This window comes from Aythya fuligula, chromosome Z (assembly GCF_009819795.1).
Source record: "Aythya fuligula isolate bAytFul2 chromosome Z, bAytFul2.pri, whole genome shotgun sequence".
In the NCBI taxonomy this organism is placed as follows: domain Eukaryota; kingdom Metazoa; phylum Chordata; class Aves; order Anseriformes; family Anatidae; genus Aythya; species Aythya fuligula.
The window spans coordinates 22,928,167-23,132,141 of NC_045593.1; the positions used below are offsets into that span (position 1 = coordinate 22,928,167).

General features: G+C 37.8%; 7 protein-coding genes across 11 annotated transcripts; 4 read left to right on the top strand and 3 right to left on the bottom strand.

Annotated features, from left to right (window-relative positions):
• Nucleotides 1-25,048: 25,048 nt before the first annotated feature.
• On the bottom strand, nt 25,049-49,170 carry CENPK (centromere protein K). The gene is made up of 11 exons (XM_032205852.1): nt 49,154-49,170; nt 48,344-48,486; nt 46,360-46,446; nt 43,589-43,645; nt 40,775-40,847; nt 35,474-35,520; nt 34,001-34,083; nt 33,784-33,882; nt 33,427-33,562; nt 27,601-27,654; nt 25,049-25,673 (listed from the first exon to the last, which is right to left on the bottom strand). Exons 2-11 carry the CDS (start codon nt 48,410-48,412, stop codon nt 25,515-25,517), a joined length of 864 nt encoding a protein of 287 aa, XP_032061743.1. The 5' UTR covers nt 48,413-48,486; nt 49,154-49,170; the 3' UTR covers nt 25,049-25,514.
• Nucleotides 49,171-49,391: 221 nt separating this feature from the next.
• PPWD1 (peptidylprolyl isomerase domain and WD repeat containing 1) lies at nt 49,392-62,420 on the top strand. Its single transcript, XM_032206459.1, has 11 exons — nt 49,392-49,548; nt 50,317-50,419; nt 51,096-51,196; nt 52,262-52,382; nt 55,056-55,503; nt 56,075-56,265; nt 56,732-56,921; nt 58,330-58,511; nt 60,936-61,017; nt 61,460-61,642; nt 62,059-62,420. The coding sequence occupies exons 1-11, from the start codon at nt 49,392-49,394 to the stop codon at nt 62,200-62,202; spliced, it is 1,902 nt and encodes a 633-aa protein (XP_032062350.1). The 3' UTR covers nt 62,203-62,420.
• A 3,262-nt stretch (nt 62,421-65,682) lies between these two features.
• Nucleotides 65,683-85,184, bottom strand: TRIM23 (tripartite motif containing 23). The gene is made up of 11 exons (XM_032205698.1): nt 85,071-85,184; nt 84,154-84,316; nt 76,125-76,246; nt 75,036-75,314; nt 74,221-74,403; nt 73,321-73,536; nt 72,124-72,258; nt 70,898-71,027; nt 70,675-70,785; nt 69,118-69,242; nt 65,683-68,782 (listed from the first exon to the last, which is right to left on the bottom strand). Exons 1-11 carry the CDS (start codon nt 85,173-85,175, stop codon nt 68,603-68,605), a joined length of 1,749 nt encoding a protein of 582 aa, XP_032061589.1. The 5' UTR covers nt 85,176-85,184; the 3' UTR covers nt 65,683-68,602.
• Nucleotides 85,185-85,385: 201 nt separating this feature from the next.
• Nucleotides 85,386-110,001, top strand: TRAPPC13 (trafficking protein particle complex 13). Of its 4 annotated transcripts, none has more exons than XM_032206157.1 (13): nt 85,386-85,490; nt 92,281-92,349; nt 93,276-93,375; nt 94,181-94,265; nt 95,212-95,339; nt 95,508-95,580; nt 98,203-98,247; nt 101,339-101,356; nt 103,551-103,684; nt 106,110-106,308; nt 108,210-108,310; nt 109,482-109,632; nt 109,723-110,001. In XM_032206157.1, the coding sequence occupies exons 1-13, from the start codon at nt 85,445-85,447 to the stop codon at nt 109,828-109,830; spliced, it is 1,257 nt and encodes a 418-aa protein (XP_032062048.1). In that variant the 5' UTR covers nt 85,386-85,444; the 3' UTR covers nt 109,831-110,001. The 4 variants fall into 4 exon arrangements, with proteins under 4 accessions (XP_032062048.1, XP_032062049.1, XP_032062050.1 ...); XM_032206158.1 differs by having other exon boundaries at nt 109,485-109,632; XM_032206159.1 differs by lacking the exon at nt 101,339-101,356.
• Nucleotides 85,431-88,518, top strand: SHLD3 (shieldin complex subunit 3). Its single transcript, XM_032206161.1, has 2 exons — nt 85,431-85,490; nt 87,644-88,518. The coding sequence occupies exon 2, from the start codon at nt 87,769-87,771 to the stop codon at nt 88,516-88,518; it is 750 nt and encodes a 249-aa protein (XP_032062052.1). The 5' UTR covers nt 85,431-85,490; nt 87,644-87,768.
• A 2,792-nt stretch (nt 110,002-112,793) lies between the features above and the next one.
• Nucleotides 112,794-134,061, bottom strand: SGTB (small glutamine rich tetratricopeptide repeat containing beta). Of its 2 annotated transcripts, none has more exons than XM_032206379.1 (11): nt 133,815-134,061; nt 132,645-132,797; nt 127,046-127,149; nt 126,288-126,357; nt 122,952-123,051; nt 120,451-120,555; nt 117,451-117,589; nt 117,301-117,363; nt 115,273-115,310; nt 114,954-115,037; nt 112,794-113,985 (listed from the first exon to the last, which is right to left on the bottom strand). In XM_032206379.1, the coding sequence occupies exons 2-11, from the start codon at nt 132,742-132,744 to the stop codon at nt 113,874-113,876; spliced, it is 915 nt and encodes a 304-aa protein (XP_032062270.1). In that variant the 5' UTR covers nt 132,745-132,797; nt 133,815-134,061; the 3' UTR covers nt 112,794-113,873. The 2 variants fall into 2 exon arrangements, with proteins under 2 accessions (XP_032062270.1, XP_032062269.1); XM_032206378.1 differs by lacking the exon at nt 133,815-134,061 and adding an exon at nt 132,921-133,037.
• A 73-nt stretch (nt 134,062-134,134) lies between these two features.
• NLN (neurolysin) lies at nt 134,135-170,736 on the top strand. The gene is made up of 13 exons (XM_032206376.1): nt 134,135-134,172; nt 145,453-145,709; nt 147,927-148,075; nt 152,613-152,720; nt 154,162-154,264; nt 155,190-155,350; nt 156,829-156,964; nt 159,246-159,612; nt 160,942-161,143; nt 164,140-164,326; nt 165,668-165,796; nt 166,325-166,461; nt 169,307-170,736. Exons 1-13 carry the CDS (start codon nt 134,147-134,149, stop codon nt 169,439-169,441), a joined length of 2,097 nt encoding a protein of 698 aa, XP_032062267.1. The 5' UTR covers nt 134,135-134,146; the 3' UTR covers nt 169,442-170,736.
• The last annotated feature ends 33,239 nt before the right edge of the window (nt 170,737-203,975 follow it).

The window sequence follows — 203,975 nt, forward strand, 5'->3', positions numbered from 1 at the left end:
CGGGCTGCGAGCAGCCCCGAGCTGTCCTGGGCTGCGGAGGGAGGGAGGGAGGGAGGGAGGGAAGGAAGGAGGGACGGGACGGGACGGAGAAAGGGAGGGAGGGGGGGGGTTGCTGCTGCTTTGGTCTGCATCTGGTTTTTGGTTTGGGGATTTGTTTTGTTGTCGTTTTTCCTCTTCTTCCCCCGTCGGCCGCCGGTTTAGTATGGAAGTCGGAGAAGATGGAAAAAAGGGAGCAGGAGTGGAAAAAAAGTTGCACGGCTCGAGACCGTAGTGCACAAATCGCTGCTCGTCTCGGTCGAAAAATCCTCGCACCCCCTTCCCCCATCCTCAAAGGTTTCTCTCTGAAATTACTCCAAATCCACCTCGCCTAATGCAAGATAAAGCTCCCCCCGCTCCCCGAAGCCCTGCACGCACCATTACTCGGGACACGAGAAAAGCAAAAGTTTCATTGAATAGCGCGAAATCTTCCTTACCGTTCTCATCTTCAATTTCTGATATAAAGTAAGTTTCAAACAATAGAGATTGCACAGGACGGTTCCCGTATTCCTCTCTGCTTTTCCCCTCTGAGCAAGCAACCACCGGGGTTATATTCTCCAACAGAATCAAATTCTCTAGCCTTCCTAAAAGGGTTTTTTTTTTTTTTTAGAAAACGGACCGACTTGGCAGGAGGAAGGATGCCATCAATTCACCCAACCTATCACCCTGCACATTTTGTCTTTCCAACGAGGAGCGGGGGGGTGGGGGGGTGGGTGGGTGGGAGGTGGAGGGGGGGTGGGGGGGAGGAAGGAAGGAAAAACAGGCTTATATTGGGGTGGGGGTGGGTGCCCTCCTCTCGAGCAGCCTCCTCTGTGCAAAATACCATGTGAATACCGTGAGTGGGGGGGCGGGGGGAGACAGGGGGGAGGGAGGGAGGAGGAGGGAAGAGGAGGAGGAGGAGGAGGAGGAGAAGGGGGAGCGGGGGGGAGGCAGGCAGAGCAGGAAGGGCTCGGGAAAGCTCGGCTGAAGTAGCCCCAGACCTCCTCTCGCTGCCGGCCCCCGGCCAAGCCGAGCGCGGCGGCGGCGGCGGGGGAGCCTTTGGCAGCCTCGCCCGGGGGACGGCGCGGAGCACGCTGACGTCAGCCTGCAGATGTGCCCCGGCTCCGGCTCCGGCTCCGGCGCCGCGCCCGCGCATGCGCGCCGCGTCACGTGGCAGCGGGGACTCGGGGAGGGAGGTTGGGGGGGAGGCGGCGGGGGTACAGTCGGGGTAACGGGAAACGGCGGGGCGCTGGGGGGGGGGCGATAACGGGGCCGCCGCCACCCGCGTGTGTGGGGAGGTGAGGGGGCAGCTCGCAGCCGTGGGTAGCGGGCAGGGCGGGCCGCCTGCACGTCCATCCCCTTCCCGGAGAGGCGCGGGGGATGCCGGCGGAGGTCTGCAGCCGCTGTGTTTTATTTAATTAATTAATTTATTTGTTTATTTAATTTATTCCCGTGGGTTTCATTCGAAGTAACGGCGATAAGCAACCCGCCGCTTGTAGAGGGGGGCGGCCGGTGTGCAGCGCTTTCGCTTTCGCTTGCCGCGAGGAGCCCGGTGGTGGCACCGGGGGAGGCGCTGAGGGGGGGACAGAGAGCCGGGCAGCCCCCCGGTAACCCTAAATAAATAAATAATAAATAATAAATAAAGCACTTTCTGCATCTCAGCTTTCAGGCTTTTTGCTAACACGTTTCCCAAACTGGGCGCGCGCTGCGGTCCCGTGCCGGAGGCAGGCGGCGGGTGATCCCTCCGGTGACCCTACGGCCGAGCCGTGCGGCCACCCACCGCCGGGGCAGCGCCAGGCGGCGTGGCGGAATTGGCGTTTCTGCCTGTAAATGGGGGGATTTCCTCCCAGCGCAGGCACTCCGCTCGCGCCTGTCACCAGCCCCGCTGGCATCCCCCGCCGGGTTCACTCAGCCGTTACCCGCCGGCCGTTAGGCACGTTACCGTTAGGGCTTCAGCGAAGTGAAAGGGACGTTAAATAACAGCCGGCAGGACGCCGAGCCCAGCCGCGCTGCGTGGCGGCCGCGGGACTCGAACCCGGGTCCCCGCAGCCGGCCCCGTGCGCTGGGGCTGCGCCCCGTCAGGCGTTGCTCGGGCCGACGGCGCCATCTCGCGCCGGCCGCTGAGGCGGCGGCGGCTGCTGCTTGGGCCGGCGCCCCCCCGGTCGTGTCCCCCCCTTAAACCCTCGCCTGTGGTGGTTTTTGTCATTTGTAAGGCGATCGCACTCCGCGCGGGGAGTTTTTCCCCCAAAGATAACGTTTTGAGCAGAGCCGCGCGTGGGCCGGCTGCCTCCTGCGCGGCGGGAGCCCTGCCCGCGGACCAGGACCTGCCTCAGGCGGGGTGGGGAATGCTGCCTGGCAGGGGGCTCCCCCTGCCTGGAGCCCATCCACGACCTATGGCTGATTAAATACTCATCAAGCTAAAAAGAAAGGCAGCTCGGCACTGTCTGGCTAGGGCACTCGGGCGGGTTCAACTCCCTGCTCTAAATCAAAGATTTGGGCTCTGCAAAACCCAGCTGCTTGCTCAGACCAACAAGTTATTTATTCCCTGTCCCAGACAACTAAATTTTCTTGCCTACACCCACTGCTGGAGCTGAGGAAATGTTTCCAATAGCAATTTTGTCAAAACTGGTATATTACCAGGAAAAGCTTTGGCTGCAGTTAAAAATTTCCTGACCATCTATAATTAGAATTTCTGACAGAATTCCCAATACATTTTGACTTACCTTTTTTGCTTTTTGCATATTTTTTTTTTTTCAGAGTGAGCCTGGTTCAGATAAAAATAGCGAGGTTGTTTGATGACTTTTATTTTTGTCTCATCAGCCAGAATAATATCCATATGTTTTTGATTTTCGGCATTTTTTTGAAAAAGTAACTCACACAGAAAGTCATATGCAGATTCTTAGTATTTTTTCTTCGCTGGAAGTAGAAGTCAAACTGTCAAATAGCAGAGATAGGAACTCTAATAAGAATTCTGATAATATGTGCAAGCCATTCTGTGTCTCAAAGGCTCTAGAAAGGATTACAGATTTATTGAGCACAGAGGATATTACTCCATGTCTTAACGTGTTTGTTAGTCTTTGCTGACCAGGGAAGTAGCTAGCTAAAGCACTGAGCACTCTCAACTTTAGGCCTTCAAATCCTTTAGCATGTCAGTCAACAGCTGATAAGATTGGCAAGCACACTTCTTTGTTTAAATAAGTATTTACATTAAACTTCAATTTAACATTGCTAGATATACTCAGAGGTATTTGGGGTGGATTCCAGGAATCTTGCTATTAACTCTATTAAATATGGAAGAGAAAGCTACAAGTTTTTGCTGCGCAGTGTAGTTCTGTAAGATGAGTTTCTCATTCCCTATATGCTTGGATAGACACGCTTGAAAATATGTGTTTTCTCCAACATGTATCTTCATCTGGTCACTGAAGACTCAAGTGTCATAACCTATCATGTTCGGAAATATCCCAGCAGTGATCTGATCTGGTAAATTCCATGTAAGGAATCAGAAAATAATTATCTTACTATTCCTTTGTCAGGGCTGGGAAAAACTGGAGTGTGGCTTTTAGAACACATAGCAAATCTGTCAGATTTCTCATTTCTTTGCTTTTCTTCTCAGTATGGCTACCTCCTACCTCAAATTAGATTACAAGTCTCCTCCAGAGCTGGACAGCAAGCTACTGCTGCCTTTGGAGGAGCTAATAGGACAATATTGACAACCTACATATCTTCCCATTGTATTGTACATAACTTCTACCATCATGTAAATATGCTTACACAAGTAGATGAGCTCATACTTCATCCAGGCTCCCTAATTTAGACATATCCATAACCTAGCATACTTCTTAATTGAATAACTTCAGATGGCTTTTTGAACTCAACTTTGGTTGAAAAAGTCTTGATGTGTGAGGTAGAGTAGGTGACGTGCTTGCTAAATTATAGTTGATCACACAGTCAAAAAAAAAAAAAAAAAAAAAGTGCACGATAACCTTGCATTTACCTGTGCTATAGGTCCTGTGGTTTATCTGTGTTTATAGGGAGAAAAGCAGTACATAAGGGCTTCATGTACATAAGGGCTTCATTTTCAGTCCCCTGAACTAAAAGATCACAGTGTTGCTTGAATATAATAATGCTGCTGAGACCCAGTATCAAAAAGCCTGAATTCAGTTTGCTTACAAATCTCATCTGCCTTTGCAGGAAGAGGTGTTCCGCCCAATAACAATCACTCTCCATGCAAGAGAGGCAAAGGCTATTGTGCCTGGCTGTATTTCAGTGTGCCAAGGAAAGAGAGAATGAATATCAAAGTGTCCTTTCAATTGGACAAATGCACCCCTTTTGAGCTGAGCTGTCCTTGATGGCCCTCTAAAACAAAATTCACAGCAATTGATTTTGTTTCAAGTATGGCCTTGAGGATCCTTCTGCCCAACAATGCGGATGTTGCCAAGAATATCTTCATTTAAATATGAAGAACCTCACTAAAGGCAAGATGGTAGACCATCCTTTTCTAGGATGCTCCCTGGGAGCAGCTGTTTGTGTTATGCTGATATGGGGCTTACTGTCACCAGAGCCTTCTTAATTCTACAAGAACCTGTGAACCTGAACAACCTGATTATTTTAGTGTAAGATTTGGAAATAAAACTGGAAAACCGAGTTCATGTAAGCTTGGCATCCCCCAGCAGGTCCTGGGCAGCCTCCTCCGTGACGGAACACAAGTGAGGCAGAGCAGAGAGAAGATCAGATGTGAATGTGGTGAGGGTACGCTCAGGGCTCGCTCAAAACATGGAGGGGGTGGGCAGCAGGAGTGGTATGATTAACTCTCTCTGTAATAAACCTGAAATGAAGCTTAAGCTGATTAGGGAATCTGTTTAGCAGAATGGATATTTGCTTCAAATTTTCCAGGCAAATAGATGGGCCTGATCCTATTCCTGATACAATTAAACTAGAAAGAACAGAAAATAATAATAATAATAAAGTTCCACAAAAGAACAGGAATTGCAGTTAGCAGAAAAGAACACAGAACTCAGATAAGACAGTTGTTTTCTTTCAAAGAGAGAGTATATTTTTCCATTTTGTCTCTTTCCAGATTTCCTCATCAAGAGAGAGATACCAAAAAGATTAGCCTGGTAGGCATAAACGGTTTGTTAAATGGAGCATTTTCCAGCTATACACATAATAATTTTTCTATGTATATATTTTATTGTTCTGTTATTTTCCTATTTCCAGATAAAATTGTTCATAAAATCTTAACAATCTGTGAGAATTACAAAGGACAAAGTTGAGACAAATTGTACAATGTGTGGACAATGTCTATGGAAAATCTCTATGGAAAAATCAGGTAAATGGTATTCCTCAAAGATTAATGTATACAGAAACATATATAAGCTATGCATAAATTCTTAGCAAAAATGTAAGGATTTAGTTTGATTTTAGAATGAAAAACCTGGAACTAACTCACAAGACTTGGCTATCAGCATGCAGAGCACTGCAGTGTTTTGCAGTCTGGCACTCAGCTCTAGGAATGACAGCCCATGCAGAATTAGGCACCTTGGTCTAAGAAGCTGGGTGATTTGTTTAGTTTCTGAACTGGAGGAAGGTTACAGAACTCATAATTACAAGCATCGCAGACTGCTCATTTAGCATCTGCTGAAATATGTGGTGATTCTCCATTTCTTGGTACACTTTGTATAAATGCATGGACACATACACTAATGTCCAAGATTGTAAAACTGGATTGTGAAATGAGCACGGATTTATTTTGAATGGAAAAAAATTGGACTTTCCATATTCCTGGACGGTATAGCTGGAAAAGATTTATTAAAGACTCTAGAGCATACAGTGCATACTGCTTTGGACACAGATTACAGTTTTTGTCTAATTTAGATAGCTTTTTGACATTCATTCTACCATAGTGTCTTGTAACAGTTTATAAATGGAACAACCTTTAATAAAAGCTGTTAAGCCAACGGTTCAAGGAAGAATTGAAAACAAGGGTTAATACACACCTCTATTCTGGTAACTCTTCGGTATCCCCCAAAAAAATGCAAAGACAATTTGTGAACACAGTAAAGTGTTAGGTGAATATAGTAAGAATCTTTTCCATTCCTTTCTTTCTACCTCACAAGTAACTTCTATGTTCATTTTCATATACGATTATCACAACACTGACATTACCTTGATTAGCGAGGACATTCCTTCTCAAAGGGTGTTATTACAGCCCCCTTAAAATGTCCACCATTTTGCTTTTACATCTTATTTAGGTTTGGCTGGCTTTGTGTGAGGGTGGTTTTCACAGCAGCAAGGGTTCTGACCTCCAAAAGCAAATGAATTTTGGGTATGACTCCCTAAGCAGATGAATTTTAGATATGGCCCAGTAGCCATTTTATGTTAAGAACATCCTTCAGCTTCTTAAGTACAAATTTTAAGTAGCTGAACTTAAAAGACCTTTCCATCAGTTTTCAAAGGAATCCACTGGTGTTATCAGGCATCCATTGCACTGTTGGACTTCACGCTGAGGCAGCAAAGGAACATCCATATATTGTGTTTTGCTGCTCTGCCGTGACAGCAGTGATTTCACATGAAGGAGCACTAATAAAAAGATCCCCCCAAAAGAACAAAATAAGTCCCCCAAAAGAACAGTTACTCTCTCCCCAATAGTGACCACAACCATTTGTTAAATGAAACTGTCAAAATCCTTGGCTACCTATAAAAAATTTGGGAGCAAAAACAAATACCATGATGCTTAAAAATGTATATTAAACTTTGATAGCACTTAGTGCTACGAATCTTCTGATATTCCTCTAAATATTCTTGAAATGCTTTCAGTCTTACATGTATCTTGAATTTTCATTTTGTAAAAGCTTATTGTTGTGTTTTAAAGCTAAAACTAAAATAAAGAACTTTCAGTAGAAGCTCAGAGGTCACAACATAAGTTTTCCAGCATCTGAAAAATGTCTTTTTCACATTTTGGTGGCAAATCAGCCATCACTTAAAAAACACAAAAATAAAATTTGGTTCTAAGAAGTCAAGAGCTTATATTTCTTAGTTGCAAGTCTATCTGAAATATACAAACTGTGAATTGAAATATGGCCTGGGTTTAGCATACTTTCATTCTTGTTATAGCCATTAAGTGATGATTTGCAATGAAAGGCAAGTTATACCAAAAAAGGATGAGTTTCAGTTGTTCTAAAAAAACTTTCAGAAAGCTACTCCGATGCAAATATTATGGTTCAACAGGCTTGCACAGTATATACTGTAGTTCTGCATTCTAACATGAAATAACCATAAGACTATCCAGAGATAAGATGTTGGTTTGTGGTTGTTCACAGATGTCTGAGGGCAAAGGAGGAGGGAAAAGCAACTTGTTCCTGTGTTTGTACTTACATGGTGAGCCAAGATCAAAAGCAGCCTCATCCTCCATCTGGTCATCTCTGGAAACTCTGAGTTGGATTCAAGCTGATTATAGCAGCAACCTTCTGCATTCCTGAAAGAGTAATTTCTCCATCGCTTATTTTCCCCCCTCTTTTTAAAAAAACAAAACAAAACAAAACAAAAAACGAGCAAAAACCAAACAAGCAAAATACATACATAAATAAAAATGCTGTGTTGCTACAGTGCCTGAAACTCCATCAGTGGTACTAAGGTCTATGTATTATTTTCATAAACTTTGTATTTAAGAATATATCAAGATACTTGTTAGACAAAATGAAAGTATTCAAAGTAAATGGAGTAATAGCTAAGAAAATCTATATGCTTGAAGAAAATGCTAAACCTTTATTTTCAGATCATTGCATGCACAACCGCATCTATAATCCAGCATAGATCTGCACAATTTCATACATGGATCAGGTTATCTAGCAATAAATTGAGTAAGTTCTCATATAAATTATTGCATGATTTTCTGGGTAGATTTGATTTTATACTTAACACAACTCTTCCAGCGCAGCCACTTTGTATAAAGTTCAGCCAGCTGTAAGCACCTACAGCTATCCTGACTTAACAGCACATTTAGGAGGGCAATCAAGCTTACACACTGAGAGCAAACACAGATGCAGTTATCCCACCTGAAAACACTTATCTACGGTGATACAGCCAGCTATGGTTGGCATTTGCTAAGAGATCAGATGAGGCTACAAGGGACTTCATTGCAATGAAGCATTTGTCACTCTGTAATGTAAAGATCTACGTAAATCATTTAACTAAATTTGTGCATCATCATCATGCCCTCAGTTCAGCCGGTACAATTTTTATATCGGGCCCATGTACCTTTTAGTAATTGAATGCAAATGAGGTAATTTACAGTTTCTTCCACCCCTGTAAGACTGCCTGTTTTCCTAGCCTAGGCTCATAACTCTGTGAAAACCCAGTGCTCCTTGCGGGACCCTCCCAACTCAGGATATTCGGTGATTCTCTGACACCGTTAATCACCTGGGGTTAGAGCCTGGCCGTTGAAAGTCTACACAGAGAGAGTTTTATTATCATTTTCAAATAGCTGGCCCGGGTATCATTCTCGCTCTCTGTCCCCCATTACAATGTCTGACTTTCAGAGGTGAGGAACAGAACTGGGATTCTCTCTGAATAAGGCTGGGGGAGGGAGCGGGCTAACCTTTGCTCTCTGTTTTACCCCAGATTTTCAGCTTTGCACATGAATGGATACCCTTCTATTGAGGCCTTTCTGTTGGGGGATGAAACAAATCAACTGCAAAAGAATACCACGGAATTCACTTTGTGCACTATCTCTGCAAAGGTTTTTTGTTTTGTTTTGTTTTTCTGAGACTCCATGGGAAAAAAAAAATCAGAAGCTTGAAACGTCTTGTGCAAAACTTTCAGAATAGACAGGACAACCCAGCATTCCTCACAGTCGGCTCTACAATAAAACTGCACGCAAATCTCTTACCAACTACACACTTTCTTACCAAAGATGGAGTGTAAAATAAGTTGCTATAATTCTTCTGAAGCCCATCTGTGGTTATGAAGATAAAATGTTTTGCACTTGTTTGTTTAATCGCTGCTGCCCTCTAAGGACAGAGACTGGGTGCCTTTTTTCTTTCTTACTTCCTTTCTTTAGTTCAGTAATTTGGGGATTTTAACAAAATATGCATAATGTGCAAAAAAATTTTTTTTCATCTTGAGGACAGAACTCTGGATAACAAAGTGCCCGTAGTCTCTATAAGTACAATTATGTGAAATGATTGTTTTTCTCTAAGAGCCTTATTATGGTCATGTTGTTAAACATTACATAAATTCTAGTAAATGTGCCTGGGTGGACTTGTTGCTACCAAACTGTCTTCTGCCAACCTTGCTAACATATAGGTCTTTAAACATCTCAGAACTTTTTCCACATGTTTCATCTATGTGTTTTATCTTGTATGATTCAATATGAAAAGATTTGTAACTTAACCATAAAATAATGTTTTGCTATTGCAAAAACCTTTTTATCTTGTCTTCTGGTTAGTTTAAGCTCAGATCCCTAGCATTTCTCATCTTTGTTTTCGAATAAGCAGTTTCTGAAATATTCATACAGTTTGATAACTGTACAATACAAGCACTGCAGTTTTACAATTAGGAAGATCTTAATACTAATGTCTGTATTTTGCTTTACAGGCTGAGTATAAAGTGTAGTGGCAGGTGAAGACCCAGGGCTTTGGGCTGTGAGAATTAGCTGAGACTGGGAAAGGGTTCACCTATTGTTGCTTATCTGGCTTAGACTCAGCTTTTCAGACAGGCCCTCACAGCAAGCTGTTCTGCTTTTGAGGTTAAATTAATGTAGTCTAGATTCCACAAGTGATAAAAAAAAAAAAAAAAAAAAAAAAAAAAGTCAAATTTAATTTAGGCTAATTAACTATAGTTAGAAGGTAATTTGCATGATTAACAAATGGATTTTTAAGCTTTGGAGAAAAATAATGTCTAAAAGGAAATCCCCATTTAAAATAGTTTATTTGGGATTTGCTTCTTATCTTCTTATTCATCTTTCTTGTTATTTTACCAAAATAAACATACTTAATTGTTTTCTCCATTATACTGGTAACAAGATCAGAGTTCTCCCTACAAATACGACAGCTTTGTCAGAGTAGGTAATTTGTATTTCCTAACTTTGCACTTGGTCATCAGGCAATCATCCCATGGCAGGCAGCATAATACTGTAAGCCCTTGAGCTATAGAGTCCTAGCCTGGCCAGCTGGAAGCAGAATAGGTTTCCCCTTCCCCATTGCCAATGTGCTGGACTCAACCAATTCCCTGAAGAAAAATGACTATATACCTGGCACTAAATTTAGCTACTAAATTTAAACTCCTCCTGCCCCTATACACTAAGCTTTCTATCTGGTTCAACACTGAACTCCTATGATCTGGCCAGCGTGGATTCAGAAAGGGATCTTAGCCATCAATAAATGCAGTGAAAATGAGTCTTTGCTTTGCTTTCCTTTCCCTCATAGTCCTAAAAGGAAGTTTCAGGAAGACAGAAAATGTGGCAGATGCAGCCAATCTGACATGCCATCTACAATCATTTTGGCTCCATTTCCTGCGCCAGTCCACATCCGATTGCACTGCTCCAATTCTCTCACAAATTACTGTCGTCTGTAGCTATGTGCGTGCCTAACTAGCAAATCTGAACCGAATGCAGATTTTCTAGAAAGGAATGGAAGAGGAAAATAATCTGAATAGTCACTCTTACTAAATGAAAAATATTTTTAGTTAGGGTTCTCAACTGTTCCTGGGACTTTTACAGATTTATCCAACACCGTATGGAAGAATCATTGTATCCCCATCTTGTGATTGTTTAAAGTAAGTCCCACCAAACTGAACACATGCTGGCTCCGTGACTTGCAGACATTAATTTAACCCTCACAGCTCATGACTCCTCTGATGTCCCTTCATTCTAGAGAAAATTTAGTTACAGAACTAATATCTTTATGTCAAAAGAGATTACATTATAAGCTAGCCATATATGTTGTAAGCCTGATGGATGCTATATGAGAGATGAACAAATACGAAGAACTCTGGCTTAAGAGATCAGTAATAAAATTTGACTATGATAGAAGCAGAAGCATGGTTCTCTGACACTGAAAAATGAAATCAAGCTAATTTTGTGTTTAATTTCAGTGAAATTAGGATTGGCTTCTTTATTTGTTATTGATCTATTTTGACACTTAGGACTCCATAACTATCTGCAGTTTCCATGATTCCTAAAACCTTTTTTTATGTCAAAATGGAATGACCCATTAAAACCTCTTACAGCCACCCTTAGTATGCATAACAACAAAAAGATGAACGTACGCTAACTTGACAGAAAAAGAAAACGATACATCAGATCTTCAGAATCCATAACCACATCCCTTAAATTAAATAGAAACTAAAGAGGGATTTTTCCATTGCATTTTTAGACCAAGAACAGGGTGACTTTTTTCTGTGTGACATTCATATTCCAATGTCTACCCCGTATTAAGTCTAAACATAGTGAAGCAATAGAGCCAGCACTACTTACAATATTTTTTGAATAAAATAATGGTTTAGCAGAAAGCAATCTTTATATGAGCCAAGAACTTTACAAGTTGCACTACTGCTGTTGCTTTATTCCCCTCCAGTACACCAATAAATTTGGGGCCAATAAAGAAACCTCAAACCTGTAGAAATTGTCTGTAGAGAAAAAAAAAAGTAATGAAAAAAAAAAAAATCAAACAAAAAATACAAAAACCTAGAGGGCAAATTTTTGGGCTTATATCTGCCAGTGATTGGTCTCCTACAGTGATGCAGTTTTCACCTCATTTTTTGAGTCTGAGAGTTTAGGAATAATGACAGCAAAATTGAAAAGTGTTTATTTATTTTTAAAAATTATGTGCTTTTCCATTTAATACTGAGAGAAAATTTCTGTTAAACTGTACAACCAAGGCACTTGTCTGAGATGGGAGAGATACAGCTTCATAACTCTGTCTTAAAGTTGATATTATTTAAAGTAACTGGAAGTGATTTAACATAAAAACAAAGCAAGAGCTACGCTGGACTGGTAAATGGGTTTGCTGTCCTGGCATTCCATTGCACAAATCAAGGGAAAGATAACGACAAGCTGTAGCCTGGATTTTAACTTCCATAAAACTGAAAAAAAGAAGTCCTGATTGGTTCCATCTACAATGGACTATAACTATTACAAGGAAAAAAAAGTATATGAAATGGCACACCTTACACTGAAAGATTTCCAACTATTCCATCACTACATTTACAGAAACTTGTTTTATATTCAACTTTTCGAAAAGTTGCTATTTTCCACAGTTTTCTTACTCTTCGTAAAGCTCAAGAGAGGGAGTACAATTTGGACAATGATCCTATAAATTGATCTGCCAGGACTGAAGAATGTCAGCAATCAGCATGCACGGTATAAAAACCTTTGTAAAGAAAAGATGTTCCCTTTCAAACTCTTAACCAGGAACTATTTTTTATTTTTTATTTTTATTTTTTAAAATAAGGATAGATAACAGTTTTAAATAAACAACAAATAGAAATTTAGTGCCTAGCATATGCTTGATCTTTGATGCATTGTTTTTCAGGTACAAAAAGTGTAAGGGAAGCACTACATATTCAACATGCATAAAAATCTGGTCACTCAGGCCAGAGGCTAAATACAGAAGTAAGTGTGCATCATCAGTTTATAATTTGCCTCTAAAATGCTGTTCATCAATCTCTTCCAACAATCTGTATTTTGTTTTTGTGACTATAATGTTTTTTTCCACCTTCCCAGTTTTGTGTGTGGCAGAGATTGCCTTGCACCGAAATCTATTGTTGAGAAAATTATGCCCCTTTCTGATTCAGACTAATTTTGTTCTAGGAACAAAGAAATGGATGGCCCAACAGAAGGTATGACTACATGACTGGATAGTTATGGCCTGTTTGCACAATTATTTTTACTACTGTTAATAATATTTTCACTGTCACGGGCTTGGGAGCAAATGGTAGGTTATTAGGAAGAAAAGCACAATAGTGCTCACTTCGAAGGGAGACCCTTAGCTTTATTATTGTTATTGGTATTTTCTTTAGGAATAGTTTTTGTAGTATTTTAGTATTTTCCAACTGGGCCTGGAATGCAGGTTCACCCACAACACTTCATTCAGACTTCCCCTGCATGGTCCAGTCTGCAGTCCCTGTGCCATGATTACCAGGGTCAGTTTTCCTTTGTTTTTCCTTGTTGATACTGGAACCAAACACATTTTTGTGTAGCACTAGGTATCTCCTGTTTGGACAGTTTCGTACAGTAATCTTCCGACAAGTGTACAGCTGAAGGTTGAAGAAGAACAGCTGAATGATCCAGAGAGCTAACCAAGCTACCTGCATCTCACCTCCATCCACAGCTCCTCTCTCACCTTGGCAGCTCAGGTGTGCACCCCTCACAGCCAGTTTGGAGTTTATGCTGATGACTTGCTTCTCTGGAGTCAGCAACAAGTGGCAGTAGTCTTAGGAATTATCTCCCTACTAGGTGTTGGTGTGGTGTATGGATGAAATACTTTACAGACCTCATAGAATGCATGAGAACTGTCATGGAATGCAGCTGCTCATTTCTGCCTAAGGAGATTTTCAGTGGGTTTCCTGGAAGCTGGGCATGGGAAGGAGATGCATCTGAAATGTATTCATCTCCCTGCTCTTTGCAGTAGCAGCCTACTCAGAAGAAGGCTGACTGTCCTAAACAGGAAGGTAAGTGAAGACCCAAGAAAACTCCCAGTGGAATAGATGGTCTAAAAAGGCTGACTCTTTTTTGGGATGATTAAGGTATGGCATAATGAGGTGCTGGAAGATCATGCTAGTCCTGTATACTTTCTAATGTGTTGGGAGGCATCCAGACTTACTTTTTTTTTTTTTTTTTTTTTTTAATTATTTTTCATACTGGGTCTTTTCCTTATAACAAGATTCAGTGGGATTCTGTAAATTTTCTTTCACTATTTTACAATGGGTTACTTATACTTGAATTATTGTGAAATATAACTAATAGTCCCATGTTTACAGGGAAGATTTTGGGAAGCTCTAAAAAGGAAGAATATGTCCTGAACTGAATTATTTTTTCATTAATTTGAATGAAGAAACACTGCAGGCAGTGGCCTGTTCACAAAGCAGCTAAAGCTCTGCATCTGGTAAACTTCTTGATGGGAAAGGGACCATTTTTTGCCCCTTAGCTTCCTCTGGATGCTTCTGTAAGAAAAAAGCAATGCATCCCTCAGAATTGCCTCAGAAACCAAATGAAAATATTTTCTGAGTATATTAGCTTTGAAGAGAAAATCTTCAGAGCTAGCTGTGCCACGAAGAGAGTGTCTGGATAGAGGCTCAGAGCCAAAGATAGGTCTGTTTTCAGTTACAATAGGACTAGGGAACACCCCGTTGAGAATACTGCTTGACCTAGAAGGTACTGAGTAAAGTACTGACTTTGGAAGAAGAAAAGGGAGAAGAAAAGAAATGGAAAACAAAAAAGAGAAAGTCCAGAAAAAAATATAGGGAAATAAATGTTTGGAGGAAGGTAGAAAGAAGAAATAGTCACAAAAACTCTCAAGCAAATCCACTGTATGATCTTTTTAATGTGATCTTTTTAATGGTATGAGCTAATGGCATGACCATGGTAGAACCAAAAAAAGTTACTTCCCCCCCCCCCCCCAGAATAAAATGCTAATTCTTACCCTTGATTCTATATGCAATATGTTAACTGAGATTTTAACATCAGAACATATAACATAACAACTGTGTTATAATTTAGGCTACTAAAAGGCCATACAAGTGCTTGATATCTTGAGTAGTATATAAAAACAGGAGCATACTGTTTGTTGTTGATTATGTTTGAATACACCTAAATGGGAAAAACCTTGCTAAAACTCACATCATCTCTTCTCCTTTAATTATTAAACATTTCAGAAAGGAACAGGAACTATAAAAAAAATCATTCGTATTTTAATATCAAGCCGACATATAAAGTACTAGTAAAGCATTAAGGTGATTACATACTGTTAAAATTTAGTTGAAATGTCCTGTTAATGAACAATGCAATTTTGATCACTGTGGTATTATCAGGAAATGTATGCAAAGGATTTTCTTAACAATCCAAAAAAAAAAAAGGCATAAATCTTTGAAAAAAATATTTTCATAGCATGACAAAACATAACATAAAATAAGTATACTGAAACTAGTCCATTTGGCCTGATTCAAACTGATTTGTTGCATACAGACGTTGTGTAGTTTGCTAATAATTTGCAACCATAATCCTGTATCTGACTATGTGATTTTATTTTTTTTTAACAAAAGCTGATCCCTGCCATAAATATGCATACTGATATTACTTCAGTGTCATTTCACAGAATCACAGAATTTCTAGGTTGGAAGAGACCTCAAGATCTTCGAGTCCAACCTCCAACCTAACGCTAGCAGTCCCCACTAACCCAAATCCCTAAGCTCTACATCTAAACGTCTTTTGAAGACTTCCAGGGATGGTGACTCCACCACTTCCCTGGGCAGCCTGTTCCAATGCCTCACAACCCTTTCAGTAAAGAAGTTCTTCCTAACATCTAACCTAAAACTCCCCTGGCTCAACTTAAGCCCATTCCCCCTCGTCCTGTCACCAGGCACGTGGGAGAACAGACCAACCCCCACCTCGCTACAGCCTCCCTTGAGGTACCTATAGAGAGCGATAAGGTCGCCCCTGAGCCTCCTCTTCTCCAGGCTGAACAAGCCCAGCTCCCTCATCCGCTCCTCGTAGGACTTGTTCTCCAGGCCCTTCACCAGCTTCGTCGCCCTTCTCTGGACCCACTCAAGCACCTCGATGTCCTTCTTGTAGCGAGGGGCCCAAAACTGAACACAGTACTCAAGGTGCGGCCTCACCAGAGCTGAGTACAGGGGGACGATCACCTCCCTAGCCCTGCTGGTCACACTGTTTCTGATACAAGCCAGGATGCCGTTGGCCTTCTTGGCCACCTGAGCACACTGCTGGCTCATATTCAGCCGACTATCCACCATCACTCCCAGGTCCTTCTCTGCCTGGCAGCTCTCCAACCATTCCTCTCCCAGCCTGTAGCTCTGCTTGGGGTTATTGCGCCCCAGGTGCAGGACCCGGCACTTGGCCTTGTTGAACTTCATGCAGTTGACCTCAGCCCATCGGTGCAGCCTATCCAGATCCTCCTGCAGAGCTTTCCTACCCTCAAGCAGATCGACACACGCACCTAACTTGGTGTCATCTGCAAACTTACTGAGGGTGCACTCGATGCCCTCGTCCAGATCATCGATGAAGATATTAAAGAGGACCGGCCCCAGCACCGAGCCCTGGGGGATGCCACTAGTGACTGGCCTCCAACTGAACTTGACTCCATTCACCACGACTCTTTGGGCCCGTTTACCTGACTTCCTAGCTGTTAAAAATATATGTTTAAAAGTGAAACACATGAAGGCCTTCAGTTTGATCATTTCAATCTCTAATATTTTCTCAGTGCTTCTGCTTTTTACAGTCAGCATTTTGTTTGTGACCCTGCAGAATTAAGCACATTCTCATTACCTTACAATACCAACTAGACAAATAGCAGCTTGAAAACAGCCTTACAAAAATTTAATCTTCATGATTGGTCAAACAATCATGACAATGCTGCTTTTGCACAAGATTTGTGATCATTGCTGCTGCAGTGGTCAAAATTGGGACACTTTCAGCCTATCTGTAGTCCTTTCTATATTGGAAAAGAATTACATCAGGAGTGAATTTGGCTGAGTAAAATAACTCTCTCTAGATTTAAGGTGAAGATTTACATTGAAGTCCTGATAAATCTATGTAGGGTTAGCTGTTTTTAGGATATTTCTGGCATGGTATAGGGAATATCTTATGGTAAGTACTATTCCCATCACTCATCCTGCTGGGGCTCCATCTGTCCTCTCCCAGTTTCATTCAGTTTGTGTGACTCTTTGCTCTCTAAAAAGTGCTGTTTCTATTGTGGTAATGCAGAGTCAATACAGAGATGTAATATTTCATAAAATTAGTATCTGTGCCACATTATAAAGTTTGAATGCTGCTGCAGCTACACTTTTCTTGACGTAGAACAGTTGCTGTTTGACTAATTCAGTCAAGACACAGTTGTTATTCTCAAGGTCAGTTTCAGTGTTCCTGAACTGTAACCCATATGTGAGAGCTGGCTTTCTGAGTTAATCATCTCCAAGTCAGCAGTCAAGAGACTTGCAAATGTTTTTAAGTTCATGTGTTATTGCCATGCCAGCTCAAGCTGTAGGAGGAAAGTTGCATAAGAACTCATATGTTGTTCTTAGCAGAATTCTGCTGAGACCCTCACATATGCAGTTATGATACTATTTTTATAACTTTGCCAGCTCTTCAATATTTTATCTTCACAAATCACAGACTCCGTGCAAGGTTGCCAGAATCCTGTCATATATAAGGGACTTTGATCAGGTTACACTATTTTTGTCAAGCTTGTGCTTGGTCAAAGAATGTATCGACTGCACAGCCTTAGTCTTCCTGCACAAAGAGCATCAAAACCAAGCACTTGTTAACAGTCAAGGGTTGCCCTGCAAAGCTCAAGTGGCTTGGGAAGTACCTGATAACATAATTCTGATAAGCATTAATTGGGTGATACTATTAAGTGTACCTGTTTCATGATTTTTACAGTAATTGCAATCAGCAAGACAAGTCAGCACGTGTCCAAGTACTTCTGAGTTATACCTCTAGTGCATGCAGTTTAAAGGCATAGCAAGACTTCTTTGTGTTCAGTGAAAGAAGACAAGCATCACAGAGTAATAAAAATATTTATTTAAGTTAGGTTAAACTCTGTATCTCTCCTGCAATTGATTATATTGTATGATTATAGCTTCATTTTTTTTAAATTATATACAACAGCAAATTATAAAGCATGTCTAATTTTAACAAGAAAAATAATCTAGGACTCTATATCTATGTGAAATCCAACAAGCATGCCATAACAAAGGGTTCCACCCTAAAAAGCTTTCAACAATGATAGCAAAATTTAGGTGAATTTTGAATTTGCAGAATGGGTAGCAGAACTATTCCAAACACACTATCTAACTTGAAATTCAGCTCAGTTGACTTGTTTCAGCTTTCAACAATGAAACACAGATCCATTCACTGTCTATTAAGCAATTTTAGTCATGTCTACCTCAGCGTTTGGATTCTTTTCTTAAATACAAAAGGGTAATTAACCATTTTTCCAATGTTGCAGGACTGTAACCAACATGTTCCTGGACCTATCAAAATACAACTTTTGATGCAATGATTTTCACAAAACAAAATTCTCTCATAGTGAAATAGCTGCAACTCAGAAATCAAATGATACTAAAATAACAGCAGGTTGCACATTCTTAAAAACAACAGCAACAACAAAACACTAGGTGTAACTGTGTAATGTGCCACTTGCTCTTTGGCATCATTTATTAATATAAATTAATAATTTAGCAACATTATTTTCACAGTCAGTAGTTCCCATCCAGAGAAAAAAAAAAAAAAAAAAAACAAACAGTTCCCTTAAATAAAAGCTAAAGAAGTACCCAAATAAAAACATGACACGTTAAAAGAGATATCAATTTTAAGCACTATATCAATATACATACTATACATATTTTTTGGATAAACCAGTTTTATGCAAAAATATATTCAGAAGATCATGACGCCAAGAATAGTGTCTTGTCTTGTCACCAGTCAGAACTCCACGGTGTTCTATTAAACAAAATTAAAACACTTTATTTTCTTAAGGAAACTTGAGCAACTGATTGTCAGAGAAATAATTTATTATAAATAGTAAAGGATTGTGTTTTTTATTTGTTAGTTGTTGTTGTTGGTTGTTTTTTTTTTTTTTTTTTTAGTCAAGTAAACAGCAACATCAATGTAGTTTAATTTGTATTTTAAATCTTTCTGTCTGAAAAAGTCCCCAGCAACTCATCTGAATGCAACCTAAATTACAATTACAATAGAAATACCACCAAAAACATTTGTCTTGGCTAACTGTAATCCAAAAGCTCATTTGGAAGCACCTGCAAGCAGTATTTGTTGCCAAATAGAGAAGGCATGATTATGTTTCATTTGACACAATAAATTTTGTAAAGTATGGAATTTAAAACTTTTGCAGAACAAAGAACTTTTTGTAACCATGGCTGATTATAATTATGAGTAGTTCGGTGCTGCTGAGGTACCTTGGAATGATCATTGTTTAACCTGGAAACAATCTGAATTAAAACATAGTGTTAGCATTGCTCGAGAATATGCACAAAAAAAGAGTCTCACTTGCTTAATCACTAAAATTTTACCTTTGGGAATAAGTAAAAGTATTGTGATCAGAAAGTTGTTATGCTAAAAGTTTGAAGCAAAACAAATAAATAAGCAAATAAAAAATCCAGCAAGAAAAAAAAAAAATGCACCAAACACAGTAAAACAAACCAAAACGCTGAAAAAAAAAAACAAAAACAAACAAACAAAAAACAACAACAACAACAACAACAACAAAACAAAACAAAACAAAACAAAAAAAAAACAACTTTATCTCAGAGGATTTATCTCATGGATTGGCCATCTTTTGTGAATAAATAACTGATAAAAGATGTATTGGAGACTTAAGGTTACGAGCCACAAAGTAGCAATACCTTTCCTGACTAAGTTTTGTATGACGCTAATTTGACTTTTCCTTATGTCGTTTAAAAACAAAACAAAACTTCAAATACAAGATACAGAAAATGTGGTGTTGTCATACTAAAATACTGCAGAATGTTGTTTCAAGATACCCTTATTTTTCAAAATGATATACTACATCAAAATTAACTCTATCCCAGCCAAAACCAGAACAACCATAAAAGTCTTCATTAGTACCACTTTTTCAATCTCTAAAATACAAACAAAAAGCTCAGCTATATTTCTGGCTAAACTTCATATCTAGAAACTTTTAAGCCAGTTTTTCAAAATCATGATTCTCTTATCTGCAGCAAAACACAAACAAATACAACGGTTAACTCTAATGTCGTCATCAAAAGTTGAAGAGCTATCCAGAACAATTTAGTTAATCGTGTAGTAAATTATGGCAGAAAATTTGTACCAATCAGGCTTTTGAGTTTGTGAGAGCAAATGTGATCTCTGCTTCCTTGTAATCTTATAGTACCTACAAGAAGGAGTTGAAGTTGCTAGATCAATTTCTTTGTGATACGGAGTTTGCTAGAAGAACATATTCTGACAAGTGAGAAGCCCAGTCCAGAAGGATTATTACTGTAGGGTGAGTCACTTTTTCCTCTTCATATGTGTGCCAAACTGGCACATGTGTGTGCCAAACTGGATCCCATCAAATCTGAATGGTAAGAAGTGCATCCTCAAGTTGAGAGCTTCTACCGAAACAATTAAAACCTAAAGCATCATTGTTAGAGTTTTGGCCTCTGATTCAGCAGATGATCATTTATTTCTTCATGAATTATGTCCTGGATGGTGACAGGGTTGTGACTGACATCCTCTTCTTGACCATGTTAGAGTACAGCCCTCAGAACTATTCTGGCATAATATATATTGAGTAGATGGAGAAGCCTCTTTCTTACTTGACGATTGAAAATATTTGATGATTAGCAGAGTCAGAGGTGTGAGAGTTTTTAATCAGTGTCAGTACTATAGACATATGGGCCTTATCAAATAAACGCAGCCAAATACCACACTAAATAATCAGAAACAATCAAAATCAAAGGAATATGTCCTTCCTGCTTATTTTTATCATGGCATATATCCTGATCACTATTGCTTACTATAGAAAAGACAAAGATTCATTTTGTTTTGCTAAGAAGCACGGTCATTGCATCTCAAGATTGTGCTGTTATGGTCAGCCAATTGTCTAGATATGAATCGATAGAAAAGGTTTTAATTAAGATCTCAGAATCCAAGTTAAGATCTAATTAAGATTTAAGATCTTAGTTAAGATCTTAAGTTAAGATCTAATTTAAGATCCAAGTTAAGATTTAATTAAGATCTCAGAATCCAGAATCAAAGGGCAGTTCCGTATGTCAGTAAAACTGGCTCAACAGTGAATCACAGGTGCACTTCTCAAAGCTTATATGGACAACAACCTCCAAGCCAAAACGGTGAGTCTGAAATGATGGAAAGAAGTACTGCCATTCAGAAGCCATGGTAACACACATCATGTTCAGTATCCAGTGATCTAGAATATTATGAATTCCCTCTTCTTCAGGATAAAGATACAGGCATTTCTGCATGCACTTCTGCATGCTGTCTCCTACAACTCCAAATTAAAACACTTTTTCAGAGCAACCACTTCTTTTATAATAATTTATTTGAAAAGAGTTATTGAAGACTGAGGTGCAAAAACTGCCGCAGGAGCACAGAACGTGTTTACCTTTGCTGAAAATGCCTACCGCTCACAACCTCTGACCATGTCGAGTGGAAAACAGCTTTCCAACAGCCAGCTCTGGGATGGTTTCAATATGAATCATGCTCGTGTCATGAGACTGTAGACAAGACGATCAATTAAGGACAGACAGATGAGACACTGTCCTCAGCTGCAATCCCAGACACTTTTAAATAGGTGTCTGAATTGTGACTCCTGTGGCCAAGGATCAGGCACACTAAGGACTCAGTGATTCATACAAACACTGAAGAGATGACGATAAAGACACAAATAACCTGACTACATACTCTTGGATCACCACTGCTTTACTTTTAAGCTTTTAATTATTATCAGGGTCCACTTGTTGGTTATTGACAGGCTGACAGAGAAAATGCATGCATCTGAGAAATGGGAGGTTTCCTGAAGCGATGGGGAGGAACAACTTTCCTCCTGAGCCACATTTGTCTCCAACAAGATTCCTCTAAAAACAGTAGAAACTGAATAAATATCACCTGTGGGAGTGGGAAGCTTTTTTTTTTTTTTTTCTTTTCCCAATATTTGTGTCGAACCTTTAGTCCAGGACATAAAGAAAGGAAGATCTCAAGGACACCAACAGTTATGGCCATCCACAGGTGGTCTTTGCCATCACTCATGTTTTGGACCTCACCATGGGATTTTTTTTTATTATTATTATTATTTTTTTTGTGTGTGTGTGATTACTACTGCCATATCTGGTGTGTGAAGAGGGATAAAGTGTTTTCAAAGATACTTTGGTACCAGGAACAACTTATCTAGACCAGTAGGCTTGGTCTCAACATTGAAACCTTCTTTCTAAATTATCATCCCTCTTTTGTTATTGTTTCACAAACATTTTAATGAATTGGTGTGGTTTGTCTTTTCTCTATAGGTTGGGTGCATTTGTACTCATTTATAAATATGTCACTAGGTATGTGAAACTGAAAACGTGATCTCTTGTCACAGAGATGATGCTGTTTAAATTCAAACAAAAAGTCATAGACTTTTTTTGTTTGTTTTGTTCAAAGTCATAGACTACATAATGCAGCTAATTAAAAGTTGATACATGTTGGTATCGATGGTCTCAATGCTTTTCATATTTCCTCCTATTGGAATTACAGATATCTTTGAAGTAATGGTAATTGTTGGTTTCCTAAATGTTGGCTGAAGGAAAGTAACAGATCAAAACCTGAGTATTCATGTGGGATGACAGAGAGCAAGAGCAATGGCTGTAATGTTTGTTGTGGATGTAAATCTCCTTTTGGGAGATTTACCTGCTATGTTTGTTGACTGATCATGTAAAGCAGTTATGACAGACCAATTCTAGTCATTATCAGTAACCGATGGAGGAGAGAGTATCTGTGTCTATGCCTAAGTGTTCTCTAACTTATGGGGTGGAGAAAGGATCCAAAAAAAAAGTACTTTTTTCTTCAAAGAAAGTATTTGAACTTACACTGATCCAGACCACATCCCCTTGCCATGAATAAGAGTTTCAATGTTATCCTGACATTTCCCTTGTACTAACATATAAGGTATATATATAGCCTTCAGAAAAAGCTATTAATGAGTTTATGAACTCTTGGTAAAAAAAGTATGTACAATGGAATCTACACTGAACCATACACAAAATAGATTTTTTTCCCCCACAAAGCCAGACAGCATACCCAAAAGACACATTTAATACTCAGTGGTAGATTTAAATCCGCTGTATAGGTCTGCCTTATCTGTTGAGGTCTCACACCACTGAGACAACTTATCTTAGGAAGCAAGAGCTGATGAGAAAGTGGCCTGGGGAACACTGAGCAGGAAGGAAGAGGGTACACAGCCTTCTTTACCAGCAGGCCAGAGAAAAGGGGTACCAAAATGCACCTTAAAACAAACCTACTGTGTAGGCCTCTCTGCTCAAGTTGCCTAAGGAATTCACTTGGGTAAAAATAAGCCCTAATATAAAATGCCTGTTGTTATTATCTAGGGTAGGTCAGTATTGTGCCTGGTAAACAAACGGATATTCTACTTCACACAGTAGGTAGTTAAATTATGAAGCTATTTGCCACAGGGCATTCTGGATGTTAAAGAAGCGATTCAAGTGATTCACAAACATACATGAACCTCAGGTAAGAACTTTGTATTGATAGTTTAAAAAGGTTTGTCTCTCTTCTTGGCCCCTACAGTGGAAATGGAACATAGGTTGGTTTATTTTTGGAAACCCAACGATGGATTGCAAGCTAAGCCCTGGCTAAGCTGCTCCAGTCCCTCAGTTGTGCCATGGGTGGAAAGCTCACCTCCTCCCTCTGATCCTTTGTGACTTTTTCACAGTGCAGCTTCTTAAATGCAGCAGTGTGTATTAAGCACGAAGTGTGTATTAATTTCTACACAGCAGCAGCTGTACTTGATATATTTATGTGAAGAAAGAAAATGCATATTGCTTGTTGTCAACCCTTGGCTGGGCACAAAATAATTATTGTGGAGTGTCAGAGGGGCCCAGCTAATTGAACCCACCACGATCTCTCCTCTAAGAATACTATCCTCTAAAATGTCCTGTCTAAGACAGAGCTAGTGTGGGCTAGATCAATTTTAGTCTTACTCAGGTTAGTAGCTCTAAATATTCGTTGAACATTTACATCTTTTCTAATGCTGTTTATTTGGAGCTAAAATTTGAGATGATGATAAACAAATCATTATTTCATAGAATGTGCATAGGGAGAGTCCCAATATTCACATTTATAAATATTAAGTCCAGTTAAACAAATGTGAATTAGACAAGCAAGGGAAAAAAAAAAAAAAAAAAGACATATTACTCTACTCTGTCTGTAGAACTCCCTGACTTTCCTGAGTGTTGATACGACTGATGGACAATCCTTTTCCAGGCTTTTCTCATGAGGAAGATCTGTTTTTCATTACTGCCTTGAACTTCTTCCGTTTACTTGCCAGGTTTTGAGAGCTACAGCTTGTTTCAGTCCAAACCTGTTTCCCTCAAAAGCTGGTAATACATTTTAGGCCATGAGAAGAACTGGATTACGGATTTCTGCAGTTTTTCTCTTGCTGTAGTAAATGACTTAAATGAGCCTAAGGAAACAGCTCTACATTGAAGGATGGAGTCCTGAGCACATCTGAAGCTGAAGCAGAAGGACTTTCTGGAGTGGCAGTGAGTTCCATAATTTAACTTAAAGTTAACACAGGGCTCCGGGTGGGGTCTCACAAGAGCAGAGCAGAGGGGCAGAATCACCTCCCTCACCCTGATGGCCATGAGAATGATGCAGCCCAGGACACGTTTGGCTTTCTGGGCTGCAGGCACACATGGCCGACTCATGCCAAGCTTGCTGTCAACCAACACCCCCAGGCCCTTCTCCTTAGGGTCACTCTCAATCCATTTTCCACCCAGCCTGTATTGGTGCTTGGGATAGCGCCAGCCCAGCTGCAGCACCTTGCACGTGGCCTCGTTGAACCTCATGCAGTCTGCACAAGCCCACCTCTCAAGCACTCTGGATGGCATCCCTTCTCTTCAGCATGTTGACTGCACTGCTCAGCTTGGTGTCATCAGCAAACTTGCTGAAGGTGCACCCAATAAAAGTGCACTTTGTAAAAACAAACGGTACGTGCAATGCAATCTACAGTGAACTGTATGCAGATTAGACCTTTCTTTCACAAAGCCAGACAGCATATTCAAATGACATGTTTGATACTCCGTGGTTGATTTGAATCCACTGTACAGGTCTGCCCTTTTTATTTAGGTTTCACATCTTTGAGACACAGCATAACCCAAAAGGAGGCAGTTAAGGAAATATGCAGTTGTAGAGTTAAATGCTCAACATCATCAGCCCTTTGCACAGAAAGATGTGTCAACTTTCCATAGTGTATATCTTAAAAGCAATATATTTATTTGCAAAGCCTCTAGGAAACAACATGTTGTTCACAAAGAAGTCAAGTTACTTCAGACCTTGACTCAACAGAGTGCAAAGAAATACTAAATGAAATTGAGAAGAGTTAAAAAGCACAGAATAGTCACATAGAAGATATGACTTTTAAGGTAAACAGATTACTAAGCCCCTTTACTGATCAAGTTGCTGATATAAACACATACGTTAATCATAAAACATAAGTATGTCTTCCTGAGAAGAGGGCTGGTGCTTTGCTTTGTTTTAAAGAAAATAAATCTTCACACTATTGGTGAAAGGCTTCTAGGCGTATCCTGTTTGGATCTTCTGGATGTCTCAGGGCAACTCCACATCGCAGAAGCAGCTCAACATAAGGTGGCCACAATGAGTCGTCGACTGTTATATAGGGTTCATGTGGTGTGGCAAATAATGTGTTTATAAGGTTCTGGAAGACCAAAAGTACAAGATTTAGAACATGATGTAAAAACTAGAATTGGAATTCTTTTATTCAGACTAAGTTTTTCACCATCTATCTAAAATTTTTATTGGATATTAAATGGTGTAATTGTAAATGTCTAAAAAACATGAACATTAAGACAGTAGAACCTTAGATAATTAATCTTTAGCCAGTATCTGTTAATACGAGGTTAAAAGCATCAAGTAAGAGAGAAAGCCAGTTGTTTGGAAATAACGTATATCAAAACCCTAACTGACTACCAACAAATAATCTTTCTCCACCAATTTTTCAGACTCTAGAAGAAAAGAATGTCCATCTTACAATTTTCCTAAATGTCTTTATTGAAATAAAAATTCTGAAGCTTAATGATAAATGAGATTACAGCTTGCTGGGGTGTCTTATGCTACTTTAATGAAGCAGGTATTAATGTATCTAAATAATTTATGTGTATGTACCTAGCCTTTATTAAAAAATGTACACTTATTATTCAAAAAGCATATATAGGGATTAAGGAGACATGGGCAGGAACACATGCATTGGTTGTAATTCTGGGAATCTATTACATCTGCACAACAGCAAATCCTAAGTCTGTAATTACAATACAAATACGACTTTTAATTTGTCTCTTCAAGAAACTACTATCTATATCTAAGCAAACAGTTTTGAAATTTAACAGGCACTTGAAACTAGCACCAAGTTGCTCAAGAGAAAAAAAATAAAAAAATATAAAGGAAAGATAAGGGACATTCACAGTTTGGGCCAAAACAGTTAAAATTAAGAATAAGTCTGAACTGCTGGAACTATTATGTTCTTCCAAATGGAAATCTGATATTACTTGGATGAGTTCATATTTTAAAGAGATTAATATTATCAGAAAAATAAGGACAATTTTAAAGCATTAAAAGAGCTTTAAAATTTGATTTCTGTAAGGAACGTGCCTATTTCAAATTCTGATTTGTTTTCAAAGTCTGCCTAATTTGGCATTAATAGGCACACTGAGATACTTGAGGCATGTAAAATGATTTTGATGATGTAAGTACCAATTCGCTGTCTGGGCTTTAAAGTACAGCAATGTCATAGTGACCAGATCATATCATCTTAACACCAGGGTGTTGTTATTCATCAAGTTTTCCCTCAAAAAATCAAAACAAAACAAACAAAAAAAGAAAACACCCTTCCAAAATTGTTTTATTTTCTTATTCTAGGGAAGGGTGGATGCTTACAAGCATTTGCAGAGTAAGGATGGAGGAGGACTAGGAAATTACATTTAAGACAAGAAGGAATAATGCTAGTGAAAAGGTATTTAATGCTCCTTTAGAATTATGCTTTGCAATTCAAGATCGTAAGTTACATCAAAATGAAAAATACACACTAATCAGTGTTAGCATACTTAGTCTACTAGATTATACATGAATAATATATATACATCAATACATGAATCACTCACCAATTTCCTCATATGAAATCCTATAGCCCAGTTAATACAAGAGACTATATATATTCCTTAGTTCTCTAACTGTTACTGTACTACATTTCAGAAATACTTGTATTAACATAGTATAAAACAGAGCATGAAATGGAACTATTTGATTTTTTTTTCTTAACCAAAGTATTTGGTTCCCTCACATGAGCCACTAAGGCTCATAAAAGTTCTTTAAGAAAAACACTATAAAATAAAGAAGTAAGGGATAATCAATCATTCTCCAGATCAAACAGAAAATACTACTGCCAAGATTTTGGTAAAAATTTGAGGGTTTAATTTTACAGGAATTAAAATAGAAACGTAACATTCTTAAACATTCTACTTTTTAAATATCCTAATTGTATGTCGTATGCTGTTATCTTATTAATATATTGTGATCAGATCTGAGTAGTAGAAAATCCACTGAATCTCAATATAACAAAACCATCTCACCTCTAAAATTTCATGCAGTGTTATCAGTTGTGTAGCTGGCTCTTCAGAATTTTTCTGCAAAGATAACCACACCAGCCAAATTAACAAAGCCCCCAAACTAAATATTCAGGAAATATCATAACTGAAAGATTTAATTAATTTAAATTAATTTAAGACAAATAAATAATACAACTGTCTTATTGCATAGAACAGAACACTTGAAGATATGTACTTATTTGTTTAGTTATAATACAAATACAAGGTAGGATTTAAACCAATAATCTATCAGTGTAATATCACAAACTTTAATATTGTTAATCATAGCATCATTGAATCACAGATTCACTGTTGGAAGGAACCCACAAGGATCATCAAGTCCAACTCCTGGCTCCACACAAGACCACCTAAAAACCAAACCAGATGTCTGAGAGTGTTCTTTGAGCTCCATCAGGCTCGGTGCTGTGCCCACTGCCCTGCGGAGCCTGTCCCAGTGCCCGGCCACCCTCCGGGTGCAGACCCTTTCCCTAACCCCCAGCCTGACCCTCCCCTGTCCCAGCTCCATGCTGTTCCCTCGGGTCCTGTCGCTGTCCCCAGAGAGCAGAGCTCAGCGCCTGCCCCTCCGCTCCCCTTGTGAGGGAGCTGCAGGCCGCCATGAGGCCTCCCCTCAGCCTGCTCTGCTCGGGGCTGAGCAAACCAAGGGGCCTCAGTCACTCATACATCTTGCCCTCTAGACCCTTCACATCTTTGTAGCCCTCCTTTAGACACTCCTTTAGACATTCACAAACAGTTTTATGTCTTTCTTATATACCCAAAACTGCACACAGTACTCAAGGTGAGGCCACACCAGCACAGAGCAGAGCAGGACAATCCTTTCCCCTGCCCCGACCAGCTAGCAGTGCTGTGCCTGGTGCACCCCAGGGTACAGAGTTGATCCTTTTGCTGCCAGGGCACACTGCTGGATCATGTTCAACTTGCCATCAACCAGGACTCCCAGATCCCATGGGACTGCTCTCCAGCTTCTTGTCCCACAACCTGTACATACAGCCAGGGTAGCCCCATCCCAGGTGCAGAATCTGGCACTTACTCTTGTTAAACTTCATATGGTTGGGGATTGCCCAGCCCCCCTAGTGTGTCAAGCTCTCTCTGTAAGGACATTCTACCCTCAGCAGAGTCAACAGCTCCTCCCAATTTAGTCCCTGCAATGGTGAACAGCAGCCCTGTAGTCCTCCCGTGTCACCTGGCCTTGGTGACACGGGAGGACTACAGGGCTGTAGTCCTGTAGTCCTTTCTTTTTCTGCCTCATCTCTAGAAGATCCCTGCTCAGCCAACCTGGCCTTCTGCCCCACCTGACTGACTTCTATCATTTTGGAACTTTCTAAATATACAGAACATTGCTTTTACATACACCTACACATATGTGCAGTCAGAAAAGGTAACAAACAATACTTTGAGTCTATTACTATTAATGTCCACGACTGGAGGAGCATAGTTGGAGTTGGTAATCCTGGTTGAAGTGCTCCCATATCTTCCATGACTTCATTAATTTCTCTCAGATCATGTAACAGTCTCCATTTTCCATTCCTTTTCATGATTACAAACACCAGAGAACCCCAGGGCTAGTCATGGGATCAATATGTCCCACTTTAAGTTGTCAAGCAACTCAGCCTTCGGGCCTTATGTATCCCGTTCTTCCCGGATCGAAGGGAAACATATCCATCTCCTTTTCAAGGCCAACAGGGCCTGGGTCAAAAGGCACGTCCAGGTCACCAGGGGGAGTAACAGCAAAAGCCTTCGATGGCAGTAGCAGCAGAGGGGCCCATGGCGTAGCAGTTGGAAACAAGCCCGCAGCTCCTTCACTATCTGGCACACCACACGTTTCTGACTGTGGTCCCACAAGGCTCTTCAAGGCCTCAGAGACTGCTCGCCAGGTGCCGAGCAATCCCACTGCAACCTTGCCGTTTTTAGTTGCAGAGTCCCACACCTTAACATCAATTTGTTGCCACATTTCAGGATCATAAACCATCTGATTGTTAATAAGGAGAATAAGCTGTAAGGTTACCAGGACAGTCTTTGTTCCTAAGGACGTATGATTCCCCATAATGCGCAGCTGCTTACCAGCAAGGGGCAGTTGTGTGCGCGGCTGCGCTTCTCTCAGCTTGAGCTTCTTCCCAGCTCCGGTGCGCCCATTTCCAGCGACTTTCTGTACGAGCTTCTCTGAGCGGTTTGCTGAGTTTGGCCGAACCTATCTTCATGAGGCGATCAATGTGCCTGTTCCTGTCCTGGTCTCCATTCTGCTAGCCTGCTCCTTTTCATTCCTTTTTTCTACTTCTTTATTGATGACATAACTTCATTATATCGCGTTGCCTTTTCATCTCGAGGACAGGCTCCCCTCTTATACCCTTCTCCCCTCAGCAGTCCTTTTCCAACAACTTTTCGTTGGTCAAACAACTTCGCCCACTAACAGCAAACCCCCAGCAACTTCCATGCCTTAACGGCTGGAGAACAAGCAACCAGAGATGGCAAGGGGTCTCCTGAATCACCCTTCTTTATTCCCTCTAAACTCTTTTACATTTCTGATGGCTTCATTGTTAAGAGCCTGATGTTATCACCAACCACGGGGCTTGTTGAACCCCATGGCCACACTCCCACATCTCCCCCTTCTTTATTAATATCAACCATCTTCTTGATACGAATTATTACTCCATATATCACAGTACTTAAAAATTTACTAGCAGTGATGGATCCCCATTGTCTTCAAAGGCAGTCTCCTGTTGGACATTACTAATTCCCTGAGCAGCCTGAAGTCTGCTCTTCCCACATCCAGGGTTAAAGGTTTGGTGGCAGTTTTCCCTTGATCACCAAAGATTTTAAACTTGACTACTCCATGATCACTATGTCCAAGACAGCCACCAATTGCCACTTCATCCATGAGACCCTCTCTGTTTAGAAGCAACAAATTTAGAGGGCACATTTCCTAGTCCACTTCCTTAGTACCTGTACCAAGAAGTTATCATCAAGGTGTTTTAATTAATGAATACTTTAATAAATTATTAAAGTAATTAAGAATTGCTTTCTAATTGTTACATTTAATCTTAAATAATTTAGTATACCTCCCTATGTCTAAGATTTAAAATGCAAGATAATTCTTACTTCAATCCGTATCTATACCAAAGGTGTCAGCCTGTGGCAACAAAAGCTAACTGATTCCGTCTTCCTGCCTGCTCCCAGTCCCAGGTGCTGATGTCTGGTAAACGGAGGGTGGAACCAGAAGAGGTTCACAGCAGCTCACGTTGCTGTCTGCCCCATAAGCACGTTCAGTCACAGAGAACTACTGAGAGCACAGGAAGCATCCGTGATGCGAAAGAAAACCACTGATACGCAGAGTTGAGAGTTAGGTGCTTCAAGAGCGCTGCACCAAGCTGGTGAGAGATGCTATCAGTGAGTTCTTCTGAACCCACGTAGCACCACTCTATTGCTAATGCAGACAATTTGTATTTCTGACACATTCAGGCAAATAACACAGGGGAAAATGGCTCTCTCCAGCCTTCACAGTTAATCACTTAGATGCAGATCAGGGGGGACCAGCAGCTGAGCCAGGGAGATCCAACTGAGTTTAAAGATAAAGCAGCTATGAATTCACAAGGACCAGAAATAAAATAAATAAATAAATAAATCAAAGGATGGATCAGAAAATAAACTGTATTTATGAACTCAACAAATGTATAAATAAAATTAAGCCAAGATAAGACTTATTATATTTTATATATCAACATAAATTTTTACTTCGAAGTAAAATCATAAAAGGTAGAAGGTGAGCTTCTGTGAGGCGGGAAAGGGCAGATTAATCCCAAAGACCTTGGGTGATCCTTTTTACTTTACATTTTAATAAGGAAAATTGCATGGAAAAGAGACAAAGGTGGTATAACTAATAAGTTCTGACAATCTGTATAACAAAGGCTGAGAAAATTCAAGGAGTTGAGTTTTGAGAAATTATAAAATAAAATCTTCCTCACAATTTTGAAACACACACACAAATTCACTGTTTCACATATTTAAAAATTCACTGGATATAACTATGAGCAACTTAATCCAACCTTGAAACTGGCCATAGCTTGATGATGGGGTTGGATTGAAAGAAATCCAGAGGTCACTTCCAGCCTGAATTTTTCTCTGACATCACATATATGGTAGCAAAGGAACTAATGTATCTCATACAAAATATATTTAAAAATAAATTATAATGACATCCATGTGAAGAAAAAAAAAAGGACAACTGCTTAAAATGCATCTGGGAAAGTCATTGGCACTTGAAGAAATGTCCTGGAAAAACTATAATAAGAACCAGCAAACAGGGAGATGACGGATCAGGCTGAAATGAGGAGATAACTGATTCAAAGAGGACTGTTAATTAAGTCCCTGAAATTCATTTTCTTAATGGTTTCACAAAATGCAGGCATGATCAATATTTAGTTATAGCAGGATACTGGAAGGCACTGAGGAACTGAAATATACTACTGGAACATGTGTATGACTTCAAAGACAATCATTGTGCCTCAAAGGGTGGATTTGGTATTTCTATGTGCTAAGTATGTAGTTCAGAGTGAAACCAATACTTTTTAATAGAAGCTTAGGGCTCATCAGTTAGAAATAACAGCAAGAAAAAAGACAAGGGTTTAATTTGTTGTTTTTGTGGTGATTATGAGCTAGTAATATTTTGTTTATAATACTGGTTTCTACCAGATTCCAACAAAAGATGAATCCTAGAGGAAGCAAATATAGAAAATGGGTATTAGGATAAGCCAAGGAAATGAAAAACTTAGAAGAGAACAGGAAAACTATGTTAGTTCTATTTGCAAAGCAAAGAAAGAGAGGGGATAAGATTGCCGTCTATAAATACATCAGGAGGAGTAAACACAAAAAAGAAAAAGAACAATTCTAAGGACAATACTGGCATAAGAATACATGGATCTGTGTTAGACATGAATAAATTTAGACTGTAAATTAGGAGACAGTTTCTAACCAGAGTACTGAGGCACTAGACCAAACTCCAATAGGAACAGGATTAACAACAACAACAAAATTTTAAATTAAGCTCAATCATAATCTAGAAATTGTATTATGTGGTTGTCTGCAATAACATGGAACTAGATTCAGAAATCTATTTCTGTGTTCTGAAGTGTGTCTGAAATGCAATTCAACCCCCACCTTTTCTGTAGCATTTTGTAACTAGTCTTTCAAATAGTAGTGGTCAAAGGTTTATTTTTACTGCAGACTTTGAATTTGTTATGCAAAATACTCCCTGACTGCCTATTTTCCCTAAAGTTTAAGATAATTTTTGGCCAAGTTTGTCTGAACAGAAAGTGATGGTTAACATTCTAAACTATGCTGTAATTATAAACACTTGTCCTTATTATTGTTCCAAAAACATTGTTAGGCAATTAAAATTTGCTTTGCCAAGGAAAATATGAATCCACTTGCCTAGTCCAGTAAGAAAAGAAAAAAAAAAAAAAGTAAAGATTTGGAGTGAACCCCTTACCATTTCCAAATCTGGCACAGACTGCAGTCCGGCAAGAAACACAATACATCACTATGAATCTTATTGGGTAAAGGCTATATGCATTAAAAAAGAAAATATCCAGCTGGGAACAGCCTTAGATAATATAAACCAAGCTGAAAAATGTTGATTAAACATAAAGGATCAGCCGTAAGAGTATAATTATTTACTTTTTAAAATATAGCAGAAGACTCTCTGCCAGTAACTTTAAAAAGATCTAATTAAATAAAAATTGAACGTTACAAATTCAGTACTTAAGAAAACAAAACAAAAATACACTCAAAAATACTCACCATTTTTTTCTTTTTAGCTCTTACATCTTTCTCCGGAAGGGGAAAGTGTTCTTCTAGGAACGCACCCAAAGCATTCAAGAGTTCTTCCTTATATGCCTTTACTTTGAAGAATTCATCTTTCAGTTTATGGAATGCTCTAGTATCCAATATAATAATAAAAACATACCAATAGAACGTCAAATTCAACAGACTAATTAAAATTTTTCTCAATTAAAAATTGCTTATTTTCTATTGTTACAAAATCATAATCCTATTATTTGATCTATTTTACAAAACAAGTAGTACTTTCTGTTTGCTCACTTGCTTCTCTTGAAATTTAAGTTCTTCAAGACAAAAAACTCAATATTATAGCAATACCTTCGTTGGCAATGTGATTCAATATCCTCTTCCATCTTTTTTTCAGTTTCTTTAAGAGCATTTAGTATCTTCTTCTGTTCGTCATGCCACTGCTCCTCTCTTTGAAACATGAAAAATAGGAAGTGGCACAACTGATACATACAGTTTTCCTTAAACAATCAGAAGAATAATTTGTGATTTAAAAAAAGGCATTCTTAAGTCCAAACTACTGTATTACCTGCGAAAATCTTCTTTCGAGTTTTTATTCCTTAACTGAACTGTTAACAGCACCTTTTCAAGATCTTCCTTTACTTTCCACAACTGTAAAAAAGTAAAAATAAACCTACAGTTTGCAGGCAGTCACGTCCCTAGTATTTGTTCTATGTAAGGTTATATCTGTAAAACTGGTTTCATATATTAGGTGAAGAGGGCATATTATCTGTAATTTCTTAAGAAATCGGACTATAGAGCAATATATTATTTTTAAATCTGTTGAGAGCCATTTAAAATGTCTCCATTCCAGATGTTCATTGATGTCTTTTTGAAGCTCTGTAAAACAACAGAGTTCTTCACAGAACTCATGAAGCAGATTATGAAGCATACACATGAACTGCCTACCTGAAGAAACACTGAAGAGAAAACACCTACAGCAGCAGGGCTGCATTTTTTAACTCACTGAAGCTGTTTGCAAGAATGAATCCATGTTAAATGCACTAATATAAAATGTATAGCATTGAAAAATGAAGATGCTGCAAGAAAGACTAAGTGCATACATGAATTACATGGTCCTCAATGATAAGGACCTATATGGGAGAGGAAAGAGGAAGAAACAAAGATACTGCAGCCAGAAGCTATATGTGCTCCCAATTACAGGGAACACGCATCTCGGAAGACTGGGTCTTTCAATAATGCATTATGTTCTAAAATGCAATATTTCTAACAGTTTATGCCTTTTAATAAAAACCTATCATTTGGGTGTATCTTGCCTCCTCTTTCACAGTCAGTGAAAACTATTTTATAAACTGCTCAAACAAAAATTCTTCTACAGACGCAAGTGTGCCCTATGTATGCGATACCTGAAAAATGACTGCAGCCCTCAACAAAACAAGCCACAAAACAGACCATCAGATCAAACGTGCTAGAGCAATACAGTCAAATCAGTTTGTAACCAAACAACACATTAACTCTGTCTCTTAACAGCAGTTGGGTTTTCTGTTGTCAGTGATTCCAGAGGGAAGAAAGCTGCTAGGAGGAAGGAAACCAAAAGGTACTTCGAAAAAAACAAACACCAACAACATAGTAACATGCACATTATCAGCTACTGTTGCATTCCAGTGTCCAACTAACACAGTGTAATGCTACCACTAACATATTCCTGATTTGCCCTTTCTTTCAAGTTTGGTAGAACTCAAAGACATATTTGCACTGAATGCCAGATCTAAGAATACCAACAATTGTTTGTAACATATAATGTTACGCTAGTTTATACCAAGTATGAAATGCAATAGATTGAAAACTTTGGCTTAAAAAAGTCATTCACTGCAACTAGGAAATTTTAGTAATTATAATTCAGAAGAAGACAAACATCAGAACAACCACAACGCCTAAAAAACCACACACAATAGCTTATCAATAGACCACCACGGAAACAATTGTAGTTTTTAATTTTTTTTCAACAAAATGATATCAATTAACAAACAAACAGACTTACCTCTTCTTTTCCTAATGTTAGCAGTACCTCTGGATTAGTTGAAATTACTGAAAAATAAAATGAATTGAGTTTTATGCACTGTGTGATATAGGTTTGTTTTTACTGAAAAGCAGTCTGTCTAGAGAGAAACTACTGTAGCCTTTAAAATGCTGGGCTAATATTCTGTCACTTTGGAAGGAAAAAAAAAGTGCCATGTTAACACTTTTGCATTACTTTTTTATACATGAATGAGCACAGGTACACAACAGTGAGATGTGAAGTACATACTTCAAGATAAACAAGCCTAATTTTTCGATGGAAAAGATTCCATCAACATTATCAATCTGTGGAATCAAATTCCTTCTTTCTTCAAATTCATTGTAATACATGTTCATCAAATAATTAAGGAACTGTGAGAATGATCAGTATTATCTTTATTTTACTTTGAGAGCTGACATACACTAGTTTTTACATTGCATACCCAACTCATTTTATGACATTATAAAAACTTACTTCATCTGAACGTTTGGCCACATTTTCTGCAGTCTGTATCCCTACAATTTGCAAATATCAAATCTAAGTTATGCAGAGAACGACAGTTTCACAGGGTCACAGACTAGCTAAAGTTGGAAGGGACCTCCGGCGATTTTGTAGCCCAACCCTGTAACTCAAAGCAGTGTCAGCTGCAGCAGGATGTCCAACTGTGTTTTCTTAGGATCACTAAGTGAACTGGATTCACTGTATTGTAATGAAAAACTAAAATGTTTTTTACCTCTTTTCTCTATCTAGCTAAAAGGGGTCAAGGAATTCAGGTATTTTAAAACTGCTCTCATGAGACACACCTGCAGTCCTGCATTCAGCTCTGAGGCCCCCAGCACAAGAAGGCCATGGACATATTCAAACAAGTCCTGAGGGGGGTCCCAAAGGATGAACAAGGGGCTGGGGCACCTCTCCTATGAAAACAGGTTGAGGGAGTTGGGGTTGTTGAGCCTGGAAAAGTGAAGGTTCTGGCAAGGCCTTTCAGTTTCAATGGGGCCTACTGGAAAGCTGGTACTGGACTCTGCCAAGGAGAGGAGTGACAGGACAAGGGGTAATGGCTTTAAACTAAGAGAGGGTAGGTTTAAATTAGATGTAAGGAATAAGCTCTTCACTCAGAGGGTGGTGAGGCACTGGCACAGGTTGCCCAGAGAAGCTGTGGACGTCCCATCCCTTGAAGGGTTCAAAGCCAGGTTGGATGGGGCTTTGGGCAGCCTGGGCTGGTGGGAGGTGTCCCTGCCCATAGCAGGGGGTTGGAACTGGGTGGTTCTTAAGGGTCCTTCTAATCCAAGTCATTCTATGATTCTACTTCAATAAAAAAAATATCCTGTAACAAAAATGAAAAAGATTTAACCTCTCATAAAAGCATTTTTCCTAAATACAATACAGTGGATTCCATTAATTTCTAAAAGTACGTTTTTGATAATTTTATAGTAGTTTTACATTCTCCACAAATTTTGAGAATCCTTGTATTAGTAATCTTAAGCAGCATTTGTTCAGTGATGAAAAAGAAATCATCCAAACCAGTGAGCTCAAAATACAGACAAATTACATCTCAGAATAAAATTTTTCCTTTGAAAATTATTGTCTCTAAATCTCAAAATATGAGTATAGCACTCCCATATTGAGCTCATGTTTAAGAACTGTAGGAGGCAGTCATCTGTGCTGTTTATTAGACCAATATTTTTTTTAATGACATGAATATCCTATGTGCAGATGGTAACATTCCATGTTGAGTTATACCCACATTAGAGTTCCTTTCATTGTCGTATTTGAAGAAACCTATTCAACACTTCCCCTTCACCCCCCTGTATAGTGAGCATGTATTTGCCAATACTGTGCCCAAAGAAATGTAAAATTGCCAAGTTATAACCTCTGAAAATAAGGCTTAAATTGAAATACTGTGACAGGCCCTCATTTACAAGAAATAAGCTAACCATTACCGAAAAAAAATCCAAAGTAACAAGTCAGCCTGACATTCATGCCACATCAGCAATTAGCAATTTCTGTTACTCCTATTTAGATTAATTCAGTGTTTTCAATCAAGTAATTCCTCCTTCAAAACAAACAATAGCTATGTCATGGTGTCGGCTGGGATAGAGTTAATTTTCTCTGTAGCAGCTCATATAATGCTATGTTTTGGATTTGTCCTGAAAAGTGCTGATAACACACTGATGTTTTCTGTTGCTGCAGAGCCACGCTTGCACAAAGCCCAGGACGTTTCAGCTCCTCATGCTGCCCTGCCAGCGAGGAGGTTGGGGGTGCCCCAAGAGCTGGGAGGGGACATAGCCAGGACAGCTGGCCCAGGATGGCCAAAGAGATGCTCTACATCACACAACATGCTCCAGAATAAAAACTGGGAAAAAGAAAGAAGGAGGGATGCTCAGAATAATGGAGTTTGTCTTCCCAAGAAACCTTTGTCTAATGAGCCCTACTTCTCTTGAAGTGACTGAACACCTGCCTGCTGATAGGCAGTAGTGAATGAATTCCCTGTTCTGCTTTGCTTCTGCATAAGGCTTTTGCTTTACCTAGCATGCCATCTGTCTCAACCCATGAGTTCCCACACTTTTACCTTTCTAGTTCTCTCTCCTATCCCACCCAGGGACGTGAGCAAGCAGATGTGTGGTGCTGAGCTGCCTGTAGTAGATAAATCAGAACAAGGTAGAAAGAAGCCATGAAGAACATGAAAAATTTAAGCACAGTAGACCCTCCATTTTCATACACCCACTGTAACCCTATTTAAATTCTTAGCAGCAGCTTCTTTTTTCCTCCTCTTAAAAAAGTAGCCAAAAAGGCGAAGCTTGGTCTGCAGAATGATATTATTTGTACTATAATATGCATAGATAATCTCTCCAGTATAAAACTAAGATTTCTAATAATAAATCTTATCACCTGGGAACAAGTATGAATGGTTGAGTGAAGCAACTCAGCCAGCCAATAAAAACAGGTCAAGCCCCAAGAATATTTTTAAACAAATAGCCTGAAGTTTAAAATAATTGCATGTTTTAGTAAAGAAACCTAACATCTCCAGGTATTTTATCCAGATAAAAATGAAAGTGTTTTCAGTTCATTTCCTTTCAGCCAGCAGCTTATTCATGAACAGCAGCCAAGAACCAGTATTTCCTAAATTTATTCAATGTCATACTTTTGGTCTACATACCTCTACTCTAAGAAACATTTGAGGCTGACTACTCTTACAGGCTTGCAAAGCACATGAACTATAAATTTATTCCAACAGAAAAACAGCATCTATTTATAAGAAAAGAAAACCATTTGTATTTTTTCTAGCTCCTATTACTTGTTCATATGCTATGCAGCAGTTACCTGAACTTTGAAAAGAAGCTAGAGAAGTGACTTTAATGTTCACCTAAAAACACATTCCAGTGTGACCAGAGTATTGAAAATCACCATTTGCTGTCTACATTGTGTTTCCAAAACGCTAGGAATGTTAGGAAGACCAAGACTCGTCTGGCATTTTAATATTCAAAAGAGTTGAGCCAACGTATGCTTTTAAAGTTAAATGAACAGGTGTTACTATGCTGAAAGGAGCTAACAGGTCCTTGACATGTGGATGCTAACAAATACTAGTGATAGTGCAGCGTAAACTGTCTTATGAGTCTCTAAATGGGACATCTGAAAGAGCAGATTACTTCAATCAGTTAGATACTGAATGGTTACTTTCACAGTCTCTGGTCACATCAGCCTTAAAACAGAGCCGAGTCACTTAGCACTGATGCTTACATACAGAAGGCATTTGGAAGAACTGAGAAATCTGTTTGTTCTGACAGATATGCTGAACAACTGTGAGACCTACCACTTGTCTCAGTGGTTTGTGCTTCTTAGGATCACTAAGTCAGCTTGATTCCTGTGTTGTAGCAATAAATTAAAAGGGTTTCTACTTCTTTATCTAGCTTGGATCTAAAGGGGTCAGGTATAAATACCTGAAAATACATTTCAGGTATTTTAAAACAGAGTAGTGTGTTTACCATTAGAAGTTCACTTCAAGGTTTCAGCTAGTAAATTATAATAAAGCACACTTCTGTACAAAATTAATTGAAAAAACAAAACAAAACAAAAAAACAAGGAAGTACAGATAAAAATATGTCTGGATAAATTACAGTTAGGTATTTAGCCACACTTGCAAAGATTAAAAATATACCAGCCTCTTTTATGACAGCAAGAAGACAGAACTAGTCATTTACTAAAGTAGTTCTGTCCTAAAAAGGAAGTACAGATTAAAGAAATGAGGGAGAAATATGAAAGGTGACAGGTGTCATCTACCTGAACTTGTGCAAAGCATTTGACACTGCCCTGGACAATATCCTTGCCTCTAAATTGGAGAGAGATGAGTTAGATTGTATGACCACTCTGTGGGTAAGGAATTTGCTTGGTGGTCACATTCAAAGAGTTGCAGTCAATGGCTCAATGTCCAGGTGTAGACCCGTGATGAGTAGAGTCCCTCAGGACTCTCCCCAACGGGGGGGGAATGAGCATTATTAAGGGGCTGGAGCACCTCTCCATGAAAACAGGCTGAGGGAGTTGGGGTTGTTCAGACTGGAGGAGAAAAGCCTTGGGGGAGACCTTATAGCAACCTTCCAGTACCTAAAGGGGGCCTACAGGAAGGCAGAAGAGGGACTCTTTGTCAGGGAATGTAGTGACAGGACAAGGGGGAATGGCTTTAAAAGAAAACAGATTTCAATTAGATACATGGAAGAAGTTCTTTACTCAGAGGGTGGTGAGGCACTGGCACAGGTTGCCCAGAGAAGCTGTGGATGTGCCATCTCTGGAAGGCCAGGTTTCACAGGGTTTTGGGCAACCTGGCCTGGAGGGAGGTGTCCCTGCAGGGTGTTGGAACTTGGTGATCCCTCCCAACCCAAACCATGATTGGTTTCTGTGAAACAATCACAGAAAGAAAAAAAAAAACAAAGGATGACAGGATAATGAACTTTTGTGATCTGGTGCAAGACATTTTAGGAAATATGCTAACAATTATTTCCCATTTAACCGACAGTGGCAGGAACTATGCATTCTTGTCCAGAATCATAAGTTGCAGTAGACCTTGCTTTGAGAGGAACCAAAACGATAAAACAATATGGCATAATAATATACATTAAACATACATGCTATGGTGGGAAATGTTGTATTTTAACTAGTTTAGCATGGTAATACAACAAGACATACATGACTTAAAATACAATGAGAAAAACATACATGGCCTAAGATGCTTAGATAAAAGACCTTGCAAAAGTTAATGTGAGTCAGCCTTACATGTAAGCAGTTACTTACATTCAGGACTTCTTATTTGCCATTGACTAAACTCCACTGTTAAAGCTTTCATTCGCATCGTTAACAAGGAAATCTGTATAACAAGAAATTAAGGATCTCTTTAAGTGTGTTGAATTGTTCCAGAGTAAAATAAGATAGACTGGGATAAAAATTAATTTATTAGGTTTATACAGAAAAAAAAAAACCACACACAACAAAAGAGCACCTATTGGAATATACCATTTATACCTTCAAGAGGATTAAAAAAGCCAGTTCCAGTGATCAAGAAATGTTTTCATTCTTATTTCAAAAGATGGAAATCAGAAGTACCCTGAATTGGTATTTTTCCCCTTAACTTTCTCTTTGATATCTGACAGTTACCACGACTGAAGATGAGCCACTGGAAGCCACAGTATTTCACACCCTCATTACATCTTAGATGCATGGTTGATACACATGTAAGGTTAAGTAGACTGACACTGATAGGTGTGATGACTAAATAAAAGAATGTCTTAAAACAAAACAAAACAAAACAAAACAAACAAACAAAAAAAACCCACAGACAAACAGTAGTCAAATACATCTCCTATCAAAACTCCATTTGCGGACTCAAGAAAAAATGTTTTGGACTACTGCTCTAGCTCACTGTAACCATTGAAAATATAGCAGCAATAAGACTACACATTGGTTCAAGGAAGTTTTTGAAAAACAAAACAACCACAAAAAATAAACAGCCACAGATTCCATAAAAAATGTACTTAGTTTAAATTAAATGCATTTAGTTTACTATGCTTTAGAGAAAGAATATATGTGTTACTATTCCATTTCCTGAAGTTGGGGACTGCACCTATTATTTTTCTTCAAATACACCTATATGTAATATGTGTTATCATATGTATGTATCATACAATGTCTGATAGGAAATTAACCTTTCATTGAAATGCAACAAGTAGTCGAGCATTCAATGCATTCAGTAAAAGGCACTGCAGGTTGCATTTAGCTTTTTCTTGACCGAAGGAGAAAAAAAAAGTGCTAAGAATCATCAGGCAAGATCTCATAATAAATATATCAAGAATCAAGAACGTAAGTGTTGCTTTTCACTACTCAAAATAACTTTGAAAATAACTTTGAGAAGTACATCTTTAAAAGACAACCTTTTAAAATATTAGGAAGAATGGGGAAAAGCAAAACAACAACAACAAAAAAACAAACCTCAAACTGAAAGAAATAAACTACCATACAGATGTTTTTTATTTTGTACATCAGGTGGTGTCAATCCCTTTTGTAATTCTGGAGCACAACTCTTGACAACATCATCACTCTGCTCTTTCATCTTTTAAACTTCATAAAAAGGATGTACAAAGTGTTCTGGTTGCTCCAGTAACTGGACATCAGATATACAAATAACTTAACACTACCTTTCAGCAGCTGTAAATCAAGCACTCTTCAACAGACAAAGAGATAAAGCCAGTATTCATATCAGGTGCCTCTCTCACATGCTATGTACATGTATATTCCCAGCAAAATACACTGCTCAGTAAGGAAACCATGACATTGTAGAATAGACTCATCCTCAAGCTTATAGAATAAAACCACATGGAGTACATTGCAAGATTATGATCTTGAGGTGATTAAGAAGTGAACATCAGTGACAAGGTCAAGAGCAAGAAAAAACCCACAGCTTCTTTGCCAGCCGCAATGAAAATAGAAGTGCCTATATTAGGGATTTAATAAGATCATAACAAAATTGCTGACAGAGGGTCCAACATAACCTTTTCCTCTCCTCCCCATTTTCTGTCATGAAGTACAATACATCCTAGCAACTCCATTTAATCATTGTCTTACTATAAGGGTTTTTAAGAAAAGCACATCTTCAAAGTTTGAGTATTAATTACAAGGCTTTTACAAGGCACAATTACAAGTATACAAGGTGCACTACAGTAAAGCTGGAAAGAAGCATAACTCTGTGCCTACATCCAATGAAAATTATACAAGAATTATTTCTGCTGTTAGGATTTTATCTAGTCCTGTAAGAAGAAAGATTGTATTGTATGGATGTAAATATTCATCTTTACTTATTATTTATGCTGATTAAATAACAGTTTAGAACAGTTTATTAGTAGCAAGAGATATACATTAGTAATTCAATATCTAAATGTGTTCTACAAATACATCTCTGAAAAAAATAACCCGTTTCTGTTAATCATTCAAATATATTGAATGAACTATCTGAATATACTTACCAAAGTCCTGTAAGATAAAGATTTATAAAATGTATTATATAAATATTTCACTCACCATCCAGTATATTTCCAAATTTAGGGTCCACAAAAAAATTCCATTTTAAAAGTTTGTATTAAGAATTTACAAGCAACTAAACAGTGAGCCAACACTGCCTTTTTCCATGTTCCTCAAAATTTCAGGATATAGGAGCTCATGTTCATGCACTCAACATCACTCTAATAATTTCTAATTCAAGCATATCAGTTTTCTAATGATATCCACAAAGTTTCCAAAAACAAATTTCCAGAGTAAAACTAAAGAGATATAGTTTTAAAAATACATGTACAATGATTTGCTCCTTATGTTAGTCATACATCAGGTTGTACATACAGGACTGCTTGTAACGTTTTTGCTATACATAAATACAACTTTTCAGTGTTTGCTGGACACTAATGTACTTTAAAATAAAGTCTCAAAGTTAAAAAGAGTAAAGCTGCCAACTTCAGGGCATAAGTGAAGATAATTTCATTTCCTTCATTTTCTTTTTGGAAGCACACCATTTCATTGGAGAAAAAACAAATATTTTGTGAAGAATAAAAAAAAAAGTCTTACTTCGGCATCTGATTCTGTCAGTGGTTCTGCTCTTTTAAGTGTTATCTTGCTCTGACACTGGGTAAAAAACAAACAAAAGACAGAAAATGTTTACTCACTCATGCCTTTTGCAGCAAAGAAATAAGATGTTTAGAAATTCCAACAAAAACTGTTTACTATAAGAAAAAAAGCTTTTACTTGGCCACATCCTTAGAATTTGACCCAGAACAGCAAATATTTTGAAACCATACTGCAGTAGAAAAGTAGAACTTGAATTGAAAAGTAGAAAACCATCAGCTAACAATAAGAGGATGTATGATTTCAGGAAAATGGCAAGTTAAAAGCGAAAAGTTGGCATGGAGAAAGATACTGAACAGATAGAGAGCATGAGAAACTGGGAAAAAATGATAGTCACGGACAAGGCTGGATTGGGAATTAGCACAAGTGCTACTATTCTAGCTTTCCAAATAGAGATATCACATTATAATACCCATTTGTTTCAACTCATTTAGTACGGCAATATACTGTACACTTTAGGTGTTCTTGTTTGTTTGTTTGTTTTGTTTTTGTTTCTTTTTGGAGTGCAGTGTATCAGCTCACATTGACTGCAGTGGGATGTATACCAAGACTGAAGTTCCGGTCACCACAGCTATCCAAGGCTATAGCATAAGTCACCTGCTAAATAAACTCTTTCTTGTTTTGTAACTGTCAGCAATTCATTCTGCTCCAGGACAGCGCAGGATGCACTCTACTAAGCAGAATTACTAAGTGGTTCTTTGAAATCTGTGTGAAGTGCACAGTCCAATCGCTTCTTAAATTCAGACAGGCTTGGCGCAGTGACTACGTCCCTGGGGACCCTGCTCCAGCGTGCAACCACCCTCTTGGTGAAGAACCTCTTCCTGATGACCAGCCTGAACTTCCCCTGCCTCAGCTTAACACCATTCCCATGGGTCCTATCACTGGTGATTACAGAGAATAGGTCACCTGCCCCTCGTGAGGAAGTTGTAGACCACGATGAGGTCCCCCCTCAGCCTCCTCTTCTCCAGGCTGAACAGTCCTACATCCAAATCACTTATAAAGACATTGAAGAGGACTGGCCCTAAAATGGAGCCTTGAGGGACCCCACTAGTGACCATCTGCCAGCCAGATGCAGCCCCATTAACCACAACCCTTTGAGCCCTGCCTGTCAGCCAATTGCTCACCCATCGTGTGATGTTTTTGTTAAGCTGTATGCTGGACACTTTGACCAGTAGGGTCCTATGGGAAACTGTGTCAAAAGCCTTGCTGAAGTCCAAAAAGATCACATCAGCTGGTTTCCCTTGGTCAGCTAGATGGGTGATCTTATCATAAAAGGAAATCAAATTTGTTAGGTGGGACCTACCCCTCATGAACCTATGTTGCCTGGGACCAATGACTGCATTGTCCCCCAGGTGCGCCTCAATAACTTCAAGAATCAACTTCTCCATAATTTTACCAGGCACTGACATGAGACTGACAGGCCTGTAATTGCTAGGGTCTTCTTTCTTACCCTTCTTGAAAATTGGGACATTTGCCAGCTTCTAGTCTACTGGGACCTCTCCAGATTCCCAAGATCATTGAAAAATAATTGAGAGAGGTCCCGCGATGATGTCAGCCAGCTCTTTAAGCACCTTGGGTGCTTAACACTTCCATCCAACACATGCAACATCCCTTGCATATAACACACATTATCAAATGAAATTAAAAATAAACATTTCGTTTTCTCCTCTAATTTGAAACTCTCAAAGAAAGTTCACAACCTCTGAAACGGTACCAAGCAAAACTTCTGTTGATAACTTACGACAGTATTTCAGAAACCATCCTAGTACAGGATTCCCTGCCACTTGTTCAGTATTAACATATGCATTGTTCTAAATTCTTAATAACATGAAAAATGTTAGGTTTATACATAGAAGCAAATAAAATCACATTATCCTTTTAAAATCTAATTCTGTGCAATTTATGCATCATGGTTTGTATGTACTTAGTTATACTTTAAGATGAGAAGTATTCTTACATCAGTTTCTGATACTTTAATGCCTTGAAATTATAACGTAAAAACACAAGCAAATAAGTGGTACATAAAAACTATCTAAAACTCAAATGAAGCAATTAAGACACTCAAAATATAACTTTGAACATGAGTTTTCAGTAAACTCAGCAGAATCTTATAGAACACATAACGTTTGCTCACAACTGTTACAAGTTTATCTTTGCTGGGATTGGCCTAAGTAAAAAAAAATGCAAATAAAAACAACTTGCTTTAAAGTGGTATCATTAGCATATTGGATTGTCTGTCAAGAGAGATAAATTTTATGATTAAGGATGTAACAGTCAGTTTGCATGAGTGTATGCTAACAGAAGCCTCATGCAAGGTGGGAGTCAGTTACGGTTCACAAGTACTGAGGGTCTTAAACGAAAGACACATTGGGAGGAGAAAGAGGCTCAGAAGTGTCTCAGTGTAACGATACTACCAGAATAGAACTATTTTTTCTGTTTTCCCTAGTTTTAATACGTACTCCCATTCTATTAAGTATTTAACTCCCGCTAAACATTTAACTAAATCAGCACACTGTAAACAAATATTGACACCACAAAGCAGTCTTCGTTCCTGCCAGCACATCTACCTTTGGCCTTTTTGAAGGTCTTCTTCCTTTTGTTGTTGTTGTTTCTTTGGAAGGGGTGCAGTAAGCATACAATGAAGGAAGAGGAAATAACAAAAATGCTCAGTACAGTTAACAACAAATATGATCCAATATTCATGATTTACATACCTCTTCCATCTGACTCCAGATACTCTCACATTCATTCAAGAGTTCCTCCCTGGCATCTACAGCACTTGATGCAGTTGATTCTTCAGTCTATTAACAAGCAAATCTAGTGGTTACTATGCAGATCAACAATCGTTACTAACACATGACTGAATCATACCTATGTTAGGTCAAACACGAACCAGAGCAATCCCTTTGAGTACAGAAGTTTTTAGTTAACTCCCCAGTATTTCTAGACAGGACCTAATCATTTAGTAACATCAATTAGCTTTAATATTGCAGCAAAGTTTTGAAATAGGACACTAAAAACATTTTAATTGAATCACAAAGACCTGAATTTTGAAAACTGCTTTGGATCATCTGCATGTTCTTGCTCTTTTTGTTTTTCCTGACAACTTAAATAAAGATACAATGGGAGAATAAGTGCGTATCTTCAAAGCCATAATTTTCTTCATACGTCCACAAAGCTCTTAAGGATAGTTACTTCTGCTCTGTCTTACAGTAAGTGTCCTAATCCATTTCTCCTTAGGACACTTTTCAGATGTTAAACAAAAAGATTTGGAATTCAAGTGTCCTGGGGGTTGCTAGAAAAAAACAAACAACAAAAGAACCTGAAAGATATGCAGGCAACTAAATAAAGAGAGCATGGATGGCCAGCAGACAAGCATCAAGGGTTAAGTTATAAAGTTTGAGAGATGGTTGGGTTAAATAGAAACACATACATATTTAAAAATGTGATCCCAATTAAGTCTAGAGAGAGAGACATTAAGTGACAATAGCAAGTAAGAGAAAAAAACAGAAAGGCCAAATTGGCACTCAAAGGGATTTTTTTTTAAGAGGCAGGACATTTTTAAAAGTATTTAAGTGGATCACTAAGGCCACCAAATAGGTGAAGATTAAAAAGAAGCATTAATAAACACACAAAGAAGAAATAAGTGTCTCCATCATCTTAATGATGCAAAAATTCAACCTTTTGTTCTTCTTCAGAATAAAAGTGAGGGATCACAGAAAAATATGCTGAAAAAAATAATTTTGAAAGAGTGAAATACTCAAATAGCATTTCCAAAGTTCAAGAATGCCATAGCAGAGTGAATAAGAAAAAAATTAAATAATCATAATCTCTCCCTGAACACTGACAGTATTCTACAGAACTGAAAAGTAGCAATACCTCTACTAAGCCTTCCTGGCAAATTTGTTGCATCAATAATTAAAAACAGAACACTAAGAAATCTGGATCACTGTGATCTGATAAGGTCTAACGAGTACAGTTGTTGCAAAGGAAAATCATTATCTTCTTAACAGTCTTGGAATGTCTCCATAACATGAAAGAGAACTAGCTCACATAATTTATTAAGACTTCTGAAATGCCTCCAGCAAAGTCCCCCCACAGAAAGCTAATAAAGAAGTTAAGCAGTCTTGAGATGTGACTTTTTTTTTTCTCTTAGACCAGAAATTGGCAAGGAGACAAACAGAAATAAAGCTTTAATAGATCTTATTTACGGCAAAAAGCCAAAGCAGCAGAGATGAGAGGGCTTGAAGTTGAAGAAAAACAAAACAAACAAAAAATAACCTTGGGAAACTTTAAAGGGTGTTGACGTTTCATCCCCCAAAAGTCCGATCCCCATTTCACCCTGGACCTCTACTCAGTAATACAATTCATCAATGTGAAAATATGATATGAAATAACTATCTCTACATACGTAGCAAAAAAAGTTTAAATGATTACAAAGATTTTAACATTGTTGACCTTCAAAACTTTCCCACCTGCTTTTACAGTTACAAAATGTGTATGTTTTGAGGAGATACTATAGGTCTCTCTCTGTACCAGCAACTAAATTCATCTGTGGTCCTTAATACCCTGCTATTAATTTTAACTCTAAATTACATTCATCAGAGTGTCATTCTTTTTTGCATACATCTTTCCTTGTATCATCCAGTTTCCCCTTTTTCTGTATGGTAAGATAAGGTTTCTGTTTGTACTTCATACCTCAGAAATGGGGGGTTCTCCTGCTGTTTCATCAGCTGTGCTGTGTCTTTGCATTGTTATTCCTGCCATGTTATATTCTTTCTTGTTATTCAAGCATTGGCATGTTGTTATTCCTTCTTGCCTCGTATGCAGGCAACACACAACTAGGTAAAACAGGCAGTACACAACTAGGTAAACTTTTTTTTTTTTTTTTTAACTTGGTAAATACACCAATTTCTTCCTTAAAGATTTAAGACCTTCTTAACAAATGTTTAGTTGGTGAAGGAAAATAAACAATTTTTAATTATTTAATATTTTTTTTATTTTATTAAATATAAATCTCCCCTCTCTCCCCCCCCCTCAAAGGGAAAAATGCTTTTACTTCAAGATTTCACAATTTCTGCTATTGTCTTTCACATACAGGTAAGGAATATGAACACAAAAAAGATGCAAATGACACATTTAATTTGTCACGACCCATAAAGACCACACAGCTAAGGAGATCTCCGTTGAAGGCAAGTGAGTTATAGAAATCACAGACTGGTTTGTGTTGGAAGGGACCTCAAAGATCTCCCAGCTCCAACCCCCTGCCATGGGCAGGGACACCTCCCACCAGACCAGGTTGCCCAAAGCCCCATCCAGCCTGGCCTTGAGCACCTCCAGGGATGGGGCACCCACAGCTTCTCCGTGCAGCCTGTGTCTGCGCCTCCCCACCCCCTGAGGGAAGAGCTTCCAACTTCTTCCTTACCCCCAATCCAAACCGCCCCCCTGCGCCATAAACACCCCCCCCCTCCAACCCTAACGCAACGAACCCCACCGAGAAGCCTCTACCTTTCCTGTGAGCCCCATTTAGGCTCTGGAAGCCCCCCACACCCCCCTCACCCCCACGGCCGAGGGGCGAAGCCCCCCTTCTTCTACCCCCACCCCCCGGCCACTACCATGGCGCCGCGGCTCCCTCCGCTGCCCCGGCCCGGCTCCCGCCTGTGCCCGCGCTCGGCGCTGATTGGGCGGGAGCTGAGGGGAAGGGAGGCGGCCGGGCGGGCGGCGCGGGGCGGTGACGCAGCCCGGCATGGCGGCCGCCGAGACGGAGCGCAAGAGGAAGCCCAGCGAGGCGGCGGCGGAGGGCGGGGAGCAGGAGCAGGAGGAAGAGGAGGAGGGGGAGGAAGATGGGGAGCGCTGGGTCGGGCCGCTGCCGGGGGAGGCGGCGCAGGCGAAGAAGAGGAGAGGTGACGGGCAGCTGCAGGGATGGGGCTGGGAGGAGGGTGTGGGGAGCTGGGGTCGGCCTCTGCTCGCAGGTGGCCAGCGGTGGGAGCAGAGGGAATGGCAGGGGAGGTTCAGGGTGGAAATGAGGAGACATTTCTGCTCAGAAAGAGCAGCCAGGCACTGGGACGGGTTGCCCAGGGAGGTTGTGGAGTCACCGTCCCTTGGGGTGCGCAAGGAGAGGTTGGATGTGGTGCTTGGGGACAAGTCACTGAGTGCCTCATCCTTCTCCGTGTCCCAGCTAAACAGGTCTCCCACTGCCTTCATGAGGGCCCACATGTTCGCTAGCCTTCCATTTATCACTGATGTACTTACAGAACCCTGCTTGTAGGACAAGGCCATTGTCCTTTGGGGAAAAAAAAATGAGCTGTGGTTGATCTTCTGTGTCCTGGCAGGCCTTTAAAAATTGTGTTGAAATTCTTTCTACGTATTCAGAAAGCCACGGTAACTGGCTTTAAGGTAACCTTAAAGGTGCTCCCCTTTAAAGTAACCTTAAAGGGGAGCACCTGTAAAGGTAAAAGAAGGCTTTGAGTGGCTTTAATCCATCAAGAATTCTGAGCACAAAGCCAGAGTAGAAATCCCTTTTATGTTTGCACAAAGTCCTAATGTTCTCTTTATTAAAATTGGGAGTGAGAGGTATTCAAAGGTAATGATGGTGAACAGAAGCTTAATGAAAGTTTTTCATAAAAACATTCATAAAATACACTTCCTGATTTTCCTTTTATTTTGTTTAGTCCTTGAATTTGAACATGTCTATCTTGAAAATCTACCATGTGCTTCGATGTATGAACGCAGTTACATGCACAGAGATGTCATTACACATGTGGCATGTACCAAGTAAGTCTGTGGTGTTGTTTTTTTTCCCATTATATGTTGTCATCAGAGATACGTTCTTGTATATACTAAGAAGTTTTCAATGCAGAAATTTAATAAAGGAAAGTTATGTGCAGATGTGGCATTTCTAGTTTTTTTGAAAACTGAGTATAAAGGAGAGGACTTATAAGCAAGATAAAAATTGTTTAAATAGATGAAAAAGGGTTCTTAAAATCTGTATTGCAAAGGGCAGTATATACAATAGTAGGAAATACTGAATGCATCTGAAATATGATTCAGCAGAATTGCTTGGGTTGAGATCGTTTTCTTGTGTATCTATTTACAAATATGTGTATATATATGTGTTTTTTTTTTTTTAATAATAGCAAATAGTATCTGCTGTAAAACCAGACCTAAATGAGAAGTAAAACTTACATAGTAAAAAATGATAGTATTACATATTTCTTAAATTCAGGCTGTTGACCTTTCATAGATGAATGTAGAGCACATTAAAATAATTATTTCTCTTTCAGGATTGATAGTACCCGTTCAGACAGAGTGTTACATTGATTTGTTTGAAGTTCATTTTCTGTACTACCTTACTTCTAGTGTCATAATGCAAATTATTGTCCAAAAGTGGAGTGAAGTATGTGTATTTCTCTAATTCTGTATTTCTGCTTTTCTTCTTTTGTAATTGTAGGACAGATTTTATCATAACAGCCAGTCATGATGGACATGTAAAATTCTGGAAAAAAATAGAAGAAGGGATTGAGTTTGTTAAACACTTCCGTAGCCATTTAGGTAAGAATTTGCTTTTTTGTTTATAGAACTCACCCCTGCTGCCCGAGTTTGAGGAGGAAGTGTAAACAAAAAGGAGAGGGGTTCTGGGACCCGTTTACTGCAGTCAGGGATTAAATGATATCTACGTCTTGTCCTTCATTCCCCTGTCCTGTACATTCAGCCCCCAAACTGCAGGATGAATAGGGTGTGAATAAAACAGGTGAGATGACTCCTGCAGAGATCTCCTACATCCTTTGCAATGCCTTGTGCTCTGCCTGTAGGCAGAATGTCTAGGACAGAGAGAAAGTATCTATTTAAAAAAGACAAGCAGGGTGCATAAAATCCAGAGATGTTTAAAAAAAATGTTACTTTAAGCTGTGGTACCTTCATTATCTGCCATCTGTACTATGCTAAGCATTAAGGTACTCATTGCTATTACAAATGATAATCTGCCTGATGGAAAAAACAGTCTGATATACAGACTGTCACAATAAGAAAAATAATAGGAAATAGTAAAAGTACTGTTTCTGTTTAGAATTTAAAAAAATGTTACGGTAAGTTCTTGATCTTAGCTATTAGCTTCTCATTATGTACAGAAACAAAACACGAGAATGAAGCCTACCAAGTGTAAATAAGTACTGTGAAAAACTTGTTGAAGTCTCAATTGCAGAGTAATTTTGATTATTATGCATGTTAATAGCAGGACTGTAAGAGTTAGCATTCTGCTGCTTTTTGTGTCTTGAGAGATGCAAGTCTAAGAGCTCATTTTTTGTCGTGTAATAATCTTCTTTTTTTAAAAAAAGAATATTTTATATTAAAATAATTGTAATCATAATCTTCTGCTTAGGTAGATGGTAACTAGTTTGTCATCACTTACCTGACTGCAAACAGTGATAGGACACAAAACGTGTGGTAGTAAAGAAAAAGAAAAACAAAAACTCTTAACACAACTTTTTAGTTCAAAAAAGATGGAGAAACAGCTGAAACAGTTTTAGATGTCTGTATGGTTTTTGTTTTTCTGTGGAGAACTGAAACGAAGAATGTCCCTTTCCTGTGTCTTAAGAGTATGTTACCTTGTTTTAACAGGTGTTATTGAGAGTATTGCTGTTAGTTCAGAGGGGGCGTTATTTTGTTCAGTTGGAGATGACAAAGCCATGAAGGTGTTCGATGTAGTCAACTTTGATATGATCAACATGCTGAAACTTGGGTAAGTTGCTTGGTTCTTGAAAATGTGTAGCATTACAAATGGGAGTCATTTTACATAAGAGCTAAGTAAATAATTCATTCTACCTGATTTTTTTTTTGCCAGTCAAATGAATTTGAAGAAGTTGAGTTATCCAAAATGATGTATCCAGTGGAGACTGCTTGCCTGAGTGTAGAAAAATGTATGACTATATGTACCCTTCAGATGAGTGAAGTAGGGCTGCACCTGTCCTCAGCATCTAATGTTAAGCAGAAGGACGTGGTGTCTTCTGAAGTGTTTAGCTAGACATCTTTATTTTCTTCCTGTTGTTTGGCACTGAATTTAAAAATGACAGCTAACTAACAGTTCACGTAGAGAAGAAATTGGGCCTGTGTTATTTGTCATCACTTGCTGTCTTAGGGTTAGCAATTTCTTCTTCTGTTAAAAAGAATAGTTTTCCTTAGTCTTGCTATTGTAGAATTGCTGTAGTTACATAGTATGTAGATAAAGAATTTGGGGGTATGTTATTGGAATTATCAGTAGCAGAGGAAAGCGAGGCACACAGCATTGCAGGAATGCATTTGGAAGGTGGGAGGATCAGTGGATGCTATAATAAGAATGGTAGAAATACTGATGTTTCCAAAAGTCTCTTGAATTTTGAAAACATCTATTTCATGAAGTCTATTGTTTGCTGGTTAATTGTGACATTGAGTCAAGGTATAAACTCAAAAATATTTGGTATTGACATAGTTCTTTTAATTGAAATAAGTGCTAAGATTTCCATTGCTTTGAAGGTTATTATAACTACACGATATTTTGGTATTTTTCAGAATGCCCATGTAAATGCTTACGTTAGTACTTTTCTGGTTATGTTATGAATAACATTGTCCGAATAACCTACGTAGCGTATCGGAATTGATTCAGTCTTGTCTGTCTGCTGTGGAAAAATTCAAGTTAGCTGTAGTCATTTGTTTCTACTGGTGTTTTGTACTTAGCAGCCCTGTATGTCACTAAAAAACTGGTAAAACTATACCATGAAATAAAATTAATTTCATATTAAAAATACTTTTATATTTGTTATGATAGTGGCTTTTTTCTTGTTGCTTGAGAATTCAAGGAAATTAAGGTAGATTTTAAACCTATTTTGTATCAAGGATATCCTGATTTATACTTCAAATGTTTTTCTATAGTATATCTCTGACATATCTCTAATAGTTTTTCCTCAGCAGCAGTAATCAAACTCCCCCTGCCTGTATATCTTTTCAGAAATAATTGGGTTTGACCTGAAGTGAACTTTTTAATGAAGAAAAGTATACAACTGTAATACAAGCGTTACTGAGAATAGCTTTTTAGATTTAAGATTCATTGTTTTATCTCCTGCATTAATGCTTATTGAGCATCTGGTTTCTGTTTACCTAAATGAAAATTTTTTAGTGGCTGTTTGCTCAGTCTTACAGTGGTTAATGTAGAATTCATAAATGCTGTGTGGTCTTTTCACCTTGTATTATCTTGTGCTGTCTGCTCTGATAGATACATGCCAGTATGTTTCACAGTTGATTAGCTTTGTCTGAAATTCTTGAGATCCTTTCAGATTTAACTAATCTGTACGGTGTAGCTGTCTGCAGATTCCCATGCTTTATGCTTCCATAAATGATCTGGAGAAAAACAGGTATTTCTGCAGGAAGCGTGTATAACATTGCACAGAACAATGAGACATTGTATTTATTACCCCCCACCACTGCTTTTTTTTCCCCAATTGTATCCTTCACAGTGAAAATCCAAATTATAAAGTGTCTGTTCTTCATCACGCCTTCAATATCTGTTAGTCTGATAGGATTCTAAATAAGAGTTTCCTGTGGAGACTGTATCATAGAATCATAGAATATCCTGAGTTGGAAGGGACCCATAAGGATCATCAAGTCCAACTCCTTGTTTTGATGTCAGAGGAGATGTCAGTATCATTCCTTCGTTGCCTGTCATTTAGTTCTAGAGTTACAGTTCTTGGAATCTTTGCTTACAGACATTAAAAATATATATATATGTTTTTATAATGAAACGAAAAACCCTTAGATTATTGGTTTATTGACCATATCTCTGGTTTCTTTTATTTCTAGATTACATTCGTTAGTAGCCAGTGTGTTTCTTCTTAAATATATTCAGAACAGCTACTGAATATACCGTGATTATCTTAATTTTGTTTACATCTGGATAATTAAATTACATTTTTTTTCAGTTATACTTTTCAGTAGGTATATGGCACAGGTGCAGTTGTCTTCATTTGCACTGAAGCATTAATCACTTAGAGCTGGGAGAGAAATACTAGACTCATAGAAACTGAGTAGCAATCTTCAATACTACTCTGCTATTTATTTGGATTTCTATCCTTTTTCTTCTTTTATACCCACCTACCCAACCTGTGCTGGTTTCTGTCACAGCCTCTTTATGAAACAATATGGAAGCAACAGAAATGGGCTGAACCATCCACTGATTCATGTTGCTTGGGAAAGCTTGGTGATAACACTGCTAGATTTTAGCAAGATAGATATTAGCAAGATGAGTAAATAAAGCTCAAAACTTGCTCCAGATATTTGATTTCAAATTTATAGCTTATCTTGATTCTTACATGAGTAAAACCATCCATTCTTATTTCTTTTTTGTTGTTGTTGTTTTTTGTTTTCCTTCCATTCTTTGTTGCAGCTACTCCCCTGGCCAATGTGAATGGGTATATTGCCCTGGAGATGCCATATCTTCTGTTGCAACATCTGAGAAGAGCACAGGAAAAATATTCATATATGATGGACGAGGAAATAACCAGCCACTTCATGTTTTTGATAAACTCCATACATCCTCTCTTACTCAGATACGGTTGAACCCTGTCTTCAAAGTAGTAGTGTCTGCTGACAAATCTGGAATGATTGAGTACTGGACTGGTACTCCTCATGAATACAAATTTCCCAAGAATGTGAACTGGGAGTACAAAACAGATACTGATCTATATGAATTTGCTAAATGCAAGGCATACCCATCCAGTATAAGTTTTTCACCTGATGGCAAGAAAATGGCCACTCTTGGGTCTGACAGAAAAGTTAGAATTTTCCGATTTTTGACGGGGAAGCTCATGAGAGTCTTTGATGAATCTCTGAGTGTGAGTTGTATCTTGCTTCTCTTCTTTGAGACTTTTTCTCTGTTTGACTTCACTAATCGGCACTTTTACCTACATTATCACCTGCTTTTAAAGCTGAACTCCGTTGTTACGTTTTTCTTGCAGAAATGGTTTTCCCTGTTCTCTTCCTTGCCTCTTTCATTGCTTTGCCCTGAAATTAATTCTCACTGATTTATGTTAGCTATCAAGTGATACTGAGCTGTTAATTTTCATTTATGTTTTCATACTGCTAGATTTCCTTTTATTAGAAAGTAATTAGAAATAGTAATTAGTAATTACCATTTCAAGTAATAATTGTAATAATGAAACGAATTTATAGTCTTTCCAAAGCTCTGCTAGACAGCTACATACTTCTTCTTCTTTGCTTGAGCCTAATACAACAGCATGGCTATAAGGTCGTTAAAATAGTATTATTTGTTTTTATTTTAACTCTTCGAGTAGTTTGAGCTGTTAAGTCTTGCTTGGATTCTGTACTTTCTATGCATGTGAATTAGTGTTGAACTAGGTCAGAATTTTGAAGTGTATTAATGTGATTATTATTTTTTTTCTTTAGATGTTTACTGAACTTCAGCAGATGAGGCAGCAACTACCAGACATGGAGTTTGGCCGACGCATGGCAGTTGAGCGTGAGCTGGAGAAAGTGGATGCAGTAAGATTAATTAATATAATATTTGATGAAACTGGACACTTCGTTCTCTATGGAACAATGTTGGGCATTAAGGTCATAAATGTGGAGACTAACAGGTAAGTTTCAGTGGAGATAGATAAGTTTATTTCAGAGTCCATACTTAGTCGCTTATATTTAAAACTCGATGTAACTGGATGTTACTAAGGTTTTTGTTGTTTTTTGAGAACTTTAATTTAGAATGTTGCTTAAAAATATTCCCATGGTTATTACTGGGTCATTTCAGTTCAAAGCTTAGTAAAATGAGAAAATATGGCAAGCATATTCATATTAAAGTTGAGAGATCTGTGGCTGACTGGATATAGCAAAGTAAATGTGGATCATGCAGTTTGTTTTTTTATGGGGTAGGGAGTCTGACTAGAAAATTACGTAGCAAGTTTGAGTAGAGAAGCATTATAATTACAATTAGTAAAAGATTGTTTCGAGGGGCTTTTGGTTGCTTTACATTTGTTGCAGTCAGAAAAGAGATACTGTCTGACTGTGAACAGCTAACAGTTGTTACACTTTCTTCTTCTTGTACTTCAGGTGTATTCGTATCTTGGGAAAACAAGAGAACATCAGGGTGATGCAACTAGCTTTGTTCCAAGGAGTAGCAAAGAAACATCGTGCTGCAATCACTATAGAGATGAAGGCATCTGAAAATCCTGTTCTGCAGAATATCCAGGCAGATCCAACAGTAATCTGCACAGCATTTAAGAAAAACAGGTTTTACATGGTGTGTGTGGTGTTTATTTAAGTAACTGTATTCTTCTATTGATGTTTTCTCTATATTATTTTTTAATTTTCTATGTGTGCATTTCCCATGCTGGTTGTCTTTAATACTTGCAAACGCAACTTTTATAGAGGTGTCCTTTTAAAATTACAAGTACATTCTAGAATTTTTAGTTTAAGCTAGCTAAAAATTGTCTAAAAATAGCTTTGTAGCCTCTAATTTTGTTTTCACTATTGCTCAAGTAGTTAAAGAAACTTGGATCCTTTTAGCTGTCTCAGTTACAGTTCTCTGAGAAGGGGTGCAGACTTATGGTCTAGTTTAAGAAACTTAAACAAGAACATTTATAAAAAACTAATGAGGCATTATAGTGATAAAGGAACAATGATTAGCTAGGTATAAATTATTTAACAAAAATTATTAAATTCTGAGTAGTGTCAGGACTCAGTAGCACTTAGTCCTTTACGGGTAAGTAAAAAAGATTAAGAATTTAGATTTTAGTTCAGATGCAATGAAAAAGTCAAGCAGATCTGGAGTAAGTATATAGTACTTGGTCCGGGATGTGATCAGAGCAAAGGTTAGAGGTCAGCTCTGTTAGAGGTCCCTGTCTGTTGTTAGTTGTGCTTGAATTTGACCGTGTTTTCAGTTGGAGTAAAATAGAATATTTTCTAAACCTTTGTGTGGTTAGTATAAAGTATATGATGGAATATACTACTCTAAACAGTTTAACAAGAAAGGAAAAATACTTATAATCCATATGGAAACATCACTCTTTCTACAGAAAGCATGAGTGCATGGCAAGTGAATGCATGCAGAAAATTATTGATTGTCATCTGATACATAATTATACATAGTTCTGTGGATACTTGTGTATTCTGATATTTATTGTAAGTCTTGCTTCTTTAAGAAGTGCTATAAAATTTTCAGTTCTGAGGTTTCTCCTATTTTAAGTTGAATTTGCGGTTTTTCTTATAGCGTTGCATTAACGTTGCATTGGGATATAACGTTGCATTGGGATAAGAGAATTTAGTTTGACTTTGTAATGAAACCAGCAATTTTATGATGAAACAACAAGTTTTGTCTGAATATAGCAGAACACACCAATTCTCCATTCCTTTCTAAAGAAATGGTGCTGAACTACTACTGTGAGCTTTCTTTGGGAGAGGGCAAGTTTAGAAGATAAATTATAAAATGTTATTTGGTCTTACATGTATCTGTACTGGAATTTGTGACTGGAAATGCTGATAATGAACAACGGCGAAATGCAGTCTCTAAATTCTGAAATGAAAACATTTCAAATCTAGTTGGCTGTCTAGAAAGTTAAATCTTCACATTGATGTCTCGGGTGCAGGGTAAGATAAGGAAAAACAAAAGAGAAATGCAAACTCTAACCTTCAGTTCTTTTGTTTTTCAGTTTACTAAACGTGAACCAGAAGATACAAAGAGCGCAGATTCGGACAGAGATGTCTTTAATGAGAAACCTTCTAAAGAAGAGGTCATGGCTGCTACCCAAGCAGAAGGTCCCAAAAGAGTTTCTGATAGTGCCATTATCCACACAAGCATGGGAGATATTCATATCAAGCTTTTTCCTGTTGAGTATGTATTTGGCAGTTTTTCTGTTACTGTATTTTGCCTTCCTTCTGTGTTTTTTTGGTGGCAGTACCCAAGACTTAACTTCCAAGCTAGGAATGGTTCTTTTCCTCCTCATTTTTTATTTTTCTCATTTCCTGACAGTTTTGTAATACCTCAAGCTACCACAGTGTGGCTCTTGACAAACACTAACCGGGTATGGCAAAAGTAGATCAAAGCATCAATGGGATTTTTTTTTTTCTTTTTTATTTATTGGTTACGGAGCTCTATTCCTAAACTTTTGTTTGTTCTCTAGACCTCAGATGTGGCTAGATCATGATGGTTTGATGTGGCTATGCAAGCTACGTATTTTTGTAAGGCACTGCTGTTTGATTTCTGGTAACAACAGGCAGGGAGAAGGCTGAGGGTACCAGTTCTTTGCCTCAGCCTTCACTATTCAGGCTTCCCACATCTCATTTCCCTGGCCCTCAGGGCAGGGGCTGGGGTAGCAAAATGCCTCCCACTGTAAGCAAAGAGCAGGTTCAAGACCACATGGTGAAACTGAATGGGTACAAGTCTATAGGGCCCAATGCCATGCATACCAGGGTCCTGAGGGAACTGGCTGGTGGAGTTGCCATGCCTCTGTCCAGCATATTTGAAAAGTCCTGGCAGTCAGGTGAAGTCCCCAGTGACTGGAAAAGGGGAAACATCACTCCAGTTTTTAAAAAGGATAAATAGTACTGTTTGCAACTTCCAAATGTGGCAATTGTATTACATTTTACAGTGTTGCAGATCCTTCAAGAGCAACTTAAAATTCATACTAGCATATAACATTAGTGCAGTGTATATCCCAAACCAGGCATATCATTTATTAAGTGTTTTGTGCATGATTATTGAAGGTCTTGTGTCAGCATCACTCTGTGATATTAGTACATGCAAAGATTTTGTTATGGAACAGTAGATTTATATATGATGCCAAGTTTGCTATAAATTGAAACATAGACTATCTAGGTGTAGTCCATGTTTCTCCAGAAACAGCTTCATGTTTTGTCATGAAGTCAGTTAAGGCAACACAACCTTAATTCTACCCTGTAGGGCTGTTAGTCTTCCATTGCTGTATTAACTGATTTCTCCTTCCATCAAGACTTAGTTCCTGTAATTCTTATTTGTAGCATATATGTTGCAGTAATGGTACAGCATATACTAGTGAGTGACAGGCCAAGCTACGTTACTTACGACTTTTTTCTAATTCTTATGACAGTATCTCAGTGTATTCGCATGCACAATATTGTTAAATTCATTGCAATGTTTTGTAGACATTATTTTTTTAGATTGAACACAAGAGTATTATCAGTCTTGGTTATGGTTATGTTTGTCCTTTTCTAGTATTTCCTTCTGTCTGAGCTTTGAAATGAAAATCTCTTTAAGATAAAAGTGATTCAAAAATTAAAGTACAGAACTGAGGATGTGTCTTTGTACGCCCTTTAAATCTCTGACCATGTGCTTGTAGACTAATATGAATGGCTACTTTTGTACTGCTTAGCAGGAGCTGGGAAAGTACCCTGTCTATTCCATTAGTTATGTTATTGGTGCTGTTTAACAAGATGCTTTAGAGTATGACTTAAGCCCAACTGATGTTTCTTGTCACAGCTAAAGTAACTCTGCAGCCATGGACTTAACCTGGCTGTTGTCTGGTTTACTGGGAAGATGTGTGTTACTGTAAATCTGCATATGCAGATCTACTGTGGCTACTAGTCCATTTCCTAAAACCAGTGGAAGAACTAGCAAAAAGAACTGCAGCTCTGGTAGCATCTACTCTTGGGGAGATGAGGGGAACACACAACAACAAAAAAATCACAAGGTGAAAGGCTTTGTTTTGGTTTTATTACATCAATATTGAATACCTTTTCACCCTAGTTTGGAACAGTGTTTGTCAGTAGTTCCAAAGGAGGAAAACTGGCTTGGTGTTGACTGCAAAGTTGCTCTGTAATACTAAAACAGTGTGGTTTCAGATCTCACTTTTTGTACACAGCACTGGACACCTTACATACATAGCTTAAGAGAATTATAGGGATAACAGTAGTAACACCTTTCTGCATATGGAGCTTATATTCCTTAATTGGTTTTATGTATTGAGAATATGTAAACAAAAAGCTGGAGAAGGAACATTTGGTCAGTAGTGTCTTGACCTAGGCTTTGAGAAATATTTGGATCCTGACCATGCTGCTGACTTCTCGTGTAATCATGCAACCCTATACTCCTCTCAAGTTTTGTTTCCATCTCTGGGTTTGAGAAAGTGGAAGGCTGGTTCATCCTTATTTGATCACTTTCTAGTATGCTGAAACAGTGCTCAGCACAACAGCATCTCAGTCTCACCTGAAATCTTTATGGCCTTGCCACAATACGGTTAAATATGTATTGTAGCCTGTATTTTCTGTTACCTGATTTTAGGTGCCCTAAAACCGTGGAAAACTTCTGTGTGCACAGCAGAAATGGCTATTACAATGGACACATATTTCACCGTATTATCAAGGTAACTTGTAAAAGTTTTTTTGTTTTTTGTTGTAGGTTTACAGAATGTAACTTTGTGGTCAGCCCTCTCTGTTAAGATTTTTATTTACCTTTTGCACAAGGCTTTCTGGAATGGTTTCGTAGTTTTCTGAAAGGTGTCAACAACACTTGAGGTTCTGACGACCTTTATCACTGCATGAAGCTTTTCAGTAGGTGTCCTGTAACTGACAGGATGGAAGAAATCTCAAAATTGAAAGATTCAGCAAATTGAAAGTTCAGCAAATTGAAAGTTCAGCAATTGTGTTTGAATTGTGATTTAGTTTCATCCCAGAGTGGCATATCTTGTAAAGTGTCTTACTTCTATTGCACTAGAATTAATGAAGCCTAAGTCATTGCAGTTAGCATAAGCCATTTTTGCTTTTTTGTTCTATGGGACGATGTAGTAACATTTAACTTCTGTGCAGGGTTTCATGATTCAGACTGGTGACCCAACAGGTACAGGCATGGGAGGTGAAAGTATTTGGGGAGGAGAATTTGAAGATGAATTTCATTCAACTTTACGACATGACAGACCATACACACTCAGCATGGCTAATGCAGGACCAAATACTAATGGATCCCAGTTTTTCATTACAGTAGTGCCAACTGTAAGTAATATTAAAAGTTTGCCTGGTATAACTGCATAGTAAAAACACAGTAACTTCTCTGGTAGAAAAAGGAACACAATAAACTTTGTTGAAATAACTTTTTCTTGTTATTTTGCAAGTGAATGCTACACACAAAGATGTACAATGTGTAGGCTTCACTGAAACAATTATCTAAAAATAAGAAGGTGCTATGATCACATGACCTTTTGACTTGGGGAGTAAGGGCCTTACCCAATTCTTAGTAAAAGACTTTTTTGCAATTGTTTATTACTAGAATATTTTAGATTAATGTATGTGTTCAGTTTAATAGTCTTAAGATATAAAGTATATCCATGTTCACTTATTCTAGGTCACTTTCTTCTTTGATTGGTACCTAACCTACATGTACGTCTTTTCTTTCTCCTCCTGTACCTCAGCCTTGGCTTGACAACAAGCACAGCGTGTTTGGACGGGTGACTAAAGGAATGGAAGTTGTTCAAAGAATCTCAAATGTAAAAGTCAATCCCAAAACCGACAAACCCTATGAGGATATCAGCATCATTAATATCACAGTGAAGTAAGCTAAGACTTGAGGGTTCCAACTTGAAAAGGAAAACCTCAGCACTGTGGGACACAGAAAGGACCTAGAATGAATAAAAACCTTTTTGATAATTCCTGGATGTAAGAAGTGGCAGGACAAAGCAAACACCAGTTCTACCATTGTTCATGTACCTGAAGTGCCCAAAGCGTGTATTTCTGGTAACTGTCTTTTAAAGTAAAAACATTTGCTTGTTTCTTACAAAGTCTCCTGTTTTTCTTGTCTCTTCTATGCAAGATTGAAGATGCAAGTCTTTACCATGGCTTATGATAGTGTTTTTAGAATATAATCAAGGTATAGTTTGTACCTTTCTGGTATTTATTTGCATCTTCCATGTCTAAACCTTTTTACGCTAGTGCCATCTTTGACAGAGGAAGAGGTCAGAACCCTTAGGCTATGTATGTATTGCCAGCACTTGTCCTCGTGGGGGACTTCAACTTCCTGGACATATGCTGGAAATACAATACAGCTCTGAGGAAGCAGTCTAGAAGGTTCCTAGAGTGCGTGGAAGACAGCTTCCTGAAGCAGCTGGTGGGTGAGCCTACCAGAGGGGGTGCCTCACTCTGTTTGCTGTTCACAAACAGAGAAGGACTGGTGGCAGATGTGGTGGCTGGGAGCTGTTTTGGGTGGAGTGACTATGAAATGGTGGAGTTCTTGGTGAAGTCAGGAGGGGGGTCGGTGTAACTGCTGTCTTGGACTTCCAGAGGGCTGACTGTGAGCTGTTCAGGGCATTGGTAGGGAGGGTCCCTTGGCAGTCAGTCCTGAAGAGCAGAGGGGTCCAGAAAGGCAGTCTTAAGGCACAGAACAGGCTGTCCTTGTGTGCTGTAAGGTGGGCTGGTGGGGAAGAAGACCCCATGTGTCTGAATGGAGAACTTCTGCTGAGTGTCTGGGAGAAAAAGAGTTCATATCCGGTGGAAGAAGAGACAGGCAACTAGGGGAGAGTACAAGGAAGGTGCCCGCATATGCAGAGAGAAAGTCAGAAGGCTAAAGCCCAGCATGAGCTCAACCTGGCCACTATGGTTGAGGACAACAAAAAATGTTTTTATAAATATATTAACGACAAGAGGAGGGCCAAGGGGAATTTTCATCCTTTATTGGACACAGGCGGGAACACAACTACTGAGGTAAGGAAAAGGCTGAGGTTCTTCAATACCTTCTTTACATCTGCCTGTACTAGCCAGACCACTTATCCTCAGGGTACTCAGCCTCCCAAACTGGAAGTCTGGGATGAAGAGCAGAAGAAACCACCCACAGTTCAGGTGGAAACAGTTACAGACCTGCTGCTCCATCTGGACTGTCACAAGTCCATGGGGCCAGATGAGATCCACCCAAGGGTGCTGAGGGAGTTGAGGTGATTGCTGAACTGCTTTCCATCATCTATCAGTGGTCATGATCATCTGGAGAGGTCCTGGATGACTGGAGACTTGCTAATGTGGCGCCCATCTACAAGAATGGTCATAAGGAGGGCCTGGGGAGCTACAGGCCTGTCGGCCTGGCCTCGGTGCCAGGGAAGGTGATGGAACAGGTCGTCTTGCATGCAATCACACAGCATCTGGAGGACCACTGGGGGGATCAGGTCCAGGCATCATGGGTTCATGAAAGACAAGTCCTGCCCAGCCAACCTCATCTCCTTCTATGACCAGGTGACCTGACTGGTGGATGAGGGAAAGGCTGTTATGGAGTCTGCCTAGACTTCAGCAAGGCCTTCGACACGTCTCCCACAGTCTTCTCCTGGAGAAGCTGGCAGCCCATGGCTTGGACAGGTACACTCTGCTGGGTTAAAAGCTGGCTGGATGGCCCAGAGAGTGGTGGTGAATAGCGTTAAATCCCACTGGTGACCAGTCACCAGTGGCGTTCCCCAGCGGTTGGTGTTGCAGCCCATCCTCTTTAATAACTTTACTGATTATTTGGATGAGGGAATTGAGTGCACACTCACTAAGTCTGCAGACAACACCAAGCTGGGGGGAAGTGTCAATCTGTAGGAGAGTAGGAAGGCCCTGCAGAAGCACCTGAACAGGATGGGTCAATGGGCAGAGGCTGTGGGATGAGGTTCAACATGGCTCAGGGCCGGGTCCTGCCCTTTGGCCACAACAACCTCATGCAGCGCTACCGGGCTGGGGGCAGAGTGACTGGAAAGCTGTGCAGAGGAAAAGGACCTGGGGGTGCTGGTCGATGCTCACCTGAACACAAGCCAGCAGTGTGCTCAGGTGCCCAAGAAGGCCAGCGGCATCCTGGCTTGTGTCAGGAATAGTGCAGCCAGCAGGAGCAGGGAGGTGATCGTCCCCCTGTACTCTGCTCTGGTGAGGCCGCACCTCCAGTGCTGTGTTCAGCTTTGGGCCCCTCACTACAAGAAGGACATCGAGGCCCTGGAGTGTGTCCAGAGCAGGGCTACGGAGCTGGTGAAGGGCCTGGAACACAAGTCCTAGGGCACTGGGGGTGTTCAGCCTGGAGAAGAGGCAGCTCAGGGGGGACCTTATTGCTCTCTGCAGCTCCCTGAGAGGAAGGTGTGGGGAGCTGGGGGTGGTCTCTTCTCACAGATAACTAGTGATAGGAGCAGAGGGAATGGCCTCAATGGTGCCAGGGGAGGTTCAGGTTGGAAATTTGGAGACATTTCTGCTCAGAAAGAGCAGTCAGGCACTGGGACGGGTTGCCCAGGGAGGTGGTGGAGTCACCGTCCCTTGGGGTGCTCAAGGAGAGGTTGGATGTGGTGCTTGGGCACACGGTTTAGTGGGTGACATTGGTGGTAGGGGGCTGGTTGGACCAGATGATCCTGGAGGGTTTTTCCAACCTTAACAATTCTATTATCAACAATTAGATTGTTGTGTATGTTTTATTATGACAATATATAATCTTCAGAGATGGTCCACATTTATTTGGACTGAATGAGCAAGTAATCAATTTATGCAACGGCAGCTTATAAAGTGCTGTGCAAAATGTGCCTTTTTTTTTTTCTTTGAATGCTTCCTTTCTCATTGTTTTAGCCTTGTGAATCTCTTTTTGGCCTGATTTTTACTTAAAAGCCTACAACCACCACCAGTTCTGCTGAAAAGCTCATTTGAGATAATTGCTATGATTTTTTTCAAACTAAGCTCATGTCCAGTGTTTTGATGTAGTCCTTAGATACCTTTTAAAACTGTTGTGAACCTGTGGCTAAATAGGACCCTATATTATAGTGGATAGTTAAGTCTACTGTAAATACTGTAGTGTTAACTTTGAGTGTTTATGTTCACTTAACACCATAGCACCCCGGAGTTTCGAACTGTGGTAAGTTCATGAAAACAGATAAGTGATAAGCAAACTCAGTCCCTTGAAAGCTGTTACCCCGAGGAGGCTTACTTTATTGAGATAAAAGGCTATCTTCAGGCATCAAACAAGAACATTATAGTATGTTAGATGTAGCACACCTCTGGTCTTAGATAACTATCAAAAAGGGGCAAGTTTATTAAAAGAAAGCTAGATCTCCAAAAGTTTTAGATAATTTTATTGAAAAAAAACCAAACTCATTTTTCTGGACAACTCTACAGCTCATGAATTGTTTCCATTAAAAGAGCCCTTTCTTTCCAAAAATCATTAGGTAACATCCATCAGTTCAGAAATTGGAACCATCTCAGAAGAAAGCCCTCAAGTACCACCCCTTCCACAATGAATTTGAAGGTAACATACAGAAAGACCACATCGTGTGATAAAACATGATTTTTGCAGTTAGCCTAGACACACTATTTTTGAGCCAAGATTGTTTAAAGAATGCCACAACACTGTCACTAGATGTTGCATTTACTCAATTTCACAATTAAGTCAAAATCTCATGAAAAGTTAATCAGCCTTTTCAAATAATCCTCATAGTTAGTAACACTTGAATAAGTTCTAGTTGAGGAACTACTTCTTTGCATAAGTCAGTACACTAAAACTGAAGTTCAACAGAACTGGTGAAACAAGCTTAAATTTATAACTGAAGCAGTTTATATATAGTATTAACTTATAATACAAATAAACCTCTCGGTGTACCTGTTTACACTGAAGAGTTCACAGACAAACGCAATACCTTCACAGTTACTTTAAGTCATCTTAAATAAATTCCACTAAAAACACTGTATGGTAGTATTCCACATATGTCACAAGCAAGCAATCCTTTGTACTCAGAAATATGCACGAGTATTTTTCCTCTGCCCTCAAATACTGCCACAAAAAAAAAAAAATCCAACAACTCACAAACTGGTCACCTCGAACATTTTTTTAGTAGTAATTAGAAATGTAATTACAGAGTATGAGGGCACTGTATAACTGACACAGAAACCAGCTATAATAAAGTTACAGGTTCAGGTTTTTCTTGAGAACAGATGTCTTCCTGGAAAAAGTATCTACCACACCAGCAGACCTTATTAATGTTTTAAAAAGAGCGCTATGAACAGACAGTCAGCACTAACTATATCTGGAACTGCTCTGCAGTACAGGCTGAGCAGATGCTCAAGTCAAGAGCAGCCAACTGTGTATTGTGCAAGAAGTTGCAGGCTGGGGAGGATGATTTTTTTTTGTTAGTTCGGTGGTGCAGAAAAAATGCCCTTCAGCCCAATGTAAACTATTTCTAGATTAATCAGGTAATCTGCAGAAAGAGTAACTACCCCTTCTCAGTACCTATGTAGGCACTGAAGCCTGTTTCACAAACATTACTATTTTAAAGCTTAGTGTTCTTTCAGCTACTATTCAAGTAATGAGACCTGCTTAATCTGAAGCTGCATTTAACATCATTTACATGAAACACAAGTAACAAGAGAAAACTATGAACAAGTGTCATTATGAGGAAGTAGTTCTTTAACTGCTTCCTCTTGAAGAAAAGTGCAAATGTACTAAATTACTGGTTTATACATTCTTGGCCTTACCTAAAGTATGTAGTGGGAAAGCATCATAAAGCTGACAATACAAAAAAGCCACAGCCACAGACCATGAGACAAATTTCCCTCACTGGGTGAGATTCACAGCCTTCACTGGTTAATATGTTTTTCAGTGTGTCAAAAAGATCTACCTACTTATCTGTGCAACAATGCTGCTTGGTTCCACTGCATGGTTCTTCCTGTTTACCTCTACTGCAGTAAGACAAGATGGTCTGCATTGGCTATGCTCTTCCTTGCTCTTTTACTGATGTGAAGAGGGTCATGGCATGGCTTCTTCAATTGGCAGTGGCTGTGCACTTAGGAGAAGACCAGAAGTTTCTTGTATGCATACCAGTCAGATAAAACTTAACAAAACTGCGTGTGCAGCAGAAAAGGAGATATCAGTAAGTGACCACAACCTTTTCTAAATTTAGACACTGCTACACACATATTACATGGGTTTGTGAATGAGTGACCTTTGAAAACAGAGGCACCGGTGACAGTTGCATGTAGAAGATGCAGTAAGAATTAAGAATCTTAATACAGAAGGTTTACATCACATTTTGCCATCAGCTTTTGTAAGTAAGAGTTATAATTAGTGAACACTGTTTTTACATCATTTTATTTTAAGGCCACTACCTTAATCTGAAAGCTTGATTTCTACATACAAGTACATAGGTGGATTGATATTACACCACACTGCTTCTTTAAGGTGGTCTTTTTTTTTTTAAGCTTCATTTGACTTCTTGAGGAGCAAACTTAATCTGCCTTTAGAGATTATGTCCTCAAGAATTCACAAAACATTTTCACCTTAATGTCACTATAGTCTGTCCATAAATAATTTAGCATATGTAGACTTAGAAAAAAAATAAAAAATAGAAGACACCCAGCTAAACAATGCCACAGCCAGTTAGCACTACATTGTTCCCCATTCTCAGTTTTCTTTGCTATTATGCTCCCATCCAGTAACAGAGAAGTTAATAAATAACAGGGGAAGCATTTTCCTTTTGCAGTGTATTTGCATGTAATTTCCAATGCCAGCTTTAGCTGAATGCATTTAAGATATTAAAAAGTAGCATAATTTATTTCTGACTAATGACCAGAGCTGGCTATTCTAACAACATAGGATGGATTTTGGAATAATTTCTTGGGAAAGCATTTCTAAACCACTCAAAGTTTTCCTGACATTAACTTCTGCAACCTTATTAGGATTATTAGATGAACTCTCATGCGTATTTTATCAGAAAAGAACTTTAAGCATTAACAACTTTATTTCAACAAAAAGAATTTTCAAGGCCCCTTTGTAACTAGCCCATTTCATCACTTGTACATGTATCAGATGTCAAAAACATTAACTGCACGAGTTTACTGAACCAATTATCCAATCTTGAATAAAGGCTTGTACTTTTCTGTAACCATCAACTTTAAATAAATTCCCCTCTTCAGAGGGCAGAACTGGTTACAACATCCTAAGTCATGCAAACACAACAGTGAACAAACATGACTCTTCTGAAATTAAGCCACATCCAGGACACCAGCAGCCACTAACTGCCTTGAAAGCCAGTCTAATCCTTCAAAAAGTCCTGTACCACTTCGGGCATCACACCCCTGGATATACCAGCTACGGCCACAGCAGAGCTTATGGAGACTCAGCAGTTCTGTAATTTCTTCTACTGAAAGGGCGCCTGCTACATCCTGCAACAGAATCAGATACACAGACTCAGTTATTCTGTACTCAAACATTTTTAACTGACAGTTTAGATTAAGGCTATGGATTACATAAAAGCTTTCCAAACCTCAAAATCAAATAAAACAGTGACAAGTTCACTCCTTGCTATCACAAAAATAAAAACAGACTGCTAAATGTACTAGGCACTTTAGGAATATAAGGAAATACACGGAAAACATCTACATTTTATCCTTTCCGTATTACCATTCCCATTCCTGTAAGGGAGGATTGAGGAAGTTTGAATTTGATACACAAACTGAGGTAAAGGGTAGTAGAAAGAAAAAAAAAAAATCACAAGTACCTGTTTATTAGCAAAGATCAAGAGCAAGGCATCCCGCAACTCCTTTTCTGTTAATAATTTTGCAAGTTCACTGTGTGCTTCACTGACTCTGTCTCTGTGACTGCTATCAATAACAAACACAACCGCTATGAAAGAAAAAAAGAAACATTTTACACACATTCAAATACAAACTGTCAAGTTAGCTTTCAGCTAACATTTTTTTTTCCTAGCAGTCTTTTACATAAAGTTTCTCAGCAGCACGTAACTCCAGTTTCAGGAAGACTTTGAAATGCTTTACATACCTCTATACTTTTGACAAAAATCTAGAATTCACCTTGAAACAAGGAAGAAGTCTGCAGTTTTAGGCCTAGTTTTTCTTTTCTGAGGCTGTGCAAGTTTTAACTGCTTTGGTCTAAAACCAGATTTACCTTGTGTGGACTGAGTATCCTCGTTCAAATCATTTTTGATCCATTTATGTTCAACAGACTCACACACAATGGTTTCAATTTCCTTTAGCTGGCTGCAAAATGTACAGTTACACCAAATCAGCACAGCCGTCCTGAGCTATGGACTATATATTGCAAAGACTATGATGGACTCGACACAGAGACAGTAAGTTTTACTATGCACCACAGAAAGTAACCAAGGTGTCAGAAAGACCAGAGAGTTAGGTGGACAGAATTCAAACTCACTGTGTTTTAAATACACAGAGAGATAAATAAATAATACTACCAAAACCAAACAAAACTTACTGCAAGGATGCACCAGGTTAAATGATTAGATTTTGGTCTCCAGCTTACAATTCTTAAAGGCTGACATAACTCTATGCTACTGGTATTTATTGTGTAAGATTTAATACATCAACAAAAACCCAAGACCAAATTTTAAAAGTTTGTGAAGATGAGGGTGATTGAAAATGTTAGTTTGCAACGAAGGCTAAACAATGCACAAAACAGAGGATGTAAAACTAGTGTTTTCTCATTCCTAAGTATTTCAGGCAATTCGCAGTGAATTCATGAAGAGAAGCCCCTTTATAAGTTGGAAAACACTACAAAGCACTTATAGAAGGACAGCGTTAATTTGAAATCAGCATCATTTATAACAAATTTTTTTTTTTTTTTTAGTAAAGTGCTTGATTCTGAAATCTAGTCCACAAGTAGGATCTCAGACTGCAATGCAAAGAAGTTGCAGAACTTTGTAGAATTTAGAGGCTCCTAAGACTGAGTATTTTAATTTCAAGTGCTGTTTAAACTTTGTACCTGACAAGTACTACTTTTCACTACACAAACTTTGGAACCCTGCACCTTGACTGTTGTCAGAGAAAACCAGATTAACAGAAACTCTAATTTTGTTTGGCTTCATGAATTGTCTGATGGATTTGTGGAGAAGACACCCTTATCATACAGCAGACACAATGAACAACTAGATTAAAATATTATAACTCATGAATCTAGCAGCTGAAATTTGTATTAGATGAAAAATATTCTACGATTATAAATGATTTCTATTAATTGCTTTTTTGGCTCTGAAATACAAGTCAGAAGACAAAATATGGTTTAAAAGTTGCATTAGTCTCACCTTGTGTATTGAGATAATAATGCTTCCACAAGGGCCTCAACTTGTGCTTCCCTCCTACATCCCAAATAGTAAACTTCAGATTCTTGTATTCTACTGTTTCAACATTAAAACCTAAATAAAAACATTTGAATTTTATAATCTTGTCTATGAACATAGGCTAGTCAAATTCTACAGGTAAGTCAAACATTCAGAAAATCCTTACATTTAAGTTGTTGCGACTAACCTATTGTTGGAATTGGCTGCATGAATTCATCTTGCTTTAACTTAAACAAAATAGTTGTTTTGCCAGCTCCATCTAATCCTAGAGTAACAACCCGAATTTCCATTTTTGGTCCAATATGTACCCTGTTGTCCTGGAAGAAACAGCATACACAAACAAGTTTTGGAGATTAATGTTATAAGACCTGTATTTGTAAGATACTTATGTTCTCACTATTTGTGAAGCCATTAAATGGATGGACCGTAAAAGTGCAAGGCACTTCTGTCAATAATATGGATCACCACTACAGAAGTTACTGGATGTTAACTTGTAACTTCTACCTGTGTTATCATATCTCCTAAAAAGCCATCCACAGACATCTTACGCTTGTGTATCTGTACTTAACATTTCAGATTCTTTTATCATTTGTGGCTCAAACACCACAACAAGTTGCTTATAGCAATTAAAATTATCTGACCAGCAAACTGTTGGTTTTGTAGCTTTTCCACTATGTTTTGTCACATTATCAATGCTCCCAGCTACAGTCATTTCATTTGCTGAAGGCTCCACTGCTATACTTCTTCACCTCAATCCATTCCCAGACCTTTGCAACTTGAAAACAGCAACATTAATTGCTTTAAGCAGTAATCCGAAATGGCGATTTTAAAAACCAGACATATCACAAAATAAGTCTTGGTTGCAGGCAAGGAAAAGAATCCCTATTTGTAGTTCAGACAAAGCTACCATAAAAACTGAATGAACTGAAGCTTGTGTTATGAACTGAAATATATAGTAGATTTTTTTGGTTTTTAAATAAAGGTTTGCAATATTCAGGAAGCATAAGCATTGTGCAGGAGTTATGCTGCTGTTGTGAAAAAGCCAAAAGACATAAGGTGTAATTTCATAGTCTGAACTAAATATACAGCAAATCAGGGACATTTCCAAAGAAAGGTGCTTCTAGAATTCACAAATACTAACTGAATATTTAAAGGAAAGCAGCTGATGTTCAAAGAAAGCTACTGATGTAGCCAGTCATTAAACGTTAAATTATTATTTCTCACACTAATTATAGCACAGTGGTTTTGTTGCTCAAATACCAGACAGTACTCATCATCTGAAAAGATACTATGGCTTGATGCTGAACTGCCTGAATTTGCTGCAACAAATGCAGTATCATAGTGAAGATATGTTATTCCTGATTTCTTTAAAATACAATTTGGCCTTCATAAAGTGAATGGGATTAAATATACCTTTGTAAAAGTGACAGGAATGCTAGCATCCAGCTGTACATGATCTGCAAGTTCTGTAAATTGCTGCTGCTGTTTCTGTAATGTCTCGAGCAATCTTGTAATTTCCTGTTTAGCCAATACTACTCTACAGTCATCCTAAACAGAAAAAGAAAAAAACACAGAAAATGTATTTCTTTCAGTAACATGCTTAGTACAAACAAATCAAGACATAAGTAAATATGACAGTTGGAGATGAAGTATTTTAAATAGAAATACTCCAGTTAAAGAAATACCTACAAAAAACATTTAAAATTATGATACAAATATGTAGGCCGTGCCATTCTTGCTTAATACTAGGAGACACTAAATGGTTCTGTGGCTGTAAAAAAAAAATAAAGTCTTTAAGCCCTCTTAGTCCTCTTAAGAATAAAGATTAGAAAAAAGAATAATATAATACATAAAAAATATTTATATCATTCCAGCAGCTGTAATACAGCTGCTGCTTTGCAGCCAACGTACTTAACAAGATCAAAATCCACAGTTAATAAGAAAATTTGCATAGTTAGAACATACATTTCACTAAACAACCAGACACTAGTTCTAAACAAATTTTAAGTCTGCATAAATATCACATTAATGAAGTTACTTCTCACACTCAGTTTACTATTCACTACATATGCAATTTATTTTGTTATCATTAAATAAAGAGAATAAAACACCAACCAGATATCCGTATGTTGCCACTTTCTTCACACATTAGTGTGATATTGAATTGCCCACACTGCAAATGCTAGAGAAAGTTATTTAGTCCAAACACAGTTTTTCCTACCAGCCTTGCATGACAACTATCTTCAAACACTCATATTAGTAATTACAACTGTAAAATCCTTCCCATATATATATTTTTTTTTAAGCTTTCTTATTTCACTTTTCTCTCACCTCCTTCCCACAAACCTCAAAAACATATTACTCTAGACTAAAGAGTCATGTTACAAAATTTATAGCTACTGGACAATTTGATGCTGTTGTACTGACTATCCTTGTTTAACACCCCCTTATAAAGAACATTGGCAATCTCTTGTTATATAATTATTGTCTTAAGACAAACATTCTAAAGGAAAATAAACGCAGAGTACCACACAAACTTTGTTTGTAGCCTAAACTTAAACCATGGTGCTAGTTCTGTTACAGGATGTTACGGCTCACTTGCCAACTCACCTGTTGTAAAGTCTTTTCACAATGAAGGCAAGCTGTTGAAACCTGTGACAATAGGATGGTCATGTCTTCTTGCTGTTGCCTAAGCCAAATCAACTTCTCTCTTACATGAGCATCAACAACACTAAGAGCCATTTCCTCCTGACGACAAAGGGTTTCATGAAGATCAGAAAAATAGGCTCGGACACATGAGCGAGCGTTCTCTGCAGTCCCTGGCACCTACAGTGTTACAAAAGAACAAGACCAATAAAGACACCAGTTGATTGCAGAAGCATATTTTTTTTGTTTCATTCTGATTTCTAAATTATTTTCAGATCTGGTGAGCTACATCAAAGTTCAATACGCAGTTATACAGTCTGATCAGCAGTAAGACCAAGATCCTTCAAGAACTCACTCCTATAATTGAGCAGCTTATTATATATATATATATGTATATATATAAACATATATATACACACACACCCTACCAGAAAGTTCCTACTGACCAACCAGGTCTAAAAACCCCAGTAATATTGTAACACCTGAGGACAGACATGCAATCTGTCACTATACTTCAATACTATACTTGCAATTATACAGCTTTTCCTGCTGCTTCTCTATTTTCGTGCAAATTAAAAGCTACTGTGATGGACTACAACTTTCCTGCTGTCTCAATAGTGACAGAGAACTTGGTAGAGACAGTAGTCTCATCTCTTGGTAGAGAGAACTTAAGGTCTTGTCTTACTAAGCCTATGTATAATTTTCAGAGCAATTCCTTGAAATGAAAGCATTGTAATAAGTTATAATTCACTGCTCTGAAAAAAAAAAATTCTTCATTTGTTAGAAGCTTAAGAACAACCTTATAACCAATATCTGAGTTATTATAAACAGTAAAAATGAAAAAAAACAAACAACATAGCATACATGTTCTGTATGGGCCATTCCAACTCCATCTTCAACTATTTGTTCTCCTCCTTCTATATGCTGAACTATTCCAACTAATTTTCTTGAATAATCTGAGATTTCTTCTGTGAAAGTTCGTATGCAGTGGGCCATGTCTAAAATGGATGCACGAATCTGGTTTGCTTCTGGTTCCAAGACAGAATGCTATTAATTAAAAAGCAATGTATCAAAGATCAAGCATAAATATCTTTCTTATTCATCTTCTATATCTTGCTAAATATTAAAATCTACATGTATTATATGAATTCAATAAATTAGATAAACGCATTCATCAGGAGTTACAGATCATGCTGACACTAAGATACATACCTAGCAATTACACATGTACACATATAAATTTGCCTGTTTACAGTAACTACTTCAAAAAAACAAACAAAAAAAACACACACACAAAAAAAAAACAACAAAAACCAAAAAACTGTGCTTGGACCACACCAGGTTGGGTGAACCTAGTTTTTACACAAGGAATAACAACTTTTGGGACAGCTGATTCAATACCATAACAAGCTCAGAAAAGCATCAAATAAAGGGACAGTCAACCGTAACATTTAAATAACTTAAAGTCATAAAAATGTTTTTTTCCTTGTCATTTTTACTATGGAAGTTATCTGAAATGAAGGAAAAGGGAAAGAACAGGAAAGAACAGTATGGTGTTATTTCTATAAAGACATATCAAGAATCTATCCTTCTCTACTGATGATCTTGCATACTGTAATTGGATAAAAAATTATGCAAGCCATCCCATGGCATGACTTGAAACAAATTCTTAGTAGTACCTTATGACCTTGATGTTTCCCGTATTCTTTGCAGACACAACACATAAGAGGACTGGCCTGACAGCCCTCTTCCAAACAGACAAACTCAATAGCATGCACTTGGTGTTGGGAGCACATGGTCTTCTCATGAGGCTTATCAGCAAGAGGTACACGCTTGTGTTTCGCTAGTGTCTTTGTAGAATGAGTAAGCTGGGAACAGTCTGCACACAGGTGAGTGGCACAAACAGTGCAATAAACAGATGCAACATGGGCTTCATCTTCATCACAACGAATGATACTCTTAAAAAAAGAAAAGAAAAGAAAAGTTGTTAATATTTCATGCCAATTACTGGGAAAAAAAAAAAACAAACAACCGAATGGAAGACGTGTTATCAATATGCACTGCTTTGAAAACTTGATTTTAAGTTCCTAATAGATCTTTACAAAATAAAAATAGTTTTCTTTCCCATAAACTCCAATATACTATTCTAGGAGTGTTCAGTGATTCTATAATCCAAGCTTCAGTAGAAGTTATAAAAATTTGTAGGCTAAAATAAATCAGGCTCCAGACATTTCCTTCAACAGAGAGAAATTTACAGAGACAAAACACCAACAGAAAATTATGTACTTAGAACAATCACCTACTCCTAGAACACTAGCTGCATACCAGTTGTTAATAAGATGCTAAATCAGTCAATTTTGAAAATGAAATGCTATCACATGATGTAGTCACATCAAATGACTGTAGAAGGCAACTATTTGGAACAAGGAGTTGCTGTGAAGTCCTTAGGAAGAGTTTCTAGTAAGTTCTAGAAAACTCTTCTAAAATTATTGTTAATAAAATATCTGAGTAACCTTTTTAAAAAAGGATAGAAGTCTAAAAAAGGGAGAAATACACATGCTTCATGTAACTACTACTTCTTTGATTTAGTCAGTGCATATTAGAATTTAATTTTGAAGCAATTACTTAAAACCTCAATACTAGATACTAAAAGAAAACAACTTTAATAGTGAAATTACATTTGCCAATGAAGTTACTTATTTTTTTCCCCATCTAAAGACTATTTTAAGCAAACGTAACAGTTTTTTGCTTTTTTTCAAACTCAGTACCTCTCCAGAGAGACCAATAGCTTCCTCTGCTGTCCCACACTGCCCAGCAGATCCATTCTGCAAACGTTCCAAGAGTTCCAACAGAGCAAAATTCTTTTTCAAGCCCCAGACACCAGAATCTCCTATTTTTGAGGAAGACGGAGGCAGAATAGAAGCATTAGAATCTCCACAAACCACAGGCAAGATTCTGACAAATACTAGGACATATAATTATGGTGAGATACCACTATCACACTTTCTATCTAAGCTCACACTACCTTTCTATCCTCTTCTTTCCTTCCATCATTGAACTATTTATTGTTTATGCAGATTTTCCCAACTTAAGAAATGCCAAGATTATTAAATGCTTATAAAAACTCAGTAAGAACACTTGTAAAATAATCTGTGAAAGCTAACAACTAAGGACTATAAGGAACACAAACTATAATGCATATTAAAAAATTTAATACATTTTGCATAATTGTGTACCATTAACATTTCTGCTGTACTAACAGAAGCTATGAAGAACTCACACCGACCGACCTCATATTCCCTGAATCACAAGATGCAACACCTACTGCAGATATCATCCCAGTAAAAAGAAAAAAAAAAAAGTAAGAATTAAAACAATGTTCAGAACTATTTGATAGAGAAAAAGATCTACTTTCCTGCAGGGAGTATGAGAGAAAGAAGTCTATGTCTACTGCTGCATCACTCTTATTTTGTAGAGGTTAATAGGAAGCAACACAAAGAACATCAAAAACATAATAGCATCCTGGAGACTGCTGCTAAATGCTACCTCAGTAGGCTACGTAGCATATGAACACCTTAGTGATTACTTCTCCAAGAAAGTATAACCCACTGACTTTTTTCAGCAACAGCATCATAAAGGTATTTTCTCTGTTGAAGCATCACCTGCGAGCACTACTAGATGTTTACTTTTTAGTCCTTACAAAATCACTGAATGGTTAAGGTTAGAAGGGTCCTCTGGAAGTTACCAAGCAAGGCTACCTACAGCAGGTTGCCCAGGACCACGTCTTTTGAGGATCTCAGAGGAAGGAGACTCCACAACCACTCTGGGTAGTCTGTTCACTTGTTCCATCACCTGCACCATTACAAAACACTTCCTGACGTTCAGTGGGAACCTCCTGTGTTCCATTTTGAGCCCACTGCCTCTTGTCTTGATGTTGGGCACCACTGGTTGGTCCATTCTCTTCTGTCATTCTCGAACTGAGAGAGACAGAATTACCTTCTTAGGTGGAAAGCCTTCAGCACCTTCCCCAGAGCAGAGAGGTTATATATAATGGACACGTAATAGCACACATTCTAGTAGGATGCTATCAGGTATTCCTCAAACAGGATACATGCTATTTTCAAGGACTGAGTTGTCATTGATTAAGCTGCGATAGAGTTAATTTTCTTCCTAGTGCTGTGTTTTGGATTTAGGATGAGAATCATATTGGTAACACACCGACACTTCAATACAAGCACTGCTCAGTCATGACTAAGTCGAGGACTTTTCAGCTTCTCACACAGCGCTGCCAATGAGGAGCCTGGGGGTGCAAGAGCTGCAAGGGGACAGAACCGGGACAGCTGGGCCAGACACAGCACCGCTTGGGCATCAGTCAGCAACCAAGTGCATCATGTATCACCTATTTTGTATATTCCTTTACCATTAGTATTCCTCCACCTTTCTTTTCTGTTCTATTAAACTGTCTTTATTTCAATCCACATGTTTTTGCCCCCTTTACCCCTCTGTTTCTCCCCCCCAACACAGTGGGGAGGTGGAGTGAACAGATGGCTGCATGGTACATAGGTGCCTGCTGGGTCAAACCACAGCACAAGTATACAGAACCCCACGTTTTTGTGGTTACACAACATCTAGAGAGTTATATTTGATTAGCTGCAGTAGGCTGACTACCACAGCTGAATCACAACTATGTACTTCCACAAACCTGGATAATGTGAGAAGAGTTATTTTTAAAGAAGCTGTGTTGAACTCACTCAGGCTCTCCTCACAGAAGAGATAGTGTACCATTCCTGTATTCCCCTGTTTCTGGAGTACCAGAATTGGAGAACCATTTCTGTATTGTTGTTTTTACTTTCAGGGGCAGATCAGTTTCTGAGGATATCTACAGCCTGAACTGTGCATTATTACTGCGGAGTTTGGGATCAGTTTAAGTCCTAATTAACACTAACAAGGCTGTTCATATATAGCCACTTATAGTCAATCCAGGTACAGGTTGTAATTATTTGTTAATGGTTCCTAATTTGGAAGGGACAAATCAAGAAGCCTGTGTTCTTCCCCCAGCCTCAACACTACAGTAATACTCAAAGAAGATGTCGCTTGCTGTTGGTATATGGACTTTATTATGATCTGTTCATAATAAAATTGGTAGAACATACATAAATATTGGCCTACAATTACCTTAAAGGAGGGTATAGTGAGGTGGGGATCAGTCTCCTCCCCCAAGCACCAACTGATATGACGAGAGGAAAAGACCTCAAGTTGTGCCAAGGGAGGTTTAGGTTGGATATTGAGAAAAATTACTTCACTGAAAGGGTTGGGCAGCATTGGAACAGGCTGCCCAGGGAAGTGGTTGAGTCACCATCCCTGGAGGTCTTTGACAAATGTGTAGGTCGAGAGCTCAGGGACATGGTTTAATGGTGGACTTGGCAGTGCTAGGTTAAAGGCTGGATTAGATGATCCCAGAGGTCTTTTCCAGATGAAATGATTCTGTGATTCTCAAGCTAATAAGGGAAAACAAATCCCCATTAAGCCTCCAAACATCCTGTTTTCCTAACAGGAATCACAGAATCCATGAATGCTTATGATTTCATAATAAGTTATTTTACTCAGCACTTGAAACCACCTATTTATGATTAAAGACAAGCTTAAAAAGTTACTGAATTATATCCAACATGACTGCTGAATACAAAGAGCACTTCTTTGGGCACTGAAAGAAAGGCAGTTTTCTCACATAACGCTGATGTTATTCAGATGTTTACTGAAGAACACACAGACTGTTTACTGTAGGAAAAGAAATATGGGGATTTTGCTACCTTGGAGTACAATGATACAAAGTACAACACTTGCAATGTTACAGGCAGAGCATGGGTACTGATATGCATCCTTTTATATAACTAAGGAAACATCCAGAAGTGCCTTGTTGTATTTGCAAATAACCTGTACTAGCTTGATATTGACTTATCTATTTTATTATCTTTTGAACTGTGTTCAAAAGAAAAGATAGAAATACTTGTGACTGCTTTATTTAACTTAAATTTTGCTTCAAGTGTGATCTGGAAAATACAATTTTAGAAAGCAATGCCAAATCAAGGAAGCTGGGCTGCCTCTCATAATTCAGATGCAAAGATTAGCAGAACAGCAACTGTAACCAGGGGTTGGTTCAGAGATCAGATGATCTCTAAAAGCTCTTGACATTTTCAGTCCACATATTTGGTGTCTGACAGGAGTCTGCCTCTGACACGAACTCACAGAAATTATATCCCAAGTGTCTACTCAAAGAGAAAGTCCAGGCCAGTTGAACTGTCTGGTTCTCCTGAGTCTTTCATCTCTTCCGAATTATGCTGCCCTGTGGTGGCCTGGTAGCTGTACACCCTCTGCATCCTTCAGGAATTCAGATGTTGTCTCAGCAATCCTATACAGGCATTCAGCCTTTCTTGCTCAGCACTGAGATCCGGCAAACACTCCATAAATTCTGGTGTATAGTACTAGTGAGAGTTCTGTTCCAAACAGACATGGATTACCATGAGCTGCATGCAGTTATAGTAACCAGAAGAACAGCCTACCCATCCCAAACACTCCTGTTTCACTGCTCCTCAGCTTGGTACCCACAGATGGACAGTAACCAGTATTTTCATCATTGGGATCTCCAGCTCCCAAGCAGTTTGGATTTGCAGCACACAGAAATACAAGCCAAAAAGGACCTTCGTAGCATTACACACACACTTCAAATATATTCATTACATAAAGGGCAATGCTTTTAAGGGTCAGATGTGTCACAATATTGCTTGCAAGAAAGGGTTTCGCAAAGGCAACAACAGATCTGCAAGTTCTGTTCAAACCCAAACAGCTACATGATTCTGCGATCAGCAAAAGGACATACATTTTAGCAAATATTCTTTTTCTGGAAAAGGGACTATAAAAATCCTGCATATTCAGCTTACATTTTCAACACAGTTGATCAATATTTATTTTATATTAAAAAACAATGCTAAAACATGAGTTGTGTAAATACATCTGCTTAGTCTCTTAGACTTTAGCTCAAATTCTGCTTTGGTAGCAAGTGTAAAAGAGTCTAGTGATCTCATCCTCATGCCTACAAGGGATGTTTGTGCCCATTACAAAGCCATCTCACAATCTGACTGTCTCTTTTCTAAGGAAGAAGAAGACATGAATAGCAGGAAGTTTGTCAGCCTGGAACGAGATAGTGACAGAGCGGCATGGAGACACTACGATGGAGTCCAGCCAACAACACAAATGCCATTTTCAAATGCATGAAGCTTGTCTGGGGAAGGATTATAAATAATCCTAGTAATAAAAGAGTGACTTATGTCTAAATACCTGAACAAAGAAGAGAGAATGTTATATTATAGCCACAGTTTCTTGCACAATGTTTTGAAATTTTATCCTAGCACTCGAACACTAGCGAAAGAATATATAAACGTAAACAACACCAGTGGGCATTCCCTGGAGTATGCCAAAGTCTGCACACATCAGCTGAACAATTTTTAATGAGAGAAAGTAGTTCAGGTTCTGTAGCATGATGATCACAAGAGTTCACCTGAGCCACACTACTAAAGGTCTCCTCAGCAGAGCTGCTTGGCTATAATGAAAAGCCAGTCTCTGACATAAGCACACCCTTCCCAATAGTTCCCTGGTCTACATACTTTGCAAAACAAACAAACTGAAGAACCTCCCCCCCGCACCCCAAAAAAAAAAAAAAAAGCACAAAATCCCTCCAGTCCCACATAGGATAGGGAAGAGAAAAAGCAGGTTGCTAGAAATGAATCACCTCTTCTCCTACATAAGAATATTTTGAGGGAAAGAAACTTTCTAAGAGGAGTCTTCTTCTAAAGAGACTGTTACATAGATTATACTGTGTAAATAAAGAATCTCCAGGATATATGGCTTCAGAAGTCTGAAAATTGAAAAATATTTCCTATTATATCTTTTTTCTGTTAAAGAATGTTAATTCAGCTGGCAGCTTGCACACCTTCAACAAGTATACGCTCATTTAACATTGTCCATTGGAAGATCGGTCACATTAAAAAAGTCTCAAGCAATAAATAAATCTATTTAGACTACTCTGCAAGTAACATGGTTTAGACAGGCTTCAGAATTACCAGTTCTTTACTAGGCATTTACCAGGCATTTTCTGTGATGGCAAGATTTTTTTAAGAATTATCAGAATATTTTGCTAAACAAGTAAGCACATTGACAGTTCTTACTTGTGGACTATCTATCCTGACAAAATACTTCTCATCCTGCCTTCTCAAATGGTAACGTACTCATAGAAGAAAGAGGCCAGCAAATTTAAACCAAGCATCCACTTCAGAAGGAAGGGAAAACAAACACGAAAAGACAGCCGTCATATAGCTCCCTAAGTACTTCTTAAAGAGATCTTAAGAATCCTTCTGAAAAGCTAGACAAATGTAGAATTAAATGATTTAGTAATAAAATTTAATACTAGTAAGAGCAAGGGAAAACAAGCAATTCTATCTGCTTAATTATAGGTTAATTATAGCACAGGTTAAATGACTATAGGTTAAAAGCATCCATAAAATCCATAGCTACTAAGGACTTTTGTTCAATGCACGTAGCCTTATGCCTCGATTACAAGCTTTTCTTTTGACAGAACTTCTTCTTGACAGCAGTACTATAAAGTAGGTTTAGATACTACATGCCTGCCTGAGGCTAATTCACTAAAGGGTAGAACATTTAATTGCAGAAATGTGCGAAAACAGAGCTTGTTCTCTCACCAGCCATCATATGGACAGGAAGAAAGAACGAGAAGTTGCTTTTATCATGTACAGGTTTGACGTACCTCCCTCTGACCTCCACTCCTGAGCTCTCTATTGGAAAAAGAACCACTACCTCTGCAGGTGTAAGTAACAGCAGCAACTATGAGGTGATTAGGACAAGATAAAGGCACAGACTCCTCAAGAAGGGATCACAACAAGATGCCCTCTGGAAAGCACACTTTTACATGCTGTAAACAATATTTCTTGAGACAATTCTCACAGACCTGGTGAGCTGCAATGTGGACAACCCAGTTCTGCCCCAGATCATCAAGCAGAACATGTTTATTCACAGAAGTATTTTTACTCTCAAGCTGTTTTGCTAAAGTTTTTCTGAGCAACTGCTGGTCATAGCATGTCATTTGTCTTTTCAGAACTAGCCATTTCTTCCCTCTTCCTCTGTACAGAAAGATTACTAAACTTCTAAGGTTTCCATTTCATCAGAAGCCTCTAATTATTATATAAGACAAAGTTTTTATAAAAAAACAGTTGATGTTTGTTTCCAACTGTGTTAAACCTAAAACTCAAAAAAAAATACTACAGGATGCTTTCAGTTGTCTGATAAAAATCAGAGTAAAAATTACTCAGTGACAAGTTCCCTATTACAGTAAAAAAAGTGTCTGCTTTTAGTTTACAAGATACAAGTAGAGGTCCTAAACAGAAGTTTCACAAAAGCAAGTTTGATTCCTGTGCACTAATTTATTCCTCATAAAAGCACACTTTCAGCTGTACAGTCATAGATAAGATATAAAGTAAGTTTAACTCTTTTAACCACATACCTTCCAGCTGTCTTCCCTCACAGTCCAAACTCCCCTTTCATATGATATATGACCCTGATAATTCTTTTCCTGACTTCTGTTTCCATGAAAGTATCCCAGAATGTGCCTTAATATTTTGTCTCACTCTAGCAAGTTCTCTCACTTCCAAGTAAATTCTTATTCAAGCTAATTTGATAATTATACATTCCTTTCATGGACTACTGTTCTAGAGATCCCCCACTCTGAGGATTCTCCTCCATCCAACACTTCTTTTCCACTGTGGTATTCAGAGCTACTGTAGCCAGTTCTATTAACATGTTCATCTTGGTACAAATTCTTATGATAACTTGTTTTCTTTGTAACCCTATGCTCACTAAGCAATTCCTATTCTAAAGGAATTACAAACATGTGTCATTGCCTAAAATAAACTCCCACTGTGGGATAAAAGCTGTTTCTTATGCTTTCAAATACTCTCTGCATACGCTTCTGCAATAATGAAATTCCTGTTTAAACTATGAGTTACTTCGAACTTGACAACTCCAGTATGAGTTACTTCACATTTAGAACTACTCTATATTTTAAGAAGAGGTTTGTTATTGCTGGTACTTTCCCGTATATCACTTCATCATGAATCTAGACAAAACTGCTTGTCAGAGAAAAATCTATTTAATTGCATAGCTTATTTAGTATTTATGATAACGGGAAACTAACGCCCACACAGGAACCTGAAAACGCTAGCTTAAAATAGACTGGCCACTTTGTAAATAGAAGTTCACAAAAATGCTTTAAGGTATGAAGCTTGCAAGCCCAAGTTCAAGAAGAAGATAATGTTAAAAGCTTAGGACTTCATTTTTCTGAGATACCTATCTAATCTAATGCTTAACAGTGCTACAAGCTTCTCTGAAGCAAAAAGAACATACCACGTTTATTAAATGGAAATATTAAAGTACATTAAAGGTCCTCCACTGAAAAAAAAAAAAAAAAAAAAAAAAGAAGTCAACACATTTAGCTCACCCATATTATTGGGTCCTACGTACTATCTACATATGTCATCCAGCTATTCACGTACATCATCAATTTTCAGCAGAATCAAAGCAAGAGATTGTAGATTTTGACCAAGTATACTACTGTCTGCAGGCAGGCCTGTAACAGAAATTATTTTTTGTTCCGCTTTTGGTAGAACCTCACAGCACTCTAAATATCCTGGTCTGAATATTTTTAAGAACTTTAGACTTAGATTTCCTTACCCAATTCAGTAACTTGTCGATCAAAAGGACAACGAACCGCTCTGCCGTGAAGGGGAAGCCGGGTGAGGCAGTCATGGCAGACGGTATGGCCACACAGAAGCAGCCGGGGGACCTTGTCACCTTGCAGAGAAAACACATCTTCGCAGACTCCACACTCCAGAACCTACAATTTAAGAAGAGGCCACATTTGTTTGCGAGCTTGTAAGGAGGGGAAGACTCCACGTGATAAACCATTTGACATGTTTTGTAACAGTTTCTGCAATCGCAGCAGAAAGGTTGATTCATCAATTTTGACACAGAAAGGATGATTATATGAGTAACAAAAGAAGAAAAGAGACCAAACAGGATATTTTAATTCTCCAGCATCCTTCCAGAGCACCCCTAGTTCACTTCATTTAATGCACCGCCACAAGAAAAGCCCACTTGTCAATCAGCACACCTAAGAAAGTGGATGCTTCCTTGCAGAGAAAATAAATAAATAAGTAAAAGGACACGAGGGGCAAGACCCTGCCAAAGCAGATGAAGTTTGTGTTGAGAGCCGATCCGTGTGAGGAGGTCTCAGTCATACCAAACCAGCCGCTTATGAAGCTACAAACGCAGCATTGAGGGAGCAGGAACAAGCAGCAGGGAGGGGGGGGCAGAACACCTCAAACGGCTAACAAAAAGAGCAAAATCGATCACAGTGTGGAAAAAAAAATAAAAATAAAAATAAAATAAATAAAAGACACCTCGTGAGAGAGCAGCGCCAGCTAACCCCCCCCCCCCCCCCCCCCGCCGGGCTGCCCTCCCCAGGGATGCCAGACGCGACGCCCGCTCGCTCCGGGACAGCTCCCCGCTTATGGGGCCGCCTCCCCCGGCCTCGCAGCCCCCCTCACGGCGCCCCTCGGCCGGCTGCAGGAGGGCACAGCCCGCCTCACCTTCACGGCGGCGCCCGCCGAGCCCCGGCTGCCGCTGCCGGCGGTGCTGGAGGCGCGGCCGCCATCCTGCGCGGCCCCGGCCCTGTTTACAGCCAGCGCCGCCATCTTGTGGGGGCGGGCAGCGCGAAGGGGCCGGCCACCGCCCTCAGGGCACGGCCCCGCTGTGCGCACGCGCATCTCCCCCCACTGACTCTCACCAGACAACTACACCTCCCGTCATGCCCCGCGGGGCGAGACCCCTCCCCAGCCCCCTCCGTGAGCGGCAATGCCTTCTGGGAGTTGTAGTCCCTCCCCTCCCCTGCCGTGCCGGTGACGGGCGTTTCCGGTTGGAGCGGCGGAGGAGCAGGCGCTGCCCGCGGGGGGACGGCGGCGCCATGGACGTGGCGCAGCCCAAGCAGGAGCACCTGCTGGCCCTGAAAGGTACCGGGGAGCGGGCACCGACACGGGCCCTCGGGGGCCGCCCTCCGCCGCAGGGCCTGGCTCCGAGGGGCGGGAGGGAGGGTTTCAGACGGTGTTTTTCTTTCTTTGTGTGCTTTAAATGTCTCCTTTCCCTGGGTTAGTTATATATATATATATATATATATAAATATTTTTTTTTCCTTAAAATTTGAGGAGTTTGGCCTCGACGAGGGGATGCGGGGTTTGTGTCCTTGGTTCCAGACTCGTTAGGAAGGGAAATGGAGAAGTGGGTGGGCCCCCTTGTGCCTGGCAGAGTTATTAGCGATAAAAATGTCAAAATAACGCTGTAAAAAGGATCAGCAGGGAACCTGGGCATGCCAGCTGGCAGGAGGGTGCAGTACGTTACTAACTCAGATGCCAAAAAGCCTGAGTCTCATTGCCCCTTCTTTCAGTAAAACCTGCCGCCTATCTCTTGGACAATGCTTGGCTTGGAAATAAATGTTCCTCGTTGGGTAGTAGCAATCAATAGCCTAAATCTCTATTCCGTGCGTGTCCTACACGAGTGGGGCTGCATAACGCAGCGCTGGTGCAAAGCGCCTGTCAGCGTCCATTTTCTGCCCCAGCACCAGCTTCCAGCACTCCTGGGGACAGATCTTACAGTGTCGGCGTCTCACGGTGACATCTGTGAACTAACCATCATCTGGCGATCAACAGCCGCTTTCGCACGTGTACATGCACGCAAAAAAATCAACAGCAAACCCCCTAGAACGTGAGACAATGTCAGGTGCCACTGCAAGTGCGTTTCGGTAGTGACTAATCCAAAGGAACATGTTCTGTGGTGTCTTTGTGAGGTGTCAGTTCAATACTTGGCTTTGTATTGAATGTGGTACAGTGCCCAGGACGTAGGTTTTGCAAATAGAAGGGAGAAAGGTATCTGAATTTCTTTGCATTTTGCCTATTTATATATAGAGACAGTGCAATGACTAAGCAATCCTAGATTTTATTGATTTGATGTTAGTGTGTGTTGCTGATGTTTGGTAGGGAACCTTAAATGATTGCAAAATCATTTTGCAATGGGGGAGAGGGAGAAGCTGGAGAGAAAGAGAAGGCATGTTTTAGTGCATACTATATCATGTTTCATAGTAGTGTGTGTGTTTTTTTTTTTTCTTTTTTTTTTTTTCCTGTTTTTAATATAGTCATTGTATGAAAGAAAGAAATTACAGACACTTTCAGAGTATAAAGTCTTCAGGAACTTACTGTATCTGTAAGTTATTCCAGAAGACTAGCTGAATGTATCGCTTGGAAGCTTTGAGATCAGAATCGAACGTGCAGTTTTGATATGAGCTGGAAGAAGAGCAGACCACTTTAGCGTGTCCACAACACTTTCCTGTTAGTCTGAGACTTCAAAAACTGTTGCATCTGTCTGTGCTGTTTGAAGAAGGGTTTTTGTAATGCATAGTAAATTTGCTAGTTCATCTATATGCCCTGATTTAGCATGTTGAAATTTTTGAAGGAAAATACTTGATTAAATAAATAATAGTTTTGATTGGTGAGTTTGGTAAAATAGGTAGTGGTGTATCTTGTTAAAGATGACAAGCTTTTAAATACGTTTTTGGTTATTTTTTTTTGGTTATTTTACTTCATACCTTGATATATGCTTGTTAGTATGTGGTATGCTTGTTAGTAAGTGGTAGTAACTGGTTAGTAGTGGTGGTTAGTATCAGAGAATAGAATCTCTGGGACAAGAGAATTATTGCTTTAATATGTAAAAGTGGACATCTGAGAGAACTTCTGAGGTATCCTCAACAAGGGAGAGCCTCTTTTTGATGAATATTAAAAGATGTAGCAAGAATAGTTACATGTGGATGACAAGTATGAGAAGGTAACAGTAAAAGGATTTCTCTTGTGAGGGATGCTGTTGAGTAAGCTGTGCTCATACGGGTAATTTTCAGTGTAATGAAGTTATGCTGGCAGTAATGAAATACAGTTGCTGTGAAATACAGTTGCTATAGACAGCCTGGGTAAAGTAGAAACATTCTGATATATATGTCTGTATCTGGATATCTAGATCTATCTTTTTTTTTTTTTTTTTTTTTTAACAAAATATCCTAGCACTGTTGTTTGTCATATGGTAGTATCTTATTTTTTTTTTTTTTATAATACTTCTGCTTTAGGTCCTGTTTTCCACTGATCTTTGCAGCACGGGGGAAGGAAATTCTTATAAATAAGATGTTTCAGTCTAGATTTATGAATCCTAATCAAGAGACTTTTCCTTTTATTAAGAGTAAGTGGTACAAGCATGGAAGTGGTCTTGCATTATCGACCACATCAGAAAGATCTAATAGAACTGCAGAAAATTGCACAAGCGGCAGTGAAGGACTTTCCTATTCGTCAGTTACCAAGATTTACACCCTGGTTTCCAAGTGATTTGTGCAGACTTCCCCTCAAACCAAAAAAGCAACCACCTGTTATTTCTTCTGAGGAAGCAGAAGAATTAAAACAACTTTCTTCACCTTCAGAATACATTGTAGGATCTCCTAGTTATGACTGCACAAAAAATCTTCCTGAGTTTCAGTCTAACACGAATCATGGGCAGACTTTAGTCCAAACACAAAATGTTCACAGACCAGTTAACTTGGAAAATCAAGGAGAACCACCATCTAACGGAGAACAAAAATTGAAAAGGTCTTGGAGTGTCTCTGTCCATAGCCCTAAGCTTAAAGAAAAGATTCTTCCTTTATCTCGAGAACTGCAGAACAGTTTGGAAAGACTAAAACTGCATGCATTCTATAGAGCAAAGTGGACAATCGGACAGTCTACTTGTAGTAATCAGAACTTGGAGGACGTCTGGATAAAATTGAACAGACTCATCAAACATAATGAATTGCCGTCTTGCAATGCTACTATCCAAAGATCTGTGGGAGAGATATGGATTTTCTGTGATATATTATACTGTGAATATGTAAGAAATATTCTTAGGGAGAAGCTGAGTCTTACTAATAAAATGAATTTATTTGTACATAAATTTGGAATTATATTTAGTTTATAAATGTACAATAGTTTCATAATAATATTGCTGTGTGAAGCACTAGAGTTTTTAAGCTTATAATATATAAACTTTAAAACAACTGATGAATTAACAAGCTATTATTAACTATTAAATATTTAATATTAATTTGCTACAATTTTTAAGCTGTAATAATATATTTGTTTTGCCAGGAAACTTATGAAAGGTTCTAATAAGATTAGTACATTTATTTGGTTTAGTACTCTGTTTTGTAGCTTTTGTCTACTTCAGTTGTCTAAAGGAAAAAATTAAGTTTCCTTTAAGTTTCCACACTTAATTTTTCCAGAAAAGTAAATAATTCCCTTGGAATGTTACTTGTGCTTTTCTTGGCATGACAATCATATGTTAGAATAATAATTTATTGTAGGCATTTTTGTATTTTAAATCTAAGGATATCTCTCAGTTTGGGTCATTGACGTGTATTATTAAACTTTGACTGAATGCTAAACATCCTGTATTGACATTTGGTGTGTTTGTGTGAGATTTAATGTTATTGCTTAGCAAAACTGATACAAAGTTATGGCTGGAGTAACTAATGGTCATTATTAGATTTAAAGTTTATATAGCCAAGTTATTTCACTGAAATTATTTTTCTGATCTTAAAGACAGTACTGATGAAGTTACTTTGTGCTGTCAGAATTTTAAAAAATATAGTGGAGTAGAATGCGGAGTAATTAGGAATTTATTTCATGTTATATTTGTATCTAGGATGTGAGAAGAAAAGCAAGAGATGATAGGTAGTCCTCCAAGGGTAAAATACTTTTTAATAGTTTCCAGTATTGTTTTAGTAGTGCCATTAAATACAAGAATGTACATATCCTCATTTATGTGTTTTGACTTCATTCGTTGCTGATCTGTTTTTCCCTGCTGGCCAAGTACAGGACCCGAGGGAACGGCATGGAGCTGGGACAGGGGAGGGTCAGGCTGGGGTTTAGGGAAAGGGTCTGCACCCAGAGGTGGTTGGGCGCTGGGACAGGCTGCCCCTGGCAGTGGGCATGTCTTGTGGTTTAACCTGGCTGGCAGCTAAACACCACACAGCCATTTGCTCACCTTCCCCCTCCCTCTCTGGGATGGGGGAGAGAAATGGGAAAGTGAAGCCTGTGAGTTGAGATAAAGACAGTTTAAGACAGAAAAGTAATAATAACAATGGTAATAATAACAATAATGATGATAATAGTACTACTACTAATAATGTGTACAAAGCAAGTGATGCACAATGCAATTGCTCACCACCCACTGACCGATGCCCAGCCTAACCCCGAGCAGCTGGCCCTCCCACCCCTATCTATTGCTCAGCATGACCCCATACGGTACGGAATACCCCTTTGGGCAGTTGGGGTCAGCTGTCCTGGGTCTGTCCCCTCCTACCTCCTGCTGCACCCCCAGCCTGCCCGCTGGCAGGACAGAGTGAGAAGCTTGGTGTAAACAGCGCTCTGCAACAATTAAAACATCAGCATGTTATCAGCACTCTTCTCATCCTAAGCCAAGACGTAGCACCCTACCAGCTACTAGGAAGAAAATGAACGCTGCCCTAACTGAAACCAGGACATCGTGGCACCAAGCCTGACAGAGTTCAAGGAGTGTTTGGACAATGCTCTCAGACATCTGGTCTGGTTTTTGGGTGGTCCTGTGTGGAGCCAGGAGTTGGACTCCATGATTCTTGTGGGTCCCTTCCAACTCAGGATATTCTGTAATTCTGTGATCTTTCTAAACTGGAGCAGAGATCAGTGTCACTGTTCAGTAGTAGCTGTCAGCTTTCTGCTGCTTTGGCTTGGCTGGTGTAAACTAATGATAATGCTAATGATACACACAGTGCTTGCTGGGCACACCTCAGCTGGAAACTGGTGTACTAAGAGTTGAGTGCCACATTTAGTTTCTCTATAGAATTACTGGTTTTGGGGTAGCGCCAATGTACAAGCAGTTGTACAATATAAAACTTTTTTTTTTAACTACTCTAGAAATGCTTAGTTAATATGCACATATAATTCAGTATCTCCGTCATTGTCACTGTTGACAGAGGTTCTCCATTTGCTTGTTTTGTGGGTTTTTATTTACCTCATGGCCTTCAGACTTCACACTTTTCAACTTTTCACCATATCAATGAGAATGTATTATCGTTATTATTGTTATTTTTTATGTGAAAACTGAGATTTCTTCACGTCAATACTAACTTGCGTGGGTTTGCTGGGTGATAGTATAGTTACTGTGAGCCGATACAACCCACTACACCCTAACGTATATCAGAACAATAGAGTATTTCACACAGTTGCAAGTAACAAAAGCTGACTGGACATATAAGACCCATTTAAGGTGTATGATAAAGGTAAAAGCACAGTCCATATTTTGGTGCAAGGTTGTTGATTAACTTTTTGCATTCATGAGAAATCCCTTTTTTTTGTTTTACTTTACAGAAAATAATGTGGTTTTATGTTTCAGTAGCTTAGAAGAAAAATGAAATAGTGCTTTTTTCATATTCATATCACATGCAACATCTCAGGTTGCAAATGCAAATAAGTTTCATATGAATGCTTTCATGTGAAGCAATATGCAAGTTTGGGAGCATTGATTTGTATGAATAGGGAGGAATTATTTTAAGAATTCTTTAAGAATACGTAATGGAATGTAAATCATGCAACTTTAAGTGTTATGAGTTAAAATAGAACCACAGAATGGTTTGTGTTGGAAGGAACCCTAAAGCCCACTAATTCCATGGACAGGGACACCTCCCACCAGACCAGGTTGCCCAAAGCCCCATCCAGCCTGGCCTTGAGCACCTCCAGGGATGGGGGACCCACAGCTTCTCTGGGCAGCCTGTGCCAGGGCCTCACCAACCTCACAGTAAAGAATTTCTTCCTTATATCCAATCTAAATCTCCCCTGTTTTAGTTTAAAGTTATTTGCCCTTGCCCTATCACTCCACTCCCTGACAAAGAGTCCCTACCCAGCTTTCCTGTAGGCCACCTTTAGGAACTGGAAGGCTGCTCTAAGGTCTGCCCAGAGCCTTCTCTTCTCCAGGCTGAACAGCCCCAGCTCCCTTAGCCCATCTTCATAGGAGAAATAGCCTTTGAAAATACCACTTTCTGGAAGTAGAGGGTTGTTTTTGTTGTTGTTGTTGTTGTTTGTTTGTTTTGTTTTTTGTTTTTTTAATAGCAGGGAGTTAGAGACTTTTTAATAGCAAGATCTCAGTGATTTGATTTTGTCAGTATTGATAAAAAGTGTTTTGTAAGCAGGTTCCTCTTAAAGTTTGTCACCACAAGAAAAAAAAAAAAAAAACAGTTGTGTAAATAATTGTGGGTCTTGGACTTGTGTATCTTGTGGAGATTAGTATGTAAATGCTATTCTTTATGTCCTGGAGCATATGGCTGAAAGGGTCCAGATCAGTCATTTTGTGCAGTTATATAGCAACCAGGATAATAGGACAGACTTTTAGCCTACATAGTTCTGTAAACTTATGGACTGCTTCTGAAGTCCACAAAGCACTTTAACAGATAAGACCTTAAGCACATCAGATTGCCAAGGGAATAAGGCAGGCAGGTGTAATATCGCCAATGCTCTTGGATCTCAGGGTACAAGGGAATTTGTTGTATTAAAAATAACCAGATGATCTTAAAAGGTCTTACCATCATTTAAGCTGAGGCTTTTTTTGTTTTGTTTTGTTTATGTGGGAGGAAAGCAAGACAAAATTATACTTCAAACAAACAGACAAACGTTTTATTGACCTATGGTTTATTTTCTGATTTTGCAGTGATGAGGCTAACCAAACCTACCTTATTCACTAATATTCCGGTGACCTGTGAAGAGAGAGATTTGCCAGGTATGTCTTCTGTATTGACATAGTATTGTGTACACATTGCCAGGTTTAACCCCTGTAAGTGTCTGAGACTTAGATATCAAAGGAGTCTTATGATATCCCGGAGAAAGTAGCCTGAAACAGCAATATATTTTGTTTGGCGTTAGCTACAGGAAAATGCCCAGGTGCACTGTACAACACTTGACCTAGAGCTTTGGAAATTTGGTAATTTCATTGCACGTGTGAACTCAAAGTCTGAGATATTAAGATTCCCCTATAGATGCTATTGTGACTTAGGGAGCATGCTGTTATTTTAAAATGGAAAACAGCTATAACAGAAAAGTGTAATTGTAGAAAACATAAGTTTGGTGTTAGTATCTGCTTCATCTGAAGAAAGAAAATGCCCTGCTAATTGTAACCAGTGCATTAACGTTTTATGGCAAATGATTTTGCAAGAATCACAGCTTTCGAATGGCAAAATGCTTGGGGTATAGTCATGAATTAGAAGTTCCTGGGTTGTTCCTCAGCAGTAGTTGCAAGAAGTAGCTGGAAGCCACGTGTAAGAAAGAAGAAAAAGAAAGATCCAGGAAGAGAGGGCTGTGTGGAAATGCAAAGCAAACGGGAAAAAAAGTAAGCGGGACTGATTATTTCTGTCTTGTAATGTGCTCTGTTCAGGCAGAATTTCCCTTAAAGTTTAATTGTAACTTGAGAATGCCTTTGGGATTAGACCTTTCTGCATATGTACAGAATGATTTATTGGACACAAATGCCAGGAAGTAGGTTATAATTTATAAGCAGGTCATGCAGATTTTACCCCTAAATAAGTTGCTTGTAGAGTAAGTATGCCAAATACAAGGTACATCTAAATAAGTGTTTGTGTCATATCTTAAATGTAAGCAAAGCTTTAGACTTGGCAGATATTTGATACTAGTAACTTGATATTTCTACAGGTAATCTATTTAACCAGCTCATGAAAGATGATCCTTCTACTGTAAAAGGAGCAGAAGCTTTGATGCTAGGAGAAATGCTGACTTTGCCTCAAAATTTTGGGTAAGAATGAATGTGTTGTACTATTTAACACGCAAGTTGTAGCAATGTAATTATTAATTGTCTTTCTTTTTTTGAATATCATTGTTATGCAATAAAATGTTCAGTCATTTTAAAAATAGAAACTTGATTTATAACAGGACATAACATATAAATGTATATTGCCTAATGTTTGTTATCTGTAGCCTGACTGAATATAACAAGTATGTAAATTTGAAAGAAATTTACAGCTCTGGATGAATTTCTGACATAAAACACTACTATAAACAACAGCTTATACTGACGGATATTTGGGTGTGCTGATATGTTTGTTTTCTTTTGAAATTTTCTCTCAGAAGGATGACATTTCAAAGAATGGGAGTGAAATTGCCAACATACTTAAAGGATTTGATCTGACAGCCTCCTAAGTTCTTATGTTTGAATTTTAGAAAGAGTTCTCTTGCCTGCTGGATACTGGAAATATATAAAAGAAAATAGAATGTTTTTAATTACTATGTCTGATGCAGCTTTGTAACTACAGGAAATAGGATTCCCATAATAGAGCTTGTTGCAATATAGTTTAAGCACAGCATTTGACTAGGAGTTCTCTAAGCAGGATTTACTGCAACTTCTATGTAAGTCTCTTCTAGGACTTTCACAGACTACCTCTTTGTAGCATTTTAAGAATCGGGTCTAGTAATTGGCATTGGCAAGGTTACTGAACAGCTTAGAATAGACAAATAAAAAAGAATTTAAAGGGGCTTTAGTGAAATATTATTTTGCTGTTGTTGTTGTTGCTAAACATATTCTTTTTTTTTTTTTATCACAGAAATATATTTCTGGGAGAAACATTTTCCAGTTACATTAGTGTACATAATGACAGTAACCAAGTTGTCAAGGACATACTGGTGAAGGTATGTAAAGATAAATCTATATACTAGGTTTATTGAAAAAAATACACAAAAGTTAAACAAATTTCCTGATGATACCTGATGCATTTAACATGTTTTATATACAGACTTTAAGAAATATCTGTCCATTTTTTTCTGACCCAGAAAATATCCCTGGAAACAAAAATTCATAAAAATAGAAGTGATGTAGAAATCTCTAAAGATTAAAATAAAAAGATAGGATTGTTTCAAAAAATGGAGAAGTTGTAAAGCTTCTCTGGAGAATTAGTGTAGCAAAACTTCTGCAGCCAAAACAAACTGAGTTTGTATTTTTACTTGCACTTTCAATAAGGTCATCCAATCCTTGTCATAAAGTCTCTTTAAGGCATGTATTGACTTGAATTTTGTTTATATTTCAAATTATTTCTTTCCTACTGCATCATTTTTTTGCATTTGCTGCTGAACAAATAATCTGTTGAGAGCAGAAATTCTAGAATTTGTGGAACTCAAAAGTAAAGGGAAATTGATTGTATAAGCTGCGTTTTAAAGGAGATGGTTTTAAACTAAAAGAGGGTAGGTTTAGATTAGATATTAGGAATAAGTTGTTCACTCAGAGGGTGGTGAGGTGCTGGAACACATTGCCCAGGGAAGCTGTGGATGCCCCATCCACAAGGCCAGGCTGGATGGCCTTTGGGCAACCTGGTCTGGTGGGAGGTGTCCCTGCCCATGGCAGGGGGGTTGGAACTGGGTGATATTTATGGTTCCTTCCAATCCAAACCATTCTGTAATTCTATGATATGTTTTAGAAATTGTCTTTTACTTTGACAAGTAACGTGGCTTTGTTGTATTTTGTGTATAAAAGCATACAAAACCCTAAGTGAAACCTAATACTTCTCAGCATACGCTGTTTCTTCTTAGATTGCCCATAGCAGCTGTAGTTCTAACCAGTGCTTCGTTTTTCTATTCCTAGGCTGACCTTCAGACAAGTTCTCAGCGTCTGAACCTTTCAGCTTCTAGTGCTGCAGTGGCAGAACTTAAACCTGACTGTTGTATTGATGATGTGATTCATCATGAAGTAAAGGAAATAGGAACACACATGTAAGGTTTTAAATCTTCTGATTTGCATTTTTATCTGATTATTTGTTTATAGCACTACAGAGTTTTATAAAGTTTAAAATAAACTGCAGAAAATGCATGATATTTTATTTCTGCTTTGATATAGTTCAAAATTTAAAGTAACTCAATTTATTTTTAAAAACGTTTCAGCTTAGTTTGTGCAGTAAGTTACACTACGCAGACAGGGGAGAAGATGTACTTCAGAAAGTTCTTCAAATTTCAGGTATTGTACAAAGTATTCTAGTCTACTTGTAATAAATGGGTAGATATGGAAAATAATTTTAAAATATTTGATCCTTTAAAACAGTTACATACTAATATTTGACATTTGAACTAAAACAGGTGGAACTTTGCATGAATTGAGGATTTCTAATTACCATGCAGATAAACATTTCAGAAAGAATTTAAAAAGATGTTTTCATAGCAGCCAGCTTTATGGTTACTTTTAAACAAAACAAGTCAGTCTGACTTTTAATACATCTAACCTTTGAATTTAGATTATAAAATTTAGATTTTTCTTTTAGTGTATGTAACCTTTTAAAAATTGAATGTAATGGTTTGTTTTTCAAAGGAAACTAAGAGAAGAATTCTAATATATTGTATCTTATGCATATATATATATCAGTAGAAGTAATTGATGGAGTTGAAACCCTTTGTTCCACCACTAAGGTTTCAAGACTTGATTATAATAACTGATGAAAGCAGGAAAGTACTATCATCTGTGGACTCGTTCTGGCAGGAAAGTGTATTTTAGCTGTATATGTAATGGATGTTTATTTTTAGAGAACTATACTGGGACTTGGATAACTGTAGGATAATAACAGAGGACTAGGTGATGTGCTTTACTGAATACATTTTTGGATTCTCTCATAGAGGTCTCCTCTTCCCTACTTAAACTTCCTGGTAGAACCTAGTTCAATTTTAATTCAAAATCCTTTACACTCAATACAGATGCTTGTTTGGAAACATTTTTAGGGGTCTACATGCATGTTTTTTAATTTCTATATAATTTATAACTTAATCAAACACAGTGAACTTTAATCTCAGAGTAGCTCAAGCAAGTTATCTGTCAAATTTGAAACTCTTCCTTTAAAGAGAGCAGTATAAGAGATTATCAGAAAGTGTGTGTGTGTATATATGTACATACGTATAAGTGTGTGATATGTATAAATATCACTATATATATCACTTTATCACTGCTCTATAAATACTCTCAGATTCATTATAAGAAAAATACGTAATACTTTGGTTGTTGTTTTTGCATTTGGCATGGCGATGCTAGCTACAAAATGTGAGAAGAAACAAACAAAAATATTAAAGGCAACTGAATAGTGACATTACAATGGCAAGTGATGGCTCCTTGGTAAGAGAGGTGCCACCAGCTACTTTATAACATAAAAAAAATGTTTACTGTTTGACAGATACTAACTTTTTTCCATTATATTTTCTAGGCTCTTTTAGGTTGAACCAGTGTTGCAGTTTGTTTTCAAACAGCTTCTTTTTTACCAATTATGGGCTTTAATATTGATGAATAGCGCCTATTTTTTTCTAGAGCTATCACCGATTAATTAAGACCATTATGTTCCTGTGCATTCCTATGATTCTGTCTAGAGTTTTGTTGTTGTTGGGTTTTGTTTTGTTTTTATTGGGAACAGTAAAATAATTACTTGATTTTTACTAAAATGCCACTTGAAATTTACTGGAATGAACAGAAGGACTTTGTCAGAAAGAGGTAGAAAACATCAAAATTTAGAGAAATTAATAATAAGAAGAATACTTAAAACAAACAAAAAACAACCTCCAAACTTGACAAACATATAAATTAAAATTGTATTTTTTTTTCCTGGCTACAGAGAGAGGTGGTAATTGTTACTGGAAAGATTTGAACATTTTACCTTTTATGCAAAACTCTCTGTGAGGACTCTTTTTAACCTTGAATTCTTCAGGGCTAAAAACTTAGAAACTTTGTTCAGAACTTGGAACTTTAGGCATCTCTCGGGATATAGTACACTCACATGTAAATAAAATAAATTTTTCCATATGTGAAGCAGAATAAATGTCTTCAGCAACTTGTTTACTTCAGTAAACTTGTTTACTTTCAAGTATAATAGTTTATTTCTTTGAGTTCTATCAACGTATATCCATTTCATATATTAACTATTTTGAGTTAAGTGTAGTGGCTTTATGCACAAAGTCCAAGCACTTAAAACATGCATTTAATTATCCCTTTTGGTAGTCTTTTTTTTTTTTCCTGTAGACCCAATTTTACGTGATTAAAAAGTGTGTTTGTTTTTTTTTTCACTTCTTCATAATTTTAGCTATTGTACTTTCAAGAAGGAAGTCAAGGCTAGTAATGGTTCATTGCTTAAACTAATCATATGAATAGTTCTCTTTCATTTATTTTTTGAGAAGTCCTCAGCAACATTTGTTTGCTGCGAAATGGTGTGAAGGAGTTGTAAATATTACACTGCTCTTTTTCCCACTTGAAAGCAAGCAGAGAGCACTTCAGGATATGAGGTGGATGTAATGTTATTCTAAAGACATATTCTGCTCGCTGCATTGTATTTGTCTCATTTCTTAAGAGGACAGTGGAGCACTATTTTTTATCAATAGGAGAATGCTACTCAAAGTTACAAAGCAGCCAAGTATGTTAATAAGAAGCAGAATATAGTTAATTGTGAGATTTTACCAGAGGTGATTCTGTTGTGTCTTCCTTTATCCGTCTGTTCTGCTTAAGATCAAAGTAACAGAATCAACACACCAGAGATTCTGACACTTACAAAAAGTTTATGCTGGAGTTGTCTGAGAAACCAGCTGTTGATCTGTCCTTTTTCATTTCATTCAGGTTCTCAAACCACTAGATGTCAAAACCAAATTCTACAATGCGGAGGTAAGTGTGAGCTATTTGCATTTGGGTTTGGGTTTGGTATGCTTGTTTTTTTATTACTTCATGTTAGGTGGTTAGGTGAAATTCAAATAACTTCTTAGGTACCAGATTCCTTAGCAAGATGATCTGTTCTGAAGTGAAACTTTACGTGGTGGGTTTATGTCATTAGTTTAAAAACAGGTATATTTATGATGAAGGGAGAATGAGATGGTATCTAGGCCAGGACCTTAATGCAATTGACTGATTTCTTTTTCATATTTTCTGCTTTCCCATAATCTTAAATACTTCCATTTATGTCTTGTATTTTTAGGTTGATAGACTACCTACTGTAGGGGATATTAATTGTTTGCAAAACAATCAATAGTTTACCAGACTGGGGAAATTTAAATTTATTTTTCTCCAATGTAAATATGAGTTCTCTGTAACGTAAATTATTTTTTTAGGTTTGTGACAGTACTGCAAAACTAAATGACAGTAAATATTTATTTGGACATACTTAGGTATAGCTGTCTTCAGCTATTTCCGGGAAGAATTTTAAATGAAAGTAATGCTGATAGTGGAAACTATTACAAATTACATACATCGTTACTTTCAATTTTAGACATTCCCTGCATATATATGTATTGAATTGCCCAGGGAGGTGGTGGAGTCACCATCCCTGGGGATGCTTAAAGAAAGGTTGGACATGGTTGGACGTGGTTTAGTGGGTGATATTGGTGGTAGGAGGATGTTTGGACCAGATGGTTTTGGAGGTTTTTTCCAACCTTAATGATTCTATGATTCTGTAAATAGTTTTGTTGTAGAGTGTACAAAAGATATATTTCTTTCCCTTCCTAACAATATCAACAGAGAAAATGGAAGGGAGAAATAGCAGACAATTTCTGATCTACAAATGAGGATTCCATGTGCAAAGTTCTGTCATGTTCAGTGTCGCACAGGAAATTCCCAACCAAGATTTTCTCTGTTGAGAATGAATAGCACGTAGATCATGAGCCATTTAATATAGAGAGTTTTATTTAAAGGGAGGTGTAGATCATAAATAATTTAAATATTGAAGTACAGAGGAAAAGGAAGGAAATGTTTTCCTAAAAATCCCTGGCTACATTAGGCTACAGTCTTCGGTTCTTAGGTTTACTAAGAGTGAGGTACCTGAGTAGAGTTAGAATATACAATGTACCACTAGTTGAGTGCTTCATAGATCTGGTGTTATCCATAAATGCGAATATCTGGAAACATCTATATAAAACCAAGTGATATAAAACCAAGGTAATTCCTTTGGGAACGAGATAAAACTCCATTTCCTCCATGGATTTTATTGCAGATGGAAAACAGATGGTGGGTGAAAGAGGGACAGGCATCTTAAAGTAAATGTTGCTGTCTCTGTGCACTTCACATGTAAATTTTGTTCTGTGCTGGAACACTTCCTAAAAAATAGAAATAAAAGCCACTTAAAGTAAATTTTGGGCAGACTTGATGTAACTCAAAATTATTTTATTGAAAAGATGTTTTACTGTCTGGCCTTGATAAGGGACTGAATAAAGTATCTTCTTTCTTCAATTAACAACCAATTTCTCACGATACAGATTCATGAGAAGCTGTGGTATTTGAGCTGGTGGTGGTGTGTTTTTTTCATTTGTTTTTTTAATTCATAAAGGTTTAAAAAGGCCAGGTTTTTGCCTTTTGTTTTTTTTTTTTTTTCTGTCTGGTTGTTTATGTTACTGCCATTACCATAGTATTCACGTGATTGATTAAAACTTTTTTTTTTTTTTTTAAAGAAAAACAAAAACACACAAACACAACATTGTGGGTGATATTGAGAGATTTTCATTTGCCTAACAAGCTGATTGTGATTTCACATCTGAAAGTATATAAAGTGCTGCTGTGTGTTGTGATGGCAGAAGGTGAATAAAATAATAATAATAATAATGAGGTAATTGTGTAAGTATTGTATGTGCTATTACACTGCTGTCAGAAGCACCAACACCATCACCCTGAATTTTAAGAATTTAAGAATTTCCTTCCTACTTGGGAAATGGGAAGGGAAGCAATTGTACCTGTCAGTTACTGATTTACTAAAGGTCTTTAAAGGTTTTAAGCTATTACTATTAACGTTACAAATGTGATGCTATCAATTCATAAAATTTGTCACAAAAATTATGAATCGCAATTTCTAGTAATTTTTTTCATCTTCCTAAGACAAAATATAACACTGAACTTTAATCTTCTTGCTTGTTGCTCATGTTGCAGTAACATCCAAATCATGGTGGTCACTGAAATCCGTGTATAGAATGCATGCCCTGTCACCCTAGCTTGCAGCAATCCTGTGATTGAATTACCTGCCACAGTCTGCAGAAGGTGCTTCACTGACTGGTGTGCCTTCGAAAAGGCTCTATAAAAGGTTCTGTTCCTGCAAACATGACAAGGGAGACAAACGCACAGCCACTTAAGAAAATAAATTTTGCAATTAATGTTGGTTTCTTTTTGAATGATGGCTATTCCCCCCAAAAAAAGTTTTTTTTTTTTTTTTTTTTTTTCCCAATTAAATTACCCCAAACCCAAATCTTGTTTTAATCTGTAGTATTGTGGCTTTGTTAGAACCCATTATCACTTGATTTTTATTTTTGAGACCTTAAAAATACAAATACTTAACATTATCTGTAAAATGACAAGGACTGTTTTTCCATTTCATATACAACCGATTGCATGGATTTAAACTGAGGGCAAACTTTAAACTTGCTCCAAAACTAACTGCTTTTTTTTTTTTTTTTTTTTTTTTTTTTTATCCATCAGTATATTCTACCATGCCTTATGTGTGATTTATGTGCCCTAGGCTCTATTTTGGATTGGTTTTACATTTAGTAAAATCTGAAGCAAAGCTAGTAAACCATGTAACAATACTAGCTACGACTTTTTAGAAATGTAGTTGTCATCTTTGTTTGCATCCATTTTAATTTACATTTCTGTCTTACTAATGCTCTCTTGTTTAGATGGTGCAAAAAAATGCAGAAATGCATTTTGTTTGAAAGTTAGCCTCCTTTTTCTTTAACATTTAACCCTAATTTCTCTAATGTGTTCTTTTTTATTTTCCCATTAGAGTGACCTCAGTTCTGTGGTAATTTTTATTTATTTTTTTATAAATATATATGCTTTTTTAATTGTCTCTCTGTCTCTGTGCTTGTTGTTGACATTATTTTAAAAAACATAATGGAAAAGCAATGTTTGTTCTGCATATCATGAACTGATGTTTTGTCATCTGTCCTGCATATGTGCAGCTAATCATTTAAATGGTTAGCTCTTTCTTTAATACCCATTGTTGAAACTAAAAGTTGATTACTTTAAACACTTGTTTGTGTGGGCCATTCTATACAACATCTCACCAAAATTTGATGGCATAGAAGTTTCCTTTTTAACTGGACAAGGGGATCGATTCATTATGTGAAAGTGGGAGTTAATCCCTTTTAAAACCTGATTGGTACTGAACCCTGGAAGTGTAGGTTTAACTACAGCACTGCTTGTGTGAGCTGTGACAGAACTTTTCCCGTCCAGTTGGTGGAGACAGTGGGTTTGAGGAGAGAGCAGCAGCTGGATGTTCTTCCTTTCCCAGGCTGGAGCTGTGCTTTCCGACTTTTAACTGCATGTAACAGCTGATGAGTTAGTATGGTACTTCAGCAGTCTGATCTCACTTTAAGGTGTGCGTTGTGTTAAAGCAAGCTGCATTCTTGTGAAGTACTTAAGTGCTTTTTTTTGTTTTATTTAAAAAAAACCATGATATTTAAACAAGTTAGGAGTAACATGAAGCTAACTTGCTTTTTCATTATGCTGCTTGTTTTTTCTTTTCCCTTTCAAACTAGCTTTTTCTAAAACTTTGCCTATGGTTGCTGCATTAAAACAACTAAAACTTGGGTTAATGGAGATTTTGAGCAATGGATTTATGGGATATAAACAATGCCAATTTAAGTGACAGCTAGGTGGTGTTAGTAGTAATGACTGCTAGGAGCCATGTTTCAGTTGGGGGTTGTTCCAACGCCTTCTGCAAGTGCGAGGTCTGTCCATAACCTGTTAGGCTTGCACAATTTTCATTCCTTTATGTATATACACATGATTTGTGCATAACATGTTAGTAAAGCACAATGTATAGTTCCAGTACCATTCTGTATTTCTCCTTGTGATACAGTGCCTTTTGAGAGTAATAAAATTCGGACTTCTATTTTGTAATTTACAAGCAGGAATTTATTAGTACAATGAGGTCGCTTTTTTACAATGATTAAAAAGAAACTATAAGCTTCCTTCCACCTTCTTCATAAAATACATCTTTTGAAATTATCATAATAAAACACCTTAACTGGTTCTAATTGTATTTATCAATAGCTTTTTTGGAAATACAGATTTGGTATTTCCACAAACTTTTTTTTTTTTTTTTCTTTTTCTTTTTTAATTTTAAATAATTGGCACTTCTCCAGGGGCTTGTATTTCTAGTAGACTGAGCCTTCAATAATTATTCTATCCTGAGGTTTTAAAGCTTCAAAGTGACTTTAATGGTCTGCAATTCCACAGAAGCAATGAAGGCAAAAACACCTCAAGTTTCATGATTTTTCAGTTTATTGAGTTAAAAAGTCCGTACCTCTCATTCCTGTGCTAGAATTGGTACTTGTATACCATCTTCAGGCACTGGTTTCATTTGCACAGATGTGTCCTATAGGGCATTCTGAAGGTAGAGCACCAATTAAACTGATGGATGCGTATAATGCTGGTGACCATAGGCATGACAAAGCTGATGAGAGAGGAGGCTGTTTTGCTTTTTAGCTGGTACATTAATGTTTTAAAATAATGAGAAAATCTCAGAGCATGTACCTGAACTATTATACTTCAGTTCAAGCAAAACACACATACTTTACATTTTTTTTACACAGCTTGAGGCACTAGTAATCTGGCATGGCATGGCATTAATGTGCACTGCGATTCCTTTTTTTTTCTTTTTTTTTCTTTTAATATTTTGTATTAGAACTTGAGTTTTTATTGAGTTGATGAAAGTTTTGGGAAGTGGCAATCTGAGCATTACAAATAAGCAATAGCTAGAACATAGAAAAATTATCCCACATCCATTGTTTGGCAAGATATCTGTTGACTAACACTTTTGCTCCTATTAATTGTAACTGGGATTAAGGTTTTTCTTGCATTAATTACTTTAATTTGATTTGCAGGCATGAACTAAACACACATGACTTATTTTTTTTAACAATAGGACTGTCTTCTCTTTTTAATAACATCAATCACATTTTCATGATTTTGCTGTTCTGTTTTTTCAGACAGATGAAGTGTTTCTGGAAGCTCAGATACAGAATATCACTACCTCTCCAATGTTTATGGAGAAGGTTTCTTTAGAGCCATCCATTATGTACAATGTTGCGGAACTGAACACAGTTGAAACAGCAGGGGAAAGGTATGTTGAGATTCAGAAATTAGTTGGTATTTGGCTTTGAAACTTCACATTATGGTTTCATGAGTTATAAGCATTACAATTAGTGAGTTGTCTGTAACTGTAGGATTGTACTTCTTTGCCTGATTTAAAAGGTCAAATTTCTGTTAGGAATTCAGCTGTAAGAGTTTTAATTTTTTTTAGAAACTATTATTTAAACTTTGTAATTCTACCTAGTATCTACCTAGTATGTTTTTCAGTATCGCCTTTATAAAATTCAGCCCCTGTGTGGTTCTGACTTGATCTGTTTATGTATATGTTTAGCAGTGAAACTGTTGAGGATGCAAAAGCCTGTAATGTCTGGGTGGAGGTCAACTTTGGCTGTTTGTGCTTTGCAGTTGCTTGTTTTTGTTTTTGTTTTGAGGAGGTGTAGTGTGGGTGCTTTGTAGTGGGGGCTGAAGTGAAAATTCTGTCTTCTCCCTGACTGTCAAAGCACTCAGCTGCAGCATAGTGGAGTGCTGTTCATATGAAGTGTTCGTGTCCACTGTAGTGTTTCTTGCCCTGAATTCGAATCGTCAGCTTGTGAGACTGCTAGAGTCTGAGATTCACTGGAAAAGGAACCAAATAGCAGTTTATGTAGCAGAAGTGTTTAGAAAGACATAGAATTAATTGATTTTTTCATACTGAGTTGCAATGAATGTGGTGAATGAGGTACACTTCTGCATTTGTGGATCGAATTTCACATGGTGGTCACTGCCATTTGGTATCTAAGCAGCTAAGAAAACCTTATCAAGGCTGGCAGGAGTAGTAAAGAGATTAAAGAATGCTTAATCTTAATGTTTAGCCAGGGAGGCCAAACAAAATACTTGTGTAAGATACTGAGGGGACTGTGGGTCTTGATGGAAAAAACTTAAAGGTCTGTGCTTAAAAATGGAAGAGTCTATAGCAATTACATAAAATTGTAGTGTGTCAAGTTCTTGTCACAAGTAGTTTCAGATGAATTGAAATTCAACACCAAAATAAGTTCTGTACTTCCTGGCAGTCATAATTATCTATTTCTTTAAAGATTTAATGCTGAGAACACTGAAATATGAATAAGCTGCTTTTGGGATCTGTGGAAGGGATTGTTGTTGTTAAGAATATCATATTTACATGCCAGCTTTCCGCATGCTCTGAAGCTAAACACTGTGGTTCTCAGCATCTGGAGTACCTTCCTCCCTTTTCCTAATGTTTGAGAAGATGGTTAAACTGCTGTTTGGGCATGCCGTTGAAAGAACTCTGGAAAAAATGGGAAGCTGAAATGGAATTTAATTAATCTTTGCAGTTGCCCTTGCCTTCAGGTTATATGATACTATCCTAATCTGTTCATTAAGTAACATTTCAGCACGTTTCAAGCAGTAAACTTAGTTTTTTGTAAGTAGCTCCATTATACTACTGGCCTTTTTATGCAAATTTTTCAGCATCTTAATAGCACTCAATGAATGTATTCAGCTTTATAAAGCAGACTATATGACCCTTTGCTATAAAATCCATTCTGCAAGGAATATACAGTCCTCGGTATATACCTCTTAAGTGCTTATTTTCTGCATTATTTCAATCCATGAGTAAGTTCTAAATTCCTTGTCATTGTTAAAATGAAGAACTGTTTACTTCAAAATGCTAACATGCACAGGGAGCCTGAACTACAGCAACTGCTTTTTCTACTCTCATCTGTCTGGGTAAGCTCCAAATTAATGTGAAAATCAGAGTAGGCATCCAGATTCTTTTTTTGTCTCTGTACTAGTGCTTGCCCCTCCCTAGGTCAGATACTCAGTTTCTGTATAACTGTTTTTGATTTTTTTGTTATTTTCTTGATCTGGTTAATGAGGGTTAAAAAATACATGAAATAATGAAGCTGTTTTTGCACTTTGTTTTACCTGTGTGTCTCAATCTGTCAGTATCTCAGGCAGAAATAGAAGTTTAGCTTAGTGTATGTGTTTGAGGTAGATGAAGCATTGCTACGGTTGATTATTTGACATAATTAAATCAATATTCTAACATACTATTCTAAATTACAATTACTGTGGTTTACATTTTTTTTCAGAGATGTATACTAGCCTTGACTAATGAGATTAAATTACTTTTTAAAAATTGCCAGCACTGTTGTTCAAATGCTAAGATGCCAGATGATAATAAACTATCATTTAACAAAGTGAATTTGCACCTCAGTTTCCTCTGGCTCAGCTGAGTTGACTTTCCTCTCATCTACAAATGGTCCTTTCAATGTACATAGATTGTAGAATTGTTTTCTGTTGTGAAGATACATAAAATAGAATGTAGACTAGAATGATGTAGAATAAAATGCCAGACACACAGTAAAACTGGGGAGAATGGAGAAGAAACGTAGGGTTCTTTTTAAGTCCTCTTAAAAATAAGTGTTTAAATTATGGCATGTTGTTTTTTGTTTTAGTGAGTCCACTTTTGGCTCAAGGACTTATTTACAACCTATGGATACACGTCAATACTTATACTGCCTAAAACCAAAGCAGGAATTTGCAGAGAAAGCTGGAGTAATAAAAGGTGTAACAGTGATTGGAAAACTAGACATCGTATGGAAAACGAATCTAGGTGAACGAGGAAGGCTGCAAACAAGCCAACTCCAAAGAATGGTAAGTCTTTAACTTAAGCATTGGTTTAATTTAGCATCCATTTTTAAGGCAACCTGTTGAACAGTTCAATAATGTCTCAAAGGAAAAGTTCAAGCTGCTTACTTTGTGGACCTCATTCTGAATTCATGTCTGTGTACATTTGGGAAAGTTATTTGATATAAATACTGAGCACACATTTGATCTATGAAGTGTGGAAGAAGTACTACTTGGAGGAACTGTAGCTGAAGAAAAGTATTCCTTTTGTTCTTATGAATGGCAACTTTTTGTTGTTCTTAAGGATTTATTCTGTGATACATAACATGTCTTTTCCTTTTCTTCACAGCACTGAACAACGTAACTTAGTGTCTTGTAAACTTGAAGTGCCAGAATCAATAACAAGTGTAGTAAAATATTTCCATTAGAATAAAAATAACTTCTTGGATGCCATTCAGCAGCAAACTGAAAAGCAGTGATAAAAGAACTCCTTTATGTATGCCAACATTTGACGTAGAAGTCTGCTCCCTAATTCATTCAGACATCTGAGCTTCTTTGAGTAGTAATTTTTTACATATAGCATATATAATATATTCAACTTTCATATCTATAGTTTTGATTCGGTCTATTATATCTGGTTGATTTATAAAAAGTTTATGAATTCGAGGTTGCAATTCCTCCCTCATGTTGTTTTATCTTCTGAGTGCTATCAGATTATTTCATGTCTAGATTCCACAGCCTTACGACCACTATTTCCTTCACAGGCATGGAATTTTACTGTACTGTTACTTTCTTTCATTACTTTCATTACTTCTTTCATTACCTGGTCAGGAATGTACTTTTGAAACAAGTATCTTGAATCTTCTACTTAATGTAATTTGATTGGTTTTGTGGAGTGCTCTTGGAATTCACAAACTACATTTCTTTTTTTCAAGTTGCCAAACTTACATTGCTTTACTGATAGGAAATTCTTTGTCAGTTTTGATATCCCTCTGCTGTCTCTAATGTCTAATTTAATATGCTTTTTAAAATGCCATCTGTCTTTAGCATGTAAGGAGCCAAATATAACTGAAAACTGTTCACAAGCTGTCAAATCACTGTTTTTTGGGGCCTCTTTGGCCTTTTAATCAAGTTGTAAATGTAACTTTTACCACAGCATTATTTATCGCTGAATTTGAGCATGCGTCACAACTACAGCTTGTCAGGCAGGACAAAATTTTCCCTTGTTTTTGCCTTAGGATTTTTTTTTGCCTGTGGAGATTGTCAACTATCAAATTTTGTCAAGAGCCAAATACATTTCCTGTTATTTACTAACAAACCCTAGCTACTCTGAACTTGGGCTGATTCAAGTCAGTAACTTAATTTAGATTTTCGAAGTGTAATATGCACCATTCTTACTGGTAGCAGCTGATTATTTTGGCAGAGGCTTGGGGGACTGAAATGGCAAGGAGAATGAACAAGCTAATTTCTTAGGGACGATGCTTTTTCTAAAGGTCAAGAACAGTGAAAGACAAATGCAGGGAAACTATACTAATGTTGTCCATCGTTTCTTTGTTATCCATCTAATAGAAAGGTCTTAAAATGAACACTGATGTTTTCAGAAGCAGTATATGAGTATTTGGACACGGAGGATGTGAATTATATGATAAACTTAATACTTAAGTGTGTATCATTCCCTATAAATAATGCCATCATTCTTGATATGCAGATCATGGTTGTCGAATGAATTGTTAAATCTCTCAAGCTGATGGTCAGTAGTGGGTGGAGCACTGCTGTGATATGGCTATAAGTCAAAAGCATGAAGAGTTATCTCCTGTCTTCACATTCCTGCTATTCTAAGCCTGTTGCAGTAAATGAAAACTTGAGTAGTAACAACTCCAGCTTTGCTAGCCAGAATTTAAGAAATTTGCATTCTTGTACCTCCCCAGGCACCTGGTTATGGTGATGTAAGGCTTTCTCTGGAGACAATACCAGACACTGTAAATTTGGAAGAACCTTTTGATATTACATGTAAAATAACAAATTGCAGGTAATGATGTCACGTGATGCTTATGCTTTTTTCCTGAGTGGGTAAGTTGTAGCCATTACATTTTTGTTGTGGTTTAACCCAGCTGGCAGCTAAGCACCACGCAGCTGGTCACTCACCCTCCCCGCTCCCTCTCTGGGATGAGGGAGAGGAACGGGAAAATGAAGCCTGTGGGTTGAGATACAGAGTTTATTAAGACAGGAAAATAACAATATAACAAGAGTACTACTGTGCACAAAGCAGGTGATGCACAATGCAATTGCTCACCACCAGCTGACCGATGCCCAGCGTATCCCTGAGCAGCTGTCCCCCCCACGCCGGCTAGCCACCCCTATATATTGTTTAGCATGACCCCATACAGTACGGAATACCCCTTTGGGCAGTTGGGGTCAGCTGTCCTGGGTCTGTCCTCTCCCAGCTCCTGCTGCACCCCCAGCCTGCCCACTGGCAGGACAGAGCATTAACAAATTATATGTTAATGCCGTTTGAATTTGGAGACTGTCAAAAATCAGTAGCAGAATTCCGTGGAATTGGCTGCAATATCATGCAAGATTTCACAATTAAATTGCATACTTAAATCAAAAGTCCTCTTAGTTCTTAAGTAGTTGTTGGGGCTTTTTGTTTGTTTTTAAACAGTTTTTTTTTTTTTTTTAGAATAAATGCCATTTGTATCCAGCCTGATTTTACTGCTAGTTCTGTACCACTCCTATGTCTGCTGAACATAGTCAAAGTAGTCTTTTGTGTTTCTATCCATGTTTTGACTTTCTTTGTATTTACACTATGATCTACAGTAGGCTGTTATAAAAGCGTTGCAAGAGTGATATTTAAGTAAAGTAATTCTAAATAAAATTAGAAGCCAGGGACTAAAGCAGACACCTGGTCTGCAGTTATTTCTCATGGTAAATCTTGAAGGACATCCAAAATGTGACTAGTATTACGGCCTCCGGTATAACTGAATCCATGACAGAAAACTCGTATATCAGTCAAAGCTATATGCAAATAAATCAGTGCACATCACAGTATACCCTACTTGCCTTCTTATAATTACATAAATTATTAAGTCCTTGATTAACAACAACCTGAATAATAAAGTAATCTAGCTGTTACATGGCTGCAGTTCTTGAATGCTTAAAAATAGCCCACGGATTTATTCTTCTTTTTCCTTTTCCTCTAGCAGTGAAAGGACTATGGATCTGGTTTTAGAAATGTGCAATACGAATTCCATCCACTGGTGTGGAGTTTCAGGAAGACAACTTGGAAAGCTGCACCCAAGTTCATCGCTCCATCTTGCACTTACGTTATTGTCTTCAGTGCAGGGATTACAAGTAAGTCTTTACGGCATGACTTTATTATTAAATAGCTGTCTTAAAAGCCTAGTCATTCTAATAACTCTTATAAATCTTTTCCCTTTCTAGAGTGTTTCTGGCTTGAGACTTACAGACACATTTTTGAAGAGAACATATGAGTATGATGATATTGCTCAAGTCTGTGTGGTTTCTTCAAAAGTCAAACAAGAAAGCTGAAGAAAAATCTTATTCCAGCTGGTTTGTTTTTTTTTTTTTTTGGACCAACTTCTGATGTTTTTGCAGATGAATCATATTAAAAGGTGTAAAGACAAACAAACTCCCTATATATTCATCATCATAAGTATGCTTATATAACTTCTCTGAGCATTTTTTGAAATCATTTTAACAGATGCGTATTCATTTTATTTACTGAAAATAAAACCTTTTAAAAAAAGTGTGTCTTTTGCAATTTATTTTGCATTAACGTCATGTTGGGTGAGGGGAAAGATTCAGGGGCAGTTTCTTTCAAATAGCCATACTCCACTGTTGTTATTTTAAAAATATGTGAAGTTATTAAATTGTGGTTCTGACAAAACTATTTCAGGCTGAAAGAACTATCGTTTTATGGATAAGTAAATTATTTTAGACTTGTCTATATCCAAAATCTTTCAATTTTAAGATATTAGATAAATTTAAGACCAGCTAACTAAATTGAGGAGATGAGCTCATACAAAAAAAATTGAAACCATACCTTACACATTTAATAAAATGCATACCAAACAGCATAAAAGGTATTAAAAAAACAAACACAGTATAATCTGTTATTCTAGTTGTACCAAAAAACTAAAACATTAAAGCCACAACTATCAACGCAAAAAATGTAAATAACTTTATTTATAATCTGTTTTCAAGTTAAGTTGACACAAACTGAAGGAGATGTGACCATGTGGTAGTAAGAGGTAGGAGAGATACAGAAATGGTAGCCAAGTTGCATTTTGCCAGTATGACTATCTGTAGCCTCAAATGATGTTATGATGATTTCTTCAGAAGTTGCAGATTTAATTCTGTCTCAGGACAAATGAGTCTACTTTATACTCGTTACAAAACCAAAACTGCAACTGAAACAATTTCTACGCTGAGTATTACATTAGATGTTTCTCTGATCAGACATACTTAGAATATATTTCCATGCAAGCAGGTTACAGGAGTTTACAATTTGAATGCAAAACACTTTCTTTTCTAACCATTATCACACTTAAATGTTGATGGAACGGTAATGATACAAAACCAGTTAGGTGATAAATACATATTTGTTCAGTTAAATGATGAACTGTAACTGACCTTAAATTAAAGTAGTATTTACTGGGATTGGGGTTTACCACTTGATCAAGCAGAATGAAAAATTTTAGTGCAAAACAAAAGTGCAGTTATCACACAGGAAAAGATTCCTTCCTCACCCTGTGATTGAGTTGTATTGCATGACTTTGTGAAACAATTTAACCTATTAAAGGCAAAATAGATTTTAGCATAAATGATCCCCTCTGTTCCTGGCTTCAATGGAAAAGTACGCCATGACAGCTCCTGTTATTGGTTACGCTGTCTTTCTTTTTACTGGGGCTACAAAGCCCTTTTTGTTAATATACAAGAAACAAAGAATGTTTACAAGTTAAGTATTATGCTAATTGCAGCACATTCCAAAAGGGTCAGCTAATGCCATCATTGCAATGAATGTTCTGGTTACATATGATCTGTACTGACATAACACCTAAACATGGCAATATTTTAGTATGCAAAATTACATCGAAATCATCTTTAAGAGAAAATTTCAAACAACTAACCAATGCTTCAATTCCATTTTACCTTGGGGATTGTTACCCCATAAATACAGTAAGCTATAGGGCTGCACATGTGAACAACGACAAAGAAAAATGTATGTTTATGGAAGAGAATACAAGCTCTACAGCAGATTTTGTGTATCATCATACAATTATCATTGTAGTTCTTATGGAGTTCTCAAGAGGTTCTTGACACTCGTGCTGTTTTGAATTAGAAAGAAAACTGACTACATGAAGCTTGCTGTCAAAGCAAGCATAAACTGAGTATGAGATACCTTGAAGTGCTGTCCAGTCCATTCTGAATTTACTAGTTACCCCTCATCAAAGCTAGTAGGGCCCACTTTGGTTGAGAGTATTAAAGAAAAATAAGAGGAACGATGAAGATTTATGCAAAGAGATAGGGTGCTAGGAGCAACGCTTCTCTCTTCATACAACACACTACTTCAAGCAATATCTGTAGAGTAGCTTTAACCTACTTTGCACCTCCACTGACCCTTCTTGTAAATGGGAACCTGGCCTCTTAACTGTGACTGAATTGAAGTCACAAGTTAGATTCCAAATCTGAACTACCTCTGATAAAAGATCATGTTAAGAATAAATTTCTTTGTCATCAGATAAGTTTTTATTTGGAAGTGTATTTAATGTGAAGCTTAAAGATCTCTACAGCCTCAAAAAAGCAGCTACAGCAACACATACAGAAATTAAAAAAAGAAAGCATCTCAATGCTATATGTAGGCAAGCCCTGCTGAAACTATGAATGTCTTGAAGTTGCTGTTTTAAGCTTTACATCTTTATTCAAAAGATGATACGAGTTTCCTGGGTTTTGTGTGTTCACCAGTTCTGTTCATGTTTCCTTAGATTCAGCTGCATTTTTTCCTCACTGCATAGCTGAAGGCTCATACAATAGATGCACAACTAGCATTTGAAGTCCTAGACTTAGTCCCAATCTTTTATTTGCCTCTACCTGAGGTGGTTTTTTTTATTATTATTTTTATTTTTAACCACAACAATGAATCAGATATAATGTATAAAGTCTAGGAGTTCCTGTGTATTTCTCCCTTTGGGAATCTCTGTTTTACTCATCCACATGCTGTCTCCAATGTGACTGGCCAGCAGAGGTCACTTTGTCTTAGGAATCAAAGCAGGCTCCTCAAATCAATTTTGATATGCAAAAAAATAAATAATTGTGAGTATTGAGAACTTCCCTGGACACAAAACAAACATACCTTGTAGCAGAAAGGAATGTGAACACCAGGCAGAATTAAAAAGAAAAGGTAATATAACAAATATACAGAAAAACAGTGGTCTCTTTCAGAATAAGATGTGCTAAGCAAAAAAAAAAAAAAAAAAAAAAAAAAGATGAGATAGAAATATCAAAGATGGGAAAAATCTTTAGCTTGACTGCACACCCATTGCTTAAAGGAGATGCATACAATGAAACTGAAAAAAGTCCTTAATTGTTCAGGCCAGTGATTTATCATACACGAACAAAAAGAGAATCCTGCTAAGGCAGCTATTTTGGGATAAGTTTTCAGTACTAGTTATTTATACAGTCATTGAATCAGTGTTAGCTTATTATAGTTATGACTGTTAAGCTTATATTAAATCCTGCATACATACAGAATGTAATGCAGTTTGACATCCCCATGAAAATAGTGCCACACTGCTGACCTCCAGGGCGACCACGATGATTTGAGAATATACATGGCAGTAGAGGTGCCTGAACCTTCTTAACGCGATTTCCTTTCCCTAGCCAAGTAGCATTTTGGTATTTGTGGTATCTACTCAGGATTTCCATCCTTTCCTGCCACAGTTTGTGGTACTCCTTCATTCGCAATCATTTCCCTCCCTTCTGCCAAGCGGAGTTGAAGAGTATTACATGGTACCAACGATGGCCCCTCCACAGATACAAGCAGTCTTCAGACATGAGATTTAAGTACACTATATATTCCAACACTGATTTATGCTCATTATAGAAGGGCACATCAGATGTACATCAGAAGGGCTGATGCATCTATTTTTTCAATAGCATATTTGACAGGGAGTTACAGCTGTAACAATTTTCACCAGAGTAACATGCCTTTTGCACTAGGATTTTAGAATTAAGTTGTTACACAAAGTCAGCCCACTCCAAAACTCCTAGACACTCAACACCTCTGGAGATCAATCTAATGCACATACTGAAAATGACTTGTACATAGGGATTTTAACAGACCACTGAATGTATTTAGTGTATTAATTTTCAGAGGATTAAGTATACATAAATGATATGTTCCAAGTTATGTGCAATAGATCTGTTTAACAGATTTATTATTGTTTGCAAACACACACGAAGAATTTTCTGTCTTCTATTCAAGCAGAAGAGTTAACAATGGTGCTTTTGCCACTAACTATGGTATGCATTTTGAGGTTATATACCATTCCAATTCACATGCCTTCTTTAAGTCAGGAATGCTCCTCAGTACTGCCACTGAAGGATCGGCTCCGGACGTGATTTCTCAGTTGCTCTATAAGCTCTGGATTCTGCTGCTGTATCTGCTGTGCAAACTGCTGCCCCCTGTGTTGAACAATTGTAAATAAAATCACCAAGTGAAAAAAAAAGACGAGCAGCTTTTGTAACAAACCAAGACACCCGAATGTAACTGAAAGCTTCACTATATGAAAGTTGAGACTAAAGACACCTTGATTAAGCCTACCCACCGAGTTAGTTGTAGTATTATGACTATCTACTTAAAGTCTCTCCAAACAGAATCTTAATTCTTTCAGACTACTGCATCTACTTGGTAATATGGAAAATATTACTCGCTAAACTAAAATTTGGCAACAAATCTATTCCAGTGATTTACTCCCTTCTCTTTGAGAGGATGCACTCCAGTAGTTAAAGGTAACTACTCTTCTAGTTGAAGTGCAAATTTATGCTAGTTTTTCTAGAAACATGGGATGTGGCTAGCAACTTGTATTTATGAGCCATAGGTCATTAATAGAAAGCATGCATACAGTTACACTGAAGTACACCTGAAGTGTGCTGATTCTTCCAGATGCATCATTGTTATCTTATTATACAAGATCTGGGTCCTGGCTCTTGTAAAACACATTCCTATTATATTCACCTCCCTGAAGCCCTGTTAGTCTAAATGGAGGAATGCCAGAGCACTGTCAGTCAAGAGAAAACTTTAGAACTTGTTGCAACCTGCACTGAGTAGACTCATAGAATACAATTTGAAACCATGTGTATAAGCAACTAAAGGTTTCAAGTAGAACTTTTACTACTTGGCATTTGAAAAATGCACAGTGCATGAGAGCTAAAAAGTGAAACCGAGCACATGGTCACTCCAATTGATGGAAATGTATAATGCAAACAAACAAGATGGAAAGTAAGCCTTTAAGATCTGTTTTAATAATAATCAGGCATACAATGAGTAAAGGCCACAGTTTAACTGGTCTGACGCTATCCCTCTTAAATAGATCATGTGCAATAATGTTTCCACAAATGTAACAGTAAACTGAGTGATTGGTAGTACTTACGCATGGATCAGGCTGGACAAATCCGACAGGCCACCAACACCTGCGGCAGGGCCACCGATGGCATTTGACATCATCCCCGACATCCTGGAACAGTTAGCACAGTGTTGGCATTGGGGTATGCAGGAACCTTTACAGTAAGCAATAAACTGTAGTTCTTTGTTGAATTGCTGGGAGAAACTAAGCTGTAAGAAGAAGAAACTGCAGTAGTTCTATTTACAGTAAGCAAAAATTTTCAGGAATTCAGTACCATCTACCTTTTCTCTTTTAATTCGAAGCCCTGAAGACATTTGTTTTAATGGTACTTCATTTTAATACTTACAGTTGTTGAACTTGGGGATTCTGCATTAAGCTTGCTGCCTAGAATAGATAATATATAGCTGAAATTATAACATTAACTTCTTAGGTATCAGTGAAGGAATTCTACAATTTATTACAAAATCAAGCTAAGTTTATGTCTACAGAGATGAATGGTCCCAAGCAAAAATAATCATTGCAGGGAAAAGTGTTTGTTTTTTTTTTTTAATATGTTAAACAACAAATTTTCATTGGACATGCAAAATATGACAACAAGACAAATATAAAACCCTGTACTCTAAAGCTAAAAAAGATTAACATAAGATTTCTAGGTACGAAGGTTTTCAGTAGGGCTTTTTAGACAATGGTCTGAGTTTTGTTGATTCCCAACTGGATAAATCAGTTTTCCAACTATTATTACTAGAGACAATAAGCTGTTGAGACTACAGAGACTAACCAGATTGTGGACTTACTTTGTACTATGGTTTTGCCATAACATGTATCTTCTTTGATAACTTGCCTATCTTCTTATTTCATAGTAAGCATAAGGTCATTCATATCTCTGATTCATAAGGTACCTCAAAAATTCTGTTGTGTTTACTGTAGTGTAAGAGTGTATAGGGACAGGCACTACAGAATAAGCCAGGTGATGGTTTAAAGTCAGTAGTGTAATTCCTACAGAAGTCAGTGGCTGTAAAAAACAACAGTTGTATCTGCTCATTCACTATCTTATTAAATGTAGTACAAAAACCAGACATGCATAATATCAGTTGGCTAATAAATCTCCATGCAGCTTCTTGAAAGTCATCTGTTTTCTCTAGTCTACATTTGGATAAAAAAATGCCAACTAAAGATCAACTCTGAGGGAAGTACAGGATTTTTTCTCTCTCCCACCAGTAACAGCTTTGATGTGGCTCAAAAAGAGGCCAGAAATGGCTTTCTCAAGGTCAGTAACTTTTTTTTCCTTAAAAGAACAACAAAACAACAACCACCACCAGCAAAAAACACCCCCACCTCCCATCACAACCACCACAGGAAAAGTTTGTTAATTAATTCCTGTCTGGATGCCCTGTGTTCTATTCACTTAATCTGGCATCTTCTGGAAATGATACAAACAATCATTTCATCATAGTTAGCTTCACATTAAAGAGTACATCTTCGACTCTAAACAGATGCAGACTGTCTGAGTAAGTCATGTGGCCAGCGAAGCTGTACAGAGTCCCAGTGTTATTTCATCACTAATGCCATTGGAGAGTTCACCTCTTCCTTTGCTTACCATCTCCATACCACAGTATCAGCTGCATTGATCTGTTTTCCATGTGGGAGCACTGGTTGAAATGTCCTACCCTAGAGAAGCTACCAGAAGGGTAGTAAAGTTTTAACTGGAATCCCAAAAGAAATAAATATGTTTTGCATTTTTTCCCTTCAAGTTGTGTTCTTTGAAGTTAATTCATACAAATTGGCCCGGACTACCACGCATGGAGAAAACTATTGAGGGACAAAATCACAATTTGCCAGCACACTAGAAGTAAATGAAAGCATTATGTGTTAATTACATTCACTATTTTTGCATTTCTTGAAGTATTAAACACTTAACAATGACAGGGAGAATTTGAAAAGGTAAGAACAAAAACGTGTTCTGGATAGTTCTCTCCAGGAAGTTAGTTAAGCATTTGGTAGACTGCATCTGAAACAACAGCTATTCATTTAAGAAGTGATTTCTATGTATTCACTGTTAATTATTATGTGGTGAATAGAAAAGATATTTCCACCATACTGTTGACAAGTGTTTTGCTGTTCATTCCATCTGTAAAAACAGCATAGCTATCTACACATATCATTGTTCGTAAGTAGGACAGAATCAGTTGGAAATGAGACAGGCATCAGAGGAGATTCATCCTCCACTTCTCGGTTTGACTGTAAAATCCCTTTGAAAATAAATTCAGTATAGCACAACTATTGCCCATTATAATAAACATTAAAATCCCTTGTGTTTAGAGTTGTTCTTAAGGATTCAGTCTTAAAAGCAACATAAAGCTTGAAATATACTCACCATACTAATGAAGGCAGGATTATTTATCAAGCTTGCCATGTCAAAACTCAGTCCAGTTCCAGTCTAAAAACAAGTAAAAATTGAAAGTAAGTTTACCTCCAAAGTCCCAGTTAAAACAATTGTTAATAAATAGATGCAGAGCTAACTTACAGGACTGGACATGTCTCTTAGTTTCTGTTCTGCTATTTTCAAATTTGACTTGTAAGAGTCATTTTCTGGATCAAGATCCAGTGCTTTTTGGTAACTGGTAATTGCTTCTTCAAACTTATTCACTGAGGTCAGAGCCAACCTAATGTGAAATAAAGAAATCCTGGGTAGAACATACATGACTATCAAAAGATAATGATAGATTTTTCTGCTCCAAGTAAAACAGCATCTCACAACTAACTCTTCTCTTAAGCACTAAGTTAAAAGAAGTTTTGCTGTAGTGCCGCTACTGCTTAGAGTAAGCCTTTATTGTAGTAGAACAGATGATCCCTCAGAAACTCATTCTGCACCTATATGTATGCAAGTTTCATTAAAGAACTCTTTGGCATTATCAAGTGATTTAGTCTCTGTTTTAGAGCACAAGTTAGATCCAACATGAGCTCAGAAATTCCTTTAAATGTTTCTTCCATTTCTTTTGATCCAATAGATTATTCAGACGGTAAGTAGGATGGAGATACTCTTAACGTAAATTGTGCAGTTTCAAGAAACCAAACAGTAGAACCACAAGTTTCAGTCTAACAGCTTTTTGCACTGGATTAGTTGCAAGGTTCTCTTGGATCTTCTGCTTCACCGCTTGACAAATGGGTTACACAGGATAGTAGCAATATCTTTAAGAAACCCACGTGTCAGAGTAGCCTACTTAATCTTTTGAAAAAGATTCAGGAGAGCACAGCATGGATTATCTACTATTTCTGAAACAATGTTTGTTTTCAAATTTGATTAGTTCCTACATTTAAAGCATTGTCTTACTTTGAGCTATGCCAGAAGTCCATCTGGTTGCAGTTTCAGTTCTGCCTTCTGCTATATATTCAATTTATTCTGATCTCAAAGCTAACCCATTTTTTTCTACATTTCGTGAAAGATCTGTGTAACCTACATTCAACTTCTATTTAGTACTCCAGTTTCCCTTTAGTATGTGCTGAGATAGATACACAGACTGTGTTGATAATAAGCCTGTACTAAAACCCACTAACAGAACTTAGTCCTTTATGTCAGACAAGAGAGCTCAGTGTTAGGACACATTGGTCACAGTCATTACTCTCAGTGATAATGAACTCAGTAGCAGTACAAAAATCCAGGGTTTTCCAATAAAACTTCTGGAGGAACCCATGCAATATTAATGTCTTCTCCCTTAGCACAGTTGCAATGCAGCATTCTCCCTTTTGGCCCATTAATTTGTCGAAATAGTTTCTGACCAGAGGAGAAATGCAATCAGGTATTTCTGTGACGCAACTGTGTTTATTTATGGGGAAAGTATGCTAAATTCCGCTTCCTGGAACACACAACTCAGAAGAGCAGGCAAGTTTATCTGCTCGCAATTTCAGATCCACCTCCTACCCAGAAGAGTGCTCTCTCAGTGATGCTGGAAGCACATCTTTAACTGTCTACACTGCTCCCATCTCTGCATATTTCTGTGGCACTTCTGTTCCTTTCTGCAACATGTACAGAGCTTCCATCAAATCCTCAGAAAAGCTGATGTATGTGCCTTTCTAATGCAGTCAGAAATCCTAGCTTTCTCATAAGGAATTCTTTTTGAGATGGTTTCTGCACTTTTTTCCCAGTTATTACTAAACAAGCACTGTTTTCTGACTCAGCCTGTGACAAATACATTATTCTTTCAAGCTGCTGAGTTAAGCAACAACCGGTAAGTAAGAATATATTCTCTATTTAAGCAGTCAGACAAAAAAGGAGAAGCTTGGGAATGCCTGAGAATGATCCCACTTACACTGTTTATCAAAGGGTACACTGCTCTTACATACAAAATTCTAAAATAACCTCCCATTTCCAATTAAATCAACCTGTGGTTTCCCTCTACCTCACTGAAATCTGGGGATTTGGGGTTCTGCTATATACAGAAACAATATAAAGACAGTTATATAGGACAAAAATTCAAAAGTCCTTAAAATTTCAAAGTGAATTAGCTATGCACTAGATGATCTTAAAGGCTACATTTGTAGTATTAAAATAAACTCTGTCTGGGGAGGTTTTCAAATGACAGAATTCCATCATTTTTGATCTTAAATAAATGGCCCCTGGCACAGTCTTTTCCCAGGCCAGTTAGCCCAAACAATTTTAGGGCATGGTTCAGAAGTTAACACCGGCCAAGGCAATTTAGCAATAGGCAGTTTGGATGTGGTCACTCCATACTGCAAACAAGATTTTAATAATATAGACACAGGCTATTTTGTACCAGCTGACCCCAAAGAACAATCCCAAGCATTTTTTTTTGATTTACTAGTATAGATAAAACCACAAAAGCCAAAAGCATGCATTCAGCCTACACCTTCATAATACGCTTGATTATTAACTATGCAAAGCTACACATCTCAGAAGAGTGTCCCTTGACTAAAGCAGGCATCTCATTTGGGAGAACATTTTTGACATTTTTAGATATAGCACTTCATCAGACCCTCTGCCTAAAGGGACAATCTTCCTAACCACTCAGACAGGACTGAGAAAAAATGCTAACAGGACAGAGCTTAGTCTTGCCCAAATATCCGCCTCTTCACAGTCACTGTACAGAAAAATCAAACCTCAACTGCTAGCACTGAAGGCCCGGTACCTTTAAGGATGCTGTTTTCTAAAAGCATCATTAGCAGATTCTCTTTTCTAACAGCATAATTTTTATAACTCATAATTAGGTAGGAGATTAAAAAGAAAAACACATCATGACTTCCTAAACTAAATTTACAAAGTTGATAAACTGAAATTAAAAAAAAAAAAAGAAAATCTAACTGACATAGTCTGATATGACAATGTTGAGATCAATCACAGATACAAAACTTAAAGCCGACAGCATGATAGGGTCATCTTTAGAAAATTGCTACACTTTCAGGACAAGAATGTCAGTTAAGCAAAACAACATGGCTCCACTTATTTCAGAAAATGTATGGTGATTTACATGTGGGCCTTCAGCATTTACTCAGATTTCTATTGGCTTACCCCATTCTCCCATATGCTTTGCTGTACTTCGGGTCTATTGCTATGGCTCTCTCACAGTCCTTTATTGCTTCACTGTATTTGTTGAGTTTACTTTGAGCAGCAGCCCTAGGAGAAAACGTAGAGGGGAAAAGAGGGAGTTTAGTCAAAAAACAGTAAGAGCAAGAACAAAAAAGCTTAGGTATCTGCATGTCAGTTACTGACTTTAGACATGTTTTGTCTTACTGACATTCACTAGTTAGGCAATGCCTCAAGTTTCCTTAATCAAGCAGGTCAAGCAAATGTTCTGAATTAGGTCCATGCATAGGTGCATTGCTAGACTGGGCTTTGGAGAGCAAAGACTCACCTTTCAGGACACAAAGGAGAAATTATTCTAAAACTATTTTATATCTAGTATATGACTATGCACAGAACACATCACAAAATCTATTGCATGAAGTGAAACTCTGAATTAGTAGTTGACATTAAATCGTTATTTAAACAGAAATACTCTATACAATTGCACTTTTCCCATAAGGACTACACTTTTATTGCATTTTGAAGGAATACTGTGATTTTTCTCTGCTTTTTTTTTTTTTTTTCTCCCCTTAAAGCAGTTAAGTCTCTGCTTCAGAAAGCACAGAATTGCCTTTCAGTATGACCCATCCCATTTGCTCTCTGAATCTGACTTCAGGATAATGATCATAAGGAAAATAACAGCTTCACACTAATTTTGAACTGAAGTGATATTTCTTTTATGTACGTAACTGTATCTCAGCAAAACTCATGCTTGCAAATAAATTGGGATGACACTTCTTAATCTCTGAATTACTAAATTAAAATTGTATCTCCACACCAGAGAAATACTGAATGCTGTGGTTATTTATACAATAAGGTTAAAGACTTGTCCCAAACTAAAAAGGCAATTGTAATAACTAATATTCAAAATTTTCCCAGTTTGAAAAGTCTCAAAATACTCTAATTAGTTCTTCTTTGACTAAAAAGCTATAGAAGAAATAATAATATTTCCATTGCATGAAGCACTATTTTTTTTGTAATAGGAATGCTAGATGCTACAACCATCACTGTATTCAATCCCTTCTCCTGTGATAACCTCAGATTGGATGTTTTATCTGACTTTGATTAAAATCTTTTCTGAATGAACTACTTATAGCTTTTAAATATTTAGGCTATGTAACAGTGGTCTAGCTCCTGTAGATGCCAGTAAGGTTTGTAGGTAAGAATTGGGGACAATGCTTAGTTTCTCATGTGTTTGAACAGAAAGTGTTCTTTCCATGTTTAAAAAAATTGTGCGGTCAGTTACAACTTCAATGGCACCTAACCTCCCTCTTTATCCCCCTGCTGTGAGTAAAAAGCAATGCTGATAAAGGTGGTAATTCTTCATGGATTCCAAGCTAGCTCAAATAAGATAAGGCCTATCTTTATTCAGACACTGCATCCCTCTGGAAACTCCAAAGAACTGCCTGTCTTCTTTTAAGTAACTTTATACAGTACTGGGCTCATTGACGTCAAGATTCATTTTGGTGCTCACAAATGTAGTCTGTGATGATGTATAGCACAGAAAACAGTGAAGTATTTTCACTCTTTTGACAATTATAGATTTGGTGCCAAAGCTCATTCTACTGAGAAATCTTTCAGTTATTTGGGAGGCTTTTGAATCAGGTTTTATATTTGATACCTAAAATCACTTACGCAATCATTCTTAAAGATGTAAAACAATATTACTATGCTGTGCATTCCCTTTCTCTTTATGTCTGCCATGAAACACTGAGTCATATACTTGCATTTATCACAAACTAAACTCTGGAGTAATGGAAGCACAGACCCCAAAAAGGAAAAATCTATAGAGTACACTGCCACAAGGCCAGGTTGACTGCACTCAAGTTAATAAGTCCTTCTGGACAGATGCACTGAAGAGTGAAGAGCAAAGGAGCTCTAGAGGCATGGCAGCTTCAGCAGGGCTTGTAGATTACACTGCTTTTGTTCTTATGTTGATCCTCAGGGCAGTATACTGAAAGTGCATGCTGCTGCTAGGATAACATGCCCTTCCAAAATTCATCTGGTCCAATGTCAATGCTACACTGAAGAAATAATTATAGAATGAAACTACGACAACACAGTCTTGTTATTTTTCCAACAGGTTGTGCATAAAAATGCTGAGTACTTATACAACCTTTCAAATCTCCTAAATGCTGTAACACATTAACACTATTTTTTCCAAGGGAAGGCAATACTATAGGAGACAGAGATAGCAGCTGAATCACTAGACCATTGAAATAAAAAAAAAAAAAAAAAAAAAAGACTCCTACTACTCTCAATGGACTGAGAACCACAGCCTACATAGTGATTTAATATATTAATATGTTAATTTAATATGTTAACCTCTGCCTCACATGTAATTCACATTAAATAGCCCCACACTATTTTGATCTACTTCATATTTTATCTTTAAAATAATGTTTATTAAGTTTGAGAATAAAAAGTGTGTATTATTCTGCTTTTACCTGTTGCAGTAATAGACTGCATTGTTTGGATCCAGTTCTATAGCCCTAGTGTAACAATCCACTGCTGCAACAAAGTTTTCTTCTTTCATATGATTGTTACCTGAAATAAATTATTAGAAGCTCATAAGCAGTTAAAAGATACATCATTATGTATGAAAAAAAGTAGAGAAACTACATTATTCTAAATAAGGCAGTTCTGATGGCACTTTGGCACTTTTGCGAGACACATTCTTTTAAGTACAACTGGCGTGGAATAAAGCAAATAGAAATATCTACTATGTCTGTAAAATTCATTATGCACATGGTAGTCCACCACATATGCCTTCCTCTTCTCTTTTTTTCCTATTTTTTTTCCTATTTTTTTTTTTCCTATTCAACACTTTCCAGATAGTTTCTGCTGTTAAGTAAAGATCCCTTTGTTGAGAAGTATAACTGTAATTGCAGTTCTATTCTAATACAAATTCATCAGTTTTAACTAACTTTCCAAGCCTCATAGTCCAATAGGCAGTATGTTAATTCCCTTCTGGTCTCACATCTACCAAAAACCTCCCTATAACTACTCACTTAATATGGGAGATAAAAGCAAAATCCAAGCACACAGACCCCACTTGTGTGATGTTGTCACATAGTTCAAAAGATAATGAAAAGCATATATAGCACAGGCAATCCAAAGTGATTCAGAAGTGAAATTTCTTACCATCAAAGCTCTGATCTTCTATGCAATAATAAAGTTTCATATCTGATATTTTTAAGTCTACTACAGTGAAAAGGCAGAATAAAGTAACTTCTCTACACAAAGAAAATGTTGGAGTTAAGTTCTTTAAAAACTACAGATACCTTCCATATTTCTTCCACCCTGAGACAAGGCATTCCTGGTGGTTTCTTACTTTGTTTCTCTACTTCTTTGTTACTATAAAAAGTCCTAGTTCAGAGTGCCTGAGTCTAAGGTTGTTCCAGGTGCCACTGCTATAGATTCTTGGCTTGCTAGATCCTGCAGAACCTGTCTAGGTTTCTCAGCAACATCAAGAAGTTGTCAGGAAACAACAGACTTTCACTGATTTCATTGTATTTTGGTATAATATTTAAACCTTCTCCGAGACTAAGCAAGAGAAGGGGCAGGTCAACAGGTTACTACAGCTGTAACTTTCTACAGTTATAACTGCACAGGCAAATGCTAGAATGTTTCAGTCAGAAAGAAAGAAAGATTGTGGAGCAAGCAGTTTTAGGTGACAATAGTAACTGAAAACAATTACACTTGCATTTATTTGTGACTACAAAACAATTAATAAACAAAATCAGATATATGTAACCAAGTATCATCAGTATATTACAAAATCACCTATTTTAACAGTGATACAGTAGACTATAATTACAGTCAGCAATCACTGCCAGTGAGAAGGCAAACTCAAACTGTAATTTCATGTATAGAATCACAGAATTTCTAGGTTGTAAGAGACCTCAAGATCATCGAGTCCAACCTCTGACCTAACACTAACAGTCCCCACTAAACCATATCCCTAAGCTCTACATCTAAACGTCTTTTAAAGACCTCCAGGGATGGTGACTCAACCACTTCCCTAGGCAGCCCATTCCAATAATGCCTAACAACCCTCTCAGTAAAGAAGTTCTTCATAATACACAATCTAAACTCCCCTGGCGCAACTTAAGCCCATTCCCCCTCGTCCTGTCACCAGGCACGTGGGAGAACAGGCCAACCCCCACCTCGCTACAGCCTCCATTAAGGTACCTGTAGAGAGCGATAAGGTCGCCCCTGAGCCTCCTTTTCTCCAGGCTGAACAAGCCCAGCTCCCTCAGCCGCTCCTCGCATACTTCCAAAATACACACGGATTATAACTGCATCTGCCTCATTTTTACAGGCCCACCATCTACGCATCTTTCCTTTAATTTAGAGATCTACACACGAAATCCTACTGGCAGTTCAGACTCACAAGGTAGCTGCACTCCACAAGATTGTAGCAGTTAATGTTTCCCTAAAACAAAACTGCTATTGATGATCATCAAAGCTGGAATTTCTGATACTGCTCTGAAACAAAAGTGACTCGAGATACAGGGCTATGTTGGAGCTCGTTTCAATGGGTACCAATATTGCTCTCTCTGCAGCTCAAAATTGGCTAAAGGAAAACAGAAGAACAGATAGACCTGTTTCTGCTCAGATTAAGCAATTCCATACAAAAGAAAACGCAACAGTATTAACTTATTTTAATGCTGGCCAAAAAAAAAAAAAGGTTATACTTTTGAGTGCATATCCTTTTATAATGGAAGTACTACCATTATAATTTATTTACCAAGCAGCTCTGTTTAGGATTAAGCCACAAACCTGCATATAATCTGTACTCTCCATTGCTTACATTAAGCAAAATATCAAGTGGTATACAAGGGCAGAGAAGTAAATTCAAGTATTTGCTAGTCTGGAGGGTATATCACTCAGGTTTCATAATGACCAAGAAAGAAAATTAAGCGATCTGATTTCATTTCATCCTTCATTAGTCAATTTCTAGAGGGCAAGTTTGAGGGTGGAGGAGGTACAGGCTGGTGGCTGAAAAGGTGTGTAAAGTTATTCCATAAGTAAGGACATACAGACAGAAACCACAAAATGATAGAATTACAATATTGTAGAAGATAAGGCTCAAATGGATTTCAACAAATTGATGTAATTTATTTCACTAAGCTCAGACAGACAAGTACTCAAAACTGACAAACCTGATACCAGTGATAGATAAACTTGTGTGAAAACGAAAAGGACTAATATGAGAGAGCAACATTTAAAAATAGGATATGATGTTTTAAATTTATTATGGGAGTTAACCAAAAGCACTATGAGCAGTCCCAAATTGCTTATTAGTTCTTCTGACTGCCAACACTTTCAAGTGCCCTTTATCAAAGTTTAGACCCCTTCATTTTTTTCAGTAGAAATATGAATTGCTTTAGTATCACTACACTAAGACTAACACACAGGACACATTCATTTTGTTTTCTTAGTCCATTTCACAAAGCCCTGAGGACTAACAGATTAGAAGATGGAAGACATTAATTTAGAGCATGAATTGCTGTAATATCCACACCTAGAAAGGACTGGATATCGCTAAAGTCCTATAACCACAGCAAGCCCTGCAGGTATTTTCTTAGACTCTGAATGGCCCAAATTACTTACAAAATAACAGTCCCCTTACAAAATAACAATCACCAGTGGAAAAAGTGTGAAGTTTTTCTATGAGTTGTGTTGCCCAGTCCAGCTGCTTTACTATCACTATCCATTATAACCAAAAAAATCTTATTCAGAGCACACGATGCTTATTTCTATGTTAATTTACAAACCTTCATCCTTCAGTTGGTCTGCCTTTTCAATATCCTCTGGTAAAGAATCTGAGAGAGGCAGCATGTCGTTCTGTATGTAAACAAAACAATACTTTTTCATTAAAATACAAGCCGTAATTATAGGCTGGACAACATTCCATCAACAAGCAACAAGATCTCCTATTTTGCAGAGTACAAAACCTAAAACATCACTAAAACTCTTAGAAGAGAAAGATAGCTTGCTTTCTACTACCAAAGAAACCTCATGGCTCATAACACATTTTAAGGAAGCCAAGAAGAAGATAGTTGATAAGTCTCTACAATCCCTGGTGGTTTCTGTGCCTCCTGTACTAGAAACTCAGAGATAGCACATATTACTAGCATGGATTTTAAAAAACTTAGCATTTTAAGGTTAGCACTTAGGGATATGTTTTTAAAACTGAACAACTAAATTATTTCCAGAAGGGAATGAGAAGCATCATAGAACAGTTGATGAGCTCAATTGATTAACTGAGGGATAATAACCTTTAAGTGAGAACTATACAATCCACTGTTCAGTAACATCCTACATTGAATTGTCCTTGTCTACTTCAAATTAATTCCTCCCACTGCCCCTAAAGATTCTTGTTCTGCCTCCTTTTATGGAAATTTCACTCTTTTCCCATTTTCCTTAAGTTTTCACATTTTTTGACCTACATAGTACTGCAAGGTTGTGTATACAATATGAAGTTTTATCACATAATGGCAGAGTAAGTCTAGAATTTAAATTAAATTCTTACCTTGTGGAAAGAATTTCTGAACATCTCTATCAAATGCTGTGGAGGGGCAAGATGAGTATCTTCTGGGTTAATCTTAAACACAGTCTCCAGACACTGAATTGCAACTTACAAGAGGAAAAAAAAAATCAGGTCACCAGTTTCTCAAAAGAAGTTTAATTTCTTTAATTTATTTATAAAGCTGTGATTCACTTCTTTATTCAGCTAGTAAGAGCAGCAATTTGAAAGACATTGTAAAATAAAGAGGCTACCCGATCTGCAGAGAACTGGCTATAAGCCATACAAAATCTTACGTAGTTCTAACGTTATTCTTAAAACAATTTATAATTTTAATTTCAATTCTCTCAATCATTTGATATATTTTTAAACATACAAATATTTAACAAAAGCATAACTCAAAACACGTGTCACATGACCCATGCCAAAACACAGCCAAACTGCCTAAAGTTTGTGTGACACAACAGAAGAAAATGGCTTATCCTTAATTACAGAATAAATGTGGGATACTTGTTAGTTTTATCTTTTCTGAAGTAAAATATATTCATTTGAAGACATTGTCTATTAATAAAATGCTTCATTAATCACTACTCTTCATCCTGTAAGAAAATCTCTCTACATCATCCTTTCACACATTCTGTTGTGTAAGGATTAAATGGCTCTCCCAGTCCTGCAATAATCTACATATGCTCACATGAAGCAATTCTGAAAAAGAAGTAACCAAGTGCCAGAATGAAGTTTCAAATGTCGTCACGTTTCCAGACAAAAGAAGATGAATGGCAATTAGTAATATATAGCTTTGTCTATACATTATTCTATCTCAAATTGTATTGATACTTTCCCTATCATCTTGAGAATGCAGTAGAACGCTTCCATTAAGGTATACATGTATCATCTAGATGTTTTAGACTGAAAACTGAGGAGGAGCAAAGAATCCTCATAAAGTGTAGCTTTTAGCAGAAAAAAGTATTTTTTATGTCTTATTTTATAGATATCACATTTTTAACCTGAACTAGAGATAACTGAGGACAGCTGAATTCAAACTAAGTATCAGTAAAAACTGAATCTTAGAATCTATAATTAATTTCACTCCTATGTTAATGTAATAAATGTAATGCCAATAAGAATTCAAATTATAAGGGACCCCAACGCTGATCTCCAATTAAAATTAAAATCACTGAAAGCTAACAACAGTAAGGCCAGTTTGAGGAGCCTGTTTTCTACACCATAGCTGGGCAAAACAGAAAAAAGTAAACTTGTAAAACGAGTAGTTAAACTTTGAACAAATATTTTTTTAAAACTCTCATAACATACAATAGAAATCATTCAGAAAAAAATTTAGTACCACAAAATTAAAGTTCATAATATGTAACAGTAATTGAATACATAGTGAAATACACATACAACTTGCTCCTGTAACCTATAAATGTTAAAAATACATCAGTTTGCCCCATTCTAAATTCCTCAATAGAAGTGGTGAAGGATTTGGGTTAAACTCCTTTACCTCCTGCTATGTAGAAAAACTTATAGTAAAGTGAGCGCTGATCATGCCAAATTCTGGATGACATATTAGCAGTACTCCTTGTTGGGTCTATCATAAAATCAGTGGAACTGCATGTCTAGTTTTTTGTTATATGACCTAATAGGAAGCTGATGCCCAAAATATACCTACCCTTTTTCCCTCAAACTTATTCTGAAGACATTCCCTTTCCTGAATCCTTCACCTGATTTGTAGTTTTATGTCAATTTGAAGTACAATCTTTACCTTTCTAAGGCATTGTCTATAACAGTAACTCTTTATCTGACATGAGATTTTTTGCAAAGTGCAGTAGTACAAATCATGCTTAAACAAAAGAATCCAGAATATATTTTCATTATCAGGAAGTATTTCCATTAAATAAATAACCAGTTTTACAGTGAAGTCTTTAGCTCTCTTTTAACTGAAAAATGGAAGTATAATCCTTATATCTCAAAAGTACAATTAAAATAAGAGGTCTTATGGGATGAATCCATAGGTTAGAATGACAAACACATCTTAACACGTAAGACAACAATAGAAACCTGTGTAAAAATACATTGCCAAAGCTGAAACTTTTCCAAATCAGACGATATATTAAGTTGTGAAAAGATCAATAACTACCCTGTTTTAAGATACTATGGTAAAAACCTGGCCCAGTAAAGTCAAAGGGGTGAAGATATGTTTTTGTCAGAAATGTATCTCACTTAAGTGAGGCACTGTTAGCTGCCACAGGCTCAAAGTCATCAGAAAGTTGTGACTTACAGCACCATGTGAGCTATTCACCGATGAGGCCAAAGTTATCTGTTCTCCCTGTTACCTCCACCATCACATACACTTCCAGAGACGTAGGCAGTTGCTGCAGCTCATACAGATCACCTTGCAAACCAGTGCAGATCCCTACCTCCCCAATGAACAGCTCAAAGAACATCTGGGGCTCACAAAAAAAACCTACTATGTTACAACAGGAGCATGTGGACTGTGCTGGAGCCCAGCTCAGCATCCCCAGTGCCACACAGCTCCAGGATCTTTTGCTGTCCATGCTCAAGCTGCAAACAACATTGAGGCGTCACAGCAGACTTGCAAGCTGTTGATCACTGAATAATGAATATTAACTGGGCTGCTGAGGTATCCTGGTTTTGGCTGGAACTGAGTTAATTTTTTTCAGAGAAGCTCACACCTGCTGTGTTTTGGATTTTTGATGAAAATCAGTGTGTTAACACCGTTACGTTTTAGCTGTTGCAGAGCAGTGCTTGCACAGAGCCCAGGACGTTTCAGCTCCTCGTGTTGCCCTGCCAGTGAGGAGTTGGGAGGGGACACAGCCAGGACAGCTGGCCTTATGGGGCCAGAGGGATGTCTCATAACATATGGGGTCATGCTCAGCGATAACAGCTGGAATAAAGAAGGAGGAAGGGGAGAACATTTGGAGTGATGCTGTTTGTCTTCCCAATAAATCATTATGCATGACAAGCCCTGCTTTCCTGGACGTGGCTTAACACCTGCCTGCTGATGGGAAGTACTGAATGGATTTCATGTTTTGCTTTACTCATGTGTGTAGCTTTTGCTTTACCTAGTAAGCTGTCTGCATCTCAACCCCTGAGTTCTCACACTTTACCTTTCTGATTCTCTTCCCCATCCCACCTGGGGAGAGTGAGCTATGTGGTGCTCAGCTGCCTGCCAGGGCTAAGTCATGACATGAGGCCCCTTTAGTGCTCAGTGTCAGCTTGCTTCATCTTACACATACCTGTCCCCCAACTCTAGTGTTACATGCATACCTCAACTTAAGGGGTACATGCCAGTTTCGAGAACTCTGCCTTTGAGGACTCACTGCAGTACAATCATCTCCAAAGTCAGGAGAAAAAAAAAAACAGCCTTGTGCACTTCGTAGAGAGTTTCTGCTTTAGTCCCACAGAAACAGGTGCTACAGACAGGAAAAACTTGTAGATACTGCAAGGAAAGGGAAGAAACTGCTATTTAAATACACTGTCTCAGGTATAACTTGGAGGAAGTCAAGTTGCCAGTTCATACAATAGGGTTGAGTGTTAGAACAGAGACCTGTATCACTTCTCTGGATCCTGGATTGCAAAAGAGTGTATTTCTCCAGTCTATCTTACAATTACTCTGATTTCTCAAATTAAGTCATTTTTATTCATTATGTAAGCATAAAATTCCTAGAGGAAAATTACCGTATCATTGACATCATTTTGTAATATAAACATGCAGAATGCAAGAGTTTGAATACATGCTAGACTTATATTTTGATAAGGTCTCAATTTTATTTGTAATGTTTTATCTTTTTGTTGTTTTGCGGGGAATGGGAACTACTTAAATTACTTCTTGGCATAGATACTTATACTGTGTTTTATCTTTTCACTAAGATACATAAGGTATCAATGAAAAACATTAGTCACATTCTTTCATCCCTTATGTCTTCACCTGGCATTAACCAATTCAATGCGTAAGACTCAGAGTACTGCTATTCCACAAGCAATAAAGATATTTTCCTCAACTAAAGTGACTCATTTATTCAGTATGCCTGCCCCGATCCTCTAACACATAGCATATGGTATCAAACTTCTGGCAGGGTACAGCTCTAAAATTAGGATTTCATATCTGTATTAAAATGGTAAGTTTCATATCAGCATTTAAGCACAAGTGAGGTTTTATAATATTTTTGTTCAGAAAACAGAATCTGAAAATTGTTGATTCCTTCAAATAAACATTGGCTAAGGCTGCTCTACAACAGGTAATCAGGTAAACCTTCACAGGCATAACCCAATGTTTATCAGCATTATTATAAAAATGAAAGGAAAATTTGTTGTCTCCCATCATATGAAATACTTTCATGAAATACTTTCATGAAATACTTTCATGAAATACTTTCATCATTGCTTTCTTTCACCAGCTGAACAGAAGTTTATTACCAGAGTACCATCATAACCTGATACTGGTTAAATTCATAGATGACTATCATTTTTCAAATGTGCAGACCCTATCTGTGGAATATCCTTTGAATAGCATGCTACAAATGTCCATTTCTTGTTTCCATTGGTAAATAATTAACTACACTGTAAAAGCAATAGGCAGAGGAAGGAAGAACATTCCAGGTTTCCCTTTTAAAGCTTATGCCTCTTAGACTCAACTCCGTAAATTTCAGGAAACTCAGTGATTGACTCCCTGGATGTTGTTTATTGCCCTGGTAGTTCTAGCCTTCCTCTTTATACCTCCAGTTCATCCTCCCATTGAGTCACACAGCCAAAGACTACTTAGAGCAATGCACAGGTCTTTTAAATAGATGCTATGAAAAGCTTATTGCAGAATTAAGAATCTTTTTGTTCTTCTCTTGCTTAATTCCACATTGTGATAAGGCCTCCCAGGAATTAGAGAAAAGAAATGAGAACAACGTGAAGGAGGAAAACACATCAAACATTAGTGAATGTCTCAAACACACAAATGTCCATCTTCCCGTGGCCATGTCTTCTGTTACAAGAAGTTATATACTAAACTGAAAATATATACTACTGTGTGCTCTTTGGAATTACTGTTTATGTAGAAAAGCAATGCAAAGCATTTATTTTATTTTCCCCATTCTTAGGATCTTTTAGATTTCCCTCATAAACTACCCAGAATTCTTCTACGTATAAAACAGGAGTTCTTCCCCATATGCCAAAACCAATATATGGTTATTTACATCACACACACAAAATGCAGGAGGAAAATAAACATAAAAGTAAAGTGAAAATGAATCAGTTGGCAAAAAGTTGCAGGATACATATATAAATCATTCCCATGTCTTGCATTATGGCTTTGTCTAACTTGACGTGGTTCAAAGTATTAAATAACTGTCACTTAAAATTCCTGTAATTTCACAACTTTAGAGCACTTTTAAAATGAGAAATGTTTTAAAATTAGTTATCTTAGAAATACTAAGATCATCGTTTATTCTCATATAATATGTTGTGGCAGTTTCAGTGAAGTCACCTCAGTTACTTTCTATACACAATAGAAATACATTTGGCAATATACACCAAATAATGTAACATAAGCATGCATAGTACCTACCCACGTATTACTATCTTCATCACTTACCTTCCAGGCTTTCTTGTTCATCTGGAGTGAAAGTATCTATCTGACTCTGCTCTCTCAAGAAATGGATGACAGCATAAACCAAGCGCTTCACTGATGACATTTTGAAATTGTTGAATTTCTCCTGTGTCTTAAGAAGATTAGGATCTCCTATTTCTGGAAATAAAATATATTAAAAAAAAAAAAAAAAAGGAAGAAAAGCTTTATAATATGGCAGGACGTATGCTTTGGGCCCAGTCGTTAATTCCTGGAGCATTCCAGCCTCAGTCAGAAACGCACCCAAAACATGAAAAATCATCCTTCACGAGACAGCTGAATAAAGCAGTGCCTTGAGACGAGCCATTGAATTGTAAGCGTTATAGGGAATCCTACAATCCTCTAGTCTACGAGCAAAAGAGGACAGATTTCCTTGGGCTCCTTCCTGCCGGAGAGGTCACCGAGGATAAACCCAGCAACTTATTTTCCCGAAGGATGCAGTTTGGGTTTTATTCCCAAGACACACACACCTGGAAGTGGGGTCACACGCCTAACTCATATAATCCCTTAACCCTCCACGCCGACAGGGAGATGCAGTGACGTAAAGGTGCAGCGCACGCTTCCACACGCGCCCTTCTGTTTCCCGACCTCGCTGCACGCTCGGTGGTCCCTGACACGGGTGGCTCCGTCCCACTGTCGGAGTTATGTAACTTGGGGGAAAACCTCGTCTCCTCCAACTTTCCCGGTTATTATTTTTCCACAAACCCCTCCGGGGCCAGGCGGGCACCACCTCCCCCCTTCATCTGCTTGGGGGGGGGGGGAAGGAGGATACGGGGGGGGGGGGGCTCAAACGCAGGCTGGGCACAACAGGGCCGAGACCACGGGGGCTCACCCCACACCTCCCCACTCACACTCAGCCTCACGCTCAGGTTCACACTCACGCCCCTTCCCTGCCACGGCAGGGCCGGCTGCAGGCGGCTCCCACCGAGGAAATACCGACCCAACACCAGCCCCCCCGGGTCCCCCGGCTCTCCCCGCATCCCCCCGGACCCTTCGGGACCCCTCGGGACCCCCCGGACCGAGCCCCCGCCGCCGCCCCCCGCACCCCTCGGTCCCTCCGGGCGCCGCCTCGGAGAGGGGCTCGGGGGGGGAGGCGCGGCGCGGCTGCACGGCGGGGGGGGGGGGCATGGCGCTTACCGAGCCGGGCTGGGCAGAGCTGTGCCGAACCGAGCCGGGCAGGGCAGAGCCGAGCCGGGCTGAGCCGAACCGAGCCGGGCAGAGCTGAACCGGGCTGAGCCGAGCCGGGCTGTGCCGCTGTCAGCGCCGCCGCTGGGCGGGGAGGAGAAAGGCGGCGGCGGAAGCGGATGCTCGGGGCGGCCGTGGCGGTGCCCGCGGCCGGCGGTGACAGTGGTGACAGCGGGAGCGCAGCCGGCCCTTCCTCCTCCTCCTCCTCCTCCTTCTCTCTCCTCCTCCTCCTCCTCCTCCTTCTTCCTCCTCCTCCTCCTCCTCCTCCTGCGGCCCCGCCCCCCATGCTGGCCCTGTGCGCGGCTCGCAGGTAGGCGCCCAGGGGCTGGGGGGGAGGCTCGTGGGGCACCGCCTCAAAATGGGGGGCGCCCAGCCCTGCCCTGTCCCCTCGGGGCAGGGATCTGGGGAGCAGCATGAGGCTCATCGGGGGCTGCGGGGGACGAGGGGCGAGGGGCGAGGGGGCTGCGGCAGGGGGGAGCCCCCCGGGCTGCGCTGCCTTTGTTCGGGGGGAGCCGGGGCGGGCAGGAGCCGCAGCCCCCCCCTCCCGGATCGCCCCTCTGCTGCCAGGTTCAGTGCACAAAGACTTTATTTCCCCAACGCACATTTGCATCTTTATATATATACATGTATATATATGTATATATGTATATATATTTGTTACAGGCGTTTTCGCTGTTCTCCATGTTTTGCGCTGGCTGCCCATATATCTCCTGCAGGTCTTTCAGACAAAAAGAAAGACGTGGAGTGCTTGAAGCACTGAAGTTATTCCTTTAGGGGAAGAATTAAAAGATCAATCTTTCCAATTTGCATGTGGAAACTAAAGACCCCTCCCTCCTAAATGCCAAGAAAGCGTTGGGTATTGATTTAGGCGTTGATTTTGCTGCTTTTTTTTTTTTTTCACCACGTGTTGCGAGCACATCAGGGAACGATCACTGCAATTTGTTAATTGCATTATTTTTGTCAGTCATCATTTGAGTGTGACCAAGTCATTGTCCCCCTCCAATCCCCCAAAAATAAGAATGATCCTGGATGCCAAACAGAGACCTCTGACTTCCCAAAGCTAAGCAAATGGCTGCAGAAATGTTGAATAGCAAACACACTCACAATGTTAATGTGAGATATCTCACATTAATATATGTGAAATGTCAGTTTTTAGGAAGTTTCAAACGTATCTTAAGTTGAATAAAATGATTAAACATTTGACGCATGGATTAGTTAAGTTAGGGCGATAGCCTATTTGCTCTTTGAGGATATTAGCAGTAATGGAAGAAAAAATGAAGAGGGAAGTGTGACTTAAATAATTTCATTGTCCTAAAATAATTCTCCAGGAATCAAGAATTCTGAAGACTTTCTTTCAAAATCTTCAAAATAATATTTTGAGTAGCAAAATAGATGTATGTGGGCTCTGGGAGAATGAGAATTTCTATTTAAGACCTAATTTTAGATTTTTGTCTCTGGAAAGAGAATCTGAACACGTTTTTTTTTCTCTTGACAGGGAAGTGAACTGGCAAGAAACAGGGTTGGTGGGAAGAGGCAGGAGGAGGAGCAGGGAATGGGGATGGAGGTCATAAAACTGGGAAGACCTTTTGTAGGGGCTTTTCTATAGCATTTTCCTATAGCATACTTATTGCCTTAGTGTGTGTGTGCTTTCCTTAAACTGTCAGGTCCAACTCCAGCAATGGCAAGGACCAGGCAGGAAGCACAGGACGTCTTTCACTTTCCCTGTGCTCCCCAGACTGCACAACCTCATCTGTGTACCCCAGCAGCACTGATCTCCTGTGGACAAAAGCGACAGCCACCACCTTTGTAACCACAGCAGGCTCTAGAGAAACAATTTGGCTGCTCAGCAGAGTTTGCAGAGCAAAATGTTCCCTGGACCTACTGAGTCAAAGATGTCAGCCTCATAAGCATTTTGTGGTCTGAATTTGTTCTGTAGGGCACTGGTTGGAACAGACTAAAAAAAGCAATGAAATCAACATCTTTTGAGGAAATAACCGTTCTGACATTCTCTCTACGAAGAGAGAAGGACCTGAGGGAACGGCATGGGGTAGGGACAGGGGAAGGTCAGGGTGGGTGTGAGGAAAACGTTCTTCACCCAGAGGGTGGTTGGGCACCTCTCCTGAGGGCAGTGGTCACAGCACCGAGCCTGACAGAGTTCCAGAAGCATTTGGACAATGCTCTCAGACATCTGGTCTGATACTTGGGTGGTCCTGTGTGGTGCCGGGAGTTGGACTCAATGATCCTTGTGGGTCCTTTCCAATTTGGGTTATTGTATGATTCTGTGAAATGCCTGGCTTGGAAAAATTTATTTTCAGTGGTTTGGATTGACAGATCAAAAATCTGTCCTCTTTCCTACAGAAGTCAGGATCAGGATGCCTAGGAAAGCACAAAAGGCAAGGCAAACATGCAGCAGTAACTTTTCAGAACAGTCCTGTGCCTTGTTGTAGTCTAGGTTCTGGGGACTTCCCTACACAAAAAGCATTTGCCTTAGGATTTTGTACAAAAATTAGTCTACTAGTGTGTTTTTACATTGAACAAGCTTCCTAAGACTGATCTTTTTCTGAGTCGTGTCAGAAGTAATAGGGGGAAAATTAATCCCAGTTCATTCTCTCCATGCTTTTCATGATTGGATAAATTTCTTAAATACTTCCTCTGTTTGTTTTTGTCCAGGCTGAAGAATCCCCATCTAGTTAGTTTTTCTTTGGATGGAATTAATTTCTCACTGCAGCTGATCAGTATTGACTCATCATGACTTGGTAGAAGAGGAAAAGGTTTGGGGCAGGTGGGAGAACAGAAGATGAGAAAGTTTATAACTGTTGGGATGAGCAGAACTGCACATAGTGTCTTTGTGCTTCACATGTTACAGAGTGGTATAGTAAATCTTTGTGTTCTGTTCTCTCTTCCTCTTCTGGTCACTCCTGACATTTCATGTGTATTGTCATGAGTAAATGTTGTAACTTCGCTAATCTCTTCATTAGTCTTTGAAAGCCAAACAGACTACACTAGCTGTGTAGACTGATCTCTGTCTATTTTGAGTCTTTTAAAGAATTCCAATAGATTGAGTCATGGGTTCCTTCTGTAGAAAAGGATACATTTTAAATGTATTTAGCTTTTATGTTTACAAACCCTCCTTAATACTTTTTTTCTGTCTTGCAGTACCACTTGTTTTTCAGTTGAAATCAACAGACTGTTTTAAATGCTTTGTATGATTTTGTTCAAGTACTGAACTGTCCTTGTAACAGTGTGTGGTGTTTGCACTAAATAGCATGCGTTTGCTGTTTACATAGCAGGTATGACAGGCCTTTGTGAGATGCTTATGGCAGTACCAGAGAGAGCTGGAAATACTTTTTTCCATTGTGTTTTGTATGGTTCACTTGGTGGTAGAACCAAGCAAGAAGATAACCCAGATCACAGAATCATGACTCATATCCTGAGTTGGAAGGAACCCACAAGGATCATCAAATTAACTCTTGATGAGTGCTTCCTGCATCACATTCAGTGTAATTTAAGCAGTTCACTTGCAGTCTGCATGTACCTGTTGAAACGTCTCTCAACTCCTTTCTAAGATTCTCCAGCCGGAGTGTGGTATGTTGGAAGTTTGCAGTGACACCATATGGGTTCAGTTCACAGATTGGATTTGTAACCCAGTTTAGCAGTCCTAGTAAGACTTTAATGAATGCTGCAACTGGGGAGAGACAAGATGAGGCAGTCTGCAGAAACCCTGACCTTCTGCATGGTCAGCTTGGGACTACTACATAGAAATCACCTCTTATAAAAGTTAGTCAGAGCAGTTTCCAAATTGCTTTTATTTAAAGACTGTTGAGGGGACAGGGATAGAGGATGCAAGTACAGTAAGACTGCCTAGGGATTTGCGGCACACGTAACATGTTATGCACCTGTATGAATTCCTGCTTATGGTCTGCATTTTTTATTAGCCAAGAGTTCATTTATCAAGTACTTTACTGTTGTTAATTCTACCAGAGAAACCAGTAAACATTTGTTGCCAGATGATAAGATTATAAGAGTAGAACTGACAGAAATGTATTTATTGATAAATGTTTTAAAATGATCATGTAACTTACAGCTTTTTTAACTTACATTGATCTTAAGAGCTAAAAGTGTATCTACTATAGAAATGTAATCAACACAGAGTTTACAGGGATCTGAGATGCAAAGAATCTTTTCTTTTCTGAAAGATTTAGTGACAAATTAAGTATTTAATGTTAAAAAGTTCCAGATCTTCTTCTATTCCATCATACATAGCTTAAGAAAAAAAAAAAAAGTTTATTGTAACAGTTATGGAACTCAAAATTCAGCAATACTAAGCAAACTGTCCTCTTGCCATACTGAGTTCTGTCTGTGCCAAACTCCGTTGTGACACAAAGCCAAGCACTTTTCTAAGGAAAGGGGCCCAAGAATTCAAGGCATGTATTCACTGCTCCAGACACTTGTAATAATGATTTCAAATGTATTTGTCCAGCAGGAAAAAGTGCTGACTTAAATTTTGGGGTTGTGGTCTCATTCTTTTGCCAACTTGAAATAATGTGCCCCCATCATCTTCCCCTCCAATTAGCTCCATCAGCTTTAAGTTGATATAACTCCTGTTCTGTCTTGGACTTTTTTTCTTCCTTTCCTGTTTTCTGCCATGGTTTACTCAGTGCTCTGCTGACTTTCCTTGATTTTTGTCCTTTCTTTACTCTGAAGTAAAAAAAAAATATCTTATTGTCTGAAGCGATGAGTCAAAACTGAAACAGTGTGGATATGTATTTAGAATTCAAGCAAGAATTTAGGCTAAATAGTACAACTCTATAAAATTTCTGTGTTAAAATCCATGCAGAGAACAGAGGCAAAGTACCATCCTCTACTATATTAGCTGTTGCTGAATACTGACTGTAGTTTGTTTCTGAAGTGTTCTTTTTTAATTATATAGGTCTTCACTTAAAGGAAATTGGAAAGCCTTATGTTCCACTGAGTAAGAGACTTAGCTGTTGTAATGGTTTACTTAAACCATGACTGTCTGTTACTGTTTATATATGTTTGGTAACACTCTCAGGGAAATGCCAGCATATGGCATATTATTCAAGTATTAAATAATTGCTCCTGCGGCAATCTGACAGTTTTTGTACTGCCTTGGAACTTTTTTTTTTTTTCTAATTTAAACATGACCGCTAGGTGGGGATAAAACACCGAGTGAAGCCCTGAGAGTGCTGGTTGCTCTTTCTTGGTGAACACGGTCTTCACATCCACAATGTTGTCTTCCAGCACGCGGTGCTGGTTCTCTTGCAGCCTGTAAGATAAGGAAGAGTTTGACTAAGATCTGCTATTTCAAAAGAAAAAACGGTCCTGTTGCTGTTCTCATTTCTAAATTAAGAGCTTTTACAAAAGCTTGATACAGTAAATTACTAAGTGAAAAATAAGTTAATTTATTGTGATTACCAAATCTTCTCTTATTTGTATCCTTGAAAGTACCCCCCCAAAGCATACATAAGGTGCAACAAGAAAAACATGTTTGTATTTGTTTTCCCTTAGAATATTCAAAAACTAGAATATGACATTTTATTTAGTGGTTTTGTGTGTAAGAAACCTTCACATTTTGATAATTTTATGAAGATGAGAACCATCTTTTCTACTTATGGAAGTGCACAGAAAGAGTAATATTCCATTTTGTTTCAAGTTGATATGTACAAACCTTTAGGAGTATCTTTCAGTGCTAAATCATCTTAATGCCTGTCTTTTTTCTTTTTCTTTTTCTTTATTACTTAAAAAAAAAATAAATTAATCTGTCTTGGTTTTCCCTTTATCCCTGAAACTGTTACACTAGACCTTCACCAGCAGAGGACATTGTTTTCCATTCTACACAAAGCTGATATACTCTAATATTTACATGGCTATATGGAACTGTTAGATCTACAAGCATGTACAATAAACCTGTCTGTACACATGTTTCCCAGAAATGCATTTTAAAATATATTTTATTAGTTTGTAAGATCTCATTCATCATTGTAACTAGTAGTGTTTAGGTAAAGATTGATTTGAAAACTATAATTTAAGAGTCTTGGATAGAATCATAGCTATCCGTACTTAGTCAGAGATAAATGAGACAGAAGACTTAAATCTTGAGTATATTTTAAAGTGATCATCAGTAGGAGAAGCACCTTGTGAACAAGGTTGCAGATTTTTGTATTTTCTAAAGCTGATGCTAACATTTGCTGGTTCTGCTTCACAGACTGTGGCTTTTTATTTTGTTTTAATAGTGCTTTATTACAAAGGGTAGTTCGGCATGCTCCAGACATGGAAAATTGTTTTTAAACAAAAACAGTCTGACATAAATGTTTGTTATGTTTAAAGTATTTACTGTACAAGTTTAAAATCAACCAGTAAGTTTAGCTGCTTTGATTGTCTTTGCAGCAGTTACATTGGCCACTATATTACTGTAATAGAGTACTACAATACAGTAATAGAGTAACACAATACTCTAATGCAATAGGGTATTTATATTATAAAGGTCCTCCTCCTTGGTAAAATCAAATCATAGTTATATTTTCCAGAGGCAGCGAGTAATCAAATTGTAGATTTGTTGGCAAAATAAATACCTGGCATTCTAGCAAAAATAGCAATGATTGTGGTCTGTAACTTAGGAGCTCTGTTTTCGTTTTTAAAATCCCATTTTAGAAGTCACTACTAAGCATCATCTACAAATAATAACTACTAAGTTATTATTCAACTTGTACAGCTTTTGGTAGAAATTGTCATTAATAACAGCAATCATCTCAAGACCTCAAGACTAAACCCATACATTTCACACGTATCCTCTAGCAGTAGTGCGGGCTTAAGTGGCTGTTGGCACTCCTTTGATCCTTAAGCCAGCACAATTGAAGTCACACATCAAATATGTGATGGAAGTGATGAACTGAAACCCCCCACCCAATTAAATTTTTTGGTCCATTTGTGGAGGACACCAAGCTGTGTGGTGTGATGGACATGCTGGAGGGAAGGGATGCCATCCAGAGGGACCTGTGCAGGCCTGAGAGGTGGGCCTGTGCAAACCTCATGAGGTTTAACAGGGCCAAGTGCACCTCAGTCAGGGTAATCGTGGACATCAGTACTGGCTGGGCAATGAGGGATTAGAGGGCAGCCCTGTGGAGAGGGACCTGAGAATACTTGTAGCTGAGAAGCTTGACAGGAGCTGGCAGTGCGTGCTTGCAGCACACAAAGGCAGCCGTCTTAGGCTGCACCAAAAGCAGCTTGGCCAGCAGGGCAAGAGAGGTGATTCTTCCCCTCTGCTCTGCTCCTGTGAGAACCCACCTGGAGCCCTGAGTTCAGCTCTGGGCCCCCAAATGTGAGAAGGACATGGAGCTGTTGGAGTGGGCCTAGAGGAGGGCCTCAAAAATGATCAAGAGGCTGGAGCACCTTTCCTATAAGGACAGGCTGAGGGAGTTGGGGTTGTTGAGCCTGGAGAAGAGAAAGTTCTGGGGATGCCTTACAGCGGCCTTCCAGTGCCTGAAGGGGACCTACAGGAAAGCTGGAGAGAGAAAAAGAGGGTAGATTTAGATTGGGTGTTAGGAATAAGCTCTTGGCTCAGAAGGTGGTGAGGTACTGCACAGGCTGCCCAGAGAAGCTGTGGATGCCCCATCCCTAGAGGTGCTCAAGGCCAGGCTGGATGGGGCAACCTGGTCTGGTGGGAGGTGTCCCTGCCCACAGCAGGGGGTTAGAACTGGGTGATCTTTAAGGTCTCTTCCAATCCAAACCATTCTGTGATTAATTCTTCACCTGTTTGGTACCATGATTCTGTGATGATCCTACCAGTAGTTACTCTGCCATCAGAGATGCAGGGGTGCACAAAGGCAGAAATGAGCAGCAGGGGGAGGAATAGGAAGAAAGGGGAATGTCTTAAGCCCACCCTGCTGCTGAACACAGACCTTATCCCTAACCCAGGGATGTCAACAGTCCTACACAGCACTGCAGAACATTGAGTATAATGACTTAAACAGTTTGAACTGGCCACTACAGACTCCAGCAACGCTTTACCCAGAATACACATAACCTTATTTATGGACCTACATTTGTTTATTCTTCTGTCTAATTTAAACTGAATCGTTTTCTGATTGCTCAGTCCAAGGAATGGCTGGCTCCTCTGTAATGTTGCTGCCATTAACAGAAACACAAGCCTTTTATATAATAATTGCAGCATGTTGGTTCATTTACTTTTTGAAAAAATGCTCTTTGCTATTGCATCTGGTGCCTACCATAATTAATATAATTTATTCAATTTATTTTCCAAGCTATATCTGGGAAGTTAAAATTTTCCTCAGTGGTACAATTTACAGTAATATTTTCTCTCTAATAATATGACAAATATAGTTGCAAAGCATTTTTAAACATTCATTATTTTAGCTATCCTATCATTTCTTGTTTCTTTTTATAGTCTATTTAATTGTTAATTTTGCATCTGACATTTCTTGGCTTTTTTCGTGAACAAATATAAAACAAGTTATCACTTTTATTACATATATGAAGTTTACTATATATTTGAATTGGTTTACAATTTTATGTAGATCAAAGAATATGAAACACCAGTCCACTGAAAGACATAGCAAGGCTGAGTTTTCACCTCTGTGTATACTTTAGTTGCATGTTATTTTTCATTAATCTCATGGGAGTCTGATCAACTAGTAGGAAGGTAACAGCAGGTGTTCTTATATTTTATTTGAAGTTTCATGTTATGGTTGCATATTCTGATTGTTTTTACTTGAAATGTTATATTACCGTTTTTGAAAGCCTCCATTCACTTGGTCAATGGAAAGACTTCCAGGTTCTTCTGAGTTTGTTCTGGTTTTGTTAATCCATATGAATGACTGCTTCATTGTATCAGCAGGAGGAGACAAGGTGTCAGCATTGCAAAACAAGTCTGGTTTTGTTCCGTGATTAGCTGTCTCTAACAGATACAGTCAATCACTTGATGGCTTTCATGGCTATTGTTTATGAAGCTATCAATTTTTTGTGTGTATTCCTTAATGCAGCTAGCCAATATACTGAGAAAATCAGGTGGTCTGATCTTTTTGGTGCTTAAAAGGAGCACTCTGCAGCAGTTAGGGACCCTCTATTAATTAAATTTGTCCAACTTTATTAATTATACTTTTTTGACAGCTGAAGTTAATGTAATCTGTTGTTGCTGTGATTATTTTCATGATTGTTTATGATAATATGTTGTTGGTCAGTGGCAGAGCTGCATTTTCATGTCTGTGTGAAGGTAATGAATTATAGAAAGCTGTAAGTTCTCTTTAAAGAATATCTGCACTTTAGCTTTGTTGTTTTGGAGTTATTGTTTTCCTTTGATTCTGTTCCACTTCTAGTTTGACCTTAATTTGGCACATTTCATATTCTTTCTGATATTTTATGGAGGGGGGGAGGGAGTTAGCATTGAAACTACTTTTGTGGATATTCATGATGCCTTCAGCACCCATGAGGTTGTGCCAGAGCTGCACTAGTGATGTGTGAAAGACTAGACATAGCATAGTCCAGTGGGAAGTGGACTTAATTAAGTACTATTCTTTAACAGATTTGTAGATTCAGGATAAAATTCAGTATTTTGGGGGAATGGGAGAGACTATTGCATTCTGAGAATGCTATTACATGCCCTTTTGCTTTCACAAAAGCAGTTTGATCTATCAGAAGCTTCTAAATGAGATTCCAAGTTGTAGTAGTCTGGTGGTGTAGCTGGTAATTCAGTCATGTCACATCTGAATTCATATTGGAGAGAGAAAGCAGAGATGGAAGGAATATTCTTTACCCAGGCTTCATTTTCAGAGTTAAATTGTCAATATGCTGGACACTGATATTTCTGTACGCTGGTAGAAGTGAAAAGTAAGTATCTTGTCTACATTGGTATGGGAGAATTTGAAGAAACTGTAGTAACAAGGGAAATAAATCTCAACATAAGGATAAGAATGTTGTCTTTCATTTACGTCTTGTATAAAAATAATTTTGGCTAGGCTATATCTAGAAAATTCCTGTTAAAGACCAACAAGACTTTTAATAAAAAGTCTTGCCTTCAAATACAAGCTCTGTGTGCAGCTCCTCTCTGATTGTTAGCACTTCACTCTTTTGCTTTGTTTTTCCTTCAGGCTAAAATTGCCTGTCCTTTTATGTATGCTCCCTGTATAGTATGCCAAAACCTATCTGAGCACTTATGCACATACCAGACTGGTTTTGCAATAAAATGAGTTCATGCACAATGACTGGTGTTAACAGGAAAAGGTATTTCATATAAAACAGTGTAAAATAAGCATCCCTTTTAGTAGCAAGCTCTCTCTGTGTGTTCTTATATTTCTTTAGTTATGGTTGAAAATCATTGTCATTATTACTTTATATAATGTGAATGAAATGCAGAGGCAGATAGTCTCTGCCTGCTAGAGCTGACCTGAGGAGCTCAAAGGTCTAGAATCTCCTTGTTGCTTTTCTGAAGGTGTAGGTTTATCCTCATATAATACGAAACACCACAGCACTTTACTCCTTGAATGCAAGTTTTTAATTACTGTCAAGTTATAATATCTCTCGGCAAATAATTCATACATAACTGGGATATTACTGTGTTCTAAAGATTAATATGTTGTTGACCATGGGTTTTTGTTAGCCCAACTTCAGTCAGCTGCCTGACTAAATATCTCCTTCATACAACAAAGCTGAGTGTTGCTTTTTTGGGCCAGGGAGGTGGGAGTGTGGAAGCCAGTATTTCAAAGTCAGTATCTTCTTAATTTTGATTTGGATTCATTGCTCCAAGGTACATCTTTTTAGTATTGTCACAAAAATTAGAAAAAAAAAAAAAAAAGGCAGCCAGTAATTGCACTGCACAGTTACGATGAGTTATGTATGTGATTTTTTTTTTTTCTGCTAGCTAAAGTTGAAATATACTTGATTTATATTTTCAGCTCAATAGTATGTAAATTCTTGCATTAAAGTGGAGCTATCTATATAAAATCCATGACAATTAAGAGAATAAGTTTTCAACAGAGGAGCAACTAGAAGTTTCCCTCCCATGGTTGATTGTGGGGCAGACATCCAATATAAATATAAAATTGTTTGTTAAGTGAACACATGACTTTTTTTTTATCTAGTTGTATACATATTTGCAGCACTTGGTGTTCATAATCTACAAATCATTGTGTGGGTTTTATTCCGAATTTCAAAAATGCAAATACTGATTATAGAGTTTCAGTAACTGAAATTCTGTTTTTCATTGAAGATTGAGTCGTAACTGAACTTGTCTATTTTACATTTCTAAATTTTTATTATTTCTATACCAAAATTTTTATCTCTGTCTACAAACATATTAGATGGCACTTGTTCATCCTCTAGATGAATTAAGGTAGAAGACAAACCTTTGATTTATCTAAAATTAAACTTAAATGGTAAGGGTGACAGCTGTATATGGTCCCACTGGCAAGAAATACATGGCTCTAAAAAGGACTTTGTTCTTGCTTGAATGAAAACATTCTGTGATTATTAAAGGTCAGCTGCTTTTCTGATGTTTACTATAAACTACATCTTCAACTAGAGTTTTCCTATGTAAAGATCTTTTTTCTCATTTCAGGTCCATTGGGCCACGGCTTGTGTTGAGAATGACATTAGGAGCAGAAATCACTAGCCAGCTCAAGGCTTCTTCATACATCGCATCAGGCCGAAACCTTTTGAGATGGGACCTCTCACCAGAGCAAATTAGATCAAGAACTGAAGAACTAATCAGGAAGACAAAGCATGTATATGACAGCGTTGGGATGCTTGATATTGAGGAAGTAACACATGAAAATACTGTACGGGCCTTGGCAGATATAGAAGTAGAATATGCAGGTTAGTGCATACTTTCTGCAATTCTCTCCGTAGCGCGTTCCATCTGCACATGAAGAAACTATGAGGAAAGATAGTTCTGGCTTACAATTCAGATCTCTGCTGTCTTTGTGGAGAATGTGTAGAAGTCTCATCTTTTACGGGTCCTCCGATCATAGTAATTTTTCAGGATCTCTCAACAATGTGTAACATGATCAGCTGTGAAGTTTAGCTACTTTAATCTAGAGACAAAAATAAGGATTAGAAAAACTATGTTGCTGACCTTTTTGAGGAGTCCAGAGAACTGCAGTGGTCATCTGTTTTATTTTTTGCATGTTAAGCTCTGCACAGTTGTATTTTATTTTCATACTGAGTACAACCACTAGGGGGCAGCGTGCAATAGTTTAGAGTACAGTGTCCATGGGATAGGTATTACATTGAAGCTTGATAAGCAGTGCCTTTCTCAAAGGCTGTATAATCTGACTGAAAAAAGCAATTCAAATGGAGCCATGGGAAGATTGATACAGTCTTGGTGGAGAAAAGGTGATGGATCATGTGGTGGCTGCATGACACCCCCAAAGTAGTCTGTATAATAAAATGTCAGGTTCTCTTAAATCCTCTCAAAAAGTCTTCTGCAGCAACAGAACTGCTGAAAACAGGCACCCTGGCTTGGATCCTAGTCTTCACTTAGCAAAAAAGAGCAGTTTGCAGCACAAACGATTGCACTGTAATATTGGTCTGTGTCTTTCACATCATTTAGAATTACTTGTTTGGGCGTATCAAGTTCATTGACTGAAATCAGTGCTGGCAGAAAGACTGAGTTATCTTTATGCAAACAGCTTCCTGTCAGATTCAGTTTTAATTGTACCAATGTACTTGGTACAATTATTGTATGCCTTTTCACCACATTATAAATTTCTATGCTTCAAATTAAATTAGAAGGCAGATCTGTTCGATTCAGAAAACAGTGGCCTTTAGCCTCTTAAGTATAGCCATTGAGACTTGCATCTTCCAAAAAGTACTTTTTTTTTCTACACGCCATTGCAGAAGTGGGTCATATCTAACTTGTAGTGCCAATTGTTGAAGATGTATGCAAAATTACCAGGACTTACTTGTGAAATAGCCCATGGCATATGACAAGGATATATTACCACAGCAAGGATTCCATTAGGAACCTGGATTTTTAAGTCCTGTGTATCCCTCTCACAGGTGCATGAAAAACAGTCTTACTCCAGTAACTGAAACTCATGATCTGAAGAAGCACATATGACAGCAGGCCTTAGATTTTACTTGGAAGCTGCTAAAACTCAGTTCATCATTTTGAACCACCTTGGCAGAAGGACAGGAGGGGGAAAAAGAGTTTCCAGTGGTTAATAAGAAGAGCCATATGCCCATGCTTGCATTCCAAAGGTTTCTAAAGAGCTGAGAATATCTCAGGGCTTCATAAACAACTTCAGAGTAAATAAAATTAAAAAGCTTTACAGCAAATTGTCCTAGAATATTGTTACTCTAAAGCACGTTTTTTTCAAGGGGGTGGGGAATAATTAGTTTTTAATTAAATTAATTCAGCTAGTCATAACAATTTATTTTTGTTTAGTGCTTCTATTCATTCCAAAGATGCAATATTTGTTTAATAAGTAAGGTTTTACTTAATCTCAGAAAAATATTCTATACAATGTTGTATTAGCTTATGATCTCTAGAAGTTCAGAATACGTAACATCTCTTGTGGTTATCAGATTTTGTTCTTAAACATGTATAAGAATTGGGGATTTACACTATTCTCTCATACCAACGTAAAAATAACTTCAGGACACATGGGCATGTTTGGAAGAATCAGAGTACTTCACGTTAAATACTAACATGGAAGCATTTGTGCCAGCTATGAAACAATGTCAATCTTCACTTACAAATGGTACCTCTTCCAAAAATTAAGTATCATATTAGTATACCCTTTAATGGACTTTGTAGAAGTATGAAGGTAAGATAATTAGGCTTTGGTAATAGATGGTTTCTGTCAGATGTTTATTTGCCATAAAGGTACGCAGTTCTGTCCCTTCATCCATTCATTTTTACGTTATTTGTAATCACTTTATTTGGTTCAAGCCTGATCTGATTGTCAAGTTGCTTGGGGTACTTTTTTTTGGGTGTAACTTCTATAAATATTGTAAGAGAGTGGAAGTTCTCTATCTGTGATGTTCCTAGCCTTCTGTGTATGTGTTCATTGCCTTTTATTTAAACAGTGGAAAGGAGCATGTTGGATTTTCCCCAGCATGTTTCACCAGACAAAGAGGTACGCTTAGCAAGTACAGAAGCTGACAAAAAACTTTCCAATTTCGATGTGGAGATGAGCATGAGAGAAGACGTATTTCAGAAGATCGTTTATTTGCAGGTAAATCACAGTGATGTCTGCATAACTTGTAGAAATGTAGATAAAATAGATGAAAAACTATTTATCTAAAATAGTTGAAAGCCTATTATATAAAGTGAAAAACATTTATCTTAAAAAGTTAATATGCACAATGCTTTTGAAGGTCCTCATCGCTCTCTTTGTTTCAACTGATCCCATACCATAAAAACTTGAGTCAGCTTAGTGCTCTCACTCTTTGCCTCTCATCTTTAGGTGTGTGTTGCATTCTTTCTCCATCGCAGAAGTTTTGATTTGTCTAAACTTCCAATGAACTGGTTCAGGATGCCAAACCCACAGAAGGAAACTCATCAAGAAAAATAAAAGGAACTATTTTCTGTTGGCTAATCCCCATCTGCTGGTTTGCCCAAAACATCACCCAGTAGGGAGGAAGAGGCTATATAGCAATGTATTTAGATTACTTTATACTGCTTTTGAATTTGTATCCAAAACTATGCTGTTATTGAGAATTTTAAAATTGAGTTATAAGTTAGAAAAGTTATTGAGAACATGTAACAGGGAGTGACCTCTGAGGTTATCTCTTTTGATCTGCTAATTATTGGCTATCCCACAGTAGCTTCCTCCTTATATGTTGCTTAAACCTCAAAGTAAAACTAAGTCAAAACATACTGTTGAACTAGTTTCTATCCCTTTGAGTTTCTGTTGTTTCCCTTCTAACTGATCATCTCCATGTATGTTGTATTCTTCATTTGTACTGTTTATTATGTAGTATGGGGCTCCAAGGTATTACTTGCATCACGAAAAGCTAAGCTTAGCTTAGTAATACCGTGGAGCTCTATTTCTTGGAGTCATTGTTTGTGCTTTTTGCAGTGTAGACCATGAACAAAAATAATATTAGCAACACCTTATTAAAGTGCCTTTCAGTAGCATAGTTGTCTTTTGCTGTGTTTTCTAGGCATATTTTCAAGTGTTTTCCTCTGAGTGTTATTTAAGTGTATATGTAGGTATTTCATAGCCCCATTTTGAAGATCTTCTGATACCTGTTGACGGATAGTGCCTTAAGTTAAGACTTGGGGTCCCTACCCCCAATCAGTTGCTATTAATTACATAGATTGACATGTATGTATTATTTTTTGTGATTTTCTCACCCCACCCCCCCCAGTATAAGACACATGGATACATTTAGGGATAATACCCATGTATCCATCTAATTTAAATTTACAGGTATTTCTGACAGTAGCTACTGAAAATGATTGCTATTATTAACCAGCATTAGTTTCTATTAATCTTTTTTATCTTTTTCATTTGATGCTTTCCTTCTTCGTTTTCCTTTGCAGCAATATTTTACTTTTATAACAGTTACAATTATCACTTAAATCTCCAGTTAATGTTTTTGAGATTTTACTTGGTTTAACTGCAGCATGTGAGCATGTTTAGTGTTCAATTAATGTTCTAGAAATGCGATCTGCACTAAGATAAGGCCATATATCAACTTCATAACAACTGTAAAAGTAGTAACGTTTTTGTTGTAGAACAGATGTGAAATTACCAGCAGTGCTGGACTGACCAACTCTTACCATTTCCAAATAGCAATACAAAGTTCTTGTTAGTTTTTGCTAACTTTCTAACACCCTCTCTCTCCTGTTAGAAACTCTTCATTGAAAAGTCAGGTTCCTGGAGAGGAGAAAAAAGGGACTTCAACAAATAGAAATGTTTTGCTGAAATCGTGTTATCATTTTAAAGAAGCCAGTAAAAACGTTTTGGCTAAATCAGGCATTTCATCACCTCAGTAAGGATATAATAGTTCTGAATTGAATAGTTCTGAATTCTTTGTGTGAATTCAGTTTCATGATCAGAGGATCATGGAACAGGGGGTCCAGGTTAAAATGCAGTGAGGAGGATGAGGTCCCTCAGATTCCCATGTTATTTATATTACAGTCAATCCACTAACAGGTGACTAAATATGCCAAATCATAGTGATATCCTTATTTTTTTTGTTCCCTTCAACAAGGATCAAACTTTCATAAGTTCTTTTTTCAATCTTTATAATTCATCCTAAGTTCCACTTTATGTAAATAGTGTTGGTGGTGGAAGATGTGTGAGGTTTTTGTGTTTAACTTTAAAAAAAAAAAAAAAAAAAAAAAAAAAAGTGGAAATAATCTAACCTTTTTCTATTCCCCACAAGTAAGGGGAAAGATTTCTGCAAAATTTCTGCAATTTATGTTGTCAGGTATACCCTTTAGAAAACTAATTTTGGCATCCAAAACCTGGAATAAAGGTGAATTTGGTAGCGAAACTATCCTTTTAAATTTTCTTACTCCTAACATCTGCACATGTTGGCTAGCAGAGGCATGCTTAAGAATGTTGCCAATCTTCTCCACCCACACACCCTCAGGAAAAAGGCTGATGTAAACAGCTGCTGCAATTTTTGTTCACAATATTCTAAGTTGGTTCTGCTTCTTATTCTGCCTGAAAATTTCTTCGTAGAATAGGGTAGCATGCTTGTTCAAAACAAATACGAGATGGCGTATAACATCACTAGTGATGGCCATTTTAATACTCCTTGAAAACTCCAAAATTTCATGTGTAGCATATTCAAAATTAGCAGAAAAATAGCAAAATTAGAGGTTGTCCATCAAAGAAACATTGGACTTGGAGAGCATCCTGACCATACAGAAGTTCAGAGATGTCTGCAGAGGACACTTGGTTCTTTGGTGCTTGTGAGGGCTTATAGACCTGACAGGTCTTCCTGAATATGAACTATTCTTGGCTTAATCATGTCTGTGTTGGAAATAAACTTCACAAAGGCTATCATTAAAATATTTATGACTGGTGTCTTGTAAAGTGTATGGGAGAGAGAGATGTAGTCGCCAAGAGGAGGATGAAGAACACTGATTTAGTTTTGACTTCCTTTTCCCCAACATAATGTATTTCTCTTTCGTAGCTTTAAAAGGAGCCAGTGTTCACTGTCTGTTATGCCCTAAAATTAGTATTTGTGAATTCTTTCTTCCTGCCTTAAAACTCTGTTGGATTTCAGACCAGGAGATTTTCAGTGGTGTGGCAGTTCCATTTTTCACATATTTCTGATATTGAGGCTGAGAAATCCCTCACAAGGCCTGGATAACTCAGTGAAACTTCTCACAATCCTCTGTCTTTAATCATTACTATAATAAAAGGAGTGTCTTTTACGGAGATTAGACTGCTCCATTTTTTTTTCCTTATCTATTTAATTTCTGAGTCTTCAGCATGGTTAGCACAATATAAATGTTAATGTAGTGAACAGTATCTGCATTTTTCACTACTACCATGGTGAAATCTTGCTTTCTCTGTCACACTAGTCTTTGCTAAAAACAAAATAAAACAACAAATACCTGGAATTATGGGTTTTCTATTAGAAAAACAATATATGAAAATTCTAATTATTACAAATATAAAATATTTTTCTGCTCAGTATCACAGCATTAATACTTCTAGATGTAGTGGGTTTCTCTCTCTTATTTTTTCTCGTAAAGTAAGAGAGGTAATTTGCAGATCATTAGTTGACACTTGCACACAGTTGTGTAACTCTTTCATAAAATTTGCATGTTTCAACGTCCTTACTTTTCAGAGATGGTAGTCGAGAATTAATTGTAGGTAGGTAAGCTGACAAGAGGGTTGTTAAGACAAGTCAGAACTAATTCCAACATCTTCCTAGTTTAAAGATGATCTTAAATAGAATATGTTTTTTTTTTTTTAACAAGTAATATAAATTATACCTTGTTAAAATGTTCATTTTTAGATGGTGGAAGATAACATTATAATGTAAAATAAAATAATACAGTGAAATCACAATTTGCGACAAAAATCACAATTTTCTGATTACGTAGTTATTTCTTTGTCAGCTTCCAGGAAGACCCTCACATTATTGGTTCATGTTCTGTTACAAGTGGGATGTTGTCTCTTTGCTTGCTTTGCTTCTTGTTGGTTGATTTAGAAAATGGTCATTCGAGAATCTTTATAATGGTATAACCTGACATATAGCTACTGTGTTATTTGTTGCCACCAATTGCTTTGTTCAGAAAGAGGAAGATCCAAAAGCTTGAATTCTGTGCTATTTGATAACCTTCAGTGAGCCCTAAATACATTGAATCTTTTGATTTTTTTTAAATCCCTCCAAGTCTTAAAGTTCAATATTACCATAAGGCACCGATTTCTTCTATTTAATGATATGTAAGAAAGCTACTTGTGCAAAAGAGTTTTAGTGCAGGGCACTAATAACTAAAAGGGTTTGCTATTACGACAGCATCTAAATTTGCTACTTTGGTAACGTGTACAGAGAACACGCCTCTGGTTCTTGCTTCTGACTGAGATATTTAATAAAAGAAAATTGTTTTAAAACCTTTCTACGTCAATGTGAGAATACTGTAGGGAAACTTTTTGGAAAATCCTTTACACAAAAAAATCTAGGATGTTGTATTGTTTCTGTGGTGGTGTTCTAGAGAACTCTTTTTAGACCCTTCTAATGCTTAATATGTTTCTTTCACTGTGTTGTAAATTAAATTATCCTATATTGTCATTTCAGCAAACCTGTGATCTTGAAAGTGTAAAGCCTGAAACAAAACGGTATCTAGAAAAATCGGTTCAAGTGGGAAAAAGAAATGGACTCCATCTTCCTAAAGAAGTGCAGAATGTAAATATAGTTCTTAGTTTGTAAAGTAACTGGGACAAATTGTTGAAGGGGTAAAATTATGATTTTTATCTATGTGCTAAGCATATATTTGAACTTTGTGTCGTTGGACCTGCATAATAACCACTCTAATCTTAACTGTTCTTAGTTCCATATCCATCCTTTAAACTTCCATCATTTTAAGTTTTCAAAATTAGTTTGTTAAGACTCTGACTGTACTCAGTAGATAGAAGTTGAATGCATCACCACTTTTAAGCTTTTTTTTTTTTTTTTTTTTTTACTCCAGATGTCTGTCTGGAAGAGAAGATGCAGCTATTTTAATTTCAAATATCAACCATTGGTGTAAAATGAGTCCAAGAGTTTTGCATTTTGACTAAAAAAATTGAGGTAAATTAGAGGGAACACTAAAAATCTTGACCCCATTAAGGGAGGATTTACGCAAGCATATAAAAGCACTTGTCACTTCTGAAAATGATGGAGTAAAATTGTCAGTGTATGTGATGCTGATGTAATTTTCTTTAAATTCCAACCTGATTGTATGTAACAATCTAGATTTGTGACTCTTGAATAGACTTCCCTCTTTATTGAAAATAATCGTTATTAATTCACATTTTACAGTTAGTGGGATTATTATTTTGTGTATATTTGCATTACTTCAATGGCAACCAATACCTCTGAAGGTATTTTTAAATACCTTACAAGGAGACAGTAGTTGAGCTACATTTAAGTAAAATCTTGACTAATAATACCAAATTTTTTTTTGTTTTGTGTTCTTGATGCTGTTAATTACTATGTTCGTGTGAAGTTACCTGTAAGGGGTAGAGTCATGCTGTAAAATATATTAAAAAATGGTTCAGGTAGGTCAATATCAGCATTTAAAAAAAGGATTTGGAATGCTTTGTCATATCTGTATTCCATTCAAATAAGTGCTTTTCAACAAGTTACATCCATTTTTAGTACTTTGATTCTCAGTGATTTTAGAGGTTTTCTTTACACTTAAAATTTCAAATTAAATAAAATAATTGAATGTTAGCATGTTCTGTTCAATGAACTTGTTTACAGGCTCAGTCCTCTCAGAGTTGAAAAGAAATCTGAGAGGTTGTTAGAGCAATAGACCCAATCTAGGATTCATTGGCAACAGGATTGCTCAGGACCAAAAAAAGGTAAAACTGAGCCTGAGGGAGAGTGAACTATGATACTACCTGCAGTGTATTGGCCAATGCTAGTACTCACTGTAGACTAGTAGAGCAATCTAGAAGAAAAAAAAAAAAAGAGAGAGAGAAAATCTAGAAGATTTTCTAGTTATCTAAACTAGTTTTCTACTAGTCTACAGTAATCTACAATATCTTTCTAGATAACTAGAAAAATTAAACTGTGTTCAAATGGAGGGTGGTAGTTGTCAATTGATTTTTTTTCCACTAAGTTTAGTTTATACCCAATACAGGAAATAAAGACAATGAAGAAAAAATTGAGCGAGCTGTGTATAGACTTTAACAAGAACCTGAATGAGGAAAACACATACCTTGTATTTTCTAAGGAAGAACTTGGTGAGTACCATGCATGTTCCTTCCACCTCTTCAGCCTTCCAGTTTTACTTGAGTAATTTTTTTTTATTATTTTTTTTTGGCCCACTGAATGATCAAATGAAATTCTGGTTGTGTTCCAGTCTTTTCTGTTTCTTTCTTAATTCTTCCCCAAAGTAAGCTTAAAATTACTCTTTGCAAATGTTTAAAATTTCTTCATAGACTTATGCTTTCTGAAGTGTTTTGCCTTGCATAAAGTTAGCATATCGGCCTTACTGTTTTTTCCATAACATTACTCATCACTGCTTCTTTTCTCAGTTCTCCACAATCAGGAAATCCACTGGGTATAATGTTCATTAAAATTATTTGAAAAAGTTTTCTGTCATGCAAGAAATTAAGCCACTTAAATGATTTAAACTGATCTAGAGGTCATAGAATCACAGAATGGTTTGTGTTGAAAGGGGCCTTTGAGATAACCCAGTCCCATCCTCCTGCCATGGGGCAGGGACACCTCCCACCAGCCCAGGTTGCCCAAAGCCCCATCCAGCCTGGCCTTGAGCACCTCCCTGTGCCAGGGCCTCATCACACTCTGGGTGAAGAAATATCTAATATTCAGTCACATTTTTCATGTGACAGAGGATTTAGGGATTCAGTTTCTGGAGGGCATAGCATAAGATGTATTTTAATAACACCATTTTTTTTATTTTTACATTTTAATCTATTTTTGTCTGGTAGCCTTACATTTATTTCTCTTTTCTTCACCAATAAAGTGTTTCAAAATGTATTTTGCTCAGCTTAGCAATCATTAGCAAATAATATTATTTGAAAATCGTTAGCAAAAAGAAGTGTTGTATTTCTGATGCAGGCAGAACAAATACAATAATATAACAGAAAAGGGAGTGGTCTAGTTAATTCTAGTAAACATTGTTTATTAAATTGTATTCTATAGAAGGCCTTCCTGATGACTTTATTAACAGTTTAGAGAAGACTGAGGAAGACAAATATAAAGTTACTTTAAAGTATCCCCACTATTTTCCTGTTATGAAGAAGTGCTGTATTTCAGAAACCAGGAGAAAAATGGAATCTGCCTTTAACACAAGATGCAAAGAGGTACGTCATAGGGACTTTTCTGCAGGGTAATGACAGAGTTGAAAAATGGAGCTGGACATTCAGATGTTAGATTTGAGCTCTGCATTTTGTCTAGTGCTATGAAATGAAAACTTACCAGTATGATCTCTAATATTTCCTTGCTCCAGTGTATTCTGATGTCTAAAGAGGAAGTTGTGTGCCTATGGATGTATCTCAAAATGTCAGTGGTGCTGTTAATAGAAGTAGGATTTTGGCAACCTGCCAAATTTCCCTACAGTGTTCTGTAACTACTTGCTGGCAGTTTCTTCCCAGAGAAGGCTGTCTGAGTGTTGCTTCTGTACTACAAACTATTCTTCAGAATAACTGTGTTTATTTGGGCACGTGTTTTAATTATGAAAAGCAAGTGATTAAATATAAAATTAATGCACAGCATCTAGAGAACATCTTTAACTAGATGTTAAAAATCCCTAATTTTTATAAAAGATACATTTAGTTATCTGAAAAATAGCTGCAAATGTACCTTATAGAAAAAAGAAATAATTTCACAAATAATTCATTTGATACTGATGATACCTGCTCGGCACCTAGATAGGTACAAAAATAATGAAAAGGCTAGAAAGGATAGAAGAAGTGTCATTTAGCAGGCAATTGTACCAACCATTAGAGAATAAAGACAGATTTGTGCTTTTGTACTTGAAATGCTGGGAAATGTGAAGAGCACAAGATAAGATAAAATGGCACCAAGAACTGAACGCTGTAAGTCAGCACAATTAAAGTGATATGCTGTTATAACTGTGGGACAATCTTCAAACCTAGTCAATTATACGTACCCTGAAAAAGGTGTTTTTTTTTCTTTTTTTTTTTTCTTTTTTTTTTTCCTTTTTTTTTTTTTTCTGAGAAATCTCACTTTTCTAGAAATGGGAATTAACACAATTACGTTTTAAGCCTCTCAGAGATCCTCCACCTTATCTAGGTCAGTGCCTGAGGCTTTTGTGTTTCAGATCCTTTTCTCTGACTGCTATTGTCAGAATGGCAGAAGAGGGAAATTTGCAAACAAGGTTTGAAGATAGCACAATGGCTTTGCAGTCTGTCTTAACCACTAACAAGCAATTAAGCATTTTGTCAGAGGTGTCCCTGTTATCTTTTACATTTAAATGGTCGATAAAGAAAATAAACTCTTTGCAACAGTCAAAGGTTTGTTACTCTCAGAAGAAATGGTATCTTGTTTGATTAATTGAAACAGATTAATTATAGTAGGGAATGTAATGACTCAGATTGACTAGAAACTAGACATCTGACTGCTTGCAATTAAGTGCTGTGACTAAAAAAAAATTACAAAGATCTAGCTAAATTTATGATGTTCTAGATTTATGTCTCAAAGTGTCTCATTGTAAATGTGTACTGTTCCTTATGGTTACAAATATTTACAAATATACAGTCATTCAATAATATAGTTTTATTGGTTTCACTTCATAAACTTGCCTCCTTTCTTTTTTTAGGAGAACACAAAAATTCTTCAGCAATTGCTTCCACTAAGGGCAAAAGTAGCAGAACTGCTTGGTTATAATACACATGCCAACTTTGTCCTGGAGGTAAACACTGCAAAGAGCACAGATAACGTAACAACCTTCTTAGGTTTGTTATTATTTATAAACAATACTCTTATATTTAGAGTCACAACATGGCTCCTCAGCCAAGATAATTTAAATACATAATTCGTCATAGTGTCTGTCATGTTTAGGTGGAAAAGGAACTGTCTGTTGCCTCTGTTCTGGCCATAGCTGTACAAATAGAATTGCCCCAAGACAGGGAAGCATAAAATAAAAATCTGAAAACATCTGCTTTATGACAGCCAGTATAGGCAAACTAGTAGTGTCTTTCCCTGCCCCCAAAAGCAGTTACTCTATTTTGGAACCAGAATAACATGTGCAGCCTAAGCATATTCTCTCAATTCAAGAGGCTGCATAACATTTGCAGCTTTTCATTACCTTAGGTTAGCTACGTTTTTTTTGTGCCTATGTAGGCTTAGTGTCTCTTTCTGTCGACTGATACAACTGCATTAAGTATAATAAAAGAATCAAGTATATGATGATACAGCTGTATAAAAATATATATATATATATCTGCAATGTCTTGATTTCTTTGAAGACAAAAGCCCTTTACTGGAATTCTATTTGAAAACTGAGATATTTTGAAAATGTTAATGGCACAGATATGTATAGTTATCCTGTTGACTTCAGTGGGCCCATTTTGTGCACAAAGTTAACCTCTACACTCCAGAATTATACAGTTTCACAGAGCTATGTGTTCCTTTGTTAATGTGTCTTAATACCAGTTAGTCCTTTTAGTGAAGAGGATTGTATTTATATACATATATTGTATAAATCAGCAGCCCCAAAATAATTTAGTACAGCAATAAAATATTTGGTGGTTTTGTTTTGTTTTGTTTTGTTTGTTCGTTTTGTTTTGTTTTGTTTTTTTCCTGTGTTTATGCAGCAATAAAAAGGTTTAAATGAACCTCTTCCTTCACCTGTAATTCTGTCACATTTCTCACGTTATTGTGTGAGTTCAGCTCCATATTTATCACTACCAATTAACTGAATATTTGTCAATGAACCTGTGCTTAGTTTTGATTTATAATTGGTAAGATCACTTCTTTTTTTAAGTGCAGTGAAAATATTTTGAACTCTTGCTGATACGTTTTTGTAATTCTAAATTGACGTATGTAGTGTTTTTTTTAAATTTGTTTTGAATCTGACACACTTCAAAATTTAGTAGTTATTGATGTAACTTTAACTTGTCACAAGATCATGTATATTTCTATTCAAAAATATTGTGTTTCCTGGTAATTCTGATAGAGGTAGAATGTCCATCAAATTAATTGTCATCTTTAATTTAGTTCTTTTGATATATCTTCAGATGCAAGCATAACAGTATAATTTGCTATGCTTTGTTCATATATATTCATGTTTTCAATCAATGTCCATTTTATGGCTAGGAAGAAAAACATTCTGTCTTATGATGCATTCTAAATTTAGCAAAATTTGATCTGCAAACTGTTAGCATTTATCAGTCATGTAAATGCATTTAGAGCTTTAGAGCTTTTCTAGAAATAGGAGAGGCAATACCTAAATTTTACTCTCTATTTACCAATTGTGACCATTAACCTGAATTCTTAAGGAAAAGTGTCCAGTAGTCCAGTAATGCTAAGAATAACATAAATATAGCATGTACTATATGAGAGCTTCAATAAGCTTAATTATTTTATATTAAATATATTGCTTTCATAGTGCTATGACCCCTTCTTGTACAAGAGAAATTATGTTGGATAAAACTGATATTTGGTAGAAGAGTAGCTAGCTATCAGTTAGGATACTAATGATCATGATAGCAGCTAGCTATCATTTAGGCAAGAACTCTTTGGTCTCTTGTTCTTTAATAGGACTTTAGCTAGAATTAGGTCAGAATCCTTTTTGAAAAGTCCTTGAAAAAACAGTGTTTGAATTTTGTTTTACGCTTCAGTAACTAATAGTATTTGTAGTCTTTAGCTGCTTCTGCGGAAACACATCAAGAGAACTGAGATTACATGAGGTAAAATAGAAGGTTTCTGGCAAATATGTCAAGTGTTTCTTTCTATTTCTGGTGTCTTTGAATAAGTCTAAAATTTCCCCAAACCCTTCACAGTACTGCTAGGCCTATGCAGATTTGTGTATTATTTATAGCATGCCTGCATTAAAACTCATTAAGACAAGAAAGTAGCTTGCTTGCTGTTTGTTAATCAACAAATAGAAAACTCTATCATGACCTTTTAGGGAATGTGCTTAAAGTTATACTGTATAAACCTGAGTGTGTTTTGCAGGAATATACATGATGGTAAGGAATGCACAAGTTGATTCAAAGGCAATCTTTTTTTCAGATGATTTGAGTAAAAAGCTAAAGCCATTGGTTGAGAAGGAAAGAGAATTCATTCTAGATTTGAAGAAAAAGGAGTGTAAAGAAAGAAATTTTGATTATGATGGAAGAATCAATGCATGGGATCTTCATTATTATATGAACAAAACAGAAGAGCTGAAGTACTCTATAGATCAAGAGAAGCTGAAAGAATATTTCCCAGTTGAGGCTGTTACAGAAGGCTTACTGAATATTTACCAGAATCTGCTTGGACTTGTATTTGAGCGAGTAGAAAGTGCACATGTTTGGCACGACAGTGTTACTCTTTATACAGTAAAGGACAACTCAACAGGAGAAATGTTAGGGCAGTTCTATTTGGACCTCTACCCCAGGTAATTATCACCTAGTGTTTAATGTATGTGCTTAAAATGGAATTCAACTTAGTGGGTTGCTGATGTAGGTGAAATTAAATGCATTTGGAAGTAAATATTTGTCCCACTGGTAAGGCTATTACTGTGTTCATTAAGTTGTCCTCTGTACTGTTCTGGACTGTTTTCAGATTGTTTACTTTTTTTTATTTATTTATTTTTATTTTTATTACAACTTTGTTCATCTTCTGTAGTATTACGGACTAGTCAGTTGTTCATCATTTTTCCTTCATGGACTTTTCTCCTTCCCAACTGTAATATCATGTTTGATCTTTCATTTATGCTGAACTATTACTTCACTGTGTTCAGATCAGTTATACTCCTATCTGCCAAGCATTTAAGTTTTTCCCAGCTTCTCTTTAAACTTTATATGCATATTTTGTAGCCAGTTCTGCCTTCATACTGCTAAAGAAAGTGTCAAATAGCTCAGGACCAAGAAGGTGTTGAGCACACCTTGAAATGTACTTCCAGCCTGATCACTGTAGCTCTTCTTTAGCTGTTCACAGCATCATTTCTGTTCATCAGAAATTAGGAAACTAGTATAATTGTACAAGATTTATTCTTAGGTATTATTTTTTGACTATCTCTGTTTTTTAATTATTTTTCAGCAATTTATAAATGTCATTTTTTAATATAAGTTGATTTAAGACTTCTCTGGGTAAAGGTTAGGTGAGTGAATACAGTAGTAAAAAATTAAAAAATAAAATTAAAAATTTATTTTTAAAAATAGGCATGTCTGAAGACATTTGTTAATAAGACTTTTCTGCCCCCATTAACCACTTGGGTTTATGGCAGAAGTTTCAATATCAGTCTTATTTAAACTTGGATCACACTGAAGATGCAGTAAACTATTCTTTTGTCTTCAGTAATGAAAGAGAAATTATTGCTTCGGAGTATGGAACATAGTCCTCTCCGTTAAAGTGTTTGTGAGTAGTTTAAAATAGAAGTGGTGTCTAAAGTGTGTATTCTTCCAGCATTTGAGTAAAAATCAGATTCTTGTAAGTGCTGCTGGGAATCTTAAGCTAGTGTGATTTAAATACTTATTTTATTTCATTATTTATTATTTAAATAATTATTTTTTCCCCCTTATGTTCTTAACAGGATCTTAAGCTTAGTTACTCTTTGAAGTCATAAGACAACTTTTATATGATCATCCCAATGAAAAGATACAATTTTTTCACGTAAAGCTTTAAAGAGACACCAGCTCATTGTCATTGTTCCTGAATAGGCCTTTCCGTTCTGGTGAGCAGACTTGTGATTTCCAGATATTTTCTGATATATTTTCTTGTACAGAGAAGGAAAGTATGGACACGCAGCATGCTTTGGTCTGCAACCTGGCTGTCTTCTCTCTGATGGAAGCAGAATGATGTCAGTAGCTGCTCTGGTAACCAACTTCACAAAACCAGCATCAGATCGCCCATCACTGCTGCGACATGATGAAGTAAAGACTTACTTCCATGAATTTGGTCATGTAATGCATCAGATATGCGCACAGGTCAGTGGTGTTTGTTCCAGTATAAGCCTTCCTTCTTTCTGCACTGTTTCTAAGCAAGGTAAAAGTTTATTTTGGTGTTTTCTATTTTAGTAAACTATATATGCATATTTTGTTATTTTTTGAAAGTGACTTTTTTAATTTCCATTTAAAACTACAGCAGTGAATATACCTTTTGAAAAACATTTTTAGAAGAATGTGTACTTTTGCTTATGCAACATGAGGGTACCAGTGACAAGTAAATAGTAAATGCAAAAAGTAAAGCGAGTACTTGATGGTGACTTCTGTTATTACAGCTGTCAGATGAATTTTTGTTACTTCTACTAGCATGCTAGATATTAGAAAGAAACAAACAAACAAAAAGCTTGCTGTTCCCAAGAGTGTAAATGATTTGTGAATCCATGTAGTTATGCCCTTAACTCCAGCACTTTTGCATTTAGTGCTCTTGAAAGCTATCATTCTTCCTTTCAAAAGCATAAGCAAGTCTTGCCTGAGCTATTATATTTTCTGCTCCCCCATGTGACAGTCAGCATTCTCACTGTGACCAGAATTAAGTGAAGCTAGTCTGCAGATTCTGCATCCAGATGCAAATAAAGTTGTAAAATACCTGATTTCATTTTCACTTGCATCTGCCAGATTCAATTTTAAATGTTGAATTTTTCGTAGGCCTAATGAAAATGTTATGTTTCAGAGAGAGAGGCAAGTCTCTTGTGTTCATTCACCAATTCACGTCATTACCCACAAAATCCAAAATTTGTGTAGTGTTGCAGTAGTCTTCTTTATAAAGTAGTACCAAATCAAAAAATCAGAGAATACAGTACACATTAAATTTTAAATTTTGGCCTCAATTCCAGAGCCTAGGACTGTAAAATAAAGAAACATATATATAAAAATTGCTATATTAAATCTAGAATTAAACAAATGGTGCTCAAGCAAACTGAGGAACAAGAAGCTATACATATTTTTGCATCATATTGAAAGCAGGAATTTGAAGAAAACATGATCATCCTCACTCAAAGGCAGTTGTTTCCCAGCCCAGAAATTGAGAAATTAAACTGATTCTTTCTTTTTGACTACCCGGACGATGTTTATAAATGAGACATGTTCAGCACTAGTGCAAGGTTTTGGTAACTAACAAGGAGGTGCCTGGGTGTTGCAGAGCCCCTTCTTGGCAACCCATCTAACAACACAAATACATATGTATTACTCCACTTGCTATGGAATTCCACATAACCCAGGGAGGCTTTTTTTTTTGTGTGTGTCTGTTACTGCTGTGCTGCCTTCTGTGTGCGCAGCTACTGTACTTGCTTCTGTTGTATTTTATGTAAATCATTTAATGGACTAGTATAAGCACCTGCAGATGTCTTCTCAGTCCCACATATCAACATCCTGTCCTCTGGGATTTGCATGTACAAAGCAGTATCTTGTTTCATATGGTTGCTTGTTTAAGCATGTTAAAACTTGACTTTTAAAGGGTAAAGGGGGATTTGTCTGAGTGGGAATCTGTGAGTGTCTCGTAAAGGTCAGCTTTTGGAGGACATTACCCTTTCTGATGTGTTGGGGTCCACTGGAAAGTGAGATATCAGGAGTCTTTTTATGGTATTAGGGAAAGAACTAATCAAGAACCCGAGTCAAATGTCTTCATATATTTGTTATTACCATGGTACAGTTACATATGGGGTAAATGAGGGTATCTGGTGTCAAACAAACTCTTGCACTCCTGCTTTTAATCCATTCACTTCTATCACCATTTGTTTCTGATGGTTTCTAGCTTTTTTTCATAGCTGCTATTCAGCAGATATAGGAAGAAGGGCCATCCTGTTACAACAATGGATTTGAGTAACCAAGAAGTTTAAATGAAGGCAAATGGTTTTCTTCTTTTTTCCTGTTCTTCTGAAGACATGAGATGATACACATGTGACATAGCCATCAGTTCAATGTATGCCCTACATTATACACGCCTTTTTTTGGTAGCCCTGCAAGAAAATAAGTTCTAAAGCCACTCCTCTTGTGGGCATCTATTCCCCAGTACACCCCTTGAGAGTGTGGTTGGGAAACTGAGAGTTCCTTCTTTCTTTTAGCACTTGGAGTGTTTTATTAGAATGTTGCTGAAAAGGAGAAATTGGGCTGGCAAGAGGAGATAGTTATTACAAGTCAAATTGAGAGTGACACAAAGTAACTTCTGTTGGTATTTGAATATCTGTCTTTCAAAAGTGACCATCTTTTTTTTAGGAATATTTTGAGTTTAGAACATATTTTTATGAAGATGTTTAACTGCATAAAACCGTTCTTCAAAATTAATATCTGGTGTGTGCTTTCAACTTGAAATGATTGACAACAGTAAAGTGAAATAAAGTAAATTAAAAAGTTCTAATGTGCTTGGCTTTCAGAGTGAAGATTCTTCTCTCAGTAACTGAGTGCCAGATTTGGAGACCTTTCATGACTAAAAATGCTAGGGTTTATTTATTTCTTGCCATGAATTACTGACTCAAAAACTGTGCAATAAGTCAACTATATGCCTTATGAATGAAAACAGTTTTCAGAAAAAAGCTTAAAAGGAAAAGTTGGTCAAGTAAAATCTTTGAATGAGTATGTTAGACTATAATACAACAAAAAATTTTACAAGGGTATAATTGGAGTTTATTTTTTACTCTGAAGTAATATAACACAGTTCTATAACAATTTACAAATTATGTCATTGTCATAATACAGCATGAAAACATTTGTACTTCTGTCAAAACCTAAGCAGTGAAATGACTAATACTAAGAAAATTGAAGTACAGAATCTGTAACAGAATGCAGTAAATACTGAATAATCTGTTTTGTTACTCTTTAGTAGTCTTGGATATGAATTTATGCCCTCTTTTCTTTAAATATCTTTTTTAATTATATTATTCCTTTTCCTGTGATTAACACTTCAAGTTCAGTCTCTGAAAGTTTATATTATTCTAGAAACTCTGGTTTCTAATTTTGTTTAATACAATGGCTTTTCCTTTCAGACTGATTTTGCAAGGTTTAGTGGAACTAATGTGGAAACAGACTTTGTAGAAGTACCTTCACAAATGTTTGAGAACTGGGTGTGGGAAAAGGAACCACTACAACAAATGTCAAGACATTATAAAGATGAGAGCCATGTTGCAGATGCTCTCCTTGAGAAACTTGCTGCCTCTAGACTGGCTAATACAGGTATCTGTCTCCTCTCTTTCACTCAGTGTATGTATAAAAATATATAATTAAAGAAAAAAAAACAACTGGTGGGAAATTTAAGACAACACCCTCTGTAAAACATAACAAACCACTTACTTTTTTTCTGTGTGTATGCTATCACTGTCAGTGCCAATAAGAATTAAGTGAGCACTTCAAAATGTTCATTGGATTAATAATTTCTGGTTTTATTTGCTTGGGTACAACCATTAATAAAAGCTATGATGACACTGTATGCAGGAACAGCAGCAGCTCTGGTTTTCCAGGCTATCCAAAGGACTAAAATACCTGTATGTTTTTGTCCATGTAACTTTTTCTTACCCAGCAAATTCTCTTATTCAATATTGAGTTTCCATTGTTTTTCCATTTTTTATTTTCTCAGGGTAGTCACTGTGCATTAGTACAGAAGTATAAGATTTTCTGCATGTATATTTTACATTTCACTTGCACATGATACTTGATTGACATGAAAGTTGCTTGCAAGTATATTCAACATGTGTAACATATCCCATACAAAAGCGCTGTAGCCTTTCATTACTCAAATAGCTTCTGAACTTCTGAATCCAGAACACGTCATTCAGAATCCATCCAGTCCACGGTCCCCACACTCCCAGTAGGCACGTTGCCTTCCCAAAACAAGGTTCTAATTCTCTTCTCTTTCTAAATCTCATACCACCTTACCTCTATCTCCAAATCAAGACCATAATCCAATGTCATTGCCATCATCTCATTGTCATTTTTACCACTCTGTCCCTGTAATCAGGGCTCCCCTGAAATCACAGCCATTTATGGTACAATATATGTCATCAAGGCACACTTCCCTATCCTGAACAGGAAGTGCCCATCTTTGTACAGGCACTGTAGCTGCATGAGACTTTTGTCTGGGAAGAGGTTCATATCTCGTAGCTTCTTCAAAATAGCAGAGCCTAAAGCAGCAGCAGTAGTTCTTGCTACTCTTTGAGGTGTCTTAGTTAATGTCATTAGATATACTTACCATCATCTGTGCAAGCCCTGAATGAAATGGTATACTGAAATTGAAGACAGCTGAGAACACAATTTTAAATACTGAAATTTGCTTTTAAAATACCTGCTTGAAATAGTTCTTGATCTGTAAGAAAAGTAACACTTGAAATATGGAGCTTATAATGTCAATTCCTTTACTAAAAATATCTATATTTTTTTTAACTGAAGCATTCAGATGGAAGTGTTTTATAGTTAAAATTCTAGTAATTTTGAATGTATGTTGAGATCTTTGAATGAAAGGTGCTAAATGGACTCCCAGCTACTTTGACTTTAGATAATCGAATATTCTTATTCAATTAGGTCTTTTAACCCTCCGTCAAATTGTTTTGAGCAAGGTCGACCAGGCACTCCACACAAAACCATCTCTTGACCCAGCAGATGAATATGCCAAATACTGTATGGAGATTCTGGGAATTCCTGCAACTCCAGGTATATCAGTATGAAACTTTCGTACAGCATGTCCTAATGCTTTATTTAAACATGCTTTCCTTTTTCCCAATAATGCTTGGCATACAAAACAAAACGAACAAACAAACAAAAACCACCAAACCACCAAGTTGTTGTTTGTAAAAGAAGTTGTTTGTTGATTGTACTTTATGAAGCTGAAATAATTACTTTGAAACTTGGTCTGATCTTAACGATCTCTTCTGAAAGAAGATGAAGGTAAATATAAAGCTATACTTTCTCAGGATATTTTTTAGAGTGGCATGATGTGAATATCATATTAGATATTCTGATACATTTGTGTTGGGTGTGCAACTAGATTAAAATAAAATTTACTTTTTAATCACCAGAATATGGCAGTATTCTGAGGTGTACTCAGACCCCCTATGTTAGAAGTTTCAAATTAGTTGATAAAAATTCCTTATTAATTTCTTCTTAAAGTTGATGCACTTTGTACATCAAAAAAGTGACTGCATTTGATTTAAATTAATTAATGTGAATCTACTTTTCCAGGCACAAACATGCCAGCTACTTTTGGACATCTGGCTGGTGGTTATGATGGCCAGTACTATGGATATCTGTGGAGTGAAGTGTTTTCCATGGACATCTTTTACAGCTGCTTTAAGCAAGAAGGCATAATGAATCCAAAGGTACGTGGTAAATACTTTCTACTAAAAGACTCTTGTTTACTGAAGAGTCTTGTTCTTGTCTAAAGCTACAATTTATTACAATTATGATCCATTGGGATAATGTCTCAAGTACTTCTACTGCACCCGTCAAGTTCAGATCAACAGAAAAACGTGTTACATAAATAATTGCTTTTGAACATCATTGAAATTTCAGAGACAACTTGTATTTTAATACAGTTATTATACAGGGTCATATTTTTTTGTGACTTTTAAGACATTGCATTGCATTGATTGACACATACTTTTTTGATGTCAAAAAGAAAAAACATACTTGTTCATTGTAAGTACTGATGCATATTCTGCTATGAAAGCTGTATGATAATAGTGCTCTATTTCCATGAATGGTGCCTCAAGTGTGTGGTATTTTTATACAGCTATTATTTAGAAAATTGAAGTTATGTCACTCTTTCACAGCACAGCATAACTCACAGGTTTTTTCCATCTTAGTTTTTCTCCCAAGTGACTTTGGAATCATTGACGGGTTTTAGATTTACTGGGCTTTTTTTTACTGTTGTGTAATTCTTCAGCCTTTTCTGCCTCTGGCATGAAGGAAGGACAGCTAATAATGTGGTTAGTTGTCCTGCCAATTCTGGCAATCTTTTTTATTTTTCAGGCATAGTATTAGACTTGTGACTGAAGATGCTGCGTCTCTGTTATGGCAAAGACCTTCTGGTTTTCCTGCCTCCCTTACCTGTCTTCTGGATTCAGCAGCCAGCTCTAGTTCTTCCCTTCAGTAAATGTATATAAAATGAGAAGTGAAGGAGAGAGTAGAAAGTGCTCATCTTCCCTATTCCTCTCTGGAATTTGCTTCGATTCCTTCCTTTCCTAATCACAGCAACCAGAATTTCTAGAAATGTCTCTCCCTCTAGAGGGTGGAGAAAGAAAATAGAATTAGACTGTGAGCTGGACAAAGAGAGAGATCCCAAGAGGAGAGATGGGGTAGAGGCCAGAAAACTCTGGCAGTGATTAGGGAAGTAAGGACTGTGGAAAGAGAGGTTTTATGAAGACAGGAAGTAAACTGAAGAGTTTGGGAGGAGAGATGACTAAAGGTGGTCAAGGTTGATTTTGAAGTGCTACGGATTTATAATGTGCATGTGAGAGTAAGCACTCCTGCTTATTTGATTGGAAGGGTCTCATTCATTTAAAAAAAAAAAAAAAAAAAAAAAGCATGGCCACACATGTGTCTTGCTCCCTCTCTTACATGTGTGCACACATTTTGCTTGAGTGTTCACATAACTTCTAGAAGGATCTGTGGAGATTTCCCCTCCCTCTTCAGAACAATACTATCTTCTCAAATTGGTTCTTTTTTAACTTGTTATTTATACTTTCATTCCATGTAAGTGTAATACAGTTCCACAGGATGGGACAGACAATCTTTTATAAACAAATGCTAGACACCAGTAAGATTTCTGTAGTTATATTTCATTTTATCTAGATTTAGATTAGCTTTTAGAAAGGCAGGAAAGGAAAACAGTTACGGTATTATGACTTGCACTCACTCTTAGAAATTTGGCTTACCTCTTCCTGTTAGAATAAACCTCTCTTCCTGTTTTGAGCAACAGTTATAGAAACTAGTTTAAGTGACTTTATCAATAACAATTCTTCAACAAACTCTTAACTTTAGCATAGTTAATTGTCACACTCCTCAGTTCTTGCACGTTATCTGAAATTACCTCTGGTCTCTCTAGAATTGAGAAATCTGCTTACAGGAGACACAACAGCAAAGAATCATGTTTACTCAAATAACACTTTTACACTAAAAGGAACAATATATTCTATTCCGCTCATGTCCAGGAAACAAACACAAATACCAAAATATTAGCAATGTTCAGTGACGTATTATCTTTTTACTTTTTTCCATGTGTATTCTCAGGCAATGCGATTAGTAGTGTAGTTAAGTTATGGAGGTCTGTCAGTTAAAAAGAGCTATGCTTTTTACTGTTTTTACAGTAGCAATCAGGAAGCAGTGTAGTCCTGTAATCTCATAGCTTTGACGTGTGGGGGAAGTATATCTGTGTGTATACAGTGACTGAAAGGAAGATTATTTTCTTCAATATTAAGAGTATCTAGGACTTTTACATGAAAAAAATATTGCTTTCTCATTGATTCTTATGTCTGAGGCCCAAAATGCTCCAGATGCTTTCTTCAAAAGATGACTTCTTGTTAAGAATGTCTTAATTTACTGCTTTCTCAGAAGCTTTTAGATCATTCCTTTTAAAGGAATCTTTTCCTTCTGAAGTAATAATGTTTCTTACTGAAAATGTAAACAGAGTTAAGTTCCCATTACTTTAATGTATTTCGATAGGGAAATTCTATGTGCTTATATATATACATATATAGATAGATATGTATTATATTGATGTGCACATAAAATGTTAATATATGCCATGTTATTCCTCAGTGTTATACTTATTTGTCTCTGAAGTATCATCTCTGTTCTTGAAACAGAGATTAAAGAAAGAGAAATCATCAGTTAAGAGAGAATGAATGTTAGTTTCTCTTTGCTTGCCTGTCAGTCATGTTATGCCCTTGAAGAATGTCTTCCAGAACTTGGGCAAGTTGTGTCATTTTAACTTCCAGAACAGTGTAAAATCACAAGAAATTGGATTTCTTAGGGTACAGGTTAAATATCTCCTGTCTTGAGTTCTTCCAGCAGATCTAAGTTATATTTGTGGTATATTCTCTTTTGGTATTAAGAAAAACTGGAAAGAGAAGACATGTTGAGACTTTTACATACACAACACATACAGAAAAATGGCAGTTTACAAGATAAGAAATACTAACATTCTGCTTTACCTTTTATCAGGCTGGAATGAAATACAGAAACCTTATTTTGAAACCTGGCGGATCTTTGGATGGGATGGATATGCTTCAGAATTTCTTGGATCGTAAACCAAGCCAGAGAGCTTTCCTGTTGAGTAAGGGACTATGTGTTCAGTAAAATTATGGGGACTATGTGTTCAGTAAAATCATGGTTTCTTTGTAATGGCATATACGTATGGAATGAGCTGGAAATGTCAGTGTGTTTCACATCTTAACTATGTACCACTTTAGGCAAATCAGGTTGCTTTTTCATGATTTTTTAAAATGTATAAATAAAAATGTGATTTTTAAATTGCACAGGACTACAAAATTCAACACAATAGGGAAAAAATAATTCTGAGATGTGCTGAAGCTGAGAAATTTGGATGGTAATTTTTTTTCTGGAATTAATGCGAGATAATGCTAATCAGCATGGGGATTTGATGCCTTGTTTCTCTTTTAATAGATGCACTTAAACTGTCATGTGAATGAATTTCAAAACTGGGGATAAAAAGAACACTACCAGCAATAAAAAAAAAAAAAGGAAGAAAAAAAAAAAGAAAAAAACATTTTCTATTCTGTATTATTCTCTTGTATTTATGGCTCACAAATGTTTTTGATGGAGTGGAACTGTGTTTGATTTCATCATGATTTGGGTTCAGTCTAGCTTTCTGACAAAATTCAAGACTGAGAACCTGTGCCAGACAGCTTTACAGCAGACATACTTGTGTAATACTTCTACATTTCATTCTGGTGCATGCTAAATTCTTGTATTATTTATAAATTTATACAGTATAACTTAAAAAAAAAAAAAAAAAGCCAACTATCATCTGAGCTACATAGAGGATAACCACTTAGAATATGACCTTGTCAGTTCTCCCACTGCTTTTCATTTTTTGTTGATGATCACAAATCAGATCTTTGTTAGGTCGTTGTTTTCCCAGCTATATCATCACAGGCACTAAAAAGTTATATACTATAGCAATTATAATGGTTTTGGTTGGTTTGTGAAAATTTTCGAGATATGTATAAAGAAAGTTGTGTCCCCAGTGGAAATGGTAAAAGTCAACACCAGATTTTCTTATTGGGCCTTTCCAGTCTGGCATGCAGAAGTGCAACAGAACAACTTCACAGATTTGATGGTTTCAGCTATGGGAGTAGGACAGTAATCGAGGAATTATTTTTGAAGTTTTTCTGTGAGATCATGCCAATTCTTACACCACTAAAACAAAGCTGATAGTTCAACTGCACTTTTCTTGTCTTTAGATATAATACCTTACTTTGGTTTTGGTATTGCAACATTTTTTGTGATCAAACTTTAACATTGGTTACTAGCTAATAGATTTTAGACATTTGATTCATAGCTGTGAACATGGCTAATATTTTATTTATTTGTTCAAACACAAAGTAAGAAAATATGCCTGGTAAACTCAAAAGATTCCTTCCTCTTTTTTTTTTTTTTTTTTTTTAGCAAAAGAAAACTGAAAGCATTCACTTTAGGTCAAATCTATGTGTTTGAGAAAAACAACAGTTGTTAATGTTCACTTGAAACTTTTTTGTGTTTTTCTTTTGAAGCATTTAAGCTGAGAAAAGCAGAAGATCTTCATTGGTTTCTACTTAATTTTTGTTCCAAGATGGAATATTTGACAGGACTTACTTCTGAGCCACAGTAGTTATGGATGTGAGGAAACACAGAAGTTTTTAGCCAAAACATACTTATTTTGTAGTTTCAACAAAGCACATAATGAAGTCAGTTCTAACTCTCATAATCAGTTGCAGTTCTAGACTCCAGTTCTGCAGTGTCAAGGAAAAGTAATACATGAAAATCACATATATGAGAACCTTTTGAACAGTGTTCAGAACAGCCATAAAAGAAAGCTAAAGAAACTAGTGGGTGCAAGATCATAAAACCTGTAAATTTAGCCTATCTGAATTTTCTCTACAGTCTGAACGCATTTGGAAGTATTTTACTTTATTTTTAAACAAGTGTTTAAAATTATTGCAAATCCTATCATTTTTTTTCCATTCACCATTTAATGATTGTTCCAATGAATTAAATGTAAAAAGTTATTTAGAGATACTATCCAAACATGGTCTGCAAATCTAAGCAACAGAATTTTTATTAAGATGTAAGACACGGTATTTCTTTTGGAGCTGCCAAACTGACTTCCACATGAGGGAGACCTTTCTCTGCATAAACCAGCAGTCTCATTTCAAGGTAGATAATTGCAAATGCAGTAATTATAAGCAAAAATATGTGGTGATGACATTTAAAAGTTAAATACAGAACAGTACTGATGCTGATTTTGGTAATTTGTCTTGTTTATTTTTCCGTTCTTTAGTGTGTGTGTTTAACAAAGTAGATAGAAACTATGAAGAAAATATCTGCTCTTACATGTATGTGGAAAAACGTACATGATTGTACAGATACACAGTAGTGTCAGCCAGATATCTGTGTATGGAAAAGAAAAACTAAAATTACATTGTGCCCCACAAATATGTGTGCTATGATCTGTACCTGTCCCAAAGAATATGATTTTCTGTAATTTGGTGTTGTAGAAGCCATCTCCAAAGCCCTGCATCAGGTGGTAGTTAAGGTAGATTATCTTATGGCTAAAACTGCACTCAGGAAAGCAAACACGTAATGTTCTGAAATGTTTCTGGAACATCTTAATGGGGTAATGTATCAAGCTAGTCTGCTAATTTTTATATTGCCTTTTGAGAGCCTTGTAAGTCAAATTCAAGTTCACATTGTAAAGACTTGATCTTGGAATGGAAGAAATAACCTGGATAAAGACCTCTTTTCTAGTTATGCATCTCTCCATTGTACTCATGATTTTTTTTCTGTATATGAAACAGCATATTCTGACACTATTCCCAGCGTGTGACTTAAAATCCCCAAAGAAAACAGAAAATATGATCTCAATCTTCTGTTTTAGAAACATGAGTTAATCGCTTCAACACTGCACAGAAACAATTACGTATCTTCAAGCACACAAGGATATAGGTATCTGGAAAACAAAAACCAACCAACCAACCAAAAAAAAACAACACCAGCTTGTGTCAGAATTATTAGTCTCATGCTTCCATTGAATTCAGTTTCAAAATTTGAAAAGTCTTTGTTAATTCCAACCCAACTTGAAGTGTTCATTGTAATAACAGAAGTAACTTGAAATGTTAGTCTAAAAAGCAGCTGCATTTTCAAGTTAGTAATGTATCTTTTAGAATTTCATTGTATTTATAATTGTTTCCCTTTGTCATCAGTTCAAATTGACTTGGCAACAGAAGCTTCAAATGAAAGTGAAAGGGTCAAAGGGGGGACACAGGAGAGAGTTATGTCAAGCACTAAAGAGGCAATTAACAGGTAATTGCTTTCCCATGTTGCTTCCTCACTGCAAAAGATAGAGCAGGCTGGCCATGCAACTGGGTTACAAGGTGGTAGGTGGTGGCCTCACCTGCTGCTGGTCATCTGATATAAATGCAGCATGAAGCCTGGTTTAGGATTGATTGCAAACCAAGTTGTAAAAAGAATCTGGAGAAAAAGTTTAAATTCTGCTCTCTGACCTACAGCGGCTGTTGGTTATTATGCTGACTTAATAAATACATGGAGGGAGTCTTTGTAGATATGGAGTATTGACTCTATCACTTGAGCCACTACAATTGGTTTTCATATCTGGAGAGCTCTGTGTTGCATGCTATTAATATAACAACATACTCATTTTAATCAGTAATTGAGGTCAGTCAACTGCGGATCTTGCTTGACAAACAATTTTGTTAATAATCAGGCAGTGACTATTTCTGATGGCTGTAGACATTTGGTATGGGAGAAGTAAAATTACTGCAACAAGAAATGAATCACAAAGTCAAGATCTTTGCTTTCACTCTGAAAAATGAAATAATTTCCCAATACCTTTAGAAATGAGGGAAGGCAGGGGTGGTACGTGGGTTGTGTGGAGACTTCTGGAGGAATTTTCTAGAAGTGTAGACCTGGTTGCATAAGGAGCAGAAAGCAGCTGATAATGTGTTGAGTGGGAGTTAAATGTGTTGGGGTGTTGAGGATTAAATCAATTGCTGGGTGGGTTTAGTTAGCACTGGGCAGAGGTGCTATGCTGCACCTCATTCCCACCAACAAGGATGGGCTGATGGGGAATGAAAAACTCAAGGGCAACCGTGGCTGCAGTGACCATGCAGTTTGGGATCCAGAGGGCAGAGAGGAGGGAGGCAGTATTGGGACCAGTGCTGTTTAACATCTTTGTTGGTGATATGGACAGTGAGATTAAGTGCACCCTGAGTGAGTTTGCTGATGACACCAAGCTGTGTGGTAGAATCAACACGCAGGAGGGCAGGGATGCCATCCAGAGAGACATGGACAGGCCAGAGAGGTGGGCCTGTGTGAACCTCTTGAGGTTCAACAACGCCAAGTGCAAGGTCCTGGCCCTAAGTACAGATACAGGCTGGGCAGAGAATGGAACTGGGTGGTTTTTAAGGTCCCTTCCAAACCAAACGGTTCTGTGATGTGATTCCGCATGTTGAAGGAAAAGGAAGGAGTGCAGAAGGTTGAAGGATGAAGTTGGAGTAGGGTATTCTGACAATAGCTGTGAAGGGGTTGGGGTGACTGTTGGAAGATTTTATGAAAAGGGCATATAGCTTAATGTACACCGATTTATAAAAGGTTACCAATTGCTTTTTTTTTTTTTTTTGCTTTAGAAACAAGACATGCTCATATTTGTCTCTGAATTTATGTCTTACATTTTTATTTGCATGCCAAAGAACATGAAATTACGCATCATCTTGTTGCTTGAGTGCTTGTGCTTCTTCCTGACATCTGGAGATGATTTTTTCTTTCACCGGTGTTTTCTTCATGAATATACTTTAAATAACAGTTTCCCATGGAGGAAGGAAGAACTGTGATATTATTGGAAGAGTTCAGGTTGCAGGGCCTGTGTTTGAAGTCTTGTATAGCTAATCATTATGAGCCATTGTAAATAGTACAGATGATATACAAAACCTGGTACCAAACAGCAGTCAATCTGTTTGAGCATAACTAGCATAGATAATGATAAATAAATAAATTAAATTTAATGAATTGGAAGTTAGTGGTTGCCTAGAAACCAATAATCATGACCTAATTTTATTCAGTATTGATTAACAGAGGATAGAATCAGCCAATACTTGCTTGCACTATACTCCTAATGGATTAAAAAGGCTGAATATATCACTGCTAAGCAGGCTAGTGAGTAAAATTATTTGGAAGAAAAATTGTGAATGAGAAGTGGTATGTCTTTAAAACGTAATTAGCCAAAATATTTCACAACTTAGTCAGAACTGTTCTCTTTTTAAGAACCAATCTGTTCACCAGCAAAAACAGCAATTAAAAATAAACAAAACAGAAGTGGGGTCAGGAGTAGGAAACAGCTATAAAATGAGGAATTGTAAAGTGTTAAAAATGTTAAAGAAAACTAAGACCATCAAGAAAAATAAGTGTAACGGATTATAGTTAATAAGATGTAGAATATATTATTTCTAATAAATCCCATTTGTGTGTCTGACCTTTAATAGATGGAGATTCTGATACTGCTAATGACCAAATAAAGACAAAAGACTTTTTTTTTTTTTATTTATTGTTTCTCTTCTGCATTTACAAAGAAACAACATGTTGTAATCATATCATATGAGAACAATGGGGTACTTTCCAGTCCATTATTAAGAGAGAAGGATATTAAGCAACACCTACTCAGAATAAACATCTTCAGATTAGTAGGATTGAGTAACTTGCACTCTACAACCTATGAGAATTGATGGGGGCAGATTTTTTCCCAGGGCTGTTAATCTTGGGATACCAGGCATATGGCATTGTTCTAGAACAGCACTGATGATTTCCAGAGTTCAAAAAAAAAGCAAATGGGTGACTATTGGCCACACACCCTGAAATCTGTTTTCAGCAAAACAGTTGGAGAGAATTAATATAATTCTGTTGCTGAGGAATTAAACCACAAGTGTCATTAACAAAGTGCAAGTGATGTTACAAAAAACAAGTTGTTCTCACTACAAGCCTGATGAAGGAGACTGTAGGGAGATTTAGGTACAGGGTATTTGACTTAGTGCTATATATTTTTGTCTGGAATAACACGATACAGTATCAGTATGTAAAATGGATTAAGAAGTGTCTAACTGTTCTCAGGGAGTAATTCTTGATCAGATTGATTGGGAAGTCCCTGCAAAGCACAGATGAAAATCAGAAAAATATAGAGGGAAATAGCATATACAGCAGCCCTATTCGTACTCTTCTATGGCATCTGCTTTTAGCTACTGCTAGAGATGAGATACTGTATGAGATCAACCTGCTGTTTGGTCCAGAGTGGAAACTGAAGAAAGAGCAGAAAAGAACCACAAAACTTACCTGACAGACTGAGAAAACTTTTTTAAAGGGAAACTTTTAAAAGCTTTATATTTTCAGCTTAGGGAAGAAAAAAAAAAAAAAAAAGGCAAAAGATTCTGTGAAGACTTAATTATAGTCTGTAGGTATCGTCATTATATGTTAAAAGGTTCTTTAGTCTAGTCGAAGAATGTCAGATGGAAGCTGAGGCCAGTCATTTGAAAGAGAAAATAACAGCATTTTTAACAATGAAGGGGACTAACAGAACAAACTGTTCAGAAAATTGGTGGAGTTATCAGCTTTTGATGTCTTCACATCTAGACAAATAAAAGCTGTTCTAGGAGATACGCTTTCACCAAACACAATGTATTAGACTTCATTTAGAGTAACTGGGAGAAATGGAATGGCTGGTGAAATAAAAATCAGATTGATCTCCTGGGCCTTTTTCTTAAAACTCCAAGATTCCATAAATCTTATCCTACTCAAAAAAAGTTTGTTGGATGGATGTTTTCATAGGGCAGAGTTGTAAAAATATGCAATGTAATTCACTGCTGAGGAGTTCTAGCCTTCTAAGCCATTTACAGAAAGCAAAGGCAAATGGACAATGCACTTTTAAATTGAGGGAAAAAGTTTCCTTTAAATAAGTAAATGTGAGACTTCACAGCTTTTGTAAGAAAACTGAGTGGATAAGTCATTTTCAACATGACAAAGGATAAAACTATACTAAAATTTCTTCTTGAATACAAGGTTTCACCATCCCAGGAGGTATTCAAAAGATGTATAGATGTGGTGCTTAGACGTGATTTAGTGGTAAACTTGGCAGTGCTAGGTTAATGGTTGGATTTGATGATGTTAAAGGTATTTTCCAACCTGAATGAAAACGATTCTATGATTCTAAAAAGGCAGTATTTTTCTGTTTAGAAAGTTGAAAAGTTATTTTTACAAATAGTATTTTTAACTGGGCAAGGTGTCTTAAAAGCTTCCTTGACTGTTTCTTATGGAACTTAGTGAGCATAGAAAGGATTTATCAAGTGTGAATCTGCATATAAACAACAGCCATACACGAAGTTCTCTTGATTCAGTGGTGAATCATCATCTGCTTTAGAATCACAGAATCATTTAGGTTGGGAAAGACCATTAGGTTCATCAATTCCAACCATCACCTAGCACTACCAATTCCACCACTAAACCACGCCTCTCAGTGCCAGTCCACACATCTCTTACATACCAGTAGGGGTGGTGACTCCACTGCTTCTTAAAGGTATTTTCCAACGTAAGTGAAAATGAGGGTAGCCTGTTGCAATACCACGCTTTCCATGAAGAAATTCTTCCTGATATCCAATCTAAGCCTCCCCTGCCACAAGAGCCATTTCTTTGTGTCCTGTCTTTTGACACCTGAGAAAAGAACCTGATGCCCAGCTCCCCACAACTTTCTTTCAGGTAACTGTAGAAAGCAGTGAGGTCTTCCCTCAGCCTCCTTTACTCCAGACTAAACAAGCCCAGTTCCCTCAGTCATTCCTCATAAGTCTTATTTTCTGGGCCCTTCACCAGTTTTGTTGCTCTTCTCTGAACATGACAGCAACTCAGTCTCCTTCCTGTAGTGAGGGGCGCAAAATTAACACAGTATTTGAGGTGTGATCTCACCAGGGCTGAGTACTGAGGGACAAATCATTTCCCTAGCCCTGCTGACCACACTGTTTCTGATGCAGGCCAGGACGATATTGGCCTTCTTGGCCAGCTGGGCACACTGATGTCTCACGTGTTCGTGTTTTCCTTCAGGTTGCTTTCTATGTGCATGTTTACTTTACTGAAGGAATCAGACAGTCCTTAACGTGAAGGAGGAACTTCTGGTCTAGGATGGCTCTCAAGAACCAAACCACATTTTTCTTTTTCAGTAACAGAGTACTCGGTAAAGCATGGATGAAGTCTAAAGTGGCCGGTTTTCATCTCTCTCATTCTCTAGGGATGACACTGAGTTTGCAAGTTCTGATGGAAATTCGTTTTGTTCATTACTTATAATTACACTTGGTTATTGTATGTAGTTTTATCAGTAATGTGTTTCTTTCTGTGTTTGAAAACTTTCTGTGATCTCTTGCAAACTGATACCTCAGTCTAAGCAACAGCACACCTTTGAATAATATATGATTCTTTTGATATGTCTTTAATACATGTAAAACAGCCTTCAGAATAGAGAGTAGTTTAAAGTAACACTTCTGTATTCACTTTCAATCCTATTGTCATTAGAGAACCTGAAACGTCTTGAATTGCAAGTCCAGGTTGAGCACAGAGGTTACAAGTTTCCCTGATGCCTTTTCATTAGTTCTGGCTGTCCCTTGTAGTTTAACAGTTGTGCCTCTGTGAAGCTTTTTCACCTGCGTTGGAGTTGTTTCTACCTTGAAATGTATTTTTTTGGTTTTAAGTACTTTGTCCATTCCGTGGACAGAAAAGGAGGGAATAAATCTAAATAACCTTGTGACTTTCTAACCTTGAGCATGAAGTATAATTCCTGTATGTGTAAGCTGTATTTATTAGCAGCATTTTATGTCTACGTTGTCACATGTTAAAATACAAAGCCCAAGGTTAGTTATTTAAGTAAAGTTGATTTTCGGAGAAAGAGGAACTATTGAGCTCAACAAGAGAAGTTGTTTAGAAAGCTGAAAAATCAAGCTGTGGTAATTTGCCTGAGATTTTTTTTTCCTCCTCTTATTGAACTTTTTTTTCTTTTTTTTTTTTTACATCTTAAAGCATTTTCTAGAATGAAGAAGAATATTCTTTTTTATATGTAAGTAATGAGAGCTAGAGAAGGTAAGTATTGCGGTGGGCATCAAACAACAAGTCTGTCAGATTTGAAAAGGTAAAGAAGGATGCCTACCTCCTTATGCCATACTTACTGGGGATAGTGACATTTCCATTTTCTATAGTGAAACCCTATTCAAATGCTGCAAATAGCTTAATTTGGAAAAACAGAGGAATAATGTTCAGCCAGAAAAAGTGGAAGATGTTTTGTATGGGTGCAGGAGATATGAAGGAAAGGGAGAAATCCTTAACATGGTGATAAAATGTCTTTTCATTGAAAGAACTGTAAAGCTATAACTTTGGCACAAGTCACTAATATAAATGCATCGGATATTGAATATGCAAAATTATGAAATTGAGTATTTAGTATCTATTAAACATACAGGCATATAAAATACTAGAGTAGTTCTCATACGGGGGAAGCAGCAATATTTGTGAGTTCTTTGATGTTGACTAATAGAGTTTTGGTGACCAAAGAGGCGCAAAATGAGTTACTGTGAAGAGAATTATTTTTGCATACTCTCTGCCTGATTGAACACAACACCCAACATTTTCAAGTCCACCTTTACTTTGAGAAAGCTTGTGCATATGCTTTGCTGATTAAAAAGCCTTGATTTGTAAGCCTTGTAATTCATTGCTTTTGGCACTGAATTTTCTTATAACAAAGAGACTGATGAGCTTAGGTTATAAAAGTTGGGGCACTTTATGCTGAGCAATACAGAAGCTAATGCTATTACCTTCACAGATCTTTGGTGCTGGTGCTGTTGCAGTTGCCTGTGAAAGAATAGAACATCAGTTTTGGAGAAAAAAAAAAAAAATTGTTCCTCGCATGGAAGGAAATAATATCTGGTTCAAATACATTTCACAAGGACATGATGATTAAGTTACACTAGGAAACACAGGGCACAAAGTACATTTTGTTTTTAATTATACATGCACAGTCCATTGAGAACATAAAGGAAATAACAAGATACTATCTGGATTATTTTTTTTCTACAACACTGATTTATGTGCAACAATTTACTGTAGCTTACAATCTACAGTTTGTGTCTTAGATTTAAGGTTTAGAAAAATTGCTCAGGCAGTCCCCACACAGTCTGTTCCCCCCGTGCTACAGTCGGGGAGCCCCCTCCCTCCCACTGCCTTATCTCTTGCCAGGAAGTGGGTTGCTGAGGGCAGACAAGAGACAAGCTGCAGTTCTACAGTCCTCTGGTTTATCTTGCTGTAGCCTGAGCTGGTTACCAGCTGTTATTATAGTCTGCCCAACTTCAGCCCTGTGGTTGAGGCCCGGAGTCACCCTTTCTTGGGACAAAATGGCTTTATTTGTAGTCGAAACTACTGTAGCAGCCGTGGGCGATTCAAGCCTTTCAAGGGATTTCAGAGATTTTAAGCTAGATACCTGCAGCAAGTTTTACTGACCTGCATGTTCCTATAGGTGTATAGTCCAGATGAATGTAAGTGTATTTTCATAAGAATAACAAAAAGGACATTTGAAAACAAAAGTATCTGCCAAATTTCAAATTTTTGCATGGGTGCCAAATGTTTTTAATTATTGACATACAAAATCAAGGATAAAGTATTATATATTTTAAACCCACAAAATTATTCAGCTGAAGTTTTCCTCAGCAAAGCAGACCGAGGAGTAGATTCAGCATGGAAACTTTCAGCTCTAACAGTTAGAGTTTGACAAATTTAAAAGCAATTGAAAGCAGGCTATTATAATAGGAAGTGCTGGGCAACCTAAATTGCAGGCAGGTCTACAAGCCCAACCTATAATTTACCGCATGTAGAGAGTAACTTTTAAGGGTAAGATTATAATTTATAAAAGTAGGTAGAAAATGAGTTTCTTGGTATGGTTTGTCGGTTAGAGTTGGTACTGATTAAAATATTTAAATATTTTTAATGTCAAAGCTCTGGATTTAAACAGAATTATTATTTTTTTTACAACATCTGTTTCATTGGATAGTTTTGTATCATTTAGATTTTGGTCAGTGATAAGACCTGTTGAAAAATTCCCTCAGACATCTAACTGAAATCTTAGTGGAGAAAATTATTACTTTTTAATAAATTATATTATTGAAATGCTTACAGAAATAGCCCATTCCATAAAAAGTGGAGGTTTAATAGAACATTCAAATTTAGAGATTAATTTTGCTGTGATATGCATAAGATGTGTTTTCAGATGGCTATTGTACGGAATTAATCATCAGCTGAGATTCACTGACATAGCTCTGCTAGAAGTCAGTGGAGCTATGTTACGTGAGCTGTCTAGTCAGCTTGTGTTAGCAGAATAAATGAACTGTGAGGAGCATCAAATATTTAAATGTCTTCTAAGGTAACTCAGTGGTTAACTTTGAAAAGAGGAAATACAGTGTTTTTCTATAATGGCCATTTACTTGTCCATTTACTTTGTCCATCACATTATGTAATTGATACATAGTAGGACTACCTCTGGTTTCTCAATTACACCTGAAATCTCACACTGTGTAAAGTGCTGTAAAACATAAACCTGAAAGATGTACAGATACCCTTTCTCCATTAGGGAAGCTGCCAAGGCAATTATTTTGAACAATTGTGTGCTTACAGATTGATTGAGGTAACAACTGTCTCCCAGAAGCAAACCTACAACATAACATGACAAAGGCAGAGCTGGCAACTGTTGGTGAGAACAACTATTGACAGGGCTGCTGCTGCTGCAAGAAAAATGTGCTAGATATCCTTGTGGCTTCTCCTCTACACGTAACCCTTGCAGACCTGGGTAGAAGGATGTCAGGCTGACAGATGCAGGTACAGATGTGTCTGACTAAGAAAGGAGCATCGTATTTAATGCCATGGGCAGGAAAGCAGCTTACCAAATGACAACGGTGTGTACTTCATTGCAAGATGTGTTGAAACTAAAAGTAGAATGACACTTGACTGTATAGTAATTATAGGAGTAAACAGGAAGGCGACTGTAATCTTTAACTTCAGAGTTAATCCTTCATTGATAATAAAATCTGATATCACGATGTTTAACTTTTGAAAGTGGAAACATAAAATGATATCAGCAGGACTATGAACTAGAGTAAATCAGATATTAGTGTGAAAAGTTAAGTTTGTGTGTGTGTATAAGCATGACATATAAAGAGGATGAGGTTAAACATGTTTATTGCTGTGGGAGGGTGAAGGTAGGGGCAACTTTATTGGAAGGCTTGTTTTGTTTCCAGATATATAAGATTTTAATTTTATTCATCCTGGTGTAATGTGATACATCAGATAACCTTCTCCAGTTGTTCCAGGGACACTGAGTCATAACAGACCTGGGTTGTCCAGTGTGATTCAAGGAAGGCAAAAGTAGTTCCATTCCTGCTGCCAAAAGTCTTGCTAGGATTTTATTGGTGGAGCTCGTGGCACTGAACAAGAACGCCAAGTGGCATGCTGCAGGGAGGCAAGCACCCTCACTGAGGTATTGGATGGAATGGTCACAGGCTGCTCACAGCAAGTTATAAATAAATGAATCCTGAAACCTGTAGTCTCTTATTCTTTGGACTCCCTCAGTAAGTCTGTACCACTTTTGCGCACAGTGCATTTGTCTATTAGACATTCGTATTTTGAATTTATTTTTCATTTCTTATGACTGCAGAAGCGAGAAAGTTGTACTGCTAAGTAAACCAAAACAAGGTCCTCATGTGCTTCACTCAGATATCAAAACTTGAATTTTCAAGTACACTTAAATTATAGACCAAACTTCATGCTTTAGTCATCTGCTTTTACATGATAAAGAGATATGTACTTTAATGGTATCTTTTTTAAAATCGTACTTAGGTTAGCTTGTCATTTGGGACTGCATTTTAGTACCACCAGTGTAATTATCATATAGATTATTTACGCTCATTTCAGACAGCCTATGATTATTAATAGCTAAATTTGCTATTGCATTAGTTATTTCAGAAGTATCACTGAAACTATGATTTTACAATGGTTCAAAAGTATGGAGATGTTAATAAGCAACAATTAGTAAGGGTTGCTGTTTGCTGCTTACAATGTAAATATTTCTTCACGGTGCTGACATGTGAGTGTAAAAGATGAGTGTTTTGTTCAGCTCTTCAGTATCCACATGAAGCTTTACCAGGAAGGTCTGAAAAAAACAGCTCTCTTCTTTAGCGTAAGCAACAGCCTTTTATTCTGTCATGCTTTATGCATGTATTTGTGATATGAATTGAGAAACAACCCTTGAAGCGCATTTCTTGTAGGCTTGGCTGAACTGAACATTGCTTTGTTGCGTCTGGGGTGGGTGGAAGGTGGAGGAGGAGGGCACAGAAAGGGGTACCACAGGCATGGTCCTGCTCCCATGTTAGTCAATGAGAATTTTGCTACAGGAATCGAAGCTGGGTAAGGCCTTTTGTGTGAAAAGGTTCGTTCCTGGTAAGTCACTTCTTATCATATAGTTAAGAAAGCAGCTCATAAAGATGCTGCATATCAGCAGAGATTTATAAATACAGGCTTTAATACACAAGCCAGACATGCAAATCTATAATTTTTTGCAAATCTGCATGAGAATAGTTTGAGTTGGGGAACTCTGACTTCTCATGCCTCAGACACCTCTGTCTCAAGTCTAACTTCACAGAGAGGCTTATTGTCCTGGACAGAGTACAATGCAAATGCTACTGCATTTTCCAGTGTCCTCAGCAGGATGTTTCATGGCCACTTGGGCAATGCTGCAGCACTGTGCCAGGGGGACAGTCCTGACACAGGCAAAGATCCCATAGGGAAAAGAAGAAAGGAGGTGGTCATGTAATTGAAGAGTATATCGTCAAGGACATACACCAGTGGGTGTAATTATGGTTTAACGTAATTATGCACCTCCTAACCTTATGTACCTTAATTATAGCACCTCCTAGCTCTTTGAGTGCTTGCCTTGGAACTCAGTCTGGTGCAGCTCTGCTGGCCTACAAAACACACAACAGCTGTATCAGCTCTGACCCTCTTATGCTTAAGACAGTTACATGGTTAATGCAAACATCAGTGCCTTTTTTTTTTCTTTCTGTTGTTTTGTTTGTTTATTTTTTGTATGTGTTTAACTTTTTAAAACCAGCTAGTGAAGAAATTTGGCAGACAGCTTAGAAGAAAGTAAAGCTGTTGCTGGGAGCTTTGGCCATCTTGTTTTCCTGGGGAATGAGAACTATTCAGAAGGGCCCTGGGTAGCAGCTACAGAGCCCAGGAATCTTGGAAGCTTCTCAGCACATTTGGAGCAGATAGCATCATTTTGGAAATTATCCAAACCAAGTGCAAGAGAAAAGCACTGTCCCCAGCTACATTACCTACTGCTGAAATCAGGTGGTATGACCATTCCCTTCAGCACCCTGCTTGGATGGTCTCCACCACGCATGCCCTTACCTACCTTTGTGGGAAAAAAACCTTGGCCTTCTGTGAAATGAGCTAGGAAAAAATGTGTGTCTCAAACATGCATGTGTCTCAAGGGCTCTCTACTGGAATGAAGCTGCCCAGCCAGTTACGTCTATGTCATCGTTGTGAAAGCAGGGAAGTATTCCACCCACTGCAATGTTTTGCTTTTAATGGGAGAACTTAGCCTAACCCTCACGTTCATTTGAAAGCACTTAAGAGCAGTAGACAGGGAGACAGACTATGACAAATGCATCTGGATGATATAATCTTCCAACAGTGTTTCTACAAAGAATAACAAAAGCTATGAGTAAAATGAACCCTTTGGATTCCAGCATCTCTAAGAGAAATTCCTGCACTGAACAAGCAAGAGAAGCAACTTTCTACCTCTCCCAGAACATTACTTGTCATCTTAAAGGGTCCTGAAAATGCAAAAAACATGAGAAACAGCTGTGCAACAACACACAGCTTAAAGTGAAAAACAACATTTAGGTAACAGAGTGAGAGAGCACCGAGTGCTGTTGAATCTTGCTGCCTTTTGTTGGGTGGTGGGAGGCACAAAGGAGCCTCATTTGCTCTGCTGTGCAGTGGTCAGGCTGTGTGAGAGCACTGAAGGAAGGAGAGGATCCAGAGAGGGACCGATTTTCTGGTGCATAGGACCTTTCCCTTACACAGCAGTGCTTTGTAGGGGACTGCCCGCAGATCAGCTCTGTGGCCCAGCCCTGCCAGTTTGTAGCTCACAGTCTCACAAGGCCCTGAAAGAATGGTAAGAGATGAACAGAATAAAATAATATCGTTTTTATTATGTTTTCATATTTGTTTATACTGTTAAAGTCCACTAGTAAACCAAGAACTCTGTTACAAAATTATGGACATTATCTTCCCCCAGATTTCTTCAGAAAGTTTATGAGTTTCTTCCAAAAGTGCATCTTCTTTCTGCTAACCAACCGTAGCAAAAACCTGTCAGGCTGTATCCAGCCAAATGTTAATGCTGTTGGAAGCAGGGATAATTATGCAAACAATCACTTCACTGGCCACCGAAGGTGAGTTTTGCATCCAACCTGAAGACACACAGGCTATTGTGTTTCTAGCAAAGCGTGAAATTATGTATCAGAAATTAAAATTCCCTTCTAACTTCTCTGTCAGTAAAGGAGATGTTGCTGGGAAACGTGAGAGACCTTTGTTGGCTGTTGAAAAGCTGTAGAAGTTGGTGCAGATCACAGCACGCGAGTGGGTGCACTTCCTGCTCGGGTGAGAGGTTCCTGGTGAGCGTGATGGCCGGGCAGCGCTGCTCGGGCGAGCAGCTCATTGTCTGATGCATTTCGTTGAGACAATCACAGATCATAAGGAAAACGCTGGCACTTAAGACATAAGAGCGTGGCGGCTGTGCAGCGTGTCATTTCAGGTTTCTTCCTCTTGAATATCCTGAGACTTGTTGCCATAATGACTCCTTGCCCTTCCCCCTCTTCAGTTCCTTCTGCAAACTTTATTGAGCCATCACTGGGAGCTTCTCTTCACGTTAGTGCCCTTTCTTTCGACTCTGAATTAATTAAGGGTGAAACTGGAACAGTGACTCACAGCAAAAGAGAAGAGTTTCTTATTAGTAATAAGCAAAGAAGGCCACAAGAATCCGCTGTGCCACAGCTCCAACAATGCTCCCCTTTCTTGTGTCATTCCAACATTGATCATCTCCGCTGACTTCTCTCCAGACACTAATCGCTACACTGATGAGTCTGAATTGGACAGCTTCACTAGTTGGGGGGGACTTGGGAAGAGCTAATCTCCTAAGAGGTGAAAATGCTAATTATATTGGTAATTACTTTAAAGCTCTTATCCCACTTTTGCCAATGTCCATTTCCATGGTAACAGGAGCAGGTACAGCAGCATTCAGCAGCTCAGAGCTCTTGGCTACGCCAGCGGTGGCTGAGGTTGGGAAGACGTTATACAAACTGCATTTATGGGTTTTACAAGACTCAAGATATTTCTCTGCCACAGAAGAGATGTGGCAACTAACTTTATATATATAAAAAAAAGAAATCTAGAAAAAAATAATGAGATTATCTCTTTGTGAGCTGTACAGGCTTTTCTAAAGCTTTGATTTTACCCTTAGGTGAGCTGGCAGGTCTTCTAAAGGCTGGGCTCCAGCCAGAGTCCTCAGGGAAAATTCTGTCTGACTCAGCAACTATTTTTTTTTTCTGCAGCCTCTCGGGCTGAGAACAACAGCTCTGCCACTTCCTGACTCTTGGGTCTTGTCTGCTAGGCAAATTTCAGAAAAGAAATTCCCACTAGGGCTTCAAGCGTGTCTGAAATTGTAAACAGACTGTATCTGGACTCTTCTGTCATTGACCTGCTGTCAGTGTTAAAATTACTTCAGCAACCATCAGCTGCAGCAAATTCCTAGGTATTTAAGCTTTTAGTATGCAAATGTGTTTTTTTTTATTTATTTTTTTTTTCTCCCACACATTGTAAATACAAATTGTTTATGTATTCTTTATGAAACTGACATGATTTCAGATTGTGTAGACTTGTTATTCATGTGCCAGGCAGCACCAGTGCTCTCCCTGGCATTTCTGTGCACTGCAGTGGAACTTCTGATCTGATTTTAGTCGAGTCGTGAGCAAGAGAAAATCGTAAGGTATTCTACTTTCTGCCTGGGTGAGCTTCAGAGCTCAAAACAAGCTCCAACAAGAGCACACCAACAGTATGAGCAAAAAGTTTTGGCTTCGCAGACAAGTACCTTTATAGGGTGTGTTAAAAATATGATATCATAATGAAATAAGGATCACAAGGATTCTGTAATATTGATTCCTTTTCAATTTTTCTAGAAATTAACATCCAGAAATATTTTTTTTCCTGTGATTAGCACTGGGCTACTTGTAAAAGAAAGTTATTTGGTACTTAATACATTTCTTTTTGTTTGATCTGAATTAAGTTTACTCAGTTGTGCAATTGATATTAAATTTCACTTTTAAGCAAGTCTGCTATGCACAGTAAGATTATATCTATCCTGTTTATTCAAAAAAAGTAAATAAGAACAATAGATTAATCCCAGATTAAAAAAAAAAAAAAAAAGAAAGAAAAAAAAAAGGAAAAAGAAAAAGAAAAAAAGAGAAAAAGGGTGTATGATAATTTAAGGAGGAACTGGATGGTCATCAGCTTTGAAAATCTGACTTAACTTATGTCAGAATGTAGGACCTTAAATATTTGCATTCATTATATTTATTTCCTTTTAGTCTTGGCTTTACTTTAATGACACAGTATCAGTTTTGTAACTCTACACATTTAAAATTAATGATAGTTAATGTATGGGTGTGTTTTATCTTCCCTAATTTCAGGAAAAAAAAAAAAAAAAAAAAAGAAAAAAAAGAAAAAAAAAGATTGATTTAAATTCAGAGGACTTTGCCATGCTAAGAGGTATCTCAAAACTGTGAGTTATGATGTCCTCTGCCCAGCAAAACCCTTAGCATACTAGCAAGGATTAAAGCTCAAGTGATGGATCACAAGAAAAAAAGGAGCCTTGGGCTGGCTAGCAAATGTGGGGACAGGAGAAGGAGTCAGAATTGTGGATAAAAGCTTTCATGCAGTCCTCTTCCTATTTTACTGACAAGTTACACGGTTACTAATCGCAGCTAGTCCCTGTATGGGAAAGGGAAAGACACTCTTGTTTGCAGGATGTTTATGCTATAGAGCCAGCCTGCTTTCCTTGGCTCCTTCCTCTTAGTGAAACAAACCATGTTATTGAGTATCAAAGTTTGATGGCCTGTGTACATGGAGACAACAGTATTAGGCTAAAACATCTTGTGCCATCCTCTTGTCCTCGTTTGGCTTCTTGTTATTTTGCTAATGCCCTTACACATGGAGTTAAAGGCTACTCCTGTGCTTTCTGTGTGGTTGCACATTAGCTGCAGACTGCTTTGTCGGGCAGGGCATGTCCGTCTGACAAGTGCTCCAGCTCTGTAGGAGTTCAGCTACAGCAGAGGAGGTTTCTCCATTGGTTGTCTTGGTCATAACTTCTTTAAAGAGCTTTTTTTTTTTTTTTTTTTTTTTTTTTTTTCCCCGGGAAACAAAACATGGGAAAACTGTTTCTTTATAAATCTCCACAAGTGCAAAGACAACAAGTCTACCCTGCATCTGAGCAGACCAGCTGCAGATCCTGATGCTCCATCTCCCAAAAACTCAGAAAACTCTCTGCAGTTGGAAAACAAGCAGGGTAAATGAGAGCGCATGATGTTATTTTACGCCCTCACAGAGAGATGGCTGTCATCCAATTTTCCCTCACAGAGAAATTTAGCAGAGCTTTCGGACCCAGTGTCTCGGGTAAACCAGGGATAGCATACTTAAAAATATCTACATAAAGAAATAGCAGAGTTAAGGATGTTTACCTTAATTGGGTTATACAGAAAACAGAAATGATCTGAAAATGAAATCTGAAAGAAAAGCATTTCTGACTATATAATAATATATAAATACAAGTATAATATATAAGGCTATATAATAAATATAAATAACATATTCTGCTATTCTTCAGTCATCTTCTATGGAGAAGGAAAACAATTACTGTCTGGAGACACAGCGTCTAACAAAACAAGCTTGCATACAGTTGGGTTGGAGGAATGGATGGCTGGTCTGGTTTGACTGACACTTGAAACTTTTGTGCAGAGTATCTGATAATTTGACAAACTTGACTCTGAGTCTCTGTGTTCAAAAGCAGAACTCTTACTTAGAAGTAGAGGAGGCTGATGGAAAGTGGTGGCAATGCAGGACTAAGTGGAGAGAGGAGAGTGTGAAAAGCAAAGATGTGCTTTAGTGAGGTGAAAAAGCTTATGGGCCAGGGGGATGGGAGAAGATAGGACCTCTTCTTAGCATGTGACGCTGAGTTCAGCAGTTCGGAGAACAATTTCCTTACACTGGCACTCAGGTGTAAGTTCCCTTCATGGAAACAAACCAATAAATGCTATCTAGACCGATCACAAATGAGTGAGATCTTGCTCTGCCCACACTACAGCTAGTACCCCAGTGAAACGTGATTCCCCTGTTTGTATTTGCATTCATTTGTAGCTCCAGTAATGAGGCCCTGGAGCTGCTGTGTGCTGTTGACAAAACCTGAGCTGCTTCTGTCCTTGAGTTCGTTCTCACAGAATCCTTTTTCCTCCTTTCTTGCCTCCTTGCATGCATGGCATTTTGTACCTTTTAGAGGAAGCTGTGCAACCACCTGTTCTTATTGGCAGGCTGAACTGGCAAAATAATTCTTTCTCATAGGCCTGTAGCTGCTTTACAGGGAAGAAAACAGCAAAACATAGTCATGTTGTGCCCTTACCTACCCCTGAGCAATGAACTGCATCATTAAAGGCTTTTGGAAGGCAGGTGGCATGCCAAAGTCCATGCAAGGGCTGTGCCAGGCTGAATAGTTTTGAATGGCCAAAGAAAGAGTGTGTGATCCTATTTTTGCAGTTCTGCCAGTAAGCTATTACCATAATGTTTAGATGTCACGAGCCTGTGAGTGTGGAAACATATCCGGTTTATCAAGCCGAACCGCCTTTTTGTTTGATTTATCTCTTCTCGTTTCCCTGCTAGGTGTATGCAGTTTGTGGTTTGCCCGTGGCCTTCGGAAGGGAGGAGGGGAGCAGCGCAGCAGCGTTGCTGTCAGCCAGCAGCTCTGGAGGACTTGTTCATCACGTTCCTCGGACCAAAGGTACTGCTATTTCTGTCCCCTGAGGCCAGCCATGCTCTGCTGGTCACACCGCAGAGGCCACCAGGCAGCACCACCGGCAGAAGCGATGCTTGGACTGTGCTTGCTGCTGCAGCCTGACGCTGCGCTGGGCCAACAAGCGGCTTCTGTCAGCCACGTTTCCTGCAGGGTTTCGTCAGGAGTTGGCACAAGACCAAGGAGAGTTCAGCGACTTTGACAGGTTCCTCTTACACTACAGTATCTATTATTTGTATTACAATGGCGTAGGGAGTGCTGCTGCACCACAAATGCCGAATAAGGGAGGTTCCCTGCCCCAGATGAGGTGGGACCAGAAGCTGGAGGGACTTAGTCTGTGGCAGACAGGGATGCAGATTTCAGAGCTGCTGAACCCTAGGTCAGTGAATTAACAAGATTATCCTTTCACTCTGAGAACAAGATTGAGAGAGATTTTGGTAACATCAGCCTCCAACTAAAGGCTCTCCAACTAAATTACACTGAATTGCCTGGAACTGTAAAAGATTCAGATTTCATACTGCACATACATTTATTTTAAACAACAACAACAAAACACCTCTGATGGCAAAATGTAAAAACACCTCTGGAAATGCCACCTTGTTTGTACAGATACAGCCATGTGTCAATTGTGAGGCTGAAAGTCACACTACTGACTCGTCTTTTATTTTTAATAGCTTCCGTGACATTATGAATACTTTCGTAATTAGAATAACTTGTTCCGTGAAGGAGCAGGTGTCCTGGTACTTAAACACACACTCCTGCCCTAGTGAATTCTCCTGCTTAATGGCATCAGCAACAGCAGTGTGTCCTGATCAACAGCTCTGTTTTTGTCCTAGATGCCACTGAAAGCCAGAACAGGTGGATCTTCTGTAAGCAAGGGTTCTACCCAGATGGGTTTCTTACAAAGGGCTGGGTGCACACAGTGCTGCAGAGCAGTTGCTGGCATTGGGCACTGATGCTAGTCTCAGGATTTCTATTATAAACTTCCCTGACGTTTACGACCTGTCTGTGTGAAGGATTGCTTTACACACAAGCAGTACTTGATGAAGGTGAGCCAAAATAATGAATTGTCTTGGGGAAAGAAAAGGTCACAGACAAGCGCTATGCTTAAAATATATCTTTGGCAAAGAAGTCCAGAAGCCAACACAGCCTTTAGCTGATCTCCCACATAAATAAATAAATAAATAATATATATATATATATTCCACAAACCACAGGCTTTCACTAGATTCTCTTACAGTAGAGGTGGTCCCCCCTACTCCTCCCTGTCACCACCTTTCCCAAGAGACCCATTTCTTTCTTCTGTACAATATTCCCACATACACCTGCATCCTCTATATTTTTTTGGGTCTGCTAAGGATGGAGCAACAGAGTGGCCCCTCAAAGGCCAGGTTCTTGCTGGTGTAGTGGCAAGTCACAGTGCATGTTTGTCTTTGAGTGAGTGGCTCCTTCCTTCCCATACACTGAGGCAGCACCTCAGTGCAGTGACAGAGCTGCCAGGGCTAACAAATCCCCACCTTGTTCCCCTTGCGGCCCCAGAACATGGTCTGTGGGTACCTGTAACTTCGTATGGCAGCGTGCTTTCCTGGTCGCCTGGCCTGCAGGTGGGGACACATCCTGCCATGGCTACTTCCATACCCTTGGTGGGACCAAAAGTAATCGTCTATTGGTATGTCTGGATGTGTGCTCAGCATGAGGTGGGGACTTTGATTTGGGGTTTGGTCGTGTCAGATTTGAATCCAGTACGTGCCATGGCAGAAGCTTTGTCCTTGTGTCCCTCCAGTGTCTCCTTAAAAGGCCCTGTTGGCCTGATGTGGTCTCAGAGTGCCTTGTCTCAGCTCTAGGCACCAATTTTTGAGTACATCGGAGGCTGCATCCAGAAGCTGCCAGGACTGCATAGCACAGCCCTGAGGAGAGAGGGGAGAAAAAAAATGACCTAATCGCAATGGGTTTGCTTGAAACACGTGTGTTAAGAATATGAGCTGTGGAAAAAATGTCTTCAACATGTTTGTTGGACTGGATCTGCACTCTCATCAGTATTTGTCACACTGAAGAAGAACATCCATGCTATCCAGTAAAATTAAGTAGTGAGAATAATCTGTCCTACCTCAGCTCTGTAGTACTGCATTGCTGGATCATTTAGCTTATTAGCATGACTTGCATTTAAAGCAAAACTCAGGCAGACAATGACGATGAGGGAACACAGAGCTGTACTGATGATTAGTGGCCATCTCCCAGTGTTACTGTCTTTCCAGTGCAAGAAACTTCCACTTTCCCTTGGATTTCAAAATTCATTTTTAGTTGCTTGATCTTACACTTATAGTGTATTATTCTGTTAATTTTTCCCTGAAGTTTATAATTTGCCTATATGAAATTCTCTATGCGTCAAAATCAGGAATATACAACATCTAGACAGCCTTAGAAATGTACTTTCTCCCAGAAAAGATTTGACAGATTTGCAGATCGTCCTACCTCAGCACATGGCTCTGTACCTCACAGGACTGGGCTCTGTTGGAGGGGCTGTCAAGCACCAGCACCGCCCTTGGGCTACTTCATGCCAGTCCCTGCCTGCTGGCTAAGGACTGGGGCAGGTGTCCCTGGTCTGCTGTGCTGCTCCCAAGCCTTGGTTAGGGTTGGGGTGAAACCTCGTGGCCTGTCCTGGGAGCAGGCAGAAGATGGGCCTGGTGGTCCCGGCCCTTTGATGGTGAAGGCCTTGGGCGCTGCAACGCCCCAGCAACATGGACTTCTGCCCCTAGATCCAGGACCGAGGGGCTGTCCTGGCTGTTGCAACACCTTTTGTATAAACCCTGCCTGTGCTGGGGGTTGGAAAGCTTCCCCTTCTTTTTACAGGGAGTTTTAGCTTTGAAAAGTGTGAGTCGGCAGAGAATAAAGTATGCAGATCCTGCTACTGTAGCCAAGATTTCTGATGCTAGCTTTTCTGATAAAGCATATATACCTTTAAAGTCTTGCCTCATTATGCTCGTTACAGAACTATTTGCATGGGGAGACTTTGATTCTGCATGACTGGATAAACTGTTGGCACAAAATTTCTTTTCTTCTTTTCCAAGCCATTGTTATAAATGGTATTAGCACTGAATCTTAAATTACCCTGCATATTTGTCTGACAATTCTGTATTGTGTTCTGGTCTAAACATGCCTTACTGCTGGACTTCTTTGTTTGTTTGTTTTCAGTCCACTTGTTAAATTCTCTCTGGAAAATTACACATGAAAAAATGGGGAGAAGAGCCTTAGTTATTTTACTTACATAAGTTATTTAAAAATGGAAGATTTTTAGAACACATGTGCCAGAACCAAAGTTCAGTGGGAATGCTGTTATTCATATCTATTGGATTAAAAGAAGTTAAAATATATTTCTGAAATTCTCTAGAACATGAATATGTGGAAAAGGATTATTTCAATAAATTCCCACAATGAGAATGCTTCATAGCTGAAATTAACAAGCAACAAGTAGGAGGCAGAGCACTAAAAATATGTATTTACCTGTTTGATTATGGAAAACTCACATACTCCTGAGTATTTTAGGAAAACAAAACATCAAAGTGCTCAGGAGTTTCATTAGCTACTTCAGTTCAGCCCATTTTACTCATACGCAGACTGTTCTCCTTATATGATTGGTTGTTTGCTTATTTAATGCTCACTTCCAGCACACACTTTCCATAAGGTCTTTTTCTCCTCAAAACCAACAAAATACACCAGTGGCATTAATAATGTTCCAAAGATCAAAGAATACCCAAGACTGGCATGAAGGGGAACTTTAACCATACTAAAAATTAATCTGAGGTTTTGATTGATTTACAGTATGACTAGTTACACAAAGCTGTATCCTTGTCTGACATGGATAGAACATGGTCAGTGTTTATCCCTGTCTTTTGCTTAGCTTCTAAGACCTGTACAAAATACTGCTGTTTGTTCCTGGACGCCAAGTGTAGCATTATTGATGTAGGTAATGGTGGAAACTATACAGTAATACTCACCAGTTAATAAAGCAGAAAAACAGACTAGGAAAAAAAAAAAATTCTCACTGCACAAAGACAAAGGAGCAATAAAACGTAATGGTGACCTATCTACCTTAGTGCTCCAATCCCTCCTGAACTGAAGTCTAAATGAAGTAGTAAAGTATTAATAGATTATTTTTTTCAAGCCAGTAAATGTTAAAATGTATTTGCAAGTGAACTTTTAGTATTTGAGTGGAGCTGGATGATTGAGAAAAATATTCTAGTGTCTCAATTAAATCTGCAGTAATGCCACAGCATAACAATGATATTCCTTACAGCATTTGTCACAGGTGATACATGGAATGACTGCTGTGTATACTTAAGGTTTGGAATGGGACTGTGCCTGTTTATTGTAATGTTAAACCTGCCTTCCTGTGTCCTAAACACTTTTTTATGAATAACCTGTGAAATCAGATTTCTTGCAATTACACATGAATTTAACTGTATGTTCTGCTTTCTTTCTTCTGATGATCAGAAGAGGAATTCCTGTTCTTACCACGTTACCTAAGCTGCATTAACATACATGCCACAAGCCTGTATTTTAGCCACCGTGAAAGACTTATCAATGATTATTGGTGATAAAATGTGGTTCAAATGCTATATGCATCTAGAAAAAATATTTTACTGGAGAAAATAGTGCTGGGGCTTGGTAACAAGACAAACAAATAGGATGGAATTAATGAGTTGCTTCTGCCTCTTTTCAACATATCATTTAGCACTCTAACTTCTGACTGACTACCCAGCATTTCACAGTCAAAATGCACCACACAAAAGAACTCTAAGCAAATGCAATTATACTTGCACTGCATTATCCCTAGCGTCATTGCACTAGAAAAGCACATCCCTTCTCCATCCTAGCCTACAGAAAATCAGCTTGTTACAATCTAAATATCCATTTTCAGTAACAGACCTAAATGAGTCTACATTTTGCCAACTAGTAATAGGGTTTAGAGATTCATATTATTTATTGCATACATGCTTATTACTATAATTTTTTAATTTAATTTGAGATCTATGTCAGCAGGAAATTCCCAGCACTAATGGGAGCTCTCAAAATCTCAGGAGCATGGTTTAAATGAGAAAATCCAGCATACCTTTTTTGAAACAAAATCTTAAATGCTAGGAAACATAAGATAAAATTTTTTACATTTCATATTTGTTATGAAAATTTAAGCTAACAATAGTAAAGTAATAATGGTTTTGGGTTTTCTGGATGAACAGTAATGTAACTGATAACATTTTAAACTGGAATTTTGGAAATAAGAGAATCTTCAGATGATTTTACATTGTTCAGAGAGTAGGCTAGTCTATCACCTTTTCCATATGAAGTTATCTGAGTTGGAGGGATGGTTGTTTTTAACAAGATCTGGCTGCCATTTTTAGAACTTCTTTTGAGAACATTTTTTTTTTTTTTAGAGAGAAAGAAACTTGAACATACGATAAAAGTTCATCTTTGACCTTTGTTCTAGTATATTCACCAGATCTGTCAGTTTTTGAACTTCTGCATTTGCTCCTCTTTCCCTACACCATCAAGCTGCTGCAAGGCAGTAACTGTTTTCTATAAGCACATGACACATGCAAAACTTTCTCTTTCTTTTTCTATAAAATAATAATATATGCTGGAAATAAACAGCAGATTGAATTCACACAGCCACAGAGCCTTAGAAACTCAATGTTTTCACTCAAGACAGTTTTCTGTATTGTATAAAATACACAGATACAATGATCTGGTGTTTTTTTTGCCATGGGATGTCCCATGTGAGAAATAATGGTGGTATGTTATAGGAAGATTGAAGGGGACAGACAGGCTAAACTTGTGTGATTAAATCAAGATCATTTTTTTCACTGCTGTGTTTACTTTGTGCTTTTGTAACTGAAGTCTGACATCTATGCAAAAATGCCAGAGTGTCGGGGAGGGAAACAGGAAAGGATTTCTGTGTATTATTCCCCCCAAAGCACTAGGAACTCATTTTCATTTAGGTTTGTATGATGTAAACTTCTATCAATGGAAATGGAAATTTATATAAAACAAATATGGACTGTTTCAGGTTGTATAATAACTGCACTGTGACTTGTCAACTTTTAATATTTTGATCAGCAAAGTTCAGCAAGCAGTAGTAGTATAGCACAGACTGAGCATAGACAATGGATTTTACAATGGTACGTAGCATTAGCGGCCTCCTTCAGAAAGATTCTTCTCTTTAAAAAAGGTCACTGTCAGCTTCAATATTTATGAAAATGTTCCATAAAAAACAAACCAGGTTTGCCAAAATTTCAGACAGAAAGGAATATTTCCACTCTTTTTATCGACTTCTTTAAACACAACCAATTAATTAAAAACAAACAAACAAACAACAACAAAAAACACAGCAAAGCTCACATGAACTGAGTCATTTTTAAATTATTCAGTAGTCAAGTAATGCCAAATGCAAAAAGTGTGCAAAACATAAAAAAAATACACGTATCTTTATATGTTTACAGTTTACTACTTCAGTCCCTTACAAGGCTGCAAGTTACATACAGAAATAAGATTATGTGCCAAATGATTCATCTGATTGCCTCAGCTCTACACTTTCAGCAAACAGAAATTATACTTAACACCTGGCTAATTAATTTCAAGCATGAGAGAACAACTGAAATATATTCCAGTTTAATTCTTTAAACTGGGCACTTGATTATGAAAGCAATAGTATATGAGTCCATCTTGCTTACCTTCAAGTAAAGTATCATTAACTTAGGTAGGTTGCATTTGCTGCACTATGGCACGGGACCATTGGATCTCCCTCCAGCTGTGATGAGAATTATTAAGTGGGATAAATTAGCAGACTTCTAGGACTTTAATTGTGACTGTCCCTTCTATGAATAAGAAATCCAGCCCACATCAGAAGAAGTATTTAGGAATTTTACTTCCCCTAGAACAAATGGAATAAAACACCAGAATACTTTTATTTGACTTAGGTTCCAGCCTTTTATTCAGAAGTCTCTAATACATTTTCAGCCTTTAATCCTCAAGTGGCTGTAAACAACCTCAAGGCTCTGACAGAGCAATGTCAGGCCAAAAATGGGAAAGTACTGAAATCTCATTTCAATCTTCTGCCAAAAGTCCAAAGACTTGATTTTATGTATGCATTTATTTCATTAAGTGGAGTAGGATATTTGCATAGGTCTGGGGTTTTCTTTTTGGAGTGTTGTGCTAGTTATTACCTCTCCATCTCCTCTGTTCTCTCCTTACTTTTCCCTTCTCTCTGTCCCTTCATTTTGTAAACACCTTCTTCTTTGTGGTCTTCATCATACACAGACTTAATGACTTTTCCCTTCTCCCTCTCCTTTATTTATCTTTACCTCCTTTTCCAACAGACCAGCGCTTCTGCTCTTCAATAACGTCATAAGAGGAAAGCATTAATCTACCTTGAAAAGGGAGCCAAACTGGCTGATTAAGGGGTTGCATGACTGCTGCCATTACAGCCAGAAAGTGGACATGGCAGCTTTCTGCCTAGCGTGGCATTCACCTTAATTGCATTTCCTGACTTATGCTGCTGAATGGTTTTGCAGAGTGCCTGTACGTTCACAGTCCCTGTGCTATGATATTAGTTCACCTCCTTTCATTTCCTTTTTCAACTGCTCCTTTGTTCTCCCAAGACTTTGAGAAGACCGCTGGATATCCTTTTGCTCCATTTGATATTTATTTTCACTTATCTCCTTCATCTCTTCCCAGCCATACATCAAACATACTAACTGTTCACATCCATTTCCTCTGCAGCTACTAACAGGTTTTGCTTCCTAAGCATTACTTCTCAATGTCAGTAGCTCCTCCCTACCTTGTAGTCTTCTTAACAGACTTTTTACTCGCATTTCTTTCCTAAGGAATCACTCCCACAATGTTCAGAGTGCTGATCCCTCCTTTACAAGAGAACTAACATCTGCTTTTTCTTTCCTTCCAGAAGCCTGCATATACAGACAGCATGACTGGAATTCCTTTTATCTACGTCATACATAAGAAAGTAAAACAACTGCTGGGGCATCTGCATGATATTTGGATGTGGTAGAACTGGCCTTTTATCCCACTCATTCCACCACGGCCCGCCTGGACTTACTTTCCTTTTCCCAAGGCAGCACCCTTCACCTGAGATCAATAAGCCTCTGTTTATCACTCTATTCTTCATCTTTCAAAGGCTGGTCCTTCTCTGAAGGTCAGTAGCTAAACTACTTCATTCAGCTCCAAGAGGAGAGGAAGGTCTTCAGTATTCAGTAGTGGTTAAACACTCCCCTTTTAATTGCAGTCCCATAAATAGGAGACAATGCACCACTGCACTCCAGATGATTTCCTTCTTTATGCAAACATTATGGGACAACAGAATTCACGGGAAAATAATGGTTTGCATATTTGTTGGGCAGGGGAGGTATTGTGACACAAAGGGTGGTAAGAAGCCTCAGAGGATCGTTTGCCTTCTGAAACTAATATACCCAACAGTCTTCCATCTTTAAAACACCCCATCTGTCCTTACCAATTTTTGTAGCATCATGCTGATGACTGTAATCCATCAAATGGAAATGCTTTCAATATTGAATAGTGAGTGACAGTGAGGGTGTTTCTTGTACATGATAGAGCAGAAGCAGACTAACCTCTGGAAGTGTGGTTACATATAGCTGGGAAGGCACAGCTTTCCATGTTGGGCACCAGAGAGATGAAAAACAGTAGTTCTGGCATTTTAAATTCCATTTTTATTCCCTAAAGAAAAGCTTCAAGCTTCCAGTGAAGCTTGGCTATTCAAAATCTCAGTAGCTAACAGTGGCTTGTGCCACTTATTTATGCATTACTAAATTCCCATAATTTCCCTGTGTTTCCTAAACAATTTACATGCTGCTGAAGTGCTGTTGGCTTCGCAGGAAAAACACCTAATACCACCTCAGAAAGTTAACAGAAAAGCTGCTTTTAATTACAACTTACCTTCCTGACTCTGATGAGGTATTCACAGCTTGGGAAGGGTGGCAAGGCACCATGTGAAGGTTAGCAAAACATTACGTGTCCCATTTCATGAGCTTCAAATAAGTATACAGGCTTTATGTTATTTCAACAGCTTGTGTGTGCAGGAGCTGGATCACATGAAATGAAGTTGTTTCAATGTATGTAGATTTAATGTACTTTTCTGACTCAGTGTAAACAAGCCCTTAGGTCACAGATCTAGAGTGTGGTGTACACCTCTGTTTCAGTTAACCATCACACTGAAGACAACAAGCTTATTCATGTGAAAAATAATGCTCCTGTATTTGAAAAAGTAGATCCTTATATTTTAAATCTCCCTGGAAGCATCATGCCTGTTAAATTACCTAACTTTCTGGGATATCATTCAAGTTCTGCAAAGTTACGTGTGACTAAAAGAGGGTAGGTTTAGATTAGATATAAGGAAGAAATTCTCCGCTCAGAGGGTGGTGAGGCCCTGGCACAGGCTGCCCAGAGAAGCTGTGGATGCCCCATCCCTGGAGGTCCTCAAGGCCAGTCTGGATGGGGCTTTGGGCAACCTGGTCTGGTGGGAGGTGTCCATGCCCATGGCAGGGGACTGGAGATGGGTGGTCTTTAAGGTCCCTTCCAACCTAAACCATTCTGTGATTCTATGGTTTATACACCTTTCATGCCCATATGTTTTTATTGACAATTATTTGCCTTGAAACTAAAGAATAATTAACCTTTTACTACAGGGGTTTTACATTAAAAGGACAAATGCTTATCATTTAAATATTTGTGCATATATATGCTATATTGGCATACATGATTTATATATACACATATCTCATCTAGCATTTTTCAGATTTAGGCTATAGCACATTGATGATACATATATATATGTAGAAATCTACTTGTTAATAATTGTATTGAAACATAAATACACAGACAAACTGCAGGCAAATTAGCTATATGGTAAATATAGATGTGTCATGGAAAAGAACACAACCATATCCTGGAAATTTCCTTTTATTTTTTTTCAGCGTTAGCAGAAGAAAATGTCTCTGCAGGCCTAAAATGCTGAACAGCCTGACAAGAACACTGTAATTCAACATGTGAATACCTCAAAAAGTAGTTTATGAATATCCATATCTCAGAGGAATCCCCCCCAAAGGTCTCTTGGTTTTACAGTGGACTAATTCAAGATGGTTTCTGCTAGAAGTAAAGAAAGAACTGAAAAAGCACACAATAATTTCTTTCCTTTAACAGAATGCTGATACACCTAAATCAGTGATGGATGTGGTTGCTACTCAAAAATAATTGTGCAAATCATTAGGGTGGGGCAACCAAATGTTGAAAATATTTTAAAATGTCTCCCTCATACCAATATGCCATTTTGTTCATGAACTACTAATGGGAGGGTGTTTGAGACAGCTGTGCCACCAAACTTTCTCTGTATCTAAAATACACACATCTTTATCACCTGACTTTCTCCACAGATTTCTGCTGCAAATTCAATATTTACTACTCTTCCTGTGCTAGCATATGAACGTCATCTTTCTAGATAACATGGCTGACAAAAAAATGACAGTACAAATTACCCTGTATAGGAAACCACAAATCAACACACTCTTCACAAAATCAGCCACCATGCAAAACACAGTAGAAAAAAGTCTTTAAAAAATGCTCTGTGAGGCACAGGCTATGCTTTTGAATTAGACAACAGAATACCATCTATGAACATAACAATGCAGAAAGGAAAACCTAACTGACAGCACGTTCCTGACTATTACATATGTTTTGATGCTGGTATGTGTATAGAAAATTGTTAAATAATTACAGCACCTACTAACATACATCCTTGAAGAATTCTTCCTGGAGCCCTTTTCCACCTCCCTTTTCAAACAATGCTTCCAGTGTTAAACTCCTAATCCAAAGCAAATTTCCCCTCTACTAACAAGCACCCATCAGAACCAAATCTCGCCAGCACAGCAAATGCAAAACTCATGAATACCAACATATTTAACATAATTGATGCCAGTGCCCCAAAGAATTTCCACCAGTCTTGTTTATCCACTTTTTAAAACATGCTATATTACATCAAGCACATCAAATACCCTTATGAGAATTATGTGTATGAAAGTAATCAACCATTATTTGTTACAATGAACTCACAGAGATAACTGATTAAGGACAAAACACAGCAAATGATAGGAAAATATTTTTTAAATAAAAGAAAAAAATTCCATTCCTTGCACAGTCCAATCCTCAAAGGGGACCTGCAAATCATTTTCAAAAAGTGATCCTGGGAACTAAATTCTTAACAATGGATAAACAAATTGTGGACTCAGTAGTGACATTGTCTCTAAAGCTTACCGTTTTCTTGCTGATTCATCCCTGTACATTCATGTTAGCAACTGTTCTCTCTCCCATGGTTTAATTGATTAAAATGTTTTATTATACTATGAACAATCACATCTAACTTGTATTTTGTTTGGATTTTGCTACTTGTCAGATCTGATTAATGGATGTCAGTCAAGTTCACAAGCTTGTTTGTTTTCTCCAGTTCTATCAGTTCTTCTAATTAAAGATTATTACCTCGTCTACGAAATTTGCCTCACTTGTACCACAGCAAAACAGCAACAGCATCACAACTGCCCTCTCAAAATGTACAAGTTAGACAAACTTTTAATTGAAACACTTTTTCTCTCACTTTTGCAGAACATGGAATGGGTTTAGGATCAAGAGGGAAATACAATAAAGTTTAATTTCAGGTAAAGACAAACAGCTATAAAAAGGTTGGAAAGTAGTGCCCTAAGGGCTTAATTGCAACAGCTATAGTTTACACTGAGTGTTTTTCCATGAATCAAGAGGTTTCTGTGCTACCTGCATAAGGATTTAAATGGATTTGTCTCACCAATGATAACATATAAGTCTATTTTTTTCTCCTCATTTAATTTTTTTCTGTGCAAATTCAAGGGGGTATCTTCTCATGAAAGCTGTGTGTTTAATCTCAATGCACACTGTCTAATTACAACATGACGAAAAATATTCACGAAAATATGTTGAGTTGCTGCTGTCACGATGCTCAAATGTAATCTCTACTATTTTGTTAATAGCGTGGTTAATCAATCTATGCACCTTCCCAACCTTAGTTCAACAAAGCACAATACTTTAAAGATATTATTTATAGAGATCATATTAAAGAGTAATTACAGCTCTAGGCTAAAGTGCTCTTCTCAAAGCACTTGGTAAAGCCGCTTTCTCTGTTGAGAGCTTTTGCTTGTTTGCAGGCATGGAAATGAGTTAATACACAACTTTTTCACCTTTGTGGCCCGGAAAGTCATAGCATATTAGACTTGTATTAACATTTATTTCTGATGGAGGAAACTAGGAGATGAAACCTCTGAATTAAAACACTTAAAACATTGCTTTAGTTTTATTATTCGCAAATATCATGCCTGAGAACTTAGGACTGATATAACTGGAAAAAAAAAAAAAAAAAGAAAAAAAAAGTAAAAAAAAAGTTTATTTTAGATTCAGAAAAACTGCTCTAAAACCATTCTTCCCATACAAAAAAGGAAAAGTCTGTAGTTGTTTTCAGTTATGCTAGTCAAACAAAGACAATGTTTTATATTTTGTTTGCTCAAAGGAGAAGGAATAAAATACTGAAAAGAGAACATTTCTTATCACTTACAACTATGCCATTTGCATTTTTCAGGTGGAGGGTAGAAAGGGAAAGAATAACTGAAGAAAGTGATTTGAAGAGTTTGTAAGGCAGTAAGGTGAGGAAAACAAACTGACTCTTGATTGCAGTTAAAAATATCTTACATGATGAAAAAAAAATCCACAACAGTTTTAACATATTCTGAAAAAGTCATTATTTTTCCCCCAAATAAAATTTTTACTTATTGTGCACAAATGCTAAAAACTAAGAGATTTGGATTGTCAATGTTAGCCACACATAAGAGCAACTAAAGGTTAGAATAGGGATAAGGAAGCCACGGAATGTAAAATAAATGCCATTCACCCTATGGTTACAGAAACCTGGAGTTATTAATTGCTTAGCATGATAGGTATCATTATCATAAATGTGCCAATATAGAACAATTCTGTAGTGATATCTGTGATAAATTTACAACGTCTTGTTACACATGACCTATTCACCAACTCGTTACTCTAGAATTCATTCTCATGGGTGTTCATTAGCTTAAAAACACCAAGTTAAATTTTAAAGGAACTTGCCACAGAAATTCTTCTTTCCTACAGATGGAGAGAGGAATGCTTGTTTTCCTGCAGGACGCAGAGCAGTATTAACTGTCATAGAACTGTCATATGGAGCTACTACAGAGCTAGCATAGTTGATTTCCTATAGAAAAGCTATTTCAGGTATAATTAGAATCAGGATTTCTTCTCAGACACAAATTATCCTCAGCAGCATTAATTGTTACCCTTTTTTGATCCATGAACCTTACCAAGGGCAGTTGGCAAGGATGCAAAGGTAAAACACTGAGCAAATTGCTCATTTTAAGCAAATTCATAAGTTGCTCTTTTTGACAACTTCATATTTAACTCTTTGTCATTAGCGTGTCCAGAAACAGCTCTGCAGGAGCTTGTGAGCCAGGGATTGATGGCTACGATCCACCAAAGTCCATGTCCTCACATGGCATGGTCGCAGCTTTCATTCCTTTCCATTTGTTTTGACCAGTGCAAGATTTATGTGAAGGCATCAGCTGTCAAAACAGGCTTTAGGCTAGGACTGCAGCATAGCTTAAAGTCACTGTTAAGGAGACTGTCCAGGAGCAAAGCAGTCCAAATCAAGGAAGAGTAAAGGTGTCTTAACGTCACCTTTTTGTCTTTTCTCCTCCTCGCGAAACACAGTGCCAAGTGTTCGTAAGCCACAATTCAGGAGCTCACCCATGGTAACCAAGGAAGAGAAATACAAACAAAAAGTCACAATAAAATGTTTAAAAATAACTCTAAAACATTCCTAACCATTTCTGGAACACAGTATATACAAAATAGGTTGTGGTGTTAAAAAGGTTTTCTATCGCTACTTGCATAGTACTCCAAATCTTAGTCACACAATACACTTGATTTTACTATTTGAAAACTCTTGGAAATGAATATAGAGAAAGCCTCTTTCTATGGCATAATGCAGTATTTAATTAATGTAAATTTTATATTGTTTCAATGTTAAACTGAGCAGAGATCATTCACTTAGCTTTTCTTCAAATATATGAGATAGGTATTGCACATTTAGAGAGTTGTAACGATATGCTTCTGGGCCTTAACTGCCTCTGAATTGAACCATTTTTGTTGACTTCACCAGCATAAATGTGGTACAAGCCAGTTGTGAACCAGATCGATCAAAATCTGTTACACTAAGGCACTCTGAATAGATCTCGGGCAAATTTAAATTATGGGGTGTCCAAAATAAATGACAAAACTTCAATA

What these genes read in the sequence shown, in the direction of transcription:
- NLN (XM_032206376.1), top strand. Translation starts at nt 134,147, where the DNA reads ATGCTGGCCCTGTGCGCGGCTCGCAG. An exon ending in TATAGAAGTAGAATATGCAG is followed by an intron (nt 145,710 to 147,926) that starts GTTAGTGCATAC and finishes TTATTTAAACAG; the next exon opens with TGGAAAGGAGCATGTTGGAT. An exon ending in TTAACACAAGATGCAAAGAG is followed by an intron (nt 155,351 to 156,828) that starts GTACGTCATAGG and finishes TTCTTTTTTTAG; the next exon opens with GAGAACACAAAAATTCTTCA.
- PPWD1 (XM_032206459.1), top strand. Translation starts at nt 49,392, where the DNA reads ATGGCGGCCGCCGAGACGGAGCGCAAGAGGAAGCCCAGCGAGGCGGCG. An exon ending in TCTTTGATGAATCTCTGAGT is followed by an intron (nt 55,504 to 56,074) that starts GTGAGTTGTATC and finishes TTTTTTCTTTAG; the next exon opens with ATGTTTACTGAACTTCAGCA. An exon ending in TATTTCACCGTATTATCAAG is followed by an intron (nt 61,018 to 61,459) that starts GTAACTTGTAAA and finishes ACTTCTGTGCAG; the next exon opens with GGTTTCATGATTCAGACTGG.
- TRIM23 (XM_032205698.1), bottom strand. Translation starts at nt 85,175, where the DNA reads ATGGCGGCGCTGGCTGTAAACAGGGCCGGGGCCGCGCAGGATGGCGGC. An exon ending in GGAAACATCAAGGTCATAAG is followed by an intron (nt 74,404 to 75,035) that starts GTACTACTAAGA and finishes TTTAATTAATAG; the next exon opens with CATTCTGTCTTGGAACCAGA. An exon ending in TTATTATCTCAATACACAAG is followed by an intron (nt 69,243 to 70,674) that starts GTGAGACTAATG and finishes TTTCTTTCATAG; the next exon opens with CGGTTGTGTTTGTTATTGAT.
- CENPK (XM_032205852.1), bottom strand. Translation starts at nt 48,412, where the DNA reads ATGGCAGGAATAACAATGCAAAGACACAGCACAGCTGATGAAACAGCA. An exon ending in TAACATTAGGAAAAGAAGAG is followed by an intron (nt 34,084 to 35,473) that starts GTAAGTCTGTTT and finishes ACTTTTTTACAG; the next exon opens with TTGTGGAAAGTAAAGGAAGA. An exon ending in TCGAAAGAAGATTTTCGCAG is followed by an intron (nt 33,883 to 34,000) that starts GTAATACAGTAG and finishes CATGTTTCAAAG; the next exon opens with AGAGGAGCAGTGGCATGACG.
- SHLD3 (XM_032206161.1), top strand. Translation starts at nt 87,769, where the DNA reads ATGGAAGTGGTCTTGCATTATCGACCACATCAGAAAGATCTAATAGAA.
- TRAPPC13 (XM_032206157.1), top strand. Translation starts at nt 85,445, where the DNA reads ATGGACGTGGCGCAGCCCAAGCAGGAGCACCTGCTGGCCCTGAAAG. An exon ending in AAGGAAATAGGAACACACAT is followed by an intron (nt 95,340 to 95,507) that starts GTAAGGTTTTAA and finishes AAAACGTTTCAG; the next exon opens with CTTAGTTTGTGCAGTAAGTT. An exon ending in GAAAGTTCTTCAAATTTCAG is followed by an intron (nt 95,581 to 98,202) that starts GTATTGTACAAA and finishes CATTTCATTCAG; the next exon opens with GTTCTCAAACCACTAGATGT.
- SGTB (XM_032206378.1), bottom strand. An exon ending in GCAGTCTATTACTGCAACAG is followed by an intron (nt 120,556 to 122,951) that starts GTAAAAGCAGAA and finishes GTTTTCTCCTAG; the next exon opens with GGCTGCTGCTCAAAGTAAAC. An exon ending in TAAGAGACATGTCCAGTCCT is followed by an intron (nt 117,364 to 117,450) that starts GTAAGTTAGCTC and finishes ACTTGTTTTTAG; the next exon opens with ACTGGAACTGGACTGAGTTT.